Source organism: Ranitomeya imitator, chromosome 8 (assembly GCF_032444005.1).
Source record: "Ranitomeya imitator isolate aRanImi1 chromosome 8, aRanImi1.pri, whole genome shotgun sequence".
Classification (NCBI taxonomy): domain Eukaryota; kingdom Metazoa; phylum Chordata; class Amphibia; order Anura; family Dendrobatidae; genus Ranitomeya; species Ranitomeya imitator.
In genome coordinates, this window is record NC_091289.1 from 81,670,732 (window position 1) to 81,959,089 (window position 288,358).

At 45.7% G+C, this 288,358-nt stretch overlaps 1 protein-coding gene and 1 long non-coding RNA gene across 9 annotated transcripts; one reads left to right on the forward strand and one right to left on the reverse strand.

The window, feature by feature from the left end:
• Nucleotides 1-215: 215 nt before the first annotated feature.
• On the forward strand, nucleotides 216-141,835 carry CEBPG (CCAAT enhancer binding protein gamma). 8 transcript variants are annotated; one of them, XM_069737133.1, is made up of 5 exons: nucleotides 218-356; nucleotides 47,475-47,585; nucleotides 50,130-50,184; nucleotides 105,227-105,499; nucleotides 140,070-141,835. In XM_069737133.1, exon 5 carries the CDS (start codon nucleotides 140,106-140,108, stop codon nucleotides 140,517-140,519), a length of 414 nt encoding a protein of 137 aa, XP_069593234.1. In that variant the 5' UTR covers nucleotides 218-356; nucleotides 47,475-47,585; nucleotides 50,130-50,184; nucleotides 105,227-105,499; nucleotides 140,070-140,105; the 3' UTR covers nucleotides 140,520-141,835. The 8 variants fall into 8 exon arrangements, with proteins under 8 accessions (XP_069593237.1, XP_069593230.1, XP_069593235.1 ...); XM_069737136.1 differs by lacking the exon at nucleotides 140,070-141,835 and having other exon boundaries at nucleotides 216-356; nucleotides 105,227-105,495; XM_069737130.1 differs by lacking the exon at nucleotides 105,227-105,499 and having other exon boundaries at nucleotides 217-356.
• A 37,048-nt stretch (nucleotides 141,836-178,883) lies between these two features.
• On the reverse strand, nucleotides 178,884-186,807 carry LOC138647840 (uncharacterized). Its single transcript, XR_011315053.1, has 2 exons — nucleotides 186,711-186,807; nucleotides 178,884-179,955 (listed from the first exon to the last, which is right to left on the reverse strand). It is a non-coding gene; the product is annotated as an uncharacterized lncRNA (long non-coding RNA).
• Between the last annotated feature and the right edge of the window lie 101,551 nt (nucleotides 186,808-288,358).

Consider the following 288,358-nt stretch of genomic DNA (forward strand, 5'->3'; position numbering starts at 1 on the left):
GACGAAAGACAGAAGAAAGCGCCCGTCAGTCAGAGGCTCGGCCGGCTTCTGGCGCCGAAAGTCAGTCGGGAATAGGCGCACAGTAATGGCCGGGACGTGACATCAGCCGCAACATGGTTTCCACTGTGTTCCGCCTGACGATTCGCTGCAGCCGGTGTAACGTGATCTTTGTACACATCAGTCCCGGATTGGCTAGCGGACATGTCAGTCACCGGATTGCATCATGCTGCTTAGAATAAGGAGAAAGACCTGGGAGATTTCGCAACGAGGCTTTGTGTGCAAAGGTTTGTCTGGGAGGAAATCGGGGCGAAAGTGGCGAGAAGTGCGGCGTGGAGCGTCCACAGCTCTGCTGTCAGGTACATTCACTGCGCTATGCCGGCGGTTCCACCACTAACTGGGAACTGGAATCTTGGGGGCTCCCGTTAGCCTGTGGGGGCTCCCGTTAGCCTGTGGGGGCTCCCGTTAGCCTGTGGGGGCTCCCGTTAGCCTGTGGGGGCTCCCGTTAGCCTGTGGGGGTTCCCGTTAGCCTGTGGGGGCTCCCGTTAGCCTGTGGGGGCTCCCGTTAGCCTGTGGGGGCTCCCGTTAGACTGTGGGGGCTGTCGTGTTCCGCCGTTCGTCGACTCCTCTCTTCCTGGAGCAGCGGGCATGTTGTGTCACTGACGATGACTGACTTTCAGCCGCCTGGTCACCGACACCTTCCAATAAAGCGTTGTTGTTTTTGTTCTGCCAGGCAGTCCTCTGCTGTAACTTGTTAGTTCCCACCCCTCATCCCTCCTACCGCTACCATACATGTCCTGCACTAGGAAAATAAATTGTCGTTTTTGGAGTCTGAACAAGACAAACCACCTCCTCTTAAAGGGAACCTGTCACCCCCAAAATGGATGGTGAGGTAAGCCCACCGTCATCAGGGGCTTATGTACAGCATTCTGGAATGCTGTAGATAAGCCACCAATGTCACCTGAAAGAGGAGAAAAAGGTTAGATTCTACTCACCCAGGGGCGGTCCTGCTGCGGTCCGGTCGGATGGGCGTCTCAGGTCCGGAACAGCGCCTCCCATCTTCATTCCATGACGTCCTCTTCTGGTCTTCACGATTTGGCGTACTTTGTCTGCCCTGTTGAGGTGTCGAGCCTCTCTGACCAGAAGAGGACATCATGGAATGAAGATGGGAGGCGCTGTTCCGGACCTGAGACACCCATCGGATCGGACCGCCCCTGGGTGAGTATAATCTAAACTCTTTTTCTCCTCTTTCAGGTAACATCGGCGGCTTATCTACAGCCTTACAGAATGCTGTAGATAAGCCCCTGATGACGGTAAGCTTACCTCACCATCGATTTTTTTTTTTTTTTTGGGGGGGGGGTGACAGGTTCCCTTTAACCCCTTTACCCCCAAGGGTGGTTTGCACGTCAATGACCGGGCCAATTTTTACAATTCTGACCACTGTCCCTTTATGAGGTTATAACTCTGGAACGCTTCAACGGATCCCAGTGATTCTGACAGTGTTTTCTCGTGACATATTGTACTTCATGATAGTGGTAAAATTTCTTTGATATTACCTGCGTTTATTTGTGAAAAAAATGGAAACTTGGCGAAAATTTTGAAAATTTCGCAATTTTCCAACTTTGAATTTTTATGCAATTAAATCACAGAGATATGTCACACAAAATACTTAATAAGTAACATTTCCCACATGTCTACTTTACATCAGCACAATTTTGGAACAACAATGTTTTTTTGTTAGGGAGTAATAAGGGTTAAAAGTTGACCAGCAATTTCTCATTTTTACAACACCATTTTTTTTTAGGGACCACATCTCATTTGAAGTCATTTTGAGGGGTCTATATGATAGAAAATAACCAAGTGTGACACCATTCTAAAAACTGCACCCCTCAAGGTGCTCAAAAACACATTCAAGAAGTTTATTAACCCTTCAGGTGTTTCACAGGAATTTTTGGAATGTTTAAATAAAAATTAACATTTAACTTTTTTTCACAAAAAATTTACTTCAGCTCCAATTTGTTTTATTTTACCAAGGGTAACAGGAGAAAATGGACCCCAAAAGTTGTTGTACAATTTGTCCTGAGTACGCCGATACCCCATATGTGGGGGTAAACCACTGTTTGGGCGCATGACAGAGCTCGGAAGAGAAGGAGGGCAATTTGACTTTTCAATGCTAAATTGACAGGAATTGAGATGGGACGCCATGTTGCGTTTGGAGAGCCACTGATGTGCCTAAATATTGAAACCCCCCACAAGTGACACCATTTTGGAAAGTAGACCCCCTAAGGAACTTATCTAGAGGTGTGGTGAGGACTTTGACCCACCAAGTGCTTCACAGAAGTTTATAAAGCAGAACCGTAAAAATAAAAAATCATATTTTTTCACAAAAATTATATTTTTGCCCCCAATTTTTTATTTTCCCAAGGGTAAGAGAAGAAATTGGACCCCAAAAGTTGTGCTATTTGTCCTGAGTACGCTGATACCCGATATGTGGGGGGGAACCACCGTTTGGGTGCATGGGAGGGCTCGAAAGGGAAGGAGCATCATTTGGAATGCAGACTTAGATGGATTGGTCTGCAGGCGTCACATTGCGTTTGCAGAGCCCCTAATGTACCTAAACAGTAGAAACCCCCCACAAGTGACCCCATATTGGAAACTAGGCCCCTCAAGGAACTTATCTAGATGTGTTGTGAGAACTTTGAACCCCCAAGTGTTTCACTACAGTTTATAACGCATAGTTGTGAAAATAAAAAATCCTTTTTTTTTTTCCCACAAAAATTATTTTTTAGCCCCCAGTTTTGTATTTTCCCAAGGGTAACAGGAGAAATTGGACCACAAAATTTGTCCAATTTGTCCGGAGTACACTGATACCCGATATGTTGGGGTAAACCCCTGTTTGGGCACACGGGAGAGCTCGGAAGGGAAGGAGCACTGTTTTACTTTTTCAACGCAGAATTGGCTGGAATTAAGATCGGATGCCATGTCGCGTTTGGAGAGCCCCTGATGTGCCTAAACAGTGGAAACCCCCCAATTTTAACTGAAACCCTAAGGGTACCGTCACACAGTGCCATTTCGATCGCTACGACGGTACGATTCGTGACGTTCCAGCGATATCCATATGATATCGCTGTGTCTGACACGAAGCAGCGATCAGGGATCCTGCTGCGAATCGTACGTCGTAGCAGATCGTTTGGAACTTTCTTTCGTCGCTGGATCTCCCGCTGACATCGCTAGATCGGTGTGTGACACCGATCTAGCGATGCGTTTGCTTGTAACCAGGGTAAACATCGGGTTACTAAGCGCAGGACCGCGCTTAATAACCCGATGTTTACCCTGGTTGCCAGCGTAAATGTAAAAAAAAAACAAACAGCACATACTTACATTCCGGTGTCCGTCAGGTCCCTTGCCGTCTGCTTCCCGCACTCACTGACTGCCGGCCGTAAAGTGAAAGCAGAGCAGAGCGGTGACGTCACCGCTGTGCTGTGCTTTCACTTTACGGCCGGCAGTCAGTGAGTGCGGGAAGCAGACGGCAAGGGACAGACACCGGAATGTAAGTATGTGCTGTTTGGTTTTTTTTACGCTGGTAACCAGGGTAAACATCGGGTTACTAAGCGCGGTCCTGCGCTTAGTAACCCGATGTTTACCCTGGTTACCCGGGGACCTCGGCATCGTTGGTCGCTGGAGAGCTGTCTGTGTGACAGCTCTCCAGCGACCACACTACGACTTACCAACGATCACGGCCAGGTCATATCGCTGGTCGTGATCGTAGGTAAATCGTATAGTGTGACGGTACCCTTATGCAAACACACCCCTAACCCTAATCCCAACGGTAACCCTAACCACACCTCTAACCCAGACACACCCCTAACCCTAATCCCAAACCTATTCCCAACCGTAAATATAATCCAAACCCTAGCCCTAGCCCTAACCATAACCCTAGCCCTAATGGGAAAATGGAAATAAAGAAAAAATTTTAATTTTTCCCTAACTAAGGGGGTGATGAAGGGGGGGGGGGGGTTGATTTACTTAAATAGCTGGTCTTTTAGCGGATTTTTATGATTGGCAGCCGTCACACACTGAAAGACGCTTTTTATTGCAAAAAATATTTTTTGCGTTACCACATTTTGAGAGCTATAATTTTTCCATATTTGAGTCCACAGAGTCATGTAAGGTCTTGTTTTTTGCAGGACGAGTTGACGTTTTTATTGGTAACATTTTCGGGCACGTGACATTTTTTGATCGCTTTTTATTCCGATTTTTGTGAGGCAGAATGACCGAAAACCAGCTATTCATGAATTTCTTTTGGGGGAGGCGTTTATACCGTTCCGCGTTTGGTAAAATTGATAAAGCAGTTTTATTCTTCGGGTCAGTACGATTACAGCGACACCTCATTTATATTATTTTTTTATGTTTTGGCGCTTTTATACGATAAAAACTATTTTATAGAAAAAATAATTATTTTGGCATCGCTTTATTCTGAGGACTATAACTTTTTTATTTTTTTGGTGATCATGCTGTATGGCAGCTCGTTTTTTGTGGGACAAGATGACGTTTTCAGCGGTACCATGGTTATTTATATCTGTCTTTTTGATCGCGTGTTATTCCACTTTTTGTTCAGCGGTATGATAATAAAACGTTGTTTTTTGCCTCTTTTTTTTTTTTTTTTTACGGTGTTTACTGTAGGGGTTAAACTGACTAGTTATAGGTTGGGTCGTTACGGACGCGGCGATACTAAATATGTGTACTTTTTTTTTTTGTTGTTGTTTTTATTTAGATAAAGAAATGTATTTATGGGAATAATATTTTTTTTTTCATTATTTATGAATTTTTTTTAAATATTTTTTTTTACACATTTGGAATTTTTTTTTTTTTTTTTTTTTACTTTGTCCCAAGGGGGGACATCACAGATCGGTGATCTGACAGTTTGCACAGCACTCTGTCAGATCACCGATCTGACTTAGAACAGTGCAGGCTTCACAGTGCCTGCTCTGAGCAGGCGCTGTGAAGCCACCTCCCTCCCTGCAGGACCCGGATGCCACGGCCATCTTGGATCCGGGGCCTGCAGCGAGGAAGGAGGTAGGAGACCCTCGCAGCAACGCGATCACATCGCGTTGCTGCGGGGGTCTCAGGGCAGCCCGCAGGGAGCCCCCTCCCTGTGCGACGCTTCCCTGCACCGCCGGCACATCGCGATCATGTTTGATCGCGGTGTGCCGGGGGTTAATGTGCCGGGGGCGGTCCGTGACCGTTCATGGCAAATTGTGCCGGATGTCAGCTGCAATAGGCAGCTGACACTCGGCCGCGCTCCCCCCGTGAGCGCGGCCGATCGCTATGACGTGCTATCCCGTCGAGGGTCAGATAGGCCCACGGCACCTCGACGGGATAGTACGTCTAAGGTCAGAGAGGGGTTAAAGGAAACCAGGGCTGAGCTTCATAAGTAGGAAGCAACCCCTCCAGGTGTGGGAGGGCTGGGGCATTCCTCTCAGCCTCTTTGTTCTCACCATTGGTGGGAGTCACTTGGGATAAGACTTCAGACCTTGATTCATCAAAGCTTTTACCACCTAAAAAGGAAAAAAAAAATGGAGTAACATGCTTTTTGAAAGGTTTCCACATTTTTATGCAACATGTAGATGTGCAGAAAAACGTTGCGACCTTGGCGGCTCTGCCAGAACCGAGCGAACAGGTACTCCTCGCCAGTCTGTATGCTTCAAGTCAGAAAACCTGCTCTTAGGGAGTCTGTGACCAGGTCCTTACTGTCTAGTAGTGAACATCATGATGTAAGGATTGCTGATTCCGAGGTGTCATGTAGTGCTGTATGTATGAATGCTGTATTCATCACCTTTGTGTATCTCTCCTCCCCTAGCACTGATTTCTGCCCATGCACAGTGTACATAGAAATCTGCCAACAAGTGGTGTGAACGGCGTTATACAGAACTCGGCATTCAGAAATGTAATACATCTGCATCAGAAGCTAGGGTCAAACGACAGCACAAAAGGATCTGTACAATTATCCAGAAAAGTGGGACTTTTTCATATCTATATAGCTTTTTTTTTTTTTTCCTCTCACCTGTCATCCGTTTGCAATCATATAAAAACAAAAGTGATTTTTTTTTTTGTTTTGTTTTTTTACATTACCGTTCAAAAGTTTAGGGTCACCCAGACAATCTTGTGTTTTCCATGAAAACTCATACTTTTATTAATCAAATGAGTTACATAGTTATTAAGGTTGAAGGAAGACTATATGTCCATCTAGTTCAACCCATAGCCTAACCTAACATGCCCTAACATGTTGATCCAGAGGAAGGCAAAAAAACCCCATGTGCAAAGAGTAAGCTCCACATTGGGGAAAAAAATTCCTTCCCGACTCCACATACGGCAATCAGACTAGTTCCCTGGATCAACGCCCTATCAAGGAATCTAGTGTATATACCCTGTAACATTATACTTTTCCATAAAGGTATCCAGTTCCCTCTTAAATTTAAGTAATGAATCACTCATTACAACATCATACGGCAGAGAGTTCCATAGTCTCACTGCTCTTACAGTAAAGAATCCGCGTCTGTTATTATGCTTAAACCTTTTTTCCTCCAACCGCAGAGGATGCCCCCTTGTCCCTGTTTCAGGTCTGTGATTAAAAAGATCATCAGAAAGGTCTTTGTACTGTCCCCTCATATATTTATACATTAAAATAAGATCACCCCTTAGTCTTCGTTTTTCCAAACTAAATAGCCCCAAGTGTAATAACCTATCTTGGTATTGCAGACCCCCCAGTCCTCTAATAACCTTGGACGCTCTTCTCTGCACCCGCTCCAGTTCAGCTATGTCTTTCTTATACACCGGAGACCAGAACTGTGCACAGTATTCTAAGTGTGGTCGAACTAGTGACTTGTATAGAGGTAAAATTATATTCTCCTCATGAGCATCTATGCCTCTTTTAATGCATCCCATTATTTTATTTGCCTTTGTAGCAGCTGCGTGACACTGGCCACTGAATTTAAGTTTGTCATCCACCCATACACCCAGGTCTTTTTCATTGACGGTTTTGCCCAGAGTTTTAGAATTAAGCACATAATTATACATCTTATTACTTCTACCCAAGTGCATGACCTTACATTTATCCCCATTAAAGCTCATTTGCCATTTATCAGCCCAAGCTTCTAGTTTACAGAAATCATCCTGTAATATAAAATTGTCCTCCTCTGTATTGATTACCCTGCAGAGTTTAGTGTCATCTGCAAATATTGAAATTCTACTCTGAATGCCCCCTACAAGGTCATTAATAAATATGTTAAAAAGAAGAGGGCCCAATACTGACCCCTGTGGTACCCCACTGCTAACCGCTACCCAGTCCGAGTGTGCTCCATTAATAACCACCCTTTGTTTCCTATCCCTGAGCCAGCTCTCAACCCACTTGCACATATTTTCCCCTATCCCCATTATTCTCATTTTATGTATCAACCTTTTGTGTGGCACCGTATCAAAAGCTTTTGAAAAGTCCATATACACTACATCCACTGGGTTCCCTTGGTCCAATCCGGAACTTACCTCTTCATAGAAACTGATCAAATTAGTCTGACATGAACGGTCCCTAGTAAACCCGTGCTGATACTGGGTCATGAGGTTATTCCTCTTCAGATACTCCAGTATAGCGTCCCTTAGAATGCCCTCCAGGATTTTACCCACAGTTAGAGGTTAAGCTTACTGGCCTATAGTTTCCGAGTTCAGTTTTTGTTCCCTTTTTGAATATTGGCACCACATTTGCTATACGCCAGTCCTGTGGCACAGACCCTGTTATTATGGAGTCTTTAAAGATTAAAAATAATGGTCTATCAATGACTGTACTTAATTCCTGCAGTACTCGAGGGTGTATCCCATCCGGGCCCGGAGATTTGTCAATTTTAGTGATTTTTAGACGCCGCCGCACTTCCTGCTGGGTTAAGCAGGTGACCTTTAATTGGGAATTTTTATCACTAGACATTTTGTCTGCCATGGGATTTTCTTGTGCAAATACTGATGAAAAAAAGTCATTTAGCATATTGGCTTTTTCCTCATCCTCATCCACCATCTCACCCAGACTATTTTTAAGGGGGCCAACACTATCATTTTTTAGTTTCTTACTATTTATGTAGTTAAAGAATATTTTAGGATTATTTTTACTCTCTCTGGCAATGAGTCTCTCTGTCTCAATCTTTGCTGCCTTGATTTGCTTTTTACAGAATTTATTTAATTTTCTGTATTTATTTAATGCCTCCTCACTACCTACTTCCTTTAATTCTCTAAATGCTTTCTTTTTGTCCCTTATTGCGCCCCTTACAGCTCTATTTAGCCATATTGGTTTCCTCCTATTTCTAGTATGTTTATTCCCATACGGTATATACTGTGCACAGGTCCTATCCAGGATGCTAATAAACGTCTCCCATTTTCTTTGTGTATTTTTGTGTCTCAGGATATCGTCCCAGTTGCCAAATGAATTGAAAATCTAGTCCAGACATTAACAAGGTTCGAAAAAAAGATTTGAAATAATAATTTTCTCCTTCAAACTTTGCTTTCGTCGAAGAATGCTCCCTTTGCAGCAATTAGGGTATGTGCACACGTTCAAGATGTTTCGCTATAAAAACGCGATAAAACCGCTAAAAAAACACATCCATTAAGCATCCTATAGTTAGAATGCAATCTGCAATTTTTGTGCACATGTTGCGTTTTTTTCCGCAAAAAAAATGCATCATGGGAAAAAATGCAGCATGTTCATTAATTTTACGGATTTTTCGCATTTTTCCCTGTATAGTAGTCAATTGGGAAAGCTCCAGAAAAAAACGTGAAAAATACACACCAAAAGTCAATCGGGAATAGAAGCACAGTAATGGCCGTGACATGCGGATTTCCTGCGGAAAAAGTCCGGTTTTTGTCAGGAAATTTCTGCAAACATTCCTGACGTGTGCACATAGCCTTACAGCTTTGCAGACCTTTGGCTTTCTAGCAGTTAAAAGGAACCTGTCACCCCCAAAATCGAAGATGAGCTAAGCCCACCATCATCAGGGACTTACCAACAGCATTCTGTGATGCTGTAGATAAGCCCCTGATGTATCCTGAAAGATGAGGAAAAGAGGTTCGATTATACTCACCTTGGGGGGGGGGGGGCGGTCTGATCAGATAGGCGTTGCGGTCCGGTCTGGGGCCTCCCATCTTCATAGGATGACGTCCTCTTCTTGTCTTCATGCTGTGGCGTACTTTGCCCTTTTGAGGGCAGAGCAAAGTACTGCAGTGCGCAGGCGCCGGGCCTCTCTGACCTTTCCCGGCGCCTGCGCACTGCAGTACTTTGTTCTGCCCTCAACAGGGCAGACAAAGTACGCCTGTGCCGGAGCCGCAGCGTGAATACAAGAAGAGGACTTCAACGTTAGAAGATGGGAGGCCCTGGACCGCGATGCCCATCGGCGGGGACTGCACCTGGGTGAGTATAATCTAACCTCTTTCTCATCTTTCAGCTTACATCGGGGGCTTTTCTACAGCATTACAGAATGCTGTAGATAAGCCCCTGATGACAGGGGCTTAGCTCATCTTCAATTTTGGGGGTGACTTAACCCCTTCATGACCCAGCCTATTTTGACCTTAAAGACCTTGCCGTTTTTTGCAATTCTGACCAGTGTCCCTTTATGAGGTAATAACTCAGGAACGCTTCAACGGATCCTAGCGGTTCTGAGATTGTTTTTTCGTGACATATTGGGCTTCATGTTAGTGGTAAATTTAGGTCAATAAATTCTGCGTTTATTTGTGATAAAAACGGAAATTTGGCGAAAATTTTGAAAATTTCGCAATTTTCACATTTTGAATTTTTATTCTGTTAAACCAGAGAGTTATGTGACACAAAATAGTTAATAAATAACATTTCCCACTTGTATACTTTACATCAGCACAATTTTGGAAACAAAATTTTTTTTTTGCTAGGAAGTTGTAAGGGTTAAAATTTGACCAGCGATTTCTCATTTTTACAACCAAATTTACAAAACCATTTTTTTTTAGGGACCACCTCACATTTGAAGTCAGATTGAGGGGTCTATATGGCTGAAAATACCCAAAAGTGACACCATTCTAAAAACTGCACCCCTCAAGGTGCACAAAACCACATTCAAGAAGTTTATTAACCCTTCAGGTGCTTCACAGCAGCAGAAGCAACATGGAAGGAGAAAATGAACATTTAACTTTTTAGTCACAAAAATGATCTTTCAGCAACAATTTTTTTTATTTTCCCAACGGTAAAAGGAGAAACTGAACCAAGAAAGTTGTCCAATTTGTCCTGAGTACGCTGATACTTCATATGTGGGGGTAAACCACTGTTTGGGCGCACGGCAGGGCTTGGAAGGGAAGGAGCGCCATTTGACTTTTTGAATGAAAAATTGGCTGCACTCTTTAGCGGACACCATGTCACATTTGGAGAGCCCCCGTGTGCCTAAAAAATTGGAGATCCCCCCCACAAATAACCCCATTTTGGAAACTAGACCCCCAAAGGAACTAATCTAGATGTGTGGTGAGCACTTTGAACCCTCAAGTGCTTCACAGAAGTTTATAACGCAGAGCCATGAAAATAAAAAAAAAATTTTCTTTTCTCAAAAATGATTTTTTAGCCTGCAATTTTTTATTTTCCCAAGGGTTACAGGAGAAATTGGACCCCAAAAGTTGTTGTCCAGTTTCTCCTGAGTACGCTGATACCCCATGTGTGAGGGTAAACCACTGTTTGGGCACACGTTGGGGCTCAGAAGGGAAGTAGTGACTTTTGAAATGCAGACTTTGATGGAATGGTCTGCGGGCGTCACGTTGCGTTTGCGGAGCCCCTGGTGTGCCTAAACAGTAGAAACCCCCCACAAGTGACCCCATTTTGGAAACTAGACCCTCCAAGGAACTTATCTAGATATGTGGTGAGCACTTTGAACCCCCAAGTGCTTCACAGACGTTTACAACGCAGAGCCGTGAAAATAAAAAATCATTTTTCTTTCCTCAAAAATGATGTTTTAGCAAGCAATTTTTTATTTTCTCAAGGGTAACAGGAGAAATTGGACCCCAGTAATTGTTGCGCAGTTTGTCCTGACTATGCTGGTACCCCATATGTGGGGGTAAACCACTGTTTGGGCACACGTCGGGGCTCGGAAGGGAGGGAGCACCATTTGACTTTTTGAATAAAAGATTGGCTGGAATCAATGGTGGCGCCATGTTGCGTTTGGAGACCCCCTGATGTGCCTAAACAGTGGAAACCCCTCAATTCTAACTCCAACACTCCCCTAACCCTTATCCCAACTGTAGCCGTAACCCTAATCACAACCGTAACCCCAACACACCCCTAACCACAACCCTAACCCCAACACACCCCTAACCCTAACCACAACCCTAATTCCAACCCAACCCTAACCCTAAGGCTATGTGCCCACGTTGCAGATTCATGTGAGATTTTTCCGCACTATTTTTTAAAAATCCGCGGGTAAAAGGCACTACGTTTTACCTGCGGATTTACCGCGGATTTAGTGTTTTTTGTGCGGATTTCACCTGCGGATTCCTATTGAGGATCAGGTGTAAAACGCTGCGGAATCCGCACAAAGAATTGACATGCTGCGGAAAATACAACGCAGCGTTTCCGCGCGGTATTTTCCGCACCATGGGCACAGCGGATTTGGTTTTCCATATGTTTACATGGTATTGTAAACCTGATGGAACACAGCTGCGGATCCGCAGCCAAATCCGCACCGTGTGCACATAGCCTAATTCTAAAGGTATGTGCACACACTGCGGAAAACGCTGCGGATCCGCAGCAGTTTCCCATGAGTTTACATTTCAATGTAAACCTATGGGAAACAAAAATCGCTGTACACATGCTGCGAAAAAACTGCACGGAAACGCAGCGGTTTACATTCCGCAGCATGTCACTTCTTTCTGCGGATTCCACAGCGGTTTTACAACTGCTCCAATAGAAAATCGCAGTTGTAAAACCGCAGTGAAATGTGCAGAAAAACCGCGGTAAATCCACCATAAATCCGCAGCGGTTTAGCACTGTGGATTTATCAAATACGCTGCGGAAAAATTCGCAGAGGACCAGAATTCGTGTGCACATACCGAAACCCTACCCCTAACCCTAACCCTACCCCTAACCCTAGTTCTAACTCCAACCTTAGTGGAAAAAAAAAAATTCTTTATTTTATTATTGTCCCTACCTATGGGGGACAAAGGGGGGGGAAGTTATTTACTGTTTTTTTTATTTTGATCACTGCGATAGGTTTTATCACAGTGATCAAAATTCACATTGGAACGAATCTGCCGGCCGGCAGATTCGGCGGGCGCACTGCGCATGCGCCCGCCATTTTGGAACATGGCGGCGCCCAGGAAAGAAGACGGACGGACCCCGGGAGGCTCGGTAAGTATAAGGGGGGGGGGGGATCAGGGCACGGGGGGCATCGGAGCACGGGGGGGGGGTGGATCGGTGTGTGGGCGGGTGGATCGGTGTGTGGGCGGGTGGATCGCAGCGCGGGCGGGTGGATCGGTGTGCGGGGGGGTGGATCGGTGTGCGTGTGCGGGGGGGTGGATCGGTGTGCAGGGGGGGTGTATTGGAGCACGGGGGGAGCGGACAGGAGGACGGGGGAGCGGAGCACAGGACGGAGGGGAGCGGACCACAGATCGGAGGGCTGGGGGGGCGATCGGTGGGGTGGGGGCACAAGTGTTTCCAGCTATGGCCGATGATATTACAGCATTGGCCATGGCTGGATTGTAATATTTCACCAGTTTTTTAGGTGAAATATTACAAATCGCTCTGATTGGCAGTTTCACTTTCAACAGCCAATCAGAGCGATCATAGCCACGGGGGGGGGGGGGGTGAAGCCACCCCCCCTGGGCTAAACTACCACTCCCCCTGTCCCTGCAGGCCGGGTGAAATTGGAGTTAACCCTTTCACCCGGCCTGCAGGAGCCCAATCCGGCCATGACGCATATGCTGTGTCACAGGTCGGATTGGCACGGGTTTTCATGACGCATACGCTGTGTCAAAGGTCGGGAAGGGGTTAAAGGGGTTGTCCACTACTTTCAGTTAACCCCCCAATGTATCCCCCCGGGGCCCCCTAATGAATTTTATAAATACCTTCTGTTGCCGTTTTCGCTTGTGAGCGGTGCTATGGCAGCGGCTGAGTCCGGGTCACGTGACCCCCAGGCTGCAGCCGCCGCTAACTTCCGCCGATGTCACGTCAATTTCCAGACTCTGGAAATTGACGTGACGTCAGCAGCAAGCGTGACCAGCCTCCACAGACAGCAGTCACTCAAGAGTGACGGGGCTGGGGGCTGCCTGCGGGCTGTGCTGGGATCTGCGGGTAGGGCTGTGCTGGGGACGGGCAAGGCTGGGATCTGCAGGTGGGGCTGGGATCTGTGGGCGGGGCTGTGCTGGGGGCAGGCGGGGCTGTGCTGAGGGCGGGCGGGGCTGTGCTGGGTTCTAAGGGGAGGGCGGGGCTGAGGTCTGCTGGCCGGCCTTGCTCATGTGCTGAGATTTGTGGCGGCAGCCGGTGGGGATCTGCGCGGTGAATCTGCCAAAGGTGCTGGAGTGTGCGGGCGTGGGGTCTGCGGGGCTGTGCGGTGGGTTCATTGGTGTGTGTGTCTGTGTGCAGGCATCGTCCGATGGGACTACAAGTCCCATCGGACAATGCCTGCTACAGTGACAGCGAGTGAGACATTAGCCAATGATAGGCCAGCAGTAGTCCCATCATCTGGCTAATGTGTTGAATGTAAAAAAAACAAACACATACATAGGCCGGCCTCACACTCAGCGTATAAAAATACGGTCCGTATTCTATGGTCGTAATACGCCTCAAAATTCGAAATACGGTGATCTGTGAGTACTCCGTAGGCATGGTGTGGTCGCGTATTTTGCGCATGTAATTTTGCGTATGTAATCCGTATGCCCACCGTAATGCGTATTTTTTCACGCAACCTGACAAAATGGACATTTAACTGTTTTGGAGGCTGAAATTGATTTAAATTACCCTCCTCAACCCTATTTAAGGCCTCTACAACAGGTGGCTCACTCCCATATGGTCATTTTGTGGTTTGACATCTGTTGTAGTGTTGTGGTAACATTTGTATTATGTCTGACCACCTGCAGTTCACCCCAACGCAGCGGGTTTTGTTTAACTGGCTATTGTCTCGTCGGTTTGGACACCCATACCCTGTGATTGTGGATCCACGAAGGAGGAGCAGAAGAATGTGGGTGCATCTTCTTTTGACTAAACGCCTCACTAAAGGCCATTTTCATTGGCTCTATACAGCTCTGCGGGAACATCCAGAAAAGTTTTATCTCTACTGTCACATGACAATCCAAACATTTGACAGATTGTTGGAGATATTACACCCAGGAATCACATTTCAGGACACAAGGATGCGCAAAGCCATCTCTGCCGAGGAGCGTCTTCTCCTTACGTTACGGTATGTATTCTACATCCTCAAATACTGTATGTTGATGATCTTTTTTTCTTTTTTTTTTTTTTTCAATCTGTTTTTGGCCGGAATATGTGTACATTATGTCCCAAGCAGATGTGACAAAGTGACGTAACTGTTATAGTTAAGCACCCTAAGGACATTTTTCCCTTTCCAGCGTTAATCTAGTATCAGAAAAATGCAAATATGATTGTGCTTATTCATGTTTTGTGTTCACTCTTGAAACATACCTTATTTTTATTTTTTTTGTTTCACTTTCAGATTCCTGTCCACTGGATTGTCCTTTGCGGGACTCCACCTGGAATTTTTGATTGGCCGGTCCACAATTTCTGGCATTGTGCGGTTAACCTGTCGGCAAATATGGGATAGACTCAAGGACCTTGTGATGCCTGAGCCAAAACAGGCTGATTGGCTCAAAATAGCCCGTGGGTTCCAGGTCAATTGTGACTTCCCAAACTGCATTGGAGCGGTGGATGGGAAACATATCAGGGTACGTAAGCCGCCGAACTCTGGCTCCCAATTCTACAACTATAAGCAGTTTTTCTCTGTAGTTCTGTCAATGCCCTCTATTACCTGTATGACCTGTGACCTTCATTCGCGGTGATGCGCCCTCTGCTGGTTGTCCTCATATGAACTCGAGCCTGGGAGCTTTCCAGGAAAGTTCCCACGCTCGAGGGACATCGAGCAGAGGGCGCATCACCGCGAATGAAGGTAACTACAGGTCATTGACCTACATTATCTTCATTCGCTGGGGTTTTACAGGCACGAGCACAGCTGCATTATAGAAGAGCTCCTGCCTGTAAAATATTTTAACCCCTTCAGATGGATTTACATCGTGGGATGTTAAAGATCAACGGAAGGTATATATATTGTTGGTTTATTATTTTTTTCTTTGTTACAGAGCGAGGGTCTTCAGGTGGATTGAGAGAAAAATAAAATATTAAAACAACCTTTGTGTTTATTTCATTAACCCCTTTCTGACATCGGACGTACTATCCCGTCCATGTGGGGTGGGCCCCTATGACCATGGACGGGATAGTACGTCCAGCGCGATCGGCGGCGCTCACGGGGGGAGCGCCGCCGATCGCGGCCGGGTGTCAGCTGCCATCCGGCACTATGTGCCAGGAGCGGTCACGGACCGCCCCCGGCACATTAACCCCTGGCACACCGCGATCAAAGATGATCGCGATGTGCCGGCGGTACAGGGAAGCTTCCCGCAGGGAGGGGGCTCCCTGCGGGCTTCCCTGAGCCCCCCCGCAGCAACGCGATGTGATCGCGTTGCTGCGAGGGTCTCACCTCCCTCCCTGCTCCCTCCAGCCCCGGATCCAAGATGGCCGCGGATCTGGGTCCTGCAGGGAGGGAGGTGGCTTCACAGAGCCTGCTCAGAGCAGGCACTGTGAAGGCTGCAGCGCTGCATGTCAGATAAGTGATCTGACAGAGTGCTGTGCAAACTGTCAGATCACTGATCTGTGATGTCCCCCCCTGGGACAAAGTAAAAAAGTAAAAAAAAAAAATTTCAAATGTGTAAAAAAAAAAAATATAAAAAAATATTCCAAAATAATGAAAAAAAAAAAATATTATTCCCATAAATACATTTCTTTATCTAAATAAAAAAAACAAAACAATAAAAGTACACATTTAGCATCGCCGCGTCCGTAACGGCCCGACCTATAAAACTGGCCCACTAGTTAACCCCTTCAGTAAACACCGTAAGAAAAAAAAACGAGGCAAAAAACGCTTTATTATCATACCGCCGAACAAAAAGTGGAATAACACGCGATCAAAAAGACAGATATAAATAACCATGGTACCACTGAAAACGTCATCTTGTCCCGCCAAAAACGAGCCGCCATACAGCATCATCAGCAAAAAAATAAAAAAGTTATAGTCCTGAGAATAAAGCGATGCCAAAATAATTATTTTTTCTATAAAATAGTTTTTATCGTATAAAAGCGCCAAAACATAAAAAAATGATATAAATGAGGTGTCGCTGTAATCGTACTGACCCGAAGAATAAAACTGCTTTATCAATTTTACCAAACGCGGAACGGTATAAACGCCTCCCCCAAAAGAAATTCATGAATAGCTGGTTTTTGGTCATTCTGCCTCACAAAAATCGGAATAAAAAGCGATCAAAAAATGTCACGTGCCCGAAAATGTTACCAATAAAAACGTCAACTCGTCCCGCAAAAAACAAGACCTCACATGACTCTGTGGACCAAAATATAGAAAAATTATAGCTCTCAAAATGTGGTAACGCAAAAAATATTTTTTGCAATAAAAAGCGTCTTTCAGTGTGTGACGGCTGCCAATCATAAAAATCCGCTAAAAGACCAGCTATTTAAGTAAATCAACCCCCCCCCTTTCATCACCCCCTTAGTTAGGGAAAAATTAAAATTTTTTCTTTATTTCCATTTTCCCATTAGGGCTAGGGTTATGGTTAGGGCTAGGGCTAGGGTTTGGATTATATTTACGGTTGGGAATAGGTTTGGGATTAGGGTTAGGGGTGTGTCTGGGTTAGAGGTGTGGTTAGGGTTACTGTTGGGATTAGGGTTAGGGATGTGTTTGGATTAGGGTTTCAGTTATAATTGTGGGGTTTCCACTGTTTAGGCACATCAGGGGCTCTCCAAACACGACATGGCGTCCGATCTCAATTCCAGCCAATTCTGCGTTGAAAAAGTAAAACAGTGCTTCTTCCCTTCCGAGCTCTCCCGTGTGCCCAAACAGGGGTTTACCCCAACATATGGGGTATCAGCGTACTCAGGACAAATAGGACAATAACTTTTGGGGTCCAATTTCTCCTGTTACCCTTGGGAAAATACAAAACTCGGGGCTAAAACATATTTTTTGTGGGAAAAAAAAGGATTTTTTATTTTCACGGCTCTGCGTTATAAACTGTAGTGAAACACTTGGGGGTTCAAAGTTCTCACAACACATCTAGATTAGTTCCCTGGGGGGTCTAGTTTCCAATATGGGGTCACTTGTGGGGGGTTTCTACTGTTTAGGTACATTAGGGGCTCTGCAAAGGCAATGTGACACCTGCAGACCATTCCATCTAAGTCTGCATTCAAATGGCACTCCTTCCCTTCTGAGCCCTCCCATGTGCCCAAACAGTGGTTCCCCCCACATATGGTGTATCATCGCACTCAGGACAAATTGGGCAACAAATTTTGGGGTCCAATTTCTCCTGTTACCCTCAGGAAAATACAAAACTGGGGGCTAAAAAAATAATTTTTGTGGGAAAAAAATTTTGTTTTATTTTTACGGCTCTGCATTATAAACTTCTGTGAAGCACTTGGTGGGTCAAAGTGCTCACCACACCTCTAGATAAGTTCCTTAGGGGGTCTACTTTCCAAAATGGTGTCATTTGTGGGGGGTTTCAATGTTTAGGCACATCAGTGGCTCTTCAAACGCAACATGGCGTCCCATCTCAATTCCTGTCAATTTTGCTTTGAAAAGTCAAACGGCGCTCCTTCCCTTCCGAGCTCTCCCATCCGCCCAAACAGTGGTTTACCCCCACATATGGGGTATCAGCGTACTCAGGACAAATTGTACAACAACTTTTGGGGTCCAATTTCTTCTCTTACCCTTGGGAAAATAAAAAATTGGGGGCAAAAAGATAATTTTTGTGAAAAAATATGATTTTTTATTTTTACGGTTCTACATTATAAACTTCTGTGAAGCACTTGGTGGGTCAAAGTGCTCACCACACCTCTAGATAAGTTCCTTAGGGGGTCTACTTTCCAAAATGGTGTCACTTGTGGGGGGTTTCAATGTTTAGGCACATCAGTGGCTCTCCAAACGAAACATGGCGTCCCATCTCAATTCCAGTCAATTTTGCATTGAAAAGTCAAATGGCACTCCTTCGCTTCCGAGCTCTGCCATGCGCCCAAACAGTGGTTTACCCCCACATGTGGGGTATTGGCATACTCAGGACAAATTGTATAACAATGTTTGGGGTCCATTTTCTCCTGTTACCCTTGGTAAAATAAAACAAATTGGAGCTGAATTAAATTTTTTGTGAAAAAAAGTTAAATGTTCATTTTTATTTAAACATTCAAAAAATTCCTGTGAAGCACCAGAAGGGTTAATAAACTTCTTGAATATGGTTTTGAGCACCTTGAGTGGTGTAGTTTTTAGAATGGTGTCACACTTGGGTATTTTCTATCATATAGACCCCTCAAAATGACTTCAAATGAGATGTGGTCCCTAAAATAAAATGGTGTTGTAGAAATGAGAAATTGCTGGTCAACTTTTAACCCTTATAACTCCCTAACAAAAAAAAATTTTGGTTCCAAAATTGTGCTGATGTAAAGTAGACATGTGGGAAATGTTACTTATTAAGTATTTTGTGTGACATATCTCTGTGATTTAATTGCATAAAAATTCAAAGTTGGAAAATTGCGAAATTTTCATAATTTTCACCAAATTTCCGTTTTTTTCACAAATAAACGCAGGTACTATCAAAGAATTTTTACCATTGTCATGAAGTACAATATGTCACGAGAAAACAATGTCAGAATCACCAGGATCCATTGAAGCGTTCCAGAGTTATAACCTCATAAAGGGACAGTGGTCAGAATTGTAAAAATTGGCCCGGTCATTAACGTGCAAACCACCCTTGGGGGTAAAGGGGTTAAAATACTTTTTAATAATGTGTGTGATTTTTTTTTTTTGTAATCCTTTCATTCAATTGGATTAATAATGGATAGGTGTCATAAATTGACGCCTCTCCATTATTAATCTGGCTTAATGTCAGCTTACAATAGCAAGGTGACATTAACCCTTCATTACCCCATATCCCACCGCTACACGGGAATGGGAAGAGAGTGGCCAAGTGCCAGAATAGGCGCATCTTCCAGATGTGCCTTTTCTGCGGTGGCTGGGGGCAGATGTTTTTAGCCAGGGAGGGGGGGCCAATAACCGTGGACCGTCTCCAGGCTATTAATATCTGCCCTCAGTCACTGGCTTTACTACTCTGGCGGAGAAAATTGCACGGGAGCCCACGCCAATTTTTTCCGCCATTTAACCCTTTAATAGCTACAGCGCCCACATTTTGCACATACACACTACTAACAGTAGTGTGGAATATGCAAAAAAAAATGGGGATATGAGATGGTTTACTGTATGTAAACCATGTCTCATATCATGTCGGGTTTAGGAAGGAGATGGCAAAAGCCGGCAATTGAATTACAGGCTTTAAAGCTATCTAGCGCTGTATGAAATATTAATATATATACATATATGTGTCTCACTGAGATATATATACACCTATTCTATGTGTACACATTTATTCTACCTATTCTATTCTAACCTGTCAGTGTGATTTTTTTTTTTTTACTGTACACCACGCTGAATTACCGGCTTTTCTCTCCAACACCGCTGCGTATTTCTCGGAAGTCACACTGCTGGTCCGTGTGTAATCCGTATTTTTTCCCTTCACCATGACAGCACCGCACGTGAGAGATGGCATCCGCCCCCAGGAACAGGAAATCTGTAGCAGAGATATAAGAATGGGGCGGCCCCTCTCTCCTCAGTTTGGTTTCCTGTTCCTGCAGGTGGACGCCTGTGGCAGAGCTCCTACCTCCGGAGGGATCCCCCTCTGATGATTCCGGTCCAGAGGCCGAGGTCCACGGGGGGCCAGCCATGCTCGGCGGCATCGCGTGCGGTGCTCTCCGGTGAAGAGGCTGCTATGTCCGTGCCTTCCTTTCCCCTCGCTGGACTCCCCGGCGACCGCTCTGTGCAGGAGGCTGGTCCGGGGATAAGGAGGCGTGTCCTTCACTGACGCTGGCGCCGAAGTGAAGGATGCGACTTCCGGTCGCACAGGAAGTGACGTCACACGCCGAAGGAGCCGGTGTGCTGGACACTTCCGGGTGGAAGTTGCTCCAGAGGCGCGCACACCGCTCCTTCTATATAATAGAAGCGGCAAGAGGAATCGCTGGTCCTGCACTTCAAGCAATTGCCTGAAGATGACCGAACCAGCGATGGATCCAGAGACGCTGCTGATGCCTGCGACCAGAATGTCTGAGGAGACTCAAGCTGCCGCGGTATCTGGGGTCCTGGAGGGGTGAGTGCCTTTGTAAGGCAAACCACACACACTGATACCCTGTACACTGTGTTTTGTAGGGAAGAAAAGCCACCTCCAAACAAAAAAATAGGGTCTGTCCACTATGTAAAGAGACACTCCCCAGGCTATACAGCAAGAAAATCTGCCAGCCCTGTATCGATAAAACAGTTGCGGAGGAATCATCTTCCTTATTACAAAATATTAAATCAGTTATACGAGAGGAAGTTAAATCCACGGTTAAGGAGCAGCTGAAACATCACACAGCAAAGGGAACCCCCCTCCCCCAACAAGTGAGCAAGGGTCGGACGTAGATTCAGGGGAAGAGCCGGGAGCCTTAACCCCCTCTGATGCCTCAGATTTAGACTCCTCAGACGAGGAGTATGGTCACCCTTATTTTCAGTCAGAAGATATTGGAAAGCTGCTCAAACTCGTCAGAACGACTATGGGGATAGAGACTCCTAAGGAACCGCGGACAGTCCAAGACACCATGTTTAGTAATTTGGAGGAGAAAAAAAGAAATTTTTTTCCCTTCCATGATAACATAGTCAATTTAATAAAACGGGAGTGGAAAAAGCCTAATAAAAAGATGTCCATCCCTCAGGCTTTAAAACGCAAATACCCCTTTGATGAGGAGGTCTGTGAGAAGTGGGATAAGGCGCCTAAGTTAGATGCAGCCATCGCCAGCACCTCTAAGGGGGTTGCATTACCATTTGAGGACATGGGAGCCCTAAAAGACCCCCTCGACAAGAAAGCAGATGCTTTTCTAAAGTCGGCCTGGGAAGCAGCGACATGGTCATTTAAACCCGGGGTTGCTGCCACTTGCACGGCACGTGCTATGGTCAAGTGGTTAGAGGAGTTAAGTGACCAAATCAGAAACAAATGCCCGAGAGAGAGACTTCTGGAAGCGTTGCCCTCTCTACAGGGCGCCGCGAGGTTCCTGGCGGATGCCTCAATAGATTCTGTTAGGAGTGCCGCACGTGCATGTGCTTTATCCAATTCGGGACGTAGAGCATTGTGGCTGAAGAATTGGACAGCCGACTTTCAATCGAAGGTCAAACTCTGCGGGGTACCCAGTGAAGGGCAATACCTTTTTGGCAAGGCTCTGGACGAGATCCATGAGAAGGCGTCGGACAAGAAAAAGCGGTTTCCACCTCCTTCCTTTCCCAGACGCTGATGGGAAACCTCTCGTTCGTCCTTTCGTGGATCTGGATATAGAGGGACCCGCGGCCGATCAGATGACAGGCCTGGTCGAGGCAGACCCTGGAGAGACCGGAAAGAAAAGGGATTTCTTTTCAACAAGCCTCCTCCCAAGTCTGATCCCAGACATCAATGACGCCAGCATTCCGGTGGGGGGAAGACTCCGGCAGTTTGTCCATCACTGGGCAGCACTGCCGGCTTCACAATGGGTAACCAACTTGTTGTCAGAGGGTCTAAGACTCAAGTTCTCCATCCTCCCACCAAATCCGGTAAAAATGACCCAAGTGGCGGGGAAAAATCAGGCCACACTAGAGAGAGAAATTCATCTCATCCAAAAAGAGGTATTAATAAAAGTACCTCATCAGGAGATGGGGAAAGGGTTCTATAGCACCTTATTTCTAACGCCAAAACCAGACTGCTCGCTGAGAATAATATTCAACCTGAAGGCCCTGAACCATTATATTCAAATAGAAAAATTCAAAATGGAGACCTTAAGAACCGCAGTGAAAGTACTCGACCCAAACTGTTACATGGCAGTGATCGATCTCACAGATGCTTACTACCATGTGCCAATCGCTGTCCAACACCAACAATATCTGAGATTGGTGGTAAACCTTGCAGAAACCCCCGTCCATCTACAGTATCAGTATCTTCCCTTTGGGGTAGCCATAGCGCCCCGCATATTCACAAAAATTATTTCCGAAGTGGCATCTTTCATCAGGAAAGAAGACATAATGTTGGTACCATATTTGGACGATTTTTTGGTAATGGCGAACAACAAAGAAAATTGCGAGAAAGCGGTCGCAAGAGTACTGGAGGTACTAACCAGATTAGGATGGATGATAAGCCTGAAAAAATCAAGACTTATCCCAACACAGACTCGACAATTCCTCTGAATCTTATTAGATTCAGTCAACCAGGAGTGTGTCCTCCCACAGAGGAAAATTCAATCTATTCAACAGAAAATACAATTGTTTCAGCTACAACGGACTATCTCTCTAAGGAATGCAATGTCGCTCTTAGGAGTCCTAACGGCAACAATTCCAGCAACACAGTGGGCACAAAGCCACACACGAGAGTTACAATGGCAGATTCTAGCCGAACAAGACAGGAGTCCATACAATCTAAATCGGAAGATTCTTCTATCTCCAAGAGTTCAGGACTCCCTAGAATGGTGGCTGAAAACAGAAAATTTAAGCAACGCAGTGCCGTGGTCAGTACAAGATCCAGTAGTCGTTACTACCGATGCGAGTCCATGGGGATGGGGAGCACACTTAGAGGATCAGGTCCTACAGGGTCAATGGGGGAGCTCAATGACCTCAGCGTCCTCCAATCTGAAGGAATTGTCTGCAGTAAGGCTAGCACTTCTTCATATAGGAGAAAGGATTCGGGGAAGACATGTTGTGGTGTTGTCCGACAACAACACAACGATAGCCTATATAAATCACCAAGGGGGCACAAGGTCACCATCCCTTATGGCAGAAGCCAAAGAACTTTTTACATGGGCCGAAAACAACCTTCTTTCACTAACCAGAACATACTTAAAAGGTTCAGAAAATCAGGTAGCCGACTTCTTGAGCCGTCACACGCTACGTCAAGGGGAGTGGTCCCTGAACCAGCGAGTGTTTGGAAAAATATGTGCCAGCTGGGGCGTTCCAGAGATAGACCTATTCGCCACAAAAGAGAATCGGAAGGTGAAGAAGTTCTATTCTCTGAACCCAAGAGAACACTCGGAGGGGGTAGATGGGTTTCTATATCGGTGGAACTTCCATCTAGCATACGCATTTCCCCCAATACCATTAATCCCGACAGTCCTGAGGAAAATTCGGGAAGACAAGGCACGAGTGATCCTTATAGCTCCCTTTTGGTTGAAAAGGGCATGGTTCACGTGGCTCAGACGCATGTCTATCTCAGACCCTTGGATCTTTCCGGATGCTCCGGATCTCCTGCACCAGGGACCAGTTCAACATCCCCAAGTACACAGGCTACACCTCACCGCCTGGAACTTGAGAGGGGACTTCTGTTAGCAAAAGGATTCTCAAACCCTTTGGTGACCACATTGCTAGCCAGCAGGAAAAAGGTCACCTCAGAGAAATACCAAAACATCTGGCAAAAGTTCCTAGATTTCTCGGGGCGACAATTGTCCGAAACGAGTCAGCAAGTCCTGGTAAAAGAAATTCTTGAATTTCTCCAAAAAGGGTTGGAAAGGGGTCTGTCTACTAGCACCTTTAGGCCATGTTCACACGTTCCTGATTTCCCTGCTGTTTTTTCTGCACTAAAAACCGCAGCTCTTGGCAGAAAACGCAGGTGCGTTTTTTTGGTGCTTTTTTAGTGCGTTTTTTATGCAGTTTTCTCTGCAGAGTCTGTGTTTTCTAGGAAGTTTTTTTAGGGTTAAAATGGCTGAAAATACCCTACCCCTAACCCTACCCCTACCCCTAACCCTAGTTCTAACTGTAGTGGGGGAAAAAAAATAAAATTCTTTTTTTTTTATTGTTCCTACCTATGGGGGTGACAAAGGGGGGGGGGGGGGTCATTTACTATTTTTTTTATTTTGATCACTGAGATTATATCTCAGTGATCAAAATGCACTTTGGAACGAATCTGCCGGCCGGAAGATTCGGCGGGCGCACTGCGCATGCGCCCGCCATTTTGGAAGATGGCAGCGCCCAGGGAGAAGACGGCCGGACGGACACCGGGAGGCCCGGTAAGTATAAGGGGGGAAGATGAGGGCACGGGGGGGGGGGGCGTCAGAGCACGGGGGGTGGCATCGGAGCATGGGGGGGTGGGATTGGACCACGGGGGGGCAGCCACACTCCGCCCACGCACTTCCTGCTGCAGCGGTTCTGCACCACAAACCGCAGAAAACCCGCAGATATATTTTTGATCTGCGGGTTTTACTGCGGGTTTGACCTCACAATGGAGGTCAATGGGTGCAGAACCGCTGCAGTTCCGCACAAAGAAGTGACATGGTCCTTCTTTTTTACCGCAGCTATTCAGCGCGGCTTTTTTTAGTGCATTTCCGCATCATGTGCACAGTGGTTCCTGTTTTCCATAGGGTACATTGTACTGTACCCTGCATGGAAAACAGCTGCGGACCTGCAGCGGCAAAATCGCGGCGGTTCCGCAGTAAAAACCGCACTGTGTGAACATGGCCTAAAAGTGCAAGTCTCCGCCCTGGGTGCGCTGTTTGATCATAAACTTGCTGACCACCCTTGGGTCTATAGGTTCATCCGAGCCTCTTTTGCATCCAGACCCTCAAAATTATTACCTAAGGTGGCTCCCTGGGATTTAAATTTAGTGTTAAATGCTCTAACCGTTTCCCCCTTTGAGCCTCTTGATTCTATATCAATAAAATCCTTGACCCTAAAAACGGTCCTTCTGGTTGCCTTAACTTCAGCCCGTCGTACTTGTGAGCTGCAAGCTATGTCGGTGAACCCTCCTTACACTACCTTCCATGATGACAAAGTGGTTATCAAAACCGACCCTGCCTTCCTGCCGAAGGTCAACTTAAAATTTCATAGAGACCAGGAAATTATTCTTCCCTCATTCTGTCCCCAACCAAAATCCCAGGGGGAGCAAACCTTCCATTGTCTCGATGTCAGACGCTGCCTGCTTCAATACATAGAAGCCACAAAATCTTGGCGTCAGTCATCGGCCCTTTTTGTCACCTTCCAGGGGACAAACGGGAAAAAAAGGCCTCAAAGGCAACTATTGCACGGTGGTTATGTACAGCTATCTCACTTTCATATTCCCCTTCGGGTCAGGTTCCCCCACAGGGTGTTACGGCCCACTCCACGCGTGCTATTGCCACATCCTGGGCGGAAAAGGCATGCGCCTCGGTGGAACAGATTTGTAGAGCGGCAGTATGGTCTTCACCATCTACCTTCTTCCGACATTATAGGCTAGACTTAGGTCTATCAGACTTGTCTTTTGGGAGAAAGGTGTTATCTGCTGTTGTCCCACCCTAGGAGTCTTCTATTTATTCCTCTCACGTGCGGTGCTGTCATGGTGAAGGGAAAAAATGATAATTACTTACGGGTAATTTGATTTTCCAGAACCATGACAGCACCGCATTAATTCTCGCCCTATCTTGGTGATGGTTGTGTGATTCACAAAAAAAACCAAAAAAAACAAAAACTTATTATATATGTAAATATGTGTTTAAGGAGATATGTGTATAGATAGAAACTAACAAAGTTGTACAATGTAAATATATTACATAACTGTGTACTAACAAAGCGCTCATCTTCCATACTCTGAAACAAACTGAGGAGAGAGGGGCCGCCCCATTCTTATCTCTGCTACAGGTTTCCTGTTCCTGGGGGCGGATGCCATCTCTCACGTGCGGTGCTGTCATGGTTCTGGAAAATCAAATTACCCGTAAGTAATTATCATTTTTCTCGCCCCCATAGACGTTCATTGGCATATTTTCCATGTCACCACCTGACAGCACCATGGAGGACGTCCTTCTTATCCACAGTGGGACAGGAAACCACGAGAGTTTAAAAGGACCCTCCCCCTTCCATCCTTCAGTGTTTTTCCTGTCCCACTGTGGATGGGAACGACGAGAGATTCGCTGTCCCTGCAGAGTGTGTGGATCGGGGTGGCTCGGCCTCTTCCTTCCCACTGGATGTCCTCTGTATTGCTGACACCCTAGTAATTGGATCCCTCAGCAGCACCAGTGCAGCGCTGCTCCTGGTGAGTAAGGTTGCTTCCCCCTGGTGGGGGCTCTCGACCTTGGATGACAGCCCAGACATACCTGCCGATTGTCCCTGCAAGGGTGCACCCTTCACAGGTGTTCTGGTGCCAGGAGGAAGCGTGTTCGGCAGAGCGCTAGAGAGAACGCCGGACATCAGGTATTTCGGCGGCAAGCATGGGCGCAATGAACTTCCGGTTCACCGCTGCCGCGTCACTTCCGGGTCGCGGTCGGCAGCAAGGGGCAGTCATCTTCTTCGCTCCTGTGGGAGTTCTGGGACACAGAGCAAAGGATAAAAGGTATGTGGGGGCTAGGTAGTATGCACTAGGCCCCGCAGCAGCAGAGTTAGGATGGAGGAACAAAGCTCTATACCTGCAGTCAGCACGGAGGTCCCGGGAAAGCAGGATTCCCTGGCACATGTGAGTCCCCACTAAGTGGTGCGATTCTCTATAGCCCTATTAAAGGTACCATCAGCAGTCTTTTTTGTCTATTCCAGGGGCGTCCTTCATCTGGGGATAAGAAGACGGGCAGGACTAAGAGGTGTCCTATCTGTGCCACAAAGCTTAATGTCTCATGGCAAAAGCCTCTTTGCAAGTCCTGCACCGCTCGTTTTGTAGGAGAGGAACCTCCCTAATAACAAGCATGAGAGCTATGGTTCGAGAAGAAGTGCAGGCTTCAATATCTAACTTATCTGCCTCCCAGCCGATCCAGTCTGAGTTCCAGGATCCTCCCAGGTCTAGGAAAAGACAGAGGGAGTCAGATCTGTCATCTGAAAACAGTCCGTCCGAGTCTGATATGGAGGAAGAGGAGGAAGTGTGTAGAGACCCCCTCATAAGGGGAAAAAGTATTTGTTTTCTGCCAATGATATCTATGAGCTGCTGGGTGCGGTCAGACAAACTATGCAAATTGAAGAACCTTCGACCTCTCAGTCTATCCAAGATGAGATGTTTGGGGGGCTGCGTTCGCAGACTTCAAAGGTCTTTCCGGTTAATGCCCACATTCGGTGAGTCTGAGTTCAGTCTCGGCTTTGCTCATAGTTTGCAGCCGTTAACCCCTTCTTCACCTCTTCCCACAGCTCAATGATTTTGGAAGAGTGGGAGGAGGCAGAGAAGAGGATATCGATTCCGAGAGACTTTAGGCTCCGTCTTCCCTTTGACCATGAGGAGGTTAAAGACTGGAAAGATATACCGAAAATTGACATCCCACTAGCGAAGGTGTCTAAAAGAACTGCCATACCATTTGAGGACTCCTCGAATTTAAAGGAGCATATGGACAGAAAGGCAGATGGTCTCCTAAAGAAAGCTTGGGAAAGTTCGGCCGCAGTGATCCACACAAATATAGCGGCGACATCTGTGGCGAGAGCAATGCATTTATGGGTTGACGACTTAAAAGATCAATTGTCAGCCAAAACTTCTAGGGAGACTATTATCAATGCTATCCCTTTACTAAAACTAGCTATGAGTTTTCTTGCAGATGCTACTGCTGAATCTGTCAGGTTCACAGCTAGAGGTCAATCACTATCAAATGCAGCCCATAGGGCCATATGGTTAAAAAGCTGGTCGGGAGATGTTCCTTCTAAGAACAAATTATGTTCCATTCCCTTTTCAGGAGGCAGAGTTTTTGGGCCGTATTAGATGATATTCTGGAGAAAGCTTCTGATGAAAAGAAGGGGTTTCCAGAAGAGAAAAATAAAAAATTCCAGCCCTTTCGTAGTCTCTATTACAGTCAGAGATCAGACTATAGGGGTAAGGGTAAACAAGGGAGATGGAGTTATCAGAAAGGAGGAGAAAATAGGAACCGAAATAGAGATCCAGGTCTCTCAAACCCTAGGTCTGAGTTCCAGAGGAAATGACGCCACCAGGATAGGAGGCCGGTTGTTGAATTACCTGGGGGAGTGGAGGAAAATTACTTCAAGTCCATGGGTCCTTCAGATTATATCTCAGGGGTACAGGATAGAGTTCGACTCCCTTCCCCCAGAAAGATATGTCATTTCCAACGCCCGTCTCTCTTCGATCTCACCTATGTGGTCAGACATTCAGGATCTCCTCCGGATGGGGGCAATATCTCCCGTACCTCCTCAACAAATAGGTACAGGTCACTATTCGGGTCTCTTTTCTATATTAAAACCGTCAGGAGAATCCCGAACCATTATAAATCTCAAGCCGATAAACAGATGGCTGTTGTAGAAAAAGTTCAAGATGGAGTCCATTCGCTCCACGATTCCCCTGTTAGGAAAGGACGTGGTAATGTGCACTTTGGACTTAAAAAGTGCATATTATCACGTGCCAATTTTTTCACATCATCAAAAATACCTAAGATTTGCAATAGAAAAGGAGGGTTCAATCTTCCACTATCAATTTCGTTGCCTTCCATTCGGACTGGCGTCGGCTCCAAGAGTTTTTACAAAACTCATCACAGAGATCGTATCTTATCTAAGGAAGCGAGATATCATTAGAATACCCTATCTGGACGATTTCTGTTGTGAATTCTGTTTTGGAACTGCCTCCTGTGGTCATGAATGGTACTTCGGCGAGTTCTGTCCATGGACTCCCTCTGGTGGCTGTGAGTGGAGCTGCTGGTTCTGAGGTTCCTTCCACAGGTGACCTGGTTAATTCTTTGGCTGGCTGCTCTATTTAACTCCACCCGGATCGTTACTCCATGCCACCTATCAATGTTCCAGCACTGGTTCAGTTCGCTCTTGGATCTTTCTGGTGACCTGTCTATGCCAGCAGAAGCTAAGTCCCTGCTAGTTTATTTTGTTGCTCTTGTTTTCTTGTCCAGCTTGCTAATATGATTCTGTCTGACTAGCTGGAAGCTCTGGGATGCAGAGTGGCACCTCCCACACCGTGAGTCGGTGCGGGGGTCTTTTTGCACACTCTGCGTGGTCTTTTGTAGTTTTTTGTGCTGACCGCAAAGTTACCTTTTCTATCCTCTGTCTGTTAGGTAGTCTGGCCTCCCTTTGCTGAAACCTCTTTCATTCCTGTGTTTGTGTATTTCATCTTAACTCACAGTCAATATTTGTGGGGGGCTGCCTTTTCCTTTGGGGAATTTCTCTGAGGCAATGTAGGCTTTACTTTCTATCTCTAGGGGTAGCTAGCCCTTAGGCTGTGCCGAGGCGTCTAGGCCTGTTAGGTACGCTCCACGGCTATTTCTAGTGTATGTGATAGGACTAGGGATTGCGGTCAGCAGAGTTCCCACTTCCCAGAGCTTGTCCTGTGAGTTTAACCATCAGGTCATTCCGGGTGCTCCTAACCACCAGGTCCATAACAGATTTCCTGTTAGTGGCAGACTTGGTGGGGCAACTCAAGATCGATTCTCAGTTGGTGATCTCCACACTGCAGAAATTAGGATGGGTGTTGAACTGGGAAAAATCACACCTAACTCCAAGATCAAAGAGACAGTTTCTAGGTGTAATACTAGACTCGAAGATCAGGAAATCTTTCCTTCTGGACAAAAGGCGGTCAGACCTGATAAAGAGGGTTCGACAGTTTGCAAGAACTCTGGTAACAATAAGAGATGCAATGAAGATCCTAGGCCTAATGACAGCCTGTATCCCATGCGTCAGCTGGAGCCAATTCCATTCCCGTCAATTACAGAGAGCGGTTCTAACAACATGGGACAGAAGACAGTCTTCGTTGGACAGACAGTTTGTCCTATCCTATCAAGTCAGGAAATCACTGCGATGGTGGACGGTGTCAGAGAACCTTCAGGTGGGGGTCCCATGGATCCAGACCCCAGCAGTCACGGTAACCACGGACGCAAGTCAACAAGGTTGGGGCGGCCAGGTACTCGGAAGATACTACCAGGGACAATGGAATTCGGAAGAGAGCAACAATTCCTCAAACCACAGAGAGCTACAGGCGGTTTGGAAGGTTTTGTGTTCACCCCGGACCCTATTAAAGAACAAACATCTAAAGATCTTATGAGACAACACGACGGCGGTAACTTTCCATCAGGGGGGCCCAAGGCATCCGAAGCTACAACATCTGGCGGATCAGATTTTTGCATGGGCAGAAAGATCGGTACTTTCGATTTCAGCGGTTCACTTAGAAGGCTCAAGAAACCAGCTTGCGGATTTTCTCAGCAGAGAAAAACTATCACCCATAGAGTGGGAACTGAACAGCAAAATTTTCGATACCCTGTGTCAGCGCTGGGGAACCCCGACTGTGAACCTATTCGCAACCAGAAGAAATGCAAAAATAAGAACCTTTTTCTCACTAAATCCTCAGGAGAATCCGGCAGGGGTAGATGCCCTCTCTCAGTCACGGAGCACGGGTCTGCTATATGCTTTCCCCCCTCTGACATTAGTACCAAGGGTACTCAGAAAGATTTGCGAGGACAGAGCTCGGGTGATCTTGGTGGTCCCTTTCTGGGCCGGAAGGAGCTGGTTCCCCCTTCTAAGGAAGCTGGCAGTGGACAGTCCTTACCATCTTCCAGTCAGAAGGGACTTACTTTCTCAAGGTCCGATCCTTCATCAGAACCCAGAGAAGCTGCGATTAGCAGCGTGGATCCTGAACGGCAGATCCTAAGGGCAAGAGGCCTATCAGAAGGAGTGATTTCCATTCTACAAGCAAGTAGAAAGCCGGTGACTTCGACAATATACCTCAAAATCTGGAAGAAATTCTGCAGTTTTTGTGGAGACACAACAATCGATGTTGATCACCCTAACATACCTAGGATTCTTGATTTCCTACAACAAGGGTTCAAGAAGGGGCTCAGACCGAGTACTTTGAGGGTTCAGATAGCAGCCCTCAGCGTATTTTACGACTCTTCCCTTGCTGCTCACCCTTGGATCGCTCGGTTTTCTAGAGCAGTTATGAGGCTGAGACCTCTAATCAGGAAGACTGTCCCTCCTTGGGACCTTAATTTAGTCCTTAATGAATTGTGTAAAGAGCCCTTTGATATAGAGAAGGAGATAAATATTGCTAATCTTTCCCTAAAAGCAGTTTTTTTTTTAGTGGCCATTACATCAGCCAAGAGATTGGGGGAAATTCAGGCCCTATCCATCCAGAACCCTTATCTACAGATATTTGATGATGGGTTGGTTTTAAGGCTTGACCCAGGGTTTCTTCCCAAGGTAGCTTCAGTTTCAAATATTAACCAAGAAGTTGTTCTTCCGTCTTTTTGCCAGTTCCCTAGAAATCAAAAAGAATCTTTCTCCCATAACTTAGATGTCAGGGAGATGGTACTTAAATACTTGGACATGGCTAGGGCCTGGAGACAGGATAATAATCTCTTTGTCTTGTACGGGGGTCCTAATAAGGGGAAGAAAGCATCAAAATCCACGATTGCCAGATGGATTAGATCCACTATTAGCCTAGCATATCAGGCACAGGGAAAAGATCCTCCAGATAGCCTTAAAGCTCACTCATCTAGGGCTATGGCCGCATCTTGGGCAGAAAAAGGGGGGACCTCTATAGATCAAATTTGCAAGGCAGCATCTTGGTCTAACAGCACCTTTTCAAAACACTACAAATTAGATGTAGTCTCTTCCCAATTAGCTTTTGGCAGGAAGGTGCTTCAAGCGGTAGTCCCACCCTAAACCAGGAAGTCTCCTTTGGTACTTCTCCATGGTGCTGTCAGGTGGTGACCTGGAAAACAATAATTAATCTTACCGATAATTGTATTTCCAGGAATCCATCCTGACAGCACGGATAGTTCCCTCCCTAAAGCAAATATGTGTTATACTTATGTGAAGTAACATTTGTATTAATCTTATGTTCAAAATAAATTCTCTGTTTGCATCCATCCAGATGTGTTACTTTGGAAAATCACTGAAGGGTGGAAGGGGGAGGGTCCTTTTAAACTCTTGTGGTTTCCTGTCCCACTGTGGATAAGAAGGACGTCCTCCATGGTGCTGTCAGGATGGATTCCTGGAAATGCAATTATCGGTAAGATTAATTACCGTTTTTTGCGCAATACGGTGACAAACGCAGCATGCTGCGATTTTCTACGGCCGTAGAAGACCGTATCATACTCCCTGGCAAGATTATGCTGTTTCTCAGTTGTGATTTCATTATTTTCACGATATCTTTGATAAATATACTATTTTCATCCACTGAAACAGTACTCTGTGTGTGTTGTTTCCTTAATGACCATATGTTTATGTTTTCGGAATATGTGTGTGATGCAAAAATGATTTATCCACAAACAGCAATTGGCTTTTGTGATAAATTTTTAGTAACATACCAAGCCTTTTTTTTAGTAACTTTAAACCATATTTTTGTCATATGGTTTTTTAAACCTTTTTTTTTTGGTATTTCAAACAAGGAACCACGACAAAGTGGAAATGGTGCCCAAACAAATAACGAACATGGTAGGCAGCTCACAAAAAAACAACATAATGCAGCAAAAAAAAAAAACATTACAGATCCCTGTAAGTTGGCGGGGGAGATGGTGGCAGCTCAGGGTCCTGGTCAGGGGGGCCTTTGTTGGGCCGATGAGACTTCATCCTGTGAGGATGCAGTGGCTTGTGGGCCAGAATACTGGCCTTGTCCATATTGGCCAGTTGTGTGGTGACCATAAGCCAATTGTCTCTGTGCCTCATGCTGACGGACATATTGGCTTGCATCATACCTAAACCCAAAATGGCCATGTTGTCCAAACCCAGGTTGGGACTAGCTAACATCACTGGGTCTGGAAAAGTGGCCATATTGGGATTGGGGGTTGTAGCCTGCCGTTTGGTAGTCTGATGGCCTTTGTACATTTTGGGGTGGGAGGGGTTGAGGTGGAGGCATACATGGAGTAGGTGCTGCAAATCTTGATTGATTCTGCTCCTGTTGAGGGAATTGAAGGCGCAAGAGTTTGGTTTGGCCAAGCTGCCTTCGCTCCAGATATTCAAACACTTCATAGGGGTTATTTGGAGGGGTGCTTAAATCAATCAGGATTTGCATACACCCTCACACGTAGCCTCACCTCACGGGGAAGGGGTCTAAGGTAACGGGCAAGGCTGCGGGCAAAGGCCTCCTCTCCATCATCAGTGGCTGCCCTGGCCAAATAATTGAGGACCCCAGCATCAACATCAGTTCTTCTGGCTTCCAGCTCTCTCCTTCGGCGGGATCTCCGTAAAGGGCCAGCTGCCTGTGGGGATGAGACCAGTGGGCCTGTAGGGCTGCTGCTCTGGCCATGTTCCTCAAGCCTTTCCGCATCATGTGCTGCTGAGGGTGGTGGTGCTGCATCTTCCTCACTTGCTGCTGCCTGCAGTGATGATGATGCTGATGGGTCCTCAAGGATGGATGCTGAAGATTCCAAAGATGGGCCTGCCACCTCTTCATTCACACTTACAGGATCTATGAGAGCCTCAGATTCCGACCCGGTTTCCCTCTCTGTGAGGTTAGACTGTGTTCTGTTATTAAAAAAATAAAAGGTTAGTTTTTTGTGGCCATTGTTTAATTACACATCTGTGAGCAATATTCCCCCAAAAAAACACACACAACCTCAGATCAGCACAACATCTCCTTCTCTACTCCCCTCTTATCTCATATTCCCACAAGAATATACAAGATTTGTCTTGGGGATCACCACAAATGTACCAAACACTATCACAACACATCAAAATGTCGCATACCATTTCAAGCTATACAAAAACCATGAAGACCCACCTCTTCAAACAATCAGATAACCTGCAGGAACAACCCATCCAACAAAACACTGCATGAACATCTCTAAACTCGCATACTACATTCTCACCCATCCCTTGTTGTAGCTTGGGATGCTTTGCAGGCAGGGTCCTCTCTCCTCCAGGACCCTTTTGGAATTTATGCTTGTTTCCATAATTTTTTTCACTATATTGACACATCCTTACATGTACCGTATTTTTCGGACTCTAAGACGCACCGGAATATAAGGCGCACCCAGGTTTTAGGTGGAAAATAGGGGGAAAAAAATATTTGAAGCAAAAAAATGTGGTAAAATATTTAATAACATAAATAACATACTATTATATGTGGTGTTGTTATTATATATAATAGTATGTTATTATGTTGGAAGCTGCGGGACCAGTGTGGTGTCTGTACAGTACTATATGAAGATGCTGGAGGGTGAGTATAAGAATGGGGGCACAGGGCTTATATTGAAAGCACCACTCCAGCACTGCAAAATAATACTGGAGTGCTGCTTTAAAATCCCATGGGAGAACTAGAACTCCCAGCATGTCCTGCAGATCCTATGACATGCTGGGAGTTATAGTTCACCAAAGGAGTGGCAGAGTGCTTTATTGTGTTTTGTAAAGACTAACCTCTTAAATGTGGCAGCCAGCCACACTGTGGTGAGGTAAAAGCATCCCATGACTGCACACAAAGCCTTCCCTCGTTTCCTTTCCACAGCACAGGTTATGAGGAAGCTGCAGATTCTAGTGTAGAGCCTGAAGGACCTGTGATGATGTCAAGAAGAGGGAGGGCTCTGAGCTGCCATGTGATGCTCCAGCCCGCCCACTCCTGACATCAAACAGGTCCTGTTTGTGCACAGCACTCAGCATCCAGCCCAGGCATGGCAGGCAGGTATGCAGCGATCTCCTCTCTCCTCTGGCCCCTGCTGCTGCTGCCTCTTCTCCCGCGGACACACAGACCTCCCCAGCTGCTGCAGGAATCAGCGCTGGAGAAACCATGTGTGTCCCTGCTTAAGTGCAGTATTCATTTGCTGCTCCTGGCTCACTGCTCAGCTGATAGGTGGGCGGGGAGCCGCTAATGAATATTCACTGCACTTAATCATCGGGACCACATGGTGTCCCCAGCGGTGATTCTGGGCAGCAGGGACATCCTGAAGTGGGATAACAGTGCGATCCCACTCACTGCTGCCCCCCTCCCCACATGCTACATCCGTACCATAAGATGCACCCACACTTTCCTCCCAAATTTGGAGGGAAAAAAGTGCGTCTTATGGTCGGAAAAATATGGTAATTCGCAATGTAATAACCCTAAACCACAAAACTGACTAAGATTTAGTTTCATTAAAAATGTGTTGAGAGGTTTTTACTTACTGCCTAAGATCCATACTGACATCCAAAAAGGAAAGACGGTGTATATATATAATACTAGCTATTGAACCCGTTCTACGCCTGGGTGGCGAGCATTTATATTGGTATATGGTCTCCATCCTGGTATGTGCTGCTCCATCCTGCGCCCCCATTCTGACATGTGCTGCTCCCATCCTGCGCCCCCATTCTGACATGTGCTGCTCCCATCCTGCGCCACCGTTCTTTAATTTGCTTCTCCCATCCATATGCCCCATACGCTGCTCCATAAAGGTTTATGGCCCCCATAAAATGCTCCATAGTATATGCCCCCATACACTGCTCCATAAAGGTTTATGGCCCCCATAAGATGCTCCATAGTGTATGCCCCGTATGCTGTTCCATAAAGGTTTATGGCCCCCATAAGATGCTCCATGGTGTATGCCCCCGTACACTGCTCCATTATGGTTTGACCCCATAAGATGCTCCATACTATATGCCCCCGTACACTGCTCCATTATGGTTTATGGCCCCATAAGATGCTCCATTGTATATGCCCCGTATGCTGCTGCAATAAATAAAAAAAAAACAAAAAACCATACTCGCTTATGGTCACTGGGCGCCGAGTGCTGGGGGCCTGAGCAGGCGGGGACACCGGCGCGCTGTGGGGGTCAGGTGCTGGTATCGCCGCCAGCTCAGGCCCCCCAGCACTTACTATATTCACCTGGCCCCGTTCCACCGCTGCGCGCCGCCATCTTCCCGGTCCTCTGGCTGTGACTGGTCAGTCAGAGGGCGGTGCCGGCGCGCGTCATTGCGCCCCCTGAACTGAAGGTCACAGGCCAAGGAAACCCGATATCTCAGAAAATATAGACGCTACGGTTCTCGGAAAATGGCACAATTATTTTATTTATTTTTTTTAACAAAGTTTGGAATTTTTTTTCACCACTTAGATAAAAAATAACCTAGACGTGTTTGGTGTCTATGAACTCGTAATAACCTGGAGAATCATAATGGTAGGTCAGTTTTATGCTGTGTGCACACGTTGCAGATTTGGGTGCAGAATTTTCTGCACATAATCTGCATCTCCATGCAGAAAACGCAGCTGCATTTTTGATGCTTTTTTGCGTGGTTTTGATGCAGTTCTGGGTGCGGTTTTTGGTGCTTTTTTTTTGCGTGGTTTTGATGCATTTTGAAAACATTTTTTGGTGCGTTTTTGTATGCGTTTTTGGAAGCTAAATAAAGATGTATTATTGAACAAAAAAAAAGATTTGTGATGTCATTATTGTCCAACCTCCTCTTTTACATTTGTCCAACCCACACTCAATTACACACAGACAGGTGATAGATGAAATGGATAGACAGATCTACATATAGATAGATCTATAGATGCATACATATATCTACAGTCTGTCGCCACACGCAACTAAACACACATAACTTGATACATGAAACTCGCCCTAAAACACACACAAGTCTGGTATTATCTGATTAATAAGCAGACAAACTACAAGAGCAACAACTGTACCATATAGGAAATACGGCAGCTGTCAGTCACATGACCTGTCTATTATGTGTATGAGTGAGCTAATATATACTGCCAAGGAGGAGGGCTTCCTGTTGGCTGGGGATTTATCAGGCTGCCAATTTAGCTTACAAATACTGAGGTAAAAATACTAAGCAAATAACGTGTTCACGAGGTCTAATACAGGAGGAGATGACACACCGATATATACTATATACAGGAGGAGATGACACACAGGTATATACTATATACAGGGGAGATGACACACAGGTATATACTATATACAGGGAAGATGACATACAGGTATATACTATATAAAAGAGGAGATGACACATAGGTATATAGAGGAGGAGATGACATACAGCAGGTATATACTATATACAGGGGAGATGACATACAGGTATATGCTATATACAGGAGATGACATACAGGTATATACTATATACAGGAGGAGATGACATACAGGTATATACTATATACAGGAGGAGATGACACATAGGTATATACAGGAAGAGATGACATACAGCAGGTATATACTATTTACAGGGGAGATGACACACAGGTATATACTATATACATGAGGACATACAGGTGTATACTATATATAAGGGAGATGACAAACATGTATATACTGAGGGGAAAATGTGAGGTGAAAATGAGGGGTGTTAGGTGAAAAGGTGTGAGTGCAAAATGAGGAGTGAGGGGAAGTAGTGGAGTGATCGGAAAATGACAGATGTGAGGTCGAAATGACAAGTGTTAGGGGGGAATGAGAGGAGTGAGGGAGAAAATGAGAGTTGTGAGGGGGAAAATGATAGGCGTGATGGGAAATTAAGAGAAATGAGGTGCTATAACTAACCACAGATATTTACTATGATATATATATCTCTCCTTCGTATATGTTCATTAAATATCAGTAAACACACTAGTGACATGTCCTCCAAATGAGTATCATCATAATATATTAATCCATTCATATATGCATATCTTATAGAAACAAATAATGCAATAATCTTATGAAGTGCAAAATGCGTATATCATTCGTTAACATATATTATACATCCAACAATGAGAAACAAAAAACATTAATTAGTGACATTTGAATAAAAAAAAAGTCCATATAGCCACAGATGATGCTCCAGATGCCAAAAAATAGTAGCTGGATCGTAGATAGCTCAGTTGGAAAGTTGGTCCTTATAGAGGTGAGTATCTCTCTCATATCTATTCAGTTTTTCCTGAATCATTTTCAGATCCAGTGTTTGAACACTGAAGACAAGACAAAGGCTACCCAGCCAAAAAGAAAAGAACCTATGATATTAATATTTAGAATTAAAATCACTCAGAATAAAATGAAATAAAATATAAGACACCACACAGCATGAATCCCGACTGTATATCCTTAGAACACCCCAAGCCCGACCCATATTAAAAGATACCAATACTATTACAAAAAAATAACTAAACCCAAAATTTTTATTAAGCCCTAATGGTGTCACTGTTTGCAGGCGGTAAATCCAGCGGCTTTCAATTTGTGCCAGTTTTTTTTTTTTTAATAAATCCCCACCCCTTTGACCCATTGATACCTGATCAATCGCTCTCATTTTTAGGTGACTGGAATCTGAGTTATGGAAATCCTTGAAATGTCTGGGTAGGGTCTTCAGTGGTTCATCCCTGGTACTATTTTTAGATTTGCCAATATCACGCACATTGTTCCCTTGCTTGAATTTTAAATTTGCGGGAGGTCATTCCCATTCCCGTGTGTGTGTTATATATATATATATATATATATATATATATATATATATATATATATATATATATATATATATATATATATATATATATATATATATATATATATATATATATATATATATATATATATATATAATTTTTTTTTTTTTTTTCCATGGGCATAGTAGATGACGCCTGTAGACGAACAGGTAAGTCTGTGCCAGATTTTAAATGTGCGTGTGACCCCCAGAATTCTGAAGATCCTTACATTTCACTAAGTTTCTACAAGCTTTGCATAGAAGAAACCCTGCAATGAAGCTGAATTAGTTCCCATATATCCCTGATGGTCTGCAGCATAGTGGCTATGCACAAGAATATCCCTAAGATTTCTAGATCTCCTTGCTGTGACCAGTGGTTCAGGAGAAATCAATTTTTTTTTTTAGTATAGAATCCGTTTTTAGTACTTTCCAATGTTTGTGGAAAATTTCCCTACAGCTGTCCCACTGGTTATTGAATGCAGTAATAATTCTAAGTTGGTTATATTTTTTGATCATTCTGGGATGATGGTTTATAGAGCAATGCATTCCTAGATGATTCATTTGCTCTGATACCCTCTACGTATAGCTCTATGGCTATACCCTCTCACGAAATCTCGAATAAAGGTCTCTAGCCTGCTTTTGGAAATTCTCCTCTGTGGAGCATATTCTTTTAAAGGGCCACTGTCACCCCCTCCAGCCGTTATAAACAAGAGCCACCTTGTGCAGCAGTAATGCTGCATTCTAACAAGGTGGCTCTTTTAGTTTTTGGTGCATGTATTCCCAAAATAAAGCGTTTTTTTAACTTCTCCAAAATACCTGTCTTTAGCCAGGGAGGCAGGTCCTCACCCCCCTGCTTGAAACGCCGCACTGCCATCACTCAAATCTTCAGCGGCGCCGCCCCTCCGCGCTGTTTTCGCATGAAACCTGGCTCCTGCGCTGTGTAGTACTGTCTGGTGCAGGCGCAGTGAGCTTGCCCAGGAATCCCAGCCCCGCACTGTGCATAATGCAGAACACACTGCGGGGCTGGGATTCCCAAGGTGGGTGGCTGCACAGGCGCAGTCTGCAAGCCTGGCTGTGACGTCAGACGGCCAGAGCTCATAAGCCGATGCGTTCGTGTGGCTGCTCGGTCCCTAGTCCTCTCAAACTCAGCTAGGAGAGCCCTTTGGCTGAAATCTTGGGGAGGCAACATTACCTCTAAAACTAAACTCTGCACCATCCCCTTTCAGGGTCACAATGTGTTCGGGCCAGTCTTGGATCTTATCCTAGATAAAGGCCTCCGATAGGAAGAAATCACTTCCTGAACAAAAGGTTGCTAGGAAGCGTTTTTTTCGCCCCCCTCGTAACCAGTCCTCCCAGAAGGACTTTAGGGGAAAAGGTAAAATGGGTCGCTGGAGCTAGCCGAAGGGGGGTAGAGGCAGGAATATCCGTGTCTCGACAGCAACAGACTCCGGACAAGCAGTGACTCTCCGATGGGGGGCGGCTCTGTTTCTCACCCAATGGCAGTCCATATCCACGAACCAGTGGATCCTCAACACCTTACAATCCGAGCTGAAATTGGAATTCGAGAGCCCCCCCCATATGCCTGAGAATTACGCCGGAACAACCCCCAGACCTCCACGACTCCTTTCTCCTTCAAATTCAGGATCTCTTGCGAGAAAGTGATCTGCCATGTACCTCAGCAGAACTTGGGCAGAGGTCATTACTCTCGTCTATTCCTCATAAGGAAACCCTCCGGGAAATGCAGAGTGATCATAAATTTAAAACCCTTGAACCAGGTCATCAAATATCGAAGGTTCAAAATGGAGTCAGTCAAGATGGCAATCCCACTTATCAGGCAAAACTGGGTAATGGCAACGATAGACCTGAGGGACGCCTGTTATCATGTTCCAATCCATCCAGATCACAGGAGGTTCCTCAGGTTTGCGATCTCCCACAACCGCAGGATCACTTGCTACCAATTCAATGTGCTTCCCTTCGTAGTATCCTCAGCCCCGAGGGTATTCTCAAATCATGAGAGAAGCGGTTATCTTTATCCGTCTTCAGGGAATCTGCCTTGTCCCTTACTTAGACAACCTTCTCATCAATGCTCCTTCAACATCTCAGCTGAACCAAGATGTATCAAAAACTCTAGGTATTCCCGAATCTCCAAAAGTCGCACCTACAGCAGTCCACAAGGAAGAAATTTCTGGGGATTCTCTTTAACTCAGAAGAAAGAATGTCCTTCCTTCCCGAAGATCGTCAGCACGACCTTTGCCAGAGAATCTCCAGATTCAAACAACAAAGGTCCCCAACCCTGAAGGAGTCCATGTCCATTCTAGGGTCCCTAACTTCGTGCATGTAGGCAGTATCCTGGGCCCAGGCACACACGGACCCTCCAGACTCACGTTCTCCTATATGCTCAAAGGTATCGGAACACTGTCCAGGAGAATTCCACTCCCCAGACATGTGAAGTCAGCCCTCTCGTGGTGGCTAAAAGGCCGGAACCTTCTGCGAAGGGTAAGCTGGGACCAGCTCCCCCTGAAAGTGCTTCACACAGGTACCAGCCGAAGAGGTTGGTGTGCTGTGATGGAACAAACATATTTTCATTGACTATGGTCCTCGGACATAAGTTCCAGATCTTCCAACCTGAGGGAATTAAAGGCAGTAGATGAAGCACTGGTAGCTGCCTCATCTCTAGTCCAAGGCCATCATATATGTGTCTTCTCCGACAACGTGACGACTGTGGCTTATCTTCGTCATCAAGGGGGCACGAAGTATGCCAGTCTGAAGCTAGTGCAAGTAGAGGAGCTGCGGAGACACCATCACGTGTTTCTCAACGCAGGCAGTGAATAGCCAGGCCTTTCACCGGGAAGGAACAACCAAGGGAAGGGCAGCATCCAATAAAGGAAAACATCCAATAAAGGAAAACCACCTATGCCAAGCATGGTATCTATCCACAGACAGCTGTGGGCATAGGCAGCATCAATAGTAAAAAAAGATGGGGACGCACAGGGTGAATAGCAGCGGTAACGGAGTGCGGTACCCGCGGCCCGTTACTGCTGGCATTAACTCTGTGTGAGCGGTGACTGGAGGGGATTATGGAGCTGGCGCCAGGCACTGACTGCAGGGGAGTAGGGGAGGGACTAATTGGACTGTGCCCGTCGCTGATTGGTCGCGGCAGCCATGACAGGCGGCTGGCAAGACCAATCAGCGATGCAGGATTTCCGTTACAGAAGTTGCCGACAAAGACGGAAGTAACCCTTAGACAAATATATATATTTCTATCCATATCCCTCGGTAGGATTGCCACCGTAAAAAAAAAAAAAAAAATGGGCTATACACCACTCGCAGGGAAAACACTTCTCCAATGTAGCTAGAGTGATATGTTCCTAGCCAGTAACGACCTCTAATTTTCAAAAAATATACATAGGATGGGCTTACCTCTAGTATTATAATGATTAGTAGTACCACATTAAGGTGATAATATCGTGCTGACACGTTTACACTCAGTAGATGTGCAGAAATGAGTGTTCTTACCCTAGACACCCACCTAACTTGATGCTTACCTAGATGCGGAGCTTGGCACCCTAAGAAATACGTGCGATGGCTATCCCTGATCTCCTAATTCCATCCTATAAGGTTTCAGTCCGAAACAAAGGGCCAGACTGCCTGTATTAGTCATGTAATTTGTAAGAAATAAAAGACATAATGTGGGAGACACAGGGACCATACATATCAATCACCACCTGTCCAGACCAGACAGTATATCACAGTGATGTTATATATGGGTCAGCTATAGATTGATAGAACACACATGGTATAATGTGAGAGAATAGGTGACAGTCTACACCATTCATCACCCATACACTTATGCGATATCCGATACATAAAAAGGTGTCCAGGTACTACAGCAGCACATTGATTAATCTATATCACTAATCCCATCCAAATAAATTGGGATACTGGTATACTCACATAGAACAACAAACTCAAACAATAGCAGATGGAAACAAAGTTCAGATGTAATAATGTGCCTAACAATATCACTTTAAGAGATTAATCAACAGGTACAGGATTTGTGTCAATGATATAGCCATTTTGATAATGCAACTATACTTATCTGTTGATATGTGGTATTCTACACAGGCGACTGAGGATTCACGATGAGATGACTCCTCACATGTAAAGCATAGACTCTTTGAGAGTAGACTCTCATCGTGAATCCTCACTCGCCCTTGTTCTCCCCTTGTTGTTTATTATAGTTTGTAAGAACATATAGGGCATCATCGCGTTTGGGAGAAATTATGTAATAAATTGTGGGGTCTAGTTTCACCTATTAACCCTTATGTACCTGACAAATTTGCGGCAAATACAAAATTTGACATTTTTACTAATAAAATGTCATATTTCCACGCCATGTCTCAATGCTATAAAGTTCTGTGAGGCACCTATGGGTTCAAAATACTCAATACACCCCTATATGAATTCCTTGAGTGGTGTAGTTTCAAAAATGGGGTCACTTGTGGGTTTTCTTCACTGTTAGGCGCATTAGGGGCTCTCCAAACGCGACATAACACCTGCAGACCATTCCATTAAAGTCTGCATTCCAAAACGTCACTCCTTCCTTTCTGAACCCTGCTTTGCACCTGAATAGTATTTTTCCTCCACATATGGGGTAACTGCTTACTCAGTAGAAAATGGACCCACAAATTTAATTTGCAATTTCTCCTGTTACCCTTGTGGGAAAAAAAAATTGTGAGTTTATTTTATTTTTTTCCCTGTTGTATTCGATCGGCAGTATTGACTATAACTCACAATGTTATGTGCACTGAGGAAATCATCCAGCCCTTTCTCTAAAAGCTGTTAGTGTCTGCCATTACTACCTCTTCTGGTTATTTATACAGTCAGACTAGAATGCCCTAACTCTAAAGAACCCTTTCCTATTTTATCTGCCTGAATCTCCTTTCTTCCACATGTAGTGAGTGTTCCAAACTTTTGTCTAAAATGTAGACTAATAAAACGTTCAACTCCAATCCACAAAAAAGCAAGTCCCCATTCAGAACCATCTGTCAACAGAGGGGTCTTCCACATTACTGGTAACACAAAGGCTCTGGAAAAGCACTATGTCTTCCCCTAAAACAACTCCATCAAAATCTGTTCTACCAAATCCAAGTGCCACGTGTTTGGCATTTCTGTAGCGATGATGGTCCTCCTTAAGTTACTGGGTATAAATCTGCAGAGGTGTGAGCTGGGCACAATGTACTAGTTCTAAAACGCACTTGGTCCTACAATGTATGGGTGTACGGGCACTACAATGGTAAATTTGCTATTTTCACTCGGCAGCATCCACTACTACTCATTTTCTCTTATTACCCCTTTTGAAAATTAAATCTTTGGGCCAAAGCAACATTTTAATGGAAAAAAATTGGTATTTTACCCCTCGCCACGACAGTACCCACTAGAGAGAGGGGATCCGCCCATAGGAACAGGAAACCTACAGAGATAAAAGGGGGCATCCCACCTCTCCTCCTCAGTTGGTTTCCTGTTCCTATAGGAACTGAAGGATAAACCCTTACGGAAAAAGAAAATACCTAGCCCAATGCATGCCTCCTGTGCGGTATCTGTGTGAACGGCAGGGTCTGCGGTCCAGAAGCAGCGTCAGGGGAGCTCTATCAGCCTCCCTCCTCGTCTGGCAGCTAACCGTGAGTACCGGGTCCGGGGAGGGCCGCCCGGTACCACGTTGACACACGGCAGGTGTTCAGGGTCTGGGTGAGGCTGCTCCGACTCGCGCAACATCGCGGGGAGCATCCGGTGCGAGTGGGGGTCCGGACTTCGGCCACCCCGCTTATTTCTGGAAGCCGTTATCAGCAGGGCGGAAGAGTGATGACGCGGGCCGCTCTGTATGCTAGGGAACGCTCCCACCCCAGAAGTGAAGGAATACTTCAGGGGAGAACCGGAAGGGGCGGTATAGCTGTCGGGAACTGCGCCAAATTCAAAAAATGTAGAAAGGCAATAGGAATAGAGCACCGGTGTGCGAAGATGTCATCCCCACATGACGTGCTCCCACCAAAGGTGGACTCTCAAGCGCATTTTGCTGGATCCAAATGCTCCAGCAGAGGTTACGCGGACAGGAGACGGAAGGGTGAGGTGGCAGAGGCACCCAGGATTCGACTGTACCTCGTCCTCCAGAACTGGTGTTGTATTGCTTCCCTGGGTGAGTGTATGTGACTTTACCTATTAAGCTGACTTCTCCTCTTGCTATATACCCCTTCTTTCAGACTAAAGGTACCGTCACACTAAGCAACGCTTCAGCGATACCGACAACGATGTTGATCGCTGCAGTGTCGCTGTTTGGTCGCTGGAGAGCTGTCACACAGACAGCTCTCCAGCGACCAACGATCCCGAGTTCCCCGGTAACCAGGATAAACATCGGGTTACTAAGCGCAGGGCCGCGCTTAGTAACCCGATGTTTACCCTGGTTACCAGCGTAAACGTTAAAAAAACAAACACTACATACCTACATTCCGTGTCTGTCCTCCGGCGCTCTGCTTTCCTCTGCACTGTCAGCGCCGGTCAGCCGGAAAACAGAGCGGTGACGTCACCGCTCTGCTTTCCGGCTGGCTGGCGCTGACACAGGATGCAGGAGGAGTGCAGAGAAGCAGAGCGCCGGGGACAGACAGCTGAAGGTAAGTATGTAGTGTTTGTTTTTTTAACGTTTACGCTGGTAACCAGGGTAAACATCGGGTTACTAAGCGCGGCCCTGCGTGTCACACACGCCGATCCAGCGATGTCAGCGGGAAGTCCAGCGACGAAATAAAGTTCTGGACTTTCCTCAGCGACCAACGATCTCCCAGCAGGGGCCTGATCGTTGGTCGCTGTCACACATAACGATTTCCTTAACGATATCGTTGCTACATCACAAAAAGCAACGATATCGTTAACGATATCGTTATGTGTGACGGTACCTTTAGAGCAGACAGAATTCAAAACATAAAGAATGTGCCCTATGTACCCAGACCCTCCCTGACTCCTACCCCAAGAGATTGTGTCAGGATTGCATTAATAAAACAATGCTGGAAGAGGCTGCGGTGTCATCAGTAGTCATCCGCACAATGATAAGGGAAGAGCTGCAGCACCCTGAGCCAGACCAGTATACCCCAAGGGCACAAAAGTAAGAGGAAGGAAAGGTTCCCCGTCCTCAGTTTGGAATCTGACAGTGACATTAATCAAGCCTCCTTGCAGTCCTCTTCATCACCTATTTCATTAGACATAGAAGGATGCTCGTGTTTCCCTATAGATAGTATCGACAACCTAATTAGATCGGTTAGGAACACTATGGGCTGCACAGATACTAAGGAAGCTCAAACACAAAAAATTATGTTTGCAGGACTGGCGGAAAGGAGCGCCTTCCCTGTAATCCCAGCAGTAAAGCCCTAATCAAAAGGGAATGGGATGAACAAAATCAGCGGGGCTTCCTTCCCTCAGCCTCTAAAAGGAAGTATCCATTTAGTGATGAGGAACTACTGAACTGGTCTAAAGTGGATGCAGCTGTAGCCTCCACTTCCAGACAATCAGCTCTACTCGTGGAAGATGTGGGCATGTTGTCTGATCCACTTGATTGCAAGGCAGAATCTTCCTTAAAAAGGTTGTGAGAAGCCGCTACGGGAATTTTTAAACCAGCCATAGCCAATACATGTATGGCTAGGTCAATGCTGGTATGGATCGATCAGCTGGAGCAGCAAGTTCAGCAGAAGGTGTCCAGAGACAAGTTGCTATCTGCCATTCCTTTAATCAGAGGGGCAGCAGCATTTATGGCAAGTGCTTCAGCTGACTCTTTACGCCTGGCAGCTAGGTCAGCAGGCCTGATTTAATAATGCAAGACGCGCCCCATGTCTTAAAAGCTGGAAAGGGTACACGCAGTTCAAGTCAAAACTCTGGGCTATCCCTTGTCAGGGTGAGTTCCTCTTTGGAAGTGTTCTAGACGAGATTCTCACCAAAGCAAAAGAAAGAAAAAAGGTTTCCCTGATCCATCTCTCCCATTCTATAGGAGAACATTTAGAAGACAACCATTTGATAAAAGAGGGATGTCTGAAAGACCGGGCCGTTAGTCTAAAAGGGAAGACAAACAAAAAGGTGCCATGTTTAAAGGATCCTCCTTCTGGAAGGGTGGCGGATACCAATAACCCTGATGCTCCATTAGGAGGCAGACTGAATTTTTTCCCCCCCAAGAATGGGAAGATTTTGAGCATAGTTAAAACCGGGCTGAGATTAGAATTCCGTCAGATTCCCCATGAAACATTTATCGTATCTCTCATGTCGCTGATACAACAGGCAGCTCTTGAGTCAGAAATTTGCAGTCTATAATCCAAAGGAGTCATAGTAAAGGTTCCGGAAGGTCAGGAGGGAAAGAGATTTTACACCCCTTTTGTTCTTGGTCTCTAAACCAGATGGGTTATTTAGGACGATCATTAATGTAAAGAAATTAAACACATTTATCCGCAATCATAAATTCAAAATGGAGTAGGTTAAGTCCACCATAAAACTTCTGTTTCCTAGATGTATGATGGCTGGTCTGGATCTAAGAGATGCATGCTATCATCTGCCCATACATGGCAAACATCAGAAATACTTCAGAGTGGCAGTGTCTTTTGCGGGAGATTTCCACCACTTCCAGTTCACGACACTGCCCTTTGGTCTCTCTATGGCACCCCGAGTTTTTACAAAGATGATGTTAGAGGTTACATTAAGGACACATTAATTATGCCATATCTTGATGACTTCCTGATAGTAGGAAATTTGACCACCCAATGTAAAAATTGTCTATCTGACACAATTTCTTCCTTGCAGGCATTAGGGTGGATCATCAGTTTCGTGAAGTCAAGGCTCGTACCACAAACTCTCCAGTCCTTTTTGGGTCTTCACCTAGATTCAACAAGTCAGAAATGCCTACTTCCAGAGGTAAAAATATTACTCCTAAAAGAAAAGATTAAAGCGGCAATGAACAGACCACAGATGTCTCTAAGGGAGGCTATGTCCCTGCTAGGTTTTTTCTTCCTGTATCCCGGCAGTCCAAAAGGCCAAATCTCATACCCGGAAGCTGCAGCACCAGATCTTCCTTGAGGAGAACTGTTTGCGGGGTCATCTTGGAGGAATTATAACTCTATCCGCAGAAGTCTGGTTTTGTGGTTAGACAAAACCCATTTATCTAGAGGTGTCCCTTGGGTGGTGAAACCTTCCTGTATAGTCACTACTGATGCTATCCCTGTGGGATAGGGTGCCCATATGAAAAATAAGGTCACACAGGGTCAGTGGAATATAAGAGAATTACAAGAGTCCTCAAACTTAAAGGAGTTAATTATGCACTGCACCACTTTTTCCCACCGCTTCAAGGAAAACAGATGAGCGTCATGTCAGACAACACCATGGCAGTCGCCTATGTGAACAGACAAGGCAGAACCAGATCAGAAAGCCTAATGTCTTCCGCAGAAAGAATTTTTGATTTAGCCGAAAGTCATTTGCTATCCCTTTCTGCTCTTTATATCAAGGGCAAGGACAATTTTTAAAAGCAGATTTCCTAAGCCGCCATAAGTTGAGGCAAGGAGAATGGTGTCTGAACCACCAAATATTAAAGAAGATCGTGGACTTGTGGGGTCTTTCTCAAATAGACCTTTTCGCCACGAGAAACAAGCAGGTACAGAGATTCGCCTCCCTGAATGTAACAGATCATCCGGGAATAGTGGATGCCCTTCAAGAGCCATGGTTTTTCAAACTAGCGTATGCCTTCCCGACAATAATACTGTTGCCACTGGTCATCAGGATAATCAGAGAAGAGAAGACGAGAATAATCCTGATCGCACCATTCTCACCCAAGAGGCCATGGTTCTCCTGGCTGCAGGCCATGTCAGTATCAGACCCATGGGTCCTCCCTTCAGTCCCCAATCTGCTCTCTCAAGGCCCATTTTTTTCCATCCTCAAGTGGAGTCTCCACTTGTCGGCTTGGAACTTGAGGCAGTTATTAAGATCAAGAGGTTTCTCGGAAGGACTACCGTAGTTAATATGCTCCTGCAGAGTAGGAAACATTCCACAACAAAAACTTACACTAAGATATGGCAAAAATTCTTAGATTACTACAACCCCTGGCAAAAATTATGGAATCACCGGCCTTGGAGGATGTTCATTCCGTTGTTTTTAATTTTGTAAAAAAAAAAAAAAAAGCAGTTCACAGACATGGCACAAAATTAAAGTAATTTCAAATGGCAACTTTCTGGCTTTAAGAAACACTAAAGGAAATGAGAACAAAAAATGTGGTAGTCAGTAATGGTTACTTTTTTTTTTTTTTTTAAACAAAGCATAGGGGAAAAATTATGGAATTGCTAAATTCTGAGGAAAGTGGACTGCTGAGCTTATCATGCCTGGCTAGTAAACTAATTGCGTGTTAAATGAGGGGGGCTGAGCAGGGTTGGGTGGAAACACTCACAGCCTCCTCTGTTACTGGCCTCTGCTGCTGTGATTGAAGATTGACGTATCGGGTATGGAGAAGTCTGTGCAGTTAGCCGTGAGTGTACGAGGTCAGGTGTATGGAGCAGAGCTAACAGTGTACGAGGTGTATGGATCGGAGCCTTGTGTGTGAGGTGTACGGAGTGGATCTGTGTGTGTACGGAGCGGAGCTTTGTGTGTATGAGGTGTATGGAGCAGAGCAGTGTGTGTACGAGGTGTATGGAGCGGAGCCGTGTTTGTACGAGGTGTATGGAGCGGAGCCGTGTGTGTACGAGGTGTATGGAGCGGAGCCGTGTGTGTGCGAGGTGCATGTAGCGGAGCCGTGTGTGTGTGTGAGGTGTATGGAGCGGAGCCGTGTGTGTGTACGAGGTGTATGAAGCGGAGCCGTGTTTGTACGAGGTGTATGGAGCGGAGCCGTGTGTGTGCTAGGTGCATGGAGCGGAGCCGTGTGTGTGTGTGAGGTGTATAGAGCGGAGCCGTATGTGTGTGCGAGGTGTATGAAGCGGAGCCGTGTGTGTGCGAGGTGTATGGAGCGGAGCCGTGTGTGTGCGAGGTGTAGGGAGCGGAGCCGAGTGTATGCGAGGTGTAGGGAGCGGAGCCGAGTGCGTGCGAGGTGTAGGGAGCGGAGCCGAGTGTGTGCGAGGTGTAGGGAGCGGAGCCGAATGTGTACGAGGTGTAGGGAGCGGAGCCGAATGTGCTGTCATTTACAGTATGGAGCATCATGTGTGACTATTATACAGTATGGAGCATCATCTGTGGCCATTATACAGTATAGAGCACTGTGGCCATATTTTTTTGTTTATAATTATTATTTATGAACAGTGTGATCTGCAGTTAGAAATGGGTGTGACTAGTTATGAATGGGTGTGGTCAGAGGCGTGGCCTAAAATTTGCCACGTTGCACACCGCAAACTTTGTCTCTCTTACCCAGCTTCAAAAGTTGGGAGGTATGGCTAATGGGAGATGGGATGGGTTTTTAACCTTGTGCTTCCTCTCCCCCATTAGGGTATGGAGACAACCTCCTATGCGGTCATGGAAGGCTCCTAGAAACCGATTACCGGTCAGTCTAATTCTATTTTTTTTTTTCTTCTCTTGCAAGATGGTGCCGCCTGCGCAATAGCAGCTATCAAACCACTTCTATATTCTCTGATGGCTGCTGCTGCATTTTAAAATGTTTTTTTTTTATATCAGGATATCCTCAACCAGAATAATTATATGCACATTACACATGCCATTATGCTACGGCTGGTGCCCGCAGAAGGGTGTGTTTTGTTGTTGTTTTTTTTTTTCAGTATGTGTATATAATATAAGATTCATTATGTTAACGAAGGGGCAGGTTACTGAAGGATCAGTGACCTGTCAGCAGACACCACATGAAGACACCCCCCCCCCTCCCCCCCCCTTACACCCCCCCCCCCACACACACACACACACACACACACACACACACACGCGTGCCAAAGCACTTGGATCTCAGTAACTCAAGACTGAAAATAAGGATTACACCCACAAGACTGATTTTGTCAACCAAGGTATTGTTTTAACCCCTTCACCCCCGGAGCTTTTTCTGTTTTTTCATTTTCGTTTTTCGCTCCCCTCCTTCCCAGAGCCATAACTTTTTTATTTTTCCTTCAATATGGCCATTGAGGGCTTATTTTTTGCGGGACGAGATGTACTTTTGAACGATACCATTGGTTTTACCATGCCATGTAACAGACAACGGGAAAAAAATTCCAAGTGTGATGAAATTGCAAAAAAAGTGCAATCTCACACTTGTTTTTTGTTTGGCTTTTTTGCTAGGTTCAGCAAATGCTAAAACTAACCTGCCATTATGATTCTCCAGGTCATTACGAGTTCATAGACACCTAACATGTCTAGGTTATTTTTTATCTAAAGGTACCGTCACACTAAGCGACGCTGCAGCGATACAGACAACGATGTCGATCGCTACAGCGTCGCTGTTTGGTCGCTGGAGAGCTGTCACACAGACAGCTCTCCAGCGACCAACGATGCCGAGGTCCCCAGGTAACCAGGGTAAACATCGGGTTACTAAACGCAGGGCCGCGCTAATTAACCCGATGTTTACCCTGGTTACCGTTGTAAATGTAAAAAAACAAACACTACATACTTACACTCCCGATGTCTGGTCACGTCCCTCGCCTTCAGCTTCCTGCACTGACTGAGCGCCGGCCAGAAAGCACAGCGGTGACGTCACCGCTGCACAGCGTGCTTTACGGCCGGCCGGCGCTCAGTCAGTGCGGGAAGCTGAAGGCGAGGGACGTGACCAGACATCGGAATGTAAGTATGTAGTGTTTGTTTTTTTACATTTACAACAGTAACCAGGGTAAACATCGGGTTACTAAGCGCGGCCCTGCGCTTAGTAACCCGATTTTTACCCTGGTTACCAGTGAAGACATCGCTGGATCGGCGTCACACACGCCGATTCAGCGATGTCAGCGGGAGATCAGCGACAAAATAAAGTTCTGATCTTTCCCCAGCGACCAACGATCTCCCAGCAGGGGCCTGATCGTTGGTCGCTGTCACACATAACGATTTCGTTAACGATATCGTTGCTGCGTCACAAAAAGCAACGATATCGTTAACAATATCGTTATGTGAGACGGTACCTTAAGTGGTGAAAAAAAAATCCAAAGTTTGCTAAAAAAATGCGCGATTTTCCGATACCCGTAGCGTCTCCAATTTTCATGATCTGTGGTCCGGTGAGGGCTTATTTTTTGCGTGCCGAGCTGGCATTTTTAATGATACCATTTTGGTGTAGATACGTTCTTTTGATCGCCCGTTATTGCATTTTAATGCAATGTCGCGGCGACCAAAAAAACTTAATTTTTGCGTTTTGATTTTTTTTTATCACTACGCCATTTAGCGGTCAGGTTAATCCTGTTTTTATTGATAGATCGGGTGATTCTGAACGCGGCGATACCAAATGTGTATGTTTGATTTTTTTTTTTTAATTGTTTTATTTTGATTGGGGCGAAAGGGGTGATTTGAACTTTGATATATTTTTTATTTTTTTTAATATTTTTAAACACTTTTTTTTTTTAAATTTTGGCATGCTTCAATAGCCTCCATAGGAGGCAAGAAGCATGCACTACACGATCGCCTCTGCTACATGGAGGTGAAGTACAGATCACCTCTATGTAGCGGAAATGCAGGTGTACTTTGAACGCCGACCACAGGGTGGCGCTCAAAGCAATCGGCCATCAACAACCATAGAGGTCTCAAGGAGACCTCTGGTTGTTATGGCAATGCACCGCTGACCCCCAATCATGTGACGGGGGTCAGCTGTGCGAGCACTTCCGGCCGCGGGGCCGGGAGCGCTAGTTAAATGCCGCTGTCAGCGCTTGACGGCGGCATTTAACTAGTTAATGGGCGCCAGCAGATCGCTATCCGCTCGCGCTCATTGCGCGCACATGTCAGCTGCACAAAACAGCTGACATGTCGCGGCTTTGAGGTGGGCTCACCGCCGGAGCCCACCTCAAAGCAGGGGATCTGCAAGCTGACGTACTATTCCATCAGCTGGCAGAAAGAGGTTAATCAGTATGACTGCATCATGGTGTCTCTCTGTCTGTTGATTGTGCTCTTTGCTTGGCTCTGACATGGCTTCATTGATATTAGAGTCTTTTAGAAAGGACTGCCTACCTTGCAGACAGTCTCGTATATTTTGTGTGCTGTGTTCAGCCATACCGTCTAGTAAACTCGCCATCACTTTTATAGCATTGAAAACCCAATATGAGGGAGGGGACTCATTGTGATGACCTGAAAGGTCTATGGAAGAGCTCTTTTGTGACATGATAGTTGTCAGTTACTTTGTGTCTGTTTGAGAGAGTATTGGTCATGCAATTTTGGTCTGCTGCAAGTGTGTGCTCTTCTTCCTGCCCTTCATATTGTTCAGAATCAGTTTGCACTTGCTATATTTCAGCATTGGGAGATTGCGCAGGACATTTTTCAGCCATTGTAATTTTTGGATGTTGACTAGTGATGAGTGAGTGTACTCATTGCTCGGGTTTTCCCAAGCACGCTCGAGTGGTCTCCGAATATTTATGACTGCTCGGAGATTTAGTTTTCACCGCCACAGCTGAATGATTTACAGCTATTAGCCAGCTTGATTACATGTGGGAATTCCCGAGCAATCAGGCAACCCCCACATGCACTCAGCCTGGCTAGTAGCTGTAAATCATTCAGCTGCCGCGAAGAAAACTAAATCTCCGAGCAGTTACAAATACTTGGAGACCTCCCGAGCGTGCTCGGGAAAACACGAGCAACGAGTACTCGCTCATCACGAATGTCGACCATTCCTGCACAGCTCCTATGGGTCCCTCCAAATAAGATTCCCAAAATATTTTGAGTGAATTTTGAAATTTCCTGTCTGGGTAACCGTTGCTACGTGGAAAATTGTTATAACAATCTGCGTTAAAATATGCAGAAAGTCTATTTTAAAAGGTGTGATTGAAGATGAAACTGCACATACACAAACTGTTCTGCAATTATGCAAGCAAACGGTTAATTTTAAACATGATTACAGCGAATCGAGGTATAGCTGACTATAAAAAGGTTCTGAGAGATCTTCCTACCGCCAAATCAAAGATGAGCAGACTGGAACCGCGCCGATTCATCGTTGTAGATGCGAACGTAGAACCACAGCGTGGGTATAATTCATGACTTGATTTATTTAAACTCAGATACAGAAATACTTGTCTGCACAATCCTGCAACTTTCTATGAATCCGCTAACGTCTGTTCCAGGTAGTCAGAAATTGATAGCTTCATGAGCCAAGCACACGTGGTCCTTGTCTCACAGCATCTCGGGCTATAAAACGTTGCCTAGAGCAAGTGACCAATTTAACTGCCATGTGAAGCCACGGTCCTTTTGAACCAACTTTATTGGAACAAACGAGCGAGCGGTTAATACTGACCAGCAGATGGTAGCATTGCAAGATAATACACCCAACAGCTGCATAGTAATTATATATGGAGGAACAACATACTGAACTATTAATATGAGAATACAGATTATAGACTGCTTTAAAAAAAAAAGAAAAAAAAAAGTCTCCGATCAGATGCCTTGTTGTTGATAAACTATCTTAGATCAAGTTTTGTAAATGATCTCTTCCAGGCTATGGAGAGGATGTTACCTGGAATATAACTCTGCCTCTAGAGTGAGAGAGGGAGTAACCAGTATGACACAGGTAACTAACAGAAAGAATTAGAAAATGTGTTTGCATTCCTGCTTTGTGAGTTCTGCCTGTGAAAGAGCAGCTGAGAGAAACCTGCAGAGGTATCCGCGCTGCAGTGAGATCAGGAGAGTAGATAGCAGCCATTACACCTCACACTGGTAACTCCCCATCATGTAAAATAATCTCTGCAGGTGGCGTCTTCCAGGCAGTGTCCTCCCTATAGCCTAGAAGAGTGTGATCGCAGCATGCTGGCAGAGAGATGACAGCCCCTCCGCCTTTGGATTGGAGACCCTACAGGGTCCGGATCGTGGCCATGTTGACCCAATATTATCATGATGACATCTGGGTCGCAAGAGCTAGGAAAGTTACTGATCATGCACAGTCCATGATTAGCAACTTTTTCCATTACGTCCCTCCGGACAGCACCATGGAGGTTGATCCTGTCCCGCTATAGGTCAAGGAAGGACAGAGAAAGGTTAAAAGGCTCCTCCCACCTCCACCCTCCAGTGTTTTTCCTGTCCCTACAGCAGAGGTGTCAAACTGCAATCCTCAAGGGCTGCAAACAGGTCATATTTCCAGGATTTCCTTGTACTGCTCAGGTGATAATTTAATCACCTACACACATAATGATTACAGCACCTTGTGCAAAGCTAAGGAAATCTTGAAAACACGCATGGTTTGCGGCCCTCGAGGAATGCGGTTTGACACCCCTGCCCTACAGGGTATAGTTGCATGAGAGGTTGGTCCTAGAGCGAAGATGGCTGAGGATGTAGACGTCCACAGGCTAACAGCCAGCCTGTGCATTTGGCTCAGGGGGATCGTGCGGTGCATCCAATCATTCCCCTGTCATGCAGCCCAGGGTGGAAACTTCCCGATGGGGAGTCCCTCAGCCCTAGAGACGAGTCGATTGGATTGGCTCCTGGGTAGAGCCACTTTCTCTCGATGAGGGGCTCTCGGCTCGGATGCCGGCCGGCAAAACACTGCTTCTTCCGGAAGTCACGTGGTTGAGAAGGCCATTGCGCTTCCAGTGACGTCAGAGTGGGGCGCCAGGACATAAGGTTGGCGTGCGTTCCACGGTGGAACACCGAAGTGGGAACAGGAGAGGAAATCATTGGCAGTAATGCAGCATTCCTGACGGGATGCCGCTTCCGTTCATAGTGGGCTCTCAGCGTTACCAGCTCCCCCTGTTTTCTATCAGGTATGGAGCCAGCACAGGTGAGTGCATGGTGGAATGCTCTGCTGATGGCTTAGGCCTCTGGGCTGATGCTAGTCTCATGCCGCTGTGCCTACAGCCTCATGTGCTGAGGTATGTTTTCACATATACGCAGCTAAGCCTTGGACCTCCTAGGCTGTAGTAAGGCCATATGTCCAGGCTACATCTCATGGTTTGACTTCAGTTAGTTACATGTCATGTCTGCACAGAGCCTTATGATTGGGCTCCAGGGTGACTTTTGTGAAGCATGTTTTCCATTTTTGGTTCAATAAACAAGTTTTTCACTTTCCATTGCAACTTAACTACTCCATCCATAGGAGAACACATGGTGTTAATGCAACATATTGTCTCCAAGATGACTGCCCTCCAGCTGCGGCTCATTAACTTTCTCCTTCGGGTGGGGTCAGTCTGAAAAATGGGATGTGCTATTCAGAGTGGAGATTTATCCGGAACTCTGAGATAGCTCTCTTGCTTGAAGATATGGGCCTCGTCTCTTGTTTGGCACTTTCAAGCATGGCTGTAGTTCTATGCATCATATTGCATCACAGTATAAACAGGAAAACCAGGAGTATAATAGGTATATAAATTTATTACAAATACAGGGTATAAATATACATACAGTAAGTGACGTAAGATGATAGTATATAAGCAGAGAACACAATATAAAGTGCAAGAAAGGATGGAAACACGGGAAACCAGTATCCACCCAGTGTGCGGGAGCACAAAAAAAAAAAAAATCCAAAACAGTCTGATACAACAGACTGAAAATACACAGCGCTGCAGGAAGCCAGTAGTACATATAATAAAGTGACAAATCGTCACTAATAGTGAAATATTGGGGCTTACCGCAGATAAGAAGGGCTACACGGCACACCGGACCGGAACCAGGATAAAAAGACCCCCGACGTACGTTTCGCTTATTCCATATAACCGCTTTATCAAGGGGCCGCACATTGTATCGTCGGCCTACCACTTAACATTTTTTTGTCTTGGGCCTCAACTCTGATTAGAGAGTCCTCGTGTTTTGGACCCAGATACAACTTCTGTTGCTTCATTCTTTACAACAGTGCTTAGCCAAACAAACAGCTATGCTTGAATTGGCTTAGTAAATTAGCATTTCTTCTGTTTGGAACAGATCTCTCAGGTGAGCTACTGCCTTGAGTGCTAAAGGCAAGTCTCTTTCATAATTGGCTTTAAAAGAGGACATTTTTTTTTTTTTTGTACAGCCTATAAAAGGACATACTACTACTACTGTCTTCCTGGAGCAGAACAATATTGTATCATACAATTATTAGGTTCTGTAGAAGGACGTAGATCTGGGGATTTATTATGATGGAATATAGGCTGAACTGGATGGACAAATGTCTTTTTTCGGCCTTACTAACTATGTTACTATGTTACTGTCCTGAGAGCAGAAAATCCCATGAGGTGGAAGGAAAGAATCCTTCCCAACTCCACATACAGCAATCAGGCTAGTTGCCTTGATCAACATCCAGTAGACAATTATCGTCCCATAAGTCTGTTGTATTATGTTTACCAGGGACGGCATCACTGCCTTTTTTACCTTGTGGTGAATCATTTAATATACCTATTAAAATTCACAACCCAATATTTAAAATCAGGTTCCCAAACAATTGAGTCTTGCACAACCAGAATGGGCATATGCATTAAGCTCTTGGAAAGTGCCAGAAATGTTTGGGGCACTTTATTTTTGACTGCCATATCCTCTGATGAATCCATTCAAAAAAGAAACGCGTTGGGAGGCGGACCCATCCAGGAATGGCTGAATGAATACAATGTGATAGTTTCAAGGGTTCCTGTGGTGTTGTTTTTTTGACACTGTGGAAGGTATTACTTTGAAGGTGGCATCTCTAACCAGATTGTTGATTGTTTGGATTTCCCTTTTCAATGAACCCTATATTTTTCTAGACACCATTTACATGATCATCAGTGGCACTGATTTATCCTAATAAGTGTGTATGTGTCTTTATGAGAATTATATTGCTAGTGTTACTGGCAGTCTCTTTGCCTACAATCAGTTTCCCCATTCTGGTTGTGCAAGACTCAGGCATATTAAACGTTAAGTTTTAAGTCCCTATTTTTTGCCGGTTGTCTATGATAATTTTGGGATCTGGTAAAAATATTGATTTCATTGATTTGGCTCTTGGCTTGTGGCGAAATCAGCAGCTCTGCGCATGTAGCTGAGGATCCCATACTCGCTGCTCTTACCGCAGTCAGGGCTCCTAAGAGAAATGAAACTGTATCCAGGACTCTTGCAGTTGAGAACTCATAGTCCCACTGTCTCGCAGTAGATAATCTCCCTCTGTCATGGGAAGAAACCTACTTTTCTCTAGCCATAGAATATTGTTACTCCCACCATGGCAGTCTGGGTGTATAAATATACCTGAGAAGATTGCCTTTTAGGATATATACTAGCTTTTTCCAGCCAGCTAAGGCTATGTGCACACGTTCAGGTTTTTTTTTGCGGTTTTTCGTGGTAAAAACGCTATAAAAACTCATTAAAAACGCATACATTATGCATTCTATCATTTAGAATGCATTCTGCATGTTATGTGCACATGGATGCGTTTTTTTCCGCGAAAAAAACGCATCGCGGTAAAAAAATGAGCATGTTCATTATTTTTGCGGATTTTCTGCGTTTTTCCCACAATTCTATGCATTTGGGGAAAAAACGCAAAAAAACGCACAAAAAAAAGCGTCAAACGCGGTAAAAACGCATGCGGATTTCTGGCAGAAATGTCCGGTTTGCTGGTGATGAAAGTAAAGTAAATAATTACAACATTCAATAGCGCTTACGCAGGTGATACATTAACTTAAAATGAAGTTAATACCAGTGTGTGGACGAAGCCTCGTGTGGTAATGTGTGGGGATGGAGCCTCGTATGGTAATGTGGGGGGTGGGATTATGTGTGGTGATGTGGTGGGGGCGGGATTATGTGTGATGTGGGGGGCGGAATTGTGTGGTAGTGGGGTGGGGGGGATTGTGTGTGGTGATGTGGTGGGGGGTGGAATTATGTGTGGTAATGGGGTGGGGGATTATGTTTGATGTGGTGGGGCGGGATTATGTGTCATAATGGGGGGCGGGATTATGTGTCGTAATGGGGGGCGGGATTATAAGTGGGGGGCGGGATTGTGCGGTGATGGGGGTGGGATTGTGTGGTGATGTGAGGGGTGGGGTTGTGTGGTGATGTGGTGGGCGGGATTATGTGTGGTGGGGAGGCGGTATTGTGTGTGGTGACGTGATGTGGATTGTGTGTGGTAATGGGGTGGGGGCGGGATTATGTGTGGTGATGTAGTGGGGGATGAAGCTACTGTGCAGGGGGTGGAATTAGCGAGTAATCACGATGCTATATATATATATATATATATATATATATATATATATATATATATATATATATATATATATATATATATATATATATATATATATATATATATATATATATATATATATATATATTAGCTGTTTCCAGCCAGCTAACGCTTGGCACGCTCATTGCTATCTAATTAACGCTGCTGGTGATTAAAGTAAAGTAAATAATTACAACATTCAATAGCGCTTACGCAGGTGGTACATTAACTTAAAATGAAGTTAATACCAGTGTGGGGACGGAGCCTCGTATGGTAATGTGGGGGGTGGGATTATGTGGGGTGATGTGGTGGGGGGCGGGATTATTTGTGATGTGGGGGGCGGAATTATGTGTGGTAGTGGGGTGGGGGGGATTGTGTGATGTGGTGGGGCGGGATTATGTGTGGTGATGTGGTGGGGGGCGGAATTATGTGTGGTAATGGGGTGTGGGGCGGGATTATGTGTCGTAATGGGGGGCGGGATTATAAGTGTGTATGCAGGGTGAATGCCCCGATGTCCCGACGCGCGTTTCGCGTTCGCTTCTTCTGGAGGCGTCACGCCTCCAGAAGAAGCGAACACGAAACGCGCGTTGGGGCAGAGGGACGTCGGGGCATTCACCCTGCATACACCACAAGGTAACTAGTGTTAACCTGCATCTACATATTGTCAATTCCACCATTGCCACTTGTGCATAGGAGTATGACCATCAATTCTTGGTAGGTCACTTCTTGTTGGAATGACGTACATACTCCTCCTTACAGTGGGGCCTTTTTAGCTCCTCATTCAGGATATCTCCTATCTATCTAGATTATCTTTGTAGATGGCTATTTTTGATGTAGGTGTATATGCAGATTTGGGTTTTGAATTTGCCTATGAAGGTTGTGTCCCTCATTTTGTGGATTCTTTGCACCTTTTTTGAATTGTAGTTTTGTACTTTACATGTCTTTTTATATCTGACTTTAATAAATTGTTTTCTTTTAATTAGTACCATAGTGTGGATCAATTTACTTTTCTGGTCACACCCCATGTGAGAAATGGTAAAAATTAAGTAGCAAGTTTTTGAAGGTCTTGCCTCCTAATTTTGTTCCTTTTTGGTCATAGATATTTTATAATTTTCTTTTTTTAAGATTAGTTATAATTTACTGGTTGCTCAATGGCACATCATATTACAGTTTTAAATGTTTGTTTAGTAATATCATGCATATCCCGCGTTATGTATGGTATGTTATACCGTTTACCAATCAGATTAATGAACTGACTGCTACACTGCTACAAAGTACTAATACATGTACAACGTGCATAATTGCGCAATGCATATTTTACTGTAATAGAATGCTTACTGCCATTCTGTGTTTTTTGAATTATAAATAGTATATCCAGTTAAAGATATGATGACAAACTGAGTGGTTATTGTGGAAAATGAGAAACATGGAATAATTCACATGCCTTGAGCAAGTGGGTAAATCTAAATTTTAATGTAAACATATTTTACATAGTGAATCCTTATGCCAAAAGGAACAAATTTAAGTGGTAAAACTTACCAATTTGCAAGCTTCTTTTTTCCTTGGCACTCTAAAATATATATATTTTATACATGGTATAAACGTGGCCTGAACATCAGTGCAGAGGACGCGGAAGACGGAGCGGCGCCCGATGGTGGAACGAGGACAGGTGAATATCACAAGTGCTGGGGGCCTGAGCGACGAGAGGCAAGTGTCACTTTTTTTTTTTTTTTTTTAAGCTCAGCAACAGCATATGGGGCAAATATCTCTATGGAGCATCTTATGGGGCCATAATTAACATTCGTGCAGCATTCTATGGGGCAAATATCTCTATGGAGCATCTTATGGGGTCATTATTAACCTTTGTGCAGCATTATATGGGGCATATTTTAATATGGAGCATTCTATGGGGCCCATCATAAACTTTATGGAACATTATATGGGGCTTATTTTGAAAGGAGCATCTTATGGGGCCCATCATGAACTGCATGGGGCTCCTGATTCAATATGGATATTCAAAAACACTTAACCTACTTATGTCTCAATTAATTTTACTTTTATTGGTATCTATTTTTATTTTTGAAATTTACCGGTAGCTGCTGCATTTTCCACCCTAGGCTTATACTCGAGTCATTAAGTTTTCTAATTTTTTTTGTGGCAAAGTTAGGGGTCTCGTCTTATACTCGGGTCGGCTTACACATATACATACACACACTATATACTCGAGTGTGTGTGGGTGTGTATGTATGTGTGTGTGTATGTATGTATGTGTGTGTATGTATGTGTGTGTATGTATGTGTATACATGTATGTGTATATATGTATGTGTACATGTGTATGTATGTATATATATATATATATATATATATGTGAATACAAAACTCCCAGATACATATTGTGAGCGCACGAGGTCTGGCAGTCCTGGGACATTCATCCTGTGCTCTAGTCATTAGATAATGTAATATTTTGATATGTTTTTGTATTATTTATGGCAATTTAAAGTTTGTTTTATAAATCATTGCTCTGAATTGCTCTCCTTTTGGCATATATATATATGTGTATGTATATATATCTCTATATGGTTTCCAGCTAATGCTCGGCACGCTCATTGCTGTCGAATTAATGCTGCTGGTGATTAGGGTAAAGTGAATAATGACAACATTCAATAGCGCTTACGCAGGTGGTAATTTAACTTAAAATGAAGTTAATAACAATAATCATTAAAAATCTGAATAATACTAATAATACATTTTATTCACAGTGTAAAATCAAAAACAAACTGGATTCAGTAAGATGTGCGTTTTTTTATTCATTCCAGCATCTAAACAAATTTCATAACCAAACATAAATTAAGTTAAAATTTCTCTGTAAAAACAATTAAATGTATAGTCATTTTCGTCATTTTCAAAGATATTTCCTTGACTTCTACCAGTTACAATTTAATGTGTGGGGATGGGATTGTGTGTGGTAATATAGTGGGGGGGCGGGATTATGTGTGGTAATATGGTGTGGGGTGGGACTATCTGTGGTGAGGGACGGGATTATGCGTGGTAATGTGGTGGTGGGGGGGATTATGCATGGTAATGTGGTGGGGGGCGGGATTATCTGTGGTAATGTGGTGGGGGGCGGGATTATCTGTAGTAATGTGTGGGGAGGCAGGATTGTGTGGTAATGTGGTGGGGGCGGGATTATCTGTGGTAATGGGGTGGGGGGTGGGATTATGTGTGGTAATGTGGTGGAGGGGATTATGTGTGGTAATGTGGTGGGGGTCGGGATTATGTGTGGTAATGTGGTGGGGGGCTGTTATGATCTGGTGATTAAGGAGCGACATGTGACTAGCTCTGAGCAGGTGGTAGCTATACTGACCGCAGTCCCTAAGCTCAACACAAAACTAGAAATAGCCGTGGGATGCTCCTAACTCTGCCTAGGCATCTCGTCACAGCCTAAGAGCTAACTACCCCTAAAGACAGAAGCAGGAAAACTATCTTGCCTCAGAGAAAATCCCCAAAGGATAGATTAGCCCCCCACATGTAATGACTGTGAGAAGAGAAGGAAATGACATATACGTAGTATGAAACAAGATTTAGCACAGGAGTCCACTTCTAGCTAGATAGGAATAGTACAGGAAAGAGCACTGTGCGGTCAGTAATAAAACCTAGAAAAAGTCCACCGCAGAGAAATGCAAAAAGTCTCCACACCTAACTAAAGGTGTGGAGGGCAAACTCTGCTGCCCAGAGCTTCCAGCTTAGCTGAATAGATCCATATTGAAAAGCTGGACAAAAGAGCAAAAAACAACAAAATGCTGATCAACAAAGTCCACAACAAGTGAACTACAAAAAGACAAGCAAGGACTTAGCTTTGCTGAGCTGGTCAGAGTGTCAGGAAATCCTAAGAGCAATGACTCCAGGCAGGAACAATTGACAACTGGCATTGAATGAGAGATAAGGCCAGACTAATATAGCCGAGCCAAGAAGACGATCAGTGAAAACAGCTGCTGAAGCTAAATCCAAGAAGCAGCCATACCACTCAAAACCACAGGAGGGAGCCCAAGAGCAGAACTCACAAAAATGCTACTTACAACCATCGGAGGGAGCCCAAGAGCGGAATTCACAACAGGGGGCGGGATTATGTGTGGTGGTGGAGGGCGGAATTATGTGTGGTAATGGGGTGGGGGGCAGGATTATGTGTGGTAATATGTTTGGGGGTGGGATTATCTGTGGTGATGTGGTGGGGGTAGCGGGATTATGCGTGGTAATGGGGTGGGGGGCAGGATTATGTGTGGTTATATGGTGGGGGCGGGATTATCTATGGTAATATGGAGGGGGCGGAATTTATATGTGGTAATGTGGTGGGGCGGGATTATCTGTGGTGATGTGTTGGGGGGCGGGATCATGCGTGGTGATGGGTGGGGGCAGAATTATGTGTGGTGATGGGGTGGGGGCGGTATTATGCGTGGTGATGGGTGGGGGTGGAATTATGCGTGGTGAAGGGGTGGGGGTGGGGGGCGGGATTATGCTTGGGGGTGGGGGGCGGGATTATGCGTGGTGGGGGGCTGGGATTATGCGTGGTGATGGGGTGGAGGGTGGGATTATGCATGGTGATGGGGTGGGGGGCTGGGATTATGAGTGGTGATGGGGTGTGGGGGCCGGATTATGGGTGGTGATGGGGTGGGGGGCGGGATTACGGGTGGTGATGGGGTGGGGAGGGCAGGAATATGGGTGTTGATGGGGTGGGGGGCGGTATTACGGGAGTTGATGGGGTGCGGGGCGGTATTACGGGTGGTGGTGGTGGGGGCGGGATTACGGGTGCTGGTGGGGTGGGGGGGCGGTATTGTGTGTCGTGATGGGGTGGGGGGCGGGATTGTGTGTCGTGATGGGGTGGGGGGGTGGGATTGTGTGTGGTGATGTGTTGGGGTGGGATTGTGTGAGGTGAGAGGCGGAGCTACTGTGCAGGGGGCGGGATTAGCGAGTAATCACGATGATTATATATATATATATAATATTGTATGTATGTACTGTTATATGAAAAAGTTTGGGTACCCCTATTCTTAATGTTTTATAAAAATTGTTGTTTTTTTTTGCGACAGCTATTTCAGTTTCATATATCTAATAACTGTTGGACACAGTAATGTTTCTGCCTTGACATGAGGTTTATTGTACTAACAGAAAATGTGCAATCTTCATTTAACCCCTTCATGACCGGGGGATTTTTCGTTTTTCCGTGTTCGTTTTTCGCTCCCCTCGTTCCCAGAGCCATAACTTTTTTATTTTTCCGTCAATTTGGCCATGTGAGGGCTTATTTTTTGCGGGACGAGTTGTACTTTTGAACGACATCATTGGTTTTAGCATGTCGTGTACTAGAAAACGGGAAAAAAATTCCAAGTGCGGTGAAATTGCAAAAAAAGTGCAATCCCACATTGGTTTTTTGTTTGGCTTTTTTGCTAGGTTCACTAAATGCTAAAAATGACCTGCCATTATGATTCTCCAGGTCATTACGAGTTCATAGACACCAAACATGACTAGGTTATTTTTTATCTAAGTGGTAAAAAAAAATTCCAAACTTTGCTAAAAAAAAAAAAAAAAAAAATTGCGCCATTTTCCGATACTCGTAGCGTCTCCATTTTTCGTGATCTGGGGTCGGTTGAGGGCTTATTTTTTGCGTGCCGAGATGACGTTTTTAATGATAGCATTTCGGTGCAGATACGTTCTTTTGATCGCCCGTTATTGCATTTTAATGCAATGTCGCGGCGACCAAAAAAAACGTAATTCTGGCGTTTCGAGTTTTTTTCCCGCTACGCTGTTTAGCGATCAGGTTAATACTTTTTTTTATTTGATAGATCGGGCAATTCTGAGCGCGGCGATACCAAATATGCGTAGATTTGATTTTTTTTTTATTGATTTATTTTGATTGGGGCGAAAGGGGGGTGATTTAAACTTTTATGTTTTTTTTATTTTTTTCACATTTTTTTAAACTTTTTTTTTTTTACTTTTGCCATGCTTCAATAGCCTCCATGGGAGGCTAGAAGCAGGCACAGCACGATCGGCTCTGCTACATAGCAGCGATCTGCTGATCGCTGCTATGTAGCAGAATTGCACGTGTGCTGTGAGGGCCGACCACAGGGTGGCGCTCACAGCGACGGGCAATCAGTAACCATAGAGGTCTCAAGGACCTCTATGGCTACAATGGAGACGCATCGCCGACCCCCGGACATGTGACGGGGGTCGGCGATGACGTCATTTCCGGCCGCCCGGCCGGAAGCGGTAGTTAAATGCCGCTGTCTGCGTTTGACAGCGGCATTTAACTAGTTAATAGGTGCGGGCAGATCGCGATTCTGCCCGCGCCTATTACGGGCACATGTCAGCTGTTCAAAACAGCTGACATGTCCCGGCTTTGGTGCGGGCTCACCGCGGAGCCCTGCATCAAAGCAAGGGAGCCGGCATCGGACGGTATAGTACGTCCGATGCCGGTAAGGGGTTAAACAAAATTTGACAGGTGCATAAGTATGGGCACCCTTATCATTTTCTTGTTTTAAATACTTCTACCTACTTTTTACTGACTTACTAAAGCCCTTTTTTTGGTTTTCTAACCTCATTGAGCTTTGAACTTCATAGCCAGATGTATGCAATCATGAGAAAAGCTACTTAAAGTGGCCACTTGCAAGTTGTTCTCCTGTTTGAATCTCCTCTGAAGAGTGGCATCATAGGCTCCTCAAAACAACTGTCTAATGATCTGAAAACAAAGATTATTCAACATAGTAGCTCAGGCGAAGGATACAAAAAGCTGTCTCAGATTTAACCTGTCAATTTCCATTGTGAGGAACATAGTAAGGAAATGGTAGAACACAGGTACAGTTCTTGTTAAGGCCAGAAGTGGCAGGCCAAGAAAAACATCAGAAAGGCAGAGAAGAAGATTGTTGAGATCAGTCAAGGACAGTTCTCAGACCACCTCCAGAGAGCTGCAGCATCATCTTGCTGCAGATGGTGTCACTGTGCATCGGTCAACTATATAAAGCACTTTGCACAAGGAGAAGCTGTATGGGAGAGTGATGCGAAAGAAGCCGTTTCTACAAGCACGCCACAAACCGAGTCGGCTGAGGTATGCAGAAGCACATTTGGAGAAGCCAATTTCTTTTTGGAAGAAGGTCCTGTGCTGTGGACTGATGAAACCAAGATTGAGTTGTTTGGTAATACAAAAAGGCGTTATGCATGGCGGCCAAAAAACACAGCATTCCAAGAAAAACACTTGCTACCCACAGTAAAATTTGGTGGAGGTTCCATCATGCTTTGGGGCTGTGTGGCCAATGCCGGCAACAGGAATCTTGTTAAAGTTGGGGGACGCATGGATAATAATAATAATAATAATAATTTTTATTATAGCGCCAACAAATTCCGCTGCACTTTACAATTAAGCGGGGACATGTACAGACAATAAATTCAATACAAGTTAAGACAATTTAAACAGTGACATTAGGGGTGAGGTCCCTGCTCGCAAGCTTACAATCTACAAGGAAATGGGGGGACACAATAGGTGAAAAGTGCTTGTTATTTCAGGTCTGGCAATTATAGTAAATAGGGATTTTCATATAAAGCTGCATGATCCGGTCATCAGCCCGTGTGTTTAAGTGCAATAGTCAAGTATCAAGTGCAGTTATCATGTGCATGGAGGGTGTGGAGACAGATGAATAGTAGGGTGCAGATTCACATGCAGATAATATTTGGAAGGAGGGAACAGAACAAAGTTAGTTTACTGAGTAGTTGATTTGGTAGGCTTGTTTGAAGAGATGGGTTTTTAAAGCGCGCTTGAATAGGTCGGGGCTAGGTATCAGTCTGATCATCTAGGGAAGTGCATTCCAGAGAGCTGGCGCAGCACGAGAGAAGTCTTGGAGACGGAGGTGCGAGGTTCGGATTACGGGGGATGTTAGTCTTAGGTCATTTGTAGAACGGAGGGCACGTGTAGGGCGATAGACAGAGATGAGAGAGGAGATATAAGGTGGTGCAGAACTGTGGAGAGCTTTGTGAGTGAGAGAGATGAGTTTATACTGGACCCTGTAGCGAATGGGTAGCCAGTGTAATGGCTGGCACAAGATGGAGGCATCAGTGAAGCGGCTTGACAGAAATATGACCCTGGCTGCCGCATTTAAGATGGATTGGAGAGGAGAAAGTTTGGAAAGAGGGAGACCGATTAGAAGAGAGTTGCAGTAGTCCAGACGAGAATGAATAAGAGCGACAGTAAGCGTCTTAGCAGTTTCAAAGGTGAGAAAAGGTCAGATTCTGGAGATGTTTTTAAGATGCAGGTGACAGGGGTGAGTGAGTGATCGGATATATACATAGTTACATAGTTATTAAGGTTGAAGGAAGACTTTAAGTCCATCTAGTTCAACCCATAGCCTAACCTAACTTGCCTGAGGATATAGGGAGTAAAGGAAAGTTCGGTGTCGAATATGACCCCAAGACAGCGGGCATGCTGCTTGGGAGTTATGGTTGAACCCTCCAGGGTAATTTCGATGTTGGGTAGAGTGAGGTTAGTAGAAGGGAGAAACACAAGTAGTTCAGTTTTGGAGAGATTTAGTTTCAGATAGAGGGAGGACATGATGTTAGAGACAGCAGACAGAAAATCCTTGGTATATTGAATTAGGGTAGGGGTGATGTCGGGGGAAGAAGTGTATAATTGGGTGTCGTCAGCATAGAGATGGTACTGGAACCCAAATCTGCTGATTGTTTGTCCAATAGGGGCAGTGTATAGAGGAAGAGGAGGGGGCCCAGGACTGAGCCCTGCGGAACCCCGATAGTAAGGGGATGAGGAGAGGAAGAGGAGCCGGCAAAAGATACAGTGAAGGAGCGGTCAGAGAGGTAGGAGGAGAACCAGGAGAGGGCTGTGTCCTTGAGGCCTATGGAGCGGAGCATGGTGAGAAGGAGCTGGTGATCCACAGTGTCAAATGCGGCAGAGAGATCCAGGAGAATCAGCAAGGAGCAATGACCTTTGGATTTAGCTGTTATTAGATCATTAGAGACTTTAGTGAGGGCAGTTTCAATGGAGTGTAAAGAGCGGAAACCAGATTGTAAGGGGTCAAGAAGAGCGTTATCCGAGAGATAGCGGATTAGACAGGAGTGGACCAAGCGTTCCAGGAGTTTAGAGATGAAGGAAAGGATAGAGACAGGTCTGTAGTTAGCGGTGCAGTTCTGGTCCAGGGATGGCTTTTTAAGTAAAGGGGTAATGATGACATGTTTTAATGAGGAGGGAAAGATGCCTGAGGAAAGAGAGAGGTTAAATATTTTAGTCAGGTGAGTGGTGACCACTGGTGAGAGAGACTGCAGGAGAAGTGAAGGAATGGGGTCACTATTGCAGGTTGTAGGCCGAGCAGAAGTGAGGAGCTTGGAAACTTCTTCTGAAACAGGCTCAAAGATGTCTAATGAGCTTGAGGTGCGGCAGGGAAGGGGATCCAGGCACTGAGGAGATTGCGCTGAGATATTCTGATGGATGTGGTTGATTTTTTTTCTAGGAAATAAGTGGCCAGATCCTCACCACTGAGATTGGAGTTGGGGGCCTGTACTTTAGGTTTCAGGAGGGAGTTTAAGGTTTCAAAAAGTCGTTTTGGGTTGTTGGATAGTGAGGTGATGAGGGTGGTGAAGTAGGATTGTTTGGCCAGAGAAAGGGCAGAGTTATAGGTTTTGAGCATGAACTTACAGTGGATGAAGTCTTCTGCTAAGAGAGATTTTCTCCACTGCCGCTCTGCACACCTTGAGCAGCGCTGAAGAAAGCGTGTTTGCATAGTGTGCCAGGGCTGCCGTTGTCTGTGTCGGGTCTTTCTGCGTGTAGAAGGTGCTGCTTCATCCAGGGCATTCTTCAGTGTAGTATTGAAGTGAGACAATGCTAAGTCTGGACAGGAGCGTGAGGAGATGGGGGCTAAAGATGTGTGGAGGTTGTCCATAAGCTGCTGGGTATTAATGGTACGTGTATTCCTATAAGTGTGGTAAGTGGGGGTATCCCGGGTGAGGAGACAATTCTTGACAGAGAAGGAAAGAAGGTTGTGGTCTGAGAGCGGGAGAGGGGAGTTAGTAAAGTCGTGCAGCGCTCCGGGACGGGAGAAAACCAGGTCCAGAGTATTCCCGTCCTCATGCGTAGGAGAATTAGTAAACTGTGAGAGGTTGAATGAAGAAGCCAAATCTACTCAGGCATTCATGCAGAGGAACAATTACACTGTTCTGGAATGGCCATCCCAGTCCCCAGACTTGAATATCATTGAACATCTGTGGGATCATTTGAAGAGGGCTGTCCATGCTCGGCGGCCATCAAACTTAACTGAACTGAAATTGTTTTGTAAAGAGGAATGGTCAAAAATACCTTCATCCAGGATCCAGGAACTCATTAAAAACTACAGGAAGCGACCAGAGGCTGTTGTTTTTGCAAAAGGAGGATCTACTAAATATTAACGTCACTTTTCTGGTGGGGTGCCCATACTTATGCACCTGTCAAATTTAGTTTGAATGCAGATTGCACATTTTCTGTTAGTACAATAAACCTCATTTCAAGGCAGAAACATTACTGTGTCCAACAGTTATTAGATATATGAAACTGAAATGGCTGTTGCAAAAAAGACAAGTTGGGGTGCCCAAACTTTTTCATATAACTGTATGTATGTATGTATGTATATATATATATATATATATATATATGTACCGTATATACTCGAGTATAAGCCGACCCAAGTATAAGCCGACCCCTCTAATTTTGCCACAAAAAACTGAGAAAACTTAATGATTCGAGTATAAGCCTAGGGTGGGAAATGCAGCAGCTAACGGTAAGGGTATGTTCACACGTTCAGGATTTCCATCCTTTTTTTTTCCTGACTGTTTTTTAAAAAACTGCAGCTCTTGGCAGAAAACGCAGGTCCTTTTTTTGGTCCTTTTTTGGTCCGTTTTTGATGCGTTTTTTGATGCGTTTTTTGATGCGTTTTTTGATGCAGTTTTCTAGCCAGAGTCTGTGTGTTTTCTAGGAATTTTTTTAGGGTTAAAATGGCTGAAAATACCCTAACCCTACCCCTACCCCTAACCCTACCCCTAACCCTACCCCTAACCCTAACCCTACCCCTAACCCTACCCCTAACCCTAACCCTACCCCTAACCCTACCCCTAACCCTAACCCTACCCCTAACCCTACCCCTAACCCTACCCCTACCCCTATTCTAACCTTAGTGAAAAAAAAAAAAAAAAAAAAATCTTTATTTTTTTTATTGTCCCTACCTATGGGGGTGACAAAGGGGGGGGGGTGTCATTTACTATTTTTTTATTTTGATCACTGAGATAGGTTATATCTCAGTGATCAAAATGCACTTTGGAACGAATCTGCCGGCCGGCAGATTCGGCGGGCGCACTGCGCATGCGCCCGCCATTTTGCAAGATGGCGGCGCCCAGGGAGAAGACGGCCGGACGGACACCGGGACGCCGGGTGAGTATAAGGGGGGGAGATTAGGGCACGGGGGGGGCATCAGAGCACTGGGGGGGGGCATCGGAGCACTGGGGGGGGGGCATCGGAGCACGGGGGGGGCGGGATCGGAACACGGGGGGGGCAGCCACACTCCGCCCACGCACTTCCGCCCGCTCCCCGCACTTCCTGCTGCAGCGGTTCTGCACATCAAATCGCAGTAAAACCCGCAGATATATTTTTGATCTGCGGGTTTTACTGCGGTTTGGACCTCACAATGGAGGTCTATGGGTGCAGAACCGCTGCGGCTCCGGAAAAAGAATTGACATGCTCCTTCTTTTTTCCGGGAGCTATTCAGCGCGTCTTTTTTTTAACAATTTCCGGACCATGTGCACAGTGTGTCCTGTTTTCCATAGGGTACAGTGTACTGTACCCTGCATGGAAAACAGCTGCGGAACCGCAGCGGCAAAACCGCCGCGGTTCCGCGGTAAAAAACGCACTGTGTGAACATGGCCTAAATGCCAAAAGTAAAAATAGATACCAATAAAAGTAAAATTAAAATTGAGACGTAAGTTGTGTTTTTGAAAATCCATACTGAATCAGGAGCCCCATATAATGCTCCATAAAGTTTATGATGGCCCCATAAGATGCTCCATATTAAAATATGTCCCATATACCGTAATCATTATTATTATTATTTATTGTTATTGCGCCATTTATTCCATGGCGCTTTACATGTGAGGAGGGGTATACATAAAAACAAGTACAATAATCTTAAACAATACAAGTCATAACTGGTACAGGAGGAATGGGGACCCTGCCCGCGAAGGCTCACAATCTACAAGGGATGGGTGAGAATACAGTAGGTGAGGGTAGAGATGGTCATGCAGCGGTTTGGTCGATCGGTGGTTACTGCAGGTTGTAGGCTGTAATCCTGCATAAAGGTTAATAAAGGCCCCATAAGATGCTCCATAGACACATTTGCCCCATATAATGCTGCACAAATGCTGATTATGGCCCCATAAGATGCTCTATAAAGATATTTGCCCCATATAGTGCTGCACAAACCTTGATTATGGCCCTATAAGATGCTCCATACAGACACTTTCCCCATATACCGTAATGCTCCACAAATGTTAATTATAGCCCCATACAGACACTTGCCCCATATAGTGCTGCACAAATGTTATGGCCCCCATATAGTGCTGCACAAATGTTATGGCCCCATATAGTGCTGCACAAACGTTATGGCCCCATATAGTGCTGCACAAACGTTATGGCCCCATACAGTGCTGCACAAACGTTATGGCTCCATACAGTGCTGCACAAACGTTATGGGCCCATAGATGCTCCATACAAAACACTTGCCCCATATAGTGCTGCACAAACGTTATGGCCTCATAGATGCTCCATACAGACACTTGCCACATTTGCTGTTGTTGCAATAAAAAATAAATAAATCACATACTCCCCTCTCCGTCGCTCAGGCCCCCGACACTTTCAATAGTTACCTGCTCCTCGTTCCGGCGCCACTCCATGTTCAGCACTGACGTTCAGCACTAACTACGTCACCGCGCCCTCTGACCTGAGCATCACTGCTGAAGACAGAGCAGCGCCGGAACGAGGAAAGCTGACTATCGCGCAGCGCTCCCCTCCCCGATATACTCACCTGGTCCTGGCGCTGTGCAGGTCCCTGCTTCCCCGACGCCGCAGCTTCATCCTGTACTGAGCGGTCACCGTTACCGCTCATTACAGTAACGAATATGCGGCTCCACCTCTATGGGAGATGGAGCCGCATATTCAGTACTGTAATGAGCAGTACCATGTGACCGCTCAGTACAGGAAGAAGCTGCTGCTGCTGCCGGGGAAGCCAGTGACCTGCAGGGACCGTGCCTGGAGTAGGTGAGTATTATTAGACAGCCCCCGCTCCCCCTCCCCTGCCGACCCCTGGGTATGACTTGAGTATAAGCCGAGAGGGGGACTTTCAGCCTAAAAAAGTGGGTTGAAAATCTCGGCTTATACTCGAGTGTGTATGTATGTATGTGTGTGTGTATGTATATGTGTGTATGTATTTATGTATGTATATGTGTATATAATATATAGTCTACTGACTCGTATTCAGGCAGTTTCAAATAATCTCTAGTGTCAGAAGATTTTTACCGGCTCCCCAACACCACCACTTTCAGAGTTCATACTCCCTGTGTCAAAAATCAGTAGAACAGGTGTGCTGATCCACGTATCCCACTGAGAGGTTCTAATGAGAAGCCCGACATTGGTAAGGTCAGGAGATATTACTGCCAGATGGCATATTCCTTAGTTTCAATAATATCCAACCCTTACTTGGGGTTTAGACATCTAAGGATTCGAAGTGATCTCCTGGATGAGTAATGTGCATACATCCCAATGCTCTGCCATTAACCATGTACTAACTGTTATTGGTTTGATATTTCCGTAGTCAAGGGTCTCTGTCTTGCAGGTCTCCTTGTTGTATGGTAAGCTGATCTCTAACCAAGGTTTAAACTGAGCCCAGGAGGACCGATGAAGGAACAGTCCTGTGGTGTTATAAGCACATGCAGTCAATTACTGGTCTGTACAGTCCTCCTTAGGTGGTGGCTATAACTATCACCATCTTTTGCTGGGCAATAGGGTTTTTAAACCTATTCTGGGGCTGCAGTGGTTATAAGTATCTATCACAATAACTGGAATTCACTGTGGTTCATTATTGGTATTGGGGCAGAATGTGTGTGTGTTTCACTGTCTGTTTCTGCTGCATACCTTGTTTACCACATTCATACTGAAATTGGCCATTATAGATGTATATAACACTCACTACGGTGATTATCTTTGTGGATCTCTTTTAGAGATCTATATTATTTCTGATCATTCGGATCATTTCTATATCTAGCCTGGTTCTTGCTTGGGACTTTGGTCCTTGGACTTCTGTACCCACCCTGGGACCTTTTCTTTCGTATTCTCCATGGTTCTGTCTGGAGTTAGGGACGTAATGGAAAAAGGTAATTAGACCTACCGGTAATTCTGTTTCCAGGTAGTCCCTCAGGACAGCACCCTTATTTCCCTCCCTTATGTTTGTCGTTAGGCTTGCACGGGATCAATCTTCCGGCAGATCGTTCATCCGTTGGGTCGCCATGGCTCGCGAATCAGATGAAGCCGTTAAATGGTTTATTACATAGGCGTTTGTAGGGGTGCGTTTACACCATTTCCTTCCATCCTGCTGTGGTACTTTGAAAAAACACTGGAGGGTGGAGGTGGAAGGGGCCTTTTAACCTCTCTGTGAACCTGTCCCGCTATCGGTCAAGGAAGGACAACCTCCATGGTGCTGTCCTGAGGGACTACCTGGAAACAGAATTAGCGTTAGGTCTAATTCCCTTTATCTCAGTGCAGATCTGACAGTTTGTGCAGCATAGGTCTGTTGCTGCATCCCCATGCTGAACAAGCGATCAGCCTGCAAAAAATGATAGTCCCATAGTGGGACAAAGTGAAAAAATTTAAAAAAATTAAACTGTAAAATTTTATATTAAAAAATAAATAAATATATATATTTAAAATATATTGTCTATGGATAAATATTTGCATGAAAAAAATTAACAATAAAAGTACGGGTTTGATGTTGCCTCGTCCGCAATGACCCGACATATAACCCTGTCTCACTTGTTAACCCCTTTAGTGAACACCATAAAAAAATAAAAGGCACATAATTCTTTATCTTCACACGGCCAAACAAAAAGTGAAATAAAACGCATTAAAAAAAGGATATAAATAATGATGGTACCGCTGAAAACTTCATCTTGTCCTGCAATACACAAGCTGCCACACAGCTCAATCAGCGGAAAAATAAGTTATAGCTCTCAGAATAAAGCGATGCAAAAATAATTTTAATGTAAAATAGTTTTTGTGTAAAAGTGCCAAAACATAAAAAAAAATATAAATGAGGTATCGCTGTAATCGTACTGACTTGAAGAATTAAAACTGCCTTATCAATTTTACCACACATGGAACGGCATAACCGCCCCCTCCCTCCCCCCCCCCAAAAAAAAAAAAAAATGCTGAATTGTTGGTTTTTGCTCATTCTGTATCCCAAAAATTGGAATAGAAAGCAATCAATAAATGTCTTGTGCCCAAATATGGTACCAATAAAAACGTTGACTTGTCCTGCAAAGCACAAGCCCTCACATGACTCTGTGGGCCAAAATATGGAAGCATTATAGCGCTCAAAATATGGAGATGCATAAACTTTTTTGCACTAAAAAGCATCTTGTAGTGTGTGACAGCAGCCAAACATGAAAACCGATATACCTTATATACTCGAGTATAAGCCGACCCGAGTATAAGCCGATCCCCCTAATTTTGCCACAAAAAACTGGGAAAACTTATTGACTAGAGTATAAGCCTAGGGTAGAAAATGCAGCAGCTACCGGTAAATGTCAAAAATAAAAATAGATGCCAGTGTTTTTGAATATCCATATTGAATCAGGAGCCCCATATAATGCTCCATACAGTTCATGATGGGCCCCATAAGATGCTCCATAGAAAATACGCCCCATATAATGCTGCACAAAGGTTAATAATGGCCCCATAAGTGCTCCATAGAAACATTTGCCCCATACAATGCTGCATAAAGGTTGATGGCCCCATAAAATGCTCCATATATTATGGCCCAATAAGATGCTCCATACATTATGCCCCATACGATGCTCCATACATTGTGGCCCCATACGATGCTCCATACATTTTGGCCCCATACGATGCTCCACACATTGTTGCCTCATACGATGCTCCATACATTGTGGCCCCATACGACGCTCCATACATTGTGGCCCTATAAGATGCTCCACACATTTGCCCCATATGCTGTTGCTGCGATTAAAATAAAAAAAATCACATACTCACCTCTCTTCGCTTATGCCCCCCGGCACTTGCGATAGTCATATATATATTTTATGGGGATTATAGACACCCTTTCCCAAAAATTGACTGGCTCTAACCGAAAGGAACACATAAACCCTGGTGATCTAGTGGCAGAAAATGATGAGACGTTGAGGAAGGCCTCATTTAAAACTGGGCCCAGTTTAACGGAGTGTGTCTTGTAGTCTTTGAATGCCCATACACTAAGTGCGTGGGTTGAAAAACATTTCCACATGGTGGGCAATTTTTTTATTTTTTTTTTAAATTGTTTACGGGCATCATAGACACCTTGCAAAACTGGAAAGTGGTTTCCTAATCAGTTGCTGCTGTGAAGATGCAGGTTTTTATAAAAAATATGGGGGACGAATCGTTGGATGAAGTGATCAGGAAAAAGGGCCATGGTGATGATGGGAATGTTAATGTACATGATTAATAACAGTGGTGGCTATGAGAGGTATGAGATACAGGCTATAATGATTAGAAGTCGTTTACCCACCATCAATGACCAGAATGTGTTTCATGCCCGTCATAAGATCGGTGTATAACAGATGCGCGTGTGTGACTTGGCCTAAAAATTCCTGTCAAAAATATGGTGCCAAAGACTCACATGTCTGTCTAAAGGGCAAAGTGCAATATGCTGAATTAGAGAAAGCAGATCATCATTGGAGGAAAACCAAACAAACTGATGGATGCTTGTGAAAAAGTAAGTTTAAAGAGGAGTGCACCATCCGTAACTATAAACCCAACCATGGCTCAAGCTTCTTCATCTTCAGCCATACATATTACCAATAATATCCAATTGTCACAGTGGAAAATTATTTGTTGTAGTGTAACGAACACTGTTAAAGGAATGCAACTAAACGTAGATAACCATGACCCTTGGAAAGAACAGATTTCCTCTTTACAAGATATGGATGATGATGGTATTGATGATGGTTTTGAACTTTACCATATCCCCACCAAGATGAAGTTCACAGCTGCAAGCAATGTTCCAAAAAAGGCCGTGAATGTCTGGAAAATCATTTGATCTTGGTCAAACTTTCCGTCTTTCTAAAGTGGTACTGAATGATGCATACACAGCTCTCATGTCAATGTGACAAAGAAGAGAAGGCAGCACTCACCGATCCTTAAAATGGTTTGTCCTTTATTCAGTCCTTTATTCAGTCACATAATAAAACCTTCATGGCTCGGGGATGTGTGGAGATAGTAGTGTGCAGGCTCTGATGACTGCCGTTTTGCGCTGGTATAGCGCTTCTACGGGTCTGAAGATTTGTGGACCGCTCTGAAGAGCAGTTAGATCTCCGGCTGACACCGGTGACCCTACAGCCAGGCATTGTCATGTGTGACAATGGGCCGATCCTGGTGGCTGCTCTGAGGCAAGATGGACTCACACACGTGCCATTCCTAGCCCATGTGCTTAACCTCATAGTTCAATGCTTTATGAAAAGCGACACGGAGCTCACGGATCTGCTACGGAAAGTACGACGCCCTGCTTACCCATTTTAGAAAGTCAGCTAGAGCTTTAACTGCCCTTGCCGTGCTTCATCTGCGTTTGCAGCTTCTGGCTAACTGACTGGTGTGTGATGTCCCCATGCGTTGGAACTCTACATTGCAGATGTTGGAAAGGATTTGTGAGCAAAAGAGAGCAGTTGGTGACTACCATCATCAACAAGGCCGTCGTTACACAGTTCAAACTTCACATATAAGATCTTTGTACTGGACATAGATGTCAGACATATGTACCATCCTCCGGTATGGTAGTCCAGCAAGATGGTGAGCGGCAATGACACCATAATTAACATCTCCATCCTGCTTCTCTGTGTTCTAATAATAAAATGTAAATATGTTGGCGCTATATAATTAAATATTAACAGATTCAAACACAAGAGTCCGAAGTAACAACACTAACAATAATACAATAATTAAACCAAAATAAAAAGACCCTGCTCGTGACGGCTTACAATCTACAGTAAGTAACAATGATAACAATAATACATTAATTAAACCAGAATAAAAAGACCCTGCTCGTGACAGCTTACAATCTGCAATGACGTGGGGGAGATAAAAACTACAGGGGTGTATTTACAATGATGATGTATTTAAAATGATAGTTCTGAGATAAGTCGAAAGTTGTGGAGGCCTGAGGACGAGGAGGAAGAGAGTATGGTCACTCGGCCTCTTAGTAAGGACACTGAAGTATTGATTGTTACGAGTCTTGCACGCATGAATGAATTTGTTAAGCTGCATTTCCCGTCATCCTTGTGTTATCAAAAAATTTTCTGACATGCAATACTGATTGGTGACACTTCTAGACCCATGCTACAAGGAGAACTTTAGATCTTATTCCAGAGGCAGACAGGTGTACCAAAATGTTGGAGGATCAGAGGGCCCTTCTTGTGGAATTAAAAAAATTCACATCTGAAAACCCTGGCAGCAGAGGTCACAGACACAGTTCGTTGACAAAGCAAGGAGTACAGAGAGAGGCACAACTCCAATCCAGCAGAGGCAGTGGAACACTAGCAAAGTTCTCAGTTTTCTCAGACCCTCCCATTGCCCTGGCCCTGAGGCGCGGGGGACTCTCACAAGGAGTGCAAAGTTTGGTAGATGCTGAGGGAGTACCTTGCTGACCGTACCAATGTCCTCTGTCATTCCTCTGTGCCTTATAATTATTGGTTTGTAAAGCTGAACACGTGGAATGAACTGGCTCTCTCTACTGCGCACGTGTGCTTTACTCACGGTCATCGAGCGCATGGCGCTTCGCTCTCTGGTGGTCACTGGGCACACTGCACCTCGCTCTCTGGCAGTACCGCTTTTATTGGCAGGATGCAACGTGAACAGTCCTTTGTGACGCCAGTACACAATGGATGGAGCACACTCCTCAGCCTCCTATGCGCTGCTTGTCCACGCCAAAAATCTCTGCTGTTGTACCCACTTTCTCTTAAGCTGGCCCCCCTGCCTGTAGGTCACCAGGTCTCTCTGCTGCAGTTCGTCGCAGTGCCGGCACTTTGGGTGCGTAGTGCACTGCCCCCTTGCTCACACAGTGGCAGCTAGGGACTCACTTTTGCTTTCAGCTTATGGCCAGGTTCCCTGTCTAAACACGCTCCCTCTTCCTGGGTAATGGGGTCTGTCTGTTCCCCTATTTCTTCCCTCGGGAAACGGGACGCAGCCTTGACATTTCCTGACCTGGTGCATCACAGGTACCTTCATCCCGATTCTGTATATATCTGGCTAATCGGTTGTTTAATGCAAGCATCATAGAAGGCATGTTCTAATTTTCAAGAGCAAAATGTACATTACACCCAGAACAGTTTTACTTTGAAGGACTTAGTGGCTCATATCAATCCTCAAAAAGACACTAGGATCATACTTCAAAATTTCGGTGGTAGATCGTTTCCCCACAGATAGGTTATGTATGTTCTGACTACTGTAACATCACTTGGGTGTAAATTATTCATACCTATTTGCTTCACCATATTTTCATCTTCAAAGCTTCGGAATATAATGTTGTAAAAGTGAAAACAAGTTGGTGAAGTGTGTGTTAACTGAAATGCGAAAGTAATTGTCATCTTTACTATTTCTCCATTGCGTGCGTGGCTAGCCACCTCATTGCTCTTATTTTGTTTCTTTTTAAAGAAAACCTCTCCATCAATATCACATTCTTTTTCTATCAATTCATCGTGCTGGTAAAGTAGAGGTGAGATTAGGGATCTACATAACATCTGTGGACTGTAGTCCACATGACATTGTGACAAGACCCAGTGGGGTCTAGCTAACAATTTGACATAGTTTGTGCACAGATGAACAGAGTTGCAAGCCCAAAATATTTGGAATTCAATAACATGTTCCATGGATTGTCTAGTGGAAACACCTATATAGTATAAGTCACACCACTCTCTCCAATTGACACCTCTTGCAAGCCAGCTGAAATGTTAAAATCTATTGCTTCTGTTCTAGAAAATGCAGGGGCTACTTTTTTACATCCTTGATTCCTTGTCAAACAAGTTCAGAATACATAGTAACATAGTTATTAAGGTTGAAGGAAGACTATAAGTCCATCTAGTTCAACCCATAGCCTAACCTAATATGCCCTAACATGTTGATCCAGAGGAAGGCAGAAAAAACCCATGTGGCAAATCGTAAGCTCCACTTTGGGGGAAAAAATTCCTTCTCGACTCCACATACGGCAATCAGAGTAAGTAGGTGATGGGTTGTCAGAATCTGGCCCAGGAGCACAAGGCTTCAGTAGTTAAACGTCCTGGTCCCGTGCTCTTCCCCGTGCTCTTGCTCTTCCAGTCATGATTTAATCTAGAAGATTTCACCTTTGTAATACAGAGACAGAGTGCAACACCACCCAAGCATTAACCCTCTGCTCCTCAGACTTTCTATTTGCGCATTAATTGGCTCTAGGCAGAAGATGATGATGGTAGTAGTAGTTGGTGCATTTAAGACAGTCCTGAAGCAGCCATAACAACTTGAAACAGAAGTATTTTTAACAAGATACCACAGTGTTAACCCCTTCATGACCCAGCCTATTTTGACCTTAAAGACCTTGCTGTTTTTTGCAATTCTGACCAGTGTCCCTTTATGAGGTAATAACTCAGGAACGCTTCAACGGATCCTAGCGGTTCTGAGATTGTTTTTTCGTGACATATTGGGCTTCATGTTAGTGGTAAATTTAGGTCAATAAATTCTGTTTATTTGTGATAAAAACGGAAATTTGGCGAAAATGTTGAAAATTTCGCAATTTTCACATTTTGAATTTTTATTCTGTTAAACCAGAGAGTTATGTGACACAAAATAGTTAATAAATAACATTTCCCACACGTCTACTTTACATCAGCACAAATTTTGGAAACAACATTTTTTTTTTGCTAGGAAGTTATAAGGGTTAAAATTTGACCAGCGATTTCTCATTTTTACAACGAAATTTACAAAACCATTTTTTTTAGGGACCACCTCACATTTGAAGTCAGTTTGAGGGGTCTATATGGCTGAAAATACCCAAAAGTGACACCATTCTAAAAACTGCACCCCTCAAGGTGCACAAAACCACATTCCAGAAGTTTATTAACCCTTCAGGTGCTTCACAGCAGCAGAAGCAACATGGAAGGAAAAAATGAACATTTAACTTTTTAGTCACAAAAATGATCTTAAAGCAACAATTTTTTTATTTTCCCAATGGTAAAAAGAGAAACTGAACCACGGAAGTTGTTGTCCAATTTGTCCTGAGTACGCTGATACCTCATATGTGGGGGTAAACCACTGTTTGGGCGCACGGCAGGGCTTGAAAAGGAAGGAGCACCATTTGACTTTTTGAATGAAAAATTGGCTGCACTCTTTAGCGGACACCATATCACGTTTGGAGAGCCCCCGTGTGCCTAAAAATTGGAGCTCCCCCACAAGTGACCCCATTTTGGAAACTAGACCCCCCAAGGAACTTATCTAGATGCATAGTTAGCCCTTTAAACCCCCAGGTGCTTCACAAATTGATCCGTAAAAATGAAAAAGTACTTTTTTTTTCACAAAAAAATTATTTTAGCCTCAATTTTTTCATTTTCACATGGACAACAGGATAAAATGGATCCTAAAATTTGTTTGGCAATTTCTCCTGAGTACACCGATACCTCACATGTGGGGGTAAACCACTGTTTGGGCACATGGTAAGGCTCGGAAGGGAAGGCGCGCCTTTTGACTTTTTGAATGGAAAATTAGCTCCAATTGTTAGCGGACACCATGTCGCATCTGGAGCGCCCCTGTGTGCCTATGCAATGGAGCTCCCCCACAAGTGACCCCATTTTGGAAACTAGACCCCCCAAGGAACTTATCTAGATGCATACTGAGCACTTTAAACCCCCAGGTGCTTCACAGAAGTTTATAATGCAGAGCCATGAAAATAAAAAATAATTTTTCTTTTCTCAAAAATGATTTTTTAGCCTGGAATTTCCTATTTTGCCAATGGTAATAGGCTCGGGGGCTCGGAAGTGAAGTAGTGACGTTTTGAAATGCAGACTTTGATGGAATGCTCTGCGGGCGTCACGTTGCGTTTGCAGAGCCCCTGATGTGGCTAAACAGTAGAAACCCCCCACAAGTGACCCCATTTTGGAAACTAGACCCCGAAAGGAACTTATCTAGATGTGAGGTGAGCACTTTGAACCCCCAAGTGCTTCACAGAAGTTCATAACACAGAGCAGTGAAAATAATAAATACGTTTTCTTTCCTCAAAAATAATTTTTTAGCCCAGAATTTTTTAATTTTCCCAAGGGTAACAGGAGAAATTTAACCCCAATATTTGTTGTCCAGTTTCTCCTGAGTACGGTGATACCCCATATGTGGGGGTAAACTATTATTTGGGCACTTGCCGGGGCTCGGAAGTGAAGTAGTGACGTTTTGAAATACAGACTTTGATGGAATGGTCTGCGGGCGTCATGTTGCGTTTGCAGAGCCCCTGGTGTGCCTAAACAGTAGAAACCCCCCACAAGTGACCCCATTTTGGAAACGAGACCCCCCAAGGAACTTATCTAGATGTGGTGAGCACTTTGAACCCCCAAGTGCTTCACAGACGTTTACAATGCAGAGCCGTGAAAATAAAAAATAATTTTTCTTTCCTCAAAAATGATGTTTTAGCAAGCAATTTTTTATTTTCTCAAGGGTAACAGGAGAAATTGGACCCCAGTAATTGTTGCGCAGTTTGTCCTGAGTATGCTGGTACCCCATATGTGGGGGTAAACCACTGTTTGGGCACACGTCGGGGCTCGGAAGTGAGGGAGCACCATTTGACTTTTTGAATACAAGATTGGCTGGAATCAATGGTGGCGCCATGTTGCGTTTGGAGACCCCCTGATGTGCTTAAACAGTGGAAACCCCTCAATTCTAACTCCAACACACCCCTAAACCTTATCCCAACTGTAGCCGTAACCCTAATCACAACCCTAACCCCAACACACCCCTAACCCCAACACACCCCTAACCCTAACCACAACCCTAATTCCAACCCAACCCTAACCCTAAGGCTATGTGCCAACGTTGCGGATTCGTGTGAGATTTTTCAGCACCATTTTTGAAAAATTCGCGGGTAAAAGGCACTGCGTTTTACCTGCGGATTTACCGCGGATTGCCAGTGTTTTTTGTGCGGATTTCACCTGCGGATTCCTATTGAGGAACAGGTGTAAAACGCTGCGGAATCCGCACAAAGAATTGACATGCTGCAGAAAATACAACGCAGCTTTCCCGCGCTGTATTTTCCGCACCATGGGCACAGCGGATTTGGTTTTCCATATGTTTACATGGTACTGTAAACCTGATGGAACACTGCTGCGGATCCGCAGCCAAATCCGCACCGTGTGCACATTACCTAATTCTAAAGGTATGTGCACACGCTGCGGATCCGCAGCAGTTTCCCATGAGTTTACAGTTCAATGTAAACCTATAGGAAACAAAAATCGCTGTACACATGCTGCGGAAAAACTGCACGGAAACGCAGCGGTTTACATTCCGCAGCATGTCACTTCTTTCTGCGGATTCCGCAGCGGTTTTACAACTGCTCCAATAGAAAATCGCAGTTGTAAAACCGCAGTGAAATGCGCAGAAAAACCGCGGTAAATCCGCGATAAATCCACAGCGGTTTAGCACTGCGGATTTATCAAATCCTCTGTGGAAAAATCCGCAGAGGACCAGAATACGTGTGCACATCCCGAACCCTAACCCTACCCCTAACCCTACCCCTAACCTTAACCCTAGTTCTTACCCCAACCTTAGTGGGGAAAAAAAAATTCTTTTTTTTTTTATTGTCCCTACCTATGGGGGTGACAAAGGGGGGGGGGGTCATTTACTATTTTTTTTTATTTTGATCACTGAGATAGGTTATATCTCAGTGATCAAAACTCACTTTGGAACGAATCTGCCGGCCGGCAGATTCGGCGGGCGCACTGCACATGCGCCCGCCATTTTGGAAGATGGCGGCACCCAGAAAAGAAGACGGACGGACCCCGGGAGGCTAGGTAAGTATAAGGGGGGGGAGATCAGGGCACGGGGGGGCGTCGGAGCATGGGGGGGTGGATCGGAACACGGGGGGGTGGATTGGAGCACGGGGGGTGGATCGGAGCAGGGGGGATCGGAGTGCGGGGGGGTTTGATTGGAGCACGGGGGTGTGATTGGTGCACGGGGGGAGCGGACAGGAGGACGGGGGAGCGGAGCACAGGACGGAGGGGAGCGGACCACAGATTGGGGGGTTGGGGGGGGCGATCGGTGGGGTGGGGTGGGGGCACATTAGTGTTTCCAGCCATGGCCGATGATATTGCAGCATCGGCCATGGCTGGATTGTAATATTTCACCAGTTTTTTAGGTGAAATATTACAAATCGCTCTGATTGGCAGTTTCACTTTCAACAACCAATCAGAGCGATCGTAGCCACGGGGGGGGGGTGAAGTCACCCCCCCTGGGCTAAACTACCACTCCCCTGTCCCTGCAGATCGGGTGAAATGGGAGTTAACCCTTTCACCCGATCTGCAGGGACGCGATCTTTCCATGACGCATATGCTGCGTCATGGGTCGGAATGGCACCGACTTTCATGACGCAGCGTATGCGTCAAAGGTCGGGAAGGGTTAAATATGTGGCCTGAGTTTTTATTTAGTCCACAAATATAGTGTCTAGCAATGGGGCCACAGACTGCAAAGACAGTGGAATGTCGGCCTGAATTGCCGCAATTTGTAGGCCACAAATGGCTCGTCCATCTGACAGCGATACCAGACTGTTCAATACATGGCCTATATATTTTAATTATTGACCCCAAAATTGTGTTTTTGAGCTAGGGTAACACACAACACAAAAAGGTAACTGAAAGCCTCAAAAGCACACTTTGTTGCCCACAGAGAGATGAGTTGTGTCACAGAGATACTAGACTGTTCAATATATGGCCTTTTTTTTATTTTTGAAGCAAAAATACTTCTACTAGACCTAGGGTAGCAGACAGCCAAAAATTGGAATGTAGGCCTGAAAAGCAACTATTTGTACAGCACAGATAGACCAGGAGTCTGACGGAGATACTACACTCTTCAATATGTGGCTTGTATTTTTTTGAAATTTAAAAACCACAAAATACTGTATACACCAAAGGTAGCAGACCACAAAGTGGAATGTATGGCTGAAAAGGCAAGATCCGAATCAAAAAAGGCAGCAAATTGGTCCCGCATGTGGCCAACTTCAGCTGTTGACCACAGAGGGTGATGCTGGTAATCGGGCAGTGGGTGTGCAACTGGTTCATCAAGTTCAATGTTGGGCTGCTCCTTAGCCATTATGTTATTGTGCAGAACCACACAGGCTTTGACCACCTCGTCGACTGTCTCCATTTTTAGATTAATGGCTGATGCAAGAATGCTCCATTTTGAGACTAGAATCCCAATGTACACTCTACTGTTCTTCGGGCCCTGGTCAGTCTGTAGTTAAAAATCCTTTTAGTGTGGTTCAAGTCCCGACTGGAATCTGGCTTCATTAGGTTTTCAGACATCCGAAAGGCCTCATCACCAACCATAACAAATGGCATTGGTGGACCTTGAGTGGTGGGGAGAGGTCGTTGCCGTGGAAAATTCAAATTTTTGCCATACACACGGCGGCCCATATCAAAGTTCTTAAAAGTCTGGGAATCGTTGCCACAGCCAAAAGCTCCAATGTCCACGACGACGAAGCGACAGTCCGCATCGGTTATTGCCATGAGCACAACAGAAAAATATCTACTATATAATTGTCTAAGGGTCACTTCCGTCTGTCCTTCTGTCTGTCACGGATATTCATTGGTTGCGGCCTCTGTCAGTCATGGAAATCCAAGTCGCTGATTGGTCGTGGCAAAACAGCCACGACCAATCAGCGACGGGCACAGTCCGGAAGAAAATGGCCGCTCCTTACTCCCCACAGGCAGTACCCGGCGTCCTCATACTCCCCTCCGGTCAGCGCTCACACAGGGTTAATGGCAGCGTTGACCATGGTGTAATGCACTCGGTTAACGCTGCTATTAACCCTGTGTGACCAACTTTTTACTATTCATGCTGCCTATGCAGCATGAATAGTAAAAATATCTGTTAAAAATAATTAAAAAATTAAGAAGTTACATACTCACCCTCCGGATCGAATCGGCCGGTTACCGATGCTCCTCACGACGCCCCGGTGACCGCTGCATGCATTGCGGTCTCGCAATATGATGACGTACGGTCTCGCGAGACCGCTACGTCATCATCTCGCAAGACCGCAATGCAATCTTCAGACCGGAGCGCGCCACGAGCATCGGGAACTGGCCGCTTCGATCCGGAGGCTCCAGGAGGTGAGTATGTAACTATTTTTTTAATTTTAATTCTTTTTTTTTTTTTTTAACAGGGATATGGTGACTGGCCAATATACTACGTGGCTCTGTGCTGTATAATACGTGACTCTGTGCTGTATACTACGTGACTCTGTGCTGTATACTATGTGGCTGGGCAATATACTATGTGGCTGGGCAAGCTGGGCAATATACTACATGACTGGGCAATATACTATGTATATACTACGTGAACTACGTGGCTGGGCAATATACTACGTGATTGGGCAATATACTGCGTGACTGGGCAATATACTACATGGCCATGCATATTCTAGAATACGCGATGCGTTAGAATCGGGCTACCATCTAGTTTTTTATAATTGAATTACTCTGATCCTGTTCTGGCTGGTTTGATAATGCGGATGTGCATTCCATCCACCGCTCCCAAACAGTTGGTGAAATCACACACTCCAGAATTTTTCCGCAATTCCAATCCACATGTCCAAGGTGGGTAGGGGTATAAACTCATCCCGGAGTACATTCCACAAAGCCCGGCAGGTGTCCGCAACTATTCCAGACAGGGTGGATATTCCAAGCCGGTATTGGAAGTGGAGGGATGATAAACTCTCTCTGGTTGCCAGAAATCTGGAAGAAAAAAAAAAAAAAAAAATTACAATCAATTCTATTTATGGTGTTGTTATGCTAAAGACATAAAGGAAAATACCAAAAAAAATACATGTCAGAACACCCAAAATTTGCACTGCCATTGGTTTAGATTTGTTACGTACCTTAAAGTAACCAGCAGACGTTCCTCTGGTGGAATCGCTCTACGGAGCTGAGTGTCCTGTCTCCGTATGGTTCCCTGGACACGAGCAAGCAAATCCCGGAATGAGTCTTGCGACATCCTGGTATATTCCGGGAATTTGTCCGGATGGGCATTAAGCTCGCCATACAGCGTGTGATATGCTCCACGGCTCTCACGTAGTTCAATAATGGGGTGTCTCCAAAAACGCCTACGACGTCTCCTTCTCCGTCTTTCTTGATTTCTGTCTTTCTCCCAAGCAAACGCACAGGCAAGAAACAGCTTGATGCTTAAATCCAGGTTGAGGTCATCAAGGTGGGTGTCACTGTGGGCGGATCCCTGAGGTCATCAGGGTGGGCGTCATCTTGGATACCAGTACATGGTGTGCTGATACGGGAGATGGCAGCCATCTTTAGTGTCTTGCTTTGATCTGAGAAAGCTTATGTAAGGTTAAACAATACACGTTATGGGTTACTTCTCTCAATCTCTTACGTCTTGAGGTTAATTAAGTATTTGATCTTCTGGCTCTCCTCGACACAAACAAATAAATAAAGGATGTGAATCCACCTATGAAAGAAAATAACAAAAGGGATGGGCGAACACAGGCTCATAGATATGTCATTAGGACACATTCTGGCTTCATATGTTGGTCCTTAGCAACAGCTCAGAGACAGGGATATATATAAAAGTGATATAATATTATTTCCATAATTTTATATTGGAGAGGTATAGACTGTCATAAGAGGATGGTCCAGAGATAGGAAAAAGGGAAAGACCGTGTGGAATACATGGTGGTGGTGGCTAAGTGACTGGAAGCATTATCCGCTATCCAACCAACAACCGTTTCACACTGCTCTGGCTTCAATAGTGGTGTGCTGCAGCCTCCTAGAAACTGGGACAGGAAGGTCGAGCGCAAAGATGTGGATCATTGTTGTGACCCACTTTCAGCTTGGCCACGGCCTCGTCTTCTGTATGCAACATCAGCATCACATCCACTTCCCCGTCCCTTGCCCCTTGCCTTGCCCATTTTAAATGGAGTACTGAAATATTGAAAAAACTTAATACAAATGAATTTATTTGGAGAAAAATTATATGTGATCAGTATGCCTGCAAAGAGAAGATTTGGACACCCCAGATGTATCAGGCGTCTGACGGAGATAAGACTGCATACATTTATATGTTTTGGGAATTTTGGAAAACCATAAATACTGAGTAGACCAAGGCTAGCAGACAGAACAATGCAACGCATGCCTGCAAAGCATGGATTTTGACACCACTGATACACCAGGCGTCAGCCAGAGATAAGACTAATCTAAATGTGGCCTTGATATTTTTGGGCACACCAAAATTGTCAATAAGTTGTCTGACACCCAAAAAAAATTGTAGTACTAAAATTGTAAGATATTTAGTGCAATGATGTGTGATGCATGTGGCGTACAACTCACAGTGCTAAATATAAGAACTGTAGCTAAATATTTTTGGGCCAGCTACAGATTTTTGGGACAGCAAAATGGTGTCCAAAAATGTTGTAAGACACTACGAAATATTAGATAGTACCAAAAAAAGGACAGATTTTTGGGCGCACTCACATCTGATTCCTGGGACAAAAAAATAAAAAAAATTGATTTGCACGCTCTTGTATTGCAATGACCTAGCTGTACTCTGCAGCGTGAACAAGCAAATGTAGAAAAAAGGGGGCTATGGATTGCTTTATAATTAAATGAGCAGGTATAAGCTGAAACAAAAATTGCCATGGATAATTGCAGCAAGGTATATATACAGGTCCTTCTCAAAAAATTAGCATATAGTGTTAAATTTCATTATTTACCATAATGTAATGATTACAATTAAACTTTCATATATTATAGATTCATTATCCACCAACTGAAATTTGTCAGGTCTTTTATTGTTTTAATACTGATGATTTTGGCATACAACTCCTGATAACCCAAAAAACCTGTCTCAATAAATTAGCATATCAAGAAAAGGTTCTCTAAACGACCTATTACCCTAATCTTCTGAATCAACTAATTAACTCTAAACACATGCAAAAGATACCTGAGGCTTTTATAAACTCCCTGCCTGGTTCATTACTCAAAACCCCCATCATGGGTAAGACTAGCGACCTGACAGATGTCAAGAAGGCCATCATTGACACCCTCAAGCAAGAGGGTAAGACCCAGAAAGAAATTTCTCAACAAATAGGCTGTTCCCAGAGTGCTGTATCAAGGCACCTCAATGGTAAGTCTGTTGGAAGGAAACAATGTGGCAGAAAACGCTGTACAACGAGAAGAGGAGACCGGACCCTGAGGAAGATTGTGGAGAAGGACCGATTCCAGACCTTGGGGAATCTGAGGAAGCAGTGGACTGAGTCTGGTGTGGAAACATCCAGAGCCACCGTGCACAGGCGTGTGCAGGAAATGGGCTACAGGTGCCGCATTCCCCAGGTAAAGCCACTTTTGAACCATAAACAGCGGCAGAGGCGCCTGACCTGGGCTACAGAGAAGCAGCACTGGACTGTTGCTAAGTGGTCCCAAGTACTTTTTTCTGATGAAAGCAAATTTTGCATGTCATTCGGAAATCAAGGTGCCAGAGTCTGGAGGAAGACTGGGGAGAAGGAAATGCCAAAATGCCTGAAGTCCAGTGTCAAGTACCCACAGTCAGTGATGGTGTGGGGTGCCATGTCAGCTGCTGGTGTTGGTCCACTGTGTTTCATCAAGGGCAGGTTCAATGCAGCTAGCTATCAGGAGATTTTGGAGCACTTCATGCTTCATCGGCTGAAATGCTTTATGGAGATGAAGATTTCATTTTTCAGCACGACCTGGCACCTGCTCACAGTGCCAAAACCACTGGTAAATGGTTTACTGACCATGGTATTACTGTGCTCAATTGGCCTGCCAACTCTCCTGACCTGAACCCCATAGAGAATCTGTGGGATATTGTGAAGAGAAAGTTGAGAGACGCAAGACCCAACACTCTGGATGAGCTTAAGGCCGCTATTGAAGCATCCTGGGCCTCCATAACATCTCAGCAGTGTCACAGGCTGATTGCCTCCATGCCACGCCGCATTGAAGCAGTCATTTCTGCCAAAGGATTCCCGACCAAGTATTGAGTGCATAACTGAACATTATTATTTGATGGTTTTTTTGTTTGTTATTAAAAAACACTTTTATTTGATTGGATGGGTGAAATATGCTAATTTATTGAGACAGGTTTTTTGGGTTATCAGGAGTTGTATGCCAAAATCATCAGTATTAAAACAATAAAAGACCTGACAAATTTCAGTTGGTGGATAATGAATCTATAATATATGAAAGTTTAATTGTAATCATTACATTATGGTAAATAATGAAATTTAACACTATATGCTAATTTTTTGAGAAGGACCTGTAAAATACACCGCAGCAGCAGACAATAATGAAGCCTTTTTAACCCCTTTACCCCCAAGGGTGGTTTGCACGTTATGGACCGGGCCAATTTTTACAATTCTGACCACTGTCCCTTTATGAGGTTATAACTCTGGAACGCTTCAACGGATCCCGGTGATTCTGACATTGTTTTCTCGTGACATATTGTACTTCATGATAGTGGTAAAATTTCTTTGATATTACCTGCGTTTATTTGTGAACAAAATGGAAATTTGGCGAAAATTTTGAAAATTTCGCAATTTTCCAACTTTGAATTTTTATGCAATTAAATCACAGAGATATGTCACACAAAATACTTAATAAGTAACATTTCCCACATGTCTACTTTACATCAGCACAATTTTGGAACCAAAATTTTTTTTTGTTAGGGAGTTATAAGGGTTAAAAGTTGACCAGCAATTTCTCATTTTTACAACACCATTTTATTTTAGGGACCACATCTCATTTGAAGTCATTTTGAGGGGTCTATATGATAGAAAATACCCAAGTGTGACACCATTCTAAAAACTGCACCCCTCAAGGTTCTCAAAACCACATTCAAGAAGTTTATTAACCCTTCAGGTGCTTCAGAGGAATTTTTGGAATGTTTAAATAAAAATGAACATTTAACTTTTTTTCACAAAAAATTTACTTCAGCTCCAATTTGTTTGATTTTACCAAGGGTTACAGGAGAAAATGGACCCCAAACGTTGTTGTACAATTTGTCCTGAGTACGCTGATACCCCATATGTGGGGGTTAACCACAGTTTGGGCGCATGGCAGAGCTCGGAAGGGAAGGAGCGCCGTTTGACTTTTCAATGCAAAATTGACTGGAATTGAGATGGGACGCCATGTTGCGTTTGGAGAGCCACTGATGTGCCTAAACAATGAAACCCCCCACAAGTGACACCATTTTGGAAAGTAGACCCCCTAGTGAACTTATCTAGAGGTGTGGTGAGCACTTTGACCCACCAAGTGCTTCACAGAAGTTTATAATGCAGAACAGTAAAAATAAAAAATCATTTTTTTTCACAAAAATTATCTTTTCACCCCCAATTTTTTATTTTCCCAATGGTAAGAGAAGAAATTGGACCACAAACGTTGTGGCACAATTTGTCCTGAGTACTCTGATACCCCATATGTGGGGGTAAACCATTGTTTGGGCGCATGGGAGAGCTCGGAAGGGAAGGAGCGCCGTTTGACCTTTCAATGCAAAATTGACAGGAATTGAGATGGGACGCCATGTTGCGTTTGGAGAGCCACTGATGTACCTAAACATTGAAACCCCCCACAAGTGACACCATTTTGAAAAGTAGACCCCCTAAGGAACTTATCTAGATGTGTGGTGAGCACTTTGACCCAATAAGAGCTTCACAGAAGTTTATAATGCAGAGCCGTAAAAATAAAACAAAAATTTTTTCCCACAAAAATAATTTTTTAGCCCCCAGTTTTGTATTTTCCTGAGGGTAACAGGAGAAATTGGACCCCAAAAGTTGTTGTGCAATTTGTCCTGAGTGCGCTGATACCCTATATGTGGGGGAGAACCAGCGTTTGGGCGCATGGGAGGGCTCGGAAGGGAAAGAGCGCCATTTGGAATACAGACTTAGATAGAATGGTCTGCAGGCGTCACATTGTGTTTGCAGAGCCCCTAATGTACCTAAACCGTAGAAACCCCCCACAAGTGACCCCATATTGGAAACTAGACCCCCCAAGGAACTTATCTAGATGTGTTGTGAGAACTTTGAGCCCCCAAGTATTTCACTACAGTTTATAACGCAGAGCCGTGAAAATTAAAAAAAAAAATTTCCCCTCAAAATTATTTTTTAGCCCCCAGTTTTGTATTTTCTCAAGGGTAAAAGGAGAAATTGGACCCCAAAAGTTGTTGTCCAATTTGTCCTGAGTGCGTTGATACCCCATATGTGGGGGGGAACCAGCGTTTGGGCGCATGGGAGGGCTCGGAAGGGAAGGAGCGCCATTTGGAATGCAGACTTAGATGGAATGGTCTGCAGGCGTCACATTGCGTTTGCAGAGCCCCTAATATACCTAAACAGTAGAAACCCCCACAAGTGACCCCATATTGGAAACTAGACCCCCCCACGAACTTATCTAGATGTGTTGTGAGAACTTTGAGCCCCCAAGTGTTTCACTACAGTTTATAACGCAGAGCTGTGAAAATAAAAAATCTTTTTTTCTCACAAAAATTATTTTTTAACCCCCAGTTTTGTATTTTCCCAAGGGTAACAGGAGAAATTGGACCCCAAAAGTTGTTGCCCAATTTGTCCTGAGTACGCTGATACCCCATATGTTGGGGTAAACTCCTGTTTGGGCACACGGGAGAGCTCGGAAGGGAAGGAGCACTGTTTTACTTTTTCAATGCAGAATTGGATGGAATTGAGATCGGTCGCCATGTCGCGTTTGGAGATCCCCCTGATGTGCCTAAACAGTGGAAACCCCCCAATTATAACTGAAACCCTAATCCAAACACACCCCTAACCCTAATCCTAATGGTAACCCTAACCACACCTCTAACCCAGACACACCCCTAACCCTAATCCCAACCCTATTCCCAACCGCAAATGTAATCCAAACCCTAACTTTAGCCCCAACCCTAACTGTAGCCCTAACCCTAGCCCTAACCCTAACCTTAACCCTAGCACTAACCCTAATCCTAGCCCTAACCCTAGCCCTAACCCTAGCCCTAGCCCTAACCCTAGCCCTAACCCTAATGGGAAAATGGAAATAAATACATTTTTTTCATTTACTTTTATAGCGGGTTTTTTAGCGGATTTTTATGATTGGCAGCCGTCACACACTGAAAGACGCTTTTTATTGCAAAAAATATTTTTTGTGTTACCACATTTTGAGAGCTATAATTTTTCCATATTTTGGTCCACAGAGTCATGTGAGGTCTTGTTTTTTGCGGGACGAGTTGACGATTTTATTGGTAACATTTTCAGGCACGTGACATATTTTGATCGCTTTTTATTCCGATTTTTGTGAGGAAGAATGACCAAAAAACAGCTATTCATGAATTTCTTTTGGGGGAGGCGTTTATACCGTTCCGTGTTTGGTAAAATTGATAAAGCAGTTTTATTCTTCGGGTCAGTACGATTACAGCGACACCTCATTTATATCATTTTTTTATGTTTTGGCGCTTTTATACGATAAAAACTATTTTACGGAAAAAATAATTATTTTTGCATCGCTTTATTCTCAGGACTATAACTTTTTTTTTTTTTTGCTGATGATGCTGTATGGCGGTTCGTTTTTTGCGGGACAAGATGACGCTTTCAGCGGTACCATGGTTATTTATATCCATCTTTTTGATCGCGTGTTATTCCACTTTTTGTTCGGCGGTATGATAATAAAGCGTTGATTTTTGCCTCGTTTTTTTTTTTTTTTTTTCTTACGGTGTTTACTGAAGGGGTTAACTAGTGGGCCAGTTTTTTAGGTTGGGCCGTTACGGACGCGGCGATACTAAATATGTGTACTTTTATTGTTTTGTTTTTTTTATTTAGATAAAGAAATGTATTTATGGGAATAATATATTTATTTTTTTTTCATTATTTTGGAATATTTTTTTTTATTTTTTTTTACACATTTGAAAAAAATTTTTTTAACTTTTTTACTTTGTCCCAGGGGGGGACATCACAGATCGGTGATCTGACAGTTTGCACAGCACTCTGTCAGATCACCGATCTGATAGGAGTGCAGGCTGCTTCACAGTGCCTGCTCTGAGCAGGCTCTGTGAAGCCACCTCCCTCCCTGCAGGACCCGGATCCGCGGCCATCTTGGATCCGGGGCTCAAGCAGGGAGGGAGGGAGGTGAGACCCTCGCAGCAACGCGATCACATCGCGTTGCTGCGGGGGGCTCAGGGAAGCCCGCAGGGAGCCCCCTCCCTGCGCGGTGCTTCCCTGCACCGCCGGCACATCGCGATCATCTTTGATCGCGGTGTGCCGGGGGTTAATGTGCCGGGGGCGGTCTTTGACCGCTCCTGGCACATAGTGCCGGATGTCAGCTGCGATAGGCAGCTGACACCCGGCCGCGATCGGCGGCGCTCCCCCCATGAGCGCTGCCGATCGCATATGACGTACTATTGCGTCCTTGGGAAGTAAAGCCCACCCCACATGGACGCAATAGTACGTCTAATGGCAGAAAGGGGTTAAGGAGGAAAAGCAAACAGCGAATCCTGCCCCTGGGGTCTGGTGAGGAGGGCGGCCCGGACAGAGGTCTCATCACCGGGCTCCATATACCAGTAAGGGAAGTAATGCCTGGATTGCGGCTTTGCATCCTGGTACACATGGCCACTATCCCCATCCTGGTATACATGGCCACCATTCCCATCCTGGTATACATGGCCATCATTCCCACCCTGGTATACTTGGCTATCATCTCCATCCTTGTATACATGGCCACCATCCACTATCCTGCTATACATAGCCATCTTCCCCTATTCTGGTATGCATGGCCCCTTTTTTTATACATGGACCCCATCCCATCCTGCCTTACATGGTCACCATCCCCATCCTGGTATATGTGCCCCCCGCCATCATCCTGGTATAAATGGACCCTTCGTCCCCATCCTGCAATAAATGTCCACTATCCCCATCCTGTTATACATGGCCATTATCTCCATCCTGGTATACATGGTCACCATCCCCCATTCTGGTATACATGCCCCCCCTTCTTGTATACATGGACTCATTCCATCCTGCTTTATATGGCCACCATCCCCATCCTGGTATACATGGCCCCCAGCCATAATCCTGGTATAAATTGCCCCTTCATCCCAATCCTGCAATATATTGCCACCACCCTCATCCTGGTATACATGGCCATCATCTCCATTGTGGTATACATGGCCACCATCCTGGTATATATAGCCATCATCCCCATTCTGGTATACATGGGCCCTATCCCCATCCAGCTATATATATATGACCACCATCCTCATCCTGACATATATGGCCCCATCCATCATCCTGGTAATAATAATAATAATAATAATAATAATTTTTATTTATATAGCGCCAACATATTCCGCAGCACTTTACAATTAAGCGGGGACATGTACAGACAATAAATTCAGTACAAGTTAAGACAATTTAAACAGTGACGTTAGGGGTGAGGTCCCTGCTCGCAAGCTTACAATCTACAAGGAAATGGGGGGACACAATAGGTGAAAAGTGCTTGTTATTTCAGGTCTGGCAATTATAGTAAATAGGGATTTTCATATAAAGCTGCATGATCCGGTCATCAGCCCGTGTGTTTAAGTGCAATAGTCAAGTATCAAGTGCAGTTATCATGTGCATGGAGGGTGTGGAGACAGATGAATAGTAGGGTGCAGATTCACATGCAGATAATATTTGGAAGGAGGGAACAGGACAAAGTTACTTTACTGAGTAGTTGATGTGGTAGGCTTGTTTGGAGAGATGGGCGCTTGAATAGGTCTGGCTAGGTATCAGTCTGATCGTCTAGGGAAGTGCATTCCAGAGAGCTGGCGCAGCACGAGAGAAGTCTTGGAGATGGAGGTGCGAGGTTCGGATTACGGGGGATGTTAGTCTTGGGTCATTTGTAGAACGGAGGGCACCTGTAGGGCGATATACAGAGATGAGAGAGGAGATATAAGGCGGTGCAGAACTGTGGAGAGCTTTGTGAGTGAGAGAGATGAGTTTATACTGGACCCTGTAGCGAATGGGTAGCCAGTGTAATGACTGGCACAAGAAGGAGGCATCGGTGAAGCGGCTGGACAGAATTATGACCCTGGCTGCCGCATTCAAGATGGATTGGAGAGGAGATAGTTTGGAAAGAGGGAGACCGATCAGAAGCGAGTTGCAGTAGTCCAGACGAGAATGAATGAGTGACAGTAAGAGTCTTAGCAGTTTCAAAGGTCGGGTTCTGGAGATGTTTTTAAGATGCAGGTGACAGGAGCGAGTGAGTGATCGGATATAGGGAGTAAAGGAAAGTTCGGTGTCGAATATGACCCCAAGACAGCGGGCATGCTGCTTGGGAGTTATGGTTGAACCCTCCAGGGTAATTTCGATGTTGGGTAGAGTGAAGTTAGTAGAAGGGAGAAACACAAGTAGTTCAGTTTTGGAGAGATTTAGTTTTAGATAGAGGGAGGACATGATGTTAGAGACAGCAGACAGACAATCATTATTTTGAATTAGGGTAGGGTTGATGTTGGGGGAAGAAGTGTATGATTGGGTGTCATCAGCATAGAGATGATACTGGAACCCAAATCTGCTGATTGTTTGTCCAATAGGGGCCGTGTAAAGAGAAGAGGAGGGGGCCTAGGACTGAGCCTTGCAGAACTCAGATAGTAAGGGGACGAGGAGAGGAAGAGGAGCCGGCAAAAGATACAGTGAATGAGCGGTCAGAGAGGTAGGAGGAGAACCAGGAGAGGGCTGTGCCCTTGAGGCCTATGGAGCGGAGCATGGTGAGAAGGAGCTGGTGATCCACAGTGTCAAATGCGGCAGATAGATCCAGGAGAATCAGCAGATAGCAATGACCTTTGGATTTAGCTGTTATTAGATCATTAGAGACTTTAGTGAGGGCAGTTTCAGTGGAGTGTAAAGAGCGGAAACCAGATTGTAAGGGGTCAAGAAGAGAGTTATCCGAGAGATAGCGGATTAGACAGGAGTGGACCAAGCGTTCCAGGAGTTTAGAGATGAAGAAAAGGATAGAGACAGGTCTGTAGTTAGCGGTGCAGTTCTGGTCCAGGGATGGCTTTTTAAGTAAAGGGGTAATGATGGCATGTTTAAATGAGGAGGGAAAGATACCTGAAAAAAGAGAGGTTAAATATTTTAGTCAGGTGAGTGGTGACCACTGGTGAGAGAGACTGCAGGAGAAGTGAAGGAATGGGGTCACTATTGCAGGTTGTAGGCCAAGCAGAAGTGAGGAGCTTGGAAACTTCTTCTGAAACAGGCTCAAAGATGTCTAATGAGCTTGAGGTGCGGCAGGGAAGGGGATCCAGGTACTGAGGAGATTGGGCTGAGATATCCTGATGGATGTGGTTGATTTTTTTTCTAGGATATAAGTGGCCAGATCCTCACCACTGAGATTGGAGATGGGGGCCTGTACTTTAGGTTTCAGGAGGGAGTTTAAGGTTTCAAAAAGTCATTTTGGGTTGTTGGATAGTGAGGTGATGAGGGTGGTGAAGTAGGATTGTTTGGCCAGAGAAAGGGCATAGTTATAGGTTTTGAGCATGAAGTTATAATGGATGAAGTCTTTTTCTCCACTCCCGCTCTGCACACCTTGAGCAACGCTGAAGAAAGCAAGAAAGCGTGTTTGCATAGTGTGCCAGGGCTGCCGTTGTCTGTGTCGGGTCTTTCTGCGTGTAGAAGGGGCTGCTTCATCCAGGGCATTCTTCAGTGTAATATTGAAGTGTGACAATGTTAAGTCTGGACAGGAGAGGGAGGAGATGGGGGCTAAAGATGTGTGGAGGTTTTCTATAAGCTGCTGGGTATTAATGGTACGTGTGTCATGATATGTACTTTTGCCCTGTCCTGTATTTGAATAATATGCCATTTGATGTATGTAACTGTTCTCTGGTTTCTATTAGCTGTAGTTTATGTATTTTCTTGGCTGGGAGTTCACCTGTAACAATGTCTCCTTTCCCCAATACTTGCAGCCCTAAGCTCTAATGTAATTAAGCTTTGTCAACATCACTAGTGGAGGAATAGCCATTCTTCCTCACAGCAGGTGGCTAGTCAAATGTACATATTACATAGACTGCCTGGAGCCCACCAGACTAGAATCTTCTGGTGGACCCAACCATTGAATAGAAGGTGTAACCCCTACCCCTTCATGGGCGGATCCCAGGAGCTCAGACAATCCATTCTTATTTTGAGATCAGATGTGAGTTGATCCTTGAAGGAGAAGGAGTGGGGATTCTTAGCTGAGGCAAGACCCCACGCCCATCTAGGACTGTGGAAGCGAACGGAGCGAGACTTGATCTGAGGACATATCTCGTCGTTCGTGAGATTGTTTTGGGATCCCTTGGACTAATTGTGGACTATTGCTTTGTTACCTGGCACAAGGATTATCGGGAGGTGCCCCCGAACCTGTTCCATTGGACTAATTGTGGACTCTGTAGATCTACCTGCATGTGTTGTTCCAGCGTTCTTGATAATAAATCTGTTGAATCATCCCTCGGCCTGTTGTCCCTTCTTGCTCTGCCGTACACCCCGTCACAAACTGGTGGCAAGCAGTGGGATCAGAGCAGAAGGAATGGAGGACAACGGCCCATCAACATCGAGAACCAGCACCACAGAGTACAAGAACTGGAGTTTGGGGAGCCTACAAACAAAGGCCCGGGAAGTAGGAGTCCGTTTTAAAGGACTCTCCAAGGAGCAGCTTATTGAGGCTTTGGAAGGAGTTCGCCTGCAAGATGACGCTGAGGAAGGATCCTCACAGCAAATGGAGGAAAGAAGGCAGCTGGAGGTAAATACCCAAAAAAGTCAGTGGGTTGTGTGGTACGAGGAGGAGTTGGCATTGCTGGGAGAAGAGGCCACCATAGACTATAAGATGGAGGCCATTCACAAAGCTCAGGAGAAGGAGAGGGAGGCCATTCACAGAGCCGAGGACAGAGCTCAGGAGATGACATTGCTGGAGAGGCAGATCGCTTTGGAAGCAGCTAGAAGCTCCAGACAGACTCTAACCCCAGCACCCACCATGAGGGAACTCCCCAGAGTGTCCCGCAAAGACTTCAAGCCCTTTAATGAGGCTGCAGGCGACATTGAGAGCTTCTTCCTGGACTTTGAGCATCAGTGTCGATTTAATGGAAGTCCCGGAAAGGGACCGAGTCTGACATCTGGTGGGGCTCTTAGAGGGTGGAGCTGCCGCAGCCTATAGAGCTATGGACCCTCAGGGGAACTGTGAGTATGCTGAGATTAAACGGACTATTCTAGAACATTATGCTGTTACCCCAGACACTTACAGGACTCAGTTCCGTACTTTAGCCTGTGATGAGGAAGTGTCTTTCAAGATGTATGCCCACAGACTCAAACAGATATGTCATCGCTGGCTGGAGGCAGATGAGGCCTTAACCTGGGAGACCTTCCTCCAGGTTATCCTAAAAGAGCAGTTTTACTTCAAGTGCCCTGCTGAGATCCGGGAATGGGTGCGTGAGAGGAGACCAGCCACTGTGGAGGAAGCTGCAGCTCTAGCTGATGAGGCTCTCACCATCAAGCCTCAGTGGAGGGTTCTGTTGGAGGATGGTGAGAGGCCTACCAGCTCCACAACACCGGTGGCCCCCTGTTCTTCTGTCCCCATTGTTCCCCGTTCCTCTAAGCCACCCTCATGCTGATACCCGTGTAAATGTGCCTCCAGTTGCTTCTACTGCGTTTTCTGGAATACGACGAGGAGAGGAAGTAGCAGAGCGCAGGTGTTATGGTTGTGGGCATCTGGGGCATCTGCAGGCCTCATGCCCAGCCAGCTCATGGAGAAGTCGTCCTCAAACCCCTACAGCACCTTCAGGTGGGAGCCGGCCTCCAGGTTCCCTTACCCCTCGCCCAAGAGGACGCCTTGGATGGAGTGAGACCCAGCAGAGATACTATCGATGTGGACAGCCGGGGCATCTGCAAGCCTCCTGCCCAGCTGTTCAAATGACGATTAATCCTGTACCCAGTCGTATTTTTAATTATGTACACCCAAGTGCCATGGAGGACGACGTGTCACCACTACGTGAGGACTGGCCTAGTGCCTCACCCACCCATGTTGCACCACTAGGAGTTTATGGTGTGCGACCCGCAGCTATGACGACTTCTGCTCATCGAGGTAAGCACTTGCAGGAGGTCATGCTGGAGGGACAGAGACTTATTGGATTTTGTGACTCAGGGGCTTTCCTCACACTGGCTGATCCCCGAGTGGTTCGGCCGGAGGCAATCCATCGAGGACCTGGGATTGTCATTGAACTGGCTGGTGGACAATGGAGGACTATTCCCACAGCCACTGTGGATCTGAACTTTGGTTTTGGGGTCAGGCGATGTGTGGTTGGGGTGATGGGTGGTCTGCCTGCAGATGTTCTCCTGGGCAATGATGTGGGAGAGCTACGATGCCAATTCGTGGCTGCATGAAGCCACATGTAAGTTACGCTCTGCCTGTGTGTACTTAACCAGCGACCTGTAGAGGTCCCTGGTACGTACACAAATTGGGAGGGGAAGGGATTGTCATGATATGTACTTTTGCCCTGTCCTGTATTTGAATAATATGCCATTTGACATATGTAACTGTTCTCTGGTTTCTATTAGCTGTAATTTATGTATTTTCTTGGCTGGGAGTTCACCTGTAACAATGTCTCCCCAATACTTGCAGCCCTAAGCTCTAATGTAATTAAGCTTTGTCAACATCACTAGTGGAGGAATAGCCATTCTTCCTCACAGCAGGTGGCTAGTCAAATGTACATATTACATAGACTGCCTGGAGCCCACCAGTCTAGAATCTTCTGGTGGACCCAACCATTGAATAGAAGGTGTAACCCCTACCCCTTCATGGGCGGATCCCAGGAGCTCAGACAATCCATTCTTATTTTGAGATCAGATGTGAGTTGATCCTTGAAGGAGAAGGAGTGGGGATTCTTAGCTGAGGCAAGACCCCACGCCCATCTAGGACTGTGGAAGCGAACGGAGCGAGACTTGAGCTGAGGACATATCTCGTCGTTCGTGAGATTGTTTTGGGATCCCTTGGACTAATTGTGGACTATTGCTTTGTTACCTGGCACAAGGATTATCGGGAGGTGCCCCCGAACCTGTTCCATTGGACTAATTGTGGACTCTGTAGATCTACCTGCATGTGTTGTTCCAGCGTTCTTGATAATAAATCTGTTGAATCATCCCTCGGCCTGTTGTCCCTTCTTGCTCTGCCGTACACCCCGGCACAACTTGTATTCCGATAAGTGTGGTAAGTGGGGGTGTCCCGGGTGAGGAGATAATTCTTGACAGAGAAAGAAAGCAGGTTGTGGTCCGAGAGCAGGAGAGTGGAGTTAGTAAAGTCGTGCAGCAATCCGGGACGGGAGAAAACCAGGTCCAGATTAACCCTGTCCTCATGCGTAGGAGAATTAGTAAACTGTGAGAGGCCGAATGAAAAAGTTCGAGAAAGAAGATGAGGCAGATTGGGAGAGGGGATCATTGATGGGGATGTTAAAGTCTCCCATGATCAGGGTGGGGATGTCACAGGATAGAAAGTGAGTAATCCAGGTGGCAAAGTGGTCTAGAAACAGGTGGGAGGAGCCTGGAGGGCGATAAACAACCGCCACCCACAAGGAGAAGGGCTTAACGGGGGTTCTTTACTGTAAGAGCAGTGAGACTATGGAACTCTCTGCCGTATGATGTTGTAATGAGTGATTCATTACTTAAATTTAAGAGGGGATTGGATACCTTTCTTGAAAAGTATAATGTTGCAGGGTATATATACTAGATTCCTTGATGGGTCGTTGATCCAGGGAACTAGTCTGATTGCCGTATGTGGAGTCGGGAAGGAATTTTTTTTCCCAAAGTTGAGCTTACTATTTGCCACATGGGTTTTTTTGCCTTCCTCTGGATCAACCTGTTAGGGCATGTTAGGTTAGGCTATGGGTTGAACTAGATGGACTTAAAGTCTTCCTTCAACCTTAATAACTATGTTACTATGTTAAGGAGTCTGACGGCGTGGACTTCAAAGGAAGGAAATCTAAGTGAGGGAACTGGGGGGGATGACCTGGAAAGCACACTGTAATGAAAGGAGTAAACCAACACCTCCACCCTGTCTGTTCTCAGGTCTTGTGGTATGTGAAAATTTCAGCCCACCAAACGAGAGAGCGGCAGCGGCGGTGGTGTCTGAATGCTGGATCCAGGTTTCTGTAATAGCCAGAATGTTAAAGGAATTAGAGAGGAAAAGATAGTGAATGTAAGTTAGTTTGTTACACACAGACCGTGCATTCCAGAGAGCACAGTGGAAAGCAATAAGAGAAGGCATGCATTGAATGTTAATAAGATTAGCAGGGTTTCTATATGTAGCTGGAGCAGAGTAATGTATGCTGGTGGAGGGAGGTCCAGGGTTTGGGGACATGTCACCTGCAACTAGTAGGAGAAAAAACAAAGAGCAGGTGGTGGGATGATTTGTATGAACGTTTTGAGTGCTGCATGGCGGTAGTGGCTGGTTTGGAGTGGGTAAGAAATATAAGTAGAGCCTCAGTTATTCTTGGGAAAGGGGAGAAGGGAGGCGTGGATATAGGTATAAATGGCCCCTTCATCACATTGCTCACATAAAAAATACACAGTTCTACTTACCTTCACTTTGCTACCTCACAGTGGCGTCCTGTTCTGTTGCCAGTAAGGAGGGGTCCTAGACCGGGCCCCATACACCAGTAAGAGCAGCAATGAGCTGATGTCCTGCATCCTGGTATACATGGCTACCATCCCCATCCTGGTGTGCATGGCCAACGTCATCCTGGTATACATGGCCATCATCCTCATCCTGGTATACATGGCCCCATCCATCAACCTGGTATAAATGGCCCCTTCATTCCCATCCTGAAATCCAGGCCCCCATCCCCATCCTGGTATACATGGCCTTCATCACGTTGCACACATAAAAAAATAAACAATTCTACTTACCTTTCCTCCGCTCCCTCGCAGCGGCATCCTGTTCTGATGCCAGCAGTTGATTTCAGTGTCTAACCGCACACATCGTCACTGCCATGTGCCCTCACACGCTGAGGTCAGCTTCCAGAGTACTCACTGCTCTCCACACCTGGGATTATGGGCATGGAGAGCAGTGAATATTCATTTTCTTGAATAGCGGACACAATGTTAGCTACACCCTCCAGGCGATCATGTGTGCCTGCAATTAGAGAATAAATATTAACTTCTGTCCACTCCCATGGATGTGGAGGGCAGTGAATATTCATAATCTTTAATAGCAGGCACATGTGATTGCACAGCTGCTGCATGAAACTGGTGGCAGCGGCTAACACTGTGCCTGCTATTAAACTGCTTCAGTGCACAGAGGTGGGTGGGACTATGGGCATGGGGAGCAGTAAATATTAATTTTCTTTTAACAGCGGGTACTGTGTTAGCTGCAGCAGCCGGCTCCTACTTCCTCGTGACGCACTGCTCCGCTGCTGCTAGCTCCCCACCCATCCACAGCCATAGTGGACATACAGTGGGGCAAAAAAGTATTTAGTCAGTCAGCAATAGTGCAAGTTCCACCACTTAAAGATGAGAGGCGTCTGTAATTTACATCATAGGTAGACCTCAACTATGGGAGACAAACTGAGAAAAAAAAATCCAGAAAATCACATTGTCTGTTTTTTTATCATTTTATTTGCATATTATGGTGGAAAATAAGTATTTGGTCAGAAACAAAATTTCATCTCAATACTTTGTAATATATCCTTTGTTGGCAATGACAGAGGTCAAACGTTTTCTGTAAGTCTTCACAAGGTTGCCACACACTGTTGTTGGTATGTTGGCCCATTCCTCCATGCAGATCTCCTCTAGAGCAGTGATGTTTTTGGCTTTTCGCTTGGCAACACGGACTTTCAACTCCCTCCAAAGGTTTTCTATAGGGTTGAGATCTGGAGACTGGCTAGGCCACTCCAGGACCTTGAAATGCTTCTTACGAAGCCACTCCTTCGTTGCCCTGGCGGTGTGCTTTGGATCATTGTCATGTTGAAAGACCCAGCCACGTTTCATCTTCAATGCCCTTGCTGATGGAAGGAGGTTTGCACTCAAAATCTCACGATACATGGCCCCATTCATTCTTTCATGTACCCGGATCAGTCGTCCTGGCCCCTTTGCAGAGAAACAGCCCCAAAGCATGATGTTTCCGCCACCATGCTTTACAGTAGGTATGGTGTTTGATGGATGCAACTCAGTATTCTTTTTCCTCCAAACACGACAAGTTGTGTTTCTACCAAACAGTTCCAGTTTGGTTTCATCAGACTATAGGACATTCTCCCAAAACTCCTCTGGATCATCCAAATGCTCTCTAGCAAACTTCAGACGGGCCCAGACATGTACTGGCTTAAGCAGTGGGACACGTCTGGCACTGCAGGATCTGAGTCCATGGTGGTGTAGTGTGTTACTTATGGTAGGCCTTGTTACATTGGTCCCAGCTCTCTGCAGTTCATTCACTAGGTCCCCCTGCGTGGTTCTGGGATTTTTGCTCACCGTTCTTGTGATCATTCTGACCCCACGGGGTGGGATTTTGCGTGGAGCCCCAGATCGAGGGAGATTATCAGTGGTCTTGTATGTCTTCCATTTTCTAATTATTGCTCCCACTGTTGATTTCTTCACTCCAAGCTGGTTGGCTATTGCAGATTCAGTCTTCCCAGCCTGGTGCAGGGCTACAATTTTGTTTCTGGTGTCCTTTGACAGCTCTTTGGTCTTCACCATAGTGGAGTTTGGAGTCAGACTGTTTGAGGGTGTGCACAGGTGTCTTTTTATACTGATAACAAGTTTAAACAGGTGCCATTACTACAGGTAATGAGTGGAGGAAAGAGGAGACTCTTAAAGAGGAAGTTACAGGTCTGTGAGAGCCAGAAATCTTGATTGTTTGTTTCTGACCAAATACTTATTTTCTACCATAATATGCAAATAAATTGTTAAAAAAACAGACAATGTGATTTTCTGGATTTTTTTTTCTCAGTTTGTCTCCCATAGTTGAGGTTTACCTATGATGTAAATTACAGACGCCTCTCATCTTTTTAAGTGGTGGAACTTGCACTATTGCTGACTGACTAAATACTTTTTTGCCCCACTGTATATGTATAAGGTACATCTGGACTGTAAGACACCCACACACACACTTTCCTCACAAATTTTGGAGGAAAAAATGCATCTTATAGTCCAAAAAATCCGGTGTATAACTCAGTGTTATATGTACTGAGGAGCCCTTTTTTAAAAGCTGTTATGGTGTCTTCCATTACTACCTCTTGTGGTCAAGTATTCCTCAGTCTGTCTAACTGTAAAGAACCCTTTCCTATTTAGCTGCCAGAATCATCTTTCTTCTACCCGTATTGAGTGAACCCTGGTTCTTGGTATGGTTTTTAGAAGAAATAAGTCATGTGCCTATCTTTTGTGTTGCCCACAGTATTTATACATATAAGGCTGGGGTCATACACAATGTATAAAAAAAAATCTGTCCGATTTTGTCTGCTGAGAATCCCACAAATGTTCTCCATATAGTGATCCGTATGTAATACGAGGATGCGATTTTTTTTTTTCTCAGAAAACGATCCGTGTCATCCATATCTCATCCGTGTGGCGAGATTTTCTCGCACACTTACAAAATGAGCAAATGAAGGATCCCTGGCCTGAAAATCATTAGAAATTAATGTTGGACCCCATTTATTGGCTCAATAACAAGTCCCCTCCTCCTTGCTTTGCTTTAGAGTTTTTGCTAGTGTATTTTGTGAGCTGATTTGTCTGCAACATGTCATATAGGGTAACCTTTAACCACACTGAGCAGGTGCTTTTACACTGGGTTTTGTCCTAGGGTTTTTGGGCACCTTACCCAGTGATTGTAAATCCGAGGAGGTGGAGAAGAATGTGGGTCCATCCACTTATGAGGCAACGGATGACTAAAGGGCATTTTCAGCGTCTCTACACTTCACTCCGCAGACATCCAGACAAATTTTTACCAATATACTCAGATGAGCCTGGCGACATTTGATATTCTACTTGAGACTCTGTGCCCTGGTTTCACCTATAAGGACACCTTGATGCGCAAGTCTATTTCGGCAGAGGAGCGGCTTCTACTTACTTTACGGTATGTCAAAAAAATGTATGTTGCGTATATGTTTGATGTATTTTCTAAACATAATTTTTACTGGCCTGTCCTATGCGTCACTACATCTGGAGTTCCTAATAGGCAAATCAACAATTTCAGGCATTGTTAGGGCTGCGTGCTCACAAATTTGGTCACAATTGCATGAATCTGTCATGCCTGAGCCAAAACAACAAGACTGGCTGCGTATTACCCGTGGGTTTGAGGAGATGTGCCAGTTTCCTAACTGTATTAGGGCCCTGGATGGGAAGCACATCCGTGTATGTAAGCCGCCCAACTCTGGCTCCCAATATTTTAATTATAAAGAATACTTTTCGGTAGTGCTGTTGGCCCTGGTCGACAGCGCATACATGTTTCGAATTGTTGATATTGGGGCCTATGGTCGAACAGGAGACTCCCAAGTGTTCCATACTTCTATTATAGGTCGTCGTATGCGCATTAATCAGTTGGACCTCCCACCCCCACGTCAGCTACCACGGTCTAATCTTGAAGCTGTCCCTTATGTAATGGTTGGTGATGAGGCCTTCCAATTAACTAGGAATCGCATGAGGCCCTATCCGCGAAGAACCCTGGACCACCAGCGTCGAATCTTTAATTTCTGCCTTTCCTGTGCACGACGCCTGGTGGAGTGTGCCTTTGGCATTAGGAGTGCAAAATGGCGTGTTCTACAGTCTGCAATTCAATTAAGTGAAGAAAATGTGAATCAAGTTATCAAAGCATGTGTTGTTCTTCACAACTTCATAAGTATTCACGACTGTAGTACAAATGCTGTTGATGATGTTGAGGATTCAAATAATGTCCTGGCTACTTCACATGGACATCATGCACGTCGTCCGCCCTCTGGACTGAAAGTGCGGGATGTCTTTTCTAACTATTTTGTATCTCCAGAGGGATCTACTCTGTGGCAAGAGAATACAGTGTCCATTTTATAATTTTGTTTGGTTATGTGTGTAAATTAAAATGATGCTACCTTTTCAAAATTGTGATTTTTTTTAAAAAATGTGTTTACTTTTTTCAGATATATAGATGATGTTTATATCAATTTAGTGAACACACTCTTAACTAACTCAGTTTATTGACATAATGTTTATATGTCACAATGACCATTTTTAAAACATGGAAGTTATGGGCACTATTATCAGCCCTCAAACAATATTTTTTTTCACATAATGAAATATAAAAAGCAACAAAAAACATAACCTTAAAAATAAATAAAAACTAAATTATAGATTTATGTATGAATGTGGATGAGATGGCGGTGCAGTAGCTTGAGTGTTTTAGCTACTTTGTGTGCCTAATTGACCATGAGCCTGAGTGGTGCCTGAGGCTGCATGATAGGGCATGGAAGGGACTGGGTGTGGGACATGCTGGTACTGTGCATTTTGGTTCTGCGGAAGATAATAAGCCTGAGTATTGGCAGTACCCATTTGTGGATACCCCTCAGAATGTCCATGTCAACCATACCCATGTAGTGACCACTCTCCTACACTGGGTATGGTCAAGTGGCCATACTGGTGATGTGAAGCTGATGGCATGAATTGTATATGTTGTGGCCGATGTTGTATTGTGCCTTCAGGTATTTGTAGTGAAGGACTGCATGTGGGAGCGGGTTCCTTATCAGATCTTGTGTTCTCCTCTGGTTGTGCAAGCCATTTGGAGAATGTTTTGCCTTGAAAGTTGCCATCTTTCAAGGTAAATCAACATGTGTCCAAATAGTACTTAGGGCACTTCATCAAAATGAGACAACAAAATCCCACATCAATAAATGTATGGGACAAATTAGAGATCTCACACAATATATTAAAATCAATATTTTTATTCAAGCCAAAAAGACAATAAACAATAAAAAAGCAAAATGCCAAGTTTTGCTTTTATATTGTTGTTTATTGTCTTTTTGGCTTGAATAAAAACATTGATTAAAAACATTGATTTTAATATATTGTGTGAGATCTCTAATTTGTCCCATACATTTATTGATGTGGGATTTTGTTGTCTCATCTTTCAAGGTAAGACCATATTGGAATGAGGTTATTGGGTGGGGTGCAAGCATCTAAAACTATTTGAAGTGCACCTCTGGCACGCAGCCTCACTTCTCTGGGGACTGGGCGGAGATAGCGTGCCAGACTCCGTGCTTACGCCTCTTCTCCGTCATCATTGGCAGTGCGGGACAGGTAGTTCAATACCCCAGTATCCATTTGCTATTTGGTTCCAGTGGTGGAAAGCTCCCTTCTGCGGCGCCCACGGTGTGAGACTACTGCAGGCTGTGGTGAGGTATCATTTGGGAGTGTTGGGCTGCTACTGTGCCCACGATCCTCCTGTTCTTCATTTGGCTCATGTCCCGCAGAAGGCCGTTATGGTGGTGGTTGTTGGTGACTTGATGACAGTTGTGATGATGGTCCAGCCTGTTCTTCCTCTTCACCAACTGGCTTGATGTGGACCTCCAAATCTGGACCAGTCTCCCGCTCAGTTAGGTTTGATTCTGTTCTGTTATATATATATATATATAAAGATTATTTCATACTGTAACACCACGTGACAAATGTGTGGTGTGCAGACTCAAGCACTTACGGAAGGAGATCAAGAACTGGAGCCAGAAAAATTTAACCGATCATAATAAATATATTTTCTCTTTTTGGGCCCCCTCTGACCCACTCCTGGCACGATTCTGTTGCTCTCTGCGGAACTGGTCACGGCAGCTCTGCCACCATCTCATGACATCAGACACTACAAAGTTAACCCAAAAAATTAGGATGGCAGAGCAACTATAGGCAAATGTAGGTTAAAGCCTAATATGACATGCTACTTGACAAGTGTAAAGTTTAAAACAGCCAGGCTAGCAAGCATAACATCACATATGTTTTTTTGTAATTGTTGCTTCCTTTTAAGCAACTTATTATTTTTTTTTTAATTAAGGGTAGTACTTACTCATTTCATGCTGCACCTGTGGTGTAGTTTCTTCATATGTAGCAAACATTTGCCAGCGTATACGCTTCCATGAGGGCACGGTCGGCATAATGTGCGTCACGTACATCCCTTATTTCGGGCCTCTCCTGCACCAAATCTATCAGAAGATCCACCTTAATTTGCCTTGACATCTTGCTGTACTCCATGGAGGCGTGCAGGTGGCTTGTTGTTGAGCTTCCCAGTCTATTTAGCATGTCAAAGCTTCCTGAATAATAGTTGAGGCAATTTCCTGTCACCTGGCCAATGCCTGAGAATTTCTCGCAAGTCACACGCATGGTCCGTGTGCTATGCGATTTTTTTTTTTTTTTTTTTTTTTCTCACCCCCATAGACTTGCATTGGCATTTCTCAACTGAGATACGCAGACAATCGCAGCAGGCTGCGATTTAACTCGCAAGTGTAATACGAATGAGAAAAAAAACAGATGATGGGAGCTGCCCCATAGATTAACAATGGACCGAGTGTTATGCGATTTTTTTTTTTTATCGCTTAACACTCATCTGTATTATGCTGTAGTGTGACCCCGGCCTAAATTAAATCTCCTCTGAGATGTTTTTTTCTATGCTAAATAAGCCCAAATATTTCAACCTCTCATCATATAAGAAGCCTTCCATCCCTTGTAATAATCTAGTTGCCGGCCTTTGACATGACTCCACACTGACTAGAAAAAGGGTAACAATATTTTCAACTTTTGACTTTCAGGCTCCATATCTCACCATCTATATTGCCATGTTTTTAACACTAAGGTTTGGACACGGCTTTAAAGAAGGCTACTACTTGCAATATAACGCATTTTTATTTTAAAGTACAAAATTAAAGGAATATTATAATTGAATAGTATGTTGCGTACAGTTTTGTATATTTTTAGATACAAAGGCTAAGTACATGTAAAGATTAAATACATATAATGATTAAGTACGTATACTACCTTCATCCGTCACCAAGAGGCTTTTAAACATCATCTGTCTGGAAAATCAGAGAAGCAACACCAAGACAGAGAACCCGTGGGAAATTCACAACACTGCACAGGTGTCCCCACTTATGCAGGTATCACACAACTCTGTACACGTGTACAGGTACCCCAGTATATGCTTCTGTCTTAGTCATGTTTCTCTGGTCTTATATAGTGATTTGTGCTGTGTAACTCTGTTTTCACCCTGTCCTTCAAGTGGCCAGCTTTCAAGATAGGATGAGACAAAAATACCAGACCACAAACCCATAGATACATAAAAAGCCCACAAGAGTTAGATAAAACCACCACAGAGGTTAAATAAACCCTAATGTTTTACAATAACAAACAAAAACATAGAACTGCTTGTGAACTGAAAGGGCTTCAGACAATAAGGAAACAGTTTTCAAGATTGTGTCACTGTGAGCATTGTCTGCAATTGTAAGACGAGAAATGCTGCTTTGTAATCGTCTAAATGCATTCTCTATATTTCAATATGGAAAATAGCCTTTTTGTATATTCACACTACAATAAACTCTTGGCTATTTTGAGCCAAACATTATTTATGCAAGGTACCATATCCTAAGAGGACAAAATAATGGAAGTGTACACTGTAAACAACAACACAAAGAAATGCATGCAAAAAGTATAGCAAAAATTACTATTATATATGTAGTTTTGTGTCACATGTTCTTCTAGGTCTTCATCTTGAGTAGATACCCCTATCGGCTTTGTCAATAACTGTAAAGGGGTCAATAATGCCACCAGACACATTTCTAATATATTGGTAGCAGTAGTAGTCTTTGTCATACAAAAATGGCTAGTGTTCATCAGCTGAGCCAAGTAAATCCATAGATTCTGTTTGGTTTTCAATAAAGCCTCATTTTCCATGGTTGGTCTCTCGGTTTTTGGTCTGAAGATCTCTTGGGTGGTGACAGAAGTTGAAAGAACCATGCACACGGTGGCTGCAACGATGCACCATTTCTAGATTATCTAATGGGGAAAATATATATATATATATATATATATATATATATATATATATTCGTATATACTCGAGTATAAGCCAAGATTTTCAGCCCAAATTTTTGGGCTGAAAGTGCCCCTCTCGGCTTATACTCGAGTCATGGTCGGCGGGTGAGGGGGAGAGAGGACTGTCGCATACTCACCTGCTCCTGGTGCTGTCTCTGCCTGTCCCATGGTCTTCGGGTGCTGAAGCTCTTCCCCTGTTCAGCGGTCACGTCGTACTGCTAATTAAAGTAATGAATATGGATCCCACTCCCATAGGGGTGGAGCCGCATATTCATTCCTGTAATGAGCGGTACCAGTGACCGCTGACAGAGGAAGAATCTGCAGTGCCTTCGGGCGGTGCTCCGTCTTCCCGTCCTCTTGCTGTGACTGTTCAGATCAGAGGGCGCGATGACGTATTGGGGTACGCGCTGTCCTCTGCCTGAAAAGTCACTGCTGAGAGACGGGACGCTGAGGAGCAGCGGGCAGCGACGAGAGGTATGTCATTTATTTTTATTTTTTATTGCAGCAGCATTATATGTGGCACAGCTTTATATGGAGCATCTATGGGGCAATAATGACCGGTATGGAACATTATATGTGGCACAGCTTTATATGGAGCATCTATGGGGCAATAATGAACGGTATGGAGCATTATATGTGGCACAGCTTTATATGGAGCATCTATGGGGCAATAATGAACGGTATGGAACATTATATGTGGCACAGCTTTATATGGAGCATCTATGGGGCAATAATGAACGGTATGAAGCATTATATGGCACAGTTTTATATGGAGCATCTATGGGGCAATAATGAATGGTATGGAACATTATATGTGGCACAGTTTTATATGGAGCATCTATGGGGCAATAATGAATGGTATGGAGCATTATATGGGGCATCTATGGGGCCATAAAGAACTGCATGGAGCATTATATGGGGCATCTATGGGGCCATAATGAACTGCATGGAGCATTATATGGGGCATCTATGGGGCCATAAATAATTGCATGGAACATTAAATGGAGCATGTATGGGGCCATAAAGAACTGCATGGAACATTATATGGGGCATGTATTGGCCATAAAGAACTGCATGGAGCATTATATGGGGCATCTATGGGGCCATAAAGAACTGCATGGAGCATTATATGGGGCATATTTGTATATGGAGCATCTTATGGGGCCATAGTGAACTGTATGGAGCATTATATGGGGCTCCTGATTCAATATGGATATTCAAAAACACTTAACCTACTTATGTCTTAATTAATTTTACTCTTATTGGTATCTATTTTTATTTTTGGCATTTACCGGTAGCTGCTGCATTTTCCACCCTAGGCTTATACTCGAGTCATTAAGTTTCCCCAGTTTTTTGTGGCAAAATTAGGGGTCTCAGCTTACAGTATACTCGGGTCGACTTATACTCGAGTATATACGGTATATATAATTATTCTCTGAGATAGCACCTGTTTGTTGGGACGTGTTCTGTCATGATCTGGTAATTCAGTACCACAATGGACATAGGAGTCAGAGCACATACAGTGACCTGACAATAACCCAAAAACATAGAACGAGCTCTGAGACGTGGAAACTCTGCTGACCGCAATCCCTAATCCTCTCCAACCACACTAGAGGCAGCCGTGGATTGCGCCTAACGCTACCTATGCAACTCGGCACAGCCTGAGAAACTAGCTAGCCTGAAGATAGAAAATAAGCCTACCTTGCCTCAGAGAAATACCCCAAAGGAAAAGGCAGCCCCCACATATAATGACTGTGAGTAAAGATGAAAAGACAAACGTAGAGATTAAATAGATTTAGCAAAGTGAGGCCCGACTTTCTGAACAGAGCGAGGATAGGAAAGGTAACTTTGCGGTCAACACAAAGCCCTACAAACAACCACGCAAAGGGGGCAAAAAGACCCTCCGTACCGAACTAACGGCACGGAGGTACACCCTCTGCGTCCCAGAGCTTCCAGCAAGCACGAGAAAACAAATAAGCAAGCTGGACAGAAAAAAAACAGCAAACAAAAAGCCAAAGCGGAACTTAGCTATGCAGAGCAGCAGGCCACAGGAACGATCCAGGAGGAAACAGGTCCAATACTAGAACATTGACTGGAGGCCAGGATCAAAGCACTAGGTGGAGTTAAATAGAGCAGCACCTAACGACTTCACCACATCACCTGAGGAAGGAAACTCAGAAGCCGCAGTACCACTTTCCTCCACCAACGGAAGCTCACAGAGAGAATCAGCCGAAGTACCACTTGTGACCACAGGAGGGAGCTCTGCCACAGAATTCATAACAGTACCCCCCCTTGAGGAGGGGTCACCGAACCCTCACCAGAGCCCCCAGGACGACCAGGATGAGCCATATGAAAGGCACGAACAAGATCGGGAGCATGGACATCAGAGGCAAAGACCCAGGAATTATCTTCCTGAGCATAACCCTTCCACTTAACCAGATACTGGAGTTTCCGTCTTGAAACACGAGAATCCAAAATCTTCTCCACAATATACTCCAACTCCCCCTCCACCAAAACCGGGGCAGGAGGATCAACAGATGGAACCATAGGTGCCACGTATCTCCGCAACAATGACCTATGGAATACGTTATGTATGGAAAAAGAATCTGGAAAGGTCAGACGAAAAGACACAGGATTAAGAACCTCAGAAATCCTATACGGACCAATGAAACGAGGTTTAAACTTAGGAGAGGAAACCTTCATAGGAATATGACGAGAAGATAACCAAACCAAATCCCCAACATGAAGTCGGGGACCCACACAGCGTCTGCGATTAGCGAAACATTGAGCCTTCTCCTGGGACAAGGTCAAATTGTCCACTACATGAGTCCAAATCTGCTGCAACTTGTCCACCACAGTATCCACACCAGGACAGTCCGAAGACTGAACCTGCCCTGAAGAGAAACGAGGATGGAACCCAGAGTTGCAGAAAAACGGCGAAACCAAGGTAGCCGAGCTGGCCCGATTATTAAGGGCGAACTCAGCCAAAGGCAAAAAGGACACCCAGTCATCCTGATCAGCAGAAACAAAGCATCTCAGATATGTTTCCAAGGTCTGATTGGTTCGTTCGGTCTGGCCATTAGTCTGAGGATGGAAAGCCGAGGCATTCCAGAGAATATCGTTTCTGACAGAGGTTCCCAGTTTGTTTGTTTCCTACCACAAAAGGCTCGCCAAAACCTCGAAACAAACTGGGAACCTCTGTCAGAAACGATATTCTCTGGAATGCCATGTAAACGAACCACATGCTGGAAGAACAATGGCACCAAATCAGAGGAGGAAGGTAATTTAGACAAGGGTACCAAATGGACCATCTTAGAGAAGCGATCACAGACCACCCAAATGACTGACATCTTTTGAGAGACGGGAAGATCTGAAATAAAATCCATAGAGATATGTGTCCAAGGCCTCTTCGGGACCGGCAAGGGCAATAGCAACCCACTGGCACGAGAACAGCAGGGCTTAGCCCGAGCACAAATCCCACAGGACTGCACAAAAGTACGCACATCCCGCGACAGAGACATCATAATTTCGCTCAGCAGGCGAAAACTTCCTGGAAAATAAGGCGCATGGTTTCATCACCGAGCAATCAGAACTTCTCTGCGACAAAACAGCCCCTGCTCCAATCTCAGAAGCATCAACCTCGACCTGGAACGGAAGCAAAACATCTGGTTGACACAACACAGGGGCAGAAGAAAAACGACGCTTCAACTCCCGAAAAGCCTCCACAGCAGCAGAAGACCAATTGACCACATCAGCACCCTTCTTGGTCAAATCGGTCAATGGTTTAGCAATACTAGAAAAATTACAGATGAAGCGACGATAAAAATTAGCAAAGCCCAGAAACTTTTGCAGACTTTTCAGAGATGTCGGCTGAGTCCAATCATGGATGGCTTGGACCTTAACAGGGTCCATCTCGATAGTAGAAGGGGAAAAGATGAACCCCAAAAATGAAACCTTCTGAACACCAAAGAGACACTTTGATCCCTTCACAAACAAAGAATTAGCACGCAGGACCTGGAACACCGTTCTGACCTGCTTCACATGAGACTCCCAATCATCCGAAAAGATCAAAATGTCATCCAAGTACACAATCAGGAATTTATCCAGGTACTCTCGGAAGATGTCATGCATAAAGGACTGAAACACTGATGGAGCATTGGCAAGTCCGAATGGCATTACTATATACTCAAAATGGCCCTCGGGCGTATTAAATGCAGTTTTCCATTCATCGCCTCGCTTAATACGCACAAGATTATACGCACCACGAAGATCTATCTTGGTGAACCAACTAGCCCCCTTAATCCGAGCAAACAAATCAGATAACAACGGCAAGGGGAACTGAAATTTAACCGTGATCTTATTTAGAAGGCGGTAATCTATACAAGGTCTCAGTGAACCATCCTTCTTGGCTACAAAAAAGAACCCTGCTCCTAATGACGGGCGAATATGCCCCTTCTCCAAGGACTCCTTCACATAACTCCGCATAGCGGCGTGCTCAGGCACAGATAAATTAAACAGTCGACCTTTTGGGAATTTACTACCAGGAATCAAATCGATAGCACAATCACAATCCCTATGCGGAGGTAGGGTATCGGACTTGGGCTCATCAAATACATCCCGGTAATCAGACAAGAACTCTGGAACCTCAGAAGGGGTGGATGACGAAATAGTCAGAAATGGGACATCACCATGTACCCCCTGACAACCCCAGCTGGACACAGACATGGATTTCCAATCTAACACTGGATTATGGACTTGTAGCCATGGCAACCCCAACTATGCTGGTGGTTGATCCTGCTCTGACCCTTGGTGGCTTTTGAGCCTGCGCCTGAGGACTCCCTGAGTCAGATGCTGGGATCAAACGGGAGTTCCCACCCTACACTGACTGATAGTCAGGAGACGCTTAAGATAGCCGCACAGAGTGCGTACAGTACCACAGCGGCGATCACTGCAGGATAGACGCAGTATATTTTGTGCCTAGTGCTGGATGGCACTATCTGCCGCTAGACAGCTACAATACTCGCGAGCATTCAACACTAGGGATGGGAATGATTCGGAGCTTTCACCACAACAGGCATACATCCACACATACACAAATACTGATTTATACTAGCGCATTGCTGTGCGGCCATGTGAACCTTTTATAGGGGAAGCTCTACGGGACCTTCCTAGTGGTCCAATAGGAGCTGCTACAGGACCTGAGCATGTGATTCCTGACCTCCAATGAGAGGTCGTCCCTTTGGCTTGCTCAGTAGAGGAAAAGCAGGACTTTGTCCCAGGAGCGTCTGCTCGCTGCTGAACAGTGCTGGTTACAATGGCTGAGCCTGGAAGGGCAGCAGCAACCAAGCGCACAGTATCTGCCTGAGCCAGATGCTGGGACCAACGTCTCTGCTGAGCAGGCTCCACTGAATGGGAGACCACAGCGGAGGTGGTTCGAGATTCCCCCTGTGCAGCGGCGGGAACTCAACACCTAATGGGGGGTGCTGCCTTATACTACACGGTCTGCCTATGGGGGTGCTGCCTTATACTACAGGGTCTGCCTATGGGGGTGCTGCGTTTTACTACATAGTTTGCTTGTGGGGTGCTGTCTTATACAACCTGGTCTGCTTATGGGGTGCTGTCTTATACTACAGAGTCTGCCTGTGGTGTGCTGCCTTATACTACAGGGTCTGCCTATGGGGTGCTACCTTATACTACAGAGTCTTTCTGTGGGGGCTGCCTTATGCTATAGAGTTGACAGAATGGGGGCACAGAATGGCTACTGCACCTGACAGAATGGAGGTGCAGGATGGGAGCAGCATGACAGGATAGGGACGCAGGATGAGAGAACCACATGACAGGATGGGGGCGCAGAATTAGAGTAGCACATGGCAGGATAGGGGCAGCACATACCAGAATTGGGGCACAGGATGGGAGCACATGACATGATGAGGGCACAGGAAGAGAGTAGCACATGACAAGATGGAGGTGTACAAAACAGGATAAGGGTGCAGGATGGGGGCTGCACATGACAGGAAGGGGCCCAGGATGGAAGCAGCACAGACCAGGATGGAGACCATATACCAATATAAATGCTCGCCACCCAGGTGTAGAACGGGTTCAATAGCTAGTTTATATATGAGCGTAAAAAAGTTTCTATGCAATCTAGCATTAAAAAAATATTTCTTTAAAAAAAAATACCAATCCCCACCCTTCAGTATACCACTCTAGATACTTCAAAATACATCCACACTAATCTCTCACAACCATCTAACTTTAATCCACTTAATGAATATACTAACTCCTTTCGAGCATTTGAAACCTTGGTCACTAAAGACATCAAAAAACTATATAAATTGAATCCTAAATATGCTCCACATAACCTAAATAACAATGAAAGAAAATCAATTATTGACCTTCAAGAGAACAACCAGATCATTGTTCTCCCAGCAGATAAGGGAGGCGGTATCGTAGTACTTGATCGATCTACATACCACAATGAATCGTTAAGACTTTTGGGGGATACCATTACATATAAAAACATCATTTCGGATCCCACTACAAAATATACTAAGAAACTCAATCTATTAGCCACAATAGGCAAATCTTCAGACATTCTCACAAAAAAGAATTTCAATTTATCAACAGCAAAGCCCGATTATAGCCATCTTTTATCATATTCCGAAAATATACAAAAGTACCACATGGCAGACCGAGTATTTCAGGAATCAACTGTTTAACTGCTAATATTTCCAAGTACGTTGATACACACTTACAAAAATGCATGTCCTTACTTCCCGCCTATTTGAAGGACACTAACCACACTTTACAAATTTTAGATAAAATGAAGTGGCATCACAATTTTATTTGGGGATCTCTTGATATAAAATCATTCTACACAGTGATTGATCACCAGAAAGGTTGCCAGGTGTCAAATTTTTTCCTTCACCTATTGGGTATATATAAGGAACCACAAATTCAGTTTATTGTGGACAGCATAGATTTTATCTTAAAACACAGTTATTTTATGTATGAGAAAGAATACTATCTCCAAGCGCACGGCACTGCTATGGGTACTCGCTTTGCGCCTAGTTATGCAAATTTATATGTAGGTAAGTGGGAACAGGACTAAATCTATAAAAACAATACATTATGTGAACGAGTTATATTATGGCAACGCTTTATAGACAATATTTTTTTTTTTATTAGGGAAGGAACCCCTGCGGCTCTACAATCATTTATTACTAGTTTGAATTCTAATAATTATAGTCTGGAAATTACACCAAGTATCAATGACAGTAGTGTTAATTTTTTAGATTTGACCATTTGTGTTGAGAATAACAATCTAATTACAAAATGTTTTCACAAGGATGTGGATTCAAACAGTTTTATTCATATCACTAGCTGTCACTTACCAGTTTGGTTAACCACTATGCCCAGGGGTCAGTATATGCATATTAGACGCAACTATTCTAATATTCAGGACTATCATGTTGAAACCGAACGCCTATCATTGCCAGCTTTAAACAAATCAAGATGAGAAGTTGAAAAGATTTCTAGAGAGTCATTAATCTATAAAACTTGCTACTTCATCCACACTCCAGGAACTAATATCAGAATTACCTATAGATACTCAATTTCACTCTGGACACCAAAGATTCAATAAAATAATCTGTAAATATTGGCCAATATGACAGGATGACAAAATTATTGGAAACTTGTTACCAAATTATCCTAAATTTGTGTACACTAAATCCCCAATTCTGGACTTCCTATTAGCGCCTATTACAATGCCAGTGCTGTCTAATAATAATAATTACAATAAGCCATCAACGTAAAAAACAACTGGCTTCGTATCATGCGGCCAATGCTCTTGTTGCATATGTACTAAGTCTGGCAAAAGACTTCATAATTCTTTCATGGATGCAAATAACACTAATGAATACTTCATTAAATCAATGATCACGTGACAAACCACTGGGGTCATCTGCATTCTCAAATGTCCATGTGACAAAATAAATTTCGGTCGCACCAAGAGGCATCTCATGGATAGAATTAAAGAACACTTGGACAATATCAATAAGGGTTTTAAAGGTCATCCATTATCCCGTCATTTCCTTGAAAAACATAACCGGTCTTGTTTAGGAGTTTAATTTTATGGCATCCAAATAGTCTGCAAAAACTATAGGGGTGGTGATTTTATTAAAACCATGTCCAAGGTGGAATCCAGATGGATTTTTATCTTGGATTGCTTAGCACCCAAAGGACTAAACCAAGAGATCGAGCTATATGCATTTTAGTTTATATGCATTTTAATTTATTATCATAATTATTTTGTGACACAGCTAATCTGAAAATCATACCCTAGGGTATTAATTCACTTATTAACACTATTACTTCACCATAGTGTATATTGCTATCTTAGTTAACGTTATATATGGAGAATTACTTAACAAGCAGATACCTAATGCACATATGTATACATATTATTATCAGGCTACCTACCCGTAACTTTGTAAATTATTTTGCAGGTATCTTTTAATCACATATAAAAAAAAATTTAAACATGAATTTTCCATTATGCCTCAATGGTTAATTGCATGTTGCACTTTATCCTCCATTTTACTTGTATTATTATTATTTTCATATGCATTTTTATCTTGTACCAATTATTTTAAAGACAATTGTTTGTTCGTCTCACCTATTTTGAGTGCCCACAAGGTTTTAACTCAATTATTAATAAATTCTAGTTTTAGTTTAGTTTGCATATTTAAATGTGGGCCATATTTTCCAAGCATTTATTTGTTTAACTAATCACTCACTAGCGACATTATATATCCAGGACTAACCATTCCAGATTTTCCAATACCTGGTCTTTATTCATTCATCATATAAGTAAACAATTACACACACAAGCCCCTTTATAGTACAACAAGTGTCCTGTAAGCAGGGAGTGGAGGAGTTTTAGTATATATGGAGAGGGATACACGATACAGACACATCCCTGATGAATAGGGATTGTTTTCCCTTGAAACGCATTGTTAGCTGTGTCTCTCTCGCGCACCCATCCTTGAGCCCTGTGATATCACATTAAGCTACACCCTCCGCCATCCACGCCGTGGCCTCAGCGTTGCTTCCGGCCGGAGCACGCGAGGTTCCAGTGTTCTCCTGCTCAGCGGGAACTTCCATCCCAGCTACTCTCCGGTAACATGTCTTCTATGTTTGTACTCCCTGTAACACGCCAGCGCTATTGAGCCCAATCCGCACCGCACGCAAGCACTAGTAAGTGCACTTTACTTGTCTCAAATCAATTCGTTATATTTAATGCGGCATTCATACAAGTGCATGCATTAACTGGCCACTGCAATTGCCTCTTAGCTGACTCGCAACTATCCTCTATGGGGAACATATGATCAGGCTTTCATACCCTAAGGACAAAATACATTTATCAGCTTTATTAGTTGACATTGGATTAGATCTCCACTATATCATCTATCTGGAATAAGTGAATACATCTAAATTAGGACATAGATATCTGATTATTCATCATATGCATCATTTTTCCTATATTCAGCAGGTCAGTAATTAATTTCTATTATAGCCTACAGGGAATCCTGTTTCAATACCCTCTGGATACTAATATATATATACTGTAAAGGTCAGTACACATATATTCAATCAACTGGTTATTGTCTTCCTTGGACTTCCAACATACGAGGGGCGATCCAAAAGTAATGATAATCAATACTAAACACAATGAATATAGTCAAATAAATTTTTTATTTTTTTACATAGTCTCCTATCAAGTCTATACATTTAGTCCATCTCTTTCCTAAACTTAGAATTCCCTTAGAAAAAAATTCTTGATCTTGACCCTCAAAAAAATCCCCAACAGCGGTTATCACGTCGCTATTGTCATCAAATTTCTTGCCCCGGAGGTGTTCCTTGAGTCGAGGAAAGAGAAAGAAGTCACTGGGGGCTAGATCTGGCCAATAGGGGGGGTGTTCCACCAGTTCAAAGCCCGCTTCTTGAATGGTAGCCATGGCAACTGCAGCTTTGTGAGCCGGCGCGTTATCTTGGTGAAACAGCACTCCAGCCCGCAGTTTGCCGCGCCTTTTCTCCTTGATAGCCTCCCACAATCTTCTTATTTGTTCTGCATAGTAGGAGCCCGTAATAGTGGCTCCCTTCTCCAAATAGTCCACCATAATAATTCCTTCATCGTCCCCAAAAACGGACGCCATAACCTTCCCTGCTGAGCTTGACACTTTGAATTTCTTCGGCGTTGGTTCGTCGGCTCGTTTCCACGTCATCGATTGTTGTTTAGTTTCGGGATCAAAGTGGTGGATCCAGGTCTTGTCCATGGTCAAAAAACGTGACAAAAAATTTTCCTTGTCTGCTTGGAACTTTTCGAGATTTGCTATTGAAATGTCAACTCGTTTCTTCTTTTGCTCGTCAGTTAACATTTTTGGCACCCAACGCGCGGAGACCTTTCTCATATGCAATTCTTTTGCAAGGATTCTTTGAATACTGCCATATGAGATCCCTGGGACCTCAGCTACATGCCTGATAGTCACTCTTCGATCTGCCAATACAACTTCTTCAACTTTTTTCACGTTTTCTTCATTGAGGGACGTGGATGGGCGTCCTTGACGATGTTCATCTTCCGTCGATGTTCTTCCCAGCTTAAATTCCTTGGCCCAGCATGCAACTGTGGAATATGGAGAAGAGTCCCCCAATGTTTCCACCAAGTCGCTGCATATGTCTTTGGTAGTCATTTTTTTCAAGCAGAGGTATTTGATGACAGCTCTGAGCTCGTTTTTTTCCATTTTGATGTTCACTCCTCGGCAGTTCATATTCAAATGAATGTAGCTCCCGGGAATCGTGGTCTATTTAAGTGATTTTTTTTTTCCTGGACTAGTGGGTACCTAAGAGAAGAAAACATTTTATTTTAATTTCTGTGTGCAATAGAAATAACCGATTATCATTACTTTTGGATCGCCCCTCGTATTTACCACCAGTAAACCTACTAGTAAGTTCACCAATTTTTACCTGTTTTTTTAAATCTACCCTTGGCTTTCTTTTAGCGCGGTTATTATTGCCATTTTTATTGGCCTTTGTTTACTGACAGGAGCTGCGCAGAACCTGTCATACTCGCGAGCAGCTTTATAAGTAATTTTCAACCCCAAGTTTTATTGTACTCACTCTAGTAAAACATCTATTATAAACTGTTCCACTGAATTTAGGGAAAGGAAAGATAGAAGTCTGGAGCGGGGGTGCCAAGAATTTGTTTATATCATTTAGGGTGCCAACCTCTGCTGATAGGCAGGAACCAGATTAGGGCTATTGCCTGACCCCTTCCACATTGGCCCCTACAAAATAATTGATGATTCAAGCACCTTACCATCTTTTTGGACAGTAATAATAATTTGTAATGACTAAAAGTTTCCCCACACACTATGTTGGATTATTGTCCAAACTCAGTTTAAACTTGTCCTTCCTGTTTTTTCTTTCTTTTCCCCTCCCCCAATTCCACACAAGGCTGGATAGGGGTAGAAGGGTCAGTCAATGGTGAGAAAGGGCACCATTGCGCAGGTCTAGGGTGCCAACCTCTGCAGGCAGGTAGGAACAGACTAGTTGAGTGATAGGTACAGGCACCTCCTGGCAACCTCTTTCTTCTTTTAATGGTGGTAGTGGTCTCTTTTTTTAACATCACTGAGTGTTTACGTTAAGATATTATTAAAGTTTATTTTAAGTAGGGTATTTTTACATGGTGATTCAGTTGGTTTGTTATATCTGTACAAACAAATTAGTTTTGCTCTAATTCAATTATCTGTAATCTCACCAACCTGAAGAATATAGTCTGATCACTTATACAGCACGAATAAGGTCGTAAAAAATAAATCCAATTCTTGACCTGCTGTTGGTTATTATTCCTTCCAAAGATCGGAGTTGTGGCTCACATTTATCTTGCGCTCTACACTAAGAGCTACACCAGGCTAAAGAGTCTATGGTCATCACAGTTAACAGTTGCCCTTCACTGCTAGCACAGACTGCTATGTCTGTCCCCTATGACATTAAGTTGGTCTCTCCTGAACCAGTTGTGGCCCTTCCTGATACATTTTTGGGTGAGAGAAACCAGTTTAGAGTGTTGAGGGACAGTTAGTTTGACAAAACCCATTCAGATTATTGCGATTGACAAAACACCGCTACTTCAGAACTGTGTCAAATTTTTAACTGGAATTCACACTTCAAATAGGAGAACTTCACTCATAATGCGTTTCCTGTTTTGTCTTGGATAAGTTTCCTGCTGAGGGGGTATTGGGGCTCATAGTTACTCATTTACCATCCTGTTATTGATTCGTGTAAAAAGGAAATTAAGCGGAGCCCTAAATGTCATAAGAAATTTCTAAGCTCTGTGCAAGTATACTCTGCAAGCTTGGAGGGTCTACTGGGGTACCTGAAAGACTTTGAAGATGTATTCTCATGACTAAGTGCTTATGACTGTGCTATTGACCTTGTCCCTGGTGCTAAATTACCTAAAGCTTGTTTATATAATTTATCTGGGCCTCAGCATACCACCATGAAAAGTTATGTGAACGAAAGTTTACGGAAGGGTCATATCCATCCTTCTCTACTGTGGCTGCTGGATTCTTCTTTGTAAAAGAGAAAAATGGGGATCTCCGTGCTTCCTCGATTTCCGAGAAGTAAACAAGAATACGTTTAACCCCTTAGTGACAGAGCCAATTTGGTACTTAATGACCGAGCCAATTGTTACAGTTCTGACCACTGTCACTTTATGAGGTTATAACTCTGGAACGCTTCAACGGATCCCGCTGATTCTGAGATTGTTTTTTCGTGACATATTGTACTTCATGTTAGTGGTAACATTTCTTCGATATTACTTGCGATTATTTATGAAAAAAACGGAAATATGGCGAAAATTTTCAAAATTTTGCAGTATTCAAAATTTTTATTTTTATGCCCTTAAATCAGAGAGATATGTCACGAAAAATAGTTAATAAATAACATTTCCCACATGTCTACTTTACATCAGCACAATTTTGGAAACAAATTTTTTTTTTGTTAGGGAGTTATAAGGGTTAAAAGTTGACCAGCAATTTCTCATTTTTACAGCACCATTTTTTTTTAGGGATCACATCACATTTGAAGTCATTTTGAGGGGTCTATATGATAGAAAATAACGAAGTGTGACACCATTCTAAAAACTACACGACTCAAGGTTCTCAAAACCACATGCAAGAAGTTTATGAACCCTTTACGTGCTTCACAGGAACTGAAACAACGTGGAAGGAAAAAATGAACATTTAACTTTTTTTTGCAAACATTTTAATTCAGAACCATTTTTTTTATTTTCTCAAGTGTAAAAACAGAAATGTAACCATAAATTTTGTTAGGCAATTTCTCCTGAATATGCCAATACCCCATATGTGGGGGTTAAACCACTTTTTGTCGCACCGCAGAACTTGGAAGTGAAGGAGCGCCTTTTGACTTTTTCAATGCAGAATTGGCTGGAATTGAGATCAGACGCCATGTCACATTTAGAGAGCCCCTGATGTGCCTAAACAGTGGAAACTCCCGACAAGTGACACCATTTTGGAAACTAGACCCCTTAAGGAACTTATCTAGATGTGTGGTGAGCACTTTGAACCCCCATGTGCTTCACAGAAGTTTATAACGTAGAGCCGTGAAAATAAAAAATCGCATTTTTTCTACAAAAATGATCTTTTTGCCCCCAAATTTTTATTTTCACAAGGGTAACAGGAGAAATTAGACCACAAAAGTTGTTGTGCAATTTCTCCTGAGTACTTCAATACCCCATATGTGGGGGTAAACCACTGTTTGGGCGCACCGCAGAGCTTGGAAGAGGAGTACCGTTTTACTTTTTCAATGTAGAATTGGCTGGCATTGAGATCGGACGCCATGTCGCGTTTGGAGAGCCCCTGATGTGCCTGAACAGTGTAAACTCCCCACAAGTGACCCCATTTTGGAAACTAGACCCCCCATGGAACTTATCTAGATGTGTGTTGAGAACTTTGAATGCCCAAATGCTTCACAGAAGTTTAGAATGCAGAGTCGTGAAAATAAAAAATATTTTTTTTCCACAAAAAAGATTTTTTAGCCCCCAAGTTTTTATTTTCACAAGGGTAACAAGAGAAATTGGACCCCAAAAGTTGTTGTCCAATTTGTCCTGAGTATGCTGGTACCCCATATGTGGGGGTAAACCTCTGGGCGCACGGCAGAGCTCGGAAGGGAAGGAGCGCCGTTTTGGAATGCAGACTTTGATAGAATGGTCTGCGGGCGTTATGTTGCATTTGCAGAGCCCCTGATGTACCTAAACAGTAGTAACCTCCCACAAGTGACCCCATTTTGGAAACTAGACCCCCCCAAGGAACTTATATAGATGTGTGGTGAGAACTTTAAATGCCCAAGTGCTTCACAGAAGTTTATAATGCAGAGTCATGAAAATAAAAAATATTTTTTTTTCCACAAAAATGATTTTGTAGCCCCCAAGTTTTTATTTTCACAAGGGTAACTGTTGTGAATTCCGCTCTTGGGCTCCCTCCGGTGGTTGTAAGTGGCACTTTTGTGAGTTCTGCTCTTGGGCTCCCTCTTGTGCTTTCTAGTGGTATGGCTGCTCCTTGGAGTTAGCTGTCATCAGCTGCCTCCACTTATTGTCCAGTATTTAAGTCTGGCTCTTTCTTCAGCCTGTGCCACTTGTCAATGTTCCTGGCTGGATTCACATCTCTGCTTGGATTCTCCTGGTTTCCTGACCAGTTCTGCAAAGATAAGTTCTGGCTTTGCTCATTTCAGTCCACATGTTGTGGACTTTTTGTTCTGTGCATTCTATATTTGTCCAGCTTGTCAGTATGGATTTTTTCTGTTAGCTGGAAGCTCTGGGAAGCAGATTTACCCTCCACACCTTTAGTCAGGTGTGGAGATTTTGTAAACTCTGTGTGGATTGTTTAGTAGTTTTTATACTGACCGCACAGTATCCTTTCCTGTCCTATCTATCAAGCTAGACTGGCCTCCTATGCTAAAATCTGATTTCATTTCTGCGTATGTTATTTTCCCCTCCTCTCACCGTCAATATTTGTGGGGGGCTATCTTTCCTTGGGGGATTTTCTCTGAGGCAAGATAGGTTTCCTGTTTCCATCTTTAGGGGAAGTTAGATCTTAGGCTGTGCCGAGGGGTCTAGGGAGCGTCAGGTACCCCCCACGGCTATTTTTAGTTGCGCTGCTAGGTTCAGGGTTTGCGGTCAGTACAGATACCACCTCCTTCAGAGCTTGTCTCATGTTGTTCCTAAACCACCAGATCATAGCAGGTAACAGGAGAAATTGGACCCCAAAAGTTGTTGTCCAATTTATCCTGAGTATGCTGATGCCCCATATGTGGGGGTAACCCACTGTTTGGGCGCACGGCAGAGCTCAGAAGGGAGGGAGCACCATTTGACTTTTTGAGCGCAAAATTGGCTGTCGTGTTTGGAGACCCCCTAATGTACCCAATTCTAGCTCCAACCCTACCCCCAACACACCCCTAACCCTAATCCTAACCCGATCCATAATCCTAACCACTAACCCTAACGATAATCGCAACCCTTACCCCAAAACAACCCTAATGTCAACCCTAACCATAACCCTAATCAAAACCCTAAATCCAACACACCCCTAATCCTAATCTCAACCCTAACCTCAAACCTAACCCTAATCCCAAAACACCCTAATCACAACCTTAACCTTAATCCTAAACTGTTAAGGACTGGCGGAACGCACCAAGTATAGATGATATGAAACTAGGTGCGTTCGCAGTCCGAGGTCCACCGTGCAGGTAAAAACCCTGCTGCTAGTAAGACGGACTATATGGCGGTACTATAAGTATACACGCACGGGTTAACTTCACCCTGCGTGAAGGAAGCGATCCTGTTGTGTCACAGGACCGCGGTACCGCACATAGAGCGCGAGCGAGAAGTCAGCGAACACAACCCCAACACAGGATTGAAGTCCGATTAGACCACTTGCTGGCACAACACCGCAACTGGGTGTGTAAGGAAACTATTAAAAAAAGTATATAAAGGCACGAGAGTGCATGCAGTGCCGCACTGACGGACGCCACTAACCACCCAGGCTTGGGTAAGGAAAGCGCAGAGGAAGCGCACGGCGCCGTACAGGCGGTCACAGCAACTAGACGCTGTTGTGTGTGTAACGTGCTGTAGGATAAGTCGGGCGCTAGATAGCAAACATACACCTTCCACGAACAGTCATCCAATAGGGAGGGTATTTTAACCCCTCTGTGACCTTAGACGTACTATCCCGTCGAGGTGCCCTGGGCTTATCTGACCCTGGACGGGATAGTACGTCATAGCCGATCGGCCGCGCTCACGGGGGGAGCGCGGCCGATCGCGGCCGGGTGTCAGCTGCTTATCGCAGCTGACATCCGGCACTATGTGCCAGGAGCGGTCACGGACCGCCCCCGGCACATTAACCCCTGGCACACCGCGATCAAAGATGATCGCGATGTGCCGGCGGTGCAGGGAAGCACCGCGCAGGGAGGGGGCTCCCTGCGGGCTTCCCTGAGCCCCCCGCAGCAACGCGATGTGATCGCGTTGCTGCGAGGGTCTCCTCACCTCCCTCCCTGCTCGAGCCCCGGATCCAAGATGGCCGCGGATCCGGGTCCTGCAGGGAGGGAGGTGGCTTCACAGAGCCTGCTTAGAGCAGGCACTGTGAAGGCTGCAGCGCTGCATGTCAGATCAGTGATCTGACAGAGTGCTGTGCAAACTGTCAGATCACTGATCTGTGATGTCCCCCCCTGGGACAAAGTAAAAAAGTAAAAAAAAAATTTTCCAAATGTGTAAAAAAAAAAAAAAAAAAATATTCCAAAATAATGAAAAAAAAAAAAAAATATTATTCCCATAAATACATTTCTTCATCTAAATAAAAAAAAAACCAATAAAAGTACACATATTTAGTATCGCCGCGTCCGTAACGACCCGACCTATAAAACTGTCCCACTAGTTAACCCCTTCAGTAAACACCGTAAGAAAAAAAAAAAAAAAACGAGGCAAAAAACAACGCTTTATTATCATACCGCCGAACAAAAAGTGGAATAACACGCGATCAAAAGGACAGATATAAATAACCATGGTACCGCTGAAAGCGTCATATTGTCCCGCAAAAAAAGAGCCGCCATACAGCATCATCAGCAAAAAAATAAAAAAGTTATAGTCCTGAGAATAAAGCGATGCAAAAATAATTATTTTTTCTGTAAAATAGTTTTTATCGTATAAAAGCACCAAACCATAAAAAAATGATATAAATGAGGTATCGCTGTAATCGTACTGACCCGAAGAATAAAACTGATTTATCAATTTTACCAAACGCGGAACGGTATAAACGCCTCCCCCAATAGAAATTCATGAATAGCTGGCTTTTGGTCATTCTTCCTCACAAAAATCGGAATAAAAAGCGATAAAAAAATGTCACGTGCCCAAAAATGTTTTCAATAAAAACGTCAACTCGTCCCGCAAAAAACAAGACCTCACATGACTCTGTGGACCAAAATATGGAAAAATTATAGCTCTCAAAATGTGGTATTGCAAAAAATATTTTTTGCAATAAAAAGGGTCTTTCAGTGTGTGACGGCTGCCAATCATAAAAATCCGCTAAAAAACTCGCTATAAAAGTAAATCAAACCCCCCTTCATCACCCCCTTAGTTAGGGAAAAATAAAAAAAAATGTATTTATTTCCATTTTCCCATTAGGGCTAGGGTTAGGGCTAGGATTAGGGTTAGGGCTAGGGTTAGGGCTAGGGTTAGGGCTAGGGCTAGGGCTAGGGCTAGGGCTAGGGTTAGGGCTAGGGTTAGGGCTAGGGTTAGGGTTAGGGTTAGGGCTAGGGTTAGGGTTAGGGCTAGGTTTAGGGCTAGGGTTAGGGCTAGGGTTAGGGCTAGGGCTAGGGTTAGGGCTAGGGTTAGGGCTAGGGTTAGGGCTAGGGTTAGGGTTAGGGCTAGGGTTAGGGCTAGGGTTAGGGCTAGGGTTAGGGTTAGGGTTAGGGCTAGGGTTAGGGCTAGGGTTAGGGTTAGGGTTGGGGCTACAGTTAGGGTTGGGGCTAAAGTTAGGGTTAGGGTTTAGATTACATTTACAGTTGGGAATAGGGTTGGGATTAGGGTTAGGGGTGTGTCAGGGTTAGAGGTGTGGTTAGGGTTACCGTTGGAATTAGGGTTAGGGGTGTGTTTAGATTAGGGTTTCAGTTATAATTGGGGGGTTTCCACTGTTTAGGCACATCAGGGGCTCTCCAAACACGACATGGCGTCCGATCTCAATTCCAGCCAATTCTGCGTTGAAAAAGTAAAACAGTGCTCCTTCCCTTCCGAGCTCTCCTGTGTGCCCAAACAGGGGTTTACCCCAACATATGGGGTATCAGCGTACTCAGGACAAATTGTACAACAACTTTTGTGGACCAATTTCTCCTGTTACCCTTGGGAAAATACAAAACTGGGGGCTAAAAAATAATTTTTGTGGGAAAACAAAAAGATTTTTTATTTTCACGGCTCTGCGTTATAAACTGTAGTGAAACACTTGGGGGTTCAAAGTTCTCACAACACATCTAGATAAGTTCATTGAGGGGTCTAGTTTCCAATATGGGGTCACTTGTGGGGGGTTTCTACTGTTTAGGTACATTAGGGGCTCTGCAAACGCAATGTGACGCCTGCAGACCAATCCATCTAAGTCTGCATTCCAAATGATGCTCCTTCCCTTCCGAGCCCTCCCATGCGCCCAAACGGTGGTTCCCCCCACATATCGGGTATCAGCGTACTCAGGACAAATTGGACAACAACATTTAGGGTCCAATTTCTCCTGCTAACCTTGGAAAAATACAAAACTGGGGGCTAAAATATAATTTTTGTGGAAAAAAAAATATTTTTTATTTGCATGGCTCTGCGTTATAAACTGTAGTGAAATACTTGGGGGTTCAAAGCTCTCACAACACATCAAGATGAGTTCCTTAGGGGGTCTACTTTCCAAAATGGTGTCACTTGTGGGGGGTTTCTACTGTTTAGGTACATTAGGGGCTCTGCAAACGCAATGTGACGCCTGCAGACCATTCCATCTAAGTCTGCATTCCAAATGGCGCTCCTTCCCTTCCGAACCCTCCCATGCGCCCAAACGGTGGTTCCCCCCCACATATGGGGTATCAGCGTACTCAGGACAAATTGGACAACAACTTTTGGGGTCCAATTTCTCCTGTTACCCTAGGGAAAATACAAAACTGGGGGCTAAAAAATAATTTTTGTGGGAAAAAAATTTTGTTTTATTTTTATGGCTCTGCATTATAAACTTCTGTGAAGCCCTTGGTGGGTCAAAGTGCTCACCACACATCCAGATAAGTTCCTTAGGGGGTCTACTTTCCAAAATGGTGTCACTTGTGGGGGGTTTCAATGTTTAGGCACATCAGTGGCTCTCCAAACGCAACATGGCGTCCCATCTCAATTCCTGTCAATTTTGCATTGAAAAGTCAAACGGCGCTCCTTCCCTTCCGAGCTCTCCCATGCGCCCAAACAGTTGTTTACTGCCACATATGGGGTATCAGCGTACTTGGGACAAATTGGACAACAACTTTTGAGGTCCAATTTCTTCTCTTACCCTTGGAAAAATAAAAAATTGGGGGCAAAAATATAATTTTTGTGAAAAAATATGATTTTTTATTTTTACGGTTCTGCATTATAAACTTCTGTGAAGCACTTGGTGGGTCAAAGTGCTCACCACACCTCTAGATAAGTTCCTTAGGGGGTCTACTTTCCAAAATGGTGTCACTTGTGGGGGGTTTCAATGTTTAGGCACATCAGTGGCTCTCCAAACGCAACATGGCGTCCCATCTCAATTTCTGTCAATTTTGCATTGAAAAGTCAAACTGCGCTCCTTCCCTTCCGAGCTCTCCCATGCGCCCAAACAGTGGTTTACTGCCACATATGGGGTATCAGCGTACTCAGGACAAATTGGACAAGAACTTTTGAGGTCCAATTTCTTCTCTTACCCTTGGAAAAATAAAAAATTGGGGGCAAAAATATAATTTTTGTGAAAAAATATGATTTTTTATTTTTACGGTTCTGCATTATAAACTTCTGTGAAGCACTTGGTGGGTCAAAGTGCTCACCACACATCCAGATAAGTTCCTTAGGGGGTCTACTTTCCAAAATGGTGTCACTTGTGGGGGATTTCAATGTTTAGGCACATCAGTGGCTCTCCAAACGCAACATGGCATCCCATCTCAATTCCTGTCAATTTTGCATTGAAAAGTCAAATAGCGCTCCTTCCCTTCCGAGCTCTCCCATGCGCCCAAACAGTGGTTTACTGCCACATATGGGGTATCAGCGTACTCAGGACAAATTGGACAACAACTTTTTGGGTCCAATTTCTCCTGTTACCCTTGGTAAAATAAAACAAATTGGAGCTGAAGTAAATTTTTTGTGTAAAAAAGTTAAATGTTCATTTTTATTTAAACATTCCAAAAATTCCTATTAAACACCTGAAGGGTTAATAAACTTCTTGAATGTGGTTTTGAGCACCTTGAGGGGTGCAGTTTTTAGAATGGTGTCACACTTGGGCATTTTCTATCATATAGACCCCTCAAAATGACTTCAAATGAGACGTGGTCCCTAAAAAAAAATGGTGTTGTAAAAATGAGAAATTGCTGGTCAACTTTTAACCCTTATAACTCCCTAACAAAAAAAAAATTGGTTCCAAAATTATGCTGATGTAAAGGAGACATGTGGGAAATGTTACTTATTAAGTATTTTGTGTGACATATCTCTGTGATTTAATTGCATAAAAATTCAAAGTTTGAAAATTGCGAAATTTTCAAAATTTTCGCCAAATTTCCATTTTTTTCACAAATAAACGCAGGTACTATCAAAGAAATTTTACCACTATCATGAAGTACAATATGTCACGAGAAAACAATGTCAGAATCACCAGGATCCGTTGAAGCGTTTCGGAGTTATAACCTCATAAAGGGACAGTGGTCAGAATTGTAAAAATTGGCCTGGTCATTAACGTGCAAACCACCCTTGGGGGTAAAGGGGTTAAAGAGCGACTTTCACTCACAACACACACACATATTATCAAGACAATACTAGCGCATGGCCGTGCGGTCATGCGCAGTTTATATAGTTGCAGCACAGGAAGCTGCTACTGAAGTTTTGCCCTTTCAGGACCTTCCTGGAGGACCAATGGAATGTGCTGCAGTACCTGAGCATGTGACCCTCGGTCTCCAACGGGAGATCTTGCCCTGGGCATGCTCAGTGTGTGCAAATAAGGACTTAGTCCCAGAGAAGCCCGCTCGCCGCAGATCAGTGCAGGGTACAACAGGAGAGCCAGAAAAGGCAACAGTAACCCTTTGCACAGAATCAGTCCCAGCAAGACGCTGGGAGCGACGCCTCCGCTGAGCAGGCCCCACTGCGGCCGGTACAGAATGGGAGACCGCAGCAGACAGGGATAGAGATTCCCCCTGTGCAGCAGAGGAAACTCGACTCCTAACATAAACCTAACCCTAATCCTAATCCAAACCCTAATCCCAACTCTAACCCTAACTTTAGCCCCAACCCTAGCCCTAACTTTAGCCCCAACCCTAACCCTAGCCCTAAGGCTACTTTCACACTTGCGTCGTTTGGCATCCGTCGTTTTGGACAAAAAACGGATCCTGCAAATGTGCCCGCAGGATGCGTTTTTTGCCCATAGACTTGTATTGCCGACGGATCGTGACGGATGGCCACACATCGCGTCCGTCATGCACTGGATCAGTTGTGTTTTGGCGGACCGTCAACACAAAAAAAACGTTCAATGTAACGTTTTTTGTACGTCGCATCTGCCATTTCTGACCGAGCATGCGTGGCCGTAACTCCGCCCCCTCCTCCCCAGGACAGATTGGGCAGCGGATGCGTTGAAAAACTACATCCGCTGCCCACGTTGTGCACAATTTTCACAACGTGAGTCGGTATGTCGGGCCGACGCATTGCGACGGCCCCGTACTGACGTAAGTGTGAAAGAAGCCTAACCCTAAATTTAGCCCCAACCCTAACCCTAAATTTAGCCCCAACCCTAGCCCTAACCCTAACCCTAGCCTTAACCCTAATTTTAGCCCCAACTGCTTTCTCCTGCCGGCCGGCAGATGGCGACAGATGGCGGGCGCACTGCGCATGCGCCCGCCATTTTCTTTCTCCATGAAGACGCTGGCGGGCAGGAGAGGACGCAGGAGGACCCAGGGACACCGGTAAGTATAATAAGGTCCCCGAATCCCCCTATTTCTCTGTCCGCTGATGTGCGATCACATCAAAGGACAGAGAATTACACATTACTTTTTTTTTTTTTTTTGCGGTCGCCGGTAAACAGTTAATTACCGGTGATCGCAAAACAGGGGTCAGTAAACCCGACCCCGATCATGTTCTTTGGGGTCTCGGCTACCCCCGGCAGCCGAGACCCCAAAGATTCTCCCGGTGCCGGCCGGCGGCCGCACTGCGCATGCGCCCGCCATTTTTTTGCCAGAAAAAGATGGCGGCGCCCATCGGGAGCCACGAGGAGCACCGGGGGAGACAGGTAAGTATCGGGGGGCTATCTGGGACCCCTTTTCTCTGTCCTCTGATGTGTGATCACATCGGAGGACAGAGAAATTAAAAAGAAATCGCATTTTGTTTTTTTTTTGCGACCGGCGATCGCAAAAGCGGGGTCGGTAAAAAAAAAACCCCGAATCATGTTCTCTGGGGTCTCGACTACCCTCGGCAGCCGAGACCCCGGAGAAAATCGGACTCTGGGGGGTGCTATTTACTTTACTTTTTCCGTGAATTAACGGCGCTGTGGTTTAATTACCCTTAACTGCCGCCGTTAAAAGGCGTATCGGCAGTCGTTAAGGGGTTAAGAATACATTTCCTCTTCCACTCATCCCCAACCATTATAATCAGCTTACTGGGGCTAATTTTTTTATAAACTTGATCTATATGGGTTTTAAAATTTAATACGCATCTGGAAGGGGGATGAGTGGAAAACAGTATTTTTAATGTCAAAAATATTGTCTTGCCTTTTGGATTAACCAATGCACTAGCAGAGGTTCAAAACTTTATGAATGATTTATTTTCTGACTGCATTGCAAGATTTGTTGTTATTTATTTTGTTGATATTTTAATCTCGCCTGACAAGGAACATGTACGATTTTTATTTCAAAGATTGAAGGAAAATTCTTTGAGAAAAGGGAGAAATTTATTTTTTCGGTTCAGGAGGTTTCATTTCTGGGACACATTTTGCCATAGCATAGGAGCAGAGCAGTATAATGTCTGCTCCCATCTGACGGAGACTCTGCAAGCTTGCTAACACAGTGGCCAGTTGCAGAGTCTCCCTCCTGCAGTGAATGGTTTCACCTGTCTGACCTGATCATGAAGCTTTTCCCCTGGCTGCAGTTTTCTTCACTCTGTGCGCTGGGTTTGGCTCAGGCACGCTGGGTCCTAGTGTCCACATCTTGCATTTCACCTAGACAATTCCTGGTCCTGCCTGCAAACTTTATCAGTAAGTGGGGATAGAACATTTTAGGTTTATTAAATTCAGGTATGTCACTGTGATGTGAATATGAAACCATTGGGTTATTGTGGGCGCTGAAAGTGGGTGAGGGGGGACAGGGTACTGGGGGTGGATGTGAGATGATGGGGTATTGGGGCTGAAGTGGGGGAGGGGAGACGGGGCACAGGGGGTAAATGTGAGACCATGGGGGTGTTGTGGGGGCTGAAGGTGGGTGAAGTGGGACAGGGCACTGAGGGGGTGGATGTGAGTTGATGGGGGCATTGGGGCTGAAGTGGGGGAGGGGAAACAGGGCACTGGGGGGTAAATGTGAGACCATGGGGGTGTTGTGGGGGCTGAAGGTGGGTGAAGTGGGACAGGGCACTGAGGGGGTGGATGTGAGTTGATGGGGGCATTGGGGCTGAAGTGGGGAGGGAGGAAGGTCACTGGGGGCTGAATATTATAATGTTTTGTTATGATATTATATGTGCTCCATCACATGTGTCCAGTTTTGGGCACCGGTGCTCAGGAAGGATATAATGGAACTAGAGAGAGTACAAAGGAGGGCAACAAAATTAATAAAGGGGATGGGAGAACTACAATACCCAGATAGATTAGCGAAATTAGGATTATTTAGTCTAGAAAAAAGACGACCGAGGGGCGATCTAATAACCATGTATAAGTTTATAAGGGGACAATACAAATATCTCGCTGAGGATCTGTTTATACCAAGGAAGGTGACGGGCACAAGAGGGCATTCTTTGCGTCTGGAGGAGAGAAGGTTTTTCCACCAACATAGAAGAGGATTCTTTACTGTTAGGGCGGTAAGAATCTGGAATTGCTTGCCTGAGGAGGTGGTGATGGCGAATTCAGTCGAGGGGTTCAAGAGAGGCCTGGATGTCTTCCTGGAGCAGAACAATATTGTATCATACAATTATTAGGTTCTGTAGAAGGACGTAGATCTGGGGATTTATTATGATGGAATATAAGCTGAACTGGATGGACAAATGTCTTTTTTCGGCCTTACTAAGTATGTTACTATGTTACATGTAATATTTGCTGTCTGGGGAGGCTGGAGATGGGGGGTAGGGGGCTTTTGATATGTACCACCTGGGTCTTTAATGAGTATTAGTAAACGAAGCCCCCATATAGTAACCAAGAGCTGCATCACATTTACAGCACCACTCCAGCATTTTTTTTTTTATTTCACTGCTGGAGCGGTGCTGAAAATCCAAGTCCCCTAACCTCTGTCTGATACTCACCTTTTGGTGCCTTCATCTGTTTTTGTCTCTGCTTGGCTCCGTCTCCTGCAGTTTGTGACCTGTCCGCTGCTTCAGTGTTTCATGGTGCAGTGCAGAGGTCACTAATCAATGTGAGTCTATGGGAGCCTCGTTCTGGCCTCTTTCTCACTCTCAGGCTATGTGCACATGGTGCGGATTGGCCGCTGCAGATTCACAGCAGTTTTACATGCGGTGTCCAGTACCATGTGAACCTATGGAAAACTAAATCCGCAGTGCACATGCTGCGGAAAATACCACGCAGATACGCTGCGTTGTATTTTCCGCAGCATGTCAATTCTTTGTGCGGATTCCGCAGCGTTTTACACATGCTCCTGTATAGGAATCCGCAGTTGTAAAAACGCAGGCGAAATCCTCACAAAAAATGCAGGAAATCCACTGTAAATCAACAGGTAAAATGCAGCACGTTTTACCTGTGGATTTTGCGGAAAAATCCGCACACGAATCCGCAACGTGTGCACATAGCCTCATAGTCTTACATTCAGCGCTTGTGACATAGCTTCTAACTTCTGGCCAGTCAGAAGCTGCGCTCACAAGTTTGATCTGAGGGACTGCAGCAGTGCCATAAAATAGTGAATACGCCGGAGGATGAGTATATGACCAGGGCAGGGGACTTGTGCTTAAAACACCACTCCAACGGTGGAAAAAAAAACCCTGCTAGAGTGGTTCTTTAATAGTTTAATAATAAGCAATTTAGTACTATAAAATTGATAAAGGCTGGCAATAAATGTCTGGCAGTCACTTTATGTGACTGCAGACTGCAAAATCATGACAGGGAGCTGCGGGCCCATTATACTGTGTATAAGGGAGCTGCGGGCCCATCATACTGTGTATAAGGGAGCTGCGGGCACACCATACTGTGTATAAGGGAGCTGCGGGCTCATCATACTGTGTATAAGGAAGCTGTGGGCCCATCATACGGAGTATAAGGGAGCTGCAGGCCCTTCATACTGTGTATAAGGGAGCTGCGGGCCCATCATACTGTGTATAAGGGAGCTGCGGGCACACCATACTGTGTATAAGGGAGCTGCGGGCTCATCATACTGTGTATAAGGAAGCTGCAGGCCCTTCATACTGTGTATAAGGGAGCTGAGGGCTCATCATACTGTGTATAAGGGAGCTGCGGGCCCATCATACTGTGATAAGGGAGCTGCGGGCCCATCATACTGTGTATAAGGGAGCTGAAGGCTCATCATACTGTGATAAGGGAGCTGCGGGTCCATCATACTGTGTATAAGGGAGCTGCGGACCAATCATACTGTGTATAAGGGAGCTGCAGGCCCATCATACCGTGATAAGGGAGCTGCGGGCTCATCATACTGTGTACAGGGGAACTGTAAAGGGACATCATACTGTTTGACGGTGTAACGATCGCACCAATACTGGTTGGTGTGGGCGTCTGGGGGTGTGGCCCCACTGGACCACAGACCAAACTTCCCTGGAAGGGGCGTAACGAAGTAGCTTCCTAGGTGTTTGCTGGAGCCTCTGATGGTGAGGTCAGACTTGTGCAATAGGAAGCTACCAGGTACCACTCCAGGGTGGAGTCGGACTGTGGTTGCTGATCCCATCGGGGGCAAGACACAGGCGGAGGTCCAATGAGAGGTCATCCCACGGGCATGCTCAGTAGACGAAAAGCAGGACTTAGTCTCTGGAGCGTCTGCTCACCGCTGATCAATGCTAGTTACAACGGCTGAACCTGGGATGGCAGCAGTAACCAGTCACACAGTATCAGCTTGAGCCAGACGCTGGGATCGATGTCTCTGCCGAGCATGCTCCTCTGCGGCTGGGGAATAATGGGAGACCGCACAGGACATGATTCGAGATTCCGCCTGTGCAGCGGTGGGAACTTCACCACTAACAAAGGGTTAATAAACTTCTTGAATGTGGTTTTGAGTACCTTGAGAGGTGCAGTTTTTAAAATGGTGTCATTTTAGGGTATTTTCTGTCATATAGGTGCCTCAAAGTCACTTCAAGTGTGAGGTGGTCCCTAAAAAAAAGTTTTTTGAAAATTTTGTTGTAAAAATGAAAAATCGCTGGTCAACTTTTAACCCTTATAACTTCCTAACAAAAAAATGATGTTTCCAAAATTGTGCTGATGTAAAGTAGACATCTGGGAAATGTTATTTATTAACTATTTTGTGCGATATGACTCTCTGATTTAAGGGCATAAAAATTAAAAGTTTGATAGTTGTGAAATTTTCACCAAATTTCCATTTTTTTCACAAATAAACGCAAGTCATATCGACATTTTTTAATGCTATCATAAAGTACAATATATCATGAGAAAACATTCTCAGAATCACCGGATTCATTGAAGCTTTTCCTCATAAAATGACTGGTCAGAATTGTAAAAATTGTCCCAGTCATTAAGGTGAAAACAGGCTTCCTCTCAAAGGGGTAAAACATACACACTTTTTTTTGTATACACAGATATCTTGACCAGTCTGCATGATTAGGCTCTTCCCTGCTTTCCAAAAGTTCAGATTTTTGCATTTCCTTATTGAAATGTTTTATTGAACATTACATTGAAACTTACTGTATTATAGTCACTGCATCCCAATGACTCCCGGACTTGTAGATTTTTAATTGTATGTGGTCTATTTGACATAACCAGATCTAGCAGATTACCTCCCCTTGTTGGTTCATCTACCAGCTGAGAGAGGTAATTGTCTTGAACTGCGGATCCGAACTTACAGCTTTTTGTACAACCAGAGAATTCTATGTCCCATTGAATGTCGGGATACTTAAAATCCCTCATAGTAATAACTCTTATTATTTGTGCCTTTTTAATTTATTGCAGCATTTCATTCTCTACCTGTTCAGCTATATTAACCCCGTTATCCCATATGACGTACTATCCCGTCGAGGTGACCTGGGACTTAATTCCTAGTGATGGGATAGTACGTCATATGCGATCGGCCGTGCTCACGGGGGGGGGGGGGGGGGAGCACAGCTGATTGCGGCCGGGTGTCAGCTGACTACCGCAGCTGACATCCGGCACTAAGTTCCAGGAGCGGTCACGGACCGCTCCTGGCACATTAACCCCCGAAACACTGCGATCAAACATGTGTTGTAAAAATGAGAAATTGCTGGTCAATTTTTAACCTTTATAACTCCCTAACAAAAAAAAAATGTTGGTTCCAAAATTGTGCTGATGTAAAGTAGACATGTGGGAAATGTTACTTATTAAGGATTTTGTGTGACATTTCTCTGTGATTTAAGGGCATAAAAATTCAAAGTTGGAAAATTGCAAAATTTTCACCAAATTTCAGTTTTTTTCACCAATAAACGCAAGTTATATCGAAGAAATTTTACCACTATCATGACGTACAATATGTCACGAGAAAACAATGTCAGAATCGTCAAGATCCGTTGAAGCGTTCCAGAGTTATAACCTCATAAAGCGACAGTGGTCAGAATTGTAAAAATTGGCCCGGTCATTAACGTGCAAACCACCCTTGGGGCTTAAGGGGTTAAGAGGCTTGTAGTGAATGCCAATTAGCAGCTTTACATTATTACCATCCCCATGTACAATAGCCACACTAAAACTAACACTAATGACTGCTAACCAGTTTGTTTGATCAGCCTGCTCGATATACTTACTTTGTGTGGTGTGCTTTCCAATCATTTAGATCTTTACATTTTGACTATTTGTGATTTGATTCTTGGGACTTAACTACCAAGTATTAAAAGGCTGTAAAGAGCAATTGATAGTGGTTCCCACTAGCTTTATTTTCTATCCTCTATCCTGTTCTAGCCTGGGCACTGTATTCCAACCTTAGCTATTACTTTATTAGTTGCGTATAAATGATTTTGTTATATGTAATTGCCTTTATTTATGCTTTTTTTTCACAATAACCACCACACCATTTGTTTTTGATTATCCCCATCATGCTCCAATGTGTTTTGGATTTATGAACTTTTGATGAATTCTATTTAAGATTGATATTGAAATAACTTCTGTTATGTGCATGAGGTTTATACATTCTCATCTAGTCAATGTTTGTTTTTCTGAAATTATTAGTCACTAAGGTATGTCTCCTCAATGTTAGGTTAACAGGTCTCTCCCTATGTGTGGGCATTGGGTGATACCTTTCAATCTAGCTAAGGGGGAAAGGAAAAAGCAAGTGGGAACATACCTTTGTAACTAATCATCCTAAACTCCATGTCTCCAGCCATCACTTTAAAGGAAACAGCTCATGTCAGTTAATGGTATTAACCTGCAGACATAGCGTTATTCTGCATGTTAATAGTGTTAGAAAAGTGCTCGGCCACCGTAATGAAAGCGGAATTAAATTAGCTCCTCATAGGAGCCGCCAGCTTTCAGTCATACAGATTTTCCAGTTTGTCTACTGTCATGGCACTGTGATCAGTGGCATGATGAAGCACTGCATTACTGGCTGTCAGTCAAGTGCTGAAACGTGTTTACAGCCTCTACTCAAAGGTTACTATTGCTGTGCCAGATTGGCTTTATAACTGAAAGCTGGATCCTGGGAAGAATAACATTCAATTTCTCCCTGGTGCCGCGCTAACACTATTAACCCTAAATCTGAAGGTTAATGGCAATATACATTAATATGTGACAAGTTCTCTTTCTAGTATATTATCTCTAAAATGCTGCAGTATTTAATAAAAACCTATACTTTGCAATAACAGTCTATTTGTAATGCATACTGTCTGTGTTTGGTGTAGTATGATTAAGCTGTCCAGTTCCTTTTGAATGTATTATGTTCAATAGAAAGAAATATAACTAATTTAAAATTCTATCATTTCACTGCAGGTTTTCCAGCATTTTTTGCATTTGCAACTTTTGAAAATGGATATTTCTCCATCTTCTTCAGATGATGGGTTAAGTAATTCTCACCTGAGTAGCCCATCAACTCCTCTGCTTGTGCCACTAGACCCAGAAGGTGGTGGTAAAGCTACTCCTGCAAGTAAAAACAAGAAAGCACAACGGATGGACCGTGGTAGCGAGGAGTACCGTCTACGCAGGGAGCGCAACAACATGGCTGTAAAGAAAAGTAGATTAAAAAGCAAGCAAAAAGCGCAAGATACACTGCAACGGGTCAATCAGCTGAAAGAGGAGAACGAAAGGCTAGAAGCCAAAATTAAGCTATTGACGAAAGAGTTAAGTGTGCTGAAAGACCTTTTCCTAGAGCATGCACACAACTTAGCAGAAAGTGTACCAACAGAGACTTCTGTAGCAGGGCAGGACCAAGCAACACCATAACATGTACTACAATATTTTAATTGGTGGAAGACTTCAGAATAGACTTTTGGACAGAGATAAAGCTTAACAATTGTTCATGGATTTATATTCCAAGAAGTGCTGCAACTATTTGTTCTGCTTCATCTTTGTAAACATTTTATGTGAATAGCACTGGGAATTCAGATGTTTTAAAAATCCTGTTAAATTTTTTTAGCGCTACATGATGTGTCTATCATCATGATCATATTATTTTGTGCTCCATGACAGATATGTACTTCATGCTGATCACTCCAACAGAGATGCTATGTGGTGCAATCAGCTGCAGGAGCCAATTGATATTCACATCGCAACTCCTACTATAACTGCTATGATCAGCGTTCTCAGAAATCCTACCTGCTTAATCCCCCATATTGTGTTTTCAATAATCAGAACCAAACATGGAGGTTGACGGAATTAAAACACTCTCTGTCATGGCATTGGAAGACCTGCAGCAGGATCGCGAGTATCAATGGGTTGCTATGGCAATTAGAGGCTCAACAAAGGCCTTCGGGTTTGCCATACATTACAGTACAATCAGATCCCACTGGAGGCAAGGATTGGTAGGGTAATCATTAGTCAAGCACTGATATGATAGTCTAATGCCCACCACTGTACAGTACAGCTCAGTAGTGCTGTGTATTAAAGGGAACCTGTCACCCCGTTTTTTCAGATTGAGATATAAATACTGTTAAATAGGACCTGCGCTGCGCGCACGTGAAGAAACAGCGTTTGCATCTCGGCTTTGGGAAAATGGCCGCCGCGATCTCTTCTGCGCACGCGTGGCATCCCGCGGCCATTTTCCTGAAGCCCCGTGCGGCAGAGCACTCCATCTGCGCATGCGCGGCCCCAGGAAGATGGCCGCCCCCACCGATGAAAGGGATAACAGCGCAGATCGCGCGCTGTTTCCTCACGTGCGCGCAGGGAATTCGGAACTTGGACATGCGCACACCACTACGCCACCAACGGAAAGCTGGGGAAGAAAAGAGCGATGTTACCACGCCCACCCGACCTGACCAGCCTGATTGACAGGCGAAAACGGCGACTTTGGTAATGTATTTCTCAGCATAGGTGGGGAATCAGGGTACACTACATACACTATAGTAACGCACAGCGCAGGCCCTATTTAACAGTATTTATATCTCAATCTGAAAAAACGGGGTGACAGGTTCCCTTTAATACAACCTTAATTCACATTTTTAAATCACATGTTAAAATCCCCTTAAGGGCAGATATATATTGCAAAAAAAAATCCCAGTTTTCCCAATAAAAATTGTTCTAATCTGGAAAAAATAATCATACCTTAAAAATGTCACATTTCTTATTGCCACATAAGTAATGACATGTACTACATCACAGACATACCATATTTTGTGGATTATAAGATGCGCCAGATTATAAGACACACATCAAATTTTGAGGAGAAAAATAGGAAAAATGGTGGTGCTTCTTATAATCCATGCGTCTTATTGCTTACTGGGGGTGGTGGCTGTGATGTGAGCATTGCTGCAGCCTGGGATGAGAGGATGTTTGGATGTGCGCCACTGTGGGTGTTCGGTGGTGTGGGGGCTCTGCCTACACTTTGTGAAAACCAAGAGCCCCTGCACTTACAGGGTTTACTATGCGGTGGACTGCAGGAAAACAGCTGCCGGGGACGGCGCATGCGCAGATGGAGATCTCGGCACACAGATCTTGGGAGATGAGAAAAAAGCGCATCGTATGACATGAAAAATACAGTAATTTATCCCACATGATGAACACTGGAAAGAAAAAACACATAGAAAATTACTGGATTAAAAATTGAACATACGGTGTTAGGACTGGCGGAACGTACCAAATAATAATTTTAGAGAGCATCTGAGGTGCGTTCGCAGTCCGGGGTCCACCATGCAGAAAAGACACCTGCTGCTCGGTAATGGCAGATTATATGGCGGTATATTGAGAATACACACACGGGTTAGCTTCATCCGGTATGTAGGAAGCGAACCCTGTTGCGTCACAGGGCTGCGATACCGCATAGAGTGCAAGCATAGAGTCACAGAACTCTGTCCCAAGACTCAGGGAAAGAGTTCCTCTAGACCTCTTGCGCTCGACACCGCTACTGTGGTGTCAGGTATAGGACTAAGCTAAGCATTTACCACACAAGAGTGCGCACAGCGCCGCTCTGGTGGATGCAACCACCCTAACTAGGGCGAGGAGAGCGCACTATTTGCGCACGGCGCTGCACTGGTGGTCACTGCTAAGAGACGCAGTGACGTGTGCTAGATGTGCAAGATTGCACTGTCAGGCGCTAGGTAGCTTCCACCATTCGCGAGCAGTCAACAACTCTAGGGATGGGAATGATTAAAAGCTTTCATCCATCGACAGGCACACATCCACACACACGTTAGCAAGTTTACATTAGCGCATGGCCGAGTGGCCATGCGAACCTTTTATAAGTAGTAGCGCTCCAGGACCATCCTGATGGTCCAATTGGAACAACAACAGTACCTGAGCATGTGACCCCTGACCTCCAATGGGAGGTCGTCCCATGGGCATGCTCAGAATGGGAAAAGCAGGACTTATTCCCAGAAAAGCCTGCTCGCTGCTGATCAGTGCTGGCTACAAAGACAGAGCCTGGAAAGGCAGCAGTAACCAGGCACACAGTATCAGCTTGAGCAATCCGCTGGGACTGACGTCTCTGCTGAGCAGGTTCCACTGCGATTGGAGGAGAATGGGAGACCACAGCGGACATGGTTCGAGATTCCCCCTGTGCAGGGGCGGGAACTCAACACCCAACATTACCCCCCTCCTTGGGCCTCGCTACGTTCAAAGGCTGCCATGAGCAGCAGAGCCCGAATGTGCTCAACAGATTCCCAGTTTCTGTCCTCTGGGCTGTGACCCTTCCAGTCCACCAGATATTACTTTTTTCCAAATACCACCTTGCACCCCATGATAGAGTTCACCTCGAAATCGTCCGTGGACGAGCCCGATGTCCCTGCAGATGACTCGGAAAATCGGGACATATGAACGGGTTTTAGGAGGGAGACATGGAAGGTGTCGGTGAAACCCAGGCATAAAGGAAGGGCCAGTGTTATGAACTGGTGGTTTAGGAGCAACATGGGACGAGCTCTGAAGGAGGTGGTATCTGTACTGACCTCAAACCCTGAACCTAGCAGCGCAACTAGAAATAGCTGTGGGGGGTACCTGGCACTCCCTAGACCCCTCGGCACAGCCTAAGATCTAACTTCCCCTAAAGACAGAAACAGGAAACCTATCTTGCCTCAGAGAAAATCCCCAAAGGAAAGATAGCCCCCCACAAATATTGACGGTGAGAGGAGGGGAAAATAACATACGCAGAAATGAAATCAGATCTTAGCATAGGAGGCCATACTAGCTAGATAGATAGGACAGGACAGGATACTGTGCGGTCAGTATTAAAAACTACAAAAATCCACACAGAGTTTACAAAAATCTCCACACCTGACTAAAGGTGTGGAGGGTAAATCTGCTTCCCAGAGCTTCCAGCTAAAAGAATTAATCCATACTGACAAGCTGGACAAAACATAGAATGCACATAACAATTAAGTCCACAGCATGTGGACAGAAATGAGCAAAGCCAGGACTTATCTTTGCTGAACTGGTCAGGCTATCAAGGAAATCCAAGCAGAGATGTGAATCCAACCAGGAACAATTGACAAGTGGCACTGGCTGAAGGGAAAAGCCAGGCATAAAAGCCGAGCAGAAAGACAATTAGTGGAAGCAGCTTCAGACAGCTAAATCCAAGGAGCAGCCATTCCACTTAAAACCACCGGAGGGAGCCCAAGAGCAGAACTCACAAAAGTGCCACTTACAACCACCGGAGGGAGCCCAAGAGCGGAATTCACAACAGGCCAGACGGTAGACCACAGGATTAACCTGTTCCAGAACCTTGAAGGGCCCTAAGTAGCGAGGCGCAAACTTATTGGACTCAACTTGCAGCCTGATATTGCGGGCAGAGAGCCACACTAAGTCGCCAGGAGCAAATGCCGGAGCAGAGCGCCGATGTGCATCGGTGGAGACCCTAATTCTTTCCTTGGAGGCCCAGATGGCATCCTGTACGGTCCCAGAAGTCCAATGCTTCCACTGCCCAGTCTGCCACCCTAGAGTCGGTGGAAGACACGGGCATGGGCACAGGAACCTGCAGATGTTGGCTGTAATTAAGGAGGAATGGGGTCTGCCCAGTGAAGTCGGTTAAGGCATTATTTAAGGCAAACTCCACCCACGGTAGCAAGGATGCCCAGTCATCCTGCCTGGCCGAAACAGCGGGAGCGGGAGAGAGCGTCGGTGCGAATGTTCTCCCCGGAGAGAAAATGAAGAGTGAAATGGAACCGGGAGAAGAACAGGGACCATCTAGCTTGGCGATAATTTAGCCGCTGGGCTATCTGCAAATACACCAAATTCTTGTGGTCAATGTCAACTTGGAAGAGAAATCGAGCCCCCTCCAGGAGGTGCCTCCACTCTGAAAAGGCCAACTTCATTGCTAGCAACTCCCTGTCCCCAATGGAATAATTCCTCTCGACCGGAGGAAAGCTCTTTGAGAAAAAGAAGCAAGGATGCTTCCAACCTTGAGCGTCCTTTTGCAAGAGGACCGCTCCAGCACCGACAGATGAGGCATCCACCTCTATAATAAATGGCATATCTACATCGGGACAATGCAGGATGGGAGCACTAGCAAAATCGGTCTTAACAGATAGGAAGGCCTTGGAGACCTCCTCCGACCACAATTTGGGATTTGCACCCTTCTTGGTGAGGGCTACCAAGGGAGCTTCCAAAGTTGAGAAGTGTGGACTGAACTGGCGATCATAATTAATGAACCCCATAAAGCGCTGCACCGCTTTGAGAGAATGAGGTTCCTGCCAGTTCATCGCTGCTTATAGCTTAGCAGGATCCATAGCTAATCCCCGGGCTGAGATGATATAGCCCAGGAAAGGCAAGGAGTCCTGCTCAAACACACACTTCTCCAACTTGGCATAGAGGGAGTTTGCCCGTAGGAGGTCGAAAACTCTGCAAATATCTCTCTGGTGGGAATCGATATCTGGAGAGTACATGAGAATATCATCCAGATAGACTACCACTGAGGTGGAGAGCATATCCTGGAAGATATCATTTACAAAGTCTTGGAAGATGGCTGGGGCATTGCACAGTCCAAAGGGCATCACCAGATATTCATAGTTCCCATCCCTGGTATTAAAAGCCATTTTCCATTTGTCCCCTTCATGGATGCGAATCAGGTTGTAAGCGCCCCGCAGATCTAACTTAGTAAAAACTTTTGCTCCCCGGAGCCTATCGAAGAGCTCAGATATCAAGGGGCAAAAGGTACTTGTTCTTAACGGTGATGGCGTTAAGACCCCTGTAGTTTATGCATGGATGTAATTCTCCGTTCTTCTACATGAAGAAGAACCCGGCCCATGCAGTTGACACTGATTTTCTAATGAATCCTCTTGCCAGATTCTCCTGGATGTTTTGTGACATTGCCTCCGTCTCCTGGAGAGACAGGGGATAGACACGTCCCCCAGGATGCTCTGCCTCTGTCAAGAGGTCAATAGGACAGTCATAGGGGCCATGAGGTGGAAGAGTCTCCGCAGCTCTCTTGGAGAATACGTCCACATAAGATCAGTAGTGTTTGGGGAGAGAGGTAAATTCTGCGGGTATCTCCGTAGTGGCAACCTGAATGCACTCCCTCTGACATCTGCTCTCACAAGATTTACTCCATCCCAGAATTCTCCCAGAGGATAACTCTACATGTGGGGAGTGGTAACGCAAGCAGAGTATCCCTAGAAGAATCTTGTCTATTCCCTCAGGAATTACAAAAAGGGAAATGACCTCCTGATGGGATGGAGACACAGATAATGTAAATGGGATAGTCTGGTGTGTAATCTGTAAGGGCAATGTCAACCATTCACCACTCTTACGGTCACTGGTTTGGCTAGCATAACCAGGGGTATTGCGTGCCATTGGGCGAAGGCAGAGGACATGAAATTTCCCTCTGCCCTGGAGTCCACACAAAGCTCAACCGTAAAAGTGGAAGGACCAAAGGTAATTGTTCCCTTGAAGGACAATTTGGAGGAAAACGCCGCTGTGTCTAGTGAACCTCCTCCTGCAGTTACTAGATGCAGTCATTTCCCTGCCGCTGTGGACACTTCTTGGAAGTATGTCCTGACTGCTGGCAGACATTATAGACCATGGGTATTCGAGCAGCCCGAGACTTTGGACCCTCTCGAGAAACCTCCATGGCCTCATAGGGCTCGGATGCCTGGACAGGAGACTCCAAAGGCTTGGTGAAGGTAGGCGCCAACCAAAACCTCTGCCTACACTGGTCTCGCTCCAACCGTCGCTCGTTAAAACGGAGGTCAATGTGAGTGGATATAGTTACTAACTCCTCCAGTGTGGCGGGAATCTCCCTAGTGGCGAAGGCGTCCTTCACATCGTCGCCAGTCCTTTCCAAAACACAGGAATAAGGACTTTATCCGGCCACTCCAGCTCAAAGTCCGGAAGTGGACATCAAAATGACTTACCATGGACGAACCATTTGTCAATGCCAGCAGTTGGGGCACCGAATCATGGGTGACACGAGGTCCCATAAAGACATGTTTCAGAGTGTCCAGGAACATTGGAGCACTCTGCACCACATGATCGTCACACTCCCACAGCGATGTTGCCCACTTCAACGCCCTGCCTGACAGAAGGGATATAATAAATCCCACTGCAGCCCGTTCCGTGGGAAAATGTGCAGCCAGGAGCTCAAGATGTATGGCACACTGGCTCACGAATCCCGGACACAGCTTACTGTCACCAGCAAACTTATCTGGTAATGGGAGACAGGACAATGTCGGAGTAGCGGTGGCAGTGGACAAACTGGCTGCAGCCATGTTGGCAGCCTGAACAGCGACTGCGGTGACATCCACGGCCGAGGTTGTGCGCTCCAGAGCCGCCAATCTACTCTCCTGCTGCTGGATGTACCATTGCAATCGCTGCTCATCCGCAATTACAAGCCAGACCCTGGCTCTAGTGTAATGTTAGGACTGGCGGAACACACCAAATAATAAGAGGATATGAGGTGCGTTTGCAGTCCGGGGTCCACTGTGCAGAAAAGACACCTGCTGCTCTGTAATGGCGGACTATATGGCGGTATGAGAATATACACGGGTTAGCTTCACCCGGTATGAAGGAAGCAAACCCTGTTGCATCACAGGGACACGTTACCACACAGAGAGTGCAAACAAAGAGTCACAGTAGGGTTGAGCGAAACGGATCAGACAATTTAAAAAATCGACGACTTTTGGCAAAAGTCCGGTTTCGTGAAACCCGACCCGATCCTAGTGTGGGATCAGCCATGAGGTCGGCGATCTTCGCACCAAAGTCGCGTTTCGTATGACGCTTTCATCACCATTTCTCATCCAATGAAGGCGGACGCAGAGTGTGGGCAGCATGATGACATAGGTCGCGGTCCCCACCATCTTAGAGAAGGGCATTACAGTGATTGGCTTGCTTTCTGCGGTGTCACAGGGGCTATAAAGGGGCGTGCACGCCGACCGCCATCTTACTTCTGCCGATCTTCGCATAGGGAGAGGTTGCTGCAGCTTCATCAGAAGAAGGGATATAGTTAGGGAGGGAAGATTGACCCCAAAACTGCTTGTGCTGTAGCAATTTCCACTGTCCAACACCACCTTTTCTTTACAGGGACAGTGGAGGTTTTTTTTGTGCATCAGCGCTGTAGCTTATTAGGCTGCCCTATAAGGATCCCTGATAGCTGCATTGCTGTTTGTACGCCGCTGTGCAAACCAACTGCTTTTTTAAAAGCAAAAATCCTGTTGCTCCTTTCTGCACAGTTATCTTGTTTATTTGTCCACACTTTTGTGTGCAGCAGTCCTTTTTATTGCTGCCATACTTGTCCTTTGATCATTGTAGGGAGATTGAAATTCTACTACAGCCCTTGTATTTTTTTATATATCTGCCAGCCACATTGTGCCACTTACATTGTGTAGTGTAATACACAGGGCCTGTTTTTTGCTGCAGTCTCCCCCCAAAAAAGTGAGATTTAAATTGCCAACAAGTTTCTATACGTCAGTTCTGTTTGGCACAACATAGCTGGCAGATATACGACAAACAGAACTGACGTATAGAAACTTGATGGCAATTTAAATCTCACTTTTTGGGGGGGAGACTGCAGCTAAAAACAGGCCATGTGTATTACACTACACAATGTAAGTGGCACAACGTGGCTGGCAGATATACAACACTTACATTGTGTAGTGTAATACACAGGGCCTGTTTTTTGCAGCAGTCTCCCCCCAAAAAAAGTAAAATTTAAATTGCCAACAAGTTTCTATACGTCAGTTCTGTTTGTCGTATATCTGCCAGCCACATTGTGCCACTTACATTGTGTAGTGTAATACACAGGGCCTAGGGCCTGTTTTTTGCTGCAGTTCCCCCCCCCCCAAAAAAAAAAGTGAGATTTAAATTGCCAACAAGTTTCTATACGTCAGTTCTGTTTGTCGTATATCTGCCAGCCACGTTGTGCCACTTACATTGTGTAGTGTAATACACAGGGCCTGTTTTTTGCTGCAGTCTCCCCTCATAAAAAGTGAGATTTAAATTGCCAACAAGTTTATATACACCTTCTACCTTGTTTTATAGTACCATATAACGGTTGTTATTTTGGTTAGATTTTTCCCAAAAATGAGGAAGTCTGGTGGAAGAGGCCATGGGTCGGTCGTTGCCAGCTGGTACTGATGGTGGTGGTGGTGGTGGAGCATCTGGTGGTAGTGAGAAAAGCAAAATAGCACCTAAGGCTGGAGGTGTCGAGCCAGCGTCATCGTCTGGCTACACAAGGCCTCGAAGGCTCCCTTATCTGGGAGTAGGAAAACAGCTTTTAAAGCCGGAGCAGCAGGAAAAAGTTTTGGCTTTCCTTGCTGACTCAGCCTCTAGCTCTTTCGCCTCCTCTTCCAATTGTTCAAAATATAAAAGCAGCGAGTCGTCAGTGGATGCTCCCGGTCAGGACCAAGTCGCTTCCTTGTGTCCTTCACCCAAACCAAAAGTGAAGGATGCGGCAGGCGTCACTACAGTTTACTCCATGGAGCTCTTTACACATACCATGCCAGGGTTAGAAAGGGAAATAGTTAACAGCCCATTACAAGATGAATCGGACATGGAGTGCACTGATGCACAACCACAGCTAGATTATTATGCTGTTCCATTGACTCAGATCACTACATTGCCCTCGCAGTGTACTGAGCCAGAATCTGACCCTCATGAGACTATGGTGCCCTGTCCCGAACGCTATAGCACCTTACACGGTGACACAGAGGAAGGTGCACATGAAATTGAAGAGGAGGTGATAGATGACCCAGTTGTTGACCCAGATTGGCAGCCATTGGGGGAAGAGGGTGCCGCTGCCAGTTGCTCAGAAGCAGAGGAGGATGATCCGCAGCAGCCATCTACATCGCAACAGCTTTCATCTGGCAGGCCCGTATCTGGCCAAAAACGTTTGATAAAACCAAAAACACTTTTAGGACAGCGTGGCCATCTGGTGAAAGGAGAACAGCGTGCAATGCCTGAAAAGGTATTCGATAGTATGAAGAGTGCAGTGTGGGAATTTTTTAACCAAGATCCGAATGATCCGCGTAAAGTTATCTGTAAGAAATGCTCAAAGACCTTTAGCAGAGGAAAGAATGTCCAAAATTTAAATACAACGTGCATGCGTAGACATTTAACCAGCATGCATTTGCAAGCCTGGACTAACTACCAAATGCACCCGCTCAGAATGAAGATAGACAGCAACGCTACATTGCTTCCCTCACTGTAAGCCCACCGGTTAGGACACCACCAACAGCAAATGTGGAGGTATCGTCGCAAGGCCAAAGCTGTCATGGAATCACAAGGTTCTTAGTAGGAAACACTAGGTAGGCCAACATCAAGAACACCATCACCAACCCTCTCTCAATCTGCCATGTCCACCACCACCCCCGCCAGTTCTACCATATGCAGCTCTCCAGTCCAGCTCACCCTACAAGAAACTCGTTAGGAAAAGGAAGTACTCATCCTCTCATCCGTGTACACAGGGTTTGAACACCCATATTGCTAGACTAATCTCGTTAGAGATGATGCCCTACCGGTTGGTTGAAAGCAAAGCTTTCAAAGCCCTGATGGCCTACGCAGTACCACGCTATGACCTACCCAGTCAACACTTTGCGAGAAAAGTCATCCCAGCATGTAAAAGACCGCATTGTCCATGCACTCAGACAATCAGTCAGTAGAAAGGTGCACCTCACAACATGCATGGACCAGTAGGCATGGCCAGGGACGTTACGTGTCCATCACGGCGCACTGGGTTAATGTGGTGGATGCAGGGTCCACAGGGGACAGCCATAGTGGGACAGTTCTGCCTAGCCCACGGTCTAGGAAACAGTTGGCAGTAGGCGTTCGACACCCATCCTCCTCCTCCAGAAGCGAAAGCTCATCCACAGAGCGCAGTCGCCCGACCACTCCATCCGCAGCTGCCAGTGTTGCACACGAAGTGTCACATAATGGAATAGCTAGTGGTAAGCGTCAGCGGGCTGTGTTGGAAATGAAGTGTTTGGGTGACAACAGACACACCGCGGAAGTACTGGCCGAGTACTTGCGGCAAGAAACTCAGTCATGGCTGGGCAGTGTACATCTTGAGGCAGGCAAGGTAGTCAGTGATAACGGAAGGAATTTTATGGCTGCCATAGCCATTTCAGAACTGAAACACATACCTTGCCTGGCTCACACCTTGAACCTGGTGGTGCAGTGCTTCCTGAAAATATTATCCGGTAACCCTGCTCCTGAAGGTGCGAACTTTGCTCGCACATCTGCCGGTCGCCCGTACAGTCCAGCCGTATGCTGAACCATAAGCGATCACTGAAGCTTCCCCAGCACCACCTAATAATCGACGTTGCAACAAAGTGGAACTCCACACTGCACATACTTCAGAGGCTGTGCGAACAGAGGCGTGCTGTAATGTATTTGTGGGAGGATACACATACATGGGCAGGCAGTTGGATGGCAGACATGGAGTTGTCTGGTGTGCAGTAGTCGAAGCTCCAAGACCTCTGTCAAGTCCTTTAGTGTTTTGAGGAATGCACACGGCTGGTAAGTGCGGACGACGCCATCATAAGCATGAGCATCCCACTAATGCGTCTGCTGATGCAAAGTTTGACGCACATCAAGGAGCAGGCGTCTGCAGCCGAGGATTAGGGAAGCCTTGATGACAGTCAGTCATTGTCTGGTCAGGGAACTCTCCTGGACGAGGTGGCAGATGAAGAGGAGGAGGAGGATGATAATGGGGATGAATATTTATGGGAGGAGGATGCTTCTCAGGGGCAATAGAAACTGGTGGCGTTGCAAGGTCAGGTACAGAGCTTTTGCACGCCACAAGTGATGTTGATTTGCAAGACAGTGCTCCTCAAACCAGCACAAGCAGTGAATTGACACCTGGAACATTGGCCCACATGGCAGAGTATGCCTTGCATATCCTAAAAAGGGACCCCCGCATTATCAAAATGATGACCGATGACGATTACTGGTTGGCCTGCCTCCTGGATGCACGATACAAAGGAAAATTACAAAATATCATGCCACATGAGAACCTTGAGCAAATATTGGCTACAAAACAAGCAACTCTTGTAGACCGTTTGGTTCAGGCATTCCCAGCACACAGGCGGTGATGCTTCTCACATGAGCTGTAGGGGGCAACATGGCAGAGGTGTTAGAGGTGTACACATCCGAAGTGGCGTTGGACAGAGGGGTTTTATGACCAGGTTGTGGAGTGATTTTGCAATGACCACAGACACGACAGGTACTGCTGCATCAATTCAAAGTGACAGGAGACAGCATTTGTCCAGTATGGTTACCAACTTTATTACTTGGGCCTACTAACTGTGTCTGCCACTCATTACAGTTGTCCTCCACTGAACAAAGCAATGCCTCCTGTTTAGTCCTGTTACCACTTTTGAAGTGCATTTAGCCTACTTTATTATTTGGACCTATATCTGTGTTTCCTCCTCATCCTGGCCATTGGCCAGCCACTGCTTGATGAGTCTGCTGGTAGATTGACCCAGACCACTACATTCTTTTTGCACTCTACACAACCAGAATCTGACCCTGCTGAAAGTCAGGTTCCCCTTCCCGCATACTATACCACCTTACACGGGGACAAAGAGGAAGGAGCAGATGAAAGTGCAGGTTCCTTCATCAGGTGGGGGGGGTAGCATATTCATTGGCACTGGCACAGGGCACCTCATAGTATGCAAAAGTGTCTCTGGCAGTGGGAGGCGCCGCCCGCCGTCAAACACACCACCGTACTATGAGGGGCCCCGTGCCAGTGCCAACTAGTGGGCCACCCCTGCTTGCTCAGGATCGCAACACATGCAAAGTTGAAATACTTACCTCTGTCTGCTCCACCGCCGTGACGTATTCTGCGTTTCCCGGGCCCACGAAAATATTGAGCCAGCCCTTCCCCCCCCCCACAACTTTAGCCAATTGAGCCCCTGGTTTCAATGCCTAACTATTATTATAAAGTAAATTAAGATTGACAAGCTTAATAAGAATTGATGTTTTTGGCATTAAAATGGGTACTGTATGTGTTTTCCTGTCCACTGACTGCTGACTTTTATTCCCCATTGACTTGTATTGGGTTTCATGTTTCAGTCGGCCCTCGACTTTTTGCAATAATCGGCCGACACCCGACTCGATCCTAAAAAAGTAAAAGTCGCTCAACTCTAAGTCACAGAACTCTGTCAAAAGATTCAGGAAAAGAGTTCCTCTAGACCTCTTGCGCTCGACACGGTTACTGTGGTGTCAGGGATAGGACTGAGCTAAGCATTTACCGCACAAGAGACAGTGCCGCTCTGGAGGATGCTACTAACCACCCTACCTAGGGCCAGGAGAGTGCTCTCTTTGTGCACTGCGCAGCACTGGTGGTCGCTGCTAAAAGACACAGTAACATGTGCTAGATGTGCAAGATTGCACTGTCGGGCGCTATGTAGCTTCCACCATTAGCGAGCAGTCAACAACACTAGGGATGGGAATGATTAGGAGCTTTCATCCATCGACAGGCATACATCCTCACACACACGTTAGCAAGTTTACACTAGTGCATGGCCGAGCGGCCATGCGAACCTTTTATAGTAATAGCGCTCCGGGACCTTCCTGATGGTCCAATAGGAGCTGCAACAAGACCTGAGCATGTGATCCCCAACCTCCAATAGGAGGTTGTCCCGTGGGCATGCCCAGAATGGGAAAAGCAGGACTTAGTCCCAGAAAGGCTTGCACACTGGTGATCAGTGCTAGCTACAAAGGCAGAGCCTGTTAAAGCAGCAGTAACCAGGAGCACAGTATCAGATTGAGCCAGACGCTGGGACCGACGTATCCACTGTGGCTGGAGGAGAATGGGAGACCGCAGCAGACATGGTTTGAGATTCCCCCTGTGCAACTTATTATAACAATTATATAAATTGGATAGCAATGTAATCATACTGACATGTATTATAAAACTATATATTTTTCTGTACAATTCACGCTGTAAGAAAAAAAATACAATACCATAATTTCTGGATTTTCCTCATCCAGCGCCACAAAAAAATGAAATTAAATGATCAAAAAGTTGTTTGTGTCCAAAAATGGCACCATTCAAAACAGCAGCTCTGTGTCTATGGAAAAAAAGGCTTTTCTGGTTCTCCGATTATAGGGAACCCCCATCCCTCCCAAAAAATAATTTTAAGGCAAAATAACTTTTTTTGTGCGTGTGTAAAAGTAGTAAAACCAAGTTCTACATAACTTGGGTATTGTCATTATCGTATCAGCCGCCAGAATAAAGTTACTTTGGTGCTCAAAACAACTCAGATTTTTTTAGTTGATATTTTTTACACTGTTTACTATTCAGCTTATGTACATGCCACCTCCAAAAAAGTGTAGATAAAAGTGATCACAAATTCATATGCATTAGAAAATGGCACCACTGAAAGCTGCATCTACAGTGCCTTGTGAAAGTATTTGGCCCCCTGGATCTTTTCAACCTTTTCCCACATCTTCAAACATAAAGATACCAAATATTAATTTTTTGTGAAGAATCAACAACAAGTGGGACACACGTGTGAAGTTGAATATATTGGTTATTTTTAATCTTTGTGAAAATACAAAAACTGAAAAGTGGGGCGTGCAATATTATTCAGCCCCTTTACTTTCAGTGCAGGCTGCAGCAAACTCACTCCAGAAGTTCATTGTGGATCTCTGAATGATCCAATGTTGTCCTAAATGCCTAATGATGATAAATATAATCCACCTGTGTGTAATCAAGTTTCCATATAAATGCACCTGCTCGGTGATAGTCTCATGGTTCTGTTTGAAGCACGGAGAGCATCATGAAGACCAAGGAGCACAACAGGCAGGTCCGTGATACTGTTGTGGAGAAGTTTGAAGCCGGAGTATGATACTCCTTCCATTTCAATATGATCGCTTGCACAGTGCTCCTTGGGATGTTTAAAGTTTTGGAAATCATTTAGTATCCAAATCCGGCTTTAAACTTACACACAGGTGGATTATATTTAAAGGGGACGAATAATATTGCACGCCCAACTTTTCAGTTTTTGTATTTCCACAAAAATTTAAAATGACCAGTAAATTTAGTTCAACTTCACAATTGGGTCCCACTTGTTGTTGATTCTTCACCAAAAATTAACATTGTTATCTTTATGTTTGAAGCATGATATATGGGAAAAGGTTGAAAAGTTCCTAGAGGCCAAATACTTTTGCAAGGCACTATACATCTGTCAGGCAAAGAAATAAGACCTCATACAGCTACTTTGACATAATATTGTAAAAAGTATGACTCAAAATATGGTGATGCAAAAGCAATTTTTTTTTCAAGCATTGTATTTCTTGTACTAAAGATGAGTTTAACCCCTTTCTGACATTAGACGTACTATTCCGTCCATGTGGGGTGGGCCCTACTTCCCAAGGACGGAATAGTACGTCATATGTGATCGGCAGTGCTGACGGGGGAAGCGCGGCCGATCGCGGCTGGGTGTCAGCTGCCTATCGCAGCTCACATCCGGCACTATGTGCCAGGAGTGGTCACGGACCACCCCCGGCACATTAACCCCCGGCACACCGCAAACAAACATGATCGCGATGTGCCAGCGGTATAGGGAAGCATCGCGCAGGGAGGGGGCTCCCTGCGGGCTTCCCTGAGCCCCCCGCAGCAACGCGATGTGATCGCGTTGCTGCGAGGGTCTTCTTACCTCCCTCCCTGCTCCAGGCCCGGATCCAAGATGGCCGTGGCATCCGGGTCCTGCAGGGAGGGAGGTGGCTTCACAGAGCCTGCTCAGAGCAGGTACTGTGAAGCCTGCACTGCTCTAAGTCAGATCGGTGATCTGACAGAGTGCTGTGCAAACTGTCAGATCATCGATCTGTGATGTCCCCCCGGGACAAAGTAAAAAAGTTTAAAAAAAATTTTTCTAAATGTGTAAAAAAAATTAAAAAAATATTCCTAAATAATGAAAAAAAAATATTATTCCCATAAATACATTTCTTTAAATAATAAAAAAAAACAATAAAAGTACACATATTTAGTATCGCCGCGTCTGTAACGACCCCACCTATAAAACTGGCCCACTAGTTAATCCCTTCAGTAAACACCGTAAGAAAAAAAAAAAAATGAGGCAAAAAACAACGCTTTATTATCATACCGCCGAACAAAAAGTGGAATAACACACGATCAAAAAGACAGATATAAATAACCATGATACCGCTGAAAACGTCATCTTGTCCCGCAAAAAACGAGCTGCCATACAGCATCATCAGCGAAAAAAATAAAAAAGTTATAGTCCTGAGAATAAATCGATGCAAAAATAATTATTTTTTCTATAAAATAGTTTTTATCGTATAAAAGCGCCAAAACATAAAAAAATGATATAAATGAGGTATCGCTGTAATCGTACTGACCCGAAAAATAAAACTGCTTTATCAATTTTACCAAACGCGGAACGGTATAAACGCCTCCCCCAAAAGAAATTCATGAATAGCTGGTTTTTGGTCATTCTGCCTCACAAAAATCGGAATAAAAAGCTATCAAAAAATGTCACGTGCCTGAAAATGTTACCAATAAAAACGTCATCTCGTCCCGCAAAAAACAAGACCTCACATGACTCTGTGGACCAAAATACGGAAAAATTATAGCTCTCAAAATGTGGTAACGCAAAAAATATTTTTTTGCATTAAAAAGCGTCTTTCAGTGTGTGACGGCTGCCAATCATAAAAATCCGCTAAAAAACCCGCTATAAAAGTAAATCACCCCCTTAGTTAGGGAAAAATTAAAAAAAATTATTTATTTCCATTTTCCCATTAGGGCTAGGGTTTGTGTTAGGGTTAGGGTTGGGGCTACAGTTAGGGTTGGGGCTAAAGCTAGGGTTGGGGCTAAAGTTAGGGTTAGGGCTTAGATTACATTTACAGTTGGGAATAGGGTTGGAATTGGGGTTAGGGGTGTGTCAGGGTTAGAGGTGTGGTTAGGGTTACTGTTGGGATTAGGGTTAGGGGTGTGTTTGGATTAGGGTTTCAGTTATAATTGAGGGGTTTCCACTGTTTAGGCACATCAGGGGCTCTCCAAACGCGACATGGCGTCCGATCTCAATTCCAGCCAATTCTGCGTTGAAAAAGTAAAACAGTGCTCCTTCCCTTCCAAGCTCTCCCGTGTGCCCAAACAGGGGTTTACCCCAACATATGGGGTATCAGCGTACTCAGGACAAATAGGACAACAACTTTTGGGGTCCAATTTCTCCTGTTACCCTTGGGAAAATACAAAACTGGGGGCTAAAAAATAATTTTTGTGGGAAAAAAAAGATTTTTTATTTTCACGGCTCTGCATTATAAACTGTAGTGAAACACTTGGGGGTTCAAAGTTCTCACAACACATCTAGATAAGTTCCTTAGGGGGTCTAGTTTCCAATATGGGGTCACTTGTGGGGGGATTCTACTGTTTAGGGACATTAGGGGCTCTGCAAACGCAATGTGACACCTGCAGACCATTCCATTTAAGTCTGCATTCCAAATGGCGCTCCTTCCCTTCCGAGCCCTCCCATGCGGTCAAACAGTGGTTCCCCCCACATATGGGGTGTCAGCGCACTCAGGACAAATTGGACAACAACTTTTGGGGTCCAATTTCTCCTGTTACCCTCGGGAAAATAGAAAACTGGGGGCTAAAAAATAATTTTTGTGGGAAATAATTTTTGTTTTATTTTTACGGCTCTGCATTATAAACTTCTGTGAAGCACTTGGTTGGTCAAAGTGCTCACCACACCTCTAGATAAGTTCCTTAGGGGGTCTACTTTCCAAAATGGTGTCAATTGTGGGGGGTTTCAATGTTTAGGCACATCAGGGGCTCTCCAAACGCAACATGGTGTCCAATCTCGATTCCAGTCAATTTTGCATTGGAAAGTCAAATGGCGCTCCTTCGCTTCCGAGCTCTGTCATGTGCCCAAACAGTGGTTTACCCCCACATATGGGGTATTCGTGTACTCAGGACAAATTGTATAACAACTTTTGGGGTCCATTTTCTCCTGTTACCCTTGGTAAAATAAAACAAATTGGAGCTGAATTAAATTTTTTGTGAAAAAAAGTTAAATGTTCATTTTTATTTAAACATTCCAAAATTCCTGTGAAGCACCAGAAGGGTTAATAAACTTCTTGAATATGGTTTTGAGCACTTTGAGGAGTACAGTTTTTAGAATGGTGTCACACTTGGGTATTTTCTATCATATAGACCCCTCAAAATGACTTCAAATGAGACGTGGTCCCTAACTCCCTAACAAAAAAAAATTTTGGTTCCAAAATTGTGCTGATGTAAAGTAAACATGTGGGAAATGTTACTTATTAAGTATTTTGTGTGACATATCTCTGTGATTTAATTGCATAAAAATTCAAAGTTGGAAAATTGCGAAATTTTCATAATTTTCGCCAAATTTCCGTTTTTTTCACAAACAAACGAAGGTACTATCAAAGAATTTTTACCACTATCATGAAGTACAATATGTCCCGAGAAAACAGTGTCAGAATAACTGGGATCCGTTGAAGTGTTCCAGAGTTATAACCTCATAAAGGGACAGTGGTCAGAATTGTAAAAATTGGCCTGGTCATTAACGTGCAAACCACCCTTGGGGGTAAAGGGGTTAATGGCCATCGCCATATTCGTTTGGACCCACGGAATAACAGTAACATCTTATTTGTGTAGCACATGAATAACAGAAAATTTTAAACATCAAAAAATAGAGCTCATGTTTTATTAACTTTTGTACAGTGAGACATTGAAAAAAAAGTTAATGTTTGGAAAGATACAGTATATACCACCAAATCCTGCAACTGACAAGTAGCGCTTATAAAAAAAATCCTCATACAGCTAAATCGACAAAAATATAAAAATATGACTGTTTTCATGGGACAAAATGGTCAATTCATTAAAGAAGTTATCAAAGAATGTAATATGAATGGCTACTGTCACATAATTCAAATGACAGACTATACTATAACTAACAAAGTTTAATTCTGTAATGCTATAGTATGCACACATGAGATATATGAAATTGGAATTGCATTACTACTCTAGAAAATAAGATAAAATTAACATACTTCGCACATAAGTTGGCCAATTCATGTATGCCCAGCAGCTGCAAGGTGATCTTCATTGCTGGGAACCTAATCTAATGTGATTTATCTTGTGGGCTGATAGCCTAAATGTACCGTATGTACTCCAGTATAAGCCAGCCCGAGTATAAGCCGACCCCCCTAATTTTGCCACAAAAAACTGGTAAAACTTAATGACTCGAGTATAAGCCTAGGGTGGAAAATGCAGCAGCTACTGGTAAATTTCAAAAATAAAAATAGATACCAATAAAAGTAAAATTAATTGAGACATCAGTAGGTTGTGTTTTTGAATATTCATATTGAATCAGGAGCCCCTGATAATGCTCCATACAGTTCATGATGGCCCCATAAGATGCTCCATACAAAATACGCCACATATAATGCTCCAGTTTATGATGGGCTCCATAAGATGCGCCATATTAAAATATGCCCCATATAATGCTGCACAAATGTTGATTATGACCCCATAAGATGCTCCATACAGACATTTGCCCCATACAATGCTGCACAAATGCTGATTATAGCCCCATAAGATGTTCCATAGACACATTTGCCCTGTATAATGCTCCACAAATGTGGATTATGGCCCCATAAGATGCTCCATAGAGATATTTGCCCCATATAATGCTGCACATGGCCCCATACAGATATTTGCCCCATAAAATGCTGCACATAGCCCCATAAGATGCTCCATACAGATATTTGCCCCATATAATGTTGCACATGGCCCCATAAGATGCTCCATACAGATATTTGCCCCATATAATGCTGCACATGGCCCTGTTATGGAAATTTGGTTTGGATAAATCTATCCCTGTGTGTGCTGCGGCCGTTTCCAATAAGATTGAGTATGTTGAGCGCTCATCAAGAATGGACTGTACACCATTGTGACAGAAAAGCATTCCATCAATACTGATGATTTATTATACATACATAGTTTTAGAATTGCATATAAAAGGAAGTGGTTAAGGGTGGTTAGTTAATTACCATATTGTCTAGCTCCTCTGTTATTGGTTATCTAAATATATATATGGAATATTGTGATTAATGCACATATGGATGCTGATTAAGCATCTAAAATGTAGCTCTCTGCATCTAGGACAAAGTTGAGACATCCGATCATCACTTAATACATCTGGTACTGTTCCACTTTTTGGGTGTCTGGAAAGTACTGAGGACCATCTGGCCTAGCTCATGTGATCAAGTCGAGCAATTGATTATAAACTAGCTGAGTATATATTAGCTGTGGATATATGAGTATATATGATTATAGAGGAGTATACATGCAAGTAAGATCTGCATGATATATATATATATTTCTATCACAAGCCCCCCTTAGATATCACTTGCCCTAATCCTAGCCTCCTGTCCAAAAGCACTGCAACTCTTTTATGCTGCCGGTGAACTGACACATGCCTAGCGCATACGCCCCACTCCGTACAGACTTCGCAAATGGGCGGTCAGGAGATCTGTTTCTAACGGGGGTTCGTTGCAATCAGTCTCTTAGTCAACAGCATGTGTAGTGAGCGGTGGGTATTCTTTATCAGGTAGGTCATCTATTCGGTCAGGCAGGGCATCCACAGCATCATTCTGGCTTGGGTATCCTCTGGTAGGGGAGCTTTCTTGCAATGCGATGAGTGGATCCAAATGGGTCTTCCCTCCAGCTTCACAGAGGTTGGTGTCATTAGCGGCACTTGGAAAGGACCATCAAATCTGGGATCGAGTGGTGTTCTCCTTACAAACTTTTTTCACCAACACCCAATCTCCTGGCATCAAGGAGTGCGTACCGGACACTGAATCTGGATCTGGCAATGAAGAAAAAACTCGAGAATGGATATTAGCAAGTTTCTTGGTGAGTTCAATTACATAAGCAGACAAAGTATCATTGCATAGTCAGCTGCTGAGGGAAAGAATACCCCTAACTTGGGACTAAACCCAAACAAAATTTCATATGGTGACAGATTTTCTGGGCCTCTGGAAGTGTGCCTTACACTAAGTAGTGTGATTGGGAGTGTTGTTATGATCTGGTGGCCTAGGAGCAGCATGAGACGTACTCTGGAGAAGGTAGTACCTGTACTGACCGCAGACCCTGAACTTAACACCGCAACTAGAAGTAGCCATGGGATGTACCTAACACTCCCTAGACACCTCGACACAGCCGGAGGACTAAATACCCCTAAAGATAGAAACGGGAATACTATCTTGCCTCAGAGAAAATCCCCAAAGGATAGACAGCCCCCTACAAATAATGACTGTGAGAGGAGAGGGAAATGACATACGCAGACTGAAATCAGGATTTAGCAAAGGAGGCCATTCTAGCTAAAAAGAAAGAATAGGACAGAATACTATGCAGTCAGTATTAAAACACTAGAAAATATCCACCACAGAAAATACAAAAACTCCACATCTGACTAAAGACATGGAGGGTATATCTGCATCTCCAGAGATTCCAGCTTGGCTGAGAAAATCCTTACACAGACAAATCTGGACAAGACAAAACATAGAAATGCACTGAACTATAAAGCCCACAGCATGTGGACTGCAAAAACAAAGCCACAACTTATCTTTGTTAAAATGAACAGCAAAACAGGAGAGACCAGGCAGGGATGTGAATCCTCCAAAAACAATGGACAACTGCCACTGACTAAAGAATCAAGCAAGACTAAATAACCCAGTCCTAATTGCAAAAAGTGGACACACCTGATGAATGCTGCGATCCAAAGACAGCAGCACTACCACTCATAACCACCGGAGGGAGCCCAAGAGCAGAATTCACAACAGTACTCCCCCTTGAGTAGGGGTAACCCGAACCCTCACCAGAGCTCCCAGGCCGATCAGGACGAGCCAAATGAAAAGCACGAACCAAATCGTCAGCATGAACATCGGAGGCAACAACCCAAGAATTATCCTCCTGGCCATAACCCTTCCATTTGACAAGATACTGAAGCTTCCGCCTCGAAAAATGAGAATCCAAAATCTTCTCAACCACATACTCCAACTCCCCATCAATCAACACCGGGGCAGGAGGATCAACAGAGGGAACAACGGGCACCACATATTTCCGCAACAAAGATCTATGGAAAACATGGATGGAAAAAGAGGCTGAAAGGGCCAAACGAAAAGACACTGGATTGATAATCTCAGAAATCCTATAAGGACCAATAAACCGAGGCTTGAACTTAGGGGAAGAAACCTTCATAGGAACATGACGGGAAGACAACCAGACCAAATCCCCAACCCGAAGCCGGGAACCAACACACCGATGACGGTTAGCAAAATGCTGGGCCTCCTCCTGAGACAACACCAAATTGTCCACCACATGAGCCCAAATTTGCTGCAACCTGTCAACCACAGAATCCACACCAGGACAATCAGAAGGCTCAACCTGCCCTGAAGAAAAACGAGGATGAAAACCAAAATTGCAAAAAAAAGGCGAAACCAAGGTAGCAGAACTAGATTATTAGATTATAAGATTATTAAGGGCAAACTCGGCCAATAGCAAGAAAGCCACCCAATCATCCTGATCAGCAGACACAAAGCATCTCAAATAAGTTTCCAAAGTCTGATTAGTTCGCTCGGTTTGGCCATTTGTCTGAAGATGAAATGCAGAAGAAAAAGACAAATCAATGCCCAGCCTAGCACCAAAGGCCCTCCAAAACCTAGAAACAAACTGGGAACCTCTATCGGACACAATATTCTCCGGAATGCCATGCAAATGAACCACATGCTGAAAAAACAACGGAACCAAATCAGAAGAGGAAGGCAATTTAGGCAAAGGTACCAAGTGAACCATCTTAGAAAACCGGTCACAAACCACCCAGATAACAGACATCCTCTGGGAAACCGGAAGATCCGAAATAAAATCCATAGAAATATGCGTTCAAGGCCTCTCAGGGTCCGGCAAAGGCAGAAGCAACCCACTAGCGCGGGAACAGCAAGGCTTGGCCCGCGCACAAGTCCCACAGGACTGCACAAAAGAACGCACATCCCATGACAAAGAAGGCCACCAAAAGGACCTACCAACCAAATCTCTGGTACCAATTAGTCATATCAGCGCCTTTCTTCGTCAAATCGGTCAGGGGTTTAACCACACTGGAGAAGTTGGCAATGAAACGGCGATAAAAATTAGCAAAGCCCAAAAATTTCTGAAGGCTCTTCACGGATGTGGGCTGAATCCAATCATGAATGGCCTGAACCTTAACCGGATCCATTTCTATAGATGAGGGAGAAAAAATGAAGCCCAAAAAAGAAACCTTCTGCACTCCAAAGAGGCACTTAGACCCCTTCACAAATAAAGCATTATCACGAAGGATCTGAAATACCATCCTGACTAGGGTTGAGCGAAACGGATCGTTCATTTTCAAAAGTCGCCGACTTTTGGCAAAGTCGGGTTTCATGAAACCCGACCCGACCCTGTGTGGGGTCGAACATGCGGTACGCGACTTTCGCGCCAAAGTCGCGTTTCAATGACGCGAAAAGCGCCATTTCTCAGCCAATGAAGGTGGACGCAGAGTGTGGGCAGCGTGATGACATAGGTCCTGGTCCCCACCATCTTAGAGAAGGGCATTGCAGTGATTGGCTTGCTGTCTGCGGTGTCACAGGGGCTATAAAGAGGCGTTCCCGCCGACCGCCATCTTACTGCTGCTGATCTGAGCCTAGGGAGAGGTTGCTGCCGCTTCGTCAGAAGCAGGGATAGTGTTAGGCAGGGTCCATTACCACCAAACCGCTTGTGCTGTAGCGATTTCCACTGTCCAACACCACCTTTTGTTTGCAGGGACAGTGGAAGCTACATTTTTTTTCCTCAGCGCTGTAGCTCATTGGGCTGCCCTAGAAGGCTCCCTGATAGCTGCATTGCTATGTGTACGCCGCTGTGCAAACCATCTGCTTTTTTCAAAGCACAAATCCTGTTGTTCCTTCCTTTCTGCACAGCTATCTTTTTTGTTTGTCCACACTTTTTATTTAATTTGTGCATCAGTCCACTCCTTATTGCTGCCTGCCATACCTGGCTGAGATTACTGCAGGGAGATAGTAATTGTAGGACAGTCCCTTTTTTTTTTTTTTTTTTTTTAATTCTCCCTAAAAAAATAAGTTGTGGGAGATTAAGATTGGCATTTCTGCTAGAGTGCCATCCCTGTGTGTGCCATCTCTCTCAAATAGTGGGCCATAGAAAGCCTATTTGTTTTTTTTTATTTGGTTTCTACATTCTCCCAGAAAAAATAAAAAAAAAACAGTGGGAGATTAATATTGGCCTTTCTGCTTGTGTGCCAGTCCTGACTCCTGAGTGTGCCATCTCTCTCTCAAATAGTGGGCCATAGAAAGCCTTTTTTTTTATTTGGCTTCTACATTCTCCCTGAAAAAATAAAAACAAAACAGTGGGAGATTAATATTGGTCTTTCTGCTTGTGTGCCAGTCCTGACTCCTGAGTGTGCCATCTCTCTCTCTCAAATAGTGGGCCATAGAAAGCCAATTTTTTTATATTTGGTTTCTAAATTCTCCCTGAAAAAATAAAAAAAAAAAACAGTGGGAGATTAATATTGGCCTTTCTGCTTCTGTGCCAGTCCTGACTCCTGAGTGTGCCATCTCTCTCTCTCAAATAGTGGGCCATAGAAAGCCTATTTATTTTTTTTTTATTTGGTTTCTAAATTCTCCCTGAAAAAATAAAAAAAAAACAGTGGGAGATTAATATTGGCCTTTCTGCTTATGTGCCAGTCCTGACTCCTGAGTGTGCCATCTCTCTCTCTCAAATAGTGGGCCATAGAAAGCCTATTTATTTTATTTTATTTGGTTTCTAAATTCTCCCTGAAAAAAAAAACAGTGGGAGATTAATATTGGCCTTTCTGCTTGTGTGCCAGTCCTGACTCCTGAGTGTGCCATCTCTCTCTCTCAAATAGTGGGCCATAGAAAGCCTATTTTTTTTTTTATTTGGTTTCTAAATTCTCCCTGAAAAAAAAAAAAAACAGTGGGAGATTAATATTGGCCTTTCTGCTTGTGTGCCAGTCCTGACTCCTGAGTGTGCCATCTCTCTCTCAAATAGTGGGCCATAGAAAGCCTATTTTTTTTTTTTATTTGGTTTCTAAATTCTCCCTGAAAAAATAAAAAAAACAGTGGGAGATTAATATTGACATTTGTGCTTGAGTGACAGTCCTGCGTGTGTGGCATCTCTCTCATTTGGTGCCACAGAAAACAGAGTGTGTAACATTGTGCCTGATTTTCCTTGCGGCCTCACCCACCTGTAAAGGGATATCTAAATCATACTGAAGTTATAGCTCACCGTGTAAGTTGTTTGACAGCAACAAATACCGTTACTTTGGTTACGTTTTTAAAACAATGAGGAAGTCTGGTGGAAGAGGTCGTGGCTGTGGGCGTTCATTGCCAGCTGGTAATGATGGTAGTGGTAGTGGAGCATCAGGTGGTCGTGGGGAAAAAAATATAGTACCTAAGTCTGGAGCCAGGTTCGTCGTCTGGCTACACAAGGCCTCGAACGCTCCATTTTCTGGGAGTAGGAAAACCGCTTTTAAAGCCGGAGCAGCAAGAGCAAGTTTTGGCTTACCTTGCTGACTCAGCCTCTAGCTCTTTTGCCTCCTCTTTTGAAACTGGTAAATGTAAAAGCAGCGCGTCGTTAGTGGATGTTCACGGTCAGGGACAAGTCGCTTCCTTGTCCTCTTCAGCAAAAACAACAACAGAGAAGGATGCAGCCGGCGACACAACGGGTTACTCCATGGAGCTCTTTACACATACCGTCCCTGGCTTAGAAAGTGAAACAGTTAACAGGCCATGCCCATTACTAGTTGAATCGGACATGGAGTGCACTGATGCACAGCCACAGCCAGACTACTATGCTGTTCCTTTGACTCAGACCACAACATTGCCCTCGCAGGGTACTGATCCAGAATCAGACCCTGATGAGACTATGGTGCCCCATCACGAACGCTATACCACCGACTTACACGGTGACACAGACGAAGTTGCACACGAGATAGAAGAGGAGGTTATAGATGACCCAGTTGTTGACCCCGATTGGCAGCCATTGGGGGAACAGGGTGCAGGCAGCAGTAGTTCTGAAGCGGAGGAGGAGGGGCCGCAGCAGGCATCAACATCGCAACAGGTTCCATCTGCCGGGCCCATATCTGGCACAAAACGCGTGGCAAAGCCAAAACCTGTTGGAGGACAGCATGGCCATCCGGTTAAAGCTCAGTCTGCAATGCCTGAAAAGGGATCCGATGCTCGAAAGAGTGCAGTCTGGCATTTTTTTTAAACAACATCAAATTGATCAGCACAAAGTCATCTGTCAAAAATGTTCAACTACCTTAAGCAGAGGTCAGAATCTGAAAAGTCTCAATACAAGTTGCATGCATAGACATTTAACCACCATGCATTTTCAAGCCTGGACTAACTACCAAACATCCCTTAAGGTTGTAGCACCCTCGGCCAATGAAGCTAGTCAGCAACGCTACATCCCTTCTGTCACTGTAAGGCCACCATTTTCCGCACCACCTGCAGTATCTGTGCAGGTTTCTTTGCCAGGCCAAAGCAGTCAGGGTCAGGGAATCACCAGTTTCGTAGTAGGAAACACTGCATCTAGGGCACCGGCGGAAACAATACCGTCTCCAACCGTCTCTCAGTCTGCCATGTCCACCGGCACACCCGCTAGTTCCACGATCTCCAGCTCTCCAGTCCAGCTCACCCTACATGAGACTCTCATTAGAAAAAGGAAGTACTTATCCTCGCATCCGCGTACACAGGGTTTGAATGCGCACATAGCTAGACTAATCTCGTTAGAGATGATGCCCTACCGGTTAGTTGAAAGCGAAGCTTTCAGAGCCCTGATGGACTACGCTGAACCACGCTACGAGCTACCCAGTTGACACTTCTTTTCGAGAAAAGCCATCCCAGCCCTCCACCAGCATGTTAAAGAACGCATCGTCCATGCACTCAGGCAATCTGTGAGTACAAAGGTGCACCTGACAACAGATGCGTGGACCAGTAGGCATGGCCAGGGACATTACGTGTCCATCACGGCACATTGGGTGAATGTGGTGGATGCAGGGTCCACAGGGGACATCAATTTCGGGACAGTTCTGCCTAGCCCACGGTCTAGGAAACAGTTGGCTGTAGGCGTTCGCACCCCCTCCTTGTCCTCCTGCAGAAGCGAGAGCTCGTCCACAGACCGCACTCGCCCAACCACTCCATCCGCAGCTGCCACTGTTGCACACCAGTTGTCCCATTATGGGGCAGCTACTGGCAAGCGTCAGCAGGCTGTATTGGCTATGAAGTGTTTGGGCGACAACAGACACACCGCGGAAGTTCTGTCCGAGTTCTTGCAGAAAGAAATGCAGTCGTGGCTGGGCACAGTAGATCTTGAGGCAGGCAAGGTAGTGAGTGATAACGGAAGGAATTTCATGGCTGCCATCTCCCTTTCCCAACTGAAACACATTCCTTGCCTGGCTCACACCTTAAACCTGGTGGTGCAGTGCTTCCTGAAAAGTTATCCGGGGTTATCCGACCTGCTCCTCAAAGTGCGCGGACTTTGCTCACATATCCGCCGTTCGCCCGTACACTCCGGCCGTATGCAGACCTATCAGCGGTCTTTGAACCTTCCCCAGCATCGCCTAATCATAGACGTTGCAACAAGGTGGAACTCAACTCTGCACATGCTTCAGAGACTGTGCGAACAGAGGCGGGCTGTTATGATGGCAGACATGGAGTTGTCAGGTGTGCAGTGGTCGAAGATACAAGATATGTGTCAAGTCCTTCAGTGTTTTGAGGAATGCACACGGCTGGTTAGTGCAGACAACGCCATAAATAAGCATGAGCATCCCCCTAATGCGTCTGCTGATGCAAAGTTTGACGCACATAAAGGATCAGGCGTCTGCAGCAGAGGAAGAGGAAAGCCTTGATGACAGTCAGCCATTGTCTGGTCAGGGCAGTGTACAGGACGAGGTAGCGGGCGAAGAGGAGGAGGAGGACGAGGAGGATGATGGGGATGAGTATATTTTTAATGAGGAAGCTTTTCCGGGGCCACTGGAAATTGGTGGCGTGGCAAGGCCGGGTTCTGGTTTTTTGAGGGACACAAGTGACGTAGATTTGCCTGAAACTGCCCCTCAACCAAGCACAACCGCAGATTTGACAACTGGAACTTTGGCCCACATGGCGGATTATGCCTTACGTATCCTCAAAAGGGACACACGCATTACTAAAATGATGAACGATGACGATTACTGGTTGGCCTGCCTCCTTGATCCTCGCTATAAAGGCAAATTGCAAAATATTATGCCACATGAGAACTTGGAACTAATATTAGCAACCAAACAATCAACTCTTGTTGACTGTTTGCTTCAGGCATTCCCAGCACACAGCGCCCGTGATCGTTCTCACACGACCTGCAGGGGCCAGCAGACCAGAGGTGTTAGAGGGGCAGAAATCAGAAGTGGCGTTGGACAGAGGGGTTTTCTGACCAGGTTGTGGAGTGATTTTGCTATGACCGCAGACAGGACAGGTACTGCTGCATCAATTCAAAGTGACAGGAGACAACATTTGTCCAGTATGGTTACTAACTATTTTTCATCCCTTATCGATGTTCTCCCTCAACCGTCATTCCCATTTGATTACTGGGCATCCAAATTAGACACCTGGCCAGAATTGGCAGAATATGCATTGCAGGAGCTTGCTTGCCCGGCAGCTAGTGTCCTATCAGAAAGAGTATTCAGTGCTGCAGGTTCAATATTAACCGAAAAAAGGACTCGTCTGGCTACCCAAAATGTTGATGATCTAATCTTCATTAAAATGAACCACAACTGGATTTCGAATTCTTTTGCCCCACCTTGCCCGGCCGATACCTAGCTTTCCTATGAAAAGGTATTGCCTGTGGACTACTCTGAATGACTTTACCAATCTCGTAATTTGCAGCAGCTGATTGTCCAGCATACGACATGTTTACACCTCCCTAAATGGCCAAACTCCCCACACGGGGCCGTGGTATCGCCACTTGGCGCAAGCACCCGTGAGAGTGCTGTTTGTCTGAAGAGGTGGGGGTGCCCGCTTTTGGTCGACGGCACTGCCACTGGGTCCCTCATAGTACAATAAAGTGTCTCTGGCGGTGGTGGTGCGCACCCAACGTCAGACACACTGTTGTAACATGAGGGGCCCTGGGCCTGTACCGCCGGCCACAATAGAGTTCCCCCACCCCCAGCTCAAACATTGCTCTACCACTTGCACAATTATCTCTCACAGTTCCACCAATGTTTAGTCTATGCGCTGACATCCTTAAATTCCTGCCACTGACAATACCATTGTATTGACATGTATGATGGTACTTAACATAGTCAGGGGCAGTGTCCTATATTTACCCAAGTAAATACTTTGCGCCAAATTACTAGGTCTGAAACTACGCAGAGGAGCCCACCCCTGTACCTAATGATTGCACCCTTTGGTGGTTTCGTTTTGTTGTAATGCGAGACATTAACATGTATTTATTGTTTGGGACTACTAACTGGCAGACACTCATTACAATCGGCCTCCGCTGACAACACCAATGCTGCCTGTGTACCCCTGCAAGAGAATTCCAAGTGTCTACAGCCAAATTTTATTATGTTAGGCCTACTACGCCTGTCTGCGGTCCCTCCTTTCACTAGTCCTCCACTGACCAGACCACTGCTGCCCGTGTACCCCTGGAACCAATATTAAAGTGCCTACAGCCCAATTTTATTATGTTAGGCCTTCGAAGCCTGTCTGCGGTCCCTCCTTCCACTAGTCCTCCACTGACCAGACCACTGCTGCCCGTGTACCCCTGGAACCAATTTTAAAGTGCCTACAGCCCAATTTTATTATGTTAGGCCTTCGAAGCCTGTCTGCGGTCCCTCCTTCCACTAGTCCTCCACTGACCAGACCACTGCTGCCCGTGTACCCCTGGAACCAATTTTAAAGTGCCTACAGCCATATTTTATTATGTTAGGCCTTCAAAGCCTGTCTGCGGTCCCTCCTTCCACTAGTCCTCCACTGACCAGACCACTGCTGCCCGTGTACCCCTGGAACCAATTTTAAAGTGCCTACAGCCATATTTTATTATGTTAGGCCTTCGAAGCCTGTCTGCGGTCCCTCCTTCCACTAATCCTCCACTAACCAGACCACTGCTGCCCGTGTACCCCTGGAACCAATTTTAAAGCGCCTACAGCCATATTTTATTATGTTAGGCCTTCGAAGCCTGTCTGCGGTCCCTCCTTCCACTAATCCTCTACTGACCAGACCACTGCTGCCCGTGTACCCCTGGAACCAATTTTAAAGTGCCTACAGCCATATTTTATTATGTTAGGCCTTTGAAGCCTGTCTGCGGTCCCTCCTTCCACTAGTCCTCCACTGACCAGACCACTGCTGCCCGTGTACCCCTGGAACCAATTTTAAAGTGCCTACAGCCATATTTTATTATGTTAGGCCTTCGAAGCCTGTCTGAGGTCCCTCTTTCCACTAGTCCTCCACTGACCAGACCACTGCTGCCCGTGTACCCCTGGAACCAATTTTAAAGTGCCTACAGCCCAATTTTATTATGTTAGGCCTTCGAAGCCTGTCTGCGGTCCCTCCTTCCACTAGTCCTCCACTGACCAGACCACTGCTGCCCGTGTACCCCTGGAACCAATTTTAAAGTGCCTACAGCCATATTTTATTATGTTAGGCCTTCTAAGCCTGTCTGCGGTCCCTCCTTCCAATAGTTCTCCACTGACCAGACCAATGCTGGCCATGTACCCCTGGAACCAAGCTGAAAGTGCATGGAGCCTACTTTTTTTCTTTGTTTTGTATTTATAAAGCCGAGATGAACTACGCTGTACCACGGTTCAAGCTACCCAGTCGACACTTCTTTTGTGAGAAAAGCCATCCCAGCCCTCCACCGGCATGAAAAAGTCTGCATTGTCATAGCACTCAAGCAATCAAACAATAGAAAGGTGCACATGACAAGAGACGCATGGACCAGTAGGCATGTCCACAAAAAGTTACGTGTCCATTATGGCGCACTGGGTTAATGTGTTGGATGCATGGTCCACAGGGGACAGCCTACAAAGTCTGTCTGCAGTCCCTAATTCAAATTGTCCTCCGCTGACCACACCACTGCTGCCCGTGGACCCCTGGAACCTATTTTTAATTGCATAGAGCATCCTTTTTTTAATAGTAGGCTTACAAAGTCTGTCTGCGGTCCATAATTGAAATTGTCCTCCACTGACCAGACCAATGCTGCCTGTGTACCCCTGTAACCTTTTTTAAACTGCATTGAGCCACATTTTTGGTTTAAGGCCTACTACCTGTGTCTGTCTGCGCCACTCAATACAGCTGTCCTCCTTTGAAAAAAGCTGAGCGTCAATAGTCTGATTTTCAGCCTCTAGGAATTTGAAAACTGCATTGGGGCTACAACTTCGGTAGGGCCTACTAACTGTGTCTGCCGCTCCAAGGTGTTCCCCAGGTTTCCTCGCCATTGCTTCAATCTTCTGACTCTCGTTTAGTAGTTGTTGAAAACTAAACTGCATTAGGCCTACAAATTGGGTATTGGGTGTAGAGACGGTGTGTTCCACTTCAAGGTGTCCCCCAGGTTGCCTCTCCATTGCTTCAATCTTAAAGCTCTTGTTTAGTAGTTATTGAAAACAACACTGCATTCGGCCTACAAGTTGGGTCAGGGGTGTAGAGACGGTGTGTTACACTCCAAGGTGTTCCGCAGGTTGCCTCTCCATTGCTTCAATCTTAAAGCTCTTGTTTAGTAGTTGTTGAAAACAACACTGCATTCGGCCTACAAGTTGGGTCTGGGGTGTAGAGACGGTGTGTTCCACTCCAAGGTGTTCCCCAGGTTGCCTCTCCATTGCTTCAATCTTCTGGCTCTCGTTTAGTAGTTGTTGAAAACAACACTGCATTCGGCCTACAAGTTGGGTCAGGGGTGTAGAGACGGTGTGTTCCACTCCAAGGTGTTCCCCAGGTTGTCTCTCCATTGCTTCAATCTTAAAGCTCTTGTTTAGTAGTTGTTGAAAACAACACTGCATTCGGCCTACAAGTTGGGTCAGGGGTGTAGAGACGGTGTGTTACACTCCAAGGTGTTCCCCAGGTTGCCTCTCCATTGCTTCAATCTTAAAGCTCTTGTTTAGTAGTTGTTGAAAACAACACTGCATTCGGCCTACAAGTTGGGTCTGGGTTGTAGAGACGGTGTCTTCCGCTCCAAGGTGTTCTCCAGGTTTCCTCTCCATTGCTTCAATCTTCTGGCTCTCGTTTAGTAGTTGTTGAAAACAACACTGCATTCGGCCTACAAGTTGGGTCTGGGGTGTAGAGACGGTGTGTTCCACTCCAAGGTGTTCTTCAGGTTGTCTCTCCATTGCTTCAATCTTAAAGCTCTTGTTTAGTAGTTGTTGAAAACAACACTGCATTCGGCCTACAAGTTGGGTCTGGGGTGTAGAGACGGTGTGTTCCACTCCAAGGTGTTCCCCAGGTTGCCTCTCCATTGCTTCAATCTTAAAGCTCTTGTTTAGTAGTTGTTGAAAACAACACTGCATTCGGCCTACAAGTTGGGTCTGGGGTGTAGAGACGGTGTGTTCCACTCCAAGGTGTTCCCCAGGTTGCCTCTCCATTGCTTCAATCTTCTGGCTCTCGTTTAGTAGTTGTTGAAAACAACACTGCATTCGGCCTACAAGTTGGGTCTGGGGTGTAGAGACGGTGTGTTCCACTCCAAGGTGTTCCCCAGGTTGCCTCTCCATTGCTTCAATCTTAAAGCTCTTGTTTAGTAGTTGTTGAAAACAACACTGCATTCGGCCTACAAGTTGGGTCTGGGTTGTAGAGACGGTGTCTTCCGCTCCAAGGTGTTCTCCAGGTTTCCTCTCCATTGCTTCAATCTTCTGGCTCTCGTTTAGTAGTTGTTGAAAACAACACTGCATTCGGCCTACAAGTTGGGTCTGGGGTGTAGAGACGGTGTGTTCCACTCCAAGGTGTTCTTCAGGTTGTCTCTCCATTGCTTCAATCTTAAAGCTCTTGTTTAGTAGTTGTTGAAAACAACACTGCATTCAGCCTACAAGTTGGGTCTGGGGTGTAGAGACGGTGTGTTCCACTCCAAGGTGTTCCCCAGGTTGCCTCTCCATTGCTTCAATCTTAAAGCTCTTGTTTAGTAGTTGTTGAAAACAACACTGCATTCGGCCTACAAGTTGGGTCTGGGGTGTAGAGACGGTGTGTTCCACTCCAAGGTGTTCCCCAGGTTGCCTCTCCATTGCTTCAATCTTCTGGCTCTCGTTTAGTAGTTGTTGAAAACAACACTGCATTCGGCCTACAAGTTGGGTCTGGGGTGTAGAGACGGTGTGTTACACTCCAAGGTGTTTCCCAGGTTGTCTCTCCATTGCTTCAATCTTAAAGCTCTTGTTTAGTAGTTGTTGAAAACAACACTGCATTCGGCCTACAAGTTGGGTCAGGGGTGTAGAGGCGGTGTGTTACACTCCAAGGTGTTCCCCAGGTTGCCTCTCCATTGCTTCAATCTTAAAGCTCTTGTTTAGTAGTTGTTGAAAACAACACTGCATTCGGCCTACAAGTTGGGTCTGGGGTGTAGAGATGGTGTGTTCCACTCCAAGGTGTTCCCCAGGTTGCCTCTCCATTGCTTCAATCTTCTGGCTCTTGTTTAGTAGTTGTTGAAAACAAAACTGCATTCGGCCTACAAGTTGGGTCAGGGGTGTAGAGACGGTGTCTTCCACTCCAAGGTGTTCTCCAGGTTTCCTCTCCATAGCTTCAATCTTCATGCCCGTCTTAAGTAGTTGTTGAAACAACACTACATTAGGCCTACAAGTTGGGTCTGGGTCGTAGAGACGTTGTCTGCCGCTCCAAGGTGTTCTACAGGTTGCCACATAATCGAAGCTGCATAGAGCCTATTTTGTAATTTTACGCCTACAAAGTCTTTCTGCGGTCCCTCCTTCCAATTGTCCTCCACTGAGCACAACAATGCAGAACGTGTACCCATGTAACCTTTTTTAAACCAGCGTCGAGCCAACTTTGTGGTTTAAGGCCTACTTGTAGTGTCTGGCTGCGCCACTCAATACAGCTGTCCTCTTTACAAAAAATGACCTACAATTATCTGGTTTTCAGCCTATCAGGATTTTAAAACTGCAGTGGGCCTACTAGTTGGGTTGGGGCCTTCTATCTGTGTCTGCCGCTCCTTGCTGTTCTCCTACAGTGAACAAAGCTGTGCCGCCTGTTTACTACTCTTGCCAATTTTGAACTGCATTTAGACTACTTACAGATTTGGGCCTACTCTCTGTGTCAGCCTCTCATTCCAGTTGTCCTCCACTGAACAAAACAATGCCCCCTGGTTAGTCCTGTTACCAATTTTGAACTGCATTTAGCCCTCTTTATTCTTTGGGCCTATATCTGTGTTTCCTCCTCATCCTGCCCATTGCCCAGCCAGTGATAGATGAGTCTGCTGGTACATTGACCCATAACGCAACATTCCCCGTGCACGCTACACTGCAAGATTGTGACCCTGCTGAAAGTCAGGTCCCCCTTCCCACATACCATACCACCTTACACGGGGACAAAGAGGAAGGTGCAGATGAAGGTGCAGGTTCCTTCATCAGGTGGGGGGAGGAATACTCGTTGGCGATGTCACTGGCACAGGGCCCCTCATAGTACGCAAAAGTGTTGCTGCCGGTGGGAGGCACCCCCGCCGTGCAAACACACCGCTGTACTTTGAGGGGCCTTGTGCCAGTGCCAATGCCAATGAGGGGGCCCTTCCTGCTTGCTCAGGATCACAGCACTTGCAAAGTTGAAATACTTACCTCTCCCTGCTCCACTGCCGTGACGTGGTCCAGATGTCCTGGGCCCACTGATTGCTTGAACCAGCCCTACCCCCCACAACTTTAGCCAAATGACCCCCAATTTCAAATGCCTTACAATTATTATAAGCTAAATTACGATTGACAAGCTTCAGTAGCAAGAATGGATGTTTTTGCCAATACAATGGGCTCTGTACATGTTTTCCTGGCCTCTACTCACTGCCGACTATGCTCCCCCATTGACTTGCATTGGGGTTCGTGTTTCGGTCGATCCCCGACTTTTCGCGATAATCGGCCGATTCCACTCGACTCGACTTTTGAGATAGTCGGGTTTCGCGAAACCCGGCTCGACTTTAAAAAGGTCAAGGTCGCTCAACTCTAATCCTGACCTGTTTCACATGAGACTCCCAATCATCGGAAAAAATCAAAATATCATCCAAATATACAATCATGAATTTATCAAGATAACTCCGAAAGATATCATGCATAAAGGACTGGAACACAGATGGAGCATTAGGGACCCGAATGGCATCACAAGGTATTCAAAATGGCCTTCGGGCGTATTAAATGCAGTTTTCCATTCGTCACCCTGCTTAAGACGAACAAGATTATATGCCCCTCGAAGGTCAATCTTAGTAAACCAACTAGCCCCCTTAATCCTAGCAAACAAATCAGAAAGCAAAGGCAAAGGGTATTGAAATTTGACCGTGATCTTATTCAAGAGGCGATAATCAATACAGGGTCTCAAGGAGCCATCCTTCTTGGCAACAAAAAAAAACCTGCTCCCAATGGTGAAGAAGATGGCCGAATATGCCCTTTCTCCAAAGACTCCTTAATATAGCTCCGCATGGCGGTATGTTCAGGTACAGACAGGTTGAAAAGTCGGCCCTTAGGAAACTTACAGCCTGGAATCAAGTCAATAGCACAATCACAGTCCCTATGTGGTGGAAGGGAACTGGATTTGGGCTCATCGAATACATCCTGGAAATCTGACAAAAACTCAGGAATTTCAGAATAGGGGGAAGAGGAAATTGACATCAAAGGAACGTGACCATGAACCCCCTGACAACCCCAACTAGTCACAGACATAGATTTCCAATCTAACACCGGATTATGTACCTGTAACCATGGAAAACCCAGCACAATAGCATCATGCAAATTATGCAACACCAGAAGACGACAATCTTCCTGATGGGCTGGCGCCATGCGCATGGTCAGCTGTGTCCAAAACTGAGGTTTATTTATAGCCAACAGTGTAGCATCAATTCCCCTTAAAGGAATAGGGTTCTGCAAAGGCTGCAAGGGGAAACCACAATGTCTGGCAAATTCTAAGTCCATTAAGTTCAAAGCGGTGCCTGAATCCACAAATGCCATGACAGAAAATGACGATAATGAGCAGATCAAGGTCACAGATAACAGAAATTTAGGTTGTACAGTACTGATGGTAACAGAACTAGCGATTCTCTTTGTACGCTTAGGGCAATCAGAAATAACATGAGCAGAATTGCCGCAGTAAAAACAACCTATTCTGATGCCTGAATCCTTGTCGTTCAGCTCTAGACAAAATCCTATCACACTGCATAGACTCAGGACTCCGCTCGGAGGACAACGCCACAGTGGGCACAACTCTGCGCTCGCGAAAGCGCCGATCAATCTGAATGGCCAGAGACATAGAATCACTCAGACCAGCAGGCGTGGGGAACCCCACCATAACATCTTTAACGGATTCAGAAAGACTTTTTCTGAAAATTGCCACCAAGGGATCCTCATTCCATTTAGTCAGCACAGACCATTTTCGAAATTTCTGGCAATACGAATCTGCCGCTTCTTGACCCTGACACAGGGCCAACAAGGTCTTCTCTGCATGATCCACTGAATTAGGTTCATCATACAATAACCCTAGCGCCTGAAAAAAGGTGTCTACATTAAGCAAAGCCGGATTCTCAGATTCCAGGGAAAATGCCCAATCCTGAGGATCACCACGCAGCAGGGAAATAACGATTTTAACCTGCTGTATGGGATCACCAGAGGAACGGGGTTTCAGAGCAAAAAACAGTTTACAGTTATTTTTAAAGCTCAAAAATTTGGACCTGTCCCCAAAAAACAAATCAGGAGTTGGAATTCTAGGCTCTAAAACCGGAGTCTGAACGATTTAATCGGAAATACCCTGTACTCTAGCAGCAAGTTGGTCCACACGAGACGCCAATTCCTGAACATCCATGCCAGCGCCAAACTCCTGAGCCACCCAGAGGAAAAGAGGGAAGAAAAGACACAACAGACTACAGAAAAAAAATTGCTCAGCACTTTTCTTCCCTTCTTCTGAGATGCGTTTAACTCATTGTTGGCCAGTTATACTGTTATGATCTGGTGGCCTAGGAGCAGCATGAGACGTACTCTGGAGAAGATGGTACCTGTACTGACCGCAGACCCTGAACTTAAAACCGCAACTAGAAGTAGCCGTGGGATGTACCTAACACTCCCTAGACACCTCAACACAGCCGGAGGACTAAATACCCCTAAAGATAGAAACGGGAATACTATCTTGCCTCAGAGAAAATCCCCAAAGGATAGACAGCCCCCCACAAATAATGACTGTGAGAGGAGAGGGAAATGACATACGCAGACTGAAATCAGGATTTAGCAAAGGAGGCCATTCTAGCTAAAAAGAAAGAATAGGACAGAATACTATGCGGTCAGTATTAAAACACTAGAAAATATCCACCACAGAAAATACAAAAACTCCACATCTGACTAAAGACATGGAGGGTATATCTGCATCTCCAGAGATTCCAGCTTGGCTGAGAAAATCCTTACACAGACAAATCTGGACAAGACAAAACATAGAAATGCACTGAACTATAAAGCCCACAGCATGTGGACTGCAAAAACAAAGCCAGAACTCATCTTTGTTGAAATGAACAGCAAAACAGGAGAGACCAGGCAGGAATGTGAATCCTCCAAAAACAATGGACAACTGGCACCGACTAAAGAATCAAGCAAGACTAAATATCCCAGTCCTAATTGCAAAAAGTGGACACACCTGATGAATGCTGCGATCCAAAGACAGCAGCACTACCACTCATAACCTGTTGTGAATTCTGTTGTCGGGCTCCCTCCTGTGGTCATGAATGGTACTTTGGCTGGTTCTGTCCATGGACTACCTCTGGTGGGTGTTTCTGAGTTTCCTTCCTCAGGTGACGAGGTTAATTCGTTAGCTGGCTGCCCTATTTAACTCCCCTTAGTTCTTTGTTCCATGCCACCTGTCAATGTTCCAGTATTGGTTTAGTTCACTCCTGGATCGTTCTTGTGTCCTGTCTTCCCAGCAGAAGCTAAGTTCCAGCTTGTATTTCTTTGGTTTGCTATTTTTCTGTCCAGCTTGCAATTTTTATTGTTGTCTTGCTTGCTGGAAGATCTGGGACGCAGAGGGAGCGCCTCCGCACCGTGAGTCGGTGCGGAGGGTCTTTTTGCACCCTCTGCATGGTCTTTTTGTAGGTTTTTGTGCTGACCGCAAAGTTACCTTTCCTATCCTCGGTCTGTTCAGTAAGTCGGGCCTCACTTTGCTAAATCTATTTCATCTCTGTGTTTGTATTTTCATCTTACTCACAGTCATATGTGGGGGGCTGCCTTTTCCTTTGGGGAATTTCTCTGAGGCAAGGTAGGCTTTATTTTTCTATCTTCAGGGCTAGCTAGTTTCTTAGGCTGTGCCGAGTTGCATAGGGAGCAATCCACGGCTATTTCTAGTGTGTTTGATAGGATTAGGGATTGCGGTCAGCAGAGTTCCCACGTCCCAGAGCTCGTCCTTATTATTGTTATGGAAATTTGGGTTGGATAATTCTACCCGTGTGTGCTGCGGCCACTCCCAATTATTATTTATGAGCCCTCAAAGAATGAGTCTGACACGTGGTGACAGCTTGACATTCAATCAAAGACTGGAGATTTATTTCCTGATACATAGTTTTTATAATAGCATATAGAAAGGTGTGGTTGGGGCGGTTAGTTAATTAACATACAATTCAGTTATTGGTTATCTGATATATATGGAATACTGTGATTAATGCGCATATGACTGCTGATTATGCAACTAAAATGTAGCTCTCGGTATGTAGGGCAAAGTTGAGGCATCTGACCAGGACTCAGTACATTTGGCACTTGTTGATCTGCCATTTCAGAAGACTCAGCGGTATCAGTCCCGAACATCTGGTCCAACTTCCCGTTTTTAAGGTGTTTGAGACATAGCGGAAAGTACCGAGCACAATCTGGCCTAGCTCATGTGGTAAAGTTGAGCAATTGATTATAAAGTAGCTGAGTAAATAGATATATATTTGCTTTTGTGTAAGTATATGTGATTTAAAGGAATATATATATGATTTAAAGGAGTATACATGCAAGTGAGATCTACATGATATACATATTTCTATCACAAGCCCCCCTTAGATATCACTTGCCCTAAGCCTAGCCTCCTGTCCCAAAGCGCTGCAACTCTTTTGTGCTGCCGGCGATCCGACGCAAACCTAGTGTCTACGCCCTACACCGTACAGTCTTTCGCAATGACCGATCAGGAGATCTGTCCCTAAACGGGGGTAGAAACATGCATGGTCTCATATTGGCGACTCTGTGCGATCAGTTCCACATATTCATCGTCAACATCAGGATTGGAGGAGCCATCAGGTGGGTGAATCTAAATTCGGATAGGTTCGTCCAGGAGGAGATGCGGCATCAGGTTTGTTGTTTCCTTGACTGTCTTTTCCATCATCAGGATCATTCTGGCTTAGGCGTATCTTCTGGTACGGGAGCCTTCTTGCAGTGCGATGCGTGGATCCAAGTGGGCCTTCCCTCTAGTTTCACAGAGGTTGGTGTCGTCAGCAGCACTTGGAAGGGACCGTTTAATCTGGGGTCGAGCGTTCTCCTCACAAACTTCTGCACCAACACCCAGTCTCCTGGTTTCAGGGAGTGTGAACCGGGTACCGATCCTGGATCTGGTAATGAAGAGAAAACTCGAGAATGAACATTAGCAAGTTTCTTGGTGAGTTCAATTACATAAGCAGACAAAGTATCATATTGCATTGTCAACTGCTGAGGGAAGAATACCCCTAACCGAGGGCTGGACCCAAACAGAATCTCATGAGGTGACAACTTTTCTGGGCCCCGGGGAGTGTGCCTGACACTAAACAGTGCGATGGGGAGTGTTTCATGCCATGGTTTGCGTGTCTCTTGGGCAACTTTTAACATCCTGTTTTTGAGTGTCCCACTCAGTCTTTCTACTTTCCCGCTACTCTGGGGGTGGTAGGGAGTGTGTAGGCCTAAGTCTGACCCTACTGCTGACCAGATCTCCCTTGTGAGGTTTGCTGTGAATGCGGGCCCCTGATCACTCTCTATCACTTCTGGGACCCCGTATCTGCACACGATCTCTGAGAGTAGCTTCTTTGCAGTAGTCTTTGCTGACTGATTCCTCACTGGGAAAGCTTCTGGCTATCCTGAAAACACGTCCACGACCACAAGGGCATATTCGAATCCTCCACTTGGCGGCATCTGGATGTGGTCTATCTGGATCCTCTGGAAGGGGTACAGCGGTCTGGCGAGATGATGTGTGGGAACTTTCTCCATTCTTCCAGGGTTGCATTTGCCGCAGGTCAGACAGCTGCTAGTGAACTTGGCTGTTAGGGTGGAGATCCCTGGAGCGAACCAGTAAGCACCAATCAGATCATTCATCTGTGTCTTTGATCTGTGCGTGGGCCCATGTGCCCACTGAACCACCATAGGGTACATGCTTCGGGGTAAACAGGGTTTGTAGTCCATTGAGTATACTCTTCCTTCTTGATGTGTTGCACCCTTCCGCATCCAATTCTCCTTCTCCTCCTTTGGGGCTTGTTCTGGCAACTTCTTGAATAGATCCCAAGACGTCATCTCTTCTGGTGTCTTGTCCTCAGTTGCCACGTAGTAGCCGTCCGGCTCTACGACCTCTCCCATTTCTCCATACTGTCTTCCTTTGGCGGCTTCTTTGGCTGCCATATCTGCCATGTTGTTGCCCTGTGCCTCTACTGTGTTGTTTTCCATGTGCTTTGACCTTCAGTACTGCCACCATTTTTGGGAGTTGGAGTGCGCTCAGTAGGTCTTTAATAGCTCTATGATGCTTTACGGTTGTTCCGCTTGCTGTGATGAAGTCTCTTGCAGCCCAGATGGGTCCGAAGTCGTGTGCTATGCCATGCGAATACCTTGAATTGGTGTAAATGTTCGCAGTTTTGCCTTCTGCAATCTGGCAAGCCTTCGTCAGCGCTATCAGTTCTGCTTCCTGGGCTGACAGGCTAGGTGGCAGACTCCTGGACCACAGGATTTCTTGATTGCTGGTCACTGCACATCCCGTGTGAAATCTTCCTTCATCATCTGCAAATCTGGAGCCATCTACATAGAGGATCAACTCTGGGTTGGCCAGTGGCTCTTCTGCCACATTGGGTAGTCCTGCTGTTTCCTGTTGCATGATGCTGAAGCAATCATAATCATCCGGTCGGAGCAAATCCAGATCCTTGTGGAAGGTATCATGCAGATTTTGATCTGGAGGGTCCATATCTGTATCCCCCCTTGGGAGTGGGAGTAGAGTGTCTGGATTGAGGACTGTACATCTGGAGATGGTGACGTTGTCAGGCAGTAGTAGTGAGCACTGTAGACGAAGATGTCTTGCGGTGGAGAGAGGTTTTGGCTGGGTTTGATTGAGAATTGCTGAGATGTCATGTGGAGCCAGGATTTCCAGTGGATGTCCAAGAATGATGTCAGCTGTTTTGTCCAGGAGGGCGTGTGCTGCAAATACTGCTCTCATGCAGGAGGGGGCTCCCCTTGCAACTGGATCCAGGCGAGCTGAAAAATAGCCTAGAGGTCTCTGTCTTCCCCCGTGAGTCTGTGTCAGGACTCCAGTAGCATGGCCTTCTTTCTCCATCAGGTAGAGACGGAATGGCTTCTCGTAGTCAGGTAGGCCTAGCGCTGGCACTGAGACTACTGAGTCTTTTAGCTTCTTGAACGAACTGAAGGCCACATCTGTTAGCAGGAACGGGGTTACGTTAACGCAGTCATACAGAGGTTGCATTAGGACTGAGGCATCAGGGATCCAGGTTCTGCAGTACGATACTAGACCAAGAAAAGCTTGTAGTGCCTTTGGAGATGTTGGGGGAGCCATCCTCTCCACTGTCGTCTTCCGGTCATCTGTCAGGTGTTTAGTCTGGTGAGCAATGCAGTGCCCAAGGAATGTAACTCGCTTCAGACACCACTGGACTTTGTTCTTTGAGACCTTGCAGTGTTGTTTCGCCAGGTAGAGTAGGAGAGACACGGAATGTGCTTTACACGTGTCAAAGTCAACTGCACAAAGGAGTAGATCATCCACGTATTGTAGCAGGGTCACTTCTGCATGTTCTGTGATCCAGTTGGCGAGAACTGTGGACATTGCTTTGGTGAATTGCGAGGGGCTGTTCTGGGCCCCCTGGGGCATCACCGCCCATGTGTACTGTGCCCCCTGATGCGTGAAGGCAAACAGGAAATGGTCGTCTGGATGGAGGGGAACACTGAAGAAAGCATTTGCCAGGTCGATCACCGTGAACACTGTTGCTGTGGAAGGCACATTTGAGAGCAGGGTGTGTGGATTCGGCACAATTGGAGTTTCAAATACTGTAGCATCATTCACCGCTCTTAGGTCATGTGTCATGTACCATTCTGAACTTGGCTGGCTCTCCTTTTACAGTCTTTTTCTTGACAGGGAAAAGCGGGGTATTGCAAGGAGAGGTGCAGGGGGCAACGACCCCTATTTCCAGGAACACCTTCAATTGGTCTGAGACGGCTTGACTCTGTGCGATGGACAAGGGATACTGGGCCTTACGAGGATATGGAGTACCTGGCTTGAGCGATACCCGCACCGGGGCAACTTGAAGTTTTCCCACATCTTGGGGTCCCTTAGACCATAGACTTTCTGGTACTACGTCCAGTACCTCCTTGGGTAGGCCTTCATGGGTTGTTTGAGGTTCCTGTAAGGCTGCCAGCATGACTGACTCTTCCTGGGTCAGAGGTGAAGAAAGGGTCATGGTCCCATCTTCCTGGAACACTATGGTTGCTTTTAGTTTCTGTAGAAGGTCTGCCCCAGTAGGTTGAGTGGGCAGGTTCTTGACACCACAAACTGGGACAGGATAGAGTGTCCTGGCTGAGTGCACACGCTCAGAGGCTTTGTAAGTTGAGAATTTCTGACTTGACCGTCGATGCCTACGCAAGACACAGAGGATTCTGATAGGCAGGTAGGGTCAGGGAGTTCCACATGTCTCATCACACTTCTGGCTGCACCAGTGTCCACAAGAAAAGACCTGACAACGCCATCCACTTTCAGGGTAATTTGAGGGGTTGGTCCTGCTGAAGGGGTTTTGCATGTCAGGAGCGTGGTGTCTTGCGGACCTGGCTTGCCCCTGTCCTATGGATGGGGCGCTTCACTGTCCACCTTGTCTGCTCCTCGGCTTGCTCCTCTGGGCAGGGTCTTGGGTTGTGATGGAGCTCTGCACTGGCTCTGGTAATGACCCAATTTGCCGCAGTTGAAACATCTGACGTTCCTTCTGTCTCGGTATTGCGGTGGCTCTTCAGAGTCTATGGCCGCCATAAGGGGTGTTGTCTTCCGCACTCCTGGTTGGGACTCGATCCCTTTGGCTACGGTGAGCAGGGTGTCCATTGCTATTGACCTGTACTCGGGCCTAGCCACTATCAGTGGCTTCTTGATTGGTTCTCTGAGTCCATGCACAAAGGCCTGTGCCAACATCTGTCTGTGTATCTGATCATGAATGGTGAAGCCCAGGTCCTGGAAAACCTGCATTACTCTGCCATGAAACTTCTCCACAGTCTCAGTCTTCTCCTGACTCATGTCATGTAAGCTGAGGGCCTGTCCGGCCAGCCTGCCTTTGGCCCACTCTCTGAGTTGTTCAATCAGCTTCGGCCCTGACTTCCAGGCATGTACGTCTAAGTCTGCTGAAAGCTTGAAGTGTTCTTTCATGATTGGCCAGAAGGCATCACCTGCCTTTATCTCCATCACTGCCCACAGATCATTCCAGGTGGCTGCATATGTGCGCTGGTTCTGCTGCATTCTTCTGTAGAATGGCATGGGGTGCATCTCTGGGTCTGGAAGATTGTTGAGGATACTGGTCACCTGACTTGGGGTGAAGTGCACATAGTGTAATGGTGGTGCTTCTATCTGCCCCTGTCTCCTAGGTGCCCGTGGGTTTTTCTTTCTAGTACTGGGTAGCATGTATGAAGTCCCCTCTTCATCCTCATCAGAGGAATAGTTGTGATAGAGTGCACTGGGGTCCTGCAGTGGCTGATAAGCGGTCTTGGATATTGTCTTTTTGTGAGAGGATGTGTCCCCACCCTGCTGAGGCTGTGGAGGATTATAGTTCCATTGTGGTGTGAATGTTGGCTGCTCTGACCGGGGATACTGATCACCATCTGATGGTGATGCCTGTCTCCCCCCCCCCCCTGCCAGGTTTTCCTGGGGGAAGCCTGCTGCGGCTTGGGGGGTGCCTTCTACTGGGGGATCTCCACCCTCCTCCCCCGATACCATGACTGTCAGAGGCTTGGCTGTATTGGGAACATAGAATGTGCCTTGTGCTGTGAGCACTGGATACAGAGACATCACACTGCCTGGACTCGGCACCTGCCCGACAGGCAGCAGATCAGGAGAAGGAGAGTGTGACACAGAGTAAGGAAAAGATGGGTGATTTAGAGGAGGGGGAGAGTGCTTCAGAAAGAGAGAGAGAGGAGGAGATGAAAAGTGTGAAGGAGGTGGGTGTGGTGTAGGAGGAGGAGATGAAGAAGAAGAAGGAGGGTGAGGAAGAGAAAGAGGAGGAGAAAGAGGTGGAGAAGAAAGAGGAGGAGGAGAGGGCAGTGCAGAAGACGGAGAGGAAAAAGATGGAGGAGAAAGACAAGAAGAGAATTCCTTCTTCTTTGATGCAGCCCGTGCCGGCATTGTCAGAGTAACAGTGCCATCTCCCTGTACCAAGTTTGGGCGGGGTGCACCACATGCTGAGCAAGTCTCCCTGTACAATGGATTCTGCTGGGTGCAGACTGCACACACCCAATATTTTTCATCCCCATATGGGGGAGGTGCTGATGGTTTAACACCTTTCCCTACTTTGTACACATAAAAATCACTTCCTGACTCCTTCACATATCTCTCTGTACCACCTAAACAATGTAAGCTCTGCTGCTACTGTATACCACGTATCAGCATTGAGCAATGTAACATCAGCTAACTTCCCTTATTTTCTTTTCTACGTCATGCCATTCTGCAGCTTGAATTCTGCCGTTCTGATGAATTTCACATACTTTATACCTTCTAAAATTCTTCACGTACTTAACACCTTCATGCTCTGCTACTATTTGAGGAGCCGTTTTCTCATCAGGAAGCAAAAGGCTCTCCTGTTGCTTGGCCAAATTATTCCCCATTGCAAAAAGAGAAATAAAAAACACAACAATAAAAATCTCAAGTAGGTAAGTATATAAAAACACGAAAAGTAGAAGAAAAAGGGAGCTTTCAAAAAATTGATGCAAGATGTTGAAATCAAAACATAAAAGAACCATAAAAAAAACTGGGTACACGATCCAAAACTCAGGATTTTCACAGAGAAGGAAGAAAAAAATAAATAAATAAAAAACCCCTTTTAAACAAAAAAATGAAGAGGCAGAAAAGAAAAGAAACTTTGAAAAACTTAAAAGTCTAAAAACTTAAAAAATGCAACAAAACAACAGAAAATAAAATAAAATTAAAACGGCTTCTCCTCTCCCCCCCCTTTTTTTTCCTTTCTCCGTACTCTGCGCTCAAATGCAGTCAGAGACACACTTCCCCTTTTTATCAGCAGCTGCTGTTATACCAAAAATCACGTATGTCACATAAAAAATGATAGATATCATTTAGTTTCACCTCTTCAAATAAATGTCATATATATGCAAAAACAGAAAACTTAGCAACAAAAAGAAGAGGGGAAAAAAAGACAAAAAAAAAAAACGGTGGTGACCGTGTGATTTACAATGCATATATTTCTCCTAACTGCATGGAGGAGGGGAAGTTCTAAATAGAGAACAGACGGGGAGAGAGAAGAAAAAAAAAAAAAAAAACTTTTTCAATTCTACACAGTTAAGCAACAATACATGACATTAACAGACAAAGAACATTGACATCCAGGAGATTCGACACCCTCTTTATTATTTTGTGACACGTGCAGGAAGCGCTGGGAAACAGACTACTGCCAATCGCACTGAGCACACCTATGCCCGGGCCACCTGAGTGAGAAACACAACAGGTGGGAATTCTACCACCCCGGTCCAACCTATCTAACTAGATAGTCGGCACTACGGGAATCTGCAGTAGCCCTCTAAGTTATCACTACCCGTGCCTGGAGCCTGGGACCACCTGCCCCGGGACTACCTGTCCCTCCTATGCACGGGAATCCTGCAATAACTTATTGAGCGATTTGACTTCCTGCGGTCTGTTACCCAGCAACCACAAACAGTCACTGTTCCTTGCTTCTCCCGGATGTTACACAAACACAGAACATATACACGGCACACAGCAGACACCTTGACTTATATCCCAGGGTTTAGGTTCAGGCTCGGACTTTTTACAGTACCTGGGAATGCGGTGGTGACCACACCTGACCGGCTAAAGGTACAGACCTGGACTGGGCACAGGGGACATTCAGGTAAGATGATAGAATTTTCTTACCTTACTCTGATGGAGCTGCAGTCTCCGTCCCGTGGGCCAAGGCCGTGGCCCGCACCCTCGTCTGTGCGGTCAGCCGGATCCCCTCCTGTGATATCTTCGTCCGGCCTCGCGGGGGCGCCATTTGTTATGGAAATTTGGGTTGGATAAATCTACCCGTGTGTGCTGCGGCTGCTCCCAATTATTATTTATGAGCCCTCAAAGAATGAGTCTGACACGTGGTGACAGCTTGACATTCAATCAAAGACTGGAGATTTATTTCCTGATACATAGTTTTTATAATAGCATATAGAAAGGTGTGGTTGGGGCGGTTAGTTAATTAACATACAATTCAGTTATTGGTTATCTGATATATATGGAATACTGTGATTAATGCGCATATGACTGCTGATTATGCAACTAAAATGTAGCTCTCGGTATGTAGGGCAAAGTTGAGGCATCTGACCAGGACTCAGTACATTTGGCACTTGTTGATCTGCCATTTCAGAAGACTCAGCGGTATCAGTCCCGAACATCTGGTCCAACTTCCCGTTTTTAAGGTGTTTGAGACATAGCGGAAAGTACCGAGCACAATCTGGCCTAGCTCATGTGGTAAAGTTGAGCAATTGATTATAAAGTAGCTGAGTAGATAGATATACATTTGCTTTTGTGTAAGTATATGTGATAATAATAATTATTATAATATTATTATTATTATTATTATTATTATTATAATAAATATTATTATTATTATTATAATAACCACTGGAGGGAGCCCAAGAGCAGAATTCACAACAGAGTGTCTCCTGCCATGGTTTGTTTGTCTCTTGGGCAACTTTCAACATCCTGTTCTTAAGTCTCCCATTAAGTCTTTCTACTTTCTCGCTACTCTGGGGATTGTAGAGGGTGTGTAGGCCTAAGTCTGACCCTACTGCTGACCAGATCTCCCGTGTGAGATTTGCTGTGAATGCGGGTCCCTGGTCACTCTTATCACTTCTGGGACCCCATATCTGCATATCTCACCTCTAACCTCCAGCTTCTTTGCAGTAGTCTTTGCTGACTGGTTCCTCAATTGGAAAGCTTCTGGCCATCCTGAGAACACGTCCACAACCACAAAGGCATATTTGAATCCTCCACTTGGTGGCATCTGGATGTGCTCTATCTGGATCCTCTGGAAGGGGTACAGTGGTCGGGCAAGATAATGCGTGGGAACTTTCTCCATTCTTCCAGGGTTGCATTTGCTGCAGATCAGACAGCTGCTATTGAATTTGGCTGTTAGGGTGGAGATCCCTGGAGCGAACCAGTAAGCACCAATCAGATCATTTATCTGTGTCTTTGATCTGTGTGTGGGCCCATGTGCCCACTGGACCACCATAGGGTACATGCTTCTGGATAAACAGGATTTGTAGTCCATTGCGTATACCCTTCCTTCATGTGTTGCTCCCTTCCGCATCCAGCATTCCTTCTTGTCCTTTTGGGGCTTGCTCTTGCAACTTTTTGAGCAGATCCCAGGACATCATCTGGTCAGGTTTCTTGTCTTCAGTCATCATGTAGTAGCCGTCCGGCTCTACAACCTCTCCCACTTCTCCATATGGTCTTCCTTTGGCTGCTTCTTTGGTTACCATATCCGCCATGTTATTAAGCCGTGCCTCTACTGTGTTCAATTTTCCATGTGCTTTGACTTTTAGTACTGCCACCATTTTTGGAAGTTGGAGTGCATCCAGCAGGTCCTTGATGGCTCCATGATGCTTCATGGTTGTTCTGCTTGCTGTGATGTAGTCCCTTGCAGCCCAGATGGGTCCAAAGTTGTGTGCTGTGCCATGTGAGTACCTTGAATCGGTGTATATGTTTGCAGTTTTGCCTTCTTCAATCTGGCAGGCCTTCATCAGCGCTATCAGTTCTGCTTCCTGGGCTCCTCTTATGCAGGAGGGGGCTCCCCTTGCAACTGGATCCAGGCGAGCTGAAAAGTAGCTTAAAGGTCTCTGCTTTCCCCCCTGAAGCTGCGTCAGGACTCCAGTAGCAAGGCCTTTTTTTCCCATCAGGTAGAGAAGGAATGGCTTCTCATAGTCAGGTAAGCATAGTGCTGGCACTGAGACTACAGAGTCTTTTAACATCTTGAATGAGCTGAAGGCTGCATCTGTCAGGAGGAACGGGGTTACGTTGACGCAATCATACAGTGGCTGCATAATGACTGGGGCATCAAGGATCCAGGCTCTGCAATATGAAACTAGACCAAGGAAGGCCTGTAGCACCTTTGGAGTTGTTGGAGGAACCATCTAAACATTGAGTAAAAGCTCACAGACACAAAAAGAGGACTTGAAAATCCTCCAGAAAATTAAAAAAAAAAATCAGAGAAAAAAGCCGAGATGTTTACCTGCTGAAGCCTCCAAATAAATGCACTAGCAGGGCGCATCGGACCCGATTAATGATGGCAAAAACACAGGTGCAAAAAATACCGATGAAACAACCATTTTCAATCCAGTATTGGCTGTTGAAAATGTCTGACTTGACCATCAATGCCCATGCGAGACACAGAGGATTCTGATAGGCAGATGGGATCGGGTATTTCCACAGGTCTCATCACACTTCTGGCTGCACCGGTGTGCAGAAGAAAAGGTCTGACAACGCCATCCACTTTCAGGGTAATTTGAGGTATTGGTCCTGCAGATGGGGTTTTACATGTCAGGAGCGTAGTGTCTTGCAGACCTGGCTTGCTTACCCCTGTCCCATGGACGGGGTACTTCACTGCTTTCTGTACTTCTTCTTTGACCTGTTTCTCTGGATCAACTCTTGGGTTGCATGGGTGCTCTGCACTGGTTCCGGAAATGGTCAAACTTGCCACAGATGTAACACTTGACACTTCTTCTGTCTTTGTAGGGTGGTTGCGCTTCCAGATCAGTGGTCATCAAGAGAGGCGCCGTCTTCTGCACTCCTGGTTTGGACTCAATCCCTTTGGCTACTGTGGACAACGGCATGATGGGCACTGTTGCGGCAGCGGGGTCCGGCCTGCCGAATAAAGCTGCGGGGCCTGGTGGTAAGATGGGGCCTGCAGGTGCATCCGTGGCAAGGCCCGGGGGTGCCCTGTGACCGGCAGGGGTGGATTAAGGGTAGCCAGGGCCCCGGGCTGTTCACACACTGTGGGCCCCCCAGGTCATGTGACGGGGGTCATGTGACGGGGGTCATGTGACGGGGGTCATGTTATACCCGAACCAGATTATACCAGAAAAATGGCCGGGCCCTACTCTACTGTAACCTATTAAATATTTGTTAAAATCTGCAATACAATTTAGGTATATCTTGACCAATAATATCACATACAAGGAACAAATACAACCGCACCCTGACCAGTCCACAAATTACAACCACAGTGATCGAATAATATCACATACAAGGAACAAATACCACCGCACCATGACCAGACCACAAATTACAACCACAGTGATCGAATAATATCACATACAAGGAACAAATACCACCGCACCATGTCAAGACCACATATTACCACTTGGTGACCAAATAGCACATACAAGGGACAAATACCACAACACCATTTCCAGACCACATATTACCACCACATAGTGACTGAGTACCACAATACTGATCAGTAATAAAAAAACAAAAACACAATACTATCACCATAAGTGCCAGTATTCACAGGAGATCTGTACTTAGTATGCAGTGTCTGTGTAGAGGTAATACAGTGATCACTGGTGACATTGTACACAGGACCGCTGTATATAGTATACAGTGTATAGTGTCAGTGTATAGGCAACACTGACTCACCAGTGATGTCTCTAGGTGAACTCCTTCATCTTTCATCCAGCACAGACTGCCATCATTTCTTCCAGCCAGGACTCGTTTCTGCAGTAAATAACACAGTTATCTCGAGCTCCACTTGCAGAACACATTACTTAATTTTTCACAACTTCTACATTACACCACATGAAGAAAAAAAGGCGATATAGTGTCACTCTGCACAATAACAGGACCGCCCCCCCATTTAAAACAGTATACTCAAAAAATAAAATAAATACATCACTGCAGTAATAATATCCCTTAATTAGCCCCTATGGTAATAATATTCCCCACCCTGGCTCCGTTTATCTCATTCCTGGCTCCAGCCATATGTTCTCCCATCCTGCACTCATGAGTATCCATTCTACCCCATATGATCTCCACATCCTGCCCCATCTGTCTCCATCGTATCCATCCTGCCCCATGATCCAATCCTGCCCCATGTCTCCAATCATGCCCCGTGTCTACATTCTGCCCATGCCTCCAGTCCTGCCCCCAATGTGTCAGGCATATTACCCCCAGTGTGTCCAGCATATTACCCCCAGTGTGTCCAGCAATCTGCCCCAGTATGTCCAGCATATTGCCCCCAGACAGTGTGTCCAGCAATCTGCCCCAGTGTGTCCAGCATATTACCACCAGTGTGTCCAGCAATCTGGCCCAGTGTCTCCAGCATTGCCCCAGTGTGTCCAGCAATCATTTGCCCCAGTGTCTCCAGCAATCATCTGCCCCAGTGTCTCCAGCAATCTGCCCCAGTGTCTCCAGCAATCTGCCCCAGTGTCTCCAGCAATCTGCCCCCAGTGTCTCCAGCAATCTGCCCCCAGTGTGTCCTCCAGCAATCTGCCCCAGTGTCTCCAGCATTGCCCCACTGTCTCCAGCAATCTGCCCCACTGTCTCCAGCATTGCCCCAGTGTGTCCTCCAGCATTGCCCCCCAGTGTGTCCTCCAGCAATCTGCCCCACTGTCTCCAGCATTGCCCCACTGTGTCCAGCATTGCCCCACTGTGTCCAGCATTGCCCCCAGTGTGTCCTCCAATCTGCCCCAGTGTCTCCAGCATTGCCCCCAGTGTGTCCTCCAATCTGCCCCACTGTCTCCAGCATTGCACCCAGTGTGTCCTCCAATCTGCCCCACTGTCTCCAGAATTGCCCCCAGTGTGTCCTCCAATCTGCCCCAGTGTCTCCAGCATTGCCCCCCCCAGTGTGTCCTCCAATCTGCCTCACTGTCTCCAGCATTCTGCCTCACTGTCTCCAGCAATCTGCCCCACTGTCTCCAGCAATCTGCCCCACTGTCTCCAGCAATCTGCCCCACTGTCTCCAGCAATCTGCCCCACTGTGTTCTCCAGCATTGCCCCCCAATCTGCCCCACTGTCTCCAGCATTGCCCCCAGTGTGTCCTCCAATCTGCCTCACTGTCTCCAGCATTGCCCCCAGTGTGTCCTCCAATCTGCCCCAGTGTCTCCAGCATTGCCCTTAGTGTGTCCTCCAGTCTGCCCCAGTGTCTCCAGCATTGCCCCCCAGTGTGTCCTCCAATCTGCCCTACTGTCTCCAGCATTGCCCCCAGTGTGTCCTCCAATCTGCCCTACTGTCTCCAGCATTGCCCCCAGTGTGTCCTCCAATCTGCCCCAGTGTCTCCAGCATTGCCCCCCAGTGTGTCCTCCAATCTGCCCTACTGTCTCCAGCATTGTCCCCAGTGTGTCTTCCAATCTGCCCCAGTGTCTCCAGCATTGCCCCCCAGTGTGTCCTCCAGCATTGCCCCCCAGTGTGTCCTCCAATCTGCCCCAGTGTCTCCAGCATTGCCCCCAGTGTGTCCTCCAATCTGCCCCAGTGTCTCCAGCATTGCCCCCCAGTGTGTCCTCCAATCTGCCCCAGTGTCTCCAGCATTGCCCCCCCAGTGTGTCCTCCAATCTGCCCCAGTGTCTCCAGCATTGCCCCCCAGTGTGTCCTCCAGCATTGCCCCCCAGTGTGTCCTCCAATCTGCCCCAGAGTCTCCAGCATTGCCCCCAGTGTGTCCTCCAATCTGCCCCAGTGTCTCCAGCATTGCCCCCCAGTGTGTCCTCCAGCATTGCCCCCCAGTGTGTCCTCCAGCATTGCCCCCCAGTGTGTCCACCGCACCGATAACTGATCCAAAAAAAAAACCAAAACAAACAAAAAAACAAGCAGTCTCCTCACCTGTCCGCGCTCCAGGCGGCGAGCTCCCTGCAGCAGCGCACACTCGCCGGCGACTGACAATGACGTCAGACGCCGGCGACGTGTGCGCTGCGGCCGACATCAGCTGCCAGCCTCCAATTGGCTGGCGGCTGTTGTTGTTAACTATTGACGTGCGGGCGCGTGCCCGCACATCAATAGGAAACCGCCACAGCGCCGGAAGGGGTCCGGTGAGCAGATGAGAAGGGGCCCAATGCGGGCCCCCTCTCTCTGCCCACCGGGTCCGGGGGGCACATAAACGCCGCCCGGCGGGCAGTCACAGAGGATTATCAGAGGGTTAATCTGCGGTAGCCCAGGGCCCCCCCAAACCACTGGGCCCTGGGCTACCGCCCATATTGACCCTCTGATAATCCGCCCCTGGTGACCGGTGGCTGCATTCAACCCAAGGTCTTGGGGCATTACAGGGGCTGTGGCTGCATCTGCCACCACTTCTTCCCCCTGGTTTGGCAAAGCTTCTCCCCTTTGCTAACCTTATTGAGGTCGGTGTCTCCTCTCTGAAGTCTGCAGCAGTTCTTCTGTTGTGTTGGGAGTAGCTATATTCAGAAGGGGTTAATTTATGGTGGGGGCTCATAATTAGGGGTTTATAAGGGGCAGCTGTTTGGGGCTCAAGTCCTTTTTGGAAGTGCATTGAACAGCAAGGTGGATTGCTGCTGAGGGGAAAAAGAAAAAAAATCTTTAAAGGGAACCTGTCACCCCGTTATTTCAAGATGAGCTACAAATACCGTTAAATAGGGGCAGAGCTGTGCTTTACATTAGTGTATTTTGTGAGCCTTTATTCCCCACCTATGCTGCCGAAATACCTTTGTAAAGTCGCCGTTTTGGGCTGTCACTCACGCTGGTCAGGTCATATGGGCGTGGTGACAGCGCTGTTTCTCCCCTATATCTCCGTTGGTGGCGTAGTGGTGTGCGCATGTCCAACTGGCGAATCCACTGTGCAGCTTGAAGGAAAATAGCGCAATCTGCGCTATTCAGCCGTTTATCGGTGGGCGTGGCCATCTTTGTGAGGCCGCGCGTGCGCAGATGGTTCTTCTCGGCTTCCCGGGGCTTCAGGAAAATGGCCGCGGGATGCCGCGTGTGCACAGATGGCGATCGCGGCGGCCATTTTCCTGCAGCCGAGATGCGAACTCGGCTTCAGGAAAATGGCCGCCGAGATCTCCATGTGCGCACGCGCGGCATCCCGCGGCCATTTTCCTGAAGCCCCAGGAAGCCGAGAAGAACCATCTGCGCACGCGCGGCCTCACAAAGATGGCTGCGCCCACCAATAAACGGCTGAATAGCGCAGATCGCGCTATTTTCCTTCAAGCTGTGCAGTGGATTCACCAGTTGGACATGCGCACACCACTACGCCACCAACGGAGATCTGGAGGAGAAACAGCGCTGTCACCACGCCCATATGACCTGACCGTGAGTGACAGCTCAAAACGGCGACTTTACAAAGGTATTTCGGCAGCATAGGTGGGGAATAAAGGCTCACAAAATACACTAATGTAAAGCACAGCTCTGCCCCTATTTAACGGTATTTGTAGCTCATCTTGAAATAACGGGGTGACAGGTTCCCTTTAAATCTTCAGCTTAGCGAGTGTGAACGAGCTGAGTGTGACCTGAGCGTAAGTGTGAACGGCGGTAAGTGTGACTTGTGATTCAGTGAAGAGGTATTTGGAAAACCTTTAACAAATACCTTTGTGAATTGTTGAATTGGGAGTAGCTATATTCACAAGGGGTTAACTTAGGGTGGGGGCTCATAATTAGAAGTTCATAAGGAGCAGTTGTTTGAGGCTCAAGTCCTTTTTGGAAGTGCATTAAACAGCAAGGTGGATTGCTGCTGAGGGGAAAAAGAAAAAAAAATCTTTAAATCTTCAGCTTAGCGAGTGTGAACGAGCTGAGTGTGACCTGAGCGTAAGTGTGAACGGCGGTAAGAGTGACTTGTGACTCAGTGAAGAGGTATTTGGAAAGCCTTTAACAAATACCTGTGTGAATTGCTGAATTGGGAGTAGCTATATTCACAAGGGGTTAACTTTGGGGGCTCATAATTAGGGGTTTATAAGGGGCAACTGTTTGGGGCTCAAGTCCTTTTTGGAAGTGCATTGAACAGCAAGGTGGATTACTGCTGAGGGGAAAAAGAAAAAAAATCTTTACATCTTCAGCTTAGGTGGTTTCACACTTGCGTTTTTGTGTGCAGCGTTTTTTGCACAAAAAAAAGCATGCGTTTGTTTTCCTATATTTAACATTGAAAACGCATGCGTTTATTTTGTACGCGTTTGGTCGCATTTTGAAACGCATGCATTTTTTGGCTGCATGCGTTCTTTTTCAGAAATGCAACTTGTAGTATTTTTGAGAGGCTTTTTTTGACACATAAAAACGCATGCGTTTTCATGCGTTTTTTTGTGTCAAAAAATAAATTGGAGTCAATGGAAACTCATGCGTTTTTTTGTACATGCGTTTACATGCGTTTTTAAACGCATGCGTTTCAATTTAGATAAGGTTGACTAGAATTTAGATAAGGTTGTCTAGACACTGATAAGCCTCCCCCTAGCAGCAGGGTGATAAAAGGGAGGTTGGGGGAAGTTTCTGGTCACTTCTCATCAGACTTCAAAGAAGACAAGACACTGCCAGGACGCATTTAGGTGGACAAGACCCAGAGCAATGTGAGTATATCCTAGCCAATGCCTTTATTTTCAATTTTTTGGATCTACATGTCCTAATTTCTTCCTTTTTTTTCTTTCAACATGCATCATAATGTCTTCTGCGGAGTCTTCATCTGATGAGGAGTTTGAGCCACGTCAGTCAGAAGTGGATCATGTGAGTGAGGTTCGTTTTTGGACCGTCAGCTTGGTAAGTATTGACTGTCACATCGACACATTTGACAATTTGATTTTTTTTTTTTAGAGCACTTCTACTGAGGGACAGAGAGGGACGGAGCAGCAGAGTCAAGGTCCGGTGGGAAGACGGCAGCGGGTATGTATACAAGGCAGACTGTCCTCATTGTAATATTCTTGAATCTTCCTTTCTGTACCCTTGTATTTCTTTTAATTTTTCTTGTAGAATCCTTTTATTAGTTGACTTTCATATTCATGCCATTTCTCATCTGTTAATTTTTTTTTCCTAATGTGATTGAGCAAACTTATATGATTTTCTTTTAATTTTAGGTTTCACAACGGAACGATGACCGGATAGATAACTACCTCCTGATCACCCATGTCCAGGAGTGAGTCCCGTTGTGGGACAGCCGGGATCCACAGCACGCAGTGAACAGTACGCTGCGTCGGTTGTGGAGTGAGTTGGCCCAAACGTTGTGGGATGGCTGGGAGAATGCCCCGCCACGGGTCCGTAATGCATTTGGTAAGTATTGCAATGCAGTGTGAAGCAGCAGAGACCTTGGCCGTGCTCTCTCGACTGTGTGTGATGAAAGAAACTTTTCGAAGTTTCTTTCATCACACACAGTCAAGAGAGCACGGCCAAAAGTCCATTTTCTGACCATTATATTTTATTTTTATTTCACAGTGGAGAAAATAAGAACACGTTGGCGTTCCATGAAGGACCGTTTCAACAAGGACCTTCGCGCAGAGAATCGTGCTGCAAGTGGTTCCGGAGCAAGGCACCGGCTGTACAAGTACCATCGTGTGCTGTCCTTTTTAAGACCGGTCCTTCTCATGAGAACGTAAGTATTTCTCACATGCTTCCGGTTGTATTGCATTGACATAATATGTAATTTTAAATTCCACAGGATGTACCGTCTTGTTATATTTTGGTATTAATTTTGTTTTCTTTTTTCACAGCACACACAGCACGACTGTCGCACCAGGTTCTGGAGTGGTCCTTCAGCCGGCAGCCACGGACCCGTCCCAGCCATCCAGCAGCGCAGCAGCAGGTGGGCCTTCCACACTCACTGGAGACCAGGGAGCTGGCCCATCAGGTATTCCCCTTTCGCAGTCCTCTTTCATTGCAGCCATTTTTGCAGCCTCATCCCGGCAGCGACAGAGGGCTTCGGATAGGTCACTCATGCCCGAGTTTTTGCACTTGAGCTCGGTTTTACACGAAGCAATCAAGGCTTTAGGTGACAGAATGGATGTATCCCATAACCTCTTAAATTGCAGGATCCAGGATGTCACCAAAAGCCTTGATCAAGTTAAAGCCGACCTCCAGAGGCCAGCTCATCATTTTTTTAACCAAATAGAGCAGGGCATGTCGGAACACCTTAGCCCTGATATCCAGCTGAGTGTGATGCAGGCCTGCAATGTTGCTTTTGTGCAGGCTATGCAGCAGAGTCGCAATTTATAGCAGACAGTGGCGGCATATCCAACTGTGCCGTCACTGTCATGATTAACCTCCATTCCTACCTCTGCTGCATACCACTGCACGGCCACCTCTATTCAATCCACAGGTGTACTCCACTACAGCGCCAACACGATGACGAGTGCTGTTGGACATCCCACTGCCACCACCGTGACAACCGCTGCTCCAGCTTGGACCTCCTCCGCTGACACCACGATGCCGCAGGACCCTGGCGTGGCTTTTCGGTCCGGCCCCCTCCTGATGCAGCAGGACTCAGGCATGGCATATCGGACCGCCTCCCCCCTCCCAATGCAGCAGGACCGGGGCATTGCTTTCCGGGCAGGACACCCCCCAATGCAGCAGGACCCAGGCATGGCATATAGGACCGCCCCCCCGATGCAGCAGGACCTAGGCATGGCGTATAGGACCGCCCCCCCAATGCAGCAGGACCCAGGCATGGCGTATCGCACCGGCCCCCGCCCGATGCAGCAGGACCCAGCCATGGCTTTCCGGGCAGGACCCACCCCGATGCAGCAGGACCCTGGCAGGGCTTTATGTTCCCCCACTCCAGCAATGCAGCAGGACCCTGGGAGGGGTTTGTGTTTCCCCCCACCAACGATGCACCAGGACCCTGGCAGGGCTTTATGTTCCCCCCCCCACCAGCAATGCAGCGAGACCCTGGGAGGGCATTATGTTCCCCCCCCTCCAGCAATGCAGCAGGACCCTGGGAGGGGTTTATGTTTCCCCCCACCAACAATGCACCAGGACCCTGGCAGGGCTTTGTTTCCCCCCCACTACGATGCAGTTGGACTCTGGCGTTGTCGAGCGATCCACAATCGAAACGGACTGTGAAATAGTAGAGCCGGACCCTGACGTGTCTCCCGCCAACACGCAACAACATATTTGCCCAACAAGACATCCCCCTACCAGGAAAACACAAAAGAAAACTCCAAAAACACACATAAAAAACAAAAAACTTAGTATTTCTCCCCCATCATCTACCGATGTGTCTGTATTGTCTGTTGTCTCACCCTTCCAGTGCGTCTCAAGCCTCTCATGTGTTAAGCCCCATCCCCAAACTTCCAGACCCTTCCAGTTTTATTGCCCCTTCTCCTGCCACCTCTGCCTCCTCCACGGTGAGCCAGGCTTCCGTTCTTAACACCCCCCCCCCCGTTTACGTCACTCTACCCCAAGCCGTCGCGGTACAACCCGTCGCGGTACAAAAAAATAAATGTTTAAATTTGTTTAACTAAATAAAAAAAAGTTAATTTGCAACAATTATGTTTGGTTTATTGTGTCTATCACCGCTGTCAATACACACCAATAAACTTCGCCACACACTTATTCTTTTGGCCAAAACATATCTCCAGTAGTATAAAATACAAGACTACATCTATATGTGTTTCTTTAGTATACAGATATGAGTTGGCTCAAAAAATATAAGTTATTTCCATACTCTTTTTTTTGTACCTAGTGTGACAGTACAAAGAGAAAATGGTGGAAATCAAGTTCAGTACTCAACTGAACAGGTCAGGTGTCCAAAAACTCATAAGTTAAGACACCTGACCTATTGAGTTGATAACTGCTTTGTATATTCACCATATTCTCTTCTTTATACCTAACAAGTGATGTGACAATGGTGGTCACACGCTACATATCTATGCTCACCAGGCCAGGTGAATTCATGAGCATGTATATGTTTATTATGAATTCATTATTTCTGACACTTGACTTGATGGGTATAGATAGCGTGACAGTGATTGTCTCAGTCTTGACGCAATGACGTCAACAAGATTACCAATAAATCAACATGGTTACCATTATTAGAAGTATGCGGCCAGTGTTTTATATTATTATTTGTAAATCAAAATGGGGAGTGCAACAATATAAGAGGTCAATTAGGATATGAAAATAATAACGGTTATCTCCTCATCTATCACCGACTCCTGGTTTTGGATTACAAAATATGATATTCATACATATCTACTGACCGTCTTTGGTAAACCTTTGTTTAGAGAGGAAAAAGATAGGAGACACTGTCTACATTAACAACACTCAAGTTTATTAATTTGAAAATTTTTTATCAGTATATAATAATTGGTAAAGATAAACATACAACAGGACATTTACACAACATTGTCCTGCCATGACACCCGTCCAATATCGGAAACAAAATAGGCCGCAAATTGGTCCCGCATAAGACCAACGGCTGCAGTTGACCGCATCGGGTGATGCTGAAAATCAGGCAGTGGGTGTGCAACTAGTTCATCCAGTTCAATGTAGGGTCGCTCCTTAGCAATGAGGTAATTGTGGAGAACCACACAGGCTTTGACCACCTCGTCCACTGTTTCCACTTTTAGATTTATGGCTGTTGCAAGAATGCGCCATTTAGCAACCAGAATGCCAAAGGTGCACTCTACTGTTCTTCTGGCCCTGGTCAGTCTGTAGTTGAAAATCCTTCTAGTGTGGTCCAAGTCCCGACTACAATATGGCTTCAGGAGATTTTCACACATCTGGAAGGCCTCATTCCCAACCATAACAAATGGCAGCGGTGGGCCTTGAGTGTTGGGGAGAGGCTGTGGAGGGGGAAAATTAAAATTGTTGTCATACACCCGATGGCCCATATCTGAGCTCTTGAAAGTCTGGGAATCATTGCCACGGCCAAAAGCTCCAATGTCCACGGCGATGAAGCGACACTCCGCATCCGCTATTGCCATGAGCACTACCGAAAAATATTTTTTGTAGTTAAAAAACTCCGATCCGGTTCTGGCAGGTTTGATAATGCGGATGTGCTTTCCATCCACCGCCCCTAAACAGTTGGGGAAATCACACACATTCAAAAATTTATCGGAAATTTCACGCCACATGTCCACGGTGGGTACTGGAATAAACTCCTCACGGAGTACATTCCATAACACACGACAAGTGTCCACAACTATTCCGGAGAGGGTGGATATTCCAAGGCGGTATTGGAAGTGGAGGGAAGATAAACTCTCTCCTGTGGCAAGAAATCTAGAAGAAAAAGAAACAAAAAAAAACATTAAAATCTACTCTTTTTATGGTGTGTTTAAAAAAAACACAAAATACATGTCATAACCAAAATTTGGACTGTCATTGGTTTAGATTTGGATCGTACCTTAATGTCACTAGCAGACGTTCCGCGGGTGGAATCGCTCTACGGAGCCGTGTGTCCTGTCGCCGTATGGCTCCTTGGACACGAGACAGCAAATCCCGGAATGATTCTTGCAACATTCTCGTGTAATCCTGGAATTTCTCCGGGTTGGCATTCAGCTCCGCATAGAGCGTGTGATAGGCTCCACGGCTCTCACGCACTTCAATGATGGGGTGCCTCCAAAAACGCCTACGTTGTCTCCTTCTCCATCTTTGGTGGTTTCGGTCTTGCTCCCAAGCAAAAGCACAGGCCAGAAAAATCTTGAAGCTGAAATCCAGGTTGAAATAAAAGCTCTCCATGGAAAGATCCATCATGACACCGGAAACAGTAGCAAGCTGTTAAAATTTCTGTACCCCTAGGGTCAATATATAGAGAGACAATCATATACCCCCTCTATATTCCCATTGGTGGTGTCTGGTTATCTTTTTTTGGCTCCTAGATTTTTTTTGTGAAATGTAAAAAAAAAACGCAAACGCATGCAAAAACGCATGTAAACACGTGTAAACGCTGCATTTTTTGGACGCATGCGTTAAACACATGCGTAAAAAAACTCGCAGCGTTTACACGCGTTTTTTCACCATGCGTTTTTTTTTTTAAACGCATGCGTTTTGAAACGCAAGTGTGAAACCAGCCTTAGCGAGTGTGAGCAAGCTGAGTGTGACCTGAGCGTAAGCGTGAACGGCGGTAAGTGTGACTTGTGATTCAGTGAAGAGGTATTTGGAAAACCTTTAACAAATACCTGTGTGAATTGGTGTGAATTGTGGGGGGGGGGGCTTTTAATTAGGGGTTTATAAGGGGCAGCTGTTTGGGGCTCAAGTCCTTTTTAGAAGTGCATTGGTGGATTGCTGCTGAGGGGAAAAAGAAAAAAAATCTTTAAATCTTCAGCTTAGCGAGTGTGAACGAGCTGAGTGTAAGTATTGAACGGCGGTAAGTGTGAACGGCGATTCAGTGAAGAGGTATTTGGAAAGCCTTTAACAAATACCAGTGTGAATTGGTGTGAATTGCTGAATTGGGGGGTAGCTATATTCACAAGGGGTTAACTTAGGGTGGGGGCTCATAATTAGGGATTTATAAGGGGCAGCTGTTTGGGGCTCAAGTCCTTTTTGGAAGTGCATTGAACAGCAAGGTGGATTGCTGCTGAGGGGAAAAAGAAAAAAAAATCTTTAAATCTTCAGCTTAGCGAGTGTGAACGAGCTGAGTGTGACCTGAGCGTAAGTGTGAATGGCGGTAAGTGTGACTTGTTATTCAGTGAAGAGGTATTTGGAAAGCCTTTAACAAATACCTGTGTGAATTGATGTGAATTGCTGAATTGGGAGTAGCTACTGTATATTCACAAGGGGTTAACTTAGGGTGGGGCTCATAATTAGGGGTATATAAGGGGCAGCTGTTTGGGGCTCAAGTCCTTTTTGGAAGTGCATTGAACAGCAAGGTGGATTGCTGGTGAGGGGAAAAAGAAAAAACAATCTTTAGCTTAGCGAGTGTGAACGAGCTGAGTGTGACCTGAGCGTAAGTGTGAATGGCGGTAAGTGTGACTTGTTATTCAGTGAAGAGGTATTTGGAAAGCCTTTAACAAATACCTGTGTGAATTTCTGAATTGGTAGTAGCTATATTCACAAGTGGTTAATTTATGGTGGGGGCTCATAATTAGGGATTTATAAGGAGCAGCTGTTTGGGGCTCAAGTCCTTTTTGGAAGTGCTGTACTAAACACACGATACAGCGTCTATTGCTGTGACCGCCAGTGCGGCGCCGTGCGCTATTAGAGCGCTTCCCTGACCCAAGTCTGGGTGGTTAGTGGCATCCGCCAGAGCGGCACTGCTAGCACTCTTGTGCATAAAATTACTATTTTAGTTATACTCTGACACCCAGCAGCGGTGTCGACCACAAGTGGTCTAGACGAACTCTAATCCCGAGGCTTGGGATTGAGTTCTGTGACTCCTTGCTTGCGCTCTTTGTGCGGTACCGCAGCCCTGTGACACAACAGGGTTTGCTTCTTTCATACTGGGTGAAGCTAACCTGTGTGTGTATTTTCATTGTACTGCCATATAGTCCGTCATTATTCAGCAGTAGGTTCCATCTCTGCATGGTGGACCCCGGGCTGCGAACGCACCTTATACCGTCTCTCTAATTATTTGGTGCATTCCGCTAGCCCTAACACTAAGTGCATGGGCTGACAAACATTTCCCCATGGGGGTACATTTTTAAAAAATATAATATGGGCATCATAGACACACTTGCCAAAACTTGGACTGCCTATAGCGGCACAGAAGACCTTAAGCCTGGTTATCTAGTGGTGGAGAATGAGGAGACATTGCTGAAAGCCTCATTAAAAACTAGGCCCAATGTAAAGGAGTGTGTCTCCTACACTTGTAATGACCATACACGCAGTGCAGGGGCTGACAAACATTTCCCCAAGGGGGATACATTTTTTAAAAATATAATATGGACATCATAGACACCCTTGTCAAAACTTGGACTGCCTGTCTTAGCAGAGAAGACCTTAAGCCTGGTGATCTAGTGGTAGAGAATGAGGAGATATAAAAATAAATCATAATGAAATCAAACAAATAAAGGATGTGACTCCACCGATGAAAGTAAATAAGAAAAGGGAGGGGCGAATACAGGTTCATAGATTTGAAGTCAGAATGTGTCCAACGAGATGTTTGTTCCTAGCAACAGCTCAGAGACAGGGCTCTAAATAAAAATTTAATATAAAAGTCTTTGAATAATTTTCTATTGTAGAGGTATACACTACCTCATTAGAGGAGTGTCCAGAGATAGTGAAAATGGAAAATATAATAATTAATGGAAATAACAGAAGTAAATCTCTTTTTTTATGACATTTCCCCCTGTGGGAGTAACATTTGTTTTGGTTTCCAATTAGTAACGGGCAGCAAAAAAACACCCTTGCACCAAAAAAATTGTGACTTGGGCATCACAGAATCCATTCACCCTGATGTTATATTGGTTGTGGATGATGAGGATAAGGATAATGAGGAGGATAAGACCAAACAGACGAAATCTGAAAGCGTATACCCATGTGTGGTTGTGAAGTGGTGCATGAGAATACACCTCCCAAAAAACAGAATGTATTAGAGGTTATGTTTCACTGTTTTCACTTGGTTGTGTACAGAAATCGTGCCCAATCCAGCCCTTGTTCATTTTTATGAGTCAGCCTGTCAGCATTTTCAGTTGAAAGGCGGATGCGCTTATCTGTTATAATTCCACCAGCGGCACAAAAAACCCACTCAGACAGAATGCTACCAGCAGGGCAGGCCAGGACCTCCAAGGCGTAGAGAGCCAGTTCATGCCACGTGTCCAGCTTGGATACCCAATAATTAAAAGGCACAGGGGAATCACAGAGGACATTTGTTTGAATTGCAGGGAGTCCTCAGCATCTTCCCAAACATTGCACTTCTTGTGACAGCACCCCTTGCCTCTGTGTCGGCATGATGGGAGGGTCTGAGAAAACTGGCACAGAACTTTGCCATTGTTTCCCTGCCTGAGCTGGATTGTACTTCTGTCTCTCTCGCTTGGACTCCTTGGTTGTACAACAAAATCTTAACGTCTGCTGCCAGCGTTCTCACATGGGAATTTTCTAAGTAATTCCGCTACAAGGGCCCTGTGGTACTGCAACATTTTACTACACCTGTCTGCCTCTGGCATAAGAGATTGAAAGTTCTCCTTGTGGCATGGGTCTACAAGTGTCACCAACCAGTAATTAGTGTCCCCAAAAATTTTTATAATGCGAGGGTCACGGGAAATGCAGCGCAACATAGTCAGCCATGCATGCAAGAGTTCCATGCCTTCACCAACAGGATGACTGACCATGCTGTCCTCGTCCTCATTGTCCTCCTCATCCCCGCTGAACAGACAGTATGACATCTGTGCTTAAAGTACCATCTATAGTGCTATAGTGCATGAAAGCAGCTCCTGTTCTTCCTCCTCCTCCTCCTCTTCCTCATTGCCTACCAATCCACGTTGGGAAGACATGAGGCTGGGCTGAGTGTAATTACCCTGTTTGGTCCCTTGATCTATGTCCTCATGCTCTGCTTGCAATGCATCCTCATTAATTGTGAGCAGAGAGGTTTTCAGAATGCTGAGAAGCTGGATTGTGACGCTAATTATGGCATCATCGCCTCTCACCATCTTGGTGCAGTCCTCAAAGTTTTGCAGGATGGTACATATGTCTGACATCCATGTCCACTCCTGAGGTCTTATTTGTGGAATCTGAACTGAATATCGATGGCCTTGATGATGTTGGTAGTCAACAACTGCCCTCTTCTGCTCACAAATCCTTTCCAACATATGCAGTGTAGAGCTCCAACGTATGGGGACATCAAACACCAGTCGGTGAGCTAGAAGCTGCAAATGCTGCTGAAGCATGGCAAGGGCGGCTGAAGCTGTAGCTGACTTTCTAAAATGAGCAGACAGACGGCATACTTTCACTAGCAGATCCGGAAGCTCTGGGTAGCTTTTCAGAAAATGTTGAACCATGAGGTTAAGTAAATAAGGCAGCACACTGCAGCGCTAGAACATACAAACTTGAAAAACGAAATTTGAACTGCATTACTGCACTAGAAATATGAAAAATGAGAGCTTTTAGCGCATAAAAATGGCCAATTTTATGTGTACCTGGTAGCCCCTTTACGGCATCTCTCTTATACCAGGTCCTACACTTGCCTTACCTCGCTGAGAATAAACGTCTCCATCTGAATGGGTACACGTGAAACCTCTTCCTAGACCAAAATTCTCTCTCTCTGTGGAGGGGTATCGGACCTGCTGTAATTAAAACACCTGTGGCTAGGAGGCAGAGTGCACGATCAGAAGGCTAGAGAATACATTTCAAAAACCTGACCGGCACATCCAAACATAGACTCAGTGTGAACAGGTGCTGAACCTAGAGTCGCCAACTCGTATATAGTTAAGTAAATAAGGCAGCACACTGCAGCGCTAGAACATACAAACTTGAAAAACGAAATTTGAACTGCATTACTGCACTAGAAATTTGAAAAATGAGAGCTTTTAGCGCATAAAAATGGCCAATTTTATGTGTACCTGGTAGCCCCTTTACGGAATCTCTCTTATACCAGGTCCTACACTTGCCTTACCTCGCTGAGAATAAACGTCTCCATCTGAATGGGTACATGTGAAACGTCTTCCTAGACCAAAATTCTCTCTCTCTGTGGAGGGGTATCGGACCTGCTGTAATTAAAACACCTGTGGCTAGGAGGCGGAGTGCACGATCAGAAGGCTAGAGAATACATTTCAAAAACCTGACCGGCACATCCAAACATAGACTGTTATGACCTGGTGGTAAGGACAATAATGGACCTGGTGGTTAAGAGCACACGGAATGACCTGGTAGTTACTGATAATAAAGGACGAGCTCTGGGACGTGGGAACTCTGCTGACCGCAATCCCTAATCCTATCACACACACTAGAAATAGCCGTGGATTGCTCCTAACGCTCCCTATGCAACTCGGCACAGCCTAAGAAACTAGCTAGCCCTGAAGATAGAAAAATAAAGCCTACCTTGCCTCAGAGAAATTCCCCAAAGGAAAAGGCAGCCCCCCACATATAATGACTGTGAGTAAAGATGAAAATACAAACACAGACATGAAATAGATCTAGCAAAGTGAGGCCCGACTTACTGAACAGACCGAGGATAGGAAAGGTAGCTTTGCGGTCAGCACAAAAACCTACAAAAAGACCACGCAGAGGGCGCAAAAAGACCCTCCGCACCGACTCACGGTGCGGAGGCGCTCTCTCTGCGTCCCAGAGCTTCCAGCAAGCAAGACAACAACAAAATAGCAAGCTGGACAGAAAAATAGCAAACCAGAGAAAAACAGGCAGGCACTTAGCTTCTACTGGGAAGACAGGTCACAAGAACGATCCAGGAGTGAACAAGACCAATACTGGAACATTGACAGGTGGCATGGAGCAAAGATCTAAGTGGAGTTAAATAGAGCAGCCAGCTAACGAATTAACCTCGCCAGCTGTGGAAGGAAACTCAGAAACACCCACAGCCACCAGAGGAATTCCATGGATAGAACCAGCCGAAGTACCATTCATGACCACAGGAGGGAGCCTGGCAACAGAATTCACAACAATAGACTCAGTGTGAACAGGTGCTGAAGCTAGAGTCGCCAACTCGTATATAGTTAAGTAAGTAAGGCAGCACACTGCAGCGCTAGAACATACAAACTTGAAAAACGTATGTTCTAGGTGTTTTAATTACAGCAGGTCCGATACTCCTCCTGTTATGACCTGGTGGTTAGGAGCACCCGGAATGACCTGATAGTTAAACCTCATACAGGACGAGCTCTAGGATGTGGGAACTCTGCTGACCGCAAGCCCTAATCCTATCACACACACTAGAAATAGCCGTGGAGCGCTCCTGACCAGACCTAGGCGCCTCGTCACAGCCTAAGAACTATCTAGCCCTAGAGATAGAAAATAAAGCCTACCTTGCCTCAGAGAAATTCCCCAAAGGTAAAGGAAGCCCCCCACATATATTGACTGTGAGTAAAGATGAAAGTCACAAACGCAGAAATGAAACAGGTTTCAGCAAAGGGAGGCCAGACTTACTAAATAGACAGAGGATAGGAAAGGTAACTTTGCGATCAGCACAAAAACCTACAAAAGACCACGCAGAGTGTGCAAAAAAGACCTCCGCACCGACTCACGGTGCGGAGGAGCCACTCTGCATCCCAGAGCTTCCAGCTAGCAAGACAAAATCATGATAACCAGCTGGACAAGAAAACAGTGAACAAATAATGACTATCAGGAACTTAGCATCTGCAGGAGAAGGCAGGTCACCAGAGAGATCCAGGAGCGAACTGAACAAATGCAAAAACATTGACCGCTGGCATGGAGTAACGATCTGAGAGGAGTTAAATAGAGCAGCCAACCAAAGGATAAACCACGTCACCTGTGTAAGGAACCTCAGAAGCCGCAGCTTCACTCATAGCCACCAGAGGGAGCCCATAGACAGAACTCGCCGAAGTACCATTCACGACCACAGGAGGGAGCTCGACAACAGAATTCACAACACCCTCCACAGAGAGAGAGAATTTTGGTCTAGGAAGAGGTTTCACATGTACCCATTCAGATGGAGACGTTTATTCTCAGCGAGGTAAGGCAAGTGTAGGACCTGGTATAAGAGAGATGCCGTAAAGGGGCTACCAGGTACACATAAAATTGGCCATTTTTATGCACTAAAAGCTCTCATTTTTCATATTTCTAGTGCAGTAATGCAGTTCAAATTTCGTTTTTCAAGTTTGTATGTTCTAGCGCTGCAGTGTGCTGCCTTATTTACTTAACTATATACGAGTTGGCGACTCTAGGTTCAGCACCTGTTCACACTGAGTCTATGTTTGGATGTGCCGGTCAGGTTTTTGAAATGTATTCTCTGTGTGTCCTCCTCACATACCTTGAATAGCTCCCGATCGGTGTTTCTTACTTGCTGTGCAGTGCACTTGCGCCCATTGGCCTCTCCAGGTTGCCGTGGTAACGTGACCCTCAGCGTCATCCTGTTCCTCACCTCTCCTGACGCGTCGGAGTTGGGCGGGACTTGATGACGTGGGACGCCGGATCCGCAGCTTCCTGTTTTGTGCCCGATGGACGCCAGTGCAATGACAACCGCTGCATTTAAAAAGCCGGCACTGCGTCCCCCTCACTACTATGACCCTCAGTAAGAAGCTACATTGCGAAATGTGCGTCGGGGTTATCCTTCTCACGGCAATCCATCGGTCAGCAGGTAATAACATGATGCTACTGCCTTTCTAATAATCTTCAGATGTCCCCTATAAATATTTATATCTAAACCTAGTCTAATTAATGCACTGGCACTTTATCAGGACTTACCACGTTATGGTATAGATATTACAACTAGTACACTGTACAATATTTGCATACCCTTTATTTATTTGGGGGCCATTTATACACATCCTGACATAATTATATTCTGTAGGCAGCTTTGTGTTTACTCAGGAAATTTTCCATTATATTCCAGAGCCTGCTGTTGCACTGTTGCTTCACACCTGTTGCATTAGTTTACTTCTTTATCTACATTTGATCTTGCAGTTTTACTTATTATATGGATTGCTTTGAGCTCACGTTGCCTTGTTTCAATTCCCCTTTTTGTACAATGATGTCAATAATTTTTTGTCTTTTAATCTGCTATAAATAAAATATCTTAAATTTTACTTTTTGTTTTGTAACTCCCTTCTTCTTTGGCCTATAAAAACGTCAACTCGTCCTGCAAAAAACAAGACCTCACATGACTCTGTGGACAAAAATCTGGAAAAATTATGGCTCTCAAAATGTGGTAACGCAAAAAATATTTTTTGCAATAAAAAGTGTCTTGTGACGGCTGCCAGTTATAAAAATCTGATAAAAAATAGAATTAGGCTTACTGGTAATTCGGTTTCCAGGAACCTTCCACGACAGCCACTTTGGAGGTTGTCTTCCCTGCCCTAATAGGGGACAGGAACACAAAGAGGTTAAATACCCTCCCTTCCTGCAACCACCAGTGTTTTCCTGGACACTAGCATGTATAATTACCACAGAAGTGAAGGAATAAAAATATCAGATAGGGAGGGAAATTAGTGCTGTCGTGGAAGGTTCCTAGAAACCGAATTACCGGTAGGCCTAATTCTATTTTCTCTAGTCACCTTCCACGACAGCCACTTCGTAGTACCAACAGCTAATTTCTCTAGGGGGGGGGGGGGACCACGGCCTGCAGAACACGCCTGCCAAATGTTAAATCCCTATTGAAATTTAGCCTGTAATGTCTGGTGAACGTGTGGTGTGGATGGACGACCAGGTGGCGGCTCTGCATATTTGCTCTGATGAAGCATTCCCCCTCTCTGCCCACGATGTTGCCATCGCCTGGGTAGAGTGTGCTTTCAGTGAAGCAGGTGGATCCAGTCCCTGTGATGAATATGCCAGACAAATAGAATGTTTGATCCAATTTGCGATAGTGTTTTTTGCCGCCTTCTTGCCCTTGTTTCGTCCTGAAAACTGGATGAATAAATTTTGATCAATTCGCCAGGCCTCAGTCTGTTGTAGGTAAGATAGGACCATTCTGCGAACATCCACGGTGTGGAAGGTCTCTTCTTTCGGGTTGGAGGGGTTTGGACAGAATGAAGGTAGTACAATGTCCTGATCCCTGTGGAAATTTTAAACCACTTTAGGTAAAAAGGACTGGTCTAGTTTTAGTATAATGCTATCCGTAGTGAACATTAGATAAGATTCCTGTACTGACAGGGCCTGCAATTCTCCAATACGTCTAGCCGTAGTGATTGCAACTAAAAAGACTGTCTTAAGAGTTAAGTTATTTATGGTTATAGAATCCAGGGGTTCAAATGGATCCTGGGTAAGACCATTAACCCCTTCATGACCCAGCCTATTTTGACCTTAAAGACCTTGCCGTTTTTTGCAATTCTGACCAGTGTCCCTTTATGAGGTAATAACTCAGGAACGCTTCAATGGATCCTAGCGGTTCTGAGAATGTTTTTTTGTGACATATTGGGCTTCATGTTAGTGGTAAATTTAGGTCAATAAATTCTGCATTTATTTGTGATAAAAACGGAAATTTGGCGAAAATTTTGAAAATTTCGCAATTTTCACATTTTGAATTTTTATTCTGTTAAACCAGAGAGTTATGTGACACAAAATAGTTAATAAATAACATTTCCCACATGTCTACTTTACATCAGCACAATTTTGGAAACAAAATTTTTTTTTGCTAGGAAGTTATAAGGGTTAAAATTTGACCAGCGATTTCTCATTTTTACAACGAAATTTACAAAACCATTTTTTTTAGGGACCACCTCACATTTGAAGTCAGTTTGAGTGGTCTATATGGCTGAAAATACCCAAAAGTGACACCATTCTAAAAACTGCACCCCTCAAGGTACACAAAACCACATTCAAGAAGTTTATTAACCCTTCAGGTGCTTCACAGCAGGAGAAGCAACATGGAAGGAAAAAATGAACATTTAACTTTTTAGTCACAAAAATGATCTTTTAGCAACAATTTTTTTTATTTTCCCAATGGTAAAAGGAGAAACTGAACCACGAAAGTTGTTGTCCAATTTGTCCTGAGTACGCTGATACCTCATATGTGGGGGTAAACCACTGTTTGGGCGCACGGCAGGGCTTGGAAGGGAAGGAGCGCCATTTGACTTTTTGAATGAAAAATTGGCTGCACTCTTTAGCGGACACCATGTTGTGTTTGGAGAGCCCCCGTGCGCCTAAAAATTGGAGCTCCCCCACAAGTGACCCCATTTTGGAAACTAGATGCCCCAAGGAACTTATCTAGATGCATAGTGAGCACTTTCAACCCTCAAGTGCTTCACAAATTGATCCGTAAAAATGAAAAAGTACTTTTTTTCACAAAAAAATTCTTTTAGCCTCAATTTTTTCATTTTCACATGGGCAACAGGATAAAATAGATCCTAAAATTTGTTGGGCAATTTCTCCTGAGTACACCGATACCTCACATGTGGGGGTAAACCACTGCTTGGGCACATGGTAAGGTTCGGAAGGGAAGGAGCGCCATTTGACTTTTTGAATGAAAAATTATCTCCATCGTTAGCGGACACCATGTCATGTTTGGAGAGCCCCTGTGTGCCTAAACATTGGAGCTCCCCCACAAGTGACCCCATTTTGGAAACTGGACCCCCCAAGGAACGTATCTAAATGCCTAGTGAGCACTTTAAAGCCTCAGGTGCTTCACAAATTGATCCGTAAAAATGAAAAAGTACTTTTTTTTTCACAAAAATTTTTTTCTCAATTTTTTTATTTTCACATGGGCAATAGGATAAAATGGATCATAAAAATTGTTGGGCAATTTCTCCCGAGTACGCCAATACCTCACATGTGGGGGTAAACCACTGTTTGGGCACATGGTAAGGCTCGGAAGGGAAGGAGCGCCATTTGACTTTTTGAATGGAAAATTAGCTCCAATTGTTAGCGGACACCATGTCGCGTTTGGAGAGCCCCTGTGTGCCTAAACATTGGAGCTCCCCCACAAGTGACCCCATTTTGGAAACTAGACCCCCCAAGGAACTTATCTAGATGCATATTGAGCACTTTAAACCCCCAGGTGCTTCACAGAAGTTTATAACACAGAGCCATGAAAATAAAAAAATACTTTTTATTCCTCAAAAATTATTTTTTAGCCTGGAATTTCCTATTTTGCCAAGGGTAATAGGAGAAATTGGACCCCAAATGTTGTTGTCCACTTTGTTCTGAGTTCGCTGATACCCCATATGTGGGGGTAAACCACTGTTTTGGTGCACGGCAGGGCTCGGAAGGGAAGGCACGCCATTTGGCTTTTTAAATGGAAAATTAGCTCCAATCATTAGTGGACACCATGTCGCGTTTGGAGAGCCCCTGTGTGCCTAAACATTGCAGATCCCCCACAAATGACCCCATTTTGGAAACTAGACCCCCAAAGGAACTAATCTAGATGTGTGGTGAGCACTTTGAACCCCCAAGTGCTTCACAGAAGTTTATAACGCAGAACCATGAAAATAAAAAAAAACATTTATTTTCTCAAAAATGATTTTTTAGTCCGCAATTTTTTATTTTCCCAAGGGTAATAGGAGAAATTTGACCCCAAAAGTTGTTGTACAGTTTCTCCTGAGTACGCTGATACCCCATATGTGGGGGTAAACCTCTGTTTGGCAACACGTCGGGGTTTGGAAGGGAAGTAGTGATGTTTTGAAATGCAGACTTTGATGGAATGCTCTGCGGGCGTCACGTTGCGTTTGCAGAGCCCCTGATGTGGCTAAACAGTAGAAACCCCCCACAAGTGACCCCATTTTGGAAACTAGACCCCCAAAGGAACTAATCTAGATGTGTGGTGAGCACTTTGAACCCCCAAGTGCTTCACAGAAGTTTATAACGCAGAGCAGTGAAAATAATAAATACGTTTTCTTTCCTCAAAAATAATTTTTTTAGCCCAGAATGTTTTAATTTTCCCAAGGGTAACAGGAGAAATTTGACCCCAATAGTTGTTGTCCAGTTTCTTCTGAGTACGGTGATACCCCATATGTGGGGGTAAACCACTGTTTGGGCACATGCCAGGGCTCAGAAGTGAAGTAGTGACGTTTTGAAATGCAGACTTTGATGGAATGCTATATGGGCGTCACGTTGCGTTTGCAGAGACCCTGATGTGGCTAAACAGTAGAAACCCCCCATAAGTGACCCCATTTTAGAAATTAGACCCCGAAAGGAACTTATCTAGATGTGTGGTGAGCACTTTGAACCCCCAAGTGTTTCACAGAAGTTTATAACGCATCATATGGTCATATGGCAACTTAGGACAACCATTACATCCTTTGTCCAATATTTAAGTCCACTGTCGACTTCCAGGGCATATTGCCCATACACATTCTGTATCAATTTCAAATAGATAGATCGTACCAGGTTGCCATATGACCAAGATTGTTTAATACTGTTTTAAGGGTGGTTGGTGTGTTTTTTTTTTGTTCTTTTTTGTCATCTAATATATAAAGCTGAATATGTGTATGTGTGTGTGTGTGTGTGTGTGTGTGTGTGTGTGTGTATGTCCGGGATTGGCATCTGCACCGTCGCAGCTACAGCCGCAAAATTTTGCACAGTCACACGTCTGGACCCCGAGAGCGTCATAGGCTATATTGTGAGGCGAAATTTTAACCCCGCGCGTTCCAATTCACCAAACAATTTTGCCCCTATCTACATAATGGGGAAAAAAGTGAAAGGAAAAGTGTTGGAGGCGTCGCAGCTACAGCAACAAAATTTTGCACAGTCACACGTCTGGACCCCGAGAGCGTCATAGGCTATGTTGTGAGGTGAAATTTTAACCCCGTGCTTTCCAATTCACCAAACAATTTTGCCCCTATCTACATAATGGGGAAAAAGTGAAAGGAAAAGTGTTAGAGGCGTCGCAGCTACAGCTACAAAATTTTGCACAGTCACACGTCTGGACCCTGAGAGCGTCATAGGCTATGTTGTGAGGTGAAATTTTAACCCCGTGCTTTCCAATTCACCAAACAATTTTGCCCTCATCTACATAATGGGGAAAAAAGTGAAAGGAAAAGTGTTGGAGGCGTCGCAGCTACAGCTACAAAATTTTGCATAGTCACACGTCTGGACCCTGAGAGCGTCATAGGCTATGTTGTGAGGTGAAATTTTAACCCCGTGCTTTCCAGTTCACAAAACAATTTTGTCCCTATCTACATAATGGGGAAAAAGTGAAAGGAAAAGCGTTGGAGGCGTCGCAGCTACAGCCACAAAATTTTGCACAGTCACACGTCTGGACCCCGAGAGCGTCATAGGCTATGTTGTGAGGTGAAATTTTAACCCCGCGCTTTCCAATTCACCAAACAATTTTGCTCCTATCTACACAATGCGAAAAATTGAAAGGAAAAGTGTAGGAGGCAAATTGACAGCGGCCAGATGTGAACAAGGGGGACTTAAAGAATGAGAGCGATGGCGCCAAAGAGTTTATACCGTACAGTTGCTAAGGTGGGGCCCCGACATGGGATACTCACCACACACACGGGGATATAAACACACACACAAAATGCGCCACACACTACCACGTGCTTGAACACATATTACCCTCAGCACACATTTCACCACAAATACACCAACCTCGCCACACAAAAGTCGAAACACAAAAGTCGCCACTCAAAACTCGCCACGCGCAGAACTCGCCACATGCAAAAACTAGGCTCTTGCAAAACTCGCCACAAGTGCAAAACTCACCTCATGGAAAACTCGCCACACGCAAAACTTGCACACGCGGAAAAATTGCCACATGCACAAAAGTTGCAACACATGCAAAAGTTGCCTCACACAAAACTTTCACATACTCAACAGGCACCACACATAAAACTCGCCACGCGCAAAACTCGCCATGCGCAAAACTTGCTGCACACAACTTGCTACACTAACCTGTCACATGCAACTCGGCGAACAAAAAGTTGCTACACGCATGTTGCCACACAAAACTCATCTCACAAAAGTCGCTACATGCATGTTGCCACACGCAACTCAACACACACAACTTGACAAACGAAACTTGCCCTAAAACACACACAAGTCTGGTATTATCCTTCAAAAATAAAAATCTGATTAATAAGCAGACAAACTACAACAAATGTACCATATAGGAAATACGGCAGCTGTCAGTCACATGACCTGTCTATTATGTGTATGTGTGAGCTAATATATACTGCCAGGGGGAGGGCTTCCTGTTGGCTGGGGATTTATCAGGCTGCCAATTTAGCTTACAAATACTGAGGTAAAAATACTGAGCAAATAACGTGTGAACGAGGTCTAATACAGGAGGAGATGACACACAGGTATATACTATATACAGGAGAGATGACACACAGGTATATACTATATAGAGGAGGAGATGACATACAGGTACATATATATACAGGAGGAGATGACATACAGGTATATACTATATACAGGAGCAGATGACCTACAGGTATATACTATATACAGGAGATGACATACAGGTATATGCTATATATAGAAGATGACATGCAGGTATATACTATATACAGGAGGAGATGACACAGATATATACTATATACAGGGGAGATGACACACAGGTATATACTATATACAGGAGGAGATGACATACAGGTATATACTATATATAGAAGGAGATGACATTCAGGTATATACTATATATAGGGGAGATGAGACACAGCAGGTATATACTATATACAGGGGAGATGACATACAGGTATATACTATATACAGGAGATGACATTCAGATGTATACTATATATAAGGGAGATGACAAACATGTACAGTTAGGTCCATATATATTTGGACAGAGACAATATTTTTCTAATTTTGGTTATAGACATTACCACAATGAATTTTAAGCAAAACAATTCAGATGCAGTTGAAGTTCAGACTTTCAGCTTTCATTTGAGGGTATCCACATTAAAATTGGATGAAGGGTTTAGGAGTTTCAGCTCCTTAACATGTGCCACCCTGTTTTTAAAGGGACCAAAAGTAATTGGACAGATCCAATAATTTTAAATAAAATGCTAATTTTTAGTACCTGGTTGAAAACCCTTTGTTGGCAATGACTGCCTGAAGTCTTGAACTCATGGACATCACCAGACGCTGAGTTTCCTCCTTTTTGATGCTCTGCCAGGCCTTCACTGCGGTGGTTTTCAGTTGCTGTTTGTTTGTGGGCCTTTCTGTCTGAAGTTTAGTCTTTAACAAGTGAAATGCTGCTCAATTGGGTTGAGATCAGGTGACTGACTTGTCCATTCCAGAATATTCCACTTCTTTGCTTTAGTAAACTCCTGGGTGGCTTTGGCTTTATGTTTTGGGTCATTGTCCATCTGTAGTATGAAATGACGACCAATGAGTTTGGCTGCATTTGGCTGGATCTGAGCACACAGTATGGCTCTGATTACCTCAGAATTCATTCGGCTGCTTCTGTCCTGTGTCATGCCATCAATAAACACTAGTGACCCAGTGCCACCGGCAGCCATGCATGCCCAAGCCATCACACTGCCTCCACCGTGTTTTACAGATGATGTGGTATGCTTTGGATCATGAGCTGTACCACGCCTTCGCCATACTTTTCTCTTTCCATCATTCTGGTAGAGGTTGATCTTGGTTTCATCTGTCCAAAGAATGTTCTTCCAGAACTGTGCTGGCTTTTTTAGATGTTTTTTAGCAAAGTCCAGTCTAGCCTTTTTATTCTTGATGCTTATGAGTGGCTTGCACCGTGCAGTGAACCCTCTGTATTTACTTTCATGCAGTCTTCTCTTTATGGTAGATTTGGATATTGATACGCCGACCTCCTGGAGAGTGTTGTTCACTTGGGTGGCTGTTGTGAAGGAGTTTCTCTTCACCATGGAGATTATTCTGCGATCATCCACCACTGTTGTCTTCCGTGGGCACCCAGGTCTTTTTGCATTGACGAGTTCACCAGTGCTTTCTTTCTTTCTCAGGATGTACCAAACTGTAGATTTTGCCACTCCTAATATTGTAGCAATTTCTCGGATGGTTTTTTTCTGTTTTCGCAGCTTAACGATGACTTGTTTCACCTACATGGTGAGCTCCTTTGACCGCATGTTTACTTCACAGCAAAACCTTCCAAATGCAAGCACCACACCTCAAATCAATGCCAGGCCACTTATCTGCTTAATTGAGAATAACATAACGAAGGGATTCCCCACACCTGTCCATGCAATAGCCTTGGAGTCAATTGTCCAATTACTTTTGGTCCCTTTAAAAACAGGGTGGCACATGTTAAGGGGCTGAAACTCCTAAACCCTTCATCCAATTTTAATGTGGATACCCTCAAATGAAAGCTGAAAGTCTGAACTGCAACTGCATCTGAATTGTTTTGTTTAAAATTCATTGTGGTAATGTCTATAACCAAAATTAGAAAAATGTTGTCTCTGTCCAAATATATATAGACCTAACTGTATATACTGAGGTGATGAGGTGAAAATGAGAGGTGTGAGGTGAAAATGAAAAGGTGTGAGTGCAAAATGAGAGGAGTGAGGAAAATAGTGGAGTGATCAGAAAATGACAGATGTCAGGTTGAAATGACAAGTGTTAGGGGGAATGAGAGGAGTGAGGGAGAAAATGAGGTGTGAGGGGGAAAATGAAAGATGTGATTGGGAAAATGAGAGGCGTGATGGGAAAATAAGACAAGTGAGGTGCTATAACTAACCACAGATATTTACTATGCCCAGGCAACGCCGGGCTCTTCAGCTAGTTATTATATATATAAGTTTATCTTCCTGGCCTATGCATACATATTAATATCACTCAGAGTGAGGTATATTTAGACTAACAGTGTGCACGTCCTTTACCTTTGTCTGCATATTGTGGACACACTAAGATCTGTAGAAACATCAATTTATTATTTATATCCCTACGTGGAGAAGTATGAACATTATATAGCTATGGACAGTTATAATTGTAGTTTATAGGTGTCATCAGAATATGAGTTTAAGCTACTGTAATAGGTTACATCAGTGAAGCCCACCAAGTATACGACAATTGATATCTAGCATATTCATCGGAGGATTGAGTTATCTATTACAACTAGTCATTCTAGCTATATGTATTGAGGACAACTACAAACAGGATCTAATATCTCCACTAGAGGGTCAAGTTAACGATTGCATGTAGTATAATCAGTCTAGACACCTACTGATCAGATACATACCTCTTTTCTTTCTCACCTGCCTATTCACCATCTTCTTCACCCCCTGCCACTATAGGGCCCTATAGGGTGAGCAGGGAGAGCCGTCGAGGAGCGGGGGCGCCACTGCGCAGGTTTTTAGGGTGCCAACCTCCGCAAATAGGTAAGGTCAGCTAGGCCAGTTTAGGGGCAGGCATGCCCCTGGTTGTTTTCTTTCTTGTGGTGCTGGGTGTGTTGTTTATTATTATATTTATTAAGATTTAATAAAGGTTTACATTTTAAATAAATAGAGTGGATATCTGTGAGACACTTATGAATAATCCCTCTGGTAATCAAATACGAGTTGTTTAACTCCAACACTAACCCCAACACACCCCTAACCCTAATCCCAACTGTAAGCCATAACCCTAATCACAACCCTAACCACAACCCTAATTCCAACCCTAACCCTAAGGCTATGTGCCCACGCTGCGGATTCGTGTGAGATTTTTCCGCACCATTTTTGAAAAATCCGTGGGTAAAAGGCACTGCGTTTTACCTGCGGATTTCCAGTGTTTTTTGTGCGGATTTCACCTGCGGATTCCTATTGAGGAATAGGTGTAAAACGCTTTGGAATCCGCACAATGAATTGACATGCTGCGGAAAATACAGCGCAGCGTTTCCGCGCTGTATTTTCCGCACCATGGGCACAGCGAATTTGGTTTTCCATAGGTTTACTTGGTACTGTAAACCTGATGGAACTCTGCTGCGAATCCGCAGCGGCCAATCCGTGTGCACATAGCCTAATTCTAAAGGTATGTGCACACACTGCGGAAAACGCTGCGGATCCGCAGCAGTTTCCCATGAGTTTACAGTTCAATGTAAACCTATGGGAAACAAAAATCGCTGTACACATGTCACTTCTTTCTGCGGATTCCGCAGCGGTTTTACAACTGCTCCAATAGTAAACCGCAGTTGTAAAACCGCAGTGAAATGCGCAGAAAAACCGCGGTAAATCCGCGATAAATCCGCAGCGGTTTAGCACTGCGGATTTATCAAATCTGCTGCGGAAAAATCCGCAGAGGACCAGAATACGTGTGCACATACCGAAACCCTAACCCTAGCCCTAACCCTAGCCCTAACTCTAATCTTAGTGGAAGAAAAACAAAATTCTTTATTTTATTATTGTCCCTACCTATGGGGGTGACAAAGGGGGGGGTCATTTAGTATTTTTTTTATTTTGATCACTGTGAGGTTTTATCACAGTGATCAAAATGCACTTGAAACGAATCTGCCGGCCGGCAGATTCGGCGGGCGCACTGTGCATGCGCCCGCCATTTTGGAAGATGGCGGCGCCCAGGAAAGAAGACGGACGGACCCCGGGAGGCTCGGTAAGTATGATGGGGTGGGGGGGAGCATGGGGGGGTGGATCGGAGCATGGGGGGGTGGATCGCAGTGCGGGGGGGGTGGATCACAGTGCGGGGGGGTGGATCGGAGTGCGGGGGGTGGATCGGAGTGCGGGGGTGGATCGGAGTGCAGGGGGGTGGGATTGGAGCACGGGGGTGGGATTGGAGCACGGGGGGAGCGGACAGGAGGACGGGGGAGCGGAGCACAGGACGGAGGGGTGCGGACCACAGATCGGAGGGCTGGGGGGGGCGATGGGTGGGGTGGGCGCACATCAGTGTTTCCAACCATGGCCGATGATATTGCAGCATCGGCCATGGCTGGATTGTAATATTTCACCAGTTTTTTAGGTGAAATATTACAAATCGCTCTGATTGGCAGTTTCACTTTCAACAGCCAATCAGAGCGATCGTAGCCACGGGGGGGGGGGGGGGGGGGGTGAAGCCACCCCCCCTGGGCTAAAGTACAACTCCTGTCCCTGCAGGTCGGGTGAAATTACAGTTAACCCTGTCACCCGGCCTGCAGGAGCCCAATCCGGCCATGACGCATATGCTGCATCACAGGTCGGAATGGCACAGGTTTTCATGACGCATACAGTGCGTCAAAGGTCGGGGAGGGGTTAAGCACAGAATTGAGGTCCCAGGAAGGCACCTTACTCCGGAGCATAGGACAAATTCTGGATGCTGCTGTCATAAAGAGCTTGATCCAGCAATGGCTGGCTAAATTTAAATAAAAAAAGCTACTAACTGCCGATACTTGCACTTTGAGTGTGCTAGGGGTAAGGCCCATTTCTAAGCCCTTCTGTAAAAAATCTAAGATTCGCGCTATATTAGGATTGAAGGGGTCTGGAGTTTCCGGGGAGCACCAGGACGCAAATGTTTTCCAGACCTTAGTATAGATAGCATTAGTTACTGCCTTCCTGCTTTTTTGGAGGGTCTGGATCACCTCATCTGAGAGTCCTTTGGCTTTTAAAATTCTGGCTTCAGTAGCCATGCCGCCAAGTTCAATCTGCGCAGGTCTGGATGCAGTGGGGGACCCTTGTGAAGGAGATCGACTTTTTGAGGTAGAAGGTAGGGACCTTCCAGAGTCATGTCTAATAGGGCACTGTACCAACTCCTCCCGGGCCACAATGGGGCAATCAAGAGTGTGGTAACTCGGTCTGTCCTGATTTTTTTATAGAGTTTTCGCCAGCATGGGAATGGGTGGAAAGGCATATGCGAGGTTGAACCTCCACTGTTGTGAGAAGGCATCTTCCCTGCGCCCTGTCCGTGTGGTAAAGGGAGAATGTTTCCACCTTCACATTTTGCCCATTGGCGAATAGATCCACCTCTGGAGTACCCCATTTTGAGGTTAGGGATTGGAACACCGTTTGGGCTAGACACCTCTCTCCCGGTGTATGTCCTTCCTGCTGAGGAAGTCTGCCTGAGTGTTGTCTAACCCCCTCAGATGTACCGCTGTGACTGACAGGTTTTTCTCTGCCCAGAAGAATATTCTTGCAGCTATTTCCTTCAGACCGGCATACTTTGTTCCCCCCTGGTGTCGTAGATAGGCTACTGTGGTCATGTTGTCCAACTAAATACGTACGTGGTGATTTCTGATCAGTGCAGAAGACGCCTTTAGGGCTTCTTCCAGTTTTTAGTTCTTTTAGATTTGAGGAACTGCTGCTGATATTTGATGCCCATCGTCCCTGAAAGTGGAAACCGTCTACTACTGCACCCCAGCCTCTTTTGCTGGCATGAGTGGAGTGTTTTTAGGGGAAGCTGATCCCAGCTGACCCCTCTCTAAAGATTTTGGTGATCCATCCACCACTTTAGAGCCGATTATACATGGCCAGGGAGAAGAATTCTTTGATTCAATGGAGTCTGCCGTCTTCTGGAATATAGAAGCACGTAAGTCTGAAGTGTTCGCGTGTGAGCCTGAGCCCAGGAATCCGCTTGGATGCATGCGGTCAGGGAACCTAGCACAGACATTGACTCTGAGAGTCAGCGCTCGCTGGCTTCTGAATTTGGCTACTTTGCGTACAAGGTTGATCTGATGATCTCTGGGTAGAAACGATGTCCTCTCTTTCAAGTCTAGTAGCACCCCCAAGAATTTCCTCCTTGTGGAGGGATGGACTTCTGATTTTTCTAGATTCGGGATCCAACCCAGGGATTGTAATATCTCCAGGGTTTTTGACACGTTTGTTTCCAGACGAGGGGCAGATGGTGCCATAATAAGAAAGTCGTCCAAATACGGGACGATGCATATTCCCTGTCGATGGATGAAGATTATTGCTTGCGCCATAATTTTTGTGAAAACTCGTGGAGCCAATGAGATGCCGAAGGGGAGGACATTGAATTGGAAATGTTCGATTTGCTGTCCCTGGGAGACTGCGAATCTGAGGAATTTTCTGTGTTCTGCGTGGATTGATACATGGTAGTACGCATCCCTCAGATCCACAGTCGCCATCACCCAATTTTGTCCAATGAGGGGAATTACTGATCTGTTTGTTTCACTTTTGAATCTCCTGTACCGGACTGATTCATTTAATGGTTTCAAGTTTATAATAATTCTGTTCTTTCCCGATGGCTTTGTTATCAGAAAGAGACGTGAATAATGACCACGTCCTTCTTCCTATTTTGGTACCTGCGAGATCACATTTGCTTGGAGTAATTTTTGTAGATCCTTCAATAAGGAGCTCTGGAGGTGTTGGGTTTCTAGGGAGGTTATTCTTAAGCATTGTGGGGGTGGATCTCGAGTTCTATTTTTAGTCACTCTCGTATGGTACGAAGGAACCGATTTGTGGAGATGGACTGCCACTTGGTGAAAAAGTGAGAGTCGACCCCCGACCGGAGCACCATCATTGCTTATCTGGGGCTTGTTGAGCCTGAGGGGCCAGGATGGTCTTGCCCCTGCCTCCTTTGGGATAACTCCATCTCCCTGTTTTGCCTTTTCCTCTCTGAGCGGGTTGGTCATGGGAGGGGCGAAAAAAGCGTTTTTTAGGAATTTTCTGTTCAGGGAGAGATTTATTTTTATCTGCTGCCTTATCCAAGATATCATCCAGAATGGGTCCAAATACATTATGACCCTGGAAAGGTATGCTACACAATTTGGACTTGGAGATGAAATCGCCCCCCCAGGACTTTATCCAAAGTGCTCTCCTGGATGAGTTGGAGAGGACTGCAGCTTTCGCGGCTACTCGGACATATTCCACCGAAGCGTCGGCTAGGAACCCAGTTGCTTTCTCAGAATTAAAATAGTATTTTTTGTTCTCTGATTTAAAGGTGGGGGTAGAAGTGGAGCCCTCATTTTCCCAGGCATCCTCCGAACCCGAGGATTGAATCTCTCCTGAGTCTGGGTCGGATTCTACCGGGGCCTTTTTCCTCTTTTTAGGAGGTGGTTGCGGCATCGGGATCTGGGAGAAGTTAGCCATAGAAGAAAGGACCTCATCTTTAATGAGGGATCTGATGCTATCCAGAAGAGAGGGTTGTCCAGCGTGTAAGACCTCATCCGTACAGGACTGGCAGAGCTTTTTCCCATATGTAGATGGGAGTCTGGTTGCACACACTCTACATTTGCGGCTTGACCTTTTAGGATCAGAAACCTGTTCTCCCTATAAAAAAGAGAAAAAAGGTTTGCTAAGCCACTTAGGAGTGTATATATATATATATATATATATACATATATACATATATATATGTATAGGAGAGCTGGGCCCAACACCTGCTACTTACGGTAGGAGGGGGAACGCTGAGTTCTGCAGATGCAGAGCTAGGGGGTCTGTCACCGTCCATGTCCGTCACAATAGTAACTGTCAGACAGGCTTACCTCGCCACCTGGATCTCTTTAAATAGATTGTTGGGCCAGCGTCATTGTGCTCCTCCTCCCCACGTTGCCCAATTGGGGGGGGGGTCCGCTCCGGAACGCCCCCGTAATGTTTTTTTTTTTATCAATTAGTGTTTATTGAAGATTTCCAAAACAATACAGTGCAGTCAAACAGTAATAACAGTAACAGAGGTCAAGTAAAAATGACCAGAAATAAGTAAGGAGAAAAACCAAACCAATCAGAAAGGAAGAAGTGGGGGGGAGAAGCAGGGGGGGGGGAGGGATAGGTACGGTAGGGGGAATAGGGGGGGAGGAAAGGAGTATAGGCATTCACAAGACATTATCTAGCAATTCACTTATAGACAAGGGGTCCTGGCAAACTATGGCAGAATAAGAATATTACAAACACAAAAACAGACATGACAATTATGCTTACTTATTCCCACTCAAGTAAACGATCAAACAAGGTGGTGCGGGTCAATAGAGGAATGACCACTATGTAACCAAGGGTGCCAAATATTTTGTCTTTTGGTTTTGGCAGTCATGGAGTGAGCCAAGGTGAGTTCATATTGGCAGTGGACATTAACTTTATTAATTAATTCACTAATATTGGGAGAATTAGTGTCTTTCCATCTTGAGGCGACTAATAACCTGGCAGCTATTAGAATATGTGATAGTGTACCTAGTGTGGAATGTCCTCCAGGCCGATGTGAAGAATGGCCTGCCTAGGTGACAGAGTCAGCTGGATCCCCAAGACCTGTGCAATTAAAAGGTCCATATCTCTCAACCAGGGCTGAAGAATTGGACACGACCAACAGGTGTGTTCCAGAGTTCCCCTGTGACCGCACCCCCTCCAGCATTTGTCCGACCCGGCAGGGTCATAGTGAGCCACCTGAACCCGATATTGATACCATCTAAGGCAGTGGTCCCCAACTCCAGGCCTCGAGGGCCGCCAACAGTGCAGGTTTTCAGGATTTCTTTAGTATTGCATCGGTGGTAATGTGATCATCTGCACAGGTGATGATTCCAACCCCTGTGCAATACTAAGGAAATCCTGAAAACCTGCACTGTTGGCGGCCCTCGAGGCCTGGAGTTGGGGACCACTGATCTAAGGTGTACTTTTTTCAATTGTTCGAGATGATTGACACAGGCAAATACCCGTAATACCTCACCCAGTCCCTCCTCCCAATCTATCGGGTCAGATAGGAAGTCCAGATCCTGTTCCCACTTGATCATATATGGCAGTTTAACATCTTCTGCTGGGTCGTTTAAGGCTTTATATAATATTGAAATTCCCTTCGGGCCAGAGTCAGGCAACAAGAAATAACCATTAACCCTGTTATTTAAATGGGAGTTGAAGAAAGGCGAGTTTGGGGAATTATGAAGTAGATGACATATCTGCAAATATTGATAGAAGTATCTCCGGACACTCGGGAAGTTGGAGGCCAAGCGGTCAAAAGGAACAAGGCCAGTGGTACCCAATATTTGCCGTAATGTTACGATTCCAGCATCAACCCAAGGCTGGAGATTAATAAATGGGATGTGTATCTCAAGGGATTTTAAGGATAGGGAGTCATGAGATAATTTAATCAAGGAAGGGACCAGTGTGCTCCAATAGTGGAGGGCGATTTTCATGGTTGGTAAGGTAGGGGAATAATCAGTCCACCTGCCACCAGTCTCTAAGTCCAGTTAGTATGGCCGCTCTATGGTACAGCATGAGGTTCGGCATTCCCAGCCCTCCCCGTTTGTACGGATAGTACATCAAGGTCCTAGAGATTCTAGATTTTTTATGTGACCAAATATAATCGTATGTCATAGTTTGTAATTTCAAAATCAAACGTTTTTTTTTTTTAATGGGATACACCTAAGGAGATACAGTATTTTAGGCAGGATCATCATTTTGAAAACATTAATCCTGGCAATCCAGGATGTCATAACTTTGTGAAAATGGTCATGTTGTGCCCTAACCGGTGTGATCAATTTAGAGAAATTCTTCTCGACAATCTGTTCAGAGCCCGTCAATATAACTCCCAAGTACGGAATACCCTCTGTCATCCATTTAAATGGAAACTCAGCCTCCATTTTCGACTTGGCCGCGCATGGAACTGCCACCGGAAACAACAAGGACTTCGTGGGATTCAACCTGTAGTATGACACATTACTGAATTCCCCGAGTTCCAAGGTAATAGCTGTCAAGGATGTCTCCAAGTTGACACAGGATAGAGTAACATCATCAGCATACAAGCCAATTCTGTGCTCCATCTGTCCAACCCTGATGCCGGTGATATTAATAGACGTTCTTATGCATTCAGCGAGCAGCTCCATGCACAGTGCGAAAATAATAGGAGAGAGTGGGCAACCGTGACGAGTGCCATTCGTGATCTGAAACGGACCAGATAAAAAAACGGACGTCAAGACCCTGGCACAAGGAGTCGAGTACATAGCACAGATTGCGGAGAATATTGGGCCCGACAGTCCAAACCTTTCCAATACTGCCCGAAGATACCCCCAGTACACCCTGTCAAAAGCCTTCTCAGCATCAAGCGACAGGAATAATAATAATCTTTATTTTTTAATAATCTTTATTTTTATATAGCGCTAACCGATTCCGCAGCGCTTTACAGTTTGCACACATTATCATCACTGTCCCCGATGGGGCTCACAATCTAAATATCCGATCAGTATGTCTTTGGAATGCACTGGGTAGGTCAGACAGCTTGGCTAGTTTAATCAGATTCAGCATTCGCCGCACCCCATCTTTCGTCTCACGTCCGGCCACAAAACCCACTTGGTCCGGTGAAATTATAGTTGGGATAATAAGCTTTAGTCTGGACACTATAATTTTAGTGAATATTTTGACATCCGAATTGAGCAGAGCAATGGGTCTAAAGTCACCAGGGTGTGTGAGGGGTTTCCCAGGCTTGGGTATGGTGCATTCGTGCACTGTTATTCGTGTATTTTTTATTCAAAGTACTTTTTTTTCTAAGTATTCGGCAGTTATAACATGGCAGAATATAATCAAGCATCTCTTCTCTCTTCATACAGGTAAACATATCATTCATTCTCTGAGCTGAAATATCCTGCATGTCTATTGCCCCAGTCCCTGACAGCAAGCAGCTTAGATGGTAAACATATCATTCATTCTCTGAGCTGAAATATCCTGCATGTCTATTGCTCCAGTCCCTGACAGCAAGCAGCTTGGATGGTAAACATATCATTCATTCTCTGAGCTGAAATATCCTGCATGTCTATTGCCCCAGTCCCTGACAGCAAGCAGCTTGGATGGTAAACATATCATTCATTCTCTGAGCTGAAATATCCTGCATGTCTATTGCCCCAGTCCCTGACAGCAAGCAGCTTGGATGGTAAACATATCATTCATTCTCTGAGCTGAAATATCCTGCATGTCTATTGCCCCAGTCCCTGACAGCAAGCAGCTTGGATGGTAAACATATCATTCATTCTCTGAGCTGAAATATCCTGCATGTCTATTGCCCCAGTCCCTGACAGCAAGCAGCTTGGATGGTAAACATATCATTCATTCTCTGAGCTGAAATATCCTGCATGTCTATTGCTCCAGTCCCTGACAGCAAGCAGCTTGGATGGTATCTGAGTCATTCTATCTTCGGCATTGAATCCTGCATGTATCTATATATGTTAGTCATCCTATTATGCCTTTGTTTGTGTTTATAGATATTTAACTCACTTTTGCATGTCCTTACAAAGAGAGATCACATAACTGTTTCAAAGTGGTTTATGATCCATGTAGACCTGGACATTTGTTTATCTGATCACTACATTTATTGTGTCCTGTTGTCTCAACTGAGTTAGATTGATTGCTAACGAGCTTTAACCCAAAAAAAAAAAAAAGAGAGATCTAAGGGATAGCCTTCTATAAATGTAGATTTAGCTTGGGGATGCATTCGTGCAGGGGTGCATTCGTGCACTGTTATTCGTGTATTTTTTATTCAAAGTACTTTTTTTTCTAAGTACTCGGCAGTTATAACATGGCAGAATATAATCAAGCATCTCTTCTCTCTTCATACAGGTAAACATATCATTCATTCTCTGAGCTGAAATATCCTGCATGTCTATTGCCCCAGTCCCTGACAGCAAGCAGCTTGGATGGTAAACATATCATTCATTCTCTGAGCTGAAATATCCTGCATGTCTATTGCCCCAGTCCCTGACAGCAAGCAGCTTGGATGGTAAACATATCATTCATTCTCTGAGCTGAAATATCCTGCATGTCTATTGCCCCAGTCCCTGACAGCAAGCAGCTTGGATGGTAAACATATCATTCATTCTCTGAGCTGAAATATCCTGCATGTCTATTGCTCCAGTCCCTGACAACAAGCAGCTTGGATGGTATCTGAGTAATTCTATCTTCGGCATTGAATCCTGCATGTATCTATATATGTTAGTCATCCTATTATGCCTTTGTTTGTGTTTATAGATATTTAACTCACTTTTGCATGTCCTTACTCAGAGAGATCACATAACTGTTTCAAAGTGGTTTATGATCCATGTAGACCTGGACATTTGTTTATCTGATCACTACATTTATTGTGTCCTGTTGTCTCAACTGAGTTAGATTGATTGCTAATGAGCTTTAACCCCAAAAAAAAACAAAAAAAACAGAGATCTAAGGGATAGCCTTCTATAAATGTAGATTTAGCTTGGGGATGCATTCGTGCAGGGGTGCATTCGTGCACTGTTATTCGTGTATTTTTTATTCAAAGTACTTTTTTTTCTAAGTACTCGGCACTTATAACATGGCAGAATATAATCAAGCATCTCTTCTCTCTTCATACAGGTAAACATATCATTCATTCTCTGAGCTGAAATATCCTGCATGTCTATTGCCCCAGTCCCTGACAGCAAGCAGCTTGGATGGTAAACATATCATTCATTCTCTGAGCTGAAATATCCTGCATGTCTATTGCCCCAGTCCCTGACAGCAAGCAGCTTGGATGGTAAACATATCATTCATTCTCTGAGCTGAAATATCCTGCATGTCTATTGCTCCAGTCCCTGACAGCAAGCAGCTTGGATGGTAAACATATCATTCATTCTCTGAGCTGAAATATCCTGCATGTCTATTGCTCCAGTCCCTGACAGCAAGCAGCTTTGATGGTATCTGAGTCATTCTATCTTCGGCATTGAATCCTGCATGTATCTATATATGTTAGTCATCCTATTATGCCTTTGTTTGTGTTTATAGATATTTAACTCACTTTTGCATGTCCTTACTCAGAGAGATCACATAACTGTTTCAAAGTGGTTTATGATCCATGTAGACCTGGACATTTGTTTATCTGATCACTACATTTATTGTGTCCTGTTGTCTCAACTGAGTTAGATTGATTGCTAACGAGCTTTAACCCCCCCCCCCCAAAAAAAAAAAAGAGAGATCTAAGGGATAGCCTTCTATAAATGTAGATTTAGCTTGGGGATGCATTCGTGCAGGGGTGCATTCGTGCACTGTTATTCGTGTATTTTTTATTCAAAGTACTTTTTTTTCTAAGTACTCGGCAGTTATAACATGGCAGAATATAATCAAGCATCTCTTCTCTCTTCATACAGGTAAACATATCATTCATTCTCTGAGCTGAAATATCCTGCATGTCTATTGCCCCAGTCCCTGACAGCAAGCAGCTTGGATGGTAAACATATCATTCATTCTCTGAGCTGAAATATCCTGCATGTCTATTGCCCCAGTCCCTGACAGCAAGCAGCTTGGATGGTAAACATATCATTCATTCTCTGAGCTGAAATATCCTGCATGTCTATTGCTCCAGTCCCTGACAGCAAGCAGCTTGGATGGTATCTGAGTCATTCTATCTTCGGCATTGAATCCTGCATGTATCTATATATGTTAGTCATCCTATTATGCCTTTGTTTGTGTTTATAGATATTTAACTCACTTTTGCATGTCCTTACTCAGAGAGATCACATAACTGTTTCAAAGTGGTTTATGATCCATGTAGACCTGGACATTTGTTTATCTGATCACTACATTTATTGTGTCCTGTTGTCTCAACTGAGTTAGATTGATTGCTAACGAGCTTTAACCCCCCCCCAAAAAAAAAAAAAAGAGATCTAAGGGATAGCCTTCTATAAATGTAGATTTAGCTTGGGGATGCATTCGTGCAGGGGTGCATTCGTGCACTGTTATTCGTGTATTTTTTATTCAAAGTACTTTTTTTTCTAAGTACTCGGCAGTTATAACATGGCAGAATATAATCAAGCATCTCTTCTCTCTTCATACAGGTAAACATATCATTCATTCTCTGAGCTGAAATATCCTGCATGTCTATTGCCCCAGTCCCTGACAGCAAGCAGCTTGGATGGTAAACATATCATTCATTCTCTGAGCTGAAATATCCTGCATGTCTATTTTTCCAGTCCCTGACAGCAAGCAGCTTGGATGGTATCTGAGTCATTCTATCTTCGGCATTGAATCCTGCATGTATCTATATATGTTAGTCATCCTATTATGCCTTTGTTTGTGTTTATAGATATTTAACTCACTTTTGCATGTCCTTACTCAGAGAGATCACATAACTGTTTCAAAGTGGTTTATGATCCATGTAGACCTGGACATTTGTTTATCTGATCACTACATTTATTGTGTCCTGTTGTCTCAACTGAGTTAGATTGATTGCTAACGAGCTTTAACCCAAAAAAAAAAAAAAAAAAAAAGAGAGATCTAAGTGATAGCCTTCTATAAATGTAGATTTAGCTTGGGGATGCATTCGTGCAGGGGTGCATTCGTGCACTGTTATTCGTGTATTTTTTATTCAAAGTACTTTTTTTTCTAAGTACTCGGCCGTTATAACATGGCAGAATATAATCAAGCATCTCTTCTCTCTTCATACAGGTAAACATATCATTCATTCTCTGAGCTGAAATATCCTGCATGTCTATTGCTCCAGTCCCTGACAGCAAGCAGCTTGGATGGTATCTGAGTCATTCTATCTTCGGCATTGAATCCTGCATGTATCTATATATGTTAGTCATCCTATTATGCCTTTGTTTGTGTTTATAGATATTTAACTCACTTTTGCATGTCCTTACTCAGAGAGATCACATAACTGTTTCAAAGTGGTTTATGATCCATGTAGACCTGGACATTTGTTTATCTGATCACTACATTTATTGTGTCCTGTTGTCTCAACTGAGTTAGATTGATTGCTAACGAGCTTTAACCCAAAAAAAAAAAAAAAAAAGAGAGATCTAAGGGATAGCCTTCTATAAATGTAGATTTAGCTTGGGGATGCATTCGTGCAGGTGTGCATTCGTGCACTGTTATTCGTGTATTTTTTATTCAAAGTACTTTTTTTTCTAAGTACTCGGCAGTTATAACATGGCAGAATATAATCAAGCATCTCTTCTCTCTTCATACAGGTAAACATATCATTCATTCTCTGAGCTGAAATATCCTGCATGTCTATTGCCCCAGTCCCTGACAGCAAGCAGCTTGGATGGTAAACATATCATTCATTCTCTGAGCTGAAATATCCTGCATGTCTATTGCCCCAGTCCCTGACAGCAAGCAGCTTGGATGGTAAACATATCATTCATTCTCTGAGCTGAAATATCCTGCATGTCTATTGCTCCAGTCCCTGACAGCAAGCAGCTTGGATGGTATCTGAGTCATTCTATCTTCGGCATTGAATCCTGCATGTATCTATATATGTTAGTCATCCTATTATGCCTTTGTTTGTGTTTATAGATATTTAACTCACTTTTGCATGTCCTTACTCAGAGAGATCACATAACTGTTTCAAAGTGGTTTATGATCCATGTAGACCTGGACATTTGTTTATCTGATCACTACATTTATTGTGTCCTGTTGTCTCAACTGAGTTAGATTGATTGCTAACGAGCTTTAACCCCCCCCCCAAAAAAAAAAAAAAGAGAGATCTAAGGGATAGCCTTCTATAAATGTAGATTTAGCTTGGGGATGCATTCGTGCACTGTTATTCGTGTATTTTTTATTCAAAGTATTTTTTTTTCTAAGTACTCGGCAGTTATAACATGGCAGTTAGACAGGGCAGGAGACAGGTAAGACAATCTAAATCTAATCCATATTCACTTGAAACAGCACAAATACTCACCATATTTATTTGTATCATCTATATTCTGGCTGCTGCATTCACTCACATTCACCGCCCTCGCATTAACTCTCTACACTCCATCCATATCGGCCCCTCTGTCCTTGCCTCTCCTATGTATAGCACTCATGCTCTATTCACATTGCTTAACAGCACAGATCCATTCAGTCCCACCATCCAACACAAGAGATGCTCTCACAAATCACTTAACCATCTGCTCACTCTTTCGATCCTCCTTCTCCTAGTCGCTGGAGACATATCTCCAAACCCCGGCCCCCCATGTTATAGCCAGTCAAACCTCCCAATTGCTACACCCAGAAACCCCTCTAACCTTATTAATATTCCCTGCATGCCTGCTGTCTCTTTCAATTGTGCCTTTTGGAATTCTCGCTCTGTGTGTAATAAACTCTCCTTCATTCATGACTTCTTCCTTTCTAATTCTCTTAATCTCCTGGCTCTTACTGAAACCTGGATCCAGCAGTCAGACACCACTGCTGCTGCTGCTCTTTCATATGGTGGACTAAACTTTTCTCATACCCCAAGATCAGACAACAGAGCAGGTGGAGGCGTTGGCCTGCTCCTTTCACCCAAATGTACTTTCCAAGTTATCCCCCAAGTACCCTCACTTGTCTTCCCTTTCTTTGAGGTCCATGTGGTCAGACTCTACGTCCCCTTCTCCATGCGAGTGGCGGTGGTGTATCGTCCTCCCGGCCCCTCTCATCAGTTCCTGGATCACTTTGCCACCTGGCTTCCACACTTTCTCTCCTGTGACACCCCCACCCTTATCATGGGTGATTTCAACATCCCCATTGCCTCTCCCCTCTCCCCATCTGCTTCTCACCTTTTATCTCTATCCTCCTCTTTTGGCCTCTCGCAGCATACTAACTCTCCAACACATGAAGATGGAAACTCCCTTGACTTGGTCTTCTCCCGACTTTGCTCAGTGGATGATTTCACAAACTCCCCTCTCCCGCTCTCTGACCACAACCTTCTTTCATTCTCTATCAAGAACTGCCATCCTGCTCAGGTCACCCCCACTTTCCACACTTATAGAAACATACAGGCCATTAACACCCAGAAACTTATGAAGAACTTGCAGTCCTCATTGGCCCCTATCTCCTCCATCTCATGTCCTGATTCTGCATTGAAGCATTACAATGAAACCCTGCAAAGTGCTCTGGATGAAGCTGCTCCTCCTATACATAAAACAACTCGGCACAGACGGCAACAACCGTGGCACACGCTGCAAACACGTTTCCTGCAGCGGTGCTCCAGGTGCGCAGAACGTCTGTGGAGAAAATCTAATTTACCCGAAGATTTCATCCATTATAAGTTCATGCTAAAGACATACAATTCTGCCCTTCACCTCTCCAAACAAACCTACTTCAACACCCTCATCACCTCCCTGTCCAATAACCCTAAACGTCTCTTTGACACGTTCCAGTCCCTACTCAACCCAAGAGAGCAGGCCCCAACCACGGATCTCCGTGCTGACGATCTGGCCAATTACTTCAAAGAAAAAATTGACCACATTCGACAGGAAATCATCTCCCAATCTCTTCATACCATGCACTGTCCTCCCTCCCCCACTGCATCTAGTTCACTCTCTGACTTTGAAGCAGTTACAGAAGAAGAAGTAAGCAGGCTCCTTGCATCTTCTCGCCCGACCACTTGCATCAGTGACCCCATTCCATCACAGTCCCTTTCCCCGGCTGTCACTTCTCACCTAACAAAAATATTCAACCTTTCCCTCACTTCCGGTATTTTTCCCTCCTCATTTAAGCATGCCATCATACATCCATTACTTAAAAAACCATCCCTCGATCAAAACTGTGCCGCTAATTATAGACCTGTCTCTAATCTTCCCTTCATCTCTAAACTCCTCGAACGCCTGGTCCACTCCCGTCTTACCCGCTATCTCTCAGATAACTCTCTTCTCGACCCTCTTCAATCTGGCTTCCGCTCTTTACACTCTACTGAAACTGCCCTCACTAAAGTCTCTAATGACCTACTAACAGCTAAATCTAATGGTCACTACTCCATGCTAATTCTCTTGGATCTCTCTGCAGCATTCGACACTGTGGATCATCAGCTCCTCCTCACTATGCTCCGCTCCATCGGCCTCAAGGACACCGTTCTCTCCTGGTTCTCCTCCTATCTCTCTGACCGATCCTTCACTGTATGTTTTGCTGGTTCCTCCTCCTCTCACCTTCCCCTTACTGTTGGGGTTCCTCAAGGATCAGTCCTAGGCCCCCTACTCTTCTCGTTGTATACTGCCCCTATTGGACAAACAATCAGTAGATTTGGTTTCCAGTACCATCTCTATGCTGACGACACCCAATTATACACTTCTGCTCCTGATATCACACCGACCTTTTTAGAAAACACCAGTGATTGTCTTACCGCTGTCTCTAACATCATGTCCTCCCTCTATCTGAAACTAAACCTGTCAAAAACTGAACTCCTCGTGTTCTCTCCCTCTACTAACCTACCTTTGCCTGACATTGCCATCTCCGTGTGCGGTTCCACCATTACTCCAAAGCAACATGCCCGCTGCCTTGGGGTCATCCTTGATTCTGACCTTTCATTCACCCCCTACATCCGATCACTGGCTCGCTCTTCTTACCTGCATCTCAAAAACATTTCTAGAATTCGCCCTTTTCTTACTTTCGACTCTGCAAAAACTCTTACTGTTTCACTTATTCATTCTCGTCTGGACTATTGTAACTCTCTACTAATCGGCCTCCCTCTTGCAAAACTCTCCCCGCTCCAATCTGTCCTGAATGCTGCAGCCAGGATCATATTCCTCACCAACCGTTACACCGATGCCTCTAACTTGTGCCAGTCATTACACTGGTTACCCATCCACTCCAGAATCCAGTACAAAACTACTACCCTCATCCACAAAGCACTCCATGGCTCAGCACCACCCTACATCTCCTCCCTGGTATCAGTCTACCACCCTACCCGTGCCCTCCGCTCCGCTAATGACCTCAGGTTAGCATCCTCAATAATCAGAACCTCCCACTCCCGTCTCCAAGACTTTACACGTGCTGCGCCGATTCTTTGGAATGCACTACCTAGGTTAATACGATTAATCCCCAATCCCCACAGTTTTAAGCGTGCCCTAAAAACTCATTTGTTCAGACTGGCCTACCGCCTCAATGCATTAACCTAACGATCCCTGTGTGGCCTATTTATAATAACAAAAAAAAAGGTTCCTCGCATCATGTTCTCATACACTTTATGCAGTATTAGCCCTCTGTGTCTGTACTGCTACATACTTAGGCAGTTAACTGGTTCATGCAGCTTTACATGAACACCTGAGCCTTACACTATAGCTGGTCCGAATAACTAAAGCAATTGTTACCATCCACCTCTCGTGTCTCCCCTTTTCCCCATAGTTTGTAAGCTTGCGAGCAGGGCCCTCACTCCTCCTGGTATCTGTTTTGAACTGTATTTCTGTTATGCTATAATGTCTATTGTCTGTACAAGTCCCCTCTATAATTTGTAAAGCGCTGCGGAATATGTTGGCGCTATATAAATAAAAATTATTATTATTATATTATTATGGTAGATATGTTAGCTTCCAAACCAGGAGCCATCACAGTACCCGAGTCTCTCCACACCGAGAATAATCTCTGCAAATATGGAGTCAGCAGCAGATAAAAGGATTTATAATAGTCATTCGTCAACCCGTCTGGGCCTGGGGCCTTATGAGATTTAGTTTGTTTAATCGTCGAGTTAATTTCTACATCTGTGAAGGGAGAATTAAGGTAGTTTAGCTGCTCAGATGTAATACGGGATAATTTTATAGAGTCTAGATATTTATAAATAGATTGGTGATCCGGTTGGGAAGTAGAAGGGTCATCTTTTAAATTATACAAGCCGGCATAATATTGTGCAAAATCTTGGCCAGATATGCACATAAAATGAAGAAATTCAAGACTAATCTATATGCCGCAGGATATAGGGCACGTGCACTCCTGGCGTGCAGAGTACATAAGAGGGAAGCTGAATCAAGAGTGGACCATATCTTAGATAAAAATGGGAAGGCCCTCAGGAACCCTCAGGATACATACTCTGCACGCCAGGAGTGCACGTGCCCTATCACCTGCGGCATATAGATTAGTCTTGAATTTCTTCATGTTATGTGCATATCTGGCCAAGAGATTTTCTCTCAATTTAAACCTAATCTGATAGATTTCCTCAGAGATAGAAGGCGTGGGAGCAGACTTGTTGATATTGTCTAAATATTGCAGGTGGGAAAGTAATACCTCTCTGCCACTCTCCCTCTTCCTTTTCAGGTAGAAAGCTTGTTGGAGAAATACACCTCTAATCACTACTTTATGCGCCAACCATAAGGACTCATCAGAAACCTCTCCATTATCATTTATTTGAAGGTAGTGTTCCAACTCCGAAGAGATTCTATCTAACACCTCCCCATTCAACAGCAATGCGTCGTTTAATCGCCACCTAAAGGCTGGGTTAGCTTGGTGTGCTAAAGTAAGAGTTAGAGTGATGGGAGCGTGATCAGACCACGTTATTAAGCCTATAGTTGCAGATCTACATCTGGACAAGGTTGCACTGTCTGTTAGAAAACAATCAATACGGGAGTATGTGGAATGCCTGGAAGAGTAAAAGGTATAATTAGGGTTGAGCGAAACGGGTCGAACATTTTCAAAAGTCGCCGACTTTTGACAAAGTCGGGTTTCATGAAACCCGATCCGACCCCTGTGCGGTGTCGGCCATGCGGTACGCGACTTTCGTGCCAAAGTCGCGTTTCAATGACGCGAAAAGCGCCATTTCTCAGCCAATGAAGGTAAACGCAGAGTGTGGGCAGCGTGATGACATAGGTCCTGGTCCCCACCATCTTAGAGAAGGGCATTGCAGTGATTGGCTTGCTGTCCGCGGCATCACAGGGGCTATAAAGGGGCGTTCCCGCCGACCGCCATGTTACTGCTGCTGATCTGAGCTTAGGGAGAGGTTGCTGCCGCTTCGTCAGAAGCAGGGATAGCGTTAGGCAGGGTCCATTAACCACCAAACCGCTTGTGCTGTAGCGATTTGCACTGTCCAACACCACCTTCGGTGTGCAGGGACAGTGGAAGCTACATTTTTTTTTTTTTCTCCCCTCAGCGCTGTAGCTCATTGGGCTGCCCTAGAAGGCTCCCTGATAGCTGCATTGCTGTGTGTACGCCGCTGTGCAAACCAACTGCTTTTTTCAAAGCACAAATCCTCTTGTTCCTTCCTTTCTGCACAGCTATCTTGTTTGTTTGTCCACACTTTTTATTTAATTTGTGCATCAGTCCACTCCTTATTGCTGCCTGCCATACCTGGCTGAGATTACTGCAGGGAGATAGCAATTGAAGGACAGTTCCTTTTTTTTTTTTGTGGGAGATTAAGATTGGCATTTCTGCTAGAGTGCCATCCCTGTCTGTGTCATCTCTCACTCAGTGGGCCATAGAAAGCCTATTTATTTTTTTGCTTGATTTGGGTTCCAAAATCTACCTGAAAAAATCAATAAATCAATCAGTGGGAGAAAAATATTGGCCTTTGGGCTTGTGTGCCAGTCCTAAGCGTGCCATCTCTCTCTCTCAGATAGTGGGCCATAGAAAGCCTATTTATTATTTTTTTTATTGGGTTTATAAATTTTCCCTGGAAAAAAAAAAAAAAAAAAGTGGGAGATTAATATTGGCCTCTGGGCTTGTGTGCCAGTCCTGAGCGTGCCATCTCTCTCACAAATAGTGGGCCATAGAAAGTCTATTTATTTTTTTGCTTGATTTGGGTTCTAAATTCTACCTGAAAAAATCACTTAATCAATCAGTGGGAGATAAGTATTGGCCTCTGGGCTTGTGTGCCACTCCTGACTCCTGTGTGCGTCCTCTCTCACTCAGTGGGCCCTAGAAAGCCTATTTTTTGTTTTCTTTGTTTTCTAAAGTCTCCCTGAAAAAAAACAAAAAAACAAATCAGTGGGAGATTAATATTGCCCTTTCTGCTTGTGTGCCAGTCTTGACTCCTGGGTGTGCCATCTCTCTCTCTCCAATTGTGGGCCATAGAAAGCCTATTAATTTTTTTGCTTGATTTGGGTTCCAAAATCTACCTGAAAAAATCACTTAATCAATCAGTGGGAGATAAATATTGGCCTCTGGGCTTGTGTGCCACTCCTGACTCCTGTGTGCGTCCTCTCTCACTCAGTGTGCCCTAGAAAGCCTATTTTTTGTTTTCTTTGTTTTCTAAATTCTCCCTGAAAAAATCATTTTATTTTATTTGGTTTCTAAATTATTCCTGAAAAAAATCATTTTTTTTTTTTCTAAAGTCTCCTTTTTTTAAAAAAAAAAAAAATCAGTGGGAGATTAATATTAACATTTGCGCTTCAGTGACAGTCCTGCGTGTGTGGCATCTCTCTCATTTGTTGCCACCAACAACAGAGTGTGTAACATTGTGCCTGATTTTCGTTGTGGTCTCACCCACCTGTAAAGGGGTAGCTAAATCATACTGAAGTTATAGCTCACCGTGTAAGTTGTGTGACAGCAACAAATACCGTTAGTTTGGTAACGTTTTTAAAACAATGAGGAAGTCTGGTGGAAGAGGTCGTGGCCGGGGGCGTTCATTGTCAGCTGGTAATGAGGGTAGTGGTAGTGGTGGAGCATCAGGTGGTCGCGGGAAAAAAAATATTGCACCTAAGTCTGGAGCTGTGGAGCCAGGTTCATCGTCTGGCTACACAAGGCCTCGAACGCTCCCTTTTCTGGGAGTAGGAAAACCGCTTTTAAAGCCGGAGCAGCAAGAGCAAGTTTTGGCTTATCTTGCTGACTCAGCCTCTAGCTCTTTTGCCTCCTCTCGTGAAACTGGTAAAAGTAAAAGCAGCGCGTCGTTACTGGATGTTCACGGTCAGGGACAAGTCGCTTCCTTGTCCTCTTCAGCAAAAACGACAACAGAGAAGAATGCAGCAGGCGACACAACGGGTTACTCCATGGAGCTCTTTACACATACCGTCCCTGGCTTAGAAAGTGAAGCAGTTAACAGTCCATGCCCATTACAAGTTGAATCTGACATGGAGTGCACTGATGCACAGCCACAGCCAGACTACTATGCTGGTCCTTTGACTCAGACCACAACATTGCCCTCGCAGGGTGCTGATCAAGAATCAGACCCTGATGAGACTATGTTGCCCCATCACGAACGCTATACCACCGACCGACAAGGTGACACAGACGAAGTTGCACACGAGCTACAAGAAGAGGTAATAGATGACCCAGTTCTTGACCCCGATTGGCAGCCATTGGGGGAACAGGGTGCAGGCGGCAGCAGTTCTGAAGCGGAGGAGGAGGGGTCGCAGCAGGCATCAACATCGCAACAGGTTCCATCTGCCGGGCCCGTATCTTGCCCAAAACGCGTAGCAAAGTCAAAACCTGTTGGAGGACAGCGTGGCCATCCGGTTAAAGCTCAGTCTGCAATGCCTGAAAAGGTATCCGATGCTAGAAAGAGTGCAGTCTGGCATTTTTTTAAACAACATCCATTTGATCAGCGCAAAGTCATCTGTCAAAAATGTTCAACTACCTTAAGCAGAGGGCAGAATCTGAAAAGTCTCAATACAAGTTGCATGCATAGACATTTAACCACCATGCATTTGCAAGCTTGGACTAACTACCAAACGTCCCTTAAGGTTGTAGCACCCTCGGCCAATGAAGCTAGTCATCAACGCAACATCCCTTCCGGCAGTGTAGGGCCAACATTTTCTGCACCACCTGCAGTATCTGTGCAGGTTTCTTTGCCAGGCCAAAGCAGTCAGGGTCAGGGAATCACCAGTTTCGTAGTAGGAAACACTGCATCTAGGGCACCGGCGGCAACAATACCATCTCCCACCGTCTCTCAGTCTGCCATGTCCACCGGCACCCCCGCTAGTTCCACGATCTCCAGCTCTCCAGTCCAGCTCACCCTACATGAGACTATGGTTAGAAAAAGGAAGTACTTAGCCTCGCATCCGCGTACACAGGGTTTGAACGCCCACATAGCTAGACTAATCTCGTTAGAGATGATGCCCTACCGGTTAGTTGAAAGCGAAGCTTTCAAAGCCCTGATGGACTACGCTGTACCACGCTACGAGCTACCCAGTCGACACTTTTTTTCCAGAAAAGCCATCCCAGCCCTCCACCAGCATGTTAAAGAGCGCATCGTCCATGCACTCAGGCAATCTGTGAGCACAAAGGTGCACCTGACAACAGATGCATGGACCAGTAGGCATGGCCAGGGACGTTACGTGTCCATCACGGCACACTGGGTAAATGTGGTGGATGCAGGGTCCACAGGGGACAGCAAGTTTGGGACAGTTCTGCCTAGCCCACGGTCTAGGAAACAGTTGGCTGTAGCCGTTCGCACCCCCTCCTCCTCCTCCTCGTCCTCCTGCAGAAGCGAGACCTCGTCCACAGACCGCAGTCGCACAACCACTCCATCCGCAGCTGCCACTGTTGCACACCAGGTCTCCCATTATGGGGCAGCTACTGGCAAACGTCAGCAGGCTGTATTGGCTATGAAGTGTTTGGGCGACAACAGACACACCGCTGAAGTTCTGTCCGAGTTCTTGCAGAAAGAAACGCAGTCGTGGCTGGGCACTGTAGATCTTGAGGCAGGCAAGGTAGTGAGTGATAACGGAAGGAATTTCATGGCTGCCATCTCCATTTCCCAACTGAAACACATTCCTTGCCTCGCTCACACCTTAAACCTGGTGGTGCAGTGCTTCCTGAAAAGTTATCCGGGGTTATCCGACCTGCTCCTCAAAGTGCGTGGACTTTGCTCACATATCCGCCGTTCGCCCGTACACTCCAGCCGTATGCAGACCTATCAGCATTCTTTGAACCTTCCCCAGCATCGCCTAATCATAGACGTTGCAACAAGGTGGAACTCAACACTGCACATGCTTCAGAGACTGTGTGAACAGAGGCGGGCTGTTATGTTTTTGTGGGAGGATACACATACACGGGCAGGCAGTAGGATGGCAGACATGGAGTTGTCAGGTGTGCAGTGGTCGAAGATTCAAGACATGTGTCAAGTCCTTCAGTGTTTTGAGGAATGCAGACGGCTGGTTAGTGCAGACAACGCCATAATAAGCATGAGCATCCCCCTAATGCGTCTGCTGATGCAAAGTTTGACGCACATAAAGGATCAGGCGTCTGCAGCTGAGGAAGAGGAAAGCCTTGATGACAGTCAGCCATTGTCTGGCCAGGGCAGTGTACAGGACGAGGTAGCGGGCGAAGAGGAGGAGGAGGACGAGGAGGATGATGGGGATGATTATATTTTTAATGAGGAAGCTTTTCCGGGGCCACTGGAAATTGGTGGCGCGGCAAGGCCGGGTTCTGGTTTTGTGAGGGACACAAGTGACGTGGATTTGCCTGAAACTGCCCCTCAACCAAGCACAACCGCAGATTTGAGAACTGGAACTTTGGCCCACATGGCGGATTATGCCTTACGTATCCTCAAAAGGGACACACGCATAACTAAAATGATGAATGATGACGATTACTGGTTGGCCTGCCTCCTTGATCCTCGCTATAAAGGCAAATTGCAAAATATAATGCCACATGAGAAATTGGAACTAATATTAGCAACCAAACAATCAACTCTTGTTGACCGCTTGCTTCTGGCATTCCCTGCACACAGCGCCCGTGATCGTTCTCACACGAGCTGCAGGGGCCAGCAGACCAGAGGAGTTAGAGGGGCAGAAATCAGAAGTGGCGTTGGCCAGAGGGGTTTTCTGACCAGGTTGTGGAGTGATTTTGCTATGACCGCAGACAGGACAGGTACTGCAGCATCAATTCAAAGTGACAGGAGACAACATTTGTCCAGTATGGTTACAAACTATTTTTCATCCCTTATCGATGTTCTCCCTCAACCGTCATTCCCATTTGATTACTGGGCATCAAAATTAGACACCTGGCCAGAATTGGCAGAATATGCATTGCAGGAGCTTGCTTGCCCGGCAGCTAGTGTCCTATCAGAAAGAGTATTCAGTGCTGCAGGTTCAATACTAACAGAAAAAAGGACTCGTCTGGCTACCCAAAATGTAGATGATCTAACCTTCATTAAAATGAACCACAACTGGATTTCGAAATCTTTTGCCCCACCTTGCCCGGCTGACACCTAGCTTTCCTATGAAAAGGTCTTGCCTGTGGACTATTCTGAATGCCTTTTCCAATCTCGTAATTTTCTGCACCTGATTGTCCAGCATACGACATGTTTACACCTCACTAAATGGCCAAACTCCCCACACGGGGCCGTGGTATCGACACTTGGCGGCAGCACCCGTGAGAGTGCACTTTGTCTGAAGAGGTGGGTGAGCCCGCTTTTGGTCGACGGCACTGCCACTGGGTCCCTCCTAGTACAATAAAGTGTCTCTGGCGGTGGTGGTGCGCACCCAACGTCAGACACACCGTTGTAATATGAGGGGCCCTGGGCCTGTACCGCCGGCCACAAGACAGTTCCCCCCCCCTCAGCTCAAACAGTGCTCTACCACTTGCAAAATTATCTCACAGCTCCACCAATGTTTAGTCTATGCGCTGACATCCTTCAATGCCTGCCACTGACAATACCATTGTATTGACATTTTTGTTATGTTAGGCCTTCGATGCCTGTCTGTGGTCACTCCTTCCACTAGGCCTCCACTGACCACACCACTGCTGCCCGTGTACCCCTGGAACCAATTTAAAATTGCCTACAGCCATGTGTTATTATTTTAGGCCTTCGATGCCTGTCTGCGGTCACTCCTTCCACTAGGCCTCCACTAACCACACCACTGCTGCCCGTGTACCCCTGGAACCAATTTAAAATTGCCTACAGCCATGTGTTATTATTTTAGGCCTTCGATGCCTGTCTGCGGTCACTCCTTCCACTAGGCCTCCACTGACCACACCACTGCTGCCCGTGTACCCCTGGAACCAATTTAAAATTGCCTACAGCCATGTGTTATTATTTTAGGCCTTCGATGCCTGTCTGCGGTCACTCCTTCCACTAGGCCTCCACTGACCACACCACTGCTGCCCGTGTACCCCTGGAACCAACATCAGAAAATATAAAAATAAGTATTTTGCTTATAAAAAAAGAAAATACTGGAGAGATATCAAATGCAGACATTTTAACATTAAAAACAAACACATACAACAAAAATCTGGTACAGTACTAAAAATGGCCACCAGCTACAATAACTTTCTCCTGCAAGTAGTTAACTGAAAGGTTTTTTCAATTTTAAACACAGATATGGCATCCACCGAGTGTTGTCCTGTCGCGTCTTCTTTATATTATTGCCAAGAAGATGCAAAACAATGAAAATAATAAAATCATTATTTACCAAAAAAATAGAGTAAGTCAAAACCACATTGCAAATAAACATTCATTACAAATAAAGAAGCAGGGCGCGTCCGAGGGTGAGTATATACCTAATAAGAATATAATCACCCTCGGACGCGCCCTGCTTCTTTCCGACAGCCTTCCTTCCTAAGAATCAGCCCTTCCGTGGTGTAGAGAGAGGGTTTGTTACACTCCAAGGTGTTCCCCAGGTTGCCTTTCCTGAGCTTCGATCTTCCGGCTCTCGTTTAGTAGTTGTTGGAAACTACGCTGCATTAGGCCTACAAATTGGGTATGGGGTGTAGAGAGATGGTGTGTTCCACTCCAAGGTGTTCTCCAGGTTGCCTTTCCTGAGCTTCGATCTTCCGGCTCTCGTTTAGTAGTTGTTGGAAACTACGCTGCATTAGGCCTACAAATTGGGTATGGGATGTAGAGAGATGGTGTGTTCCACTGTAGAGAGATGGTGTGTTCCACTCCAAGGTGTTCCCCAGGTTTCCTCGCCAATGCTTCGATCATCATACTCTCGTTTAGTAGTTGTTGGAAACTACGCTGCATTAGGCCTACAAATTTGGTATGGGGTGTAGAGAGATGGTGTGTTCCACTCCAAGGTGTTCCCCAGGTTTCCTCGCCAATGCTTCGATCATCATGCTCTCGTTTAGTAGTTGTTGGAAACTACGCTGCATTAGACCTACAAATTGGGTATGGGGTGTAGAGAGATGGTGTGTTCCACTCCAAGGTGTTCTCCAGGTTGCCTTTCCTGAACTTCTATCTTCAGGCTCTCATTAAATTGTGGTTAAACGGAACAACTGCATTTGGCGTACTAGTTCGTTTGGGGCCTACTATCGGTGTCTGCCACTCCTTGCTGTTCTCCTGGTTTCCTGTCCTGAAATTCCGTTTTCAGGCGCTCGTTAAGTAGTTGTTAATGTTAGACTGCATTTGGCCTACTAGTTGGGTTGGGGCCTACTATCGGTGTCTGCCACTCCTTGCTGTTCTCCTCCACTGAACAAAGCTGTGCCGCCTGTTTACTACTGTTGCCAATTTTGAACTGCATTTCGACTACTTACTGATTTGGGCCTACTCTCTGTGTCAGCCTCTCATTCCAGTTGTCCTCCACTGCAATGCCCCCTGGTTATTCCTGTGTTACCAATTTTGAACTGCATTTAGCCCACTTTATTCTTTGGGCCTATATCTGTGTTTCCTCCTCATCCTGCCCATTGCCCAGCCAGTGATAGATGAGTCTGCTGGTACATTGACCCATAACGCAACATTCCCCATGCACGCTACACAACAACATTGTGACCCTGCTGAAAGTCAGGTTGCTCTTCCCGCATACCATACCACCTTACACGGGGACAAAGAGGAAGGTGCAGATGAAAGTGCAGGTTCCTTCATCAGGTGGGGGGAGGAATACTAGTTGGCGACGTCACTGGCACAGGGCCTCTCATAGTACGCAAAAGTGTTGCTGCTGGTGGGAGGCGCCCCCGCCGTGCAAACACACCGCTGTACTTTGAGGGGCCCTGTGCCAGTGCCAATGCCAACGAGTGGGCCCCCCCTGCTTGCTCAGGATCACAGCACTTGCAAAGTTGAAATGCTTACCTCTCCCTGCTCCACTGCCGTGACGTGGTCCAGATTTCCTGGGCCCACTAATTACTTGAACCAGCCCTACCCACCACAACTTTAGCCAAATGACCCCCAATTTCAAATGCCTTCCAATTATTATAAGGTAAATTACGCTTGACAAGCTTCATTAAGAAGAATGGATGGTTTTGACATTAAAATGGGCACTCTAGGTGTTTTCCTGGCCCCCACTCACTGCCGACTATGCTGCCCCATTGACTTGCATTGGGTTTCGTGTTTCGGTCGATCCCGACTTTACGTCATAATCGGCCGATTTCACTCGACCCGACTTTTGAGATAGTCGGGTTTCGCGAAACCCGGCTCGACTCTAAAAAGGTCAAGGTCGCTCAACTCTAGGTATAATCCCTCTCAGATGCATGTGAATATCTCCAATAATCATGCAGGTGAAATTCGCCTGTGAGGAGAGTCAAGCCCCCTCTAGGTCGCCTGCTACCAGAAGAGCAATCAAGGTCCACATGCATGGGGAGATTAAAGTCACCACATATTATATTGCTGCCCTTCACATTCTCAGAGACCTCATGAAGGGTTGTTCTCAGGAATTTATGTTGTCCCTCATTGGGAGCATAAAGATTTGTTAACGTGTGTAACTCACCATTCAATAAGCACGTGTTAAGCACCTACCCGTGGGGTCATTATTTTGCGCTATCAATTTAAAAGCAATTGTATTTTTCACCATGATGCACACACCAGCCTTTTTGGTTGGGCCATTAGCAAATAGAATGTGTGGGAAGAGGGGATGACGAAGCCTAAAATTATCCTCGCCCAACAAATGGGTCTCCTGCAAGCAGATAATATCTGCCCTCGACCGCTTCACCTCCCTCCACATCATAGATCTCTTCTCAGGGGAGTTTTAACCCCTGACATTCAAAGAAAGAATTTGTAAAGTCATAGTACCATTATACTAAAGTCTACACTGCTGGTATTACCCAGTGACCCCACTGGCGGTGTACCAAAACTTATACACAAATAACTGCCAGTTCCATAACAACAATCAAAAATCAATATAGACAGAGAATGCCCGGGGATTTGGAGAGAAAAAACCTGGAGGGAAGAAAGGGGAAGGGCAAGTATGTAGTAAAAAGAACCAAAAAATAAAAAGTAAAAACAAAGGAAAAAACAAACAAAAACAAAACATAGGTCAATATACGAAGAATCCTCGTAGGAACGTCCGGAACAGTCCAGACAGTCCGCAGAACAGAATGTGCGTGGAGGGTTGGAAGTGAGAGGTTCACAATCCGAAGGCCCACTGAGGGGTGCAGTAGGAGAGCTCAGCAATCCAGACACCGTCCGTGTGGCACTGTCAAACCGTAGACGAGTCTGAGGCCATTTTCTTTCCTGTATCCGCAGGTCTGGGAGCAAAGGGTATTTTTCAGGCCGTAAGCCTCTCCTCTGCCTGTTTAGGCGAGGGGCAGGCGACCGTGCGTCCTTCATAAGTGATAATCAAACGCACAGGATTAAACCCCCATCGGTAACGTATGTTGATGTCCCTCAATGCTTTACAGACATGGGCGTATTCTCTCCTTTTGGCCAGGGTAGCAGCTGACAAATTCGGGAAGACCTAGAGATCCCGGAATTCAGGGGGTAGGTCAGGGGGGCTCCTTATCTGCCACAGGAATGTCTCTTTAGTAGTGTACAAATGAATCCGTGCAAGGATGTCTCTAGGAAGAGATGGGTCTAGATGCTTGGGCTTGGGTGTTTTATGTACCCTGTCCGCCAGTAGATCTCTCGAGGAAAGTGAGGGCAGGACAGCCTGCATAAAATTCTGGAGGAAAGCAGCTAAATCTTTATCTGCAACATTCTCTGGGATTCCTCTCACACGAATATTGTTCCTCCTAAATCTGTCCTCTAAGTCGTGCAATTTATCAAATGCCCCTGCTAACTTGCCTTTTATAGCTTGGTTTTCATCCACCAGAGCGTTAATTACAGAGACATATTCGGACATTTTGTTTTCCAAATGATCCGTGCGGGCCCCTAAGGAGTTAATGTATTCACTTATCTCCTTCAACATGTCCTGCATATCCTCTTTTAATGAGGCACGTATAGATGTGAGGAATTCTTTCATATCCCCCCTGGTCATAGGTGCAGAGCTGCTATATTGTGCTCCAGCTGAGGTCTCACCTCGTTCTGAATCCTGGGAGCTGCGGGAGGAGTGTGATGATCTGGAGGGAGAAGCCGCCGCCATTTTCCCTGCGGCATGTGCGGTTTGAGACCGCGGAAAGAAGTCTGGCAGGCGAGGAGGAGAGGCCTTCTTATGAGATCTTCCTTGGGTCATCATGTGCCCAGTCGTGCAGCGGTGCTAGCGGTAAGCGCCTCAGCAGTCAGGAGAGTCAGTGAAAGACGGTATGAGCCGCGTTATGTCTGGTGGTGCCAAGCTCGTCACCTCATTTTAGGTCCAGCATGACAAGGTTAGGTGTGGGACAAGCCCAAGACAGTGTACTTGAGGGTACAACTGTTGTGAATTCTGTGGCTGAATTCACTCCTGTGGTCACAAGTGGTACTGCAGCTTCTGAGCTTCCTCCCTCAGGTGTTCTGGTGAGCTCGTTAACTGCTTCATTACTTAACTCCGCCTGATGCTGCTATCCTTGCTCCTTGTCAATGTTTCAGTGTTGGATCTGAGCTTCTCCTGATTGTTCCTGTGACCTGCTGCTCTGTATAGCTAAGTGCCTTTTGCTTTCTTTGTTGCTTTTTTTCTGTCCAGCTTGTCTTTTGTTTTGCTGGAAGCTCTGAGACGCAAAGGGTGTACCGCCGTGCCGTTAGTTCGGCACGGTGGGTTTTTTTTGCCCCCTTTGCGTGGTTTTGCTTTAGGGTTTTTTGTAGACTGCAAAGTTCGCTTTACTGTCCTCGCTCTGTCCTAGAATATCGGGCCCCACTTTGCTGAATCTATTTCATCCCTACGTTTTGTCTTTTCATCTTACTCACAGTCATTATATGTGGGGGGCTGCCTTTTCCTTTGGGGAATTTCTCTGGGGCAGGTCAGGCCTATTTTTCTATCTTCAGGCTAGCTAGTTTCTTAGGCTGTGCCGAGTTGCCTAGGTAGTTGTTCGGCGCAATCCACAGCCGCTTTTAGTTGTGTTTAGGATAGGATCAGGTTTGCAGTCTACAGAGTTTCCACGTCTCAGAGCTCGTTCTTGTATTTTTGGGTATTTGTCAGATCACCGTGTGCGCTCTGATCGCTAAGCACACTGTGTTTCTGGATTGCCTTCATAACACCTGTCATTAGCAAACATAACAGTACAAGGAGCCCAACTAATGATTCTCAATAGAGGGAAAGAAAAAGTTCTGACATCATTTTTTTTTTTTCTGCTCTGTGTTCACTTTTTTTTTTTCCCCTAGACATTTGGGTGATTCTGGACACAGGTGTGGACATGGATATTCAGGGTCTGTGCTCTTCAATGGATAATCTCGTTATAAATGTACAAAAAATTCAAGATACTATTGATCAGAAATCTATGTTAGAACCAAGAATTCCTATTCCTGATTTGTTCTTTGGAGATAGAACTAAGTTTCTAAGTTTCAAAAATAATTGTAAGCTATTTCTGGCCTTGAAACCTCATTCTTCTGGTAATCCTATTCAACAGGTTTTGATTATTATTTCTTTTTTGCGCGGCGACCCTCAAGACTGGGCATTTTCTCTTGCGCCAGGAGACCCTGCATTGAGTAGTGTCGATGCGTTTTTCCTGGCGCTCGGATTGCTGTACGATGAGCCTAATTCAGTGGATCAGGCTGAGAAAAATTTGCTGGCTTTGTGCCAGGGTCAGGATGATATAGAAGTATATTGTCAGAAATTTAGGAAATGGTCAGTACTCACTCAGTGGAATGAATCTGCGCTGGCAGCTTTGTTCAGAAAGGGTCTCTCTGAGGCTCTTAAGGATGTCATGGTGGGATTTCCTATGCCTGCTGGTTTGAATGAGTCTTTGTCTTTGGCCATTCAGATCGGTCGACGCTTGCGCGAGCGTAAATCTGTGCACCATTTGGCGGTACTGCCTGAGGTTAAACCTGAGCCTATGCAGTGCGATAGGACTATGACTAGAGTTGAACGGCAGGAATACAGACGTCTGAATGGTCTGTGTTTCTACTGTGGTGATTCCACTCATGCTATTTCTGATTGTCCTAAGCGCACTAAGCGGTCCGCTAGGTCTGCCGTCATTGGTACTGTACAGTCCAAATTCCTTCTGTCCATTACCTTGATATGCTCTTTGTCGTCGTTTTCTGTCATGGCGTTTGTGGATTCGGGCGCTGCCCTGAATCTGATGGATTTGGATTATGCTAAACGTTGTGGGTTTTTCTTGGAGCCTTTGCGGTGTCCTATTCCATTGAGAGGAATTGATGCTACACCTTTGGCCAAGAATAAACCTCAATACTGGGCCCAGCTGACCATGTGCATGGCTCCTGCACATCAGGAAGTTATTCGCTTTCTGGTGTTGCATAATCTGCATGATGTGGTCGTGTTGGGGTTGCCATGGCTACAAACCCATAATCCAGTATTGGATTGGAATTCCATGTCGGTATCCAGCTGGGGTTGTCAGGGGGTACATGGTGATGTTCCATTTTTGTCGATTTCGTCATCCACCCCTTCTGAGGTCCCAGAGTTCTTGTCTGATTATCAGGATGTATTTGAAGAGCCCAAGTCCGATGCTCTACCTCCGCATAGGGATTGTGATTGTGCTATCAATTTGATTCCTGGTAGTAAATTCCCTAAAGGTCGATTATTTAATTTATCCGTGCCCGAACACGCCGCTATGCGCAGTTATGGGAAGGAATCCCTGGAGAAGGGACATATTCGCCCATCGTCATCACCACTGGGAGCAGGGTTCTTCTTTGTAGCCAAGAAGGATGGTTCGCTGAGACCGTGTATTGATTACCGCCTTCTTAATAAGATCACTGTTAAATTTCAGTATCCCTTGCCATTGTTATCTGACTTGTTTGCTCGGATTAAGGGGGCTAGTTGGTTCACTAAGATAGATCTTCGTGGTGCGTATAATCTTGTGAGAATCAGGCAAGGAGATGAATGGAAAACTGCATTCAATACGCCCGAGGGTCATTTTGAGTATCTAGTGATGCCGTTCGGACTTGCCAATGCTCCATCTGTGTTTCAGTCTTTTATGCATGACATCTTCCGTGAGTATCTGGATAAATTCCTGATTGTTTACTTGGATGACATTTTGATCTTCTCAGATGATTGGGAGTCTCATGTGAAGCAGGTCAGAATGGTTTTTCAGGTCCTGCGTGCTAACTCTTTGTTTGTGAAGGGATCAAAGTGTCTCTTCGGTGTGCAGAAAGTTTCATTTTTAGGGTTCATCTTTACCCCTTCTACTATCGAGATGGATCCAGTTAAGGTCCAAGCCATCCAGGATTGGATTCAGCCGACATCTCTGAAAAGTCTGCAAAAGTTCCTGGGCTTTGCTAATTTTTATCGTCGCTTCATCTGTAATTTTTCTAGCATTGCCAAACCATTGACCGATTTGACCAAGAAGGGTGCTGATTTGGTTAATTGGTCTTCTGCTGCTGTGGAAGCTTTTCAGGAGTTGAAGCGTCGTTTTTGTTCTGCCCCTGTGTTGTGTCAGCCAGATGTTTCTCTTCCGTTCCAGGTCGAGGTTGATGCTTCTGAGATTGGAGCAGGGGCGGTTTTGTCACAGAGAGGTTCTGATTGCTCAGTGATGAAACCATGTGCTTTCTTTTCCAGGAAGTTTTCGCCCGCTGAGCGTAATTATGATGTGGGCAATCGAGAGTTGCTGGCCATGAAGTGGGCATTCGAGGAGTGGCGTCATTGGCTTGAAGGAGCTAAGCATCGCGTGGTGGTATTGACTGATCATAAGAACTTGACTTATCTCGAGTCTGCCAAGCGCTTGAATCCTAGACAGGCCCGTTGGTCGTTATTTTTTGCCCGCTTCGACTTTGTGATTTCGTACCTTCCGGGCTCTAAAAATGTGAAGGCGGATGCTCTGTCTAGGAGTTTTGTGCCCGACTCTCCGGGTTTATCTGAGCCAGCGGGTATCCTCAAGGAAGGAGTCATTGTGTCTGCCATCTCCCCTGATTTGCGGCGGGTGCTGCAAAAATTTCAGGCGAATAAACCTGATCGTTGTCCAGCAGAGAAACTGTTCGTCCCTGATAGGTGGACTAATAAACTTATCTCTGAACTTCATTGTTCGGTGTTGGCTGGTCATCCTGGAATCTTTGGTACCAGAGAGTTAGTGGCTAGATCCTTCTGGTGGCCATCTCTGTCACGGGATGTACGTACTTTTGTGCAGTCCTGTGGGATTTGTGCTAGGGCTAAGCCCTGCTGTTCTCGTGCCAGTGGGTTGCTTTTGCCCTTGCCGGTCCCAAAGAGGCCTTGGACACATATTTCGATGGATTTCATTTCTGACCTTCCCGTTTCTCAAAAGATGTCAGTCATTTGGGTGGTCTGTGATCGCTTTTCTAAAATGGTCCATCTGGTGCCCTTGGCTAAATTGCCTTCCTCCTCTGATTTGGTACCTTTGTTCTTTCAGCATGTGGTTCGGTTGCATGGCATTCCTGAGAATATTGTTTCTGACAGAGGTTCCCAGTTTGTTTCAAGGTTTTGGCGAGCCTTTTGTGGTAGGATGGGCATTGACCTATCCTTTTCCTCGGCTTTCCATCCTCAGACTAATGGCCAGACCGAACGAACCAATCAGACCTTGGAAACATATCTGAGATGTTTTGTTTCTGCAGACCAGGATGATTGGATGTCCTTTTTGCCGTTGGCTGAGTTCGCCCTTAATAATCGGGCCAGCTCGGCTACCTTGGTTTCTCCATTTTTTTTCAATTCTGGGTTCCATCCTCGTTTCTCTTCAGGACAGGTTGAGTCTTCGGACTGTCCTGGTGTGGATTCTGTGGTGGATAGGTTGCAGCAGATCTGGACTCAGGTAGTGGACAATTTGATCTTGTCCCAGGAGAAAGCTCAACTTTTCGCTAATCGCAGACGCCGTGTGGGTCCCCGACTTCGTGTTGGGGATCTGGTTTGGTTATCTTCTCGTCATATTCCTATGAAGGTTTCCTCTCCTAAATTTAAACCTCGTTTTATTGGTCCGTATAGGATTTCTGAGGTTCTCAATCCTGTGTCTTTTCGTTTGACCCTCCCAGACTCCTTTTCCATACATAATGTATTCCATAGGTCGTTGTTGCGGAGATACGTGGCACCTATGGTTCCATCTGTTGAGCCTCCTGCCCCGGTTTTGGTGGAGGGGGAATTGGAGTATATTGTGGAGAAGATTTTGGATTCTCGTGTTTCTAGACGGAAACTCCAGTATCTGGTTAAATGGAAGGGTTATGCTCAGGAAGATAATTCCTGGGTTTTTGCCTCTGATGTTCATGCTTCCGATCTTGTTCGTGCCTTTCATGCGGCTCATCCTGGTCGGCCTGGGGGCTCTGGTGAGGGTTCGGTGACCCCTCCTCAAGGGGGGGGTACTGTTGTGAATTCTGTGGCTGAATTCACTCCTGTGGTCACAAGTGGTACTGCAGCTTCTGAGCTTCCTCCCTCAGGTGTTCTGGTGAGCTCGTTGGCTGCTTCATTACTTAACTCCGCCTGATGCTGCTATCCTTGCTCCTTGTCAATGTTTCAGTGTTGGATCTGAGCTTCTCCTGATTGTTCCTGTGACCTGCTGCTCTGTATAGCTAAGTGCCTTTTGCTTTTTTTGTTGCTTTTTTTCTGTCCAGCTTGTCTTTTGTTTTGCTGGAAGCTCTGAGACGCAAAGGGTGTACCGCCGTGCCGTTAGTTCGGCACGGTGGGTTTTTTTTGCCCCCTTTGCGTGGTTTTGCTTTAGGGTTTTTTGTAGACTGCAAAGTTCGCTTTACTGTCCTCGCTCTGTCCTAGAATATCGGGCCCCACTTTGCTGAATCTATTTCATCCCTACGTTTTGTCTTTTCATCTTACTCACAGTCATTATATGTGGGGGGCTGCCTTTTCCTTTGGGGAATTTCTCTGGGGCAAGTCAGGCCTATTTTTCTATCTTCAGGCTAGCTAGTTTCTTAGGCTGTGCCGAGTTGCCTAGGTAGTTGTTAGGCGCAATCCACAGCCGCTTTTAGTTGTGTTTAGGATAGGATCAGGTTTGCAGTCTACAGAGTTTCCACGTCTCAGAGCTCGTTCTTGTATTTTTGGGTATTTGTCAGATCACTGTGTGCGCTCTGATCGCTAAGCACACTGTGTTTCTGGATTGCCTTCATAACACCTGTCATTAGCAAACATAACAACAACTCAGTGATGATGTTGTAGAAGCAAAGGAAAAACATACAGGAAGCACACTGTCTCTGATATATGTCTTATTGTTCTCCTGGGTGCTGCTGCTGGAAAAGGGATGGGATTCCAAAGAAGTAGTTTATCTTCTATTATGGAGGAGAGTGACAGTGGTAGACTATCAGCTTCTGTTGACTAGAAGGGATATTGTCAGCCTCCCTTATCTCTCACACTGGAGTGTGTTTGCTCAGCAGAGGAGGATCTGTCCTGGCCCCCCACTATGAGAACAGGGCTATTGCAAGCCTGTGCAGGCTGTAATCACCACTCTGCTCAGGGGGAATCTCCTAATAGATCTGACTGTGGGCAGAGAAGGATTAAGGAAACCTCTGGAAGATGATAAAAGTGCTGTTTCTGCTGTTAGATGTTTGGGAAGTGAGAGGTGCAGAGAGCAAATTACAGGCCCTCCTCCATAGGGGAAGCACTGGCCTGCTACCAGGGCTGCCACTAGGAATTTCAGGGCCCCATACTGGCAAAATTTTCAGGGCCCCCTAAAGACTCTGCCCAGGCTTCACCCCAGCCCCGCCTCCACCCCTCGAACTGTCCACAGCCTTAGGCTGGGTTCCCATTGCGTTATGGGACCGCGTTAAATGGACAGCGTTGCACGGCGAAATTAACGCCGTGCAACGCGGCCGTTAACGCGCCCATTGAAGGCAATGGAAACGCGCTTCACTAGCGCGTGCCATGTTCGGCACGCGCCAGCGACGCGCCGGTGATTCCTGGCGCGCCGCGGACGCTGCTTGCACCGTCCGAGGCGCGCACGCGGTCCGTTCCCCGCTCTTGCAGATCGGGGATCTGCGAGAGCGGGGACGTTACCGCGACCCCGACCGCAGCCTCATAGAAAACATTGCGTTAGCGCAATCCGCTAGCGCTAGCGCTAAACGGATTGCACTAACGCAATGTGACCCTAGCCTTACCGCTGTCTCTTGGCAAAACTCAACTTCTCACAAATCACACATAAACAGTTCCCATCACCAGATTAAACACATAGCCAGCAGCTTTTGTTTTGTCCAAAAGGTTTTTTTTAATCTGAGATGACAAAGTAGACTCTTTTGGCCGGGCCCTACTCTACTCTAACCTATTAAACATTTGTTAAAATATGCAATACAATTTAGGTGTATTTTTATTTATTATTTAATTTTTCAAATGACCAATAATACCACATACAAGGGACAAATACCACCACACCATGACCAGACACCATATTATCACCACATAGTGACCTATAATACTATCTACAAGGAACAAATACCGCTACATCATGTGCAGACCACATATTACCACCACAGTGACTGAACAATATCACATATAAGGGACAAATACCACCGCATGTCCAGACCACGTATTACCATCACATGGTGACCAACTACATACAAGGAACAAATACCAACACAACATGAACAGACCACGTATTACCACCACACAGTGACCGAATAATAGCACATACAAGGAACAAATACCGCTACACCATGGCCGGACAACATATTACCACCACATTGTGACTGAATAGTACAATACTGATCATTAATTTTAAAAAAATACTATCACCATAAGTGCCATTATACACAGGAGATCTGTACTTAGTATGCAGTGTGTGTACAGGTAATACAGTGGTCACCGATGCAATTATACACAGGAGCTCTGTATATAGTGTCAGTGTACAGGTAATACAGGGATCACCAGTGACATTATACACAGGAGCTCTGTATATAGGGTACAGTGTACATGTAATACAGCGATCACTAGTGACATTATACACAGGAGCTCTGTATATAGTGTATAGTGTACAGATAATATAGTGATCACCAGTGATATTATACACAGAAGCTCTGTATACAGTATACAGTGTATGGTGTCAGTGTACAGGTAACATACTCACCAGTGACGTCTCTAGCTAAAGTCCTTCATCTTTGCGTTTATTTTTAATCCAGCCAGGCCTCGACCAATCAACAACAGGCACAGCGACGATGATGTCATAAAGGACGTAGACATCTCACATTTATGATTCAGCGACGGGCACAGTATCGACGTAGATGTCATAATGGTTGCCATGGCGACGATGATGTTATAAAGGTTGCCTCGACCAATCAGCGACGGGCACAGTCTGCCGCGAATTCTGGAATCATCATTGTCCATATACTACGGGGACATGCATATTCTCGAATACCCGATGTGTTAGAATCGGGCCACAATCTAGTTAATATATAATTGGTTATTATGCAACTCACCATTCCAAATATCAATTATAATCCGCCACTATGCCCCCACTATCTGTATATAGCCACTTTCCGCATTTAATATATAAATTAATTAGCACCTGTATTCTTTCTCCCAATTACCAGTCACTTTATCCTCAACGACCCCCACTATTTACCTCCCGCTCTAACCCTTACCCCAATTCATTATAGTTACATGCCCCTTCTGCCTCAATTCATTGCCATGTCTTCTCTCTCTCCCACCCTCTATTCATTATCAATTGCTCTTCCCCACCTTTAAAATTCATTATTTGCTTTTCCCACCCCCACCTTCAATTCAATAGCTGTCCACGTCCCTCATACGCACTTCATGTGCAGTCCCCATCACCCCCACTTCATCATTTAGTCCTCTATCCCCCCGTCACTTCATCTGCAGTCCCCCTTACTTCATCATTTGCAGCCCCCTATCATTTCATCATGTGCAGAACCCCCTCAAACACACTTCATCATCTGCAGCCCCTATCACTCCCACATAATTTCCTGTCCCCATCACCCGCAGATCATTTGCAGTCCCCATTACCCCCACATCATCATTTGCAGTCCCCATTACCCCCACATCATCATTTGCAGTCCCCATCACCCCCACATCATCATTTGCAGTCCCCATCACCCCCACATCATTTGCAGTCCCCATCACCCCACATCATTTGCAGTCCCCCCACATCATCATTTGCAGTCCCCCCACATCATTTGCAGTCCCCATCACCCCCACATCAATCATTTGCAGTCCACATCACCCCCACATCATTTGCAGTCCCCATCACCCCACATCATCATTTGCAGTCCCCATCACCCCCACATCATCATTTGCCGTCCCCATCACCCCCACATCATCATTTGCAGTCCCCATCACCCCCACATCATCATTTGCAGTCCCCATCACCCCCACATCACTTGCAGTCGCCATCACCCCCACATCATCATTTGCAGTCCCCCCACATCATCATTTGCAGTCCCCCCCATCATTTGTAGTCCCCATCACCCCCACATCATCATTTGCAGTCCACATCACCCCCACATCATTTGCAGTCCCCATCACCCCATCATCATTTGCAGTCCCCATTATCCTCACATCATTTGCAGTCCCCATCATCCCCACATCATTTGCAGTCCCCATCATCCCCACATCATTTGCAGTCCCCATCACCCCCACATCATTTGCAGTCCCCATCACCCCATCATCATTTGCAGTCCCCGTACATCAGTTGCAGTCCCCATCACCCCCACATCATCATTTGCAGTCCCCCATCACCCCCACATCATTTGCAGTCCCCATCACCCCCACATCATTTGCAGTCCCCATCACCCCCACATCATCATTTGCAGTCCCCCCACATCATTTGCAGTCCCCATCACCCCCACATCATTTGCAGTCCCCATCACCCCAACATCATCATTTGCAGTCCCCCATCACCCCATCATTTGCAGTCCCCCATCACCCCCACATCATTTGCAGTCCCCCATCACCCCCACATCATTTGCAGTCCCCATCACCCCCACATCATCATTTGCAGTCCCCATCACCCCCACATCATCATTTGCAGTCCCCATCACCCCCACATCATCATTTGCAGTCCCCATCACCCCCACATCATCATTTGCAGTCCCCATCACCCCCACATCATCATTTGCAGTCCCCATCACCCCCACATCATCATTTGCAGTCCCCCATCACCCCCACATCATTTGCAGTCCCCCATCACCCCCACATCATTTGCAGTCCCCATCACCCCCACATCATCATTTGCAGTCCCCATCACCCCCACATCATCATTTGCAGTCCCCATCACCCCCACATCATCATTTGCAGTCCCCATCACCCCCACATCATCATTTGCAGTCCCCATCACCCCCACATCATCATTTGCAGTCCCCATCACCCCCACATCATCATTTGCAGTCCCCATCACCCCCACATCATTTGCAGTCCCCATCACCCCACATCATCATTTGCAGTCCCCATCACCCCCACATCATAATTTGCAGTCCCCATCACCCCCACATCATCATTTGCAGTCCCCATCACCCCCACATCATCATTTGCAGTCCCCATCACCCCCACATCATCATTTGCAGTCCCCATCACCCCCACATCATTTGCAGTCCCCATCACCCCACATCATTTGCAGTCCCCCCACATCATCATTTGCAGTCCCCCCACATCATTTGCAGTCCCCATCACCCCCACATCATCATTTGCAGTCCACATCACCCCCACATCATTTGCAGTCCCCATCACCCCACATCATCATTTGCAGTCCCCATCACCCCCACATCATCATTTGCAGTCCCCATCACCCCCACATCATCATTTGCAGTCCCCATCACCCCCACATCATCATTTGCAGTCCCCATCACCCCCACATCACTTGCAGTCCCCATCACCCCCACATCATCATTTGCAGTCCCCCCACATCATCATTTGCAGTCCCCCCCATCATTTGCAGTCCCCATCACCCCCACATCATCATTTGCAGTCCACATCACCCCCACATCATTTGCAGTCCCCATCACCCCATCATCATTTGCAGTCCCCATTATCCTCACATCATTTGCAGTCCCCATCATTTGCAGTCCCCATCATCCCCACATCATTTGCAGTCCCCATCACCCCCACATCATTTGCAGTCCCCATCACCCCATCATCATTTTCAGTCCCCGTACATCAGTTGCAGTCCCCATCACCCCCACATCATCATTTGCAGTCCCCCATCACCCCCACATCATCATTTGCAGTCCCCCCACATCATTTGCAGTCCCCATCACCCCCAGATCATTTGCAGTCCCCATAACCCCAACATCATCATTTGCAGTCCCCCATCACCCCCACATCATTTGCAGTCCCCCATCACCCCCACATCATTTGCAGTCCCCATCACCCCCACATCATCATTTGCAGTCCCCATCACCCCCACATCATCATTTGCAGTCCCCATCACCCCCACATCATCATTTGCAGTCCCCATCACCCCCACATCACTTGCAGTCCCCATCACCCCCACATCATTTGCAGTCCCCATCACCCCACATCATTTGCAGTCCCCCCACATCATCATTTGCAGTCCCCCCCACATCATTTGCAGTCCCCATCACCCCCACATCATCATTTGCAGTCCACATCACCCCCACATCATTTGCAGTCCCCATCACCCCACATCATCATTTGCAGTCCCCATCACCCCCACATCATCATTTGCAGTCCCCATCACCCCCACATCATCATTTGCAGTCCCCATCACCCCCACATCATCATTTGCAGTCCCCATCACCCCCACATCACTTGCAGTCCCCATCACCCCCACATCATCATTTGCAGTCCCCCCACATCATCATTTGCAGTCCCCCCCATCATTTGCAGTCCCCATCACCCCCACATCATCATTTGCAGTCCACATCACCCCCACATCATTTGCAGTCCCCATCACCCCATCATCATTTGCAGTCCCCATTATCCTCACATCATTTGCAGTCCCCATCATTTGCAGTCCCCATCATCCCCACATCATTTGCAGTCCCCATCACCCCCACATCATTTGCAGTCCCCATCACCCCATCATCATTTGCAGTCCCCGTACATCAGTTGCAGTCCCCATCACCCCCACATCATCATTTGCAGTCCCCCATCACCCCCACATCATCATTTGCAGTCCCCCCACATCATTTGCAGTCCCCATCACCCCCACATCATTTGCAGTCCCCATAACCCCAACATCATCATTTGCAGTCCCCCATCACCCCCACATCATTTGCAGTCCCCCATCACCCCCACATCATTTGCAGTCCCCATCACCCCCACATCATCATTTGCAGTCCCCATCACCCCCACATTATCATTTGCAGTCCACATCACCCCCACATCATTTGCAGTCCCCATCACCTCATCATTATTTGCAGTCCCCATCATCCTCACATCATTTGCAGTCCCCATAACCCCCACATCATCATTTGCAGTCCCCATCACCCCCACATCACTTGCAGTCCCCATCACCCCCACATCATCATTTGCAGTCCCCCCACATCATCATTTGCAGTCCCCCCATCATTTGCAGTCCCCATCACCCCCACATCATCATTTGCAGTCCACATCACCCCCACATCATTTGCAGTCCCCATCACCCCATCATCATTTGCAGTCCCCATTATCCTCACATCATTTGCAGTCCCCATCATCCCCACATCATTTGCAGTCCCCATCACCCCCACATCATTTGCAGTCCCCATCACCCCATCATCATTTGCAGTCCCCGTACATCAGTTGCAGTCCCCATCACCCCCACATCATCATTTGCAGTCCCCCATCACCCCCACATCATCATTTGCAGTCCCCCCACATCATTTGCAGTCCCCATCACCCCCACATCATTTGCAGTCCCCATAACCCCAACATCATCATTTGCAGTCCCCCATCACCCCCACATCATTTGCAGTCCCCCATCACCCCCACATCATTTGCAGTCCCCATCACCCCCACATCATCATTTGCAGTCCCCATCACCCCCACATCATCATTTGCAGTCCCCATCACCCCCACATCATCATTTGCAGTCCCCATCACCCCCACATCACTTGCAGTCCCCATCACCCCCACATCATTTGCAGTCCCCATCACCCCACATCATTTGCAGTCCCCCCACATCATCATTTGCAGTCCCCCCCACATCATTTGCAGTCCCCATCACCCCCACATCATCATTTGCAGTCCACATCACCCCCACATCATTTGCAGTCCCCATCACCCCACATCATCATTTGCAGTCCCCATCACCCCCACATCATCATTTGCAGTCCCCATCACCCCCACATCATCATTTGCAGTCCCCATCACCCCCACATCATCATTTGCAGTCCCCATCACCCCCACATCACTTGCAGTCCCCATCACCCCCACATCATCATTTGCAGTCCCCCCACATCATCATTTGCAGTCCCCCCATCATTTGCAGTCCCCATCACCCCCACATCATCATTTGCAGTCCACATCACCCCCACATCATTTGTAGTCCCCATCACCTCATCATCATTTGCAGTCCCCATCATCCTCACATCATTTGCAGTCCCCATCATCCCCACATCATTTGCAGTCCCCATCATCCCCACATCATTTGCAGTCCCCATCACCCCCACATCATTTACAGTCCCCATCACCCCATCATCATTTGCAGTCCCCGTACATCAGTTGCAGTCCCCATCACCCCCACATCATTTGCAGTCCCCCATCACCCCCACATCATTTGCAGTCCCCATCACCCCCACATCATTTGCAGTCCCCATCACCCCCACATCATCATTTGCAGTCCCCCCACATCATTTGCAGTCCCCATCACCCACACATCATTTGCAGTCCCCATCACCCCAACATCATCATTTGCAGTCCCCCCACATCATTTGCAGTCCCCCATCACCCCCACATCATTTGCAGTCCCCCATCACCCCCACATCATTTGCAGTCCCCATCACCCCAACATCATCATTTGCAGTCCCCATCACCCCCACATCATCATTTGCAGTCCCCATCACCCCACATCATCATTTGCAGTCCCCATCACCCCCACATCACTTGTAGTCCCCATCACCCCCACATCATCATTTGAAGTCCCCCCACATCATCATTTGCAGTCCCCCCATCATTTGCAGTCCCCATCACCCCCACATCATCATTTGCAGTCCACATCACCCCCACATCATTTGCAGTCCCCATCACCCCATCATCATTTGCAGTCCCCATTATCCTCACATCATTTGCAGTCCCCATCATCCCCACATCATTTGCAGTCCCCATCATCCCCACATCATTTGCAGTCCCCATCATCCCCACATCATTTGCAGTCCCCATCATCCCCACATCATTTGCAGTCCCCATCATCCCCACATCATTTGCAGTCCCCATCACACCCACATCATTTGCAGTCCCCATCACCCCAACATCATGATTTGCAGTCCCCGTACATCAGTTGCAGTCCCCATCACCCCCACATCATCATTTGCAGTCCCCCATCACCCCCACATCATTTGCAGTCCCCATCACCCCCACATCATTTGCAGTCCCCATCACCCCCACATCATCATTTGCAGTCCCCCCACATCATTTGCAGTCCCCATCACCCCCACATCATTTGCAGTCCCCATCACCCCAACATCATCATTTGCAGTCCCCCCACATTATTTGCAGTCCCCCATCACCCCCACATCAGTTGCAGTCTCCCATCACCCCCACATCATTTGCAGTCCCCATCACCCCCACATCATTTGCAGTCCCCATCACCCCCATATCATCATTTGCAGTCCCCCCACATCATCATTTGCAGTCCCCATCACCCACACATCATTTGCAGTCCCCATCACCCCCACATCATCATTTGCAGTCCCCATCACCCTCACATCATTTGCAGTCCCCATCATCCCCACATCATTTGCAGTCCCCATCACCCCCACATCATTTGCAGTCCCCCCACATCATTTGCAGTCCCCATCACCCCCACATCTTCATTTGCAGCCCACATCACCCCCACATCATTTGCAGTCCCAATCACCCCCACATCATCATTTGCAGTCCCCATCACCCCCACATCATTTGCAGTCTCCATCACCCCCACATCATCATTTGCTGTCCCCCCACATCATTTGCAGTCCCCATCACCCCACATCATCATTTGCAGTCCCCATCACCCCCACATCATTTGCAGTCCCCATCACCCCACATCATCATTTGCAGTCCCCATCACCCCCACATCATCATTTGCAGTCCCCATCACCCCCACATCATCATTTGCAGTCCCCATCACCCCCACATCATCATTTGCAGTCCCCATCACCCCCACATCACTTGTAGTCCCCATCACCCCCACATCATCATTTGCAGTCCCCCCACATCATCATTTGCAGTCCCCCCCATCATTTGCAGTCCCCATCACCCCCACATCATCATTTGCAGTCCACATCACCCCCACATCATTTGCAGTCCCCATCACCCCACATCATCATTTGCAGTCCCCATCACCCCCACATCATCATTTGCAGTCCCCATCACCCCCACATCATCATTTGCAGTCCCCATCACCCCCACATCATCATTTGCAGTCCCCATCACCCCCACATCATCATTTGCAGTCCCCATCACCCCCACATCATCATTTGCAGTCCCCATCACCCCCACATCATCATTTGCAGTCCCCATCACCCCCACATCATTTGCAGTCCCCATCACCCCACATCATTTGCAGTCCCCCACATCATCATTTGCAGTCCCCCCCACATCATTTGCAGTCCCCATCACCCCCACATCATCATTTGCAGTCCACATCACCCACACATCATCATTTGCAGTCCACATCACCCCCACATCACTTGCAGTCCCCATCACCCCCACATCATCATTTGCAGTCCCCCCACATCATCATTTGCAGTCCCCCCCATCATTTGCAGTCCCCATCACCCCCACATCATCATTTGCAGTCCACATCACCCCCACATCATTTGCAGTCCCCATCACCCCATCATCATTTGCAGTCCCCATCACCCCACATCATTTGCAGTCCCCCACATCATCATTTGCAGTCCCCCCCACATCATTTGCAGTCCCCATCACCCCCACATCATCATTTGCAGTCCACATCACCCACACATCATCATTTGCAGTCCCCATCACCCCCACATCACTTGCAGTCCCCATCACCCCCACATCATCATTTGCAGTCCCCCCACATCATCATTTGCAGTCCCCCCCATCATTTGCAGTCCCCATCACCCCCACATCATCATTTGCAGTCCACATCACCCCCACATCATTTGCAGTCCCCATCACCCCATCATCATTTGCAGTCCCCATTATCCTCACATCATTTGCAGTCCCCATCATCCCCACACCATTTGCAGTCCCCATCATCCCCACATCATTTGCAGTCCCCATCACCCCCACATCATTTGCAGTCCCCATCACCCCATCATCATTTGCAGTCCCCGTACATCAGTTGCAGTCCCCATCACCCCCACATCATCATTTGCAGTCCCCCATCACTTGCAGTCCCCATCACCCCCACATCATTTGCAGTCCCCATCACCCCCACATCATCATTTGCAGTCCCCCCACATCATTTGCAGTCCCCATTATCCTCACATCATTTGCAGTCCCCATCACCCCCACATCATCATTTGCATTCCCCCCCCATCATTTGCAGTCCCCATTATCCTCACATCATTTGCAGTCCCCATCATCCCCACATCATTTGAAGTCTCCATCATCCCCACATCATTTGCAGTCCCCATCACCCCCACATCATTTGCAGTCCCCATCACCCCATCATCATTTGCAGTCCCCGTACATCAGTTGCAGTCCCCATCACCCCCACATCATCATTTGCAGTCCCCCATCACTTGCAGTCCCCATCACCCCCACATCATTTGCAGTCCCCATCACCCCCACATCATCATTTGCAGTCCCCCCACATCATTTGCAGTCCCCCATCACCCCCACATCATTTGCAGTCCCCCATCACCCCCACATCATTTGCAGTCCCCATCACCCCCACATCATCATTTGCAGTCCCCATCACCCCCACATCATCATTTGCAGTCCCCATCACCCCAACATCATAATTTGCAGTCCCCATCATCCCCACATCATTTGCAGTCCCCATCACCCCCACATCATCATTTGCAGGATGTTGACCTAATCTGTAAGCTCTATATGTTCCTCAATCTGTGGCGGTATAAAGTTATGATGTGGTGATTTCACCTGCACATATAAATTCTTGGGACTCGGGAGTCATATATAGCTCCGTTTAATTATATTAAGATACAGTAGTCCAGGATATAACGTCCTACCAGAAGTCTGTATCTATTTGAGCGTGAGACGCTTAGTGCACTTTGCTCCTGAGGGGGCGGTACAGAGTCTTGAGTGTACGCCCACCGGACATGACGTTACGGCATGATCTGCCGGCATCTAGGTGTCCGGAAGCAATGTGCGCACTATAATCCAAGGTGCACACACCGGACATGACGTTACGGCAGGATTTGCCGGTGTCTATGGGTCCGTAAGTAATGTGTGCACCATAACCCAAGGTGCACACACTGGAATAGACCAGAAGTTCGCCACCCGGCGTCCGGAAGCACATGGCTAGAGACGCCGGTTAGACATAAAAGGCCGGCTGGATGCATGCCGCGCTAGCACAATGCTCACTTGTGACTCATGAAGGTGACAGTATCCCCTGATGATTCGGAATAGCATGAAACGCGTTGGGAGGCACTATTCATTGAGATGGACCTGTAAGAAAGAATGCGGATATAGTTTCTAAGGATAAACCGCTAAGAAGGTCCACTTTCTGACTCGGGCCACACCGGTTCAGGCAGATGATCGGTAGAAGGCAGATGAGTATAATATGATGGAATGTTTATTTCTAAATGTGCACGTGACAGCAGGTATTAAGATATGTACCCTTTAGGATCTGAGGACAAAAGGAGTACTAAAACTTTACTTCAGTCTGCACGGTTGCCATATGTTAATTTTTTTTTCTCTGTATGAGCATGCTGCTATTGATTAAGATTACCGCCGCCACTAAGGTCAACAAAAGGATCATGACCATTGTTTAGAAGTGTTAGTTGAGGATTTACTCCCACTTGATTTGGTCATACCGGTTATGATATTAAGGTTGTTTGACCTGTTTGTGCTTACATGAATACACAATAGATATATTATCCCTATGAAAATTAAGGGCTGTGGACCCTGCTAATTGTGTAGGGAGTTACCAAGAAGTGTGGTATTGGAATAACCGAAGAACAATATTATAGCGGTTATAATTCCCTGGTGGTGAGATCTTTTTAGCGTACTTTGTGTTTGTTTGTTTGCACCTAGCACTTTTTGGCACAATTGTGTTTGGCACTTTCTCTTTTATGAGTATTCAATAAAAGTTAAGTTTTATCATAAACATAGGAACCCGCTGTTTTGCTGCAGTCCCCATCATCCCCACATCATTTGCAGTCCCCATCACCCCCACATCATTTGCAGTCCCCATCACCCCCACATCATTTGCAGTCCCCATCACCCCAACATCATTTGCAGTCCCCCCACATCATTTGCAGTCCCCATCACCCCCACATCATTTGCAGTCCCCATCACCCCCACATCATTTGCAGTCCCCCCACATCATTTGCAGTCCCATCAGCCCCACATCATTTGCAGTCCCCATCACCCCATCATTTGCAGTTCCCATCACCCCATCATTTGCAGTCCCCCACATCATCATTTGCAGTCCCCATCACCCCCACATCATTTGCAGTCCCCATCACCCCCACATCATCATTTGCAGTCCCCATCACCCCCACATCATCATTTGCAGTCCCCATCACCCCAACATCATTTGCAGTCCCCCCACATCAATTGCAGTCCCCATCACCCCCACATCATTTGCAGTCCCCCCACATCATTTGCAGTCCCATCAGCCCCACATCATTTGCAGTCCCCATCACCCCATCATTTGCAGTTCCCATCACCCCATCATTTGCAGTCCCCCACATCATCATTTGCAGTCCCCATCACCCCCACATCATTTGCAGTCCCCATCACCCCCACATCATCATTTGCAGTCCCCATCACCCCAACATCATTTGCAGTCCCCCCACATCATTTGCAGTCCCCATCACCCCCACATCATTTGCAGTCCCCATCACCCCCACATCATTTGCAGTCCCCCCACATCATTTGCAGTCCCATCAGCCCCACATCATTTGCAGTCCCCATCACCCCATCATTTGCAGTTCCCATCACCCCATCATTTGCAGTCCCCCACATCATCATTTGCAGTCCCCATCACCCCCACATCATTTGCAGTCCCCCCCATCATTTGCAGTCCCCATCACCCCCACATCATCATTTGCAGTCCACATCACCCCCACATCATTTGCAGTCCCCATCACCCCATCATCATTTGCAGTCCCCATTATCCTCACATCATTTGCAGTCCCCATCATCCCCACATCATTTGCAGTCCCCATCATCCCCACATCATTTGCAGTCCCCATCACCCCCACATCATTTGCAGTCCCCATCACCCCATCATCATTTGCAGTCCCCGTACATCAGTTGCAGTCCCCATCACCCCCACATCATCATTTGCAGTCCCCCATCACTTGCAGTCCCCATCACCCCCACATCATTTGCAGTCCCCATCACCCCCACATCATCATTTGCAGTCCCCCCACATCATTTGCAGTCCCCCATCACCCCCACATCATTTGCAGTCCCCCATCACCCCCACATCATTTGCAGTCCCCATCACCCCCACATCATCATTTGCAGTCCCCATCACCCCCACATCATCATTTGCAGTCCCCATCACCCCAACATCATAATTTGCAGTCCCCATCATCCCCACATCATTTGCAGTCCCCATCTGTTAAATATTAATTATTCTTATTTTTATTCTGTACTGAGCACATTGCTTCTTGCTGACACTATGAAAAGCTATTTCTGTGTATGTAGCTCAGAGTATACGTTAACTCCATATACAGAAGACACGTGATCTGTAGAAACCATATATAAACGTCTCTTAGGAGGGGGTGGGGGGCCTTTTGTCACGTGGGACGGTCACCTCCCTTCCTTCACCATCATTCTCCATGGACATGAGACAAGACACGAGGAACAACAGCTGTTAGCTACTCCATGCCATGATGACTTCAGACTTTCACACAGACAGATGACTTCTACCATTCAGGACCCTGGAAAGATGAGTAACAGGAGAAGCGCTGATATCTACACATGGACACTCTGTTTGTAATTGTTTCATCTACCTTTTATGTTTTTGTTGCGATGGTGGATAACTCAATAAACCACTATACTTTCGTCAGAATATCATGACATTTTTCTTTTAAGAATAACGCACCTGGTTAAGTCTTGATTAGAGATTTTTGGTAAATAATGATTTTTAACACCATCACCCCCACATCATCATTTGCAGGATGTTGACCTAATCTGTAAGCTCTATATGTTCCTCAATCTGTGGCGGTATAAAGTTATGATGTGGTGATTTCACCTGCACATATAAATTCTTGGGACTCGGGAGTCATATATAGCTCCGTTTAATTATATTAAGATACAGTAGTCCAGGATATAACGTCCTACCAGAAGTCTGTATCTATTTGAGCGTGAGACGCTTAGTGCACTTTGCTCCTGAGGGGGCGGTACAGAGTCTTGAGTGTACGCCCACCGGACATGACGTTACGGCATGATCTGCCGGCGTCTAGGTGTCCGGAAGCAATGTGCGCACTATAATCCAAGGTGCACACACCGGACATGACGTTACGGCAGGATTTGCCGGTGTCTATGGGTCCGTAAGTAATGTGTGCACCATAACCCAAGGTGCACACACTGGAATAGACCAGAAGTTCGCCACCCGGCGTCCGGAAGCACATGGCTAGAGACGCCGGTTAGACATAAAAGGCCGGCTGGATGCATGCCGCGCTAGCACAATGCTCACTTGTGACTCATGAAGGTGACAGTATCCCCTGATGATTCGGAATAGCATGAAACGCGTTGGGAGGCACTATTCATTGAGATGGACCTGTAAGAAAGAATGCGGATATAGTTTCTAAGGATAAACCGCTAAGAAGGTCCACTTTCTGACTCGGGCCACACCGGTTCAGGCAGATGATCGGTAGAAGGCAGATGAGTATAATATGATGGAATGTTTATTTATAAATGTGCACGTGACAGCAGGTATTAAGATATGTACCCTTTAGGATCTGAGGACAAAAGGAGTACTAAAACTTTACTTCAGTCTGCACGGTTGCCATATGTTAATTTTTTTTTCTCTGTATGAGCATGCTGCTATTGATTAAGATTACCGCCGCCACTAAGGTCAACAAAAGGATCATGACCATTGTTTAGAAGTGTTAGTTGAGGATTTACTCCCACTTGATTTGGTCATACCGGTTATGATATTAAGGTTGTTTGACCTGTTTGTGCTTACATGAATACACAATAGATATATTATCCCTATGAAAATTAAGGGCTGTGGACCCTGCTAATTGTGTAGGGAGTTACCAAGAAGTGTGGTATTGGAATAACCGAAGAACAATATTATAGCGGTTATAATTCCCTGGTGGTGAGATCTTTTTAGCGTACTTTGTGTTTGTTTGTTTGCACCTAGCACTTTTTGGCACAATTGTGTTTGGCACTTTCTCTTTTATGAGTATTCAATAAAAGTTAAGTTTTATCATAAACATAGGAACCCGCTGTTTTGCTGCAGTCCCCATCATCCCCACATCATTTGCAGTCCCCATCACCCCCACATCATTTGCAGTCCCCATCACCCCCACATCATTTGCAGTCCCCATCACCCCAACATCATTTGCAGTCCCCCCACATCATTTGCAGTCCCCATCACCCCCACATCATTTGCAGTCCCCATCACCCCCACATCATTTGCAGTCCCCCCACATCATTTGCAGTCCCATCAGCCCCACATCATTTGCAGTCCCCATCACCCCATCATTTGCAGTTCCCATCACCCCATCATTTGCAGTCCCCCACATCATCATTTGCAGTCCCCATCACCCCCACATCATTTGCAGTCCCCATCACCCCCACATCATCATTTGCAGTCCCCATCACCCCCACATCATCATTTGCAGTCCCCATCACCCCAACATCATTTGCAGTCCCCCCACATCAATTGCAGTCCCCATCACCCCCACATCATTTGCAGTCCCCCCACATCATTTGCAGTCCCATCAGCCCCACATCATTTGCAGTCCCCATCACCCCATCATTTGCAGTTCCCATCACCCCATCATTTGCAGTCCCCCACATCATCATTTGCAGTCCCCATCACCCCCACATCATTTGCAGTCCCCATCACCCCCACATCATCATTTGCAGTCCCCATCACCCCAACATCATTTGCAGTCCCCCCACATCATTTGCAGTCCCCATCACCCCCACATCATTTGCAGTCCCCATCACCCCCACATCATTTGCAGTCCCCCCACATCATTTGCAGTCCCATCAGCCCCACATCATTTGCAGTCCCCATCACCCCATCATTTGCAGTTCCCATCACCCCATCATTTGCAGTCCCCCACATCATCATTTGCAGTCCCCATCACCCCCACATCATTTGCAGTCCCCCCCATCATTTGCAGTCCCCATCACCCCCACATCATCATTTGCAGTCCACATCACCCCCACATCATTTGCAGTCCCCATCACCCCATCATCATTTGCAGTCCCCATTATCCTCACATCATTTGCAGTCCCCATCATCCCCACATCATTTGCAGTCCCCATCATCCCCACATCATTTGCAGTCCCCATCACCCCCACATCATTTGCAGTCCCCATCACCCCATCATCATTTGCAGTCCCCGTACATCAGTTGCAGTCCCCATCACCCCCACATCATCATTTGCAGTCCCCCATCACTTGCAGTCCCCATCACCCCCACATCATTTGCAGTCCCCATCACCCCCACATCATCATTTGCAGTCCCCCCACATCATTTGCAGTCCCCCATCACCCCCACATCATTTGCAGTCCCCCATCACCCCCACATCATTTGCAGTCCCCATCACCCCCACATCATCATTTGCAGTCCCCATCACCCCCACATCATCATTTGCAGTCCCCATCACCCCAACATCATAATTTGCAGTCCCCATCATCCCCACATCATTTGCAGTCCCCATCTGTTAAATATTAATTATTCTTATTTTTATTCTGTACTGAGCACATTGCTTCTTGCTGACACTATGAAAAGCTATTTCTGTGTATGTAGCTCAGAGTATACGTTAACTCCATATACAGAAGACACGTGATCTGTAGAAACCATATATAAACGTCTCTTAGGAGGGGGTGGGGGGCCTTTTGTCACGTGGGACGGTCACCTCCCTTCCTTCACCATCATTCTCCATGGACATGAGACAAGACACGAGGAACAACAGCTGTTAGCTACTCCATGCCATGATGACTTCAGACTTTCACACAGACAGATGACTTCTACCATTCAGGACCCTGGAAAGATGAGTAACAGGAGAAGCGCTGATATCTACACATGGACACTCTGTTTGTAATTGTTTCATCTACCTTTTATGTTTTTGTTGCGATGGTGGATAACTCAATAAACCACTATACTTTCGTCAGAATATCATGACATTTTTCTTTTAAGAATAACGCACCTGGTTAAGTCTTGATTAGAGATTTTTGGTAAATAATGATTTTTAACACCATCACCCCCACATCATCATTTGCAGGATGTTGACCTAATCTGTAAGCTCTATATGTTCCTCAATCTGTGGTGGTATAAAGTTATGATGTGGTGATTTCACCTGCACATATAAATTCTTGGGACTCGGGAGTCATATATAGCTCCGTTTAATTATATTAAGATACAGTAGTCCAGGATATAACGTCCTACCAGAAGTCTGTATCTATTTGAGCGTGAGACGCTTAGTGCACTTTGCTCCTGAGGGGGCGGTACAGAGTCTTGAGTGTACGCCCACCGGACATGACGTTACGGCATGATCTGCCGGCGTCTAGGTGTCCGGAAGCAATGTGCGCACTATAATCCAAGGTGCACACACTGGAATAGACCAGAAGTTCGCCACCCGGCGTCCGGAAGCACATGGCTAGAGACGCCGGTTAGACATAAAAGGCCGGCTGGATGCATGCCGCGCTAGCACAATGCTCACTTGTGACTCATGAAGGTGACAGTATCCCCTGATGATTCGGAATAGCATGAAACGCGTTGGGAGGCACTATTCATTGAGATGGACCTGTAAGAAAGAATGCGGATATAGTTTCTAAGGATAAACCGCTAAGAAGGTCCACTTTCTGACTCGGGCCACACCGGTTCAGGCAGATGATCGGTAGAAGGCAGATGAGTATAATATGATGGAATGTTTATTTCTAAATGTGCACGTGACAGCAGGTATTAAGATATGTACCCTTTAGGATCTGAGGACAAAAGGAGTACTAAAACTTTACTTCAGTCTGCACGGTTGCCATATGTTAATTTTTTTTTCTCTGTATGAGCATGCTGCTATTGATTAAGATTACCGCCGCCACTAAGGTCAACAAAAGGATCATGACCATTGTTTAGAAGTGTTAGTTGAGGATTTACTCCCACTTGATTTGGTCATACCGGTTATGATATTAAGGTTGTTTGACCTGTTTGTGCTTACATGAATACACAATAGATATATTATCCCTATGAAAATTAAGGGCTGTGGACCCTGCTAATTGTGTAGGGAGTTACCAAGAAGTGTGGTATTGGAATAACCGAAGAACAATATTATAGCGGTTATAATTCCCTGGTGGTGAGATCTTTTTAGCGTACTTTGTGTTTGTTTGTTTGCACCTAGCACTTTTTGGCACAATTGTGTTTGGCACTTTCTCTTTTATGAGTATTCAATAAAAGTTAAGTTTTATCATAAACATAGGAACCCGCTGTTTTGCTGCAGTCCCCATCATCCCCACATCATTTGCAGTCCGCATCACCCCCACATCATTTGCAGTCCCCATCACCCCCACATCATTTGCAGTCCCCATCACCCCAACATCATTTGCAGTCCCCCCACATCATTTGCAGTCCCCATCACCCCCACATCATTTGCAGTCCCCATCACCCCCACATCATTTGCAGTCCCCCCACATCATTTGCAGTCCCATCAGCCCCACATCATTTGCAGTCCCCATCACCCCATCATTTGCAGTTCCCATCACCCCATCATTTGCAGTCCCCCACATCATCATTTGCAGTCCCCATCACCCCCACATCATTTGCAGTCCCCATCACCCCCACATCATCATTTGCAGTCCCCATCACCCCCACATCATCATTTGCAGTCCCCATCACCCCAACATCATTTGCAGTCCCCCCACATCAATTGCAGTCCCCATCACCCCCACATCATTTGCAGTCCCCCCACATCATTTGCAGTCCCATCAGCCCCACATCATTTGCAGTCCCCATCACCCCATCATTTGCAGTTCCCATCACCCCATCATTTGCAGTCCCCCACATCATCATTTGCAGTCCCCATCACCCCCACATCATTTGCAGTCCCCATCACCCCCACATCATCATTTGCAGTCCCCATCACCCCAACATCATTTGCAGTCCCCCCACATCATTTGCAGTCTCCATCACCCCCACATCATTTGCAGTCCCCATCACCCCCACATCATTTGCAGTCCCCCCACATCATTTGCAGTCCCATCAGCCCCACATCATTTGCAGTCCCCATCACCCCATCATTTGCAGTTCCCATCACCCCATCATTTGCAGTCCCCCACATCATCATTTGCAGTCCCCATCACCCCCACATCATTTGCAGTCCCCATCACCCCCACATCATCATTTGCAGTCCCCATCACCCCAACATCATTTGCAGTCCCCCCACATCATTTGCAGTCCCCATCACCCCCACATCATTTGCAGTCCCCATCACCCCCACATCATTTGCAGTCCCCCCACATCATTTGCAGTCCCATCAGCCCCACATCATTTGCAGTCCCCATCACCCCATCATTTGCAGTTCCCATCACCCCATCATTTGCAGTCCCCCACATCATCATTTGCAGTCCCCATCACCCCCACATCATTTGCAGTCCCCATCACCCCCACATCATCATTTGCAGTCCCCATCACCCCCACATCATCATTTGCAGTCCCCATCACCCCCACATCATCATTTGCAGTCCCCATCACCCCCACATCATCATTTGCAGTCCCCATCACCCCACATCATCATTTGCAGTCCCCATCACCCCCACATCATTTGCAGTCCCCATCACCCCCACATCATTTGCAGTTCCCATCACTCCCACATCATCATTTGCAGTCCCCCCACATCATTTGCAGTCTCCATCACCCCCACATCATTTGCAGTCCCCATCACCCCCACATCATCATTTGCAGTCCCCATCACCATTTGCAGTCCCCATCACCCCATCATCATTTGCAGTCCCCATCACCCCCACATCATCATTTGCAGTCCCCATCACCCCCACATCATCATTTGCAGTCCACATCACCCCCACATCATTTGCAGTCCCCATCACCCCCACATCATTTGCAGTCCCCATCACCCCCACATCATCATTTGCAGTCCACATCACCCCCACATCATTTGCAGTCCCCATCACCCCCACATCATCATTTGCAGTCCCCCACATCATTTCCAGTCCCCATCACCCCCACATAATCATTTGCAGTCCACATCACCCGCACATCATTTGCAGTTCCCATCAACCCCCACATCATTTGCAGTCCCCATCACCCCCACATCATTTGCAGTCGCCATCACCCCCACATCATTTGCACTTCCCATCACCCCCCCACATCATTTGCACTTCCCATCACCCCCACATCATTTGCAGTCCCCATCACCCCCACATCATTTGCAGTCCACATCACCCCCACATTATCATTTGCAGTCCCCATCAACCCCCACATCATCATTTGCAGTCCCCATCATCCCCACATCATTTGCAGTCCCCATCACCCCACATCATTTGCAGTCCCCATCACCCCCACATCATTTGCAGTCCCCTATCCCCTTCACTTCATCTGCAGTCCCCCTTACTTCATCATTTGCAGCCCCCTATCATTTCACCATGTGCAGTACCCCTCAAACACACTTCATCATCTGCAGTCTCACTCCCCCCACCTCACCTCACCTATTTAAAAAAACAAAAATGTTTTTTATACTTACCTCAGTCGTTCCCGGGGTGTCTAGTGTTTCCAGCAGTGAAGCAGCAGCTAGAATGTATGGGCTGCTGAGAGGACCTGACATTAGCCCATACATTCTAGCACATTCACTACTGAGACGGCTAGAATGTATGGGCTGTAGTCGGGACCTGCAGGGAGCCCATGCATTCTAGCTACAGCCGAGCAGGAGCTGCGCAGCCGACTAGGTAAGACGGCCGTGCACAGCTCCAAAACGGCTCCCGGGCCCCAGCGCCGACGTGTGCACCGCAGTGCACAGTATTTTTGTGCATGATGGGGCCCGATCAGTAGAAGCACAACAGTGGGGCCCCGGATCTGCGGGTCCCTCTGTGTACTGCTGCTGACCAGGCCCCATACAGCAGTAAGGGTAGTAATGCCCTGATGGCGGTCCTGCCTGTTACACTCACCAGACCTCAAGGCTCAGGCTCCAGAGATCCCTTCACACTCTGTAAAAGCTATTTTCTTGTGGTCCACCAGATGCAGCACACTCTCATGGAGGCTTAGATGGTAAGACAAGAGGATTTACAGCAGCAGTGTGGCCGATGGATGTTGATTTCCAGGCTGGAGATCAGGAACTCCTGGAAGAAGCTTCCTCTCTTGATGGTGCCTAAGCCACACCCCGGTAATGTTGCCTGGTAGTGCCGTCCGCTGCCATTAAGAACGCCGACCGGCATGCACTCCACTGTGGAACGCACCTGGAACGCACATTCACCCGGAAGTGACCCCGTCGGCCGGAGCCACAGTCTCCGAGACGCTCGCCACCTCTAGCGTGCAGCAGGGGAGGAAATCGGGGGGGGGGCTGCAAGAGGCCTCCGGTATGCAAATGACCGCCCCGCATTACCCCCCAACGGAAGCACAGGAGGAGCGGTGAAGGTCCCAAGTCCCGCCAAAGTGAGGAGACGGGAGTAGCGTCAGAGAAGTGGAGCCCAAATTCAGCTGCCCGGCTTATTTAGGAATGTGTGGAGCTCCGGTCGCCGGCCACGGCAGCCTTCAGATCCTCTTCATGCCCAATAGGGGACAGGAAAACACTGGTGGTTGCAGGAAGAGGAGGGGTATTTAACCTCTTTGTGTTCCTGTCATCAGTTGCAGTCCCCATCATTCCCACATCATTTGCAGTCCCCATCACCCCATCATCATTTGCAGTCCCCATCACCCCATCATCATTTGCAGTCCCCGTACATCAGTTGCAGTCCCCATCACCCCCACATCATCATTTGCAGTCCCCCCACATCATCATTTGCAGTCCCCCCATCATTTGCAGTCCCCATCACCCCCACATCATCATTTGCAGTCCACATCACCCCCACATCATTTGCAGTCCCCATCACCCCATCATCATTTGCAGTCCCCATTATCCTCACATCATTTGCAGTCCCCATCATCCCCACATCATTTGCAGTCCCCATCATCCCCACATCATTTGCAGTCCCCATCATCCCCACATCATTTGCAGTCCCCATCACACCCACATCATTTGCAGTCCCCATCACCCCAACATCATCATTTGCAGTCCCCGTACATCAGATGCAGTCCCCATCACCCCCACATCATCATTTGCAGTCCCCCATCACCCCCACATCATTTGCAGTCCCCATCACCCCCACATCATTTGCAGTCCCCATCACCCCCACATCATCATTTGCAGTCCCCCCACATCATTTGCAGTCCCCATCACCCCCACATCATTTGCAGTCCCCATCACCCCAACATCATCATTTGCAGTCCCCCCACATTATTTGCAGTCCCCCATCACCCCCACATCATTTGCAGTCCCCCATCACCCCCACATCATTTGCAGTCCCCATCACCCCCACATCATTTGCAGTCCCCATCACCCCCACATCATCATTTGCAGTCCCCCCACATCATCATTTGCAGTCCCCATCAGCCACACATCATTTGCAGTCCCCATCACCCCCACATCATCATTTGCAGTCCCCATCACCCTCACATCATTTGCAGTCCCCATCATCCCCACATCATTTGCAGTCCCCATCACCCCCACATCTTCATTTGCAGCCCACATCACCCCCACATCATTTGCAGTCCCCATCACCCCCACATCATCATTTGCAGTCCCCATCACCCCCACATCATTTGCAGTCTCCATCACCCCCACATCATCATTTGCTGTCCCCCCACATCATTTGCAGTCCCCATCACCCCACATCATTATTTGCAGTCCCCATCACCCCCACATCATTTGCAGTCCCCATCACCCCCACATCATTTGCAGTCCCCCCACATCATCATTTGCAGTCCCCCACATTATCATTTGCAGTCCCTATCACCCCCACATCATCATTTGCAGTCCCCATCACCCCCACATCATTTGCAGTCCCCATCACCCCCACATCATTTGCAGTCCCCATCACCCCCACATCATTTGCAGTCCCCATCATCCCCACATCATTTGCAGTCCCCATCACCCCCACATCATTTGCAGTCCCCATCATCCCCACATCATTTGCAGTCCCCATCACCCCTACATCAGTTGCAGTCCCCATCATTCCCACATCATTTGCAGTCCCCATCACCCCATCATCATTTGCAGTCCCCATCACCCCATCATCATTTGCAGTCCCCGTACATCAGTTGCAGTCCCCATCACCCCCACATCATCATTTGCAGTCCCTCATCACCCCCACATCATTTGCAGTCCCCATCACCCCCACATCATTTGCAGTCCCCATCACCCCCACATCATTTGCAGTCCCCATCACCCCCACATCATCATTTGCAGTCCCCCCACATCATTTGCAGTCCCCATCACCCCCACATCATTTGCAGTCCCCATCACCCCAACATCATCATTTGCAGTCCCCCATCACCCCCACATCATTTGCAGTCCCCATCACCCCCACATCATCATTTGCAGTCCCCATCACCCCCACATCATCATTTGCAGTCGCCATCACCCCCACATCATCATTTGCAGTCCCCATCACCCCCACATCATCATTTGCAGTCCCCATCACCCCCACATCACTTGTAGTCCCCATCACCCCCACATCATTTGCAGTCCCCCCCCATCATTTGCAGTCCCCATCACCCCCACATCATCATTTGCAGTCCACATCACCCCCACATCATTTGCAGTCCCCATCACCTCACATCATCATTTGCAGTCCCCATCACCCCCACATCATCATTTGCAGTCCCCATCACCCCCACATCATCATTTGCAGTCCCCATCACCCCCACATCATCATTTGCAGTCCCCATCACCCCCACATCATCATTTGCAGTCCCCATCACCCCCACATCATTTGCAGTCCCCATCACCCCACATCATTTGCAGTCCCCCCACATCATCATTTGCAGTCCCCCCCACATCATTTGCAGTCCCCATCACCCCCACATCATTTGCAGTCCACATCACCCACACATCATTTGCAGTCCCCATCACCCCCACATCATCATTTGCAGTCCCCATCACCCCCACATCATCATTTGCAGTCCCCATCACCCCCACATCATCATTTGCAGTCCCCATCACCCCCACATCACTTGCAGTCCCCATCACCCCCACATCATCATTTGCAGTCCCCCCACATCATCATTTGCAGTCCCCCCATCATCATTTGCAGTCCACATCACCCCCACATCATTTGCAGTCCCCATCACCCCATCATCATTTGCAGTCCCCATTATCCTCACATCATTTGCAGTCCCCATCATCCCCACATCATTTGCAGTCCCCATCATCCCCACATCATTTGCAGTCCCCATCACCCCCACATCATTTGCAGTCCCCATCACCCCATCATCATTTGCAGTCCCCGTACATCAGTTGCAGTCCCCATCACCCCCACATCATCATTTGCAGTCCCCCATCACTTGCAGTCCCCATCACCCCCACATCATTTGCAGTCCCCATCACCCCCACATCATCATTTGCAGTCCCCCCACATCATTTGCAGTCCCCATCACCCCCACATCATTTGCAGTCCCCATCACCCCAACATCATCATTTGCAGTCCCCCCACATCATTTGCAGTCCCCCATCACCCCCACATCATTTGCAGTCCCCCATCACCCCCACATCATTTGCAGTCCCCATCACCCCCACATCATCATTTGCAGTCCCCATCACCCCCACATCATCATTTGCAGTCCCCATCACCCCCACATCATCATTTGCAGTCCCCATCACCCCCACATCACTTGCAGTCCCCATCACCCCCACATCATCATTTGCAGTCCCCCCACATCATCATTTGCAGTCCCCCCCATCATTTGCAGTCCCCATCACCCCCACATCATCATTTGCAGTCCCCATCACCCCCACATCATTTGCAGTCCCCATCACCCCATCATCATTTGCAGTCCCCATTATCCTCACATCATTTGCAGTCCCCATCATCCCCACATCATTTGCAGTCCCCATCATCCCCACATCATTTGCAGTCCCCATCACCCCCACATCATTTGCAGTCCCCATCACCCCAACATCATCATTTGCAGTCCCCGTACATCAGTTGCAGTCCCCATCACCCCCACATCATCATTTGCAGTCCCCCATCACCCCCACATCATTTGCAGTCCCCATCACCCCCACATCACTTGCAGTCCCCATCACCCCCACATCATTTGCAGTCCCCATCATCCCCACATCATTTGCAGTCCCCATCACCCCCACATCATTTGCAGTCCCCATCACCCCCACATCATTTGCAGTCCCCCCACATCATCATTTGCAGTCCCCCACATCATGATTTGCAGTCCCTATCACCCCCACATCATCATTTGCAGTCCACATCACCCCCACATCATTTGCAGTCCCCATCACCCCCACATCATCATTTGCAGTCCCCATCACCCCCACATCATCATTTGCCATCCCCATCACCCCCACATCATTTGCAGTCCCCATCACCCCCACATCATTTGCAGTCCCCATCACCCCCACATCATTTGCAGTCCCCATCACCCCACATCATTTGCTGTCCCCCCACATCATTTGCTGTCCCCCCACATCATTTGCAGTCCCCATCATCCCCACATCATTTGCAGTCCCCATCACCCCTACATCAGTTGCAGTCCCCATCATTCCCACATTTGCAGTCCCCATCACCCCCACATCATTTGCAGTCCCCATTACCCCCACATCATTTGCAGTCCCCATCACCCCCACATCATTTGCAGTCCCCATCACCCCTACATCTTCATTTGCAGTCCCCATCACCTCCACATCATCATTTGCAGTCCCCATCACCCCCACATCATTTGCAGTCCCCATCACCCCACATCATTTGCTGTCCCCCCACATCATTTGCAGTCCCCATCACCCCCATATCATTTGCAGTCCCCATCACCCCCACATCTTTTGCAGTCCCCATCACCCCCACATCATTTGCAGTCCACATCACCCCCACATCATTTGCAGTCCACATCACCCCCACATCATTTGCAGTCCCCATCACCCCCACATCATCATTTGCAGTCCCCATCACCCCAACATCATCATTTGCAGTCCCCATCATCCCCACATCATTTGCAGTCCCCATCACCCCCACATCATCATTTGCAGGATGTTGACCTAATCTGTAAGCTCTATATGTTCCTCAATCTGTGGCGGTATAAAGTTATGATGTGGTGATTTCACCTGCACATATAAATTCTTGGGACTCGGGAGTCATATATAGCTCCGTTTAATTATATTAAGATACAGTTGTCCAGGATATAACGTCCTACCAGAAGTCTGTATCTATTTGAGCGTGAGACGCTTAGTGCACTTTGCTCCTGAGGGGGCGGTACAGAGTCTTGAGTGTACGCCCACCGGACATGACGTTACGGCATTATCTGCCGGCGTCTAGGTGTCCGGAAGCAATGTGCGCACTATAATCCAAGGTGCACACACCGGACATGACGTTACGGCAGGATTTGCCGGTGTCTATGGGTCCGTAAGTAATGTGTGCACCATAACCCAAGGTGCACACACTGGAATAGACCAGAAGTTCGCCACCCGGCGTCCGGAAGCACATGGCTAGAGACGCCGGTGAGTAAGACATAAAAGGCCGGCTGGATGCATGCCGCGCTAGCACAATGCTCACTTGTGACTCATGAAGGTGACAGTATCCCCTGATGATTCGGAATAGCATGAAACGCGTTGGGAGGCACTATTCATTGAGATGGACCTGTAAGAAAGAATGCGGATATAGTTTCTAAGGATAAACCGCTAAGAAGGTCCACTTTCTGACTCAGGCCACACCGGTTCAGGCAGATGATCGGTAGAAGGCAGATGAGTATAATATGATGGAATGTTTATTTATAAATGTGCACGTGACAGCAGGTATTAAGATATGTACCCTTTAGGATCTGAGGACAAAAGGAGTACTAAAACTTTACTTCAGTCTGCACGGTTGCCATATGTTAATTTTTTTTTCTCTGTATGAGCATGCTGCTATTGATTAAGATTACCGCCGCCACTAAGGTCAACAAAAGGATCATGACCATTGTTTAGAAGTGTTAGTTGAGGATTTACTCCCACTTGATTTGGTCATACCGGTTATGATATTAAGGTTGTTTGACCTGTTTGTGCTTACATGAATACACAATAGATATATTATCCCTATGAAAATTAAGGGCTGTGGACCCTGCTAATTGTGTAGGGAGTTACCAAGAAGTGTGGTATTGGAATAACCGAAGAACAATATTATAGCGGTTATAATTCCCTGGTGGTGAGATCTTTTTAGCGTACTTTGTGTTTGTTTGTTTGCACCTAGCACTTTTTGGCACAATTGTGTTTGGCACTTTCTCTTTTATGAGTATTCAATAAAAGTTAAGTTTTATCATAAACATAGGAACCCGCTGTTTTGCTGCAGTCCCCATCATCCCCACATCATTTGCAGTCCCCATCACCCCCACATCATTTGCAGTCCCCATCACCCCCACATCATTTGCAGTCCCCATCACCCCCACATCATTTGCTGTCCCCCCACATCATTTGCAGTCCCCATCACCCCCATATCATTTGCAGTCCCCATCACCTCCACATCATCATTTTCTGTCCCCCCACATCATTTGCAGTCCCCATCACCCCCACATCATTTGCAGTCCCCATCACCCCCACATCATCATTTGCAGTCCACATCACCCCCACGTCATTTGCAGTCCCCATCACCCCCACATCATTTGCAGTCCCCATCACCCCAACATCATCATTTGCAGTCCCCATCATCCCCACATCATTTGCAGTCCCCATCACCCCCACATCATTTGCAGTCCCCCCACATCATCATTTGCAGTCCCCATCACCCCCACATCATCATTTGCAGTCCACATCACCCTGCAGTCCCCATCACTCCCACATCATCATTTGCAGTCCACATCACCCTGCAGTCCCCATCACTCCCACATCATCATTTGCAGTCCCCATCATCCCCACATCATTTGCAGTCCCCAACACCCCCACATCATTTGCAGTCCCCATCAACCCCACATCATTTGCAGTCCCCATCACCCCCACATCATTTGCAGTCCCCATCACCCCCACATCATCATTTGCAGTCCACATCACCCCCACGTCATTTGCAGTCCCCATCACCCCCACATCATCATTTGCAGTCCCCATCACCCCAACATCATCATTTGCAGTCCCCATCATCCCCACATCATTTGCAGTCCCCATCACCCCCACATCATCATTTGCAGTCCACCCACATCATCATTTGCAGTCCCCATCACCCCCACATCATCATTTGCAGTCCACATCACCCTGCAGTCCCCATCACTCCCACATCATCATTTGCAGTCCCCATCATCCCCACATCATTTGCAGTCCCCAACACCCCCACATCATTTGCAGTCCCCATCAACCCCACATCATCATTTGCAGTCCCCCCACATCATTTGCAGTCCCCATCACCCCCACATCTTCATTTGCAGTCCACATCACTACCACATCATCATTTGCAGTCCCCATCACCCCCACATCATATGCAGTCCCCATCACCCCATCATGTGCAGTCCCCATCAGCCATCATCATTTGCAGTCCCCCCACATCATTTGCAGTCCCCATCACCCCCACATCATCATTTGCAGTCCCCATCACCCCCACATCATTTGCAGTCCCCATCACCCCCACATCATCATTTGCCGTCCCCATCACCCCCACATCATCATTTGCAGTCCCCATCACCCCAACATCATTTGCAGTCCCCCCACATCATTTGCAGTCCCCATCACCCCCACATCATTTGCAGTCCCCATCACCCCCACATCATTTGCAGTCCCCCCACATCATTTGCAGTCCCATCAGCCCCACATCATTTGCAGTCCCCATCACCCCATCATTTGCAGTCCCCCACATCATCATTTGCAGTCCCCATCACCCCCACATCATCATTTGCAGTCCCCATCACCCCCACATCATCATTTGCAGTCCCCATCACCCCCACATCATTTGCAGTCCCCATCACCCCCACATCATTTGCAGTTCCCATCACTCCCACATCATCATTTGCAGTCCCCCCACATCATTTGCAGTCTCCATCACCCCCACATCATTTGCAGTCCCCATCACCCCCACATCATCATTTGCAGTCCCCATCACCATTTGCAGTCCCCATCACCCCCACATCATCATTTGCAGTCCCCATCACCCCCACATCATTTGCAGTCCCCATCACCCCCACATCATCATTTGCAGTCCGAACATCATTTGCAGTCCCCATCACATCATTTGCAGTCCCCATCACCCCCACATCATCATTTGCAGTCCCCCCACATCATTTCCAGTCCCCATCACCCCCACATAATCATTTGCAGTCCACATCACCCCCACATCATTTGCAGTTCCCATCAACCCCACATCATTTGCAGTCCCCATCACCCCCACATCATTTGCAGTCGCCATCACCCCCACATCATTTGCACTTCCCATCACCCCCACATCATTTGCAGTCCCCATCACCCCCACATCATTTGCAGTCCACATCACCCCCACATCATCATTTGCAGTCCCCATCAACCCCCACATCATCATTTGCAGTCCCCATCATCCCCACATCATTTGCAGTCCCCATCATCCCACATCATTTGCAGTCCCCATCACCCCCACATCATTTGCAGTCCCCTATCCCCTTCACTTCATCTGCAGTCCCCCTTACTTCATCATTTGCAGCCCCCTATCATTTCACCATGTGCAGTACCCCTCAAACACACTTCATCATCTGCAGTCTCACTCCCCCCCACCTCACCTATTTAAAAAAACAAAAATGTTTTTTATACTTACCTCAGTCGTTCCCGGGGTGTCTAGTGTTTCCAGCAGTGAAGCAGCAGCTAGAATGTATGGGCTGCTGAGAGGACCTGATATTAGCCCATACATTCTAGCACATTCACTACTGAGACGGCTAGAATGTATGGGCTGTAGTCGGGACCTGCAGGGAGCCCATGCATTCTAGCTACAGCCGAGCAGGAGCTGCGCAGCCGACTAGGTAAGACGGCCGTGCACAGCTCCAAAACGGCTCCCGGGCCCCAGCGCCGACGTGTGCACCGCAGTGCACAGTATTTTTGTGCATGATGGGGCCCGATCAGTAGAAGCACAACAGTGGGGCCCCGGATCTGCGGGTCCCTCTGTGTACTGCTGCTGACCAGGCCCCATACAGCAGTAAGGGTAGTAATGCCCTGATGGCGGCCCTGCCTGTTACACTCACCAGACCTCAAGGCTCAGGCTCCAGAGATCCCTTCACACTCTGTAAAAGCTATTTTCTTGTGGTCCACCAGATGCAGCACACTCTCATGGAGGCTTAGATGGTAAGACAAGAGGATTTACAGCAGCAGTGTGGCCGATGGATGTTGATTTCCAGGCTGGAGATCAGGAACTCCTGGAAGAAGCTTCCTCTCTTGATGGTGCCTAAGCCACACCCCGGTAATGTTGCCTGGTAGTGCCGTCCGCTGCCATTAAGAACGCCGACCGGCATGCACTCCACTGTGGAACGCACATTCACCCGGAAGTGACCCCGTCGGCCGGAGCCACAGTCTCCGAGACGCTCGCCACCTCTAGCGTGCAGCAGGGGAGGAAATCGGGGGGGGGGCTGCAAGAGGCCTCCGGTATGCAAATGACCGCCCCGCATTACCCCCCAACGGAAGCACAGGAGGAGCGGTGAAGGTCCCAAGTCCCGCCAAAGTGAGGAGACGGGAGTAGCGTCAGAGGAGTGGAGCCCAAATTCAGCTGCCCGGCTTATTTAGGAATGTGTGGAGCTCCGGTCGCCGGCCACGGCAGCCTTCAGATCCTCTTCATGCCCAATAGGGGACAGGAAAACACTGGTGGTTGCAGGAAGAGGAGGGGTATTTAACCTCTTTGTGTTCCTGTCCCCTATTAGGGCAGGGAAGACAACCTCCGAAGTGGCTGTCCTGGAAGGTGACTAGAGAAACCCGCTATAAATCGTAAATCAAACCCCCCTTCATCACCCCCTTAGTTAGGGAAAAATTAAAAAGAATGTATTTATTTCCATTTTCCCATTAGGGTTAGGGCTAGCTTTAGGGCTGGGGCTAAAGTTAGGGCTAAAGTTAGGGTTGGTGCTAAAGTTAGGGTTGGGGCTAAAGTTAGGGTTTGTATTACATTTACAGTTGGGAATAGGGTTGGGATTAGGGGTTTGTCAGGGTTAGGGGTGTGTTTGGCTTTGGGTTTCAGCTATAATTGGGGGGTTTCCACTGTTTAGGCACATCAGGGGCTCTCCAAACGTGACATGGAGTCCGATCTCAATTCCAGCCAGTTCTGTGTTGAAAAAGTAAAACAGTGCTCCTTCCCTTCCGAGCTCTCCCGTGCGCCCATACAGGGATTTACCCCAACATATATGGTTTCAACGTACTCAGGACACATTGGACAACAACTTTTGGGGTCCAATTTCTCCTGTTACCCTTGGGAAAAAACAAAACTGGGGGCTAAAAAATAATTTTTGTGGGGAAAAAAGATTTTTATTTTCACGGCTCTGCATTATAAACTGTAGTGAAACACTTAGGGGTTCAAAGCTCTCACAACACATCTAGATGAGTTTCTTAGGGGGTTTACTTTCCAAAATGGTGTCACTTGTGGGGGGTTTCAATGTTTAGGCACATCAGTGGCTCTCCAAACGCAACATGGCGTCCCATCTCAATTCCTGTCAATTTTGCATTGAAGAGTCAAATGGCGCTCCTTCCCTTCCGAGCTCTCCCTTGCGCCCAAACAGTGGTTTACCCCCACATATGGGGTATCAGCGTACTCAGGACAAATTGTACAACAACCTTTGGGCCCATTTTTTCCTGTTACCCTTGGTAAAATAAGACAAATTGGAGCTGAAGTAAATTTTTTCTGAAAAAAAGTTAAATGTTCATTTTTATTTAAACATTCCGAAAATTCCTGTGAAACACCTGAGGGGTTAATAAACTTCTTCAATGTGGTATTGAGCAGCTTGAGGGGTGCAGTTTTTAGAGTGGTGTCATACTTGGTTATTTTCTATCATATAGACCCCTAAAAATAACTTCAAATGAGATGTGGTCACTAAAAAAAAAATGGTTGTGTAAAAATGAGAAATTGCTGGTCAACTTTTAACCCTTATAACTCCCTAACAAAAAAATAAAATTGGTTCCAAAATTGTGCGGATGTAAAGTAGACATGTGGGAAATGTTACTTATTAAGTATTTGGTGCGACATATCTCTGTGATTTAATTGCATAAAAATTCAAAGTTGGAAAATTGCGAAATTTTCAAAATATTCACCAAATTTCCATTTTTGCACAAATAAATGCAGGTAATATCAAATAAATTTTACCACTATCATGAAGTACAATATGTCACGAGAAAACAATGTCAGAATCTCCGGGATCCATTGAAGCGTTCTAGAGTTATAACCTCATAAAGGGACAGTGGTCAGAATTGTAAAAATTGGCCCGCTCATTAAAGTGCAAACCACCCTTGGGGGTAAAGGGGTTAAAATTATAACTATACCTTCAGTTAATTTTATTAGAATAGAGCAGTATCTTTCCATAGGCTACAATTAACCTGTGTTTGCATATTTGCACTACCAAATTGTAAAATAACATTTATGTGCGACTGAAAAAAACTTGTAAGTTATTTGATGCATTTACATAAGTTCTGTTTAAAATCTTTTTTTTTTATTAACTCTGATACCTGGAATACCACAACAAGATTTCATGACAGAATTTGCAAAAAATAGAGCAAAAAAACAACTGAGTAAAAACAGTACAGCTCATACATAGCCAGACATCAGCTAGTATTTTTCTTCTGTGGTGGGGTTGTCTCATGCAGTGTCTGTAAAAGAAGAAAAATAACATTTTAATACTAGTAAATAGAAAATAATAGAATATAATAAAAATTGAGTCATACGTGGCTAATACATACTCTTTCCTTGCCAAAGATGTATATCATATATTGCTGGCTACAAAGTTGCCACCCTAACAGGACATACAATATTAGCCCTGGCTACTAATGGCCATATGTCATCCTAGATCAGACCTGGGCAAGATGCGGCCCGCGGGACCGCATCCGGCCCGCCTGACGATTGTAAACGGCCCGCCTCCCCCGGCACCGCTCGGCCAGCCGCCAGAGACAGTGCAGCTGCTGCGCGTCGCTGGTTCCCCTTCCCTTCAGCCACGCTGCGCATGTGCGCCCTGCATTCAAACCCCTGTCCTCTGAGAGGCGCTGACCGCCGCTGGCACTTCCGCATCAGGGAAGCGCCAGCAGCGGGTGACGTCACTCAGCGTGACACAGACTGCTGCGCTGCTCTGCTCCGTTGCGCCGGTGTTCTGTGCGTGCGGCTGTACTGAGGTCACTTGTGGAGTCGGACGGTGTCGGTGGTAAGTGCTGCATGCCGCAGGGACCGGGTGATGGAGCTGCCTGGCGCCTGCATGCATGATAGGGGGGAGGGAGCAGCGGCCAGCCCTAGGGGGAATGCGGATGGGGCAGCACAAACAGGACATTATGGGGCTGTGGGGCACAATTATCAGGAGTCAGGACAGTATGATGGGGGCACAAGTGACAAATCAGGACAGTATGGGCCCCATACTGTCCTGATTTGTCACTTGTGCCCCCATACTGTCCTGATTTGTCACTTGTGCCCCCATAATGTCCTGATTTGTCACTATGGGGGCACAAGTGACAAATCAGGACAGTATGGGGGCACAAGTGACAAATCAGGACAGTATGGGCCCCATACTGTCATGATTTGTCAATTGGGCCCCCATAGTGTCCTGATTTGTCACTTGTGCCCCCATACTGTCCTGATTTGTCACTTGTGCCCCCATACTGTCCTGATTTTTCACTTGTGCCCCCATACTGTCCTGATTTGTCACTATGGGGGCACAAATGAAATCTGGACATTATGGGGGCACAAATGAAATCTGGACATTATGGGGGCACAAATGAATGAAATCTGGATATTATGGGGGCACTAATGAAATCTGGACATTATGGGGGCACAAATGAATGAAATCTGGACATTATGGGGGCACAAATTAAATCTGGACATTATGGGGTCACTAATAAAATCTGGACATTATGGGGGCACAAATGAAATCTGGACATTATGGGGGCACAAATGAATGAAATCTGGACATTATGGGAGCACAAATGAAATCTGGACATTATGGGGGCACAAATGAAATCTGGACATTATGGGGGCACAAATGAAATCTGGACATTATGGGGGCACAAATGAAATCTGGACATTATGGGGGCACTAATAAAATCTGGACATTATGGGGGCACAAATGAATGAAATCTGGATATTATGGGGGCACTAATGAAATCTGGATATTATGGGGGCATAAATGAATGAAATCTGGACATTATGGGGGCACAAATGAATGAAATCTGGACATTATGGGGGCACTAATGAAATCTGGACATTATGGGGGCATAAATGAATGAAATCTGGACATTATGGGGGCACAAATGAATGAAATCTGGACATTATGGGGGCACTAATGAAATCTGGACATTATGGGGGCACAAATGAATAAAATCAGGCCATTATGGGGGCACAAATGAAATCTGGACATTATGGGGGCACAAATGAATGAAATCTGGACATTATGGGGGCACTAATGAAATCTGGACATTATGGGGGCACTAATGAAATCTGGACATTATGGGGGCACTAATGAAATCTGGACATTATGGGGGCACAAATGAATGAAATCTGGACATTATGGGGGCACAAATGAAATCCGGACATTATGGGGGCACAAATGAGATCTGGACATTATGTATTGTAAATCTCTGCATTGTTTAACATACTGTTTGTTTATGAAAATATAGCATATGTATACTACAGTATTGGGTACAAATGAGTTAATTATATTAGTCCGGCCCTCTAAAACCATCCAAATTTCTCATACGGCCCCATGGCAAAATTAATTGCCCAACCCTGTCCTAGATTCTCAGCTACAGCAAACATCCAGAACTAATTTTAGACCATAAATCCTTAACTTTAAATGAGACCAGAACTGCATCTGTAGTTGCAACCCAGACTGAGAAATCAGGTGTTAAAATAAGAGCTGAAGGTGTGTAGCAACTACAACAGCAAATCTGGTCTCATTTTAAAACAATTATTTTTCTCACGCATAAAAAATGTATCAATTTTTATGTTTTAGATGGGAGTTTCATCCATGCTTTATCAATGTGTCAGTTTTTACCATCAGTTTTTTTCTGCTGCATAAGGCTGGTTTTAGATTTGCAGTTGTGTCCGCAGCGTTTCGGACGCATACATCCACATGCGTCTTGATCTCATATCTCTAACATTGTAGACGCAAGTGCATGTGTTTGCATATGCATGCGTATTTTTGCTGTGTGCGGCTGGGCGCAGCTAATGCACCATGTCGCATTTTTTATGGCGGCAAATTTCTGCCGCCATACGCATGCGGACGCTTGCAGGAGTGCATCAAATAAACGCACTACAGTCTATGGGAACGCATTCGTACCCAAGTAAACACGTCTAGGAACTTTTTTAAGCCACCCCCCAAACAAAGCTTATAAAAGAAAGTGTGGGCAGTGAAAGTCCATTACTCTCAAGACTCTACTAGGATTGCAGCAACTTTTTTGGAAGCATTGTAGACTGTCTATAATGTGAGTATACAGGCTATATGTCTGCCTGTCTGTTTTTCTCCCTGCAGTCTTTAATTCATTTCTGTCTCTCTTGCAGCATTCCTTATCATGTCCTCCAGTGAAGAGCAGACCTCACAGAGTGGACAGGAGGCTGAAGTGAGTATATTTGCTACTGATTGATAAGTATTCACTGTCACTATTACACATGTGGCAACATTTTTTTTTTTACATTTTACAGAACCATTCCAGTGCAGATGAGCAGGAGCAGCTAAGTCAGGCCCAAGTTCTGGTCGCAAGACGACGTGTAAGTATTCTTGACTGTTTTTGGTACTCGACTGTTTTTTTCGCTTTTTGACTGTTTTTGTTTTAAGTGTTTCATCTTTCCAACATTAATGTCTTTGTTTCATTTCTAGGTTCCACAATGGGAGGAGAAATTCATAGACAACGATCTCCTCATCACCTTGGTGCAGGAGCGAGTT

What these genes read in the sequence shown, in the direction of transcription:
- CEBPG (XM_069737129.1), top strand. Translation starts at nt 50,149, where the DNA reads ATGCGGTCATGGAAGGCTCCTAGAAACCGATTACCG. An exon ending in CTCCTAGAAACCGATTACCG is followed by an intron (nt 50,185 to 140,069) that starts GTCAGTCTAATT and finishes ATTTCACTGCAG; the next exon opens with GTTTTCCAGCATTTTTTGCA.